Consider the following 288,358-nt stretch of genomic DNA (forward strand, 5'->3'; position numbering starts at 1 on the left):
TAGCAGAAATAATTATATCCAAACATGCAGTTAAAGACACAGATTTAATTTATGACCTTAATCCTTATCTAGTTTTCTGATCCACTCATCATCTTGACTTTAAGAGCAGTAATGTGAACTTAGTTTTTAAGCCAACACAGTAGGGACTCAGAGGGCAAACAAACTGGGGGAAAAGTACGAGAGGGCTGAAACATAACCACTGTTTTTCACACTTTCAAGAAGAGAGGCAGCTTGCACAGACATTCACAAAATTACTTGACCAAGATTGCCTATAAAAAGGAAAACATAAAAAAGGGGGGGACCCAAACAACCCAAACTTATTCTTTTAAGAGCTGATGTAAAATGTTCCAAATGGTCAAAGCATCCCTGATGGATATATCTCCACTTAGATCACTGCAAGGATACTGCAGACACAAGTAGCTTTTCTTATTATTCCAAAACATCCAAAGATAAACCAATGCCCTCAATCAGCATGCAAACACTAGACTGATGTATCAAGAAAAAAGCTCAAGAATGAAATCTCCCTTTGAAATTTACAGGTCTAAACAAATGCTCCTGAACCTCAGTTTTGCATGCTAAAACCAATACTGCTTGAGAATTTGGGGGTTTCTGTTTGTTTTAAACAAGATTGCAGACATCAAAGTCAGTGAAATACCCAAGGAAAAGCAAGGGCAGAATCTGGATCCATTTGTCAGGACATAAAGGCACAGGTAGACTTCACTGCCGCCAGGACCTCTATCCATGGGCCCAAGAGCTACACCTAAGCTTAGCCCAAGGCCTTTAGTCTGTTCTTCAGCTACACCATTGGCATGCCTGTCTACAACCCTGTCACATGGGCAGGCCTACCTCACATCCCTGCCTTGAGTCCTGGCTCTGGATCCATTCACTCCTGACTGGACTCCCTGGAGGGACCAGGTTTGTTGCTCGCCAGGTCAGGGATAGGTGGTAGAGCCTGTTACCAGCATCCAGGTCGGTGCAAAGCACACAGGAACGTGTAGGACTTGGCAGGAACCACTGTACAGACCAGGCACAGTTACATTACAGCTTTGGCTGTGCTCTAAGTTAGGAAGGAGGGGAAGTCTCTAAGAACACAGCAGGTACAACACGTCACTGTGAATTCAAGTCTTCATGTAAAAGCTGTGTTCTCCTCCTGTGGTGCCAGTTATTTCCACAGGGTACATTGGGTAGGGGTCACCATACCCCCCATTTACTGCAAATAGTTGCCTGCTCTTCTGATATCAATTAGGTATGCTGTGTGCTTTGTCTGCAAGTTCTGGCAGCACGTTAGGTGGATGACACCTTAGCTTTGAAACTGTAATTACATACAGGACCCATAATGCATTAATACGCAATATAAAGACTATATAATAATATTCTTAATATCCATGACTTACTTCTTAACTCCACATTACTCCTTAATTAAGGTACAAATGCTTTCTGAACCATTGCTTATGAAATTCAGACAAAAGAGCAGGTTTTGAAACTTCTCTTTCAATCACTTTGCACACACACTTCGCTGAATTTGCTTCCCCCTTTAATTCAAGAATAACATTGCAAAGGCAGTAGTTAATAATTATCTTCAAATATAACCAGATTATGTAAAGCACACAGCTATCTCAGAAACTTAAATCTATACTCTGCAGCCATGGCAGTTAAACTCAACTACTTGGGTCCCCATCACCCTGAATCCATTCACAATTCCCCTGGTTATTTAGGCAGGGCATTATTTCTCAGGTGTAACACAAGCATTTAAATATATCTCACTTTGAAGAACATTTGTCTGATATTTTCAGATTGCCCTGTGAATTACCTCACTCAGCATTTAAATCACTGCAGCATTTTATCATGCTTTCATCATTGCTCCATTTAAGTCACTGGGAAATAAAATATATTTGTGTGGGGAAAACTGGTCAACATTTAGCACTTACTAAGATTTCACACCCTTATTTTCCATATACACAATGATACTTTATTCCAATGCTCTTAAAGAAAAACTGCTTAATATCTGGCCTGAACAGGCAGGCTTAAACTCAGTAATTCACCAAGCTCAGTACACCCACATCAACAGAGACAGTGGAGTTCCACTTGCTGAAGTAAGAGCTCATCCATGTATCCTACAGGTCTCTGCAGGAGAACTGGACTGAATATCTGTACAGGACTAATGAACGTTTCTTTATTTTAGAATGCATTAAAATACACTGAACGGTATTTAAACCTGTCAGTATTGCTCTGATTCGAATCCTTTAGTGCATGTGTCTGGTCTGCAGCATTCTTTCCAAATTTTATGCTTTGCAATACTGGCCAGTCATTCTTCCCATTGCCCAATACAAGGGGAAAGTGCAAAATACGTAAGACACACATTACAGCCTATATAAAGTCAGACATGAAACCGAGAGGTCTAAGTTAAGAACCTACTTGACCCACATGACTTCAGCATTCACTGGTGTAAAAGAGATGTGCTTCCTGAGGGCTCATCAGTCCCTCTCATTGACTCCAGAGAGAGTCCAAGGCAATCGTGGATGAACCAGAGTGTGTATCATGAAAAGTCCCACTTTTGTATACATTACTGACAGAGTGCCACAAAATGTGAGTCATGTAATAAAAGCAATAAAGCATTTCAGGATTTTAGTAGAGCCCATTAAACTACTCAAGTTCTGCCTATGGAGATATTTTATTTCTACTCTTGCCCCTCCCCCAGTCCTTTCACATTTTGTTCAGAAAGATTAAGACAAAAAATCATCAGCAACAAAGCCCCATTCTCATCTCTCTCTATGGGAACGTAGAATACCCTTTTATGTTTTAAGTCAAAATCAATTTAAAGACTAAATATTTTCTCATTTGGAGCTTTACTGTGATCAACATTTAAACCTGAGTACTAAGCAGTCCTTCAAGATAAATGGTCTCATTTTTTATTTAAAAGCCTTTCACAAAATATTAGAAATCATCAATAGATTTATGTGGAAAATACTAATTTCAAAGAAATTGTATGACTATTTAGCAAGAGATAAACTGAGGCCTTTTCAAAGGGAAAAAAAAATCAAATGTGTTTCATAAGAGAAGTGCTTTCCTACCTATTCAATTTTTGTCTTAGAGGTAGCCACTTCTTTTTTGAGGAACACTTTCAAGTTTAAATGAAGTCCTCAGCTGTCTTCCTTCCTCCTTTGGGGCAGGCAGACAGGAGAAGTTTATCTTTTGTTACTTAACTCAGAACTGGGCCTTATATTTTAAGACCTTTAACAAAACGAATAAGAAGGTAAACATACATCACAGAGCTTAGCTGAGTTCCCAAGACTTGAGCAACCTTCCTGCCTGCCTGCCTACAACCACTCTGCACATGGGTGAAGGAATAATTTCAAAGTCGTCAGCCAGATTCTCCCTCCCTTTTCAGAGCTACAGGCCCAGTACCCACCAACCTGCCCACAGACTGTTGGAACAGAGCCTGAGGGCAAGGGAACAGCTTCTTGCAGAATGAAATGAGGTATGGGCAAAGCCAGAAGTTACTCTTCCTGTCCCATCAGCTGCAAGCATCTTCACCAGAGCTGCATCCGAAATCCTTCGGAAACCTGGACCTTTTAAGTTATTTTCCCTTTGGATCCACCACAGGAAAAACCAGAGGCCTTCAACTTTAACACAGCATTGGATTTGAAAAGTGGCTTGCTGTCCATTCTGTACAAACTTCATGTCTAATGCTGAGTGCAAGATCTTCCCTATTTTCAGTGAATATAGCCAAAGAAAGTCAGAGTCTGAGGAGAGTTGATGTAAATGTGGGGAAAAGCACCATATTATAGAATTCTAGTTGCCTGGAGATCATTATTACCAAAAGCGTAATTTTCTTAGTCTTCAGAACTCCCACCAAACCACCTACATTCCTTTTTAAATTAGGTATCTAAACTTCTCCTCCTGCCCCCTCACACTGCCCCCACACAAAGTTTTCTTTCCCACTCATTTCTCCATCCATCCATGAGAAACCAAACAATCCCACTGGCCCGAACATGGTGTCCTCTAAAGTGGCATGGAGAGCAGCTTACACCTCTCTAGAACTGTTCAGTCTATATCTGTTTCCACTCAGATTTCACACATTTCAGGGATTTTCCCTTAGACCCCAGAGAATGATAAGCTAGGTTTCATTTTTAGAGTAAGCCTGAAACACGATAGAAGCTGATAGTGCTATGCAGCAGTCTGTGGAGAATGAGGTGGTTTTGTACTTGACCCCTTATTTCAAGGGGTTGATAAATCTCCCTTTATTCAAGTTGTTCTCATGATAAACCCAAACTCCCATCTCACTGATGTGTTATACTGGATGCACAAAGCTGTGATGAACACAAGAAGCTGCCCACCAGCACGAAGACACTACACAAATACCGTTTGCTTAACTCAAAGGTACCCGTGGCCGAGCATGCAAATTCCAACTCCTAGACTAATTCAGCTGAAAAAAGAAAAATATATGCTACTTTCTAAAGGTCGGTGAGTACATGGATGTTCTATTTTAATTTATTTATCATGAGAACAAGCATCATAATATTAGCAGTTTCTCCTGAAGGTAGAACTTGGAATGCCTAAGACCTTTCTCTGCAGAAAGCTTCAAGGACAGCGCCTTTGTTCAGTGACCGTAAAACAGGAGTACGTGCTTTGCTCAGCTTAGAGGACACAGGTCTCCAAGAGATCACTTGGGTCACTTCATCCCACTGACTTGCTGACAAACATATAATAGGTGTCCAGTTTCAAAGGGCTCACAGACCATCTACTCCACATGTCCCTTCTCTTCCTCCTCCCTCCTAACCCCAGCTTGTGGCAGATCAAAAGCATTTTGTAATATCCCATAAAAAACCCTCAAGACCTGTAGCTTCAGCATTCAGCCTTTTACCATCACGCACATGGGGGAAAAAAGGCATGGCTGAGGTTTCCTAAGGCTAAAGAAACCTTTCCTAACTGCCTATCTACAGAGATGGAGAGCACTGCTGCCAATGTATCCTGTGCCTGCAGAATTTGTTGCACAGAAGTGCAAGGTAAAGGAGATACTTCAGGAAAGAAGAGACCAGTTCTCCTCCCATCTGTCTGGGATTTAATTTCTTGTTAAGTAACCATGTGACTATTTCCTAATGAAGTTGTTATAGATTTACCCAACAGAGTAATTTTGTTAGAAACAGCAACTGACAACAACTTTCATCTTAAAAGGAGAATTGCATTCAAAATTTCAAGTTTTAAGACAATTACACCTGGTAGCTATTTTGAAGCTCCAGCAAAGCCTCAACAGTGCACACAGATGGCTGCCTTCAAGACTGATTTTACAGTTGTATTTGTTATTAAAAAAAAAGGCCTTTCCATGCAATTTCTGTAATTACTTTTGTATAGTCCAGTCACAAATCAGTGAGGCATATCAGTTCTGGAAGCCATCTGAAACACAAAAATCACAAAGTTCAACAGAAAAAAAATCATATGGATGCAATCCTGACCTCCCTACAGAAGAGATAAGAATGGATAAGAGGGTTGTGTGGTAGCAGCCAGGCCCTAAATGAGAAATAACATGCAACATCAAGTACAAAAACAATGCTCAATTCTCTACCTACCACTGTGCCTTTATTAGGCATGTGCTTTAGCACCTCCTTGAATTAGTGTCCAGATCAATTTTTTTCCCTTCCCCCTCCTACTAAAATGACATGTTAGAATACTGTCCTTTATTTTTCAACATGCTAACCCAACTTGCACAGCATAAGTACATTAATAAACATAGACCCTGTTACTGAGCATTAATTTGACTGTTCCACTTCCCAAACCAGAAAAGCCGTATGAGTACTAACAAACTCCAAAAAGCACTTGAAAACTGTCATAAAAAGGCAACCTACAGGAGATCTTTTAGAAAATAAATCTGGTTTCTTTTTATTTGCTTTCTCACCTTTTATTATTCACATTCTCAGTCATTCTGCAATCACTAAATCAGACTGGCTTTAAAAATTAAATAAAAGGTTTGCAAGAACAAATAGGCAGTAGGCATTGCTAAGGCTGTTGAAGTTTAAAATTTCTTTTCAAGGGTTTCGGCTAAAAATATCTTTAAACAAACCTTTCTTTCTGGTTTTTACATTACAAACACTTAAATCTTCTTCTTTTTGTAGATAAAAAAGGAACAGAAGTAAAAAAAAAAAAAAACCAAACAAAAACCCAAAACAAACAAACAAAAACGCCAAAACAAAACGATCAAATCTACAGACAACACTGCTGGCAAATTTAATAGTCCAGTCCTAGTAGCCCCAGTGAAATGCAAAAGGTAAATAAACACTACCAGCGGCAGAAACATCCTATTTTACAGTCTGTGTGATTAACCATTGCAGGTAACACCAGCCAACACCACGTCTTCACACCAGGGGACCGCTTTGTTTCACTAATTCGGGGATGCTGTCGAGTTTGCTTCCTCAGTCCCAGCTGCACAAGCCCTGCTCGCACCATCGCGGCGCAGGGCAGGCTCGGCGGGGCAGCCCCGGCCGCCCCCGCACCCCCGGGAGCAGAGGGCATCCCGTGGCGACCGCCCCGTTTGATATTTATCCGCTCGTTCTCAGGCAGGTTACCGTACTTGCCTTTGTTTGCCTTCCTCCCTCAGCCCGGATCTACCGCCACCGAAACTGAGGGGGACTAAATAAAGAGGAAGGAAGAGAAACACGGACAAGCCCCCGCCGAGGAGCCCCGGTGAGCGGCGGTGCAGCCGCCCCGACAATCCCGCCCGTGACCCGGCGGGGCCCGTCCTGCCGGGGCCCCCCCGGCCTCTGCCCGGGGTCGGGGCGCTCCCCGGGGCCGAGCGGAGCCGGGCGGGCGGTGCGGGGCTGCCCGCGGGCCATGCGGCGACCCCACTCACCTCGGCGCCCTGCCCGGAGGACCAGGTGACCGCTGCCGCCGGCGCTCAGCAGCTCGCCCCGGCGAGTGGGGCAGCACCTCCCCCCCCGGGCCGGCGGGATGGGAGGGAACGGGATGGGATGCAGCGGAGGGGAGGTGTCGCGGGGCCCCGCCCGCGGGCAGGGGGGCGGTGGCGAGGGGCTGCCTTTTGTCAGGGCTCCGATCCTCGCCCCGGCACCGGCATCCCTCGCCCCGTGCGTGCTCCCGGGGCAGGCGGCCAGAGGCCCTTTGTGTGGCGGGGCGAGGCAGCGGAGCAGAGCTGAGCGCTCCTCCCCGCCCCGGCCGCGCCGGCCGCGCTTCCCTCGAGCACCTGGAGCGGCCGGGAGGCACCGCTGCCTCCTCGCAGCCGCTCACTAAGGGCAGGTGCTCACCAGGTAGGGATTGTTGGAGTTAAGGGCTTCGCATGCCTTTTCAGGGAAAAGTGGTTATTTCCTGGAAAGCCGTTGCTACCTGTAGGAGTATCGCATCATCTTTTGTGGCACTGTGGCAATTAGGGACAGGGTTTAGTGGCAGTGCTGGGTTAACGGTTGGACTCGGTGATCTTGGAGGTCTTTTCCAACCTAAACAATTCCATGATCCTGTTATAGCAGAAAGGTACACCCTGTGCCATGCGAGTTTTGCAGCCTTAGTTCTGCCATTTCCTGGTGTTTCAGTGCTTGGCTCACAGCGTTCAGTCTTGCTTTTATTGGAATGTGTGTATGAAGGTAACAGCGTTTTTTGTGTTTACATCTTGATCAGACAATCGCACAGCTGGAAGTAGGTTAGTTTTCCCATCAGAAAAAAGAGAAAAAGGCAGCAAACCAGCCAACAACAGGTGTTTGCTTTTTCATTCAGGTATCCCCAAACAGTAAAAACTTTGTCTGTAAGCAAAACAGTGTGCAGCGTGTGCTTTCATGTGCTGCATGTATAAACACGTGGAAAACAGGTGCTGTAGAGAAGACGTGCTTTACGGGAAGCATCCAATGTGTGTGCCTAACTGACCACATGGGCTTTCCCAGTCCCTTCTCCTCTCAGGTGGACAGAAGTCTTTCATGCTACACTACACCTGTGCTTGCAAAAGTGATGGTTTACATTCATGGTAACTGAACTGCAGGTTTCAGAAATGAAATTTTTTAGGAAGTGTGTTCCAGGACTGAGGACAAAGAGGGGTTACCACATATTTCTTGCACTATCTTTCTTTAGCAAGAGGCTTCTCATTTTTAGAAATACATCAGATGACAAAGATATGCTGTGTACACTTGTCTTCTTAATAGCCTGAAATGCTCTTTCTTAAAGCCCAGTGACCCAAGGTAGTGTTAGGAAATGGCTTACAGAAACAAGTTTCAGTATCTAGCAGCTTCTTATGGCAGCTTAACCCAAAATGGGGTCAAACTGAACCTGAGGTAGGTAAGTAATCAAGTCACCTTAGCAGCACCCATGCTCTGTTCTCACGTGCTTTACTGTGTCATGGGAAAGAGTGAGCCTGCAACACGGCACTGCAAAACTCTGCAGAGAGAAAGTGCAGATTCAGATAGATCACTATTTTTTCATTTCTTTTTTTTTTTTTTCAGTACCTCACAAGAACATTTCAGTGTTGGTTGAAAAGATCTGGTTGGCTGTCCAGGGAAAAGGGCCAATTAATGATGACATGAAAGAGCAGAGAGGATGCCTTAATTTGGAGATACTGTCAAAAATAGCTTTGAAAGAAGTCTCTGAAGCACAAGGGAGGGAGCAGTCAAACATACAATTTAGATTTCAGTTCTGTTTTGTGTTGCAGGCATTTTTTGATCTCTATCCTTACAGCTACACCTACAGAAGTAAATCAAATGGGGCTGGGGTTCAGGATTAAACCACAGCACTGGTCAGCTTCTGTACTGTCTCCAGGGCGGTGGTGTCGCCAGTGTGATTCTGTCTAGCAAACCAGCAGTCCCTGAGGCAGCTCCCAGCACAGCTCATGGGTCAGTGTGGGCCAGGGGCCATTCCCAGCAGACTGTCTGCATGCAGCTGACCTATTTTGGGAGATAAGAGAGTTTAGCTGTGTGTATGCAAGGCCATGTCGTGCCAGTTGGTTCCTGTGCCAAAGGACAGTTTCTGACCTGCTTTACTGGCTAGTAGAAAGATGAGGGGTTTGACTTTTGTGATCCCTGCTGTGTTCTGTGTCAAACCAGAACCTTAGGCACTGGATTTCAGCAGGGAAGCAGTTAAGTTTCAAGCAAATGTCAAGAACAGAGTTCTAAAGAAATTATTAAAGAAAGTAAGTAAGTAAGTCACTAGAGCAAATGTGCTTCAGCACATTACAGCAGCTGAAGTTAAACACGGATTAGAATGAGATTGAATTATTTTAAGATATCTGTCCTAAATATGAGTAGTAGGGTGGGATTCCTAGGAATTGTAAACCAATGAACATATTATGGCTCTGGAAAAAATTGTGCCATGAAGCACCTCCTTCACAGGCATGTACTTAGTATTTTTGGTGCCCTGTCAGTGTGAAAATTCTATAAATAAATATGGCGGTAGTTTTTATTGAATTTGTGTTTTGGGGTTTTTTTTACTTTTCAGCTCAAACAAAAGCTGGGATGAGAAAGCCCAGAAAGATCAAACAAGTGCTGAGGTGCTGGACATGCTCAACTATTGCACAGATGTTGAAGACTATGAAGGGATAAACTCTGCAAGGTGTTTGAGGCTCGCTGGCACAGCAATATTTTGGGAGTCAGATTGGGAAGGCAGACGACCATCCTTCCAGTGAAGGAAGGGCCTTTAGTTCAGGAGTTAACTTCTTCTGATCCTATGCCCGGTGTCCTTTGCAAAATTTGTCCAGAAAAACACTGTAGAATGCATGTTTATATTAAGTTTCATGAAGAGGTGTACAAAGGTAGGAAAAATAGGGAACCATTATTGTGTGCTCTGGTGTAATTCTATGTGCATGTACAGACGAGAGCGCCCATTCAGGCGAGAGCAGAACTAACTACAGCACTATGGGAAGAGATTACCTTAGTATGAGCTGTAGCTGTTTCTGCCAGTTATGAAGTCTGGAGGGGCTACAAAATAACAACAGGTTGGCTTTCAGGAGGAAATTACATGAACTGTGTCTATCAAAAATCTGAGACCTTTTTTTATTTTAACTGGTCTAAGCCACATCTTGTACAAAATCTTGTCTGTAAAATCATAGTAATGTACTGAGAAAAAAATACACAGAAAATTAAGACTCAAAGATTTATCAGTGGCAAATATAATGGAAATGGGAAATGGAAGAGCCCAGACTTTCGTGAATCCCACTAGTAGGCTGCATGATTCCATGTTTTTACAAGAAGTAAGCAAAATATTTTACCATAAAATCTAGCCTGTCTTATTACACTGTGAACATTAACTAACATGACTCATAGACTCAGGGGATGCTATGCAATCATACTCTGCTTTCTGATGGTGTAAAGTATCTCCAGAAATTTCTCCTCCTCTAGTATGAAATATTTACCTTAGTACAAATCCTAAGAACTCACTAAAAATAACCATTCTCTCCATAAATAATAGAAAGACTCTTGATTTCAGGGTTATTCTAAGGCTGAAAAATCAAGCTGAATGTGCTAGAAATACCAGCAGAGGCCATAGTAGTCCTTTTAGCCTGTAGTAAGTTAGATTTTATCCAAAGGGTGCTGCAGAAGATTCAGCTTGTTAGGGTTGGATCATCCTTTTGTGTCCACCAGGATTCTTGATAAAACACAGGGCAGCTGCCATAACAAATGGGAAAGAAACTGGCCTGGGCAGGAATCAAATGGATAAGACACTCAAATATGTGCAGTGAACAGGAAGAAAGCTCATTAGCTACAAGGAAAAAGAAATGTGCACACCAACTGCTCTTTGATGCCCTTTCCGAACTCATTTTGATCAAAAAACAGTGTACAGACTTGGGATTTGAAAAACAGATGGTTGAATGGGAGACTTCTTAAAGCATTGTCACCACTTCTGTGAAGAGACACGGGACTCTGGAGATGAAGTCATTCATTGTAAACCTTCTACCATTTATTGCCGTGATTCCCTGAACTAGTGACTGGAACAACCATGAAGATACACTTTAGTCTTGTAAGAGGAATGAATAAACCAGGATGAAAGTTATCTCTAGGGAATCAGCTTATAAAGGGGAATCCTTCAGTGGGACCTTCCTATTGGGAGGTTCTAGGAAACCTGCAGCAATGGGAGCAGGGAGCAGGGAAACTGTAGCTAGTGTGGAAAAAGCCTCTTTATTTACATAGCGTTAAAAAGGCGCGTTAAAAAGGCATGTTAAAAAGCTCTAAACTCTTCTGAAATCCAGAAAGTGCTTTTCTATGCTCTTCCATTCTAATTGAACCAACACTGAGGAAAGCACTAGCAGCACAAAGCAGGCAGAGTTCACACAGCTGATGTGTGCCTTAGCTATCCCGCGTAGCAGAGCTTGCAGAAAGGGCCTGGAACAGCAATACAATCTCAAATGTGCCTGTCACAAGACAGAAGGTGTTTTCCTGCAGGTATGCGAAAATCTATAGGGAAAGCATCTCCCCATATTTTGATTTAGCAAATATGTGAGATTTCTAGCAAATTTGTGCTGGAGGTGTCCATGGAAAAATCTGTGCTGTTGTTTACCTGGGTGATTGGCACAGAATCAGACTCTTCCACCACTTCCGGTGCCCGTAAAGCATATCTGACATGTGGAGCATATGATCCTCTTTCCTCTCCTCCCTTCCTTCCTTTCAGGGTAATAAGTGAGGGCAGGCCTCTCATTAGCAGTCTGTTAAAGGTTTGGGGAGGACTCGGAGGTCTTCCTGTAACCCCAAGTGTAGAGTATATCTAAAGGGAAGGAGGAAGAGTCACTGCTACAGACCTGGGATTCTGAAGATGCCTAGGTCCTACAAAATTCCACAGGTTCAGGCTGCAAGGTCCAGACCTTGTCAGCTAAATAAGATTAGTCCTAATCTGTGTATTGGGGACATGGCCACAGGGAATAAAATCATGTGGGAGGACGAAGCTCTAAGTCCATCCTGCTAATGGCTTGTGCGAGAGCCCCAAATTCTACTTTCGGTATTCATGTTTCAAATTTTGAGTCTTTGTTGCCATAGTGACAGAAGTCACTGAGAATATTTTGGGTTTTTTTCTTTGTCATGGATGCAAAATATCACTTGCCATGTATGTTTTCTGTCCCTTCTAGTTGCCTTTTTTTTTAGGCAAGAACTTCCCCAGGAGTTTTTTTGAAAAAAGGAATTAATTAATGGAGTTCATTGTGCTTATGTTCAGTACCATTAGGCAGTAAATACAAACATACACAAACAAATACATACTAAAGGACTTGGGCTGAATGTCATGATTAAAAGTATGTTGTAAGTACTATTTGTTTTTATTCTCAGTGACCATCCAACAGCTGTGCATTGAACACAAACAGCTGTAAGTGCCTGAACCTCACACTTGGCATCTTGGATCATATTTTGAGATTGAGTTGTTCCAATACACAGCTCCCACTTAATTCTGCTTATGCAGAGAAGAGGCAGAAAGGGAGAGGAGAGTGGAAAAGTTTGTTGGACTAGAGACATGGTGTGCTTTGATCTGCAGTACATGAGGAGGGGAGTTCAGTCATAGGTGCTGCTGTCTTGTTCTGTGGGAAGCACAAACTAGATCACTGTTTTGGGCTGTGCACCATGAAACAGCTGAAATGTAACAATGAAGATTCATAGTAAAGGAAGGAAATTGTTTGAGACTGAACAAAACCCATGGACTTTCTTTAAAAATATTACTAGAGCATGTTAGTTTTGAATACATCTGGTGTGGTGGAGAGAATAAATGGATTTGCTAGCCTATTAGAAGAGTGGTGTAACATGGCAGTAAGATGAAATGTCTGTGAACAGTAATATAAAAGGTGAGGTGCAGGCAAATGCACAAAATGGACATTTATCAGAATGAATGATTGACATTCATCAGAATGAATGACCTCTCACAGGTCAATCCATGTGAGAGGATGCCTGAACTCTACTGTGGGTTTTCTCTGTGAAACGTAAAGGGAACGTAAATCTTCATAAACTGAAACAGTTAAAAAGTTAATAGTGTGGTTGGATATTAACCTTATGGAAAACACAAGTACCTTCTAGAAACCAATTATTTGCTGTTCTATAATAGCCACAGCTCTCAAACAATGAGTAAGGGTGGAGACTTCTCAAATGAGAAGATTAGTTGCCAGTGAAATTAAGATTTTATCTCAACTTTCTGTATTTCAATGTTCATACACATTTGGAAATAAAGTGTTGACAGATGGTTCTCATGAACTGCATCTGAAATATAAAATGCCAAAGCTGAGTGCATGAATATTATTCAGATAGGATATGATAGAAAGATTCATGGGCTGAGGATAATATCATATTTCCCAAAGTTAATTGAAGGATATAATCATGATTGACGCAGAACCAAATCAGTATGAGGGAAATGTATCTTTCAGATACGGGTAAGAATTTCCTTGATGGCAGTGATAGTAGAATTTAAATAGCCCTTCCCTTTCTGTGCTAGATTCAAATGTTTGGGTATGGATGAAAATGGACCTTTTCTCTTGTCTAACAAATACTATCACTTAAATAAATTCTCCCTGGAGACCCTCAAACACGAGTGGTCAGGTAATGTGTCACTCAACAAAATTATAGGATACAGGTAGTTTGCAATAAATTAGGTGGGTTAAAAATTCCTTTTTTCTTTTCCCCAATACCTTCAAATCACAAATTTTTATAAGGAAACAAAGAAAATATCAAAAAGTCCCCTGAGACTGTGTAGCCTTTTATAACAACTAGCAGAAATGAACTCACTAGGGAGAAGGTTAATTTCCAAAATGTGCACAATTTTAGTAAAAAAAAGGATAGATGAGCTTACTTTGAGTGTTAATTTGCTTAGAAAGACACCTGGGAAAAGCAACAGGAGGAAGGCAATAGAAAGGTTATCTCCCATGTGAGATAGGGTGGGGGGGCATGGTTTATTCTGTTTATGTGCACGTGTTCAAGTATTTTTTGCATAGAAGCAACCAAGGCAGTAACTGTTGTGGTCGTGACCACGTTGCTTCCAATCTGCTGGTTGGTCTGCTGAATGCTCCTCTGAGAGATCATGAAAAAGAGAGATTGCTCTTGTTAACATGTATGGGATTATGTTGGCTCAAATGTAAAAGAAATGTTTTTTTTTCCTTTAAGAATTAAGCTTGGTGTGCTAAAATAGAATTCTGGGGTAAAGGGAGGTACTACAGCATGTCAGGTACTATATAAGAGGCAAGAAAGGGGAAATGTAAACATATGTATCCCATTTCCTAACTATAGGGAGAACAAGACTTGAGCAGGCATTAAAGTTTGAAACCATGGTCAAACTCTAGATGAACAATTCAAGAGAGCTGGTTTCCAAATCATCTGCTGTGGGCTGTATCCAAGAGGACAGAGAGAAGCCTGACTCATGTTCCAATACAATCTACAGTGGAAGAATCTTCAGCTTTTTTCCATCTGGACCAGTACCTTTCAGCACAATGATGCACAAACATTGCTTTTGTGCTAAAGTAATACATAATTTGGACTAAGAAGAGTCACGTAAAAGCCAAGTAAATCTCAAATGTTACGAGCTCTATCACTGCATCAATGTTAAATGGTCTTGTGCCTGAAATGCCTCAGGAGGAGAGATATTTTTTCTTGGCTATAATTTTATCAGAATAAAATTATACACAGTATCTCTTCATAGCTGGGAATAAGCAATTAAATCTCAACCTAATTAATACTGACAACTTTCTCTAGCTATGCAGTTATATTCGTCCTCGAAGCAAGCTATTCAGGACTTCCTAGAAGAATGCTCTTCTAGGCTGGCTACTTGGTTGGAATTATTTTCTAAAATTAAGTCAGTGTATACCACCTGACGATCTTGATCCTTAGACCAGGATTTGTTTTCCTTCTTTTCTAAAACTCAGTGTTTATAAGATTGCAAGATCCAGCTTTCAAATTTGGTTAACATTTCACCATGAAGTATCTTTACAAAAGGTGTTTGAAATCTTGAGGTAAGTTGTTGATGTGCTTTTTAAAATTGGTGTTGTCATTAGGAAGAAGCAGCACATCAGCTTCTCCCAAATTAAATAAGGAGACTGGATGTTAACATTTCTCCCTGATACAATGCAAACAGCCTCTGAACCTAGCAGGACACTGCATCATATGTATTTTTAAAAGTGTAATGCACCATGAGATTTCTTAACCAAAATGAATAATGGAAAACAACAACAAGCCTTTTAGTGGTTTAAAATTGAATACTACTCCTATTTGTCTCCTTTAAATGCAAAATAAACACTTAAATGATTGTCACCATTATTCATTTACTGCAGACTTGCCATTTAAAAAAAGAATAGATCACACAGTGTAATTTTCTGTTAAAAACACATCTAAACCTAGATGGGGACATTAGGCATCTGATAAACTGATCTGTATAATGAAATGAGTTCATGGCTTTCTTTGATGTTATCCCTGTCTTATCACTTCACAGTGTAAATGAAGCCTTTGAATAGGTGTGGGTTTTCATTTGAATGAAATTAAAATTAATAGACCTGTAAGTATTTGCAATGGAAACACACAACAACAAAGCTTTAATAGAATGGTCAAATACTGTTTTTAAATTCCTGTAGAGTATCACCTGAGGAAATCGAAGTACTCAGAAAACAAAACCAAGGAACTTCAGTCTGTCTCCAACCTATCTCACTTCATATCAAAATAACCTTCAGGAAAGATTTTATACATCAGTTTTGCATTTATAGCAGAAAAAAGTGTAGCCTCACTGTAAAATATAAGAAACAGTTTTCAATTAATTCTGTAATGTAAGTTTTACTAAAAAGAGCATAACTTAAGAGCTAATGGAAAACACACGGTATTGGATTTAGAATACTGTTCAGAACTTAAATTACTTTCTATCCTTTTTTTGTTTAAATAAGTAAATGTATTTTTGTATGCAAAATAAAAATTTATGTACTTATGAGGTAATTTGTCCTCCTTGCTACCGCATTCCTCCTGAAATCAATACATGATCACATTATTTTTTTCAAAACCAGTTTCAATGTGGTGTTCCTATCTAATTACAGTTCATGCATTTTTTCTTCTTTGCATGAATACAGGGAAAAACATCTTCCATAAAATACATTTCCTCCTAGTACCTTCTCCAGAAGCTCATTCAGTAGAAACAAAATGTGTGTAATGGTTTTGAAACTACAGCGAGTCCCAAAATACTCTATCACCAAATGAAAGAAAATTATGGTCTTTCTGTGCACTCAGCCTCTTCTGTAAGAATCCATGAACATTGCTACCAACTCAGATAGCAAAGCACATTGTTTTTTAATTTAGTAAAGTTTCTGTAAATTGACAACATTGCAAAAGAAAAGAAATAGCTCTGGATACCTTGCACAGCAGAACTGTAAGGAAATACAGATCTTCTCGTGTAGCTTATGAGTTTACTTTGGAAAGAATCTTAGCACTTACTTAATCTGTGCAGGAGGAACAAAGCTTTCCTGGACTGGTACCAATTTCTACTAGCTTTTCAACAAATCCCCCACACAGCTCATATTCCAGCCTTCTCTGAATTTCATTTTGTTATCTTGCTTTTTTAGCTGACTATATACACTCTCTGAAAATCACAGAATCAGAGAACTGTTAGGGTTGCAAGGGACCTCTGCAGATCATCTGGTCCAACCCCCCTGCCAAGGCAGGGTCACCTAGACCAGGTGACATAGAAACTCATCAAGGTGAGTTTGGAATGTTTTCAAAGAGAGAGACTCCACAGTATCCCAGGGCAGCCAGTTCCAGTGCTCTGCCACCCTCAGAGTAAGAAGATCTTCCTCATATTGAGGTGAAACTTCTTGGGTTTTAGTTTGTGGACATTGTCCCTTGTCCTGTCACTGGGCACCACTGAAAAGAGTCTGGCACCCAACTTTGAGATATTTATATGCATTAATAAGGTCCCCTCTCAGTCTTCTTTTCTCCAGACTAAACTGGCCAAGCTCCCACAGTCTCTCCTCATAAAAGAGATGCTCCAGACCCTCTATCATCTTTGTGGCCTCTGCTGGACTCTCTCCAGTATGAGGAGAAATGAGGGTGACTATAAGCATATTCAATAACAGAATCAAACACTCATTTCGTTTTCTGTTATCTACTTACATTTTATTACAGACTAATATGAAACCATCTCATATTCATACTAGAATTATTGTAATTATTTGTGAGCAAACTTAAACCAGTCTTGGATGTTTATATTTATTGCAAGCAGATTCATGTCTCCTGCTTATATATTCTACATAAGGATCCAAACTGTGACTGAATATAAACAAGTTATATTTGGTTGTCTACAGAAATAAAAGTTAAAAATAGCACTGAAAAGAAACTTTACAGTAATGTATTCACACACTGACTCTTCGAATAAAATAAATCAAGTAGTATAGAATAATCTAAACATTAGATTTGAAGGCTGATTTATTTTCAAATAAACGCACCTATAATTGTACAATTAAAAATAAGTGTCAGTATTTGGTGCTGATGGCTACAGACATCTTTAATGTTTAATGCACAGGTAACTACCCCCAGCCCCCATACAGCAACTTCCGCAGATTCTACTTTACATTAAATCATGAAAGGACATCTAAAATGCAAAGAATATGTCCAAGACAACACAAGTTGAAATCCTGTGAATCTTCATAAGGTAAAAAATTAAAGCTATATAAACTGATTTTTGATTATTCTGCAAAGTAGAATCACGTACGTTTTCACTTCTGTAATACTTTCACAAATTTCCATTAAAGCTTTTTTAGCAGAGACAGTAGCATGAGCACAATGACCCCACTGGCTTCCAAAAGAAAAGTAGTGCAGTTCCTCAATTAAACAATTTTTTCCTTTTGTTTTTGCAAGCCAGTTGGGTAAAGACAAACAGGCTAATGCAAGCAAGAAAGTAAACTGTAAGCTTTTACATTAAGTGGCTGAACAAACAATTATTGTACATGGTAAAATGAAAAAGATCTTTTGCCACATGCCACTGCAGGTATACATGAACTTCAGTGGCCGAAAAGCTCGAATACTTTCTAAGTCTTCACATACATTTGGTTAGCGCTTACCAGTTTCAAGACATTTATAGAAGCAGTTATGGAGACATTATGCTGTTAAAGCTGCAACAATTTAAACAAGGCAATTTAGAAAGTTATATAGATTTTTAGACTTTTCCTCTTGAATTCTTTTTTTCTTGATACATAAAAATTTGTCTCCTTTCAGTGTCCCATCCATAATAAACACTATAATGCATTTTGTTCTAACTTCTACTTTTTCATCTTTGTATCATCTGATCCATTTACAGTGAAACTCCAAGTTTACACCTGCTGTAGTGGACTAAGTTTGAATGGCAATAGTAACAGGAACTGAAGCAGAAACACATCAAGTGAAGCTGAGTTGATGTTTTATGTTTTTTCCATTAAATGGTCTATTTTAACAAACAGCACCAACCTTTAAAGGGAAAAGTATTGCTAAATCAAAGCATTCTTTCTCCTCCAAAAAATGTCATCTTTAACTAAAATTTCTTAAGCACATATATTGGTGTTTAAGCCTGAACAATGTTGTCAATAATTTCGAAGCTCAGGGCTACATGAAGTTTGCAATGAACTGCTTTGTTACTAGGCATAACAGGAATGCAGCATTTCAAAAACATCAAGCAAAAATATCCTTACTTAAGGCTAAAAGATAGAACTCACAAAGTAAAAAAGCAGGAGGCTTTATAGAGTAAAAAAGCTCACTATAATAGAATAGCACTGCAAGTACAGTGCTCTAATCACAGCTACCACAAATCTCAACAAAACATCAATAATTTGGATGTAACTGACAGAGCAACAGACTTTTACTTCTAATTTGACATTCATTAGAATTTTAACATTCAGCCACAACTCCACTCTAGGCTAAATTTAAGTGGCCAAAACTCATAGGTATAAAAAAAGCCTTCAAAACATATACTTAAAAAAAATAGAAATGGTGTGTTAACAAATGTATGCGTAAAACAGATTTATAAATAGCTACAGTATGAAAAATATTTCAGTGCAAAGGCAATTTTAAGATTTCTAAAAAATACATTACAAATAATTTGTTAACTACACACAAGAAATTTGTCACTGCTACTGGTATAAAATTTATACCCATATTAACTTTTTAAAAATATATACACCAGTGTTTTATGTAGGGGACGGTTCTAACTGACCAACATTCAAGTCTGCAATGGCAAGTATATGTACACACACCCACACATGTGTATGTATTTCAAAATGCTACTGCTATAAGGACATTCTTTGAAACTTAAAAGTGCTATATGCTATATGATACAAAACATTTGTCTGTGGTGCTCACCATTAGACTTTGTAAAATTCTGTTATCTTTGGTATACTGAAGATTTCACAAATCACTTGACAATCTCTGCTTGACCCAGGGCATTTTAATAATAATTCCCTGTTCGTTTAATGCGAAAATCACTTGGAATACTGTGAGGAAAATTTCCTAGTAAGTTGGTTTTTCTTTTATTAAAAATTAAATTGGGAAGTAAACTTATTTTGTCTGGGTTTTTTTGTTCAAACACAAAAAGGGAAAACATTTTTCTCTGCCACCCTAGTCTATTTTAAAGACAACTAAAAATGTCTTGGCCAGGTCTTCCAATAAAGGCTGCAGGTCTGATTCCAAATATTTTGTTTTCACACTGAAATCAATTTTTAGCTAATGTCCTCACAGAGGTATTGAATGAGGATGGTTATTAACCAGTTCTAACCATCAGGCTGAAACTGACTGAAATCTGATTACTCCTTCAGATATTTCTGCACCCCAAAATAAAACACTGGACTAAAGAAACAAGACAAGGACTCTGCTAATAGTTGAATTAGTACAAGGTAAAATAAACGTAGCAGAGAAAACAGAAGTGCAAGTTGGCTGTCATTCTTAAAGTAATTAAAACAGAATCCTTGCAGTCAAACTGGTTTCTATATCCCAACTACGATTCAACTGTTAGTCAACAGCCGTGTGCCACCTTGTGGTTTGTTTGCAAAAGCTAACAGCTGCGTGCTTTGTAATACATCTACCAAGCCATTTAGTCAGTATTTAACCATACAAACACACAAAAAAATCAAAATTAAGAGGATGAATCCAGATAGTAAAAGATGCTCATTTGGAAAAACAACTTTTCTTCTTTTAAGGAAAAAAACCCAACAAACTGTGTCAAAAAAAAAAAAAGCTTAATACTTTCTGCTATGTATATTTTACAATTACAGGGAGAGGAAGTGGGAACACCAGGTAATCTGCATCTTTGACAAATTCAAAGACCTTTTAGGCAAAATGCTTACATTCAGTTTTTAAGTAGATACCAACACTGATGATATTTACCAATTGAACAGCCAACTTGACTTCATATAGTGTGTGCATACTCTACACAAGGATTGTCTTGCCTATATTTCTACAGGGGAAAACTAATTGAAAACCAAACATAGCCCTGATTTGGCCACTTACAAGAAAGTGAACATTAGAGAGTGTTTCTTGAAAGCAGATTTGCACAGAGGAAACACCAGTTTGTTCTACAGAAAGAGCAAAGAAAGAAAAAGGACAGAGGAAAATCAGAAACAGCACTTGTTAAATATGCTTTAAGAGACTTTCATTCGAGATAACTGAGGTCATTGCTTCTGGCTGAAAATTAAAACTGTTGATCTCAAAATGTAGGTCACTGACTGAAACTATGCACTTCAAGTAACAAAGAAAATTACTAAAGGTAACAGAAGCAGTAAATGCACGGAAGTCTTGACGCAGGATGAAGACAATTTTCAGTGCTACCAGTCTCACAGTACCAGACTGTGCAGATTGTTCATTGCTCCAGTAGTTCAAAACATAAAAAGAGGCCTATTGGCCTGGAAGGGTTCATACTTCTAGCTCTTGATCCTGTTTGTCTGAACACTACCTCAGACAGCAGAAGCCACGTATAATTTAATATATTTCTGTGACATGTTTGTTTCTGAAAAAAGAAATAAACAAAAATACAGTTTTTAAAGGCTTGACTTGGTGTTCTGTCATATAGACGTTTCCAAACCTGACCCACTGTAGTGGTAGCCTGCACGGGAATGGCAATGCTTATTGGAATAGCCAAAGACAGATGGAAGTACTGAATAATCAACGCCTCTCCAGTGCGTAAACATCATTTTTTTAGAATGAGAATTAGACCTTCTTGCTGGGGAATTGCTGCAGTCACTGCTCCTGTATCTTGGGCTTTTCAGACAGGCAAGAGGTGTGAATTCTGAGATGTGCTCCTGACAGTGCCTTGATGCATTCTGTTAAAGGGACAAAAAGAAACAAATGCACAGTAAATAGACAATCTTGGAACCAAAAGTATATAACTGTGTTCTTTCATAGGGCCATTGTGCCCTTGGTACAATAATGGCTTTCACTAGAACACCACTGGCTATTTGTTTCATGTGAAAGTATAACCTCTCGTGTTGTTTTGCCATCAACCACTTTTAACATTATCAGTTTTATATTCGGACCTACAGAACCAGGCATAATTTTTCACTTAACCTCTAAACCTGATAATGGGCTCTTTGGAGAAGAGATGAAGACACAGAGGACTGCTTTCATATCAAAGTGTTTTAAATGAAGTTTATATTTCATTTTGCAATCTCTCCTGGTACATCTTTTTATCTCTGAACTTCTTTAGTCAGGACTTTTTATGAGGAATTTTAAGACAGAACAGATTCAAGTTTGCCTATACTTCCAAAGAGAGGGAATTCTTTACAGTCAGTTTGTGCTAACAGACAAAAGTTCCAGAGGTTTAATGCACTTGCTTTGTACTTCTAAGCAGTATTGGATTTTAGACTTGCTTAGGTTACACATAGCATCTATACAGGCAATTTATACTACACAGTCTAGTTGTCCATTAAAATTTATCTGTATCACATAATCACTCCACATCTGGCAGAATTGCCACTTCCCCTCAGGAAATGCTCAAGACTACAGTAACACCATGGCTGCATGACAAGAGCCTGGAACATGTGTACGAGCAGAAAGAAAATTAGCACAGCCCTTTGCCCAATGAGTTGATAAAATTCTTCTCACTAAATGCACATAAAATTTCCAGGTATAGAGGTTATGTGATGGTATCTAAGATATAAATGCATTATAAGCACAATTCAAATCAATGTTATCAATCACTCTCTCCATGAATGCTATATAAGCCAGTTAATCCTCTATTGTCAATTATCCCCTTCCTTCTTCCCTGTTAACTGGAGCACAGTAGCAAAAGGGACAAAATCACAAAATAAATATTAATGATGTAGTTTATAGAACTTTGGCTGAGATTTCACATTACACTTCAATGCCAATCACAAGCTTGGAACACTATTGCATAACCAAGAGCAATCAGAAAGCTTTCTTACAACAGACACTCTTGGAAAAGCCACAAAACTAAAATGAACTGCTCACCAACAGTGAGGCCTGGGTTGTTTTAAACACATTTATAGACCAAATATCAGCATTAATACAGAAAAATCAGATTAGCAGATTTTGTTTTGGAAATGTCAGAGGGAGTAGTCATATACTGCTTGGTTACTATCTTTCCTATTCTTTCAGCTAGGAAGTGAAGCATTTTAGTTACCCTACATGGTTCTAAAAAGAAAACGTTTTTTTTTCTACACATGGCCCCAAGGCAAGCACCACTACCATGTCTGAAGCTACTCAAGAAAGCTGGGGTTTTCCACTATTACTTGTCTAACAGTCATTAAAACAAATCAAAAAGCACCCATCAGCTACCTTGAAGTTCTACAGCCCACAGAGCACATGACATTTGCCCTCTTCACATACCGATACTTTGCATCCTCACTAAATTCCTCATGTGCTGCTTTCAGGGTCAGGAGAGAATGAAGGGAAAGGAACAGACATGGCATCCAGATGGGAATGTATTTGAGTAAAAAGTGGCATGGCAAGGAGATGATGTAAAACTGAGAACTTCATTCTGCTAATGAATGGCCTAATGTTTGGGGAATTTAGAAGCTCACCACTCATGCTGCTGTCTCATATATTTGGCAAAACTCTCTTGATTTGAGGCAGTGATGCAGCAATGCCCTGGTCCATACGGAACACGGTACTATGGTAGACACTGTCAGATGTACAGCCCCAGCCTTCTGACCCAAGGTCCTTTTCACAAGTAACTCACTGAGATAATCTTCATGTGTTACTGTCTGCATTTGGTCTATATATGTATTCAAGAGCATGAGAGATGATGGATAAACTGGGTGAGAATTACCTCTGACGTTATGTATTCAACACTATTCTTTTATCCCAAGAAAGACAACAGTTCATATGTGTAATGTGAGTACACGCTGCAATAATGACTGCAGTTTTTACAGAAGAAATGTCCCACAATACCTATACATAACACAATGTATTTACAGGACAGGAGTATGGGTAAATTGATTTATTATTTTGCCTTACACGATTAAGTTTCCAAGACAAAAAGATCTTACCTGTGGCATGGAACATCTCTTGCAAAAACTAGGCTCTCCAAGTAAAACATATTGATTTTGTATCAATATTGATCAAGTACATCAAAAACTCTGGAGGAAACAGCTGATTTGTAAATAGCACAGTTAACCAATAGAAATTAATCCAAATTGGCAACACGTACAGTACTGTTACCTAGCTTTGATCTAATTATGGCTCGGAAGCTGAAATATTTCCTTCAAGAAGTGGCCCATCGTTGTTCGTCAGTGCATTTAGGGCTGTTTTATGTCTCACACTCTTCTGCAAGGATGAGGAAAAACAGTGAAACTCTTGCTGAATACAAGAGGGAAATGTGAATGAATTGTACCATTTGTACGTAACTGTTATAGCAAACTGGAAAAATGATGGATTTTCTGATAGATTTAAAATCGAAAGGTTATCCAGTGTAAAACAAGGTTTGTACTTCTGGATCCTGAGGTTAATCCTTTGAGCCACCCTGAGGATGTTTTCAATTCCATTTCAAACTCTGTTAAAAATAATTACTCTCTAAAGCACTAAACTGACTAAGTACTATGGGCTGTGTGTCCTGCCCTTCTGACAATAACTTGTACTAAAACAGGAGAGGTCCCCGTGATACAGTGAGGCCAAATCAATTCCAAATTAAGGAGCGGACATCCCGCTTCACTACTCCCCAGAACAACTGCCTTGCTGAAAGGAGTGCCACACACCAAGGTGATGGGGCTGGTGCTAATGAAGGCTGACTTACAGCTTAGTCATTACACTGAGGGAAGAGAGGGCCTTGGGGAGTTGCCAAGGAAACTTCTTGCACAGGATTCAAATATTGCAACAGCGAGATCCATTGCTTTGTTTTCCATAGAGGAAGAGCCTGACAAAGGCAGCAGTTTTCTCGTGACCAGTTTTATAAGCTCCCTGTGCAGCTGTTCAACAGCAGCTAAGCCCATTGAGGAACAGAAGAACGATGAGTCTCCAGAGAGGCTTCCCCAGGCAAAAGTACCACTTCGGGTTTTCCCAAGCGCAGCAAGAGGTAGAGATCTCATAATGTAGCTGATGGGCCAAGCTTGTGATTCAGTGAAAGCAAAGTAAAAAATCATCAAAAAATCATCAGTCAAAAACAAAGAGGAAAAAAAAGTATTTCTTAAAAAGGGATGGGAGCACAGAAGTCATTTATGGTTCAGGATCTAAACAGCTGGTATTTCAGTTACAAAATACTTGTGATTGCTGAAACACTGTTAATTGAAGTGACAATTATAAAAATGAAAATAGGATAATTTAAAGTGAATTTATATTTTCCCTAACAGAGAGGTTGAGCTTCTGCTATTAATGATAGAAGAAAAAAGAAAAGAAAAATATAATCAATATAGACTGGATATATTAAAAAAATACCCTACTACTTTTCAAAAGTAAAGGCTGAAAGAAGCCTCACAGATGCACAATACCAGTTAAAGCATAAAATTCAGCTTGTTTCATTGAGCCAGAGAGTTGCAGAGACTACGTATATGAGAAATAAGCAGAATTTGACCGAAATTACCAAAAGGCAACAGATTCCTCCAAAGCTTTTGCAAAATTAATGTTTTAGCTCAGGAAAGACAACAGTTCATATGTGTGTGTGTATATATATATATATCTCAATATTAATATGCATGCACATATATATACATACACTTGTATGTACATGTATGTATGTTTATACATATACATATGTCTGTAGGTGTATATGTATATATCCATGTATCACTGAAAAGCTCTCTCAAAAAAAAAAACAAAAAACCAACCAACCAAAAAAAACACCAGAACCATATCTGTACTGTTTAAAAACATCTGAATGTCAATGATGGTAAACAATCGCTCACCACACACCAGAATGACTCTCAAATACATGAACAATTTTGAAGCATAAGAATTGCTCCAAAGGCTTTAAGCATTCTTATTGCCTGAGGAGAACTAATTTACTAGCCTGGGAGGTGGTTGCTAGTCCTATGTTAATTAAAGGTTTTCAACCTTTTTTTTTTTTTTTTACAAAGAAAGCAATATAACTTATAGGAGAGCAATAAATTTAAAAACAATTGTTCATAAGCTCGGTTCAAACCAATCTTAAGGCACTTAAAAAAGCCAATTTTAGCCAGAATTTTCAATAGTGAAAAAATGGTGTGTATTTTCTCTGTGACTTACATAATTACAGTACATTTTATTGACTATATATTTTCAAAGGGGGAAAAACAGGAAATATGTTTATCTTAGCCAAGTTTTCTTTGAGACTGTAGGGTAAACAAGATTTACTTGCATTTCTTCTACTTTTATGTTATATTAAATAATGTCACATACAGGTCTTCAGCTGTTTTCTTTATAGAAAGAGCACAGAATTTAAAAGGGAACATAAGAAAAATTCAGTTTCAAAATGCATGCTAGGAAAAAACTTATTACTAAAAAAGTTGCATTTTCCTTTATCAGGAAAGATACATTAATATATCCCAAAGATTGCTTAAATGGTTTCCAGTACCCCATTTTCTGTATGATGGTAGTAATATCAGCCTAATCAGAATTATCACTTTTTTGTGTGGCAACTATTCCATTTATTCAGGTACAATGGAAACATTACATGCATTCACCTACAGACAGACCAATGATTAAAATGGGAATATAAAAATCCTGGATTCTTGAGGCAGAAAGGTTCTGTAAAATGCAGTAACAACAGTGACAAAAAATGATAATGACAGAGATGGACTGTGACAACAATTCATAAAAACTTTGAGATAAACAGAAGGAAAAAACTGTACCAAAAAGTAGTCTCCAAAATACAGCTGAGATGAGTCACAAATGGAGATAATGAGTAAGGTAGATAACTTCTGATGATAAACATTTTACTGTCCTTTGAATGAAATGGCCAAGCATGCAGAAAGGCAGAAAAAAGTCACCTTTTGTTCCATTAGAAACTTAGACTGCTTGAAGTCTGAGAAAGCATAAAGATGGTGGACTGCTCAACAGAAAGGCACTGATGTTTAGTCTGATTTCCCCAGATGTAGGAAGCAACCGTGCACATCATTTATGTTTAAAGCAAGGTAGGAGTTATTTAGACAAAGCGGATTGGAAGACAGGACGAAAGAAAGAGAGGGAAGAAGAAACACAAGGGATATAACTGGTTAAAAGTCACAGATTTTCTACTAAATATTAAAAAGTGAATATTGCAAGTGTTGAGCCCAAAGTCTGCTTTATAATTGATTCATTTTCCAGCACTAATACACAGTGTCTCTAAGAAACACTGCAATACCTTTGTTAGAGGCTTTTATTCACTAGCCTGTTTCTTTGCCTTAACCCATGCTCATTCTCTCTCTTTAGTCTTCTTTTAAATTAAGCATGCAGAGCCTATATTGAGATTAACTTCTTCCAGAAGTAGCACATAGGGCAAAGATGATGTATCAAAGATCTCAAAATGAAAAACCACTACATACTGATCTGCCTGAGAATGCTTTTCTGCTATTCTTTATTCATTCCTGCCCTCCTGAAGTGAGGCATTATTACACCTGTACATTCTAGGAATACAAAACAGTGGCAAGGGGTTTTACCTTTACCAAAGGGAAATTTTATTTTTCTTGGCAGTAAAGCTCCTCTATTCCTTTCCTCTTAATGCAAAGTACCTTCTCAAACATCAAAATGCTACCTAATCCCTACAGTTGCCAGTAACTCATTATTTTAACCTACCAATGGCAGCTGATGGACTGAAAAGTGCAAGGGCAGTAACATTAAGGTTCAACACCTCTAGTGTCCTTTACATTCTAACGTATAGATATATAAAAGCTTACTGGGGTTAAAATAGAGGTAACATTTTCTATTGAGGCTGGTTTAATGTCCCCAGCATAGCACCATGCTTCTGACAGAACCTGGCTTCCCCTCCAGCCTCAACAGAGCAGGCCTGTATTTACACAGTGGTTCCTCTTTTTTGGCTGATCAGATGAAAGGAAACAATAAACTTTAAAATCCTCTTCCCGCTGGCAGAGCAAGGCACATTTATGTAGAAATAATGGATCAGAACAGGCAAAATGTAAGTTGAAATATAAAAGAGGAACAAATTGTTAATAGGATAAGTTTTAATGTGTTTTTGTAAAAGGCATCAATCAGTATATTATTAGATATAAGTGCCTTCTATCTACCCTCACAGAGATCCCAATCCCCTTGCCCTTATCTCCTCTAATCAGAAATCATGCTGAGCCATGTACCTGTCTCCCACCATCCTCATCAGCTGATTTTCCTATGGTTGTTCATATGGAGGCACCAACGTTGCCCCAGGATTCAGGTTTATACCACCATGTAAATAACTGGCAGTGTTTTTAATCATACAGCTCAGACACCACAGGTGGAGAACACCTGTTCTAATCTTGTCTCTCTGACTTTGAAAGAGGGCTAACTAGAGACTTGTGATACAAAAAACTAACTTCACAATGAAAAATATTTCTTACCTGGATTCTTTCTGTTGCTGTAGGCCACAGCTCTCTGCATAAGACCTTCTTCAAAACATCTGGAAGAAGGCTGACAGTTATGAGCAGAATTATACCCAGCCATGCAGGACCACTAGACAGCATTTGCATGAACACATAATACATCCTCTGATAATTGAGAAAAGGCCTGGTAGTAAAAAAGAATAAATAAAAATTACACTTCAATATACAAAAGAAAGACCGACAATGTTAAATATAAAAATTATGACAGTGCTGAAATTGTTCAAGTTCAGCTTCCCAGTTTGTGGGATTTTATCCATTCCAGTTTTCTCAAAAGGAGAGCTAAACATGCACTGACTGGAAACAATTACCTTCCTCTTTTCCAGGCTGCAGGAAATACCATGCCCTCCTCCTCTGCCATATTGTCTCTCCCTTGCAAAGATAAACTAAGTTACATTCTTATTCTGTTTATGCTCTTCCATATACCCTTATCTTGCCCCAGGTATTTTCCACCTTTCTTCTCAGTATCCCATCCACCACTTCCCTCTTTCCTAAGGCACACCCGTCTGTATGTATCTTTAGAGTAAGGCTCATTAACCATGCCTATTTTCATACCTCTCAGGCTCCCCTACGCATCTCTGATGGTTTCATGTTATGATCCCTAACCTAGTCACCACATTGTTATCTAATCACACTTTCAATACTTTCATTTGCCTACCTCCCTGTATACCATGGCAGTTGGATGGTTATTGATATGCCACCACTACATAGTACTGGGAACCAGGGGCCATGATTACTGGGAGCAAAAATCAAGGGACAGTTTGCAGTAACACAGTGTAAAGCCCTCCTACCACTGGGGCAGTTTCCTGATAGTTTCCAAAATTTGATAGTATTTGCCTATGTATTTTACATTGTTGCATGTAAATAGTACACTCTAATAGGCAGCAAGGCTAAGGCTGGCTGAAAAACATAGCAGGGAAAACGTTGCTTCTGCAAATTGTTTTCCTCTTGCTGCTGAAGAAATCAAGACCTGATCTTACTAGGAAAAAAAAAGAGGCTGCTGAATATCCAATGAGTTGAGAGGCAGTTGCAAAAGACACTCATTTACAAAAGACACATTGAAATACAAATCCTTTCTCCAAATTAAATGGCATCTTAATCACCATGCAATAGTTAGCCTCTGCCTTCTCTCTAGTCCCTCAAAATGTTATGTATAAAAAGTGGAACAGCTCCAGCAGACACATTATAAAAGATGGGTCCTCTACAGCTGCGAAATGCAATTTCAAGTTCCTGACAGCAATCAGGCACAGTAAGGAACTGAACTTGTTTCAACTTGATTTCCTTCCCAAAAACTTTCAGTTTCAAGTACACAGAATTTTTAACAGGAAAAAAACCCCAACACTTTAAATCAGCTATGTACAAGAGTTATACTAATTCCTAAAGAGCTTCTTACCAACAGGAATAAGCAGGTGCTCAGACACCTACAGTAAATCTACTTTGACAAGTAGGAGGTAAATAATGAGCTCAAACACAGGACTCGGGGCCACCCACATCACTTCCATGGGAGTTTCACTCCTGACTCCAGTTTTGACTGCTCCAGCTAGTTCCTTCCAAGACTGGCTGCATAGACATGACCTGTTCTGTGACATTTTGTCTCAGAGAGGCAGCCTTGGTTCCTTGAACCAACCCTTGGATTGCTTTTGACTGACACTACTGAGATAGACCCAGTGGTAGTCTGAGGTCTGATATTCTTCTTGTATTCTCCTTTAAGAAGATTTTAGCAGATATTCAGTGAATGAAGAGCTGAGAACTCTCCAATTAGCACTAATGATGTGATTAAAATGGAGTTCTGCAACGGATAAAGGTTAAATTTAACTCTGTTTCGGACAAAAAGGTGAAATATAACAACTTTATGTTTCTGAAATAACATATGCAATGCAATTTTGATTAGGGTTCATACCAAATAATTCCTCCCCAGAGCAGAGAAAAGATAATGTAGAATACCAGTGATCCCCAGATCACGAAGTGATTTATCCATGTCCAATAGTGTGTATCTAGTGCAAGCTTAAAAAAAAAAGAAAAAAAAGAGATCATATGGTGTATCACTATCTAAGAGCAACAGAATACTCAGCAGGAGATAAAATAGAACTGTACTCTTTGAAAATAGGGATGAATTGTACACAGAATTAGCCAAAAACATTTTTCAGTTTTGAGCACAGTTAAGAAGGCACAGATAGAAAAATCTACATTTAAACTAATACAACAAGGCATGGTCATAGAGAGAAACAGATATAAGTAAGTGGCAATTAGAAAACAAGCTCTAATAAAGTTTCAGTGGATAAAACACAGCACCCCTTACCTTCAATGTAACCGTGAATACAAGCACAGTAAACACCACTGTTCCAAAGGTCCAATTTCCAAACATCTATAAAAAATGGTCCAAAGCAGTTATAGGCAATATTGTCCCCTACTTTGTGAATTGTCCAGAATAAATATCTTAAAGCTATGTATTGCTTTGTATCATGAACTGACACCTAAGCAAAAACACTGAATTCCTACATGACCTATCCAGTGCAAAGTGTTTTGGTTTCTTGCTCTTGTGTGTACACACCTCAGATTTCATACAGACAGAAAAAGACCACAACCAATCCTCTCAACCTGAAGTTCACAGGTATGTTTCTTAATAAAAATTAAGTGTAGCACAGTTAAATCACTGAGATTGACAAATGAACTGCAGTAATTTCATCAATCTTCTTGGACGTCATCTTTTCTCTGATCTCCCTTCTCTGCTGTCCTTAGCATCCAATAATTCTCGTAGGATGAACAGCATATTAAGCAGATGAGTAACAGTATACAAAAAGAATGTCATAACCATCTAAGTACATAAATGTCTACATACATTTAAAGATAAAACACTTTTAAATTGTGTTTGATTTTTTCTCCACCTGCATAACAAAATAAAAACACTTCAGCTTTTCAGGTGGGCAGAAATGATCATCAATGCTGATGGAGAGAAGAACTGGTCACAGAGGATTGCTTGGACTGCAGTGGCTATTGGATTACCAGGTTCAGGATCCAGAGAAATGTTGGGAAAGTAAGCAACGGTTAGGGCACTCTCTTTTAGAAGGGACTTTGTTTGATTCAGAGTATTGCACCCATGAAAGAGAAGAGTGCCCAAGAGACCTGAATTATTTTGAAAGAGAACTGCTGAGATCTCATGAATTCCCTTCTGCAGGACGACATGGAATTTCAGCAGAAGACCCAGTTGGGCAAGTAGGATGTTTCTCAATGAACAAAAAGGCAAAATGGGAGCATACAAGAGATGACAATATGGGCAGGAAGTAAACAGATAGCATAAAAGCATTACCTGGCTATAGAGGGAAAAAAAATCACAAAGGTCAGCTCTGACTAGGATTAGTAAGGGGTGTTGAGAGTGACAAAAATGATATTTATAGATATCCTTGTTTCAAAGGGAAAATGAAAGTGGAGTGGTAATACAACCTAGCGGAAAGTGTAACAGAAAATGCTGAAATATGCAATACTCTGGATAGGAGTTTTCACAACCAAAACCTGCTTCTTGCATTTAACAGCAAAGCTTGGGAAAGAAAGGAGCAGCCAACAGTGTGGAAGCAACAGGTTAAGGAGTTTTTAAGGAGAGAAAACAGTGAATGCAACGTATCTTGAATTTAGCAAGGCATTTGACACTTGGACAATAAGGAAGCAGGGGTGGGGTAAATGGACTACTACTAGAGTTGAAAATTGTCTGAACCACTGACTCAAGAGTCCTTGATGTTTGACTGGCTGCTGGTAATCAGTGAACCACACTAGAAACAGCTACTGGGGCAGATATTGTGGAACATCCCTGTCAGTGGCCTGGATGTGACACAGACAACATCATGAGCAAACTACCAATTGATACAAAAATATAGAGCAGCTGACATAATGAATGACAGTTTCAATTCAGAGGGACCTCTGCTGATTTGAGAATCATGCCAACAGATATCTTATGAAATTAAATAAGGAAAAGTAGAGAGATTTACATCTAAGGAGGAGTAGTGCCATATATTGGAACTGACTGGCTGAGTAATGGCCCTGCAGAAAAGGCAGTTGCAGTGGGGTTACATGGACTCCAGGCTGAATACAAGCCTATATTGTGCTTGTTCTATACATAAGGGAAACTGCAAATGGAGCTGCACTGGGAGGAACATGGCCACTGAAGAAAGGTTATTATTCTCATCTACTCAGCTACAGTGAGATTGAACCTGGAACACTGTACTCAGTTTTGGGCCCCTCAGTTCAGGAGCAAGGTAAAAAAAAATGGAAAGGATCAAATGGCAGGCAACCAAGGTAGTTAGCAGCCTAAGGTTCTTCTGCAAAGAGAGGTTGAAGGACTTATTTAGTCTGGTGGAAAGAAGGTTAAGGAACAACCTAGCAGCTGTCCACAAATAACTGAAGAACTGCAGAGCTGAAGAACTGGAACAGACATCTCTTCAGCAACAAGCAATATTCTGCTTGGATACTGTGAGAAACTTCTTCCACCATGAAGGTAGAGAAACACTGGAATAGGTTTTTCTATCCTCGAGGATATCCAAGACTTGAAAAAGACTAGGCAAAGCATTCAGCAACTTGATCTTAATCAGCCCTGCACAAAGCAGGGATTTGAACTGGATCACACCATCTAAATTTTTCTGTATGAGCTTGCCCAGTATTACATCACAGGGGATCTATATAGGCATGTGATCACCCAAATGTGCTGCTGTGTGACAAATTCTGAATGGAGACCACAGCCAGCAATAAGAGAGAAATCTGTAGGAAACTAGGCTGAGAATGTGATCAACTGGGAACAGAAAATAAATTTAAAAGTAAAGAAATGACTGGTTGAACAATTATTTTTCTCAGTAACCATTTCACTATTTTAAAATTATTCTACATGTGACCAAGCGTATAGACACAAAATGAAATTCAGAAAACTTTCAGCATATTGACCTTTTACTTAGATATGTAATATAATAATTCTATAGGCTCATGCCATCACTGTAATACCTCCTGTGCCCTAAAAAAATCTGTGCAGTTAAAACTGGCCAGGAATCTGGATCAGGAGCTTCCAATTATGCCATTTATTGACTTTCTTCTTCCAGTTAAATTTTACAATATGCTCATGTCATATCTGGCATCTCTCAGAGAGCCTACTGTCAGCCTAAGTTCCTGCATTTTGAACAGTTTTGTCCACATTTTCAATATAAGCTGCTAGATGAAATAAAAGAGTTGAAATAACCTTTCTCTGTGTTCATTAGGCTAGATAGACAGCATTGGGCTGCAACCAAACCCTTTACCTACCCATCTTACTGGCTCAGAAAGTGAGGTCATAGCACAGAGACACAAGACTCCATAAAGCTACCGATTTGGCACAGAGAAAGGTAAATGGAACAGTATGGGAAGGTGTGAGTTTCAAAATCTCACAATGGCTTTTCAGGACTGAATATCTCAAGATAGTACTCATGCCTTTAAGTCTGTTTGTTACCATCTAGTTTATTAACAAGTTTTTCTATGTCCTACTCCCAGCCTATCCAAGACTTCCCCTCCTCCTTCTGCGACTATATTTGCTGCTCTTCCATGTTCTAATTCAGCATTCTACTCACCTACTTTCCTTCCTGTTGTATTGTATTTGCCATTCTGTTACTCCTTTTAAGTCTCTCTCAACCTAGCTTAACAATTCTACTTAATGTACTCCATATCAAATGTTAAAATTTAAAAAAAAATCAAACAGGAAATACATTTTATTATATGGTTAAACTAAGATGACACTTGACACTCTGCAATGACTTCTACAGTGCCTTCCTTTCCTCTTACTTTCTTATACAACACCAACCAGGATGTTATATCCAGAGTGGAACACCATACACACAAAGAAACACCAAAAATTAGTAACAATTAATAGGAAATAAATCTCCAGCACCCATTTTAACAATATGGAACCTAACTTGAATCATTTTATAGCATTATTGCATTAGTATTACCATCAGCTTTTTTATCTCCTTTCCTGCTTTCTACCTGTTCCATAATAACATACTGTTGCAGTAGTAAACCTTTCAAATCTTCAAATCCTTCATTGACTTTTTCCAGATGTAAGCATAATTTAAATACTGAGAAATACCCATCAACACCTATCAGCGTTCATGTATGTATGAACTCACATAAGTACCACTATTCCTGAACGCTTAACATTTTCAGGCCTTTCAATTTAAAATTGCAGCATAATATCTCTAAGTCTTATAATAAACACAAGTATGCATGCTGAGTAATGATGAATTTTCTAACACACTCCGGACACTCAGGACTCAGAATGCCTCCTCAAGCAACATATTTTATCATCAAATATTGACATGGGTATCTAGTTGTAGATATAAACATTCAAAATTTGAAAATTAGGCATTAGTCTGAATTCAGAGTCTTAGAATTTGATTGAATGTGTGCAACAGAAGACGACTAAAATGTCAAAAAGGAACACAGTTCAGAATATTTGTAATATAAACTGTTTACAAAATTTGTACAGGTATGATAACTCTAATTTTCAAGACCAAAGATATAAGCTAATGCAGAATTTTGAACATCTAAAAGAGAGCACAGTGGTACCAAGAAAAGATATACTGCAGTGTACAGTTCTGTCTAATGGAAATACATTCTGTCCTTAGAAAAGCTCCATTAAACAAGAATTCTCTCACACAGTGTAAGTTCATTTCCCTAACAGATGTGACAAAGATGGTTTTTAATAATATCTGAATATTGCATTTCTAGCAAATATTTATGTTGCCTGTAAGCAACAAAACTGTGTACAGTTTATTTTCTCTCTCACTTTGAGGGTCTTTTCTAAAGCCATTTGAGCACATTATAGCATCAACTGTAACAAAAATTTCCATAGCAGAGATAGTCAGCAACAAAATGTAGGTTACAGAAAAGCACACAACAAAATAACAAAATGCAGGGAAGCAAAAAGCCTTTTTAAAGTTCATGGCTCTTTATCATATCTCATATACATCAATATGTTTTATATAAAGTTCCTTTTATTATAAGTACTTCTAAAGTAGCTATAAAGAACAATTCTAACTATAGGTTTAAGTGATATTTTATTGCTCTTTACCAGATTAATTAAAGAACAGTGAAAGATGAAATGGATATCATGACAAATCCACAATAGTCTTACCATGTGAGTGCTGGTTGTCATTAGCTGAGGATAGGAAGAGAAGCAAGTAGCAAAAAGAAAAAAAGCACACAAATAAAATAGACCAAAATATCAATGGATAAAATAAATAAAATGCAAAAGTTCTTAAGATTTGCATTCATGTGACTGCAAAGCAAGCAGAGATACGTTATTTTAAGCTGCCATATGTCAAAAATAATTAAACTATTAAAAAGCTTGTTATATTTCAGATCTGTTATGACCATTCATAACTACTCTACCAGGAGTCTTTTGACATGTTAAACAGATATTCGTCAGATTTATGTTAAGCATGAAACGGAAAAGTCACTATGTAAATTCAGAATGAATACCTGGAATTTATGATACTTATTTCTCCTAAATTGTATCTAGTCCTATGTCTCTGCTTACTGATACACAGCGTGTCCCACTGCACAGTTCAGACTTCATTAAACAGATAACCCATCTATCTCACTGTAACTCATAAAAGTTATCATCTTGCATGAAATACTGAAGAAAACAATTAAAACTATGTTCATTTCACACTCAACATTAAAAAAATTATCATTGACTGACTGATCAAATCCAACACTAACCTGTCCATTGCTGGTCACAGCTGTGTTGTCAAACAATAAATAGGCACCAAAGAAAAATACCGCAGCATCAAACACTCCTAGGAATGTCCAATAAATAAATGCACGCCAGCGCAGCAAAGCATTCTTAGCAACATCTCTGTGTAAAATAAGATACATGTATTCATTATCAGCAGGTTTGAAAATCCCAGACAAATGATGTCATTCATATTGTTTTTTGAAGAAAAAACAATTGAGATACTGCATGCAAAAGCACCCCCTTCCCACATGACAACTGTCTACCACCTTACCAGTAAATTTTTCCTGAAGATGTCCTCTTCATTTATTTTAATTTCTTTTTTACTAAACTGTTTCAATTGCTGCCTGTAATTCTGCTTATTTCAATTGTATGGTACACTTCCCTGTGCTGCACCTATTTACTTTTCAATCTTTTTACAGAAGGTATCTCTTTTCTAGTATTTGCTGTGCACATGATGATCCACTGTAGATATGAAATTAGAACACTAGAGGTCTCTGGAGACTTTGCGTTATTTCCTATTGGGGACTTATATACAGACTATCGCAACAAAACAAAATATTAGTTTTATGTGGAACATGCAAAAAGAGCGGCTTGCAGTTGACTTGAAGCTTCAGGTCAAATAGTACTTCTTCAACATTTTCCCATAAAAAATACAGGAATTGGTCAACAGCATAACTCTTCACTAGCATGTATTTTCTTACAACAAAAAAATTTACATGTTACAACTTTAGCTCTTGTTCACAGAATGGGTATGTATCAACCTGGTATACAGCATAAAACACATCAGAGTAAATCAGAACACAGTTAAATGAAGACCCTGAATTACAGAAACATTTTCTACCAACCAATACTTTCACCATACGAACTTTAAAGACTGTCTGATGACCACGCAAAGTAACTTCTCCCTGCAGATTAACAGTACAGATTGCAAAGCCATACATGGCAAACAATAGCCTATCTGGCCTAGAACAACTGTACAGTTGCCCAAAACAGTTTAGCAATAGGCTCTGTTAGGTATCAAAATCCAAAAATTCCTGGCAAATAACCTCTGCTAGCTTTCAAAAACCAAAAAAAGTCTTCTGATTTACCATTTCTAAACTAAAAACATTTAAAATATAAAAGAGAAAATAAAAATATAGGGATTAAGTTTCAACCGTAATCTCTTGTATTCCTCTTCAATTTCATCAGTAAAAACATATCAGTGCACTGATTAACCTTTGGGCATCTACTATTACTTCTTTCAAAAAATGTTTTTTTCTTTGATTACCTACTGTTAACTCTCCCTGAAATGTACTGTGTTTGCAGCTACAAGGATCAAATCTGGGCAATGTCCCTAATTTAGATGGCCAAATGCAATTAATTGGCAAGAACTGTATTTCAAGTGGCTAAGAACCTAAACAAGTCACGATTCCAATCCTCAGAAGTGAATCAACAGTATGCAGAGGACAATGTTGGACACCACACAAAATACATCCTCTGATACAACACTTTACCACTCAGTCCTCTTTTCTTTCAGAATAAAACATGTATATAGGAAAAAACCAGTATGTTTTCTTTTTTAAAAATACTTCTTTTCCCCATGGTTTGAGGAAATAAAGAGTACTAAAAAAAAAATCATAATTTTATTTGTAGAACAGTAATTTCTATTTTGCTCTCACTCACTTATAGAGCAAATGAGTGGTGTGATTTCTAAATATACATGTAAAACTACACTACTGTACTTGGTAGACTATGCATGTGGTCTTCAGCCCTTCTATCGTGGTGTATCTGATGTTCTACCATAGCCTTGTAGTCCAGAAATCCTGAGGACTTCTGTTGTAACAGAGATAGATCCCACAACTGAGCAGTCAAACTTTGGGGCACAGTGTATTAATTTTACCTGTACAGGGAAGGTTCTCTCTTGAGTGTGTCTGCGCTGACATGTTGTTCCATTAGACCATAGAAGAGGATAGGAAGGGAAGTGAAGCTGATATTGTACAGTGTTAGATACGCAGTATCGTATAAAGTCTGTAGATGAAAAATAAGTAAATCAGGTATTTTAATTTAAAATTAAATCTTCATTTAAAATTAAATCCTCTGCATGACACTTGATTTAAAATTAATGAGTCACTTTTTCAGGAAAACAAAATCATATTCCTTCAGAATGGAGGCAAATATCCCTGAACAGCTGCTAACTGATATATGACAACTCTGCAGTTGTATCCTGTTCATCTGGAGGACAACAGCTCAGCTAAAAGATCCATTTAATAGTCTGATTCACATACTGGCCCCCTCTTCTTGTTTCAGCTGTAAGACCAACTCCGAACTACCCAAACTGAAAACCAGCTGATTCTTGTAGAGGAAGAAACTCCTCTCTGGCGCATCCACACACACCCCTTCCCTTTTATCTCCTCTATATAACATGGAGACATGCAGAGAGACGGGGGAAGTACTCCAAAGGTTCTTCAACTGTGGGTGACTGCAATGAGCTATACAAAGAAACATCACAATGTGCCTTTGAGTCTTCTCATTGAACTACTTTTTCACATATGTCACTGTAACTAGCCCTCAAACCTACTACATCACCTCATAAAAAGAGTTGTTTATTTCCCAAAACCTATCTGGCGATCATTCATGCTGGAAAAATTGCTGTCAAACCCCCCCTTTTTGATTCAAAATTGTATTTAGCACTTAAAAGAATAAAATAAATCTAAATTTTCATCAGCATATGCTTTCATATCTAAATTCTAATGATGCTTGGAAAAAACCTACAAAGTTTTCAGCCGTCATTTGAAATTAAAACCAAAACAGACAAAAAATAGTTCTGTCATTTTTACTCCTCCTGGAGCTTTTTTTTTGAGATATTTGACAAATTCAAAGCAACAGTACTATTTCTCCCAATTAAATCCTACTCTGGCCCAATTTAATCCTGAAAATATAAACCTTTTTTTTCTAAATTTGGTCATTCATTCCTTTGTTTTTTTGGTCCCTCACTCAGAAAAAAGAAGAGGTAGATCTTTTCTGCACAAATTAGATGAGAGCAAGGAGAAGAGAAAATGAACAAAAATTTAGGAAGGAGGATACTGGATCCTATCTTGAATGATGGCACTTTTCTGGTCAGGAGCAGTTCACTTTTCCTCTATTTTTCTGTTTTTATTTTTTCTTTTCAACTAATTGAATGCTGCTATTTGTCTGAAATTTGTAATTTATACTCATATACACCAAAGAAAATGAGTTTATTCTTCCATTTTCATTCTGGATTCTAAAAATGAACAACTAGTTCAATTACTCATCTTTCAGGATTTCCTCAGCCCATGTCCAATAAGCTTAAACCCAACTGACTCTACATTTCCATAGGCATTTCACTTTGCATTGCCATTTCTAAATTTTGTGTTCCTGTATTCCTTGGCTTTGAGAATAACATTGCTTTTATGATAATTCATAAAACTGATTTCTGTAACTTAACTGCAATTGCCACTGAAAACCATTTGAACCAAAAGTGATGGTCTTTTTAAAATGAGTAAACTAATACAAAAGTTTTCTCAGGAGGATCCGTTTTTTAAAAAAAAGCAAGAGAAAACATGACGTTGATGGAAAAAGAAAAACTAACCTGTTGTGAAAACCCACAGAAGAACTGATATAAAAACTGAGGAAAAATGAAGCAGACATTCTGAAAGACAAAGTGACAGTCGTCAACTGAAATGCAAGCACTAATTTATATGCTGTACAATGCTATAGCTACATATACCATAGTTTTATAGCACTAGTAATAGTGAACATGGCAGAACATTAGAAAAAGCTGCATATATTAAACATCAACAGTCACATCTTGCATTACTACCACTAAGAAAAACACTTAAATATTTTGAAAGCAAACTTATAAGGCTACAGTTTCAAAATTCAAGGGCAATGAAATTTGTGATCCAGGAGCACAGTTCATTAAGCCAAGGCAAATAAGGGACAATTCACAGGAGGACACAAACCATGATAAGCAAGCGCAGGCATGGTTTCCAGCAAAGCAACTGAAAGATGTTTCTAGCTGTGACTGCAAACGTCATCCTCTCCCAATTAGACATATAATCAAACACTAAAACCTTGGATTATCCTCTGGCAGTTCCTTTCTATAATCATCCATTGCTTACTGAAAGAACTTCGATTGGATCCCAACATTTAGAAATAACAAAACTGTCTGAAGAGGGGGATGCTCATTATAACCTTCCTCCACCTACACTATCCTAATGAATTTAACATAACTTAATTTACATTAGTTTCTAAGTTCTCAAATACTATTTCCAATGTGACTTAAAAGGTCACTGTAGAGACAACCCAGAAGGTATTGGAAATAAGTAGAACAGTCTGAGATGAAATTTGTAGGAGATGAAAAAATAAGACAAGGCAAATTTTGGGTTTAAACATAACATAGATTACAGAATGTATCTATGTAAAAGCTATTTCACTTCATCTTCAGGATAGAAACAATAATCCCATTTCAGCATTGCGTCTGGCACTCAACAAAATCCCTTTATGGAATTATTGCTGTTTTGTACTATTGGCTGAGAAAACTATATAGTTAGGTATTACCATGTAAGTTTTTGAGATTTATGTAATTAGAATAAGCATTCTCCTACCTTATAAAAGAAGTATTGCACAAGTTCAGATATCCTAACATAATAAAAATGCCCATGAACAAGCAACATCTTTTTCAAATGTTTAAATTTAGGTATTGCATAGTCACTGTTTCTTGCTGCTTGACGACCTTCTTTGCCAATGATTCCTTAAAAAAAAAGATGAAGTTATTTAATAACTAAAGGACTATTAAAAAATACAATTATTTGAAAAATTATATAATAATGCTATAACATTGATCTAATGGGAGATCACCACTGTATTTCATACAATTTGTGGGATAAACGCATTGGAAATTGTCTATAAAATGTATAACCTGATTCTTCAAAATTGCCTGCTTTTAAGAAATAAATGGGTTTTGTTATTTCACTGAATTAATATTCTAAAAAGTGTGCTTACCTATACCAACATGTGCTTCTAGAATCATACTGACATCGTTTGCTCCATCACCAATTGCTAATGTGATAGGATGCTCCTTTGACAACTTAATCAATTTCACAATCTGGAAAAAAAATAGTGTTAAAACTCTTATCTGTAATGGTTTGCTTATTTTGCATGAGCGTACAATTAAATACAAATTACCAAGATGGTTATATAAGAAATCACCTGAAGGGAGACAAAAGCAACATTACCCAATGAACTACTATGCATAAAGATCACAGTTTCTTCATATTACAAAGTATTTGTTCCAAACATTTTTCAAATACTTCCAAACTACTTTGAGAGAGAGAGGACAGGAGGAAGGAAGAGCAGAATAAAAGATGTTGAGACTGCTTAATGCTGTGTAAGTGCATTAATAAATTAAGAGGGTTCCAGAGACAGTGTTCAATTTCAAAGAAATCCTGAAATTAAAGACTGAAAAATTCTGCTTTCTTAACTGTGCTGATTTTTTTTCTTACTATTTAAGAAAATATAATAGGACTTTCTATATATCTAAACACTATTGACATAAAAACTGTTCTAAAATTTTACTTCAGATCTTTCTATTACAAATGGTCACCTTTGTAAATCTGGTACCGAGTCAGCTGCAACTAAAAAACTTCTACAAACTTCCAGACAGTTCAAGTGCTGGCTAAATACACTTGTTAATGTGATTTAGGGCTACATATGCTGTACCTGAGCGCTGTAAACACACGACCATTTAAAGAAAAAAAGAAGTGCATATTCCAATGTTTGTTTCCTTTAAACGTTCTTCAGCTATCTTGAGATGTTTCAGTAATGGAAGGGTATGTTTTTACTTGATAAAAACAACAAATGCAACAGTCAGGAAGTACTTAAAAATTATAATGCACACATTTTTTTGTCTGGATTCTTCTTTAGTAGCTTTCCGCTTATGTGAAAAATAAAGCAAAAATATCACTCTACAGTAATAAATAATGCAGGTTCTTGTAATATCAACAGATAGTAGAATATTCAAAGCTTGTTAGGTTAAAAAGAGAGCAGTTAGTTAATTTATTAAATATGTTCATTTATCAGCGTGTACCAACCATAAAATTTGCACAACATGTACATAAATCAAATTCAGGTGCACAGCTGGGTGCCATTTCAGCATATCATTATCTAAATTGCTTGCCAGTAGAAATTCACCCCTCTCCTTTTCTTTGCCTTCTCCATTTTAGAAGATACAAAAGTGAATGGTAACATCTTAAGTTATTATGATAAGTATACAGAGTATTAACCTTCAATAATTATGTATGTGCACAGCTAATAAGCAATTATGAAATTAAACACAAACCTGTGCTTTTTGCAGAGGTGCCATTCGACAGCATAACACTGCACTGCAATTCCTGCAAATTTCAAGAAAGAGCTCTCTGTAGTTACCAGAGCTCCCATCTTGTCTTGGTTTCATTATTAATGATAATGCTGCTCCATCAATAATTAAACCATAATCTTGCATATCAGTTGAAAGTCTGTTCAGGGATAAAATATAAACTAAGAGTCACTGTAGAATTCTCAGACATGTTTCAAATCTGGCAACAGTTCTTATGTGAAAATGAATTAATGAAAAAATAATGAGTATTCAATACAGCAAAATTAATATACCTCTAAAGGAAATTTCTAAGACCGATATTTACAACATTTGAAAATTCTAGATTATGTTGAAAATATTCAGTGCTTTACCAGTTCAAATACAGAAATCTAATACCTCATTGACTTCCCCAGTGAGTATGAGTGTATAATTAATGACCTCTCAGTTTGGTTTGAAAGGGCTCCAAGAACTGCAGTGAGGTAAACCAAGTTGCAGGAATAAAGTTAATTTTGTGGACATTCCGTAACATAGAGAAAAAAAGTTAGAGGGAAAGGCCATTATACTCCGAAATCTACTCTGATGAGGAAAACACTATTTTTCTTTTCCTAAGGGTCTACATTAAAGAAGTAAACCATGCTTTGAAGAAAATGCCAGAGAGACCTGTTGGCCTGGATAGATAAGGCTACATTCACAGTATGGATACTTTGCATTCAGTGTGGTGGCTAAGTCTCATACAGGTATAACTTAATTTTAATCTTAAAATATAATAGTTATATATGTTACCTATAATATTACAATATAGTATTATATATATAAAAATCTATTACCAGTATACCTGCTAGAAGTGCAAGCATGGTTGCATGAAGCAGTTTATCCCAATAACATATGCTGAACAATGCAGGAAGATGGTCCACATTACAAGAGCCGTTTTCTGCGGCATCTGAACAAGTTATTTCAGAGCACCCTTGCCTTTGCCTGCACTGCACAGCAGCCTCAGGCTTCAGCTCAACAGTGAAGATTGTATAAACATACACTGAGATTTATTTTTACTCACTTTTCAGTGCTCCAAGGTTATATGACTGTGCATGGGGTTTCACCCAACATGGTTTCACCAGGACCAGTGTTTGTGAGGAAAACACCATATTTATTAACAGCAATGTATTTTAGGTGTCTCCATCTTCACTACTAGAACACAAGCTATTTTTGGCAAATAATATAAAGTACCATAAGCTATGTTTAATAACAGGTCACAGATATGTTTGGCACTTTGCTACCATTGGCACAAATAGATCAATGCCATTAGTGTACAATGATACCAAAAAGTTAATGATAACTAAAAAGTTACCAAGTTCAGGCAGTGTACTGAATGTTTGGCATGGTATCATGAAATATTTTCAGCCTGAATTTGAATATACAGGCAGAATCCTGCTATTACTATCTTAGCACATTCTCCAACTCAGGGGGCCAAAGGCAAAAAAATTCTAAAGAGTTTTAACATCTAGAAAACTGGCATTGCACAAAAAGTTAAACAAACACGTTTAATCATACCTTGTAAGGCCTACGGAATTTCAGCTAAATGTGGTACAGATGACAGAGAAATGTTTATTTAGCTGAACACACAAATGTTCTTCATTAGACCAATGGGGTTTGAAGTGTAAGGAGAGCTAAGAAAAATGCTCTAGCCCAGAGATTCAAGCTGTAAGGCTAAGAGTTATAGAAACTCTCTGCTAAAATAATATCACAAATGCTTGCTAGCTTTTTGCTCCTTTACTACAAACTGATTACAAATGCATATGCAATGTGCTTGCTAGCTGGTTCCATATCAAAAAGAAAAGCAAATAAAAATATGCACCATTATGTCTGGAAGCCCAGTAACCTCCTAACATCTTAAGATGATAAAAATGCTTTAGAATTCAATTCTTGTTTTTGGGGGGGGGCAGGGAAAGCAAGCAATGTGTACCAGCTATAAACCTTCAAATAAGCAGCCTAATTTACTGCCTGTATGAGATTTAACTACAGTATACGTATTTTTTTCTTTTTAATGCTATTTTTATCTTATTCCATGTTATGTTTCACTTTTATATACATGATACCTATACTTCTATGAAAATTCAAAATACACAGAAGTCAATGATTTCTTTACAATTTAGATCACTTGAAGTATTTTTATGTAGACCAGAAGATTTGGTCTTCATCTGTTCTGTAAATGTAGCATAATCTTCCCTAGAAAGAGCCATATATTGTTGCTCTCTGTGGCCTTGGTCTTATCAAGAAAGTTATATCATATACTAACTCTGATTACACGAATATATCATATCTACTTCCTTTGTAGAAATCAGAAACAGTATTTTGCTTTATAACCTCTTCTTTTTTTTCCCAAGAATAAACAGTTTTACAGTGGAAAAATAAGTAATTGCAATACCAATTGTGATTTTTCTTTAAATAGTTAAAGCAGTAACATAAGTAAGATAAAGAACCATGACTGAAAATTTAAATTTATGTAGAACAAAGATACTTAATTGTCATACAATAATTCACATTTTAGCAACAGAAACTGAAACATACTATGTTCTTAATGTAATTGGTCATCATTTCATTGTTTAAGAAATGCACAGCACCACATTCCTGGCTTGAAAATCCAACTTTTTCCTTACCCTGAGAAAGTATCCCTGGTTAAGCTGCCACTGTGTCTTAGGACAGTTTTGCTTAGGTCAAAAAGCACATCGTGTAAACTCTGTTCCTCAATTTTCTTTGTGGTTAGCTCAAGTATTTGTGTATTTCTTCGGAAGAGTTTGCAAGCATAGCAAGTAGCTGCAGCAGTCTCCATTTTGTCTCCTGTTAAAACCCAAACTTTAATTCCCGCTTTCTGGAGTGCTTCAATAGTGTCAGCAGCTTTTTCTTGTAGTCTGTAAAGTCAATTGACAACACATATTGATAGATTGCTTGGAAATGAGAAATTCAGAGGTTCTTACTGAAAGATTCTAAATAAAAAATTTCAATAGAAGTTATCAGATAAAAGAATTTTCCCCAACGTGTGACTCTAAAAATGTCTGGGGACTAGTACGTGTTTTCGAATCTTTTAAAGATCTAATGATTCTATTCTTCCTTTATTTCCTCAGTGCCCATATTGTAGTTCTTCCTTCCAAACTTTTTCCTTATAATTTGATCAGTGAAGTATTAGATGAACTGCTTGCAAAGGGCTCGAATACACTGATTTTTGTACACCTAACTACTGTTACTAGCTTACTAAATTATAAAGTTATCATGTGTAACTTCAGCAAGCTAAGGGTGTGGAATTGATTCAAATAAAGGGTTTTTCAAATAAGTCTCTAATGCAGAAAAAGACTCTTCAATTACTTTGATAACACCACTAAACATAAGAAACTAAGAAACATACTAACCGATCTTCAACAGCTGTAGCACCAAGTAAAATTAAATCTCTTTCTATCTTCTCATACACTTCTGCCAATTTCTTGTCCCGATCCTGGAGGGCCAACTTTGCATTCTGAAGCAGCTTCTGTACGTTGCTATATTCTTCAGCTGTGAGCTTTTTATATGCAACGCACAATGTTCGCAATCCCTCCTAAAGAATGCAATCAAAAGAAACAAAATGCATGTTATAAAGCTCTTCTTAGACTTGTTGTTTACGCTGGAATATTTCAAAAACAGAAATCATTTTACTACTAACACAAAGAGTCCCACTAGTCACATTTATAATGAAGTGAATGTAGTACAGACTGCTACAGAACATGGTTCAGCTTGATTCTCTGCTGCCCTGGAAGCAGTTACAACCTGAGGGACAAACCTCAATCCTCCAGAAGAGAAACAGAGCTCAGTGACACAACTGGATGTATTAGATTACCAGGGAAGGGAAAGTCAAGATAAAGATTTCCTTCTCTATGTGTATAATTAGGCAGGATGAGTCAGAATAAATAACAATAATATAAATAGTAGCTCTGCAGAGTCTGATTTTGATGCTGTGTTGCAGCAGAGGCATGAACAGGGACAAAATGTCACAGACAACATTGAAAGTGAAAATCCAACTGTATCATTTCAGTCACGTGAAAACTAGAAATTAGCTGCAGGTGTTTCAGACTGCATCAGACTTCTGGACTGTGTGATGAATTAGAAAGGGAGTATATAGACTGTGTGAGGCAGGGAAAAGCTGCTATAACACAGAAAAGTTTTGCCACTTCAAATATACATTGCCTCTCACAATAGCATTTAACTGGCACTTCATCTTCTTAAACTTTAATCGAGAAGGTATTTCTATAGTTACTTATTACCAAATCAAGATGGAGAATTATTAAAATAGCTCCCTGCTTCTTGTTATTGATAAGGGCAGGTGGCAGGTGTATTTTCTTTAAGAGGCTTCTGTATGTAGAAGCCAGCCCTATTTCCAATTATCCATGATGAAACAATAGCTGTTGGTCTGACTTTCTTTCTTGACAGACATTGGATGGATAGGATATGTAAACACTTCTTTCAATTTCATTGGCCTTCTTCACTTGTGATTATCATTCAGCTGTTTCATATACTAAAACAAAGCACTTTGAGAGTTTTGAAGTTTCCCTTCAAAACAAAAGCAGGTGACACTGTAGGGGTTTTTTTCACATACCTGTAACAATACATTTTTTTCAGTTTGAGTACTGGATGCCAGCAAACGTTATGCTACTTTTAAGACCAGCAGTCATATTGCATTGCAATGAGTTCTACATATTTTTGGACACAGAAGAATTCAGTATTTCACAACTACCTTTTAGATAAAACCAAGTTCTGAATTTCTTTTAAAGGTGATCGGCCAGTTCACAGCAGATTTTTAGCATGCAAAAATGTAAGATATGAACGATCACTGCACTGTTTCCCCAGAGTTTGTAAAGCAATCAAAGGCAGCAAATCGCAGTTGCTAAGGCTGGGGACTGAAACTAGCAATGAGATTTACAGTTTTTCACTTTTCTTTTATTCAAAAGTTCATTCAAACTACCACAATTACGAAAGTGCCATACTAAAAAGCTAATTGATGACCTCTGGTTTAATATAGAGTTTGCATATCTAATGCATTCATATTGTACCACAACTACCATTTGGAAGATAAGATGGAGGACAGATGCAAATAAGGGAGTAACACAGACTGCTACCCACACAGCATGAGTGAACTTTGGCATAGAATAACCTTGGTGCCTGGGGAGACAAATCTCTTAGCAGATAAAGCAGGAGGTAAGAACACTTAATTTCTTTTTGATACGGATATCACGTGAACAGATCAATAAAATGCAATCTTACCACTGCATTGCGTTCTACTCGGGATCGTACTTGTTCAATTTTGCCTTCTTTAACCCTAGGAAATATGGAGGAATCTGCTCCCTTAGAGAACAGAAATATATCACCTAAAAAAAGACAGCATATGGAATTCAGAATGACCAAATATACTTTCTTCAAAAAACATCCAAATTAACACATTTTCAAAATGTTTTCTTTCAACTTTTTAATAACACTTGCACCCATGCTAGTGCATGGTCTCCTATTTTATAAAGAAAGGCACACACACTGTGATTAATGTCTAACTCTTTTATAAACCTGAAACAAATTCAACTGAAACAAAAAATTTAAGAAGAAACAGAATGTGACAGTCCTACCTGTTGAAGATTTAACAATTACACTCATTCGCCGTCTCACAGAATCAAAACTCAAAACCTCCAATAATTCAAACCTGAAACAGAAACAGAATTATTTTTTAAACAACTCTGTTTTTCCTTATCCCTAAACTGATTATTATGACTTCAAGCATTAAAACATGACTTCTAACATGGAAAATTATGTTGAGTACTATGGAATATGAAACTAGTACAGAATGAAACAGCAGCTTACAAATAATAAATAGGGGAGGCCCCCAAGAGTCCCTGCATAGTTAGCAAAGTATCCATGCAGGAAGACCCAGATATACAACAGACCTAACCAGCAGACATCTATAGAAGTGTAAAGTAACATTTTCAAAAGTATGTACATCCCATGGAACAGCTGTACTACTTAAATGTTATTGAAAATTTCACTCATGTTATGGTCTACAAAATTTATTCTACATGTCAAAGGAAAGCAACAACAACAAAAAAAAAGTACCTGTTTTAAACTTCTTTGAACCAGTTATAAAAATTTATTTTACAGATATTACTCTCCTGTAAATTCTACAGATTATTTGTAAACAACAAATTGGGTAACCACCATTTTCTATTAAGAAAATATTTTTTACCATATAAAAAAGGAAAAATACCCACAGTTTCTAAAACTGTTAGGAACTATGAGATTAGCTCATAAACCTCACACCACATCTTTGTTGTCATATCTATATTTTGTACTGCATACAATGTCAAACCACTAGACGAAGTAAAATATAGAACTCTGGGGTTTATTAAAATTATCAATATTTTATTTTTCTATGAAAAGGTAAGGTTTCTGACTTTCCTGATTAAAAATTAATGTATAAGGAAATAATGATTTATTAAACACATCAACAAAAACTCTTCATCAGTCTATTTTGTTATATTTTTAACCACTTACTTTTCTATGTTATTTTCCCGATTTAATATCTCCATAAAATTGTCCTTCAGCCTTAGATAGGTGTACCCAAGTCTGTAAAATGAAACACACATCTAGAGAATGAATACAACAAATATATAATTATCCAGTTTAAGCATGTCAAAAGGTTTTAAGAACAAGCTTATTTCTGAAAAAAACCCCATAACAAATGAACACCAAAATCCCAAACTGCTTTTAGTTGATTTTAGAATATGAATAATTATGACTGCATGTTAAGAAAATTATCAACTGTAGATTACTTGGTACTTGTTATTACAATTTTTGTGCTCAAAACAATTTTGAACTTCAGTGATTAGATCCACAGATTAAAAAAGCATAATACCTAATTGCACACATACCTCTGTATTCCTTCAACTAAAGCAACTTCATCAGGTGATGATGATATATATATACAAGGTCTTCTTGAGAGCTGGTTTTTCTTCAATCCATCAACACTGTCATCATCTTTTACTTGAACGGTGTGGCAAAGACAAAGAGCTCGGAAAAATAGCTCCTCTCTCTCCTAAAAAATAAAAAAAATGGTTGTCATTATGTGTTTTCATTTTTAAGTATTGCTTTGAAAACTTTTCTTTTGGAAGGTGAACTCATTACTGCTGTTCCTTATCAGACAAAGGCAGTGTCACAGGTCACCTTCCCTTTAAGGGGAGCCAAGTCTCTGCCAATGGCAGCCACACAACTGCTTCACAGCTGCCTTTACCACTAGTGTTGCCCTGTGAGTCAAGCTTCTGCTGCCCAAAAGAAGATAGTGTGCAACTTCTGCCTCCTCTGAGCACCACCATGTGGCTCAAAGTGTTTTTCTTTTGCTTAAACTTTAACAACTTATATTAATTAAATACTAGTCAAGGTACAATTTAGGAGTCCTGAGTCCACACAGAAGGATGCAGCACCTGGAGCACAAGTCTTAACAGGGAGTACAGATTTCAGTCTCTTAAGCAGCCTGAACACCTCTCGGAGCTACACAAATTACCTGAGTGCACACATTTTGGCAGCTGGAGCCAAATGCTTTCTAAAAAATTTCAGATTATTTGTTAATGACAGCTTCTTGCATCAGAAAGGTATTTCTATTTCATGGATACCTGGCGGTGTTATACCCTTATTTTCGTATCTGAAACCTATCCTTGTGTACTGTCACTGTAATTCCAAGATAAAAACACAGCATACTTTGGACCACATTCTGAGAGCTATGGGTGAAGGGTATGGCCAAAGTATTATATGATACTGTACTGATATATATAAAAATATATTTTCCTTTGGCTATGATTATCCTGCCCACTTACACAGTGCTCACTTGTTGACATGTGAAGACTCCTTAACTTTCAACTTACTTTTATTTATACAGCAAAAGAGCCACAGTACATACATGCTATGTGCAGCACACTTCAGATGTGGCTATATTAAATGACATTTTAAAGTAATTTAATTTGATCATAAACCATTCTTTGGCCACATCTTCATTCACTGATGACTAAGTAAGTGCTTGCATTGAGCACTCTTCCCCTAGGAGGAGTTTCCTGCTTTGCTTTCCCCTCTGTGGCTAATGTTAAACAGAAACCAGTTATTACATTTCTTTAGTTATTAACCAGAGGAAGTTCTGTATTTTGGGGTTTTAAGTCAGTCTTACATTTGCGGTAAGATGAGAAACTTCCTGTTAAGCCTTTACATCTTACTCTAAACTAGAAAAGGAAAAATGTCTATGAAGCTACCTACTTTGCTTAGTGAAATTAAAGAATGTTGTATTTCTAATATTCTCTTCATCAGTACAGCTCAATTTTCATGTTTCATTGTGAAAAAACAAGAGCACAGAAAGAGTTATCATACCTTTCCACTTCCTCCCGGAGATGAATCGATCATATCAATGCCTGTACAATCATGGAGAATTTGGCCATTGCAGATAACATGTGGTACATAAACGTGCCCTTCGATACAACATTCTATGAATTCCATGTTGTTCTCAGTTAACGTTCCTGTTTTATCTGTGAAGACATACTCAATCTGCAAATGAGCACAAATTAAAAACAGCAGGAATATAACCAGAGATTTTCCATCATCTCTTAACAAAACTGAGTTTATTACTGGGTTACAACTTTCTTTAAAGATCCTTATGCAGGCTTTTTCAGAAAAGGAAGACAACCACTTCTTTTGGCAGTTATCTTCACAGAAATGGAAAAAAAATGCACACAAATTTAATTTCCCAGGGATTAGTATTTAATGCACATGCCTCGATTTGCATCAGTTACTGTCAGAACAGTCTTTAGGGTAGTATCAGAATTCCATGCTACAATTATGTTAGCTTAAATGAGGATTCTGGACACATACAGTTATACATATGGGCAACGTTACTACTCTGGAAACACTCATTTTGCCTCAATATTGAAACCCCTAAAAAAACCCCACCTTTAAGTAACAACTTTAAAATAAACTGCACTAGAGACAGTTGGAAAAAAAAATTACCATTCAATAAAATTTACCTGTCCCAATTCTTCATTGAGGTCAGAAGTATTCACCAGTGGTCCTAGACCCGTGTCCTCATCAAACATTTCCTCATCCCATGTAAGGAAATAAGAACCAAGAAATTTCTGCATTTCCACAGTGACATACATGGATACAGGAATAATGTAGTTGAAAAGAACCATGAATGCAAGGAAGTCTGTAAAAGCTCGAAGAAACTGCCAAAGAAACAAGATGAAAATATTGATTTTTCATGTACCATCAAAAACTGAAAAATTACTACATATATTTACATATTATTTTTTTCAAATAACTTTAAAACAGTAAGTAGTGCCCTTCACAGCTCACAGTTCAGCATAGGATGTAGATCTTCAAGGTTTATAACATCACAACTAATTTGGTATGAAATAAAAATTTTGATTTTAAATTTGCATTTTTCTTTAGACATACAGGTGTAGAATACAGTTACATAGCATTGTGGCAAAGTTCTAGAGCAACTAATGAGAGTGGTGAAGATGTATTTGAGAACAAGGGAAAAAATAACATGTATGTTCACAGATTACCAGAAAAATACTGTAGAACTATAACAACTCTTCCAAGGATTACCAAACTAAATAACTTTCAGGCAGCATTTCATTAATAAATAAAGGGATTCCTTTCCCTCTCTCAGAACAAGTAGAACATGTGCAGACACCCTAGCTCAGTTTTTCAGTGGTGGAGCTATAGTCAACCTGCTGAGCATGTTGAAGTAGTGCTACTGGTGGTAATGAGAAATCTAGAAAATGCCTGGCTAGCATGTGCTCATCATGCATTTAGGGTAGGGAAGCAAATTGTCCCCTAGTTTGATTGGGAGGATTTAGTGAAATAATACTGTGCTTTCTGTAGTCCAGGGTTCAGTTCATTACTTTGGATCATGAGTATCCATTCTGGACAACGATCTTGTTCCTGTAAGAACATCAGACACTGGTAACTCTTGATGCTGGTCTCTAGTTCTCATGAGACAGCTATATGAAACCAAGTTTTTGAGGGATATTTTTATAGAGATTCCCACAGTAGATTCTTTTAAACATGTCTGTTACAGGACTGCCAATAGCTGTGGGACTCCTTCCAGTCTTGTATTTCTCTGCAAGAGGTTAGTCCTTTAGTAATTTCCATAAATGACAGGCAGCTCCAAAACACTTTCATGAAGCTTTCTATACTAAGCCAGACATTTTCTCATCAGTTAAATTCACACATACACCTAAAGGGTAAAAATTTAATATACAAGCTTTCTACGAATACACTATCACCATTGTTAGCAAAAAGAGCAAAAATTTATGACTGGTAAGAAAGCAAGCTGTATATACTTTTCAGTAAATACTTATAAATTAAAGGTTTAGATAAACTTTTTTTGTATTTTAATTTACTTCCATACCAAATTTCTTTTCCTTTCTGGTTCTGTTTTCTGATTATACCATGGCTCATCACGAAATGGTTCACTCTGCCAGACATACTTCAGAACAGTATTTATTAGTGCTTTACTGATGAGAATACAGAGGTATACAATAAGAAATACATTCATTGATCTAAAAAAAAAAAGGGCAAAATAAGAATTCCATTAGCATATAAGCTATAGAGTTTATTAAAAAATGTACTTGTGCTTCAGCCTAACCTTTGTTGCAAGTTTAACAATACTAAGATAGTATATAACTTTTCTATGGTCTTTTTCTAATGAAGAAAAACATTGAGGACTATTTTCTATTTAAAATGTAAACTGCTATAATTGTTTCCAAAATGCGTGACACATTACCAAAACTAGCATATTAGCGAAAACAATAGCATAGATAGAGTCATAACAGAATAACTGGGTTTGCCTCTGCAGACCTTTTTATGCCATTTCTCTGAATCAATATAAACTCACTCACATAAGTACTTTTATAGAAATATAAAACCATCAGGAACATTTTGCTTTGTAGCTGTAATGTTTAATAGACAGATCTAAAAAAAGAACAAGAACATTTTGCATTTAAAATTATATTTTCATTAATGATGGGCCCAACCTAAAAGCCATGTTCACATTAATAACAATAGAAAGAGACACATCGTCATTGCTTAGTCACTGCATAAGAGAAGGGCTGTCAGCTGGTCAGTACATCTTGCCTCAATAAATGACATCTCATTTTTTACAAGGTTGGACCCCTTACTCAGAGCTGATGAGTTCAGAGAGCAGAGTAGGACTAGAAAATAATCTAATGTAAAAACAGTAAGTGCCCACTGTCAGCACATTCCTTAAGGATAGTAGTGTCTTACTTTCCCATTACACATGCCTATATGGAACTTGTTAATTTTAGCTAAACCATGGAAAACACGCCACAGACAAGCACTGTGTTACTGCAGCTCACCAAAAGTGAAGTGCATAAAAAAAGTTATTATTACTGAATTCAAGAGTTAATTGGAATGAAAAGCATTGAATGTTAGCATAATAAAACACTTCATGGCTAGTCTTCGCAAACGAAGATTTGGAAAACTGTCAGTAGGTGTACTCTAACCAGTGAAAGAAAAGTCTTCTGGTACAGCAAAACATCATATCTTAAAAAGCTAGGCATTAAATTAAAATGGCTTTATTTGTTAAACATCTACCATTAATAATAAAGTCTTGAGACACTTTACTTATATGGCCTCATATGACTGGTATTATAACTAAAAAATATTCAGAAAGAAGCAAAATCATAACTCCTACCTATTTTTTTTTTTATTTAAATCAATGAAACATACACTTTCAGAAAAAAAAATAAATCCCATTTTCACCATTCAAGCATACAGTTTTCAACCCCCAAAATAAATAATAGAAATTTTACTTTTCTACAGCAGATCGCTTCTGTGATTTTGCCTGGTAATTTAATGCCATCTTAGTTTCCATGCCAGTGTAGATAGCAACACCTGAAATTAGACAACTTGTTTACTAAAGACTGTACAGTACAACAACTTTATAAGAGCACAATTCACTAGATTATAATACTCTGCCATTTCTTTAATTTTCTTAAGTCTGAAGAAAAAGAACAAACATTTGGATGATACCCCAAAATTAGAAATGGCTTTAATATCTTGGTTCTTAGAGGGAAGTTTTAAGCAGCATTTAAATTCCAATCCAGTCACAGTTTTCAACTGCTAAAGTGTTCCTATGCAGCATCAGTACCCCTTATTAAGAAGTTGTAAATCAAGTGACTTAAAAGAAATCATATGCCCAGTAGTAACTGTAAGGTTGTAACCTTTTTTCATGTTTGCTTATTAATTTGGTGTCCATTCAAACAGTCAATACAAATATTTACCAAAGATTCTTTCTGTGTTCTTTAAAGTGGCTCCTCTGAGGAGCAGATTTTCAGATCCTAATGGCCTGCAAAACATAAGTATTAGAAAAAAAACATTTAGAGAAAAACATCAGACCTTGGTGAAAGTCAAGTAAACCAGGAAATTAATTTTATTCAAATACTTTTATTTTGTTTAACAAACTTAACAGGAATATGTAATATTTGAAAATTAAAAATAAACAATCAGATGCTTAAAATTAAGCTCATAATTTCACAAGGCGAATCTTGAACCAATGCATCTGAAACCCCTATGTGTAGGGACATAAATAAAGACTCATCATCCTAATTGCACAGTTCTTATTTTTAAAAATACTGATTCAAGTCTGTTTTAGGCTTATATAAACTATAGTGTTCTGTATGTTAGAATTATTTATTAAGGAAAATACACTCTTCCACTTTAAGTATAAATGGCATATAAAGTATCTTTAGATACTTCTTGGAAACATTTCAAAGCATGTCGATGAATATACGTAAAATAACTTATTGAGGCATAATGTAAGGATACCCATGCAGTTTAAATAATATTTTGGAGCATGATATGTAATAAATAAATCACCATAGGTGTTCAAAACCAAGGACTACTTTATAGAAAGACTGCATGAAGAATTATCAGATTCTATCCATACAGCAACGAAAAAAAACATAAGAAGTAAGTCCAGTGTTTTCTTGTGGTATAAAACTAACCCAAAATCACAAATTCTAAACAAACAAGAACTCCAGAGCCATAACTTTGATGTAAAACCTGAAACTAGTTCCAGGAAACAAAAAAAAAAAGTGGAGTGATGTTACATTAATGACACAGATCAATTGACAGTTTTTATAGCAGATTGTGACAGAAAACAAGGTATCTGAAGAGGTTAGGAAGGCACTGAGACAGAACTGAGTAACTCCCCATATGCTGGGATCTAGGGTATCACCCTAGATCAAACAGCTTTCCATCCTATTGCTTTGCCTCTATGTGGCAAGGACCTGAACAAAATCAGGTACAGCAAGCTGGATGTTGCCTTCCTTGCACGCACAGCACCATGGGCATTTAGACCCTTAGTAAAATTAAACATGATTATTTGATGTGTTCAAACTCTTCAATATCTAAGAAGAAAAATGAGAGAAATAAACCAGTGATACTATTCGTATTGTTTAGTGCACTACCAAGATCTCATGCTAATGAGGCAGTATTGTACAAGTGTTGTCAAGATACTATCAACATTTATTTAAAAACTATTTACTATTTATTTACAACTATTTACAAACTAAATACATTTCAAATAAAATTGAAATGAATAAAAACAAAAATATAAAAGCAGAAAAATATGATTGGAAAAGGAAATATTTATGATTTATAAAATAACAGTCTGGAATCTTTTAAGGAAAAATATTCTATCATTAAGACAAGGCAGCACCATGCTGGTGAACCAAAGATAATTCTCATTATTGATATTTATTCAACCGTGAAAATGTTTAAACATGTAGAAACTCTGGATTTCCCTACCTTGCAATAGGCTCATTCCTATCATGGTAAACATTTATTCGACCAACAAATCTGAAAGGGAAACATACAAGTAGTTTAACAGCACTGCTAATAGATTATTTGAGAAATATTTTCTAGAAAGTATTTATCGAAGTCAGTGTAAATTTTGCATATAAAAAACCATATCAGATTATAAAATTAGGGATAAATCTTCTAAGGAGACCCATGAGCAAGAAATAGCAAGAAGACTTATTCCCTAAACTGCCTGAGATAAGTCAGTGTAATTACTATCCTTTACAACATCTAAAGCCTACAACTGAATTAACACCAAAGCAAACCAAAGCATAGAGCCAGTAAGTAATTCTCCCTCTGAATACCTCTAAGTACATCTTATCTGTATGCAGTGGGTTGACACTGGATAGCTGCTAAGCACCCATTAGCCTCTCACTCATTCCCTCTCCAGCGGGATAGGGAAGAGAATCAGAAGAGCAAAAGGAAGACCATAACAGTTTATTAAGTGAAGGGAAAAAACAAAGTGATACAAGGGCAACCACTCACCACCTCCCATCAGCATGCCCATTTTCAGCCAGTCTCCAACAACAGCTACTCTGGAGACTATCCCACTCCAGTTTTCTTGCCACAGAATATCCCTCTGGTAAACTGAGGTCAGCCATCCATCCCCAGCCTCTTGCCCACACCCAGCCTATTTGCTGGAGAGGCAAAGCCAGGAACAAAAACTTTGACACTCTGCAGGAATTTATCAGCAATAGCTAATACCCTGGTGTGCGATTAACACTGTTTTATTTAGAAAAACTGATACAAAGAAAACTGACGCCATTCTACCCAGATTCAGTACACTGCATTTGCACTGTATCTCAAATCAAAGGGGATTAAGACCAACATTAGTGTTTTGATTGGTGGAGGAAAACTGTGGGGAGTTGGTGGACCTGTTACCCTGAAAGGGAACCTCTGAGGTTCGCTGGATCAGTAACCTGTCTGCTCAGAGAACATACAACACATTAGGGCCACATCTAAAGACAATGTACGTCTGTTATGATACATCATACTATGTGCCTTTGGAAAGAAAGATTCACCACTGTGATTTGTTGAGAGAGAAAGTACCAAATAAAAATCAGCAGAGATTCAAGCTTTCTACCAACAAGCATTTTCATTATTCATCTGTCAACAGTTGTTGCAACAAATTCCACCATCTAAGATAGCACAAGCTTCAACTTTCAATGATCTGCATTGTATTTAAAAAAGGACTAAGCCTTTGATGGACTTGATTTTCTAAAGAATCTATTACCATGCAGATTCTTAGACCGGTTTCTTGGTCACTGAGATCGGGGGAAAAGAGGCACCTTCACACCTCAGAAACAAGAAATGTTTTCTCTGCATATTCCAACAACATTTGTCAAAAAGAGTACATTTTGTTTGTCACCATATTGCTTTCTGTGTATTACTTCAGCTATTTTTACTGTGGCAGAAAAACCAAGTGTTTCCCCAACAGTATGGGGCTTTTTGTCTTTCACTATTAAGGAATAAACCTGAAAAGAGGCTTCTAAATATTTATCAGTAGGTTTAGTGAAATTTTGTACACTACTTTTGTAAAATATTTAGTATTGCATGACTTTAAACAACTGCAGAGGTTTTTCTTCATGTTCTGCATGTTTAGTTTTTAAGTGTCCTGCTAATCATGATGGCTTCATGCTATAATTAGTTAATATAATCAGCTAATATCTCAAAGCACGTGATCTGAGGTTAACAACAGCAGATGTAAATCTGTATTCCAAATAGTCTTGACTATTTAAATTTTTTCTGGCCAATTTCTTGTCAAATTTGATTAAATTAACAGTAGCTTAATCAGCCACATTACAAGGTAAAGTTCTCATATCAGGAGTAGAAGTGTGCCATTTTCTTGTTATTCATTTGTGCTCAAATGTTATTATTTTCATTCTGTAGTTTCTTTACAAGAATCTTTTTAAGCCACTTAAGCATTTTGTGAGTGTTACTTTAGTTAAAACTAGATAATATAATCTGTAAATCCACTTAACTGGGCACACATAAACTACAATACTTTGCAATATGCTGAAAGCAAAGGAATGAGTGATGGTGCCATAAGCAGCTTCTCCTCATTGTAGAACACCCCCTCTTTCCCTGGAGGCTCCTTGAGAAGTGCCTGTGGCATAGGGCTCTCTCACATACAGATTGAGTAAGGGTGCCAACATCAAAAAATACATTAAGTATTAGTAAAGCTTAATTTCTTTTCTATTTTCAGATTAAAAAGGAATTGATGTTCTAAAATTTTCATCACACTCCCCAGGGGATTGCTTTGTGCCATCTCTGGAGACCACTACCCGTCAGCACACCTGAGGGTGAATGACCTGCAGAAAAGGAGTATGGATGAAAGACTAACCTGACTTCCAGCTCACTCTGGGGTTCCCTCCAACCCGACAGATGCAGACAGCATCTTTTCATTATGGTATTTTTTATAATTTATTTCTAGGGTACCTTAAATGAAACAGGTAAAAATTATTTTCTTACTTATAAAGGTCAGGCTGAGGTTGTTCACATTCAATGGTAGCATGTAGTGCATCAATTTCTTGTTCATTGTGAAATGCCTTTGTATCTTGAACAGCATAGTAAGTCTGGAGTGAATAAAATGGTGTAAATAAAATAAAAAAGGACAGATATACAAGACAGTAATTTGCACATGTACTTCAGATTGGCATGAAATACATTAACTCACTTTTACATAAGAGCTCATAGTTCAAATAAGATGCAGTGTTAAATGCTGCTACTTGGGCATCATCTTACATGGTCTTTTCCAACCTTAATGATTCTATGATTATGTGCCAGTACCTTGCAGTGTACTCACAAATCAAGTCATGGTGAAAGCATTTAAGTACAAAAAAGTTAGTGCACTATCTCTGAACCCTGCATTCCCAGAATGGACACAGACAAAATCACAAATAAATATGTTTTAAAACTTTTCATACAATAATGTTACTTTTAGAGAAATGAGATCAACTGGTAGAAATACAGATTAAGCAAACTAGTGTATCTGCTCACATATATAAGCACAAAATCATATTGTGATCTGTGTAAAAAACTAAAGGCAAACTTTGCCTTAAAAAGAAAATGTAGAACATTTAATTACTTTATGACTGGATTCACCATCCAAACTAGTTGTTGTAACAAAACATGTTCCATCTCCTCTACTGCTTGATAGAAATATTAAATCACATGGGAATGTTTCATCTTCTTTTACCATTACAATATCTCCAACCTAAGGAAAAAAACATAAAAAAATAAAATGCATTTATATAGCAGCCCAAATTTCAGATTTCAAAACTAAAACCTAGATTCACACAAATATTTTGAAAATTCACTAACTTTCATTTACACTAGGATTTTGCCAGAGAGCAAAGAACTATAGAAAAATCTCTGAAAAACAGAATTATACCTTGTGGAATGACTGAAGTCTACCTCTCCTCTCAGGATTGACCATTTTGCAAGTACTGTCTTATTAAGTTTTGCAACATTGTTTGAGAGATGGAAGACATTATCCCTGCTTCAAGACTGAATAGAACAAAACACTGTTTCAAAACCAGCTGGAGATGTGAGCTACTCTCATTGGCTCTAGAGGATAAGCATGTAGTTCCAAATATTACAGTAAGAGATAGAAAAAGCTAAGAATTCCAAGTCTGCCAATGAACACAGGGTACATTTTTAGAATTTGTGACTAGAATTTGTCCATCCTGTTTTTATTTGCGTTTACAGATGAGCAAATGAATTTTTATTCACGCAGACATAGGCAGTGTTTTGCAGCATGTTAAAGTATCACAGAACAGCCAACCAACTACAAATTCAAAATATTCCTGGAAATCAGTCATTTGAGAAAAAAGGCATTTGCTACATTTTTGGAGGTTACCTTTTACAAATAATTATAAACAAATTAACAAGTTGCAAAGACATACTCCACATCTTAAGAACATCAGGGTTTCAATAAAAATACCATCTAAAATATGTAATTCTTGCAATGTTACATGTAGGTCAACATCTGTTCAATATACTTTTTTGTCATAAGTCATTATAATAAGACTCAGCTTAATCATTGTTCTTGTCATGTGCTTATAAAGCTAAATTCCAATACCCTCAGCAGCTGGCAGGAGTCAGTTAATTCTAGTTAAGCAAAATAGCCTGACAAAAATCAGCAACATTAACATCTTAAAATAAAATTTTAGAATTATGATAATAAATTAGATTTATCTATTTGTAGATATGCAAAAGGCTTTTCTTTTCTTTACCAATAGTGATGAAAAGTCTCAGATTGTACACCTGGCAGGGAAGAACACAAGCTATTAAGCATACTTGCAACTATCAGGTATGAAATTCTCTTTTTCCTTAACCCAAAACAAATAAAAGTACTAGCACACAGCAACTTCTTAATAAAATACAAAAGGTGTTCCAGCAACATTTGTCACTATGTCAGCTAAAGATGCAAAGAGAGCAGAGGCAGGTTCTTTTCAGTGGTGCCAGTCACAGGACCAGAGGCAATGGGCACAAACTGAAACATGGGAGGAATCCATCTCTTTTTCACTGTGCACTGGAATAGCCTGCCCAAGGAGGTGTTGGAGTCTCCCTCCTTGGAGATACTTAAAACCTGTCTAGTACGTGGTCCTGAGCAAACAGCTCTTGGTGGCCCTGCTTGAGCTGGGGTGTTCGATCAGACAACCTCCAGAGACACCTGCCAACCTCAACCGTTCTCTGCTGCTGTGAAAAAGAAACCTCCTCTTTTAGTAAATCTTTTTCCTTTCTTTAATCGAATATCTAAAGGCTTTAGGTGCAGAAAGGTCTACCTTTATACAATCTAGTTTGTTTTCTCATGTTATACAGATCTCAGAATTTTACCCATATTTACCCATATATACAGATATCCCTTTCCAAGCAAATATTTCCTATGTCTGTCTCTCCTATCATTTAGTTGCTCAATACACAATCTCTGAAAAGCAAGGCATAGGGGAGAAATTAAGAAAACATAGGCAACAGATTAACTAATTGAATTCAAACCTCAGTTATGCAGTATTTTTTTTGTTTGGAATATTTAACGGGTTAGTTACACACACAGAATTCTCAGCATGTGACATCTTAATCTGAGAAGCCCTAGACAGAAGCTATTACACTCAAAGAGAAGGTCACAGCAGAGAGGCTGTGAACACTGTTGATGCCTTTATGCCCAAACACAGCAGAGCAGAAAAAGATACCCCAAATAAACATATTAAAAATAAGAAAATTCCAAGCACATATCTATCAAATTTTCTGAGTTCTAAAGAAAATGATGATAAAAAGTTAATCTGCTCATGAAAGGGGGGGAAAAAAAGACAGCAAAAATTAATTTCTGAAAATAACCCTCAAAATCTCAAGAAGGGAATGTAGCAACATTCAGAAGGTCAATGAAGAGACTGTGGTTTGCTGGGTAATGAAAGCATTCAGAATGTGTTGTGTATATACGTATGCACATATCTGTATATATAGCATTGACTGTCACAATCATAATTAATAAATTATTAATGTGCATGATAGTAATTATGTCTCATCCCTGGGAGTGTTCAAGATCAGTTTGGATGAGGCTCCGAACAACCTGGTTTAGTGGAAGGTGTCCCTGCTCACGGTAGAGGGATTGGAACTGGATGATCTTTAAAGTCCCTTCCAACCCAAGCCATTCTATAATTCAATGATAATTGCAGATGACAGAAATGGAGTAAAGATAAATAATGAGATTAATTTCAAGTTAAAAACTAGAAAACGATAGGAACATTTATCAAAGGAGTTTAACTAGGCAAAGAAAGTAGAAACTTAACTAATTTATAAAAATACTTTATTCAAAGGTATTAAATTAAAAATTAGTATATTGTAGGTCTAATCTCCATAAAACACAATAAATGCTATATCATCATACTACATTTCTGTACAATTTACTTTACATGTAAAGTGTGTAAAGCCTGACTCCCAAAACCTGTTAGATCATAGTTACTTACTCTTAATTTTCGGCTTTGCTTTCTAACCAGTTTACCATGTTGAATGAAATGAACAGGGTACTGATTTATTGCATTGTCAGCTTTATGTCGCAGCCAATCTTCGTAACCCTAGAAAAGAGTGAAATGGAATGATGCAGTGGTGTACATTTGGCTACAAAGACACAGAATAGCTCTAGCTTGCAAGAAAAATTTTAAAAATTATCCTTGATCAAGATAAGGAAAAAAATATTCTCACTAGAACAAATGGAATTGTGATACATATCAGTACTACAGTCATGCTGGACATCTGTGAAAAAGAGCATTCACAATTACCACTGGTCAACAACATTATGTATTTTAATGAAGACATTTTGATGAATAGGGATGTTTCCAATGTGCAGAACAGTTTCTGGTATTTAAGTGATCATCTCTTGCTCATGCTCTATTGTCCCTTGAGTAAGTGCAAAGTACTTATAAAAGCAGTTGCCAAGAAGATAGATAGAAGTGTACAAAATAGATCTAGAAAGACTGGGACTTTATCCTGCAAGATGATAAAGAGATGACTTGACTAGAGGTGGTCATACTTCCCAACTGTCATACAATTAAGCCAAACCTTTTAACGTTAAATACAGTATATATAGTTGGGAAGAATTTTTCAAAAGACTGTGCAGCGAAACCTATTTTTATTGTTCAATTATCCTATGAATTTGTGTTTCATACAAACAGACAAACTAAATAAAGGACAGGGAATCTGGAACTTTCCATTGAAAAGGTGCTTCCATGTGATAAAGATTGGGACTAACAAAGTCACCAGTGGTTAAGAGACGGAAAATACCACTTGTAGTCCATAGCATTTTTACATCTAATTCACCTGAGCACATTTGAAAATTCAATGTAGAACAAAAGTATCACTTCCTTAAATACTCCCAGAGATAATCTGGGAACTCATAAGAGACTTTAAACTTTAGTGTATTATACTCCCAGGGATTGGAACAGCTCCTCAAACAGGTCCCAAAATCCACACCAGTCACTGGGAGAAAGACCCAAGGAGATACACAGAACTGTAGTAGTGGCACAGCATGTCATAACCTGGGCTTTGGTAGGTCATTACTAACAGTAAGACTTTAAAATTTAACATTTCAAATCTTAATAGTTGGAAAGCCACACTAAAAGAGTAGTTCTTGCATGTATCACAACTTGTGCTCAACAAGAAGAGCTGAATTCAACCATAGAATATACTCAGTTATGTATAGTTAGCACTGTAAAGAAACAGAATCACAACTTGCCACAGCTTCTTTGAAAACTCATGAAGGAAAAGTCTGCATTTGGCATTAAGATTGCAAAGATAACTGGTTATCTATTAAGGAACAGTCAAAATTATCCTCTGTTTTGGGTCTGCCTAGAGTGGATCTTCACAGCAGTCCATATGCTGCTATTTTTTGTACTTGGGGCTAAACCAGTGTTGGTTACACCCCAGTGTTTTGCCTGCTGCTGAACAGTGCCTGCACAGGATGAAGGCTTTCTCTTAAACTTTCCCCCGCACCAGACCAGTAGGCTGGGGGTAGGCAAGAGGCTGGGAGGGGGCAATGCCTAGACAGATCCAAACTGACCTGACTGTTCCCTCTAATTTTACTTTTGCTAACTAAATTACTCACCTGTTTAATAGCTGTTACAGTGATGACAAATAAAAGTGGAAGTCCACTTGTAACTGGACTAGTAGGTGTATCAATAATTAACTGCAACAAAAGGAACAAATATTTTCTGGTTATATTTTTGTGAATGTAAGCAGTCAATCTTTCAAGATCTTTCAAGCAATCATTTTGCCACTATGTTACAAGGAGCAAGGAACTTGAATTAAGAAGAACAGCACTTTGATACAACTTTAAGAATATATACTATAGCGACAAAAATTAAAAGTTAGATGGTATAAAAAGATACAACACTGTAGTTAGATCACGTTAACATTCAGATGTTAATGTCTCACAAAAATATTGCTTGCAAGAGTTAAAGGAAGTATTAGACTGGGAAGCTGCAGCTTTGGAGGCAAAATTATGGAGCATCGTTAGAAATCAGCACAGCACTGGCTTTACATGTTATACAATACAGCTGTTCTTATGCATGCAAAAAGTAAATCCTGAAAAACTGAGCTGCAGCTTCTGCAAACATAAACAAAGAGGTAGAATTCAGAGAGGGAGTGCAAATGACAAAATCTAAATTGTCATGGGAATCCACATTACTTTTCTTTCTACAGAATCTGGTATGCAAAGTAATACAGGTTTCATTTAGTAAGATTTTTACTGTTTCGCACATTTAAGTGGTTGCAAAAGGTTCAGAATGAAGAAACCTAGAAAGCAACACACTAGTTATTCATGGTACTAATTACAAAAACAAGTATTTATGTACCCCACCTAAGTAAACATCATACCAGTATCTATATTTCGATTTCTCTACAGACCTTGATGACACTACAATTGGAAAACTGATGCCAAGGAATTATTTTTATAAAATATCATGTTTTGCAAAACTAACAAAACTTTATCACCAACATAATTTATAATACTAGTTTTACTGATCTGGATGTTTAGTACAAAATAAAAATGACACTCATTCTTTTAAATTTTATCAAGACATGTCTTCCCATCAAACCAGTGATGGTATCAAACTCTCATTAGATTAGATTACCATTTACAACCTGGAAATTAAATAAGACTCTTTTTGTCACATCATCAGTGTAAAAGGCTGTCCAGGCTCAACCATTTACCTCCTTAGTCATCAAAACCATATAATTTTTAAACCTTTTTCAACTCCTCTCTTTTTTAGAAAGAGTCCAGGAACTTACTGAAAAATGGAGATAGCTTACCTGAACAAGGAAAATGATGAGAAAATAGAAGTTAGCTATTCTTCTGAATTGCTCAAACAAATTTTTTGGTACGAAGTTCCAAAATGTGTACTGAAAACAAATGCACAGATGATGAGTCTTTGTAAGAAAATTTTATTTACATTCTACTGAAAAAAAAATCAAAAACTTCATAATTCACATTTCAGGATTAAATTAAAAAAAAAAGAAGTATTTTTGTTAGTTTAATAATTTACTGAAATTGAATCTTAAATGGACAATCATGTATTCTCAGAATCAAATCGATTTTCTGAATTGTGATAATCTTTCTACTAGGGACTGTAATAATTTCTAACTAGCAACAATGCCCATCTGGAGATTTAGTTATGGAACAGATTATTTAAAGCCATCAATGGATTTTAAAAGTATCTTAGTCACTTCGAAGAGCACTTTTAATTCACTCATATGTTGTCTGCATGACTTGAGGAAATAGGTAGCAGTCTGAGAGTTAACTACACAGCCATATCAAGACAACCAAATAAAAGTTGTCAGCCCCTCTTCTGTTCCTTGGGTAGGGCACATACTCCTTAAGATAAAACTATAGTGGTGAATAAGAGTAAATGCATATTTCTCTACTGATCTTACCAATTATCAAAAGTTTTGTAAAATGACATAAGAAACAGTAAATAAAACTGCAAACACAAAATGCTAAAATTTCAAAGGAAAAAAAATCATATAAGTGAGAGAGAAAGGATCTTACACAATCTAGTCCCCTTCCCCTGCCCTGCAGACGTTCACCTACACTTTTCACACAGCTCACTCTGTAGATCCAGAAAATCATTGCAAGGATAGCTTGATAGCTTATTGGAACACAAGTAAAAATGTCTGCTAAAACTGTGTGAAAAGGTCTAAAAAATGGCTTGAGAAAACTAACACTGCATAGTCTTATTATCTAAATTATCCTTTGACACGTAATAAAATGACAACTCCAATAAAACTTTCATTTCAAAGGAGATGGGTTAAGAAGCTTATCCTAATTTATTTGCTCTGCTACAAATGTGCCTTGTCTCCTCATGGCAGATTGCACTTATACTTGCTGATAACCAAATTATTCCATGAGCTAGACATCTTTTGAATTTGGCCCTGAAGGCAAAGACAGACAGAACTCCAGAAGGGAAGTACTTCTATTACATCTGCAGACAAAAAGGATCCTTGAGAAGTATCCCTTAATAGTACATGAAGCACTACTATATAGAATAATCATTTTACTTCTTGGGAGTTAAAGCCTGGACAAGTGTAAGACATAGGAATGAAATGTTCTTTTTATATCATGTGCCAAAAATCAGTATCTATTCTAAATATGCCTTAAGTTACCACTTATCCTGGATAAGTGGTAAAGTCACATGTGAGCAAGCCAAAACTCAGGCAGGCAGACATGCAACACCTAGAAAAATCAAATGCTCTAGTTTTGCAATCAGAACACTTTTCATCAACAGGAATGCAGCTTGCACTGCCCACTACCTGGCTATTTATCTTGGAATTTTCAAGAAGAACCAGTTAGACTTGATTATAATTCCTTGCATAACAATCCTGGTCATTCAAAACTGCTGTTGCGATAGATGAAAATAAAGATTCTATTCTACAACAATAATTGTATTTTCATCATTAACTTTATCAGGTAAATTATCTTTGTTTTCTAATTCTATCCCTTTATTTTTCAAGAATCTCCATCTGCTGAGAAAGAAAAACAAATAGAGGTTTCAGTGAAAAAATTTTGTTAACATTCTTCTGTTTAGCTCTTTTGATAGAAGTAGTGTTTTTTCCATGGTAAAGAGGTTTTTTGACTGTTAAAAGTTTGATGATTTATACAAGCTCCCCAAATCACCTTCATTAAAAAAAAAACAATCTCTTATGCAGTGGCTTCCTCTTTAAACCTCCTAAAGGGTTATTTGACTAAATGTGTGGTAACAGCATATTATTGCCAGACTAGATATTTAAAAAATGTGATTGAAGAAGTCAAGTAAATCAGCTAAAACGACAATCTATAACAAGGTTGAATGTTCAACTTTACCTAACTTAGTATCTGATCCTCCTCATATTCTAACCTCAGTTCACTGCTTTCTCTGTCAAGCTGTGGTCTTTCCCACAGCTCCACCTTTGGTCAGCAACTCTCTTAGCTGAATAAAAGTGAATAACCTGGGAACAGATTATTTTTGTGGTCTGAGAAGCAATTCCTAAAATGAATGCTCCTTTAACATGGAAGACTTCTTAAAACTTTATTTTCAAACAACCTGCCAGACTTTTAGCACTTTATTACACTGGGTTTCAGACATACAAAGTACATCTTTATTCCACCCATTTTTCTTCAAAGGAATATTTGAAGTTTAGTCAAGAAAGAAAGACCACTAATAAGATGTCTAGCAGACTCACCCCTGCCCCAGCCATCAGCAGCTCAGAACAGTATCTACGAATGGGTAATTAATGTTTAACGACCATAATCATTCCCCAGAGAAGCAACAGAGTGGCTGCTACTCAGAACAATATTTATGTCATGATTGCATTCAAGGCAGTTTCTCTACCCTAGTTAGGCAGGAACAAAATAAAAAATCTGTAAAGGAAAGACATTAAAAATGATGATATTAAATGCATCAGATTACTGTGCCCAGAGTTAATACCATCTCTCATCTTCAGATACTAGTCTCATTCTTTGTAAAACCTGAAAAGCAGTCTATGTATATTTAACTGCCTTTTTTCACTGTAATTCACTTGAAGGATATAAGGTTATCCAAACAGTTACACACTATTTGAATAAGCTTTTAAGTTGGGGAAGGCTTCATTGATCTTCTTTAATTGCTACAATAGAGGCCACAGCACATATGTGCTTTTTTGCATGCAGGAGTTAATACAGCAAACAGCAAGAAGTAGCAGTTACACATTCATCCAAGAGATGAACACATTGTGAGAACAGATGCATCTGAAGCACCGTGCAAGAAATTGTAAAATCAGTCTGTCTGGTGTCAAATCAGCATCATTCAAGTAGAGTTTCTTCCCATCTATAATTGCCATAGTACCTGCAGTGCTGGTGTACTTCTGTAATCATATGCTTGAACTACTCATGTACACCTTAACAGTATTCCAGCTTATGTCCCTGGTTTCATCTCACCAGTGCACCAACTACTGATGCCATGTTGCTTTCAGCTCCAACACCTCCTTATTAGAGCCAGTCACATGAATTCAAAGATACAAAATAGTGTTCTTGACAATGGCTTGATTTTTTTAAAACACTGTACTTTGACCTTTTCATTTGATATCTACATGCCAGAATTCTGGCTCATATTTCAAGCTTCTCTTTCTGTCCTAAGAGGAAGGTATTTCCTTAAGTAAATGGAGAGTTTCTTAAGTAATCACTTGACATCAAAAGCTGGAGCGGTAAGATAAAGCACTCCATACTGCACTACTGAGTTCTGTCAACACCTCAGTTTCTTACACATTATTTGTTTTAAATAGTCAACACCTCTCTTCCAACCCATTCTGATTTCACTCACTTCCCCTCAATCTTTTCGACTATTTCATGTAAACCCTTAAAACTATTATGACAAAAACATCTACTATGTTGCTTCACCCTGGTTTACATACATCTTGCTAAGCTGATTCTCATCCCTTCTGCAAAACAGAATCCATCCTGAAGACAGTAAATTCAGGGAAGTATAGAGAAAAGCTGAACAATAATTTTGCAGTCACTTGTGTCCATAGTGACTTCAGTATTTTTAATATATGGATTTTTATAGTATCTATCAGTTACCAGGAAACACTGCATTCTTAAACCTGCAGTTTAAAAACTAGATTGCAGGCATGTGTGTCTATCATAGAATGGTTTGGGTGGAAAGGGATCTTCAAAAGACCATCTAGTTCCAACCTGCCTGCCACGGGCAGGCACACGTTCCACTAGACCAGGTCGCTCCAAGCCGCGTCCAATCTGGCCTTGAATGCTTCCACAGATGTATTATCCACAGCCTCTCTGGGCCACCTCTTCCAGTGCCTCACCACATTCACAGTAAAGAATTTCTTCCTAATATTCAACCTAAACCAACTGTCTTTCAGTTTAAAGCCCATTCCCCCTTGTTTTATCATTAAATGCCCTTGTAGAAAGTCCCTCTTCATCTTTCTTGCAGGCCTCTTTTAGGTAGTGGACACAACACTCTCTATATAATACCACCTTACATAGTATTATGCTATTAAAACAACATAAGCATTTAATATATTACATAGATATAATTATCCCCCTTCAACAGAATAGTTGAAAAAGGTCTGATCGAAAGTTTGACAATTTCCTTTAAATTAGTTTTATTTATAAAATGATTACTTTTTTGAAACACACTTTGTCTAACTCTATCACAGAACTGGCAAATCAAACTGTAGCAAAGGGTATGAAAGTACAGGAAGTCAATAATCATCTGAAATCCTAAGATCCGAGTTGAGAGCATGGCTTGTCTAACTCAAGTGACTTGCTTATAAACATATAGGAAGTCTGTAGAAGAACTGATCTATATTCTCTAATGTATTAACTCAGTATTAAGTTTTTAACTTGAGGCAAAAAACTTCAGACGTCTGTGTTTATATGCTACTCAATAAAATTGGAATATTTTGAAAAATACTTTGCAATATTTATGGCAATTTGGAATGACTGTGGAAGGACAATTAACAATATTGTTAACGACAGTATTAACATACGTGTCATCTGCACAATGTTTATCACCCCACCGAGGGAGGGACCCCTGTTTCTCCACATCACAAGGTTGTTCACATCACAGGGATCCCTGGGAAAGCTCTGCTACATGTAGGGCTTTTACAAGTGAATTAGAGCCACCAGTACATTCAGAGAAAGTGCAAAAATAAAACTGGTTCAGGGCAGTTAGATCAAATGGTGCCTACACATTTGAGGAACAAGCATACATATTTTGGCATAGGGTTTCTTAAAAACTGTTGCTAATAAAAAAGGAATTCTATTAAAACAAAGAAGCCTATCTTTAGTCATCCTTGTTTAGCAACTCTCAATCTTATAATACAAGCTATTAATTCCAGGAACTCCTCTGACAAGGACACTCCTCAGCATCTGTAATTATCTAATTATAATTTTAAAAAAATAAAAATAAATCTTACAGCACAGATGACTGACAGAAGACAGAAGTCACAGAGAATGTTAGGAAAACAAAAGAGAAAGTGTGTGAGAGTAAGTAAACTTCACTTTCTTATATGTGAAGTGAGGAAAAATTACACCTGTCCTCCCTGGTGTTAGGTTTGGATCTGCTTGTTTTGCTTCCTTCTTCTGCTTCTCTCTTGCTATATGCAGACTCCATACTGACACAAAAAACTTAAAGGCTCTGTTAGGGATAGTACCAGCAGAGTATAAAATATTGCTAATAACTGTGGACCAAGTCATGGGAAGGGTAGATGGCTTCTCCTGGGAACACAAAGGAGGTTGCAGAGAGCTTTTGCCCTGGCAATCCCATCCAGGGATCCATCATCAAAAGCAAACAGAAGGTCTTCCTTGCTCTCTCTAGGCACTGGCAGTTATTCACAAAAGGAAATTGTATTACTGTGCCTGGAAGGAGCAGTGCACAACCATGGACTCACATCCCATCTCAGGTATCGTTATCCCTGAGCTGGCACCTTAGGGAGTCCAGTCGATTAAAAGGTATTTAAGCTTGACTGCCAACAATGGCTCCTGCCCCACTCACTCTCTGGCACAGTTGGGCACATCTGACTCTTCAACCCTTGCAGCATGGGATCTGACCTCCTGCTTCAGCCAGTGTGGCTGTGAGTCAGTGGATTACCTGAGCTCAAGGTGGGAACTCTGTGTTACAGTTGCTTTTAAAGCAGAGCAGTATGTTCACACTAGAAGGCTCACACAACACCCTGCATCGGTCCCTGTCCTATAAACATTGGTGTATAATCACCCTCTCTGCCCACAGAGAGTATTCTACACAATTATTTATCAGCTTCACATGACAAGGCCTATTCCCACAGTGGGCTTTGGATGCTTTTTTGACTTTTAGATGTTACTGCTCAGGGCTGTGTTTGAACTCCTCATCTTGAAACTGCTATCTCATGGCCCAAGAGAGGCCAGACAAATCTTCCCAGTTACGAAGCATCACTTTGGAGAAGTGTAGGACAGCCTAGGTCTCTTCTGGGTTCCAAGTGGCTCATCCTGGTGGAGGCATTTTAATATTTCCCTAAGCTTCAGTATTAATATTTCTTCTAAATGTGGCAACAAAATGAGAAATCAGAGCACACTCGGTCTTTGTGGTTTTATAGTGGCACTATAAATGAGTGCTGCACAGAAGAGGTACAGCACAAGGGCATGAATTTCTGCTGAAAGAAAGGAATATTTCAACATCTGCTGAAACATGTCAGAATTATTTAACTTTATTTAACTATTAGTCACTGCGATTAAGATGACTCACAATTAATCAGATTAGCACTGAAGGTAGCTAAAGTTTCTCTTGCAATGTATTGTACTCAAAATGCAGAATTACTGTTTTAGGCCACTATCATAGAAATCAATGGTTCAGTATTTGATGAGAAGTCCCAAGGAAACAGGCAGACAACAGAACACTGCAGTATTTGTGAAACAAAACCAGGATCACTTCAGGTCCACGAATATAGTATACAGCATTTCAAAGCAGGAGTTAATAATACTACTGTTTTCCCATGAGTTCACCTTATTGCTTCTTTATATGAAGAACAGGAAATAAAGCTACAGCACAAGAGAGCATTTTGTGATTTCCAATAATAATTTAACTTCAGTGACATCTCTTTAGGCAAATTCTTCAAGTAACAGGTCTGCATCCACTGTAGATTCAACCTTGCATTTCATTGAAGAGTCATATCCCAATACTCCTCAATATCATCCTCTGGGAGTTGAGGACCTGCTGCCTCCAGTTATGTTGGTGACCTAGGCACAAGTGGGTTCCGTAGCTGTAAAAATTTCTCTTTACGAAACTACGACAGGACAAGTTTGCAGCTAGACAGGAGCACCACCACAAAATACTATGTACTGATTACTCCCAGACTGAAAGAAAAAATAAAAGACTTTCTATGTCTCTCTAGCCCAGCTTTCTCTATGGGTAGTATGGAAAAAACAATTAGATCTCCTGTCTGAAGTTCCTGGGTTTTCTAAGTTTGTCAGCTGTCTCTGACACACAGGGAAGTCTCTTTACCTCTTATTCAACAGGCTATTCCTATCCAGGCATTTCTGAAATTTTTGGTTCTTTCTTGTGCTTCATTCTTTAGCTTGTCTGTCAAAAGCCATAAGCAGCTGTAATTAAACATGTTTCTACTGAACTCCATACTGTTGTCTCAAAATAAGATTTTATTTTTGGTACAATTTTTCTCTCTGTTCAAGAAACAAATCTACATATTCGGTTAGTCTTCAGTTCATTGATTCAGCTAGAATGGGAGATGCAAATCCCTACTTTGTCTACAAAATGAGATCTTGGAGGCATAGCAGTTCTATAAAGATATCAGATCAATTTCAGGAAAAGATAATTCAGATGGTGAAAAATATTAACAAATTAAAAACAAACTAAAAACATCATCATGACACTATATTAATCCATAGTTTGTTGTGTAGTGAATGATCTGCACATGCCTCAAAAACTCTACAGCTGGTGTGGGAAAAGGTAAGACCAACTCTGAGCAAAGGTATGAACTAGCTTCCACACAATTATTGAACAGGTTAAGGTTATTCTGCCTGGAAAGGAATATAGTGGAAAATCAACAGAATCAAACAGGGGATAACAGTAATTTTCAGATGCAAAGACTTTGAATATGAACTCAAATTAACACAAAGTTACAAAATGAAGGTTCATAGTTTCTTTTGGCAAACATTTCTACAGTTTAACTGTGCCTGAACCATGTATTCTGAGAATTTACATGGGTTTAAAGGGTATTGAATTAAAACCAAAATCATACCTTTTGGCTCACAAATGGCTAGGTCACTGAGCACCAAACACCCAGAGAGTATTCTGAGGAAGTATCACTCTATATGTACTTCTTGCATGCTCCCCTAAGGATCTACTGCTGGTGACAATGTACTGTGACAGAAGGATTTTTAGCAATTCTTAGCTGATCAGGCACATCTCTGTACTACTACACATGTACAGATACTCTGTTTAGCATACTGACTGGGGTACTCCCAGCACAAAAAGCTTGGACCTTAAGGAAGTTTTGTATTAAAAAGTTATTTCATGATTTATCAGTCTTTAAAAAAAATAAGACCCTTCTGTTATCCTGTGTCAGAAGAAGGAACAAGGTTGTTTCCTACCCAGTTTTGCTAACTGGTACGTGGTTTAACTTGGTTTCCTTTTGACCTAGCAGTTCTACTAAAACAATTTCAAAATGTGTATAATTTGTTAAAGAATAAAAGCAAGCCACCTCCCTGCCAATTCAGTTGCTTTCTTTCTTCTCATTTGAAACATTAGGTTTTTCTACCAGCTGACATTTTGCCATGCTGCATCACTGTCATGTGATAAATTCAATCAAGGGCACATAACAACCACTTTAAAGGCTAACACCCGAGGCAGCTGAAGTAGCTAAAAGTCAGATCAACATAAGGATCCACATTACAAAGGTCACTATCTCTAGAACATAAACAAACTGCTTGCACAATCCAAAAGACATAAGTTTTTTGCCTCTATTGTTTCAACACAGCCCTTCTGCAATACACTCTTAAAATCATAATTAACTAACACATCAAACCAGTAGAACACTTATGTCTTGCCCAGGTCTGTCTCTATAAATTTTCATGACCAGGAATGTGTCATTAAGTAGACAGAGTATTAATCACGTTCCACTGTGACTTTGCAATATACAAGAAATATCACTCTGTACTCAAATAAAATAACTATCTTGCTGACACCAGGAAGCCTCTGCTGAAGCACAGTGAAGTAAGTATACCTTTGACAAGACTAGGAAAGTTTAAGGTTCATATTATTGCCAGCTGCTGTCTTTTTCAGGGCATTATGACATGACATTTATTAGTACAGCAGCACACAGACAGACTAATTGATGAGGTTTCCTCATGGTTTTAAACTACCCTTTTTAGAAATTCCATGTGTCTTAAATTGGTAAAATATGTACTTGAAAGTCCAGAGTTCCTCATCCTTGAAGAGCAATCATATACCTTCTTACATAAGCACTTCAGACCTATAAAAGCACAGCTGAAAGTCTGTCTCGCCGATGAAAGATGAAGTAAGTATCCTTCACGGCTCAAGTAACAGTACACAGTTTGCTTGCATGTATCTTTATTCTATTCTGACAATTATGGATTTGCCACCTTTATGTGGTATATTTGATAACTTTTCAGGACACTTATGTCTGTGTTTCCTACATTCTAATAGATGCCCCCAAAGCAAGTAAGGGACAAGGACAGGGTGAAAAGTTAAGATTAGTTAGCTTACAGAAGCAGAATGAATGCAAGTCAAATCACAGTGGTGCTCTTTATTCAGGCTGCTTGGGATGGTGCATGTAAATAAGAGTTTTCTTGAAAGGGACAGCACAGAAACTTCTCATATACAGGCAACTGTCAATAAAACAGCTTTCAGCAGTCTAAAGAACTGTTCAATATTATAAAACATTTCTGTGAACTCTGTTCCCTCCTGAAATATCACCACTGTATTTACTTTCACAAAGACAACCTATATTTTATTTTTTAAGTGACAGAAATTTAATCAATAAGCAGAAAAACTGAGAAACATTGTATATATAGATATATAAAATGTATATATTTTCACTAATACCTGTTGTTTATGAAAAAATATTTACAGACACAGCTCACAACTAGAGTTTCACATTAAAAACATTCAACTAAGTATACTTTATATCCAAATAAAAATACAGTGAAATCTCCTTTCTGAACTAGTTGAAGTCATACATATTTACTAATTGCTGCCAGGGATTCCTCAACTCAATCCAGGTCTAAGTCATACTTAAAAATCTCACTCTGTAACAGTAACTTGAAACTTCCACTAATTTAACATTCACAAAAAAGGGTCAAAACACCTTGCAGAGTTGAGCAGGATGGTTTTATTTCAAAAAGTATCAGCCATAACTTCAATGACTTTATTTATATAAATCCCAGATGAAACGTCTGAGATGAAAAACAAGAAGATTGTCACAGGAGTACCAAAATTTGCATAAAATGTGTTTACTCTTCCATAATTCGAAAGCCAATACAAATCAACATGTAGAGCACAGGATTTACTACTGTATCAGTTTGACTGTACTTCATCTGGATTATTCACTGCATTACCTTTTGAACAATCTAATTAAAGATGCTTAGATACTATGCTGCTTGTCATTATACTGTTTCTGAATGAAGTACAGAGAGAAGGTACTAAAATGCAAAATCTCACATGACACCATTTGTGAAAAGTGTGGGTTTCACAATGCTACTAAGGTTCTTAAAGTGTCTGTGGATTTGACACACTGTTCAAAAAGAAATTCTCTCAGTAAAGCAGCTATTCTTTTGAATTCATTATTTCATAATTGGTTGGAGGTGTGTGCTCACAAAGATTAAAATCCAAACACACTAATAACTTGGACTTCTTGAGTTGTCAGCTGCACATGTCCATTTTTTCATGCCACTGCAACACAAACTTTTGGCTAAACCAAGCCAGCTGGAGAGTAACAATATCACAACTGTTCACAGAAAGCTGCTGAAACTTATGGAAGTTAAAGCTTACTAGTTGAAGTGAGGAACAACTCGAAGGTTTCTTAAGGGCACAAATGTATCACAATACCAAGACTTTAAGAATAATTCACACTTGCATGTGTATAACAAAAATTATTATTTCTATGGGGTTTTGTCAATATGAGCTTTTGAAGGGAATGACACTTATGCTGGAGATAGCATGATAAATTTAAGTGCTCCACAAATGAAGCTATTTCTAGTACTTTGAGGTATTACTTAGGATTACAAAGGATGCAGTCTTTACTTGGAGTCTTTACTCCAGGATTGCCCCAAATGAAAAGTGCTTTCTTACATTCTTTCTTACTTTTCCTTTGTGGAAAAGCACATTACTCAAAACTGTACTATATTATATACTATAGTAAACAATGTAGTCATTTTATTTCTATTCATATTGGAGGCAATTTGGCTATTAGTCTCCGTAGAAGGAATAAGATACCTTCATTCTACCTTTGCTGGTCAGTGGAAAGAAAAAACATGCAGGAAATATAGGAAAAAATCTTGAAAGAGATAAATGAACACATACAAAATAACTTCAGCTCATTTATGTACGTGAATGAAAGAAAATATTACTACCTTTGATGAGACTATTCGGTTATCTGGAAATCTCTGTGGAATGTAGGCTTCAGTGCCTGGAGGTGGTTCACGATGCCCAACATAAATAGTCCGACTGTCCACCCAATTCTCTTCTCCAGCACACTATTAGGGGAAAAAGTTATTGTGTCAGTTCATTCAGTATTTCTGCAGTAAGATGAATTAACTAATCATGTGCTTGATCATTAACACATACACAGCCACCAGTGCTGTGGTATAGTACAGAACATATTCCTAATACTTAGAGAAGCCCAGGCACCAGCAATTTCAACATCATCATATGGTCAATTTAAATATTTAAATAGTCATAATATCAAACTCAAACCCTCTGATTTGTGTTGTAACAATGCATTTACGTATACTTTTGTTAAGCACGTTAGAGGCAAGATTCTTTTCTGCACCTTCAACAGCTACATTTATTTAGTATGTTAAATATGTCCTGAAAGTGCTCCTGGGCACTGGTGCTTGGTTGTCTGTCTCTACGGGTGAACTGTCAGACTGCTACCAAGCAAACTAACCCCAGACACAGAGCATGAGTTTGGTAGTTAATGCAGCCAAAGCATCATTCCCCAAAGCAGCTGGATGTAGGTCAGCAGTTCTTGACAATAAGAGTTTAATCATATAGACGTGGTACCCCCTTTTCTAGTTAGTCTTGCTGTCAACAGTAACAGGTCCATTTACTTTACTAGTACACACTTAACTAATAAGTCTAAAATAAAATTTAGTTCTCAAACTTAAACATTTAACATTAAACATCTGAATATTTCCTTCATTAATTCGTTCCTATATGATTTTGTCACTGCCTTAAGTGCAACACAGGCGAAGACCAAACTTTCAACATAATTTATTGTTAAAATACACACATGAAATCCTGCAATACTCTGCAAATCTGGAGCAGTTAAGCTAAAAAACAATTATCTATGTGATGCACATGACTTTCTTGGAGGGGGGGGAGGGAAGGAACATAAAGAGTCTATTGGACTCAGACTATTAAGCAAAGAATAGCTGAGTAGTCATCAAGTAAAATGTAAAGTGAAGTAGGAGGCTTAAAGAAAAGCAACTTCTGCTATCCCAGACATTTATACAAGAAGTAGATACAAAGGACCCTAAATTATTACTATTTCTTGCACGTGACAAAAATGAAGGCATTATGTTCAGAAGATACCAAAGGGTAAAATTACAAGACTAGGCATAAAACTAAAACCAAAAAGTAAATCCAAAGTTTTCCTTGGCCATTTTAATGTATTATTCAATCTTCAAGAATTTGAAAGAGTCCAACATATTAAAGGAAGACAAGCTGCTCATAAACGAAGTAAGGGTGAGAGCCATTCATAAGACATGCCAATGGCTTAGTTAGAGCTTATGCTAAATTCTAACTGTCCCTGACTCAGTGGGAGTGCATGTACAACGTTCCTCACGTGCCAGGTGTAGCATGACTTGACATCAGGATGTGGGTTAGTTTAAAAATCACACTGTGTTTTCCAGCTAGACAGCTCTTCCCATATCACTGATTCGTCTTCTCACAATCCAAAGTAAAGCACCACTTCTGAAGACCAGGTAGGATTCTTTGAGCAAACCAAAATAATTTGGAAGGAAGTAAAACAATGAAAATGTTTCTATATTCCACCTTACTTCTACGAAATGAAAAAAAAAAAGCTATCTTTTACCATTTTATACACAATATTTTTTCATCTTGTCAGTGCACTGAATGTAAAATGCACACAAATTCTCCATTAACACTCTTGCCAAGTAATACTCCTAAAAATGCAAGAGAATGTGAGATATTCCTGTATAAGATGTTGAACTGTACAACATTTTTAAATTTTTCATAAGGATAGACATTACAGACATAAAAGCAACACAAAGATTACTCCTGATAAGTGGCTGAGTTCAGAGATGACTATGTAAAGGGCTAATGGGAATTCCACACATGAAACTTTGAACATCAAGAAGAAAGCCCTCAGCTTCTCCTTCCCTCTACACAGGCCCAGTCTGACAATTTATCTCTTGTATTTATTACAAACCAGTCCAAGACAGCTTGACAAGGCTGTTAGTTCAGGAAAACATTTTTTTAAAATTTCACTGTATAAATTGAATCTTTATCACAACTCAGTTAAAATGGGCCTCTGAAATTACCCATGAAGTTGCAAAGTACAAAAGACAGAGCTCTAAACAGCATTTTCCTAGCATCACCACGAGTTTTTACAGGTCTGATGGCCCTGGAGTACTGTGTCAACACCAAGTAAATCAATTTAATGTTGCACCCTGGAATTTATATCCCTAGAAAAAGGCTCTACAAAATTTACTTTAAGCATGGATATAAAACCGAGACAATCTCTTCTATTAGCTTAATTGGATCTGGTTTTATCACAAATTGATAAATTCACCACAAACGTACAAAACCAGATCTAACTTAATTTTAACTATCCGCTAGCATAAAAATTTTTTACTTTTCAATTTGTTAATGGAAGGTACAAAATAAATGCACTTTACTAACCTAAGTCAACAACTTCAAGCCTCCAAATCACTCACAATTCAAGTGTAAAAATTTAGCAGGAAAGAGTAAGGCTCTGTTTTCCAGTGAGGTACAAGCTCAGTGCATAAAGTAGCATGCATTATGCACTATGACCATCAGGAAACTCACTTGTGTGAAGAAAAAGATGCTTTTAGAAAAGCAGCACTAAGTCAGGACACAGGCCACTTAAAGAAATCAAAGCACACCAACTGAATGTTTGGTAATGCCAAGCTACAAAGACAACCATGCTGATCCAATGATTCTTTTAATGCTCAGGTACTGTACATGAGAGATGACTCACAGAATGACAGAGCAACTGAAAAAAGCAATCTGATACTGCTGTCAGAACAACGAACTATATTCACTTCTTTTTTTAAGTTCTATTACTTTAGCCCATTAAGGATATGTCCAAGAAACCATAAATAAACTTTAGCATTATCTGCTTCTATTTATACTGTAAAGTTCAATGTACCGAGACCTAATTTCATTGGCACATCAATGAAGAAATGTTACTTAGCTTTTACTCTTTCGAGTAGGGTCAGCAATACTGAAAGCAAAGATCAGCAAAAGACTAAGGCATCTTTATGTAACTCTAAATAAGAGACAGTTAATAGGATTGTACCTTAAGAGTTAAAATATTAATGCATCTTTTTTTCTGATTTAAAAAAAAAAATCAAACTGAAACTAGCTTGAGATTCACCCTCATGCTACTCTGCTAATTTTTATCTAAATTTAAATTTAAACAAAAATATATTACCTGAAGAGACAAGGGGGTTGGTATTCAATGGGCGACAGCAAAAGGATGATAGGAAGGTACTAATGGTAGCTGCTGGAAAAGTAACTGACTTTGAAAGATTCAAAGCCTTTCCAGGTATTTCATAGTAATCAGATTTGACTTACAGTTTGAAATCAAGGGAAACACTGAATTTATTTTCCTGACTCTCCACTTGAACTAATAATTTGGGCATAATTAGCAGCAACAATCTTTGGTTCAAAATTATATTTTCTCTCCAAATAATGTAAACACAAACATTACTCAGTTAAGTTAGTATGCATTAAATACAGCTGAAAACCAAGCTACAATCTGCTCTGGCCAGGCTGTAAATACACTTCACTGAACAATATTCTCTTACACTTTTTTGCTAAATGCTTTCTCGTTAAAACAGTACATTCTAAACACAGATTCGACAGCAACAAATTTTCGTCATCAGCTATTGCTGTGTTCACCCAGGCTGTAACTCCAGTTCTTTCACACAAATTCTTTACACCCATAGAGGGAGGCTTGAAACGCTATTTGATGTCAGTTAAGCAATTAGCACCATTGTTAAAACAATCACTTCAAAGTTTTAGGATGATAGAGATAAGCCATTATCACTTAGAAACTGCAGGAAGAACTAATGGTGCAGTTCGAAAAAACCATCACACATCAAATGTTTTGCTGGTATCTACTGGGATATGTTGCAACAGCTCTGCACTAAATGCCCTTAGTTTTTAATATTTTATTCAGTGAAGAGTAAAATCTTCAATATCTCAGAAAGCTGTAATTAAAAAAACAATCAACTGTTTTTACATTATAATATTGTAAGGAAACCGTCATCCTTATCATACACTATTTACCAAACCATGAGATCATATAGTCTCATCTCTGTCTTCATTTGTCAAACATACTGAGTACCTCTTCTTTTACACTTGATGCCATTCTGCAGGTCAATGTGCAGCCCTCTCCCTATGCAAACAATGGCAGCGTGTGCAAATTCTTACCTAACCTTTAAAAATTCCATCAAATCCGCAGTCCTTTCAAAGATAAATCTGATCTATAAATCACAAAAAGTAGAATCCTTCTAAAGAAATGACAATTTTTAAAAAAATCTGTTTTCTATAATTGCTAGTAAAATAGATTAAGAATTTAAATAATCCACTTTGAAAAAAAAATCTCATTAATTTACATGTATTTCTTTGTGAAGGTAAAGTGTAAAATTCTCATCCACTTAAAGGATGTCAGTAAGATTTAAAATGCTAGGAAAACTCAGACCTAGACAGGGAGCACTTAAGAGTTACATTTTGTTCAAAGCATTACATCAGCCCTCCATATGAATTGGCCAAGCTCAGAACAAAGTGTAAGTAAAACTTTAAAAGCTGTTAAAATTGTTCTTATATTTCATATGAATATAGAATGGCACAAAAAATAATTCATGTAATCATCAGACAAATTCCCTATCAGGTTTTATAATTAGAAAAAGGGCTACCTCAATATGATGCTCTGTAAACAAATTACTTCAGGCACCTATAAGTCACATGGACATATGCCATTACATCTATAATTTAATGGAATACCAAAATGCAACACTTCAGAGGCAACCACAAAAAAACCCAGAACAACTCTCTCCCAGAAACTCCTACAACTAATTAACACATTTCCTATGAAATATGTCACCCATAGTAGGATCTGTTGCCACAGAATATTTACTACCACATTTCTTTTCAGTAAATGAATTAAATCCTTGGATGATGACTTTCATTACAAATAGCATTTGTAATCAAAACTCTCCCAAATCAATTGTCTACATATGACACAATGCTGTACGTAAGTATATGCAGAGGGTTAAGAAAGAGTAGATAAACAGTCTTTGACTACAAATAGGGTATTTAATTTATGACTCTCAGGAAAAGCATGTGATTAGAAGCAAAAGTGGGCATATTTTAACTACAGAAAATGGTGCTAGGCCCACAAACAGATTTTCCAACCAAGCCATATCTATCCTATTTGGTGGATCCTGGTTTTCTGATCTTTCTTTCCACCTCCTGTAAGGGTCTGTGCATGCAGGCAGAAGGGGAAATGGATTCATAGCAATAGGTTGCAGTAACATTATGTGAAATTGCTTGAATTTGTGAAGAGGAAACACAGAAATATGACAATGAAAAGATGTAAAGTACTGTAATTCACAACTCTCAGAACAAGCATTCTGTCACAACAGCAAATATTCTAGTTTCTGTAAAACACCTAAAACTTCTGTATATGTACTTAATATAAACTTTATCTCTGCCTTCCACTTTATGCCTCCTTGAGCACTGTACTTAGAATAAAAGGTTTCTGAAGCCATCCTAACACAGCAATGTTCCAATTGTGTCACATGAGCTGGCACAGGACATTGCAGTATAGTACTTTGTAGACAGTTAAATTCTCCTTCCTGATTTCCAGTTTGGAATGTCATCTTTAACTGAATTTCACATACTCTATATTTTGAATGGTTGAATCATTTGACTTCCTGAATGACAAGGCCAATCATCTGTGTTCCTCTTAAAGAGTTACAGTAATTCTTTGTTTCACATACCTAAAAACTAACCCCAGTTATTTGAGTGGGATTATGATCTTTTCTAAGTGGTCGATTTAAATTCCAGATATTGCTGACATACTGGTCCAAACAGCTATCTGTGATGCTTGTGCTTTCTCTTCAGGGGAAAAAGTCTTGTTCAGTTTCCCTGTTTATTTCAATGAAAAGTAGTAATAAAAGTGATACAAATTAAAGTCTCCTATTCCATTCACATACACAATCTTCAGCCAATTTCAAGGAATCACTGGAATGACAGCAAAAAGGTTCATCTGTGAAATATGTGAATTTCTGGATAGCTGGAAAAATGCTTTTGCTTCATTCCTTTTCCTTCCTCTCACCATACTGGTTCTGACACATTTTGCTCCTTGCTGCCAGTGAGACAGGGACACAGTTTTCCTCCTTGTATATCTTCCCAGTCCCAGTGAAGAACCTCCACTACACGGAAATCCCTTCAAGAGTGTCTCACTTGCAATTAGAAAGGCAAATGAGAAACAAACTATACTGCAAATGGAAGTGATAAGAGAAACTGTAAGGGAAAGTGTCACATAAGACACATGATATTTGACAGCCTTAGCACTTTAATTAATTAAAAACCAACTTTATATCTAAGCAGTTCCAGACCAACAGCTGAAATTTTTTAAGGTTTGTGGAGAAAAATTACAGCTTCCTTAGGTGCTAACAAAAGCCCATAAACAACAAGAGCAATTTTATTTCTAGCAAGCCAACTAAATGCCATTAAGATTTGCATGCAGTGCCAGTCAAACTCAGAGTATCTGTAAAGATACTTCTAAAGAGAAAGTTGTACAGATACTTCAGAATCTGCAGGGATTGTTTTACTCTCTTAGTTGCAAGGAAATACTTCTATTTGCAGTAATTCACTAATAAACAAAAAATCTAAAGAGATTAAAATGTTCAGGTTAAAATTAATTGAAATTTAAAAAAAAATATTGTTTTTACAGATTCTAAAGAAACATGAGGATGGAGGGAGGCAAGCTGCAGTTTGTTTTCATTCATTCAGAAAAAGTAATAAAAACAGATACACCATATTATTTGTTTTCTTTCCAATGAAGATACTAAATGATTAAGAAAAAAAAAAAGAAAAAATACCTACTGTGAATCTTTTCAAAAGAACAAATTAATGCATATGGAGACAACAGGCGCTGGCATGACTGACAAGATCAGATGCAACTAAAGTCATTCCTAAGTGGTGTTCTTATAGGAGCTTCAGGTTATTCAAAAGTGAACATATTCTAAAAATATGCCTTAAATTTAGAACAGTAAACTGCTCTACCATCAGGCTTCAGGTAAACACGATCAGAACTGGCCACACTGACAACACCTACAAGGACTTTAGCAAACAAAAAGTGAAGAATCAAATTTCCAGCCTGGATTCCACAAAGGCAATTAAAAGATATGGGCTTCCATATGCTTCTTTATACTTAGTACAAGGGCTGTCAAAATGCCTCATCTACATGTTTGCCAGTTCCTAAATTGTTCAAGTAAGTTATGGCTGAAAAAAATGAGTAGTTAACTATTGCACTCTCCAACACACAGTCTACCAACACACAGCTGAGCAGACCTCTGTTCCTACTTTCACTAGAGAAATATAATGCAGTGTTGCTGACAAGAAAACACTTCATTGTTAACCCTCGTCATCATGCTGAAATCTGTAACACAAGTTCACTGCAAGTAGTAACAACTACTCACTGTCCTGACCGTCAGTTCTTGTTAGACTTCAAAAGGATTTTCATTCCTAAGTGGATACAGAGCTAGTGAAGCTATGATTCCAGCAGACAGAAGGTGGTACAACTTGGTGGTAGCATCATATAAGACAACAAATCTAATAATTTGTAAAATGCTGGTCTTGCAGATCACTGAGACAATGACCAAAGAGCGTCCGAACATTGTTACCTAAACTGTTCCATCCATATTAATCCAGATCTTACGTTACATATTTGTAGTGGAGAGTCACCATAATATTTATTGTAAACTCATTTATATCTCTATGTCTATACATATTTAACTATTTATACTTACCTGATACTGAACTACAGTTTCTTAATGAGCAGTGACTTACTATGTAACACTTTTTTGGGTTTTTTTGCTACACAAAGACTACTTAAAAAAATTAGCCTTCCAGTGTATGTCTGTGCCTATCCCACCATGCATACTGGAGATCAGGCTGCAATCTTATCAGAAGCAATTAACCCAAGAAAAAAAATGATAAAAACTACCACGAATGTTCCCAAAAGCTGTACAACTCACACCATTAATATCTGTTAGTTTTCCACACCTTGTGGTGGGGGAGAAACCTAAATCCTCAGCAAAATTAGCAGGTGTCATGTTTTGACAATTTTTCAAATGAAGGTTTTGCTCATGTAGTCCAGCCCTGCACTTACTCCCTGTGACTAAGGCCAGACTCTATTGATCTACAGAACTACCTAAAGAAGTAAAAAAGGTATAGTAAAAGTGACAATCTTTCCCTGCATTACTGGTAAATTTATCAACAGCCTGGAAGCCCTGGCATTAGTCAAAATGACAATATTAGTAGCCAAATTTCTAATGAGTAATTATATTTTGCCATACTCCCTGCAGTGTAACCTGCAAATTCTCTCTCTCTTCTATAGGCAACCGGTTTTGAGTGCTATTTAAAAAAACATAACCCCAGCATCCCTATACTTTATGTTGAAGAAATCTTCAATTTATAGTTCAAAAATAACTTGGCTGCTTGGAATAATAAGTTCTATAGCACTAGAAGCTCCCCAGAATTTTCCTTCATCTCCATGCTTTTTACTGCACATCAGGACCAGATCTCACATTATGCAAATTCAGCTTGGTGAACACACAGATAGACACACTTTGATACAGGGAAGGATCATAATTACAGATGGTCAGAAAGCTGATGAAATATTTGGAGATATTGGAAAAACTTTCAACATACTTCAAATTCTGCAATAATTATACAATAGTATTCCAGTACAGTCCTGGAACATTAAAGGAATAAAACATTTTAAGTTATTATTTCTTCCAGTACTGCAAAGCAATACCATATATTCTAGTATTTGAAGGGGAAAAAGTCATGTGCTGATTCAGGTAAGAGTCCACAAACAAAAATTTTACAGTTTTACCTACTGTCACATAGTGTTACTAATGAAATGCCACATTCACTCCTCATGTATAATAGTGAACAATTTTCCAAAACTAGCAGGCATCAGGATCATAAATCTGACTTCCGATAAAATCTACACTGATGAAAGACAAGAGTTTTAAACTTAGGAAATGGCATGAAGGACATTCGCTACCTTTGAGTGTTCATGTCAGGAGTATGAGTAAACCTACTCATGGTGCATAAAAAGCTTTATGACACCAATAACCACAAGATTTTAGAATCCTTTGTTTTCACTGCGCTTGAAGAATGTGAATTCCATGAAGATTAAATATTACTTGACAATTCCTTTGATGCAGTGAGCTTTTTAATATTTACTTTTACTCTCAAAAACACATTTAAGGATTTACAACTGAACAATATGAAGTACAATAAATATTTCACAACTTAGTACTTTCACAAACATCGAAAGAATTATTTCAAGAACTTCTAGAGTAACCAATCAAATATTTATAAAAAGTAAACTATCAGCATTTGCTATTAGTTGTATTTTTAGATATTCATACAAACCCATTATTTTATATTAGAGCTATTTCCTTTGTCATATATAGTCACATACAGAAAAATATAAGTAGCATTTCAAAAAAATTAGTCATGATATAAAATATAAAAAGTGACTGCTCAGTTGCACAAGCTTGCACCAGTTGCTATTAAAAAAAGAAATAAAAAAAAATCTAGAAAGTCCAGAACATCTACTTTACAAGAATTAAATCACAAACTTGAGAAATCAAAATAGTCAATGTTTAGTATTTAAAACTGTGAAAATGAAGTTTGGTAACTAAACTCTTCAGTAACTAAGGTCAGAGAAACTCCAATACTTAACTAATCCCTGAACAAGCAGGACACTGGAAATCAAGGACAGACTTTTAGTTTTCACCATCCTAAATTTGTTCAGTGAAGACTGGGTGAAGTTTAAACCAAAATATCATTAATAATAGAGACAGAACTTCTGATATAGCAAAGGTGAGGAACACTCAAATAAAACACTTTTTTTAACAGTCAGTGGCCTGTAAGGTACTAGAAGTTGATCCACAATGACTGACTACCCTGAGTAAACATTTCCTACTTTTAAAATACTAATAAAATACTAACAAAAGCGTTAATGATAGCCATGGAATTCATAGTAAGATCAACACAGTATACCCAACACATCTGAAGTCAAGCTCCAGTACACTAAGTACAGTGTGAAAGACCATCTCTTGATCAAAGCAGAGAAGGTTCAAATTATTTTATTTTAGCAAAAACTGTAGCTACTTCCCACTTTAAAATGTAAATCACACGCTCCAGCATTTATCTATAGCTGAACAAGCAAGGTCCAAAATAATGCTCTAAGACTTGTATCAGTGTAATTATACAATATCGGGGACATGTTTTTTAAAGCTTTCAATGATTCATGTACCTTCTTTTATTTATATGTGGAAGAAGAAATGTCCACATTGCACCTCAATATATCAAAACTGTTCTGTGTCCTTCACACAGAATAGCAAAGATATTTTTCAAGAAAGACTTTTCTATCAAGTCTAGAACTGTACTGTACATTGAGATTAATATATTCTGAGCTGCAATGATTTTGATAATAAAGGCAAAGGAGGTTCTGCAGGTTTGTCTGGGATGAGACGATAAGCGTAATCTCAACCTCCACATGTCTGCCATTCAGGGATACAGAGAGGAGCTCTGACAACCTTTTGATGCTGCAGGTTTCTATTCGGCAGCAAAAGCATACATAAGAACACAAGAGAAGCCCTCTCCTTCTAGGCTTTGATATACTGCTGTGATTTCTTTGATATGGGGAGGGATGGAGGCAAGTAGTTACAATACATCAACCTCTAAAAACAACTTGTGATGGGATAGTCTCTTTTTGCCATAAAGCTCTCCCAGGACTCTAGAATCTATAAAACCAAAACAACAACAACAACAAACCACCACCATTTTTCCCTAGGCAAATACACTCCACAACGTTAACTCACATCTCTAAAAGCTCACATCTTTAAAAGTCTCCCTAAAGAAATGCTTCTCAAACTTCAATGGCTGATCTGCCAGCCCTGTCCTTTGTCAATGACAAGCAAAGAAAAAAAAACAAGGGGAAAAAGACCCCAAACCACATTTTCTCCTCAATAGAAGACCAGAAAGGAAACCAACATAAGCTAAGAGCAGCTTACAGAAGGTTGACAGTCTCCCACATCCTACACTTTGAGAAATCCTACTGTAAGTAAACTCCCAGACATGCTGGCAGGAAATGCCTCTATTTAGCAAATTTGAAAAAACATGTATGTACCTAAGGACATCACAGGCCCAACAGATCCTTAGGAACCAAGTTGAGTATACCAGGCTTTTGGATAGCATCTATGACAGATTATCTTAGAACAGAAAAAAACCAATTCATCTCTAAATACAAGAATGGTACCTGAGAGATATTACTTGAACTGAACAAGTATCAAAAAACCTTTGAACCAGAATCATCAGGAATATCTATCTTAATGCACTGTGCATGACAGGCTAAAGTACCTACAAACAAACAGCTAGGTAGTCATAAAAAGCACATTTGGTAACATTTTGCTGTTTAAAACAAATACACTTATGCAAGAAATTGAATTATTGCAACAGTGAAAAAAATATTTTTGAAAGCAGTCCAATAGACAGGTTTTCTTTAAAAACTATTAGTTTTTATGATCAATTTAAACATATTCCCAGAAAACAGTGTGCCCTCCAATCTGTCTCTTCCTGTTGAACTAGGAATTCCTGGAATCAGTACAAGTAAAAAAATCCAAAACTTCAAGTCCTCAGTTGCTGGAAAATTGGGTGAGGAGAAGCAATGAAGAATTTTTAACTAGCTTGTCATGTTATATTGGTTTACATTTCTTTTTGCAGGGAATAAATGAAAATTAAGTCTAAAAGTCAATATCCAATACTCTTGTTATACTCTAACATATATTCCAAATAATGCTTATTTCAAAAATACACAACAATTCTGTACTTTGTAATCATTTAATAATATCTGTGAATAAGTAAGTGTGAATCAGATTTATTGAGCAATATGATTGACTTCAAAGTTCAATGAACTGTAAAAAACTGTCCATATTCTGAGCAGAGGCTTGGACCAAACAACTTCCACATGTAAATGATTTTAGGAGAGGTAATTTTATGCTCTCTCTAAAACCAGCTAACATGAGTTTATTGACCACCAGGCCAATTTCAGCACAACTGTGTTTGTAAACAAAAGTCTGTGCATGCAAGACATTTATTTTATCAGGCAATCCTTTACCTTAAATCTTTAATAACACTGAAAGCCAAAGGCAATGACTAAGTCAAGTCAGAAATCATTGTTCTAGACTCACTTCTTTGTTCCCCCAAAAATGCTGTAACATAAGATTCTACTTCACCCATACACACAAATACACACTCCTAATGAATGAGGTATGTTTGATTCTCACAGAAGAGCATATTATTGCATTTGTAAAATCTGCATGTTTTCAAATGGTTTTGACAACACGCTGCACACTTGAGGACATGTATCCTGCTGGCAGGATCATCTGTCCTGTAGGCAAAGAAAGTGGGGAAAGACAACAAAATGATAGCACCAAAAATAAAACTTCAGGTGATAGTTCAAGGAGTATTACTACAAATGAGATAAGTAATCCTTGGCAGTGCTCTGGTTGGTAGCACAATGTCTTACAGGAGTTATTTCTGTCTACTTCCTAATACTTTTTTTCCCCTCCTCTAAATCTAAGAAGATTTAATCCATAAGTAAGAGAGAATTTCAGGGAGGGGAAAGTAACTTGCTTTTGCCTTGTAGAAACAAATGCTCTTTCTTGGTTTTAGGAGGCATTTTATTGGACAATTCCATAGAAATAAAATACAACTACATTTAATAAAGACAGAGGGAATATCAGGCACAGATCCTGACCTGAACTGTCTAAGGAGACAAAGTACAAACAAAAAAGGAAACTCACCATTTCATCTCATAAATAAGCAACTATGTCTAAAGCCAAGGAAAGTAGACAATATTTTCACACTTATATTACTTTTTAGAATATGACTGCATCTGAAGCCATATCAGCTACCATTCTCAACAACCATGTCTCTGGAAGCAAATAGCTACTGTTGGTTTAATGCAGAGTAGGACTGGGAATGTACCAGTTATCTTGTTAATATTTTTTTCTATACACGTGGCTCCTAAAGGATCAATTATACATTGTAAGTTGAATTCAAATGTAGTAAGTATTCTGATAGTAAGAGATAATTACTTACTTTGTTTCTTAATGTAAGTTGATTATGTGCTTATGCAAGAGGCTATCTGGTGGCAGCTGGAACGTTTTACTTCAGCTGAGCCACTGCCTCTATTCAATAAGGCACTGAGAGGTGGAAATGGCACTGCACCTACCATTAGAAGGAAAGTAATGTTCACACCAGTTTGACAAAGTTCTGGCACGTATAAGAAGTACGGAGATTTTGTGGCATGTTCTATCACAAGTGAGTTAAATTTTCTATTGTTTTGAATAAAAGAAAGTTTATAACTCTTAAGGATATATATTATGGACAATATTCAAATAGCCAAGAAAACTGGGCTTTGAGTGGGGTTTTGTTGTTTGGTTTGTATTTTGGTGGTTTTTTATTTTTCAGTGAAGATGTAACATCACAGAAGGAAGAAAATTGAATTCAGCTGCAAACTTCCAGAAACAAGACCTCCAGATGTTTTTGCAAGGACACGGACAGAAGGCTATTAAACAACTAATGGGTTCATTTGCAGGGTAATTTTTTACATTTACACAAAGAGTAATTGGAAAGTATAGAAGCTATGCTAAAATGTATTTGCACTTAACATAAATCCTTTCAAATAAAAAGTGTTCAAGTCCTACAAAAAGTCCTATCAGAGGACTATACCTCCAAATAATCTTAAAATGCTATAACAATACTTCCAGCAGACAAGTCCAGTACAGCTTTCATTTGCACATACATACACACCATACACATACACAGCATCCTCTCTTGACTCATTGTACCTTTGAAACAGAGCTACACACTAACTGCTGAAGAGCACACACAATTTCATTTGTATATAATTAGGTAAAACCTTGAGTGAAAACAAAGTAAATACTACAAAACCTCAGTAAATTACACATGTCAAATCATTTATATTAGGACCTATGTCATCCCTCCCATATACTCTATAAAAAGGCTACAAAATGATGCCTTAGCTCTAGATAAAAGCAAAGGTATGTCTTTCTAAGGAGCAATGCTTCCACTGAACTGTTAATAGGGAGGAAAGGCAAAAAATAAACTGCATGTTTTCACTTATTCCATAGTGTCACTGTTGAAAGACTTGGAGATATTGTGAAAAGGAAGACTTGCTAAGTCCCAAATCTAGAAGTTACCTGTTGGCCCTGTAAGAACTGCAGTATTTTTCTTTGAAAGCTGCTTAATTTCCATAGTAGTAATTATTTTTTGCTACAAGTCTATAAATTCAGTATCAAAATCAACTGATTTGGAAAACATCTCAATTTTGAGTACTTGAGAAATAACTAGTTTCTCACTCAAGACCAACAAACAATAGAAATATCATGTCTCTACAACAGTGTTGTTATTTGTGCCCAAATTTGTGTTATTTGTGTTATTTGATGAAGCTTCTTGTTTCAGATCTACTGAAAGTCCACAGAGTTTGCAATTACATTTGTTATTTTGTCTCACCGCAGAAAACCCCCAACAGTATCACTCAGAGAAATCAGCATTTGGTCAGGGACCTGAAATAAGATGAACTTTTTTGAAAGAGTGTTCTCTTCATGTGTGCATGAAAAGGCAAGTGGTCTTCACAATGGAGGTGGAAGGGACAAGGTATCATGAAGCAGCTCATGCTGAAAAACTCGTATTGTCTAACCCATGCCATCTGATCAATGCTTAAGCAAGGAATTTTAAATTATATGGTGCTGACTATTTTAAGGGTCTCCATGCAGAATTATAGAATATGTTGAGTTGGAAGGGACCCATCACAGGATCATAGTTCAACTCCCAGCCATGCACAGGTTACCCCAAGAATCACACCATGTGCCTGAAAGCATTGTCCAAATGCTTCTGGAACTCAGACAGACAAAGTGTATTGACACTGTACAGCAGTGGCCACTGAGTACTGCTCTGAAACTGTATTTTACTTTAAAACATTATGCATCTAACTGTGGACAGCATCTTTAACCATCTTTCAAAATTCTCAACACCTCTGCTATTTCAAGCAGAGCCAACATTAGCCAGCTTTCTGGTTTGGTCTCTTCAACATTAGTTACGTAGTTCCTGTGCCTCTGAAATGATCACATGTCAAAAGATCTAAGAACATCGTTATTCTTTTGAAATCTCTCCAAAAAGGCTATTCCTCTTTTATTGCTAGCTTGTCATTATTGGTTGGTGTCATTTCCTTCAAAAATGAGTGGCTCTAAAGCCTATTGATTTGAGAAGTTCCACTCCAGGGAGCTCGCATTAAATTCAGTCAAATGATGAAATTTATTGGATTGTCCCACCGGCTTAGTTCAAAAATTCTCTAGGTTATAGAACAAGGCTAAGCTAAGAAAAGAAATCACCTTGGCAACTCCTTGGAATTAATAAATAAATGAGAAGGCCCATATAAAACACTTTCCTTCAAGTTACAGCAAGTAACAAATCAATACACATCAAAACTATTACTTTATTTTTCCCCCATTCCCCTGTACTGAAATAAGAGAACAGATAACAGCTTTTGCAAGTTAGCTCTAATTGCAACAATCACTTTTAGTGATGCAAATAAGATCAGACCAAAGTTATGCAAGGATGGTTTAAAGAGATTATTAGTAGTTTTCCAAGACCTGGAATTGAAAAACTGATTAGCAGATGTCCATTTTACAGCATTTTAAAACTCACACACCCTCCAGACACTTTCCTTTCCCTGTTCAAGCCCTCTAAAACTGTTCAAGCTTTCTTTTCAAACAAACCTAGATGGACATTCAATACCAATACACCAGGATTAAAGGTCAGCAGTGTCTTGTAGGCCCAAATAAGATAACATGAAGGTGCTTCCACACACAACCTGTTGGTGCTTCTTCCCTTCAAAAGAATGGAACAGGAAAAAGAAAAAGGCACTAAAAGGTACTTTAGTTTGCTTAGAATTACACCAATACACAAGGTAATTCTTTACAGGTATTTTCTACAGATCATTTAAAGACCAATATTATTTCTGAGCTCTAATAATTACTGTGAGAAGGGCAAACACATGATACCTTTTTTTACCCTAGGAAAAAACTCAACAATTTCATCATCATTTACATCTAGCTAAATATACTTTCCTGTGTTTCTCCCACTTCCAGACATAGCCAAGAACCAACACTGCATGTCCAGTTTCTGGCATTTAAAACAAAATAAATGTTCAGCTCAGCCTATTACATGTGTTTTCTTAGCTACATACAATATAAAACCAAACAGCCAATTAAGATAAATGAAAAAATCAGAAGAATAGGAAAAGAACTATACAAGCTAAGCGAGTAAACCTCAGAGCAGGATCCAAAGGTTCCCTAGCTCAGGCTCTAGGGAATTCACGGGGATCAATTTCCAAGGTCAGAGAACCTTCAATATCCAACTTTCAAGCATAAACAGAAGTTCATCAGAAAATGTCAAAGGGGGAAAGGTTGTTTGGCCACAGATTTTTAGAAAAACACTGCTAACCTTATAAATTCAGAAGGTTGACGGACTTTGCCAAACTGTGTGTACTACGCTGTCAGGTAAATCCTGTCTGCTCAGTGTGTCTATTTTGATGTAAAGTTTTGAAGGTTCTGAGCTTTTTTCTCTTGGTTTGCTATATTAGGTATAGCAAATATATTTGAGGTTGACAAAATGTGGGTAACTTCTTCTACATTATACATCAAGAATAAAGACCTACCATACACAGATGGAAGGACACGTTAGTTCATGTTTCCATGAAGTCCTTGGATTTGTTATGTTTCCATAAGCCCAGAAAAAAACCAGCAAAGTCTAAAATGCAAATAGCCTCAAGCACCGATGAAACACTTCAGTCTTATGGGTCCTTCCACTTATCAGCATCACTTCTACTAGGGATCTGTATACCACTAGACAAAATTAAATCTGATACCATTCTTCACCTAAAGTTACTGTAAAGTCAGTCAATGACACAATATTGATGCTCATTCCTGGACCAGAGGTCATCAGAACAACTTACCTGTGCAGCATCATTTCTGCAAATCAAATCTGCATAGGAAACTCATAAGACTTGTCCATATGACACTGTAGTTGCTTCCCTTATAGTTAAAAAGGCACAATCGTGTCTTCTCTGTTTCAAGATACATCGGTGTTATTTTGTTATGTATAGACTAACTTCCTAAATAATGCTTTATTTAGAAATCTAATAGAAATTTTCTACCCCTTCCCTCTATGTTAACACAAACAAAATAAAAATGCTTTGTTACAGGACTATACTGGCTTTTTTCTTCTTGGGAAAGCAAAGTACTTAGAATTTCAAGCTTCAGTTTCTGTGCTCTTTTAATACTAGTATAATAAGAGATTAAAACTTAACAATGCACCAACTGTTACAGAAAATAAGACTTAGTTGTTGGAAGAAACAAGATTTCTACTCGTATTAAAGCATAAATCCTTAGAAAACATTTGCAAAAGGAAAAAAAACAATCTATTTATCTGCAAAAACAAATTGCAAACACTGCAGATTTTATTCTAGGCATCAGAAAGGAAAAGTCTTGAATTAGATCACATTAAATATAGTGGTACACAATGTCGAATTAAAAACAAGGGTTTCAAGTTTCCTATACAGCTTCATTACTAATTTTGTTCAAAATAACATGATCTAAACAGCTATTGTGGAATGATTCAGGATTATTGTAGATGAAAAAGCTCTTATTAATAAAAATGGTTCCTCTTCCACAAAGGAAAAGGAAGCCAAAGCATAAGCTGTCAAGTCACTCAGACATAATACAACAAGAAGCATTCTCTTATGCAATGCATCCCTTGCTCAATCTATTATAGTTTAAGTTGCCACAACCTAGATACAGGGAAAGGGAAATAAAGTAAATACCACAACATGAACAGAAAGGTTCATGTCTTCTTTTGCAAGACATAAAAAGATCTCTAAACACAAACTGTAGTTCTATCTCTACGTTTTTCTTCTCTCAAGGCTGCCATGCATGAGAACATTTTTTCCCTAAAAAGTATCAACATTTTAATAAAATCCTTCTCTACTGTTCCACTGTTTGTATTACCCATTTCAGCTGGTAAAAGTTGCTTTCTATTGTCTTCCTCTTGTGAAAGCATTTTTCTGCATTCATACTGACAAAGGGCTTTCATCGAAAAGTTTCACACTGTTCTTGCAACAAAGCTGGCTCATCCTATTCTTTGCTGACAGGTAATTCTAACAAAAGACAAAAAAATATCTGATCATAAGCACACCTTACTTTGAGAACCTTCCCACTAGAGATCAAAGCAAGTCAACACAAAAAAGGAGCTTTTAGGCTGCTCTTTAGTAAAGAGTAACAGAACCATGAACCAAGATCAACCCAGCAGCAGGACCACACACTGCACTGCAGCAGGATGTGTTATTTCTGTATCAGTCTCCCAAAAATGACAGTGTTACAGTAACTATTGTTTTGTTTGTGTGCATGGGGGGGTGTTTCATATTCCACAAATAGAGAATCTCAAGTCTTATCTTTTCTTCTGAACCAGAACAGAAGAAATACAGTCTGTTATGCAGTGCTGGGTTAACAGCAATCTTAGAGGTCTTTTTCAACTTAAACGGTTTTCTGATTCTATTTTCCTGTGTTTTAGTACAGGGAACCAAATGAAATTCAGAGTAGAACAACAAATCCAGTCTTTTGGGAGAAACTGGCAGATAATGAAAGCCGGGTTGACACTCAGCACGACAGCCATGAGGCTGGCCAGCAAAACAAAGTACATCTATAGCAGTGGACTAAACAGGACTGGGACCTGGGTGAAGTGAGGATCATCATACACAAATAACTATGGAAATGTTTTACAGAACAGTGGTAAATTTTGATGACAACACAAAGTTAGGCACCAAAAGAGGACTGGGATATTGTATTAGAACACCTTGAAAACTTTAGTAAAAGAAAGCAGCAAAATTTAATTGTACAGAGTATAAGCTGAAGGACTTCTAAGGGCTAATAGCAAAAGCTGTGGCTATAAACTGGCAGTTCATTAGCTGGGAGAGGGCCAGATGGTGGGATGCTGCCTAGAGAGAAAGTACAGTACTGATAGTATTACACAAGGCATGGGTGGCATCTAAAAAAAATGTATGATTCTGGCCTTCCTTACTCAAAAAAAGACCATCTCAAATTAAAGCAAGCATACAGCAGGGCTGTATCAATAATCAGATAGCCTTTTTGATGAAAAGAAACTAACCTATCTAGGAAAATTTAGTAATCTATGAAATTTAAGTGTGGAAAAAAGTGTGGTTGTCCCCTAAAATATAAAAGAATAAAAAGGACTCAATAGTAAGTAACAACTTGGTTTATAAACAGACATGTATTAATTGTCTGTAAAGTTTGACTGAAAATTAAAATAAGGTTTCCAAACTAAGAAGCAAAGTTTTGGTTGTTTGTACAGTTTTGGAAGAGACATAATAAAAAACTCTTTCCAACAGGGGAAAAAAGTTCTAGCAGCCCCTGAACTTGGTAAATTGATGACACAAGTGGTGGCTGCCTGAAATATGCAACTCTATATGAAAGAATAAAAGCCAAAAGGTACTGCTAATCATTCACTCACAGACACATGACCTCTCACTGAGAATTTTAAGTCATCACCAACCTGCATATTTCTTCCACTGGAAAAATGTTAAGCTCCTAAGATATTTTTCATTACAGAAACATATTCACTTGAAATAATATGGCACTATTTTATGAAATGAGATTCTGTGAAATTTCAGAAAAAGGCTTAGGGGAAAAAAAAAAATCACCTGACATGTACTTCACGAGAAAGTTTCTACCAATCATAACACCTCTAATTGCTTATCTAGTCTATACTTAAAATGTTCTTCCATCCCAGAAGCCTTTTTGCTGACAAACATGACTAGACAGATGACTACACCTATACATCTGTATTTATTGGATATATGTATTGTGCAGTAAGAGTTGGCAATTAAAAAGAATTTAAAACTAATGCACTTGTCAAACAAATGGAACAAGCTCAGACTTTGCTTATTTCAATTATCTAAGCCTAGCAGCCTGTGGCCTCAAAGATGAAGGTTAGTACACTTACATTATCAAAAACATCTCAACACAAGTGAAGTAGCACAGCCTTTTCTAACTGCTGTGGAACAGGTTTGGAACCAATAAAAACAGCAAAATACATTAATATTACAATCCTAAAATTTTCAAGTCTTCAAGCTGCAGAACAATATCTGTAGTTATTAAAATATCAATAGCTATCTTTGAGGATACTCCATTGGGATAAGGGCCACCATAGCTAAATTTAACCTTTTTACAGTAATTATTTTTAAGTTCCTGGGTCAGTGGCAGTATTCAACTGAACAACAAAGCCTAGAGTTAAAAACCAAGTCCAAGTGGCATGGCCTTTCTTTAAACAGAAACCTGTCCAAGAGGTACCAGTGGACTCCTGCCCAAGAAAACAGGGCCTGAGACTGGGAGTATCCCCACAGTATCATATGGGGATGATGTATGATGTCAGAAGTCTCAAACATCTTCCTGTAATTATGATGTCAGAAGTCTCAAACATCTTCCTGTAATTATACTTACAGTGTAATTACCTTAGTTTTGCAATAGGATTTCTGCAAAATATTTTCAGGGCCAAGAGGGTGGTGAATTAGAGGCAACCTCTGAACAGTCATCACTATCTGTAAGGCAACCTGTTCTTCCCTCCCAGTTCCCTGTTAAGAGCATTCATAGCCTGCAACACATAAATGAAGCAACTTCTATTCTCACTTCTGTATCATCAAATCAACACTGTCATGGTGTCAGTACAGACAGACAAAGTGTTCTTGCTCCTGACTACATAGCTACTGCCCCAAAATACACATAAGGCCAAGGGCAATTCCACAGAAGTATCTTCTGTCTATGGTGCCTTTTAGAGGAGACACTGTGTGTGCTATAGTCACTGAATTTTCTAGGTATAACAGGTTATTCTAGTGAAGGAAACCACAGCAAAAAAACCTGTCTAAACTTGCTAAGGTATGGCTAATGGAAAGACACCAACTTCAGCCTTTGAAAGACCCATAAATAAGGTTTTGAGGGTTGCCTTATTAACACACTCAACCTCCCACAAAAGTCTCCACTATAATAATGGCCTACCCATGAGAGATATAGCCAGTGTGCTTGAAATATTTATAGCTGGCTTTGAATGACAGAATCATTAAGGTTGGAAAGGACCTCCAAGATCATCAATAACAACCTTTGACTGATCACCACCTTGTCAACTAGACCATAGCACAAAGTGCCATGTCCAGTCATTCATTGGCTTCTAACAGTATTTCACTCACAGGTCACCAAATGCCAGTTATCTAATGGCTGCAGGTAACATTAGCTGAAGTTTTAGTGACTCCTAAACTTCGACAATTACCAAGCGTGATACTAACAGTATCCCAGCCAGGCATCCTTGATGGCTTTCTGGGTATAATGAGCCACATACCACCAAAACTGAATTGTGTTCAATTCTGAAAGGCAGACAACTCTTGGTCATAAAAAAATGAGTGGACGAAATGGCCAGAAGACTAAGGAATGTGATTTTACACCAAAGGATTACCTAACATGAGGCTGGCTGCACAGTCTCTCTGCAAAGTGAAGAAGAAATAGATGTGACATTCAAATCTGACTTCAACAAAATACATTCTGACCAAAGAAAATATGTTAGTATGGGCACAGGAACAAACATACATCATGCGTAGAATGAGACAAAGGAATTAATGTCAAGGAAGGAAATAATCTCAAGAGGTGATGTTTGCCCTGAACATATGAAGATCAGTGAGCACTATATTCTCATTTTCCATGCAACTCCTGAGCCTTCCAGGCAACAGTAGTACCTGTGAGACAGCAACATATTACTGCACACCAGAAGCAAGAGGCTGGAATGAAGAGGAAAAAAAAATTACCAATGGAAAAGAGGAGTCATGAAAACAAACTCAGCAAATAGATAGAAGTCCTTTGAAAAAAGTAATGTTTCTTCTGATATTAATCTGGCATATGTGGATGTTACTGAAATGAGGTAAATATGATGCCACATTAAAAAAGGAGCTACACATAACACTAAGAGAGAATCTATTTTATTCCAGATGGAAATCCATTTAAAAATACATGTGCTCTACTAGCAAACTGCTGAGTGGCACTGGCACTCAAACAATACACAGGTAAGGTATTTACTTCATACTCCATAAGCATCTCTAACGTTATCTGTCATTTTCCAAGGGCATTTTCTGCTTTATAGCAGTAAACATATAACATTTCTGCCACAACTGAAGAGATTTTTCTTTTATAAGCACTGATACAAATACTGCAATCCACTTGCACTGATGTTTCTGTATCTTGATTTAAAAATGGGCCCTAGAAGTTATCTCAAAATAATATGAAACCACATTCTTTCCACACATTAGAGAATAGTGACTTCAGCTTTGAGAGGATATTATCTGTGAAACACTAATCCTTCTGTGAACTGCATGATTCTCCACAATTGTCCAGATTTCTGCACCAGCATGACCAGAAAGCCATGCAAACCTACTTCCTCCGATAATAATACAGCTACCTAAACTGACAGAATCACCAAAGAAAAACAACCCACAAGCAAAAAAACCAAACCAAACCAAACCAGTCTGACCCTTCTCTCTACAGGAAGGTATTTTGAGTTTAAAACTCAACTGCTCAATGTATGCAATGCCTTCAGGTAAGGAAAAAAATCCCAAGCATTAAGAAAGAAAAAACTGTCGAAAACCTACTTTTCAGAAAGTATATCAATCTTCCCCTCTTCATATCATTCCTTCTGCTCAGATAATTAAGTTGGATACATCATTGTAGCCAGTGACCCACATTACACAGCATTAGCCGATCTAACAACACTTAAGTAAGAAAAGGGCTTAAGTAGTTTACTATGTATATGGCAAACCACAAAAAAAAAAACCCCAGACAAAATAAATAGAAGCAATTTAGAGGTCACGTTTCAGTATATTGTCAGACTTTGCAAACAAAACAACAGGAATTCTAAGTATTTGAACAGACATTTTGACATTTCAAAGAAATGAAGAATTATCAGATTATCAGGGGTTGATTTCATGAAGCACTTTGCCTGAAGACCAGACCGGTGCACACAAACTGCAAACGAAGCCAAAAATTTTTACCTTTAAATAAATTATCTCCAACAGTCATAGTCCCTAAAGGCAAACCTGCTCCTGCCTTCTGCAATTTTAGTCCCATCATAGCTCATTTCCACACAAATTCTTACACAAACCAACAAAATCTTCATGTAAGACGATTTTTGAAGTTGTAACTGCAGAATAGCAATGAATATTTGAACTTAGACTCAGAAAAGTTTGTAAATCACTTCTGCAGTAAACACAAGACAAAGATTGCAAAACTTCATTTTTATTCAAAAAAATCCGGATCTGGCGCAGATTATACTGTTTTAAGCTGGAGTTTAATTCTTCTCTACAGAAGGCCTTGAAGAAATTCTATACATACAAAGGGTTAAGAGCAGCGCTGGGGCAGTCCTGTTCTTGAAATTGCAAGTCCAGCAAAGACTACTAATAAAAGAAACATTTGATAGGTTTTTGTAAAAGGTGAATTTTCTTTATATAGATAAAAATAAAATAATCTTCACTAGAGTTCACCAAAATTTTAACTTGAGAAAGCTGTATTTAGCTTGCTTAATATTTAGGTGACTTTCACTATTAAGATATAGAGTCCAGTGCATCCGTTGTTAAAAGGGGAGGGTGGTCAATTCTCATCTCCATATGTAAAAACTGACTACTGTCTCAGTTAACAAAAATTTAAGTGAAACAACAAGTTTATAATGTTAAACAGACACTCAATTCAACAAAGTTAGATCAGGAAATTATACTAAGATTTTAAAAAATGCAAAATCAAAAATCCAGTTTGAATAATTACATTTTATTGCTAAGTAATTTACTTCATATGAAAAAAGCTAGTATTTCACAGAGTTGCAGATGATCCTCAGTTCTAATAGATTCAAGATACCAGAAGTCTCTCAACTATAATTTTTTTCCCATAGATTTTAATTTGAGAAGAAACCACAGTATTTCAAAAGCAGTTCTCTTGTGATACTATTTATAATGCAGTAAATAAAAAAATCCTCAATTTGTATCAATTTCCCTTTCTGAGTTTGTAGTATGTCTCAGCATAAAGTTTTATTGGGAAAAAAAACCAACAAATCAACCTATACGCAAAAGCTGCATAATGCTTTAAGCAGACTATCCCTGATTATATCAAACTGAGTTTAGAGTTGTTTCCCACACACACACACATTTGAAAGTGATCCCCATTTTATCTCCCTTCATTTCACTAAAAACTGTTCAGAAATCTGTTGGTAATTTGTGGAAAGGAAAAGAAGGGTTAATAATCTCACTTCTTTACATCAAGTTTAAAACAGAAATTAGTTCCTGGCAGTTTACATTGGATGATCAGCTTTTTCTTCTACTACCCGTAATATTTGACAGCAGTCTACAGTAGGTGGTCATCAACTACCACAATTTACAGGGAGGAGACTATTCTGCTCATCCATTCAGTGAGTCATGCAAGATGACACACAGATATTTTCATAACTGAAGTTGTAACACCTGTATTCCTCTTCACAAAAGCAGCAGTGCTTTAGCCATTAACCTGACTCAGAACACTCACCAAGGTCTCTGAAGAGGAAACACAATCCTCCCCTTTGTGAAGGTGAGAGTTGTGGCCAAAGTTGTCACTTCAGGCCTGAAGGAAGCTGACTATATTAAAGCAGCTCTAGGTTTGAAGAGTTTTCACTACAGCTTCTCCTGATGTACGTAATCGGGGCTGTAAGGTGATTAATACCTCTATTAAGAATGCTGTTTTTCAGGTTTCAAAGTTCACTTGCCCAAGTTAGTCCACATTTGTATTCCTATATGTAGATAATGGAAACCAAAATTTTCAAAGTTTTACACAGGACAAAACAGACAGAAGAATTACCGATACCCTACATCAAAGCCTTGAAAATTTATCTATATTTGCAGTGCTTTATTTAGCATTAATTCTTAAACCGATCAGGACTCTAATATCTGTGACCCTCTCCATGAAATCCCCTCTTCAAAGTATCTTTCAGTACTCATACAGTAATCTATGTAATGGAAAGTACCTTGCAATAAAGTGGTGGGACTTGCTGGAGGGAGGGGGGCGGGGTGGAGAAAAACAGAGACACACGCTTTCGGTCCCTTTTCCAGAACAACCTCCTGTTTAAGAGTAATCCACAAACTTTCCTCTCACCACTCAATCCTGTTTAGCCTTCTCTCAACTGGGAGCTGTGCCATAATGATTATCCCAGTCACCATTACTAGTTTTACTCATAGTCTGAGGCAGTGACCAAGATGGATACAGCATACAGTACACCAAGGAATAAAAAGGATGTTTTCTCTTCCACCTTCGATTCCTTTGCAAAACACTTTTGCCTGTGTTTTCTTTTTTTTTTTTTATAACTACTCAGCACAAAGATTATACCTTCAAAGAATTACCCACAATAACAACAAAATTTCTGTCAAATGATCACAATTAACTAGGACTCTGTCAAAGCAGACAAAATCAGAATTGTTTTCATCCTCCTCCCACAGTAAGCATTACAATTAGCAAATGCTGAATCCCAGCTTATTGTCCAGTTTCAGTCTATCTGAAATTCTTCTTGAATTTCTCACAATTAATTTTGACTTGTGTGATTTTGTATTCCTAGTTGAATGTCAGCACACTTTGTTCCTTTGTCTAGAATATGCATGAATTTGCAGAGGCCACATATCCTTGAAGATCCCATTGGAAAGAGCTCTGTGGAAATTCATCATTTAGTCTTACCATTTTCTCATCTTCTGGCCAGTTATTAATACAACAGGAGGTGGTTCCTCTTAATCCACAGCAACTGATTTCCTTTAAAAGCCTTTGGCAGGAGGTCTTGTCAAATGCTTTTTATAAATCGAAGTGCATTACACCAGCCATATACTTATTCTTCTACCCCCTGCCCTCTCCAAGGATTCTAACTGGTTTGCAAAGCATGAATTCTAGCTATAAATGACATATTTTTTTTTTACTTTATTTGGGCATTCAAAGAATTTCTGTGGTACTTCCCTTTCTTGAAATGCCCAGTTCTACTTCTCTCCTAGGTCACTATGGTATCGCACTTGCATCTTCCACTCCTCCAGTACACACAGCCTAATGTAAGGGATGGATTACATGTCTGACAAAAAAATCTGACATACCCATATTTGAGGTATTTTACAACTTGAGCACATTTTAGCTGGTTTGCATGATGTCCTCCTTTTATACTGATTTACTCTCAACACATTTAATTAAAAGACAGATCCTCTTGTCCACACGTGTAAGAAATTCTGAGAATTCATCTGCAGTCCTCCACAGTGAACACTTCTGCAAAAAACTCCTGCGGCTTGTCTGCTGTAACAGCATCTTCCAGAAGAATTCCCTAATGTTCTGGTCACTTAATGAACTACAGCATTCCTCACATGCTTCCCACTATCAGTTATACATCAATTATCTTAGGGTTTTAATTTTAAATCTGTCACTCTTCAAAAAAAACTTTTTTAAAGTTTTTTTGACACGTGTTACTTCCAAGTGTCCAATCTGCTGTCTTGACACATGCAAGACTCACCATCACAGTTTCACCTCTTCATTGCTTCTTAGTTGGCTTCACTGAGTCTATGAGGCTCAATTTTGGTTTTTGGAAAGGAGAAGAATAAGTCTTATTAATAATTCTGGGGATTTTTTTCTTCATACAGGAATGTCATATAACAATACAAACATAGGTAATGCTTACAAGCTGATTGCCAAGCAACGTGTTGAACCAGACCTCCTGAGTTGCTTAAGATTAAAATTTCCTATTTGCACAGAGGCAGATGATTAAAGAATATCCTTGACAGTTGAAATAAATGTTGTCTCTTCATCACATTCAGTAGTCAGATTTGGCCCTCCTCCTCCCTCTTGAGAGTAAATGATCTGAAGTGCTTTTACCAAAACTTTCCCTTTTCATGTCTTCAGGCATTTTACAGAATTATCACTATTCTGATTATGTGATCATCAGCTACACTATGAAACAGCCAACAGAACAGCTACAATATTAAAACCCTTCATCTCCTTTTAAGGCATATTTCAATCCACATAAATTAACACATTTTCCTTTATCCCATATTCCTTAATCATATAGCAACCTTCCTACTAAAGGAACTCATCTGTAATGCAATTCCTACATATTTGCACCCAGATACTGCAGTCTCATTGATTATGTCTTCCATCAAGTTTCTCAAAATGCTTGTAGTATCAGTATGCTCGTTTTAAGTTATTTCAAAAGGCACGCAGCATTTTGATAAAGGCATACAAGACTCCACACTTAATCAGCTTGTCTATTTTTATATGCACCATTTAAGAGGACTTAATGTGGTGATAAATTAAAATTCAGGAAAGAGGCAACAAGGAAAAAAGGGATAGAAGTGCTTTCCTTGGCCTTCCATCACTCAGTGAAATACTATGCAAGAAAACCTTCTTTTCTACATCTTTCAGTTTAAGGAATATTGAAAAAATTATTACAATAAAGCTAATATTCTTTTTAAATTTAATTACAGCAGATTTTGACACCAGACAGAGTGTACTTCCAATCCCCAGGACTAAAAAGGAATCCTCACATTTTTATTCACCTGCCCATTCACTGCTCATTCCTATACTTTCCAATAGCTCTTCACTGAAAAACTGTTTAGCTCCTTTGCCAGTTTCTGGAATGTGTAACCACCTTCATTCAGCAATTCTGCTTCTCAAATACTGCCTTATGACAGCTTCAGACACATTTTTCCATGAACTATTTCAGTGTTTCCACCAGTTCAGTATACTGAAGCACTCTACATTCTTCTCCAATACTGTTCTTGAGAATGCCCAAAAAGCCCTACTACAGTTTAGCAGTGGACTTGGCAGCGTTGGGTTAATGATCTTTTCCAACTGTTATGTCTAAGCATAACAGTCCAGTGAAAATGAGACTTGGTTAAAACAAAACAGCAGACAAAGCTGCTTACACTTACAGCAGGTGGTAACAAATCCCCAGGGTTCACCAAGAACGTGGAAGATGACAATCCTCACTTATGGTCTCAAACTAATTTCAGCTCAGATGCTCTCTGGGTGGGATATGCTTTCTACATATTTAGATACATGTTTCCATAAAAAAAAATGTTAGCATACAGCAAAATTACTGGCATTCCATTTATTAACACATCAAGTTGAACTACAGTGCAGCATTTCAATTCTGTTAGGTATTTCTGATGTAGTTCACTAGCTGTCAAAGTCTCTTGATGCCTTCTGTTGCATCCTATTGAAATGTCAAAGTTGCATAACCTGCAGCTACTCTGTCACTTCATCTGACTTTGTACATGAAATAAATGTAGTGGGCATCAGATCACTGAATTTGGTCTGCTTGAAGCGTGAAAAATTTAAGTCACAGCTCAGGAACAAAGTAATATAATGTGGCAGCCTTTTATTAATAGCATGAAAGCAAGTAGAGCATGGAATAGCTTTCTTATTACACCAAAACTGACATATTAGATTACAGTATGCTCACTTTTTGTCAGATTATATAGTCATTGCTTCTAGAAGGACAGAGAAATAGAGGAAATAGAGTCTTTGTCTAGGTTTTCAAGCATGATCGTTTTTTCTAAGAGTTTGGTGACTTGTTGGTTTTGTTTTTCTAAACACTATCATGAGTAGCAAACTACCTCTCACAAATATGCTGTTCAACAGAACTCAATTTTTAATCATAATTTTTCATTTTTGTTCTACTTCAACTTCTATTGTGACTAGAAGTGATACTTGAATATTAAAAGGTTTAGGAAGCAAACAAACAGAACCCTCAACTTCAAAATCAGAAGAGTTTAAATGTTTTTGTGACACAGCTCAATTCTGCTAGTTTCTTCTTTTCTCAAAGCACTGTCTTTCCCCCATCTCTATGGAAGAAAACACCTTTGCAAGCATAGATAGTGATATAGACACTTCAGCATGCCCCAACATATAACACCTGCACCTGAGCCAGTGAAATCATGAACAGTCACAAGAAAAAAGGTGAAGTCTGAAAAGCACTACCTAGCAGGTGAGTAAAGCTGGAGACTGCTCACCAACTCTGCACAGTGACTGCACAGAGGAAGGAAAAGACTGTTCTCCCATCCACCACAGGCTCCTTTATGGTAGGCAGTACAATAAGAATAACAAATTAGATGACTCCCAGGCACTCACCCTGCTTGGAGGTCTCTTAGGAAACCCATAAACCGAAAGATATGCCCACTCCCCCATATAAAAACAGCTAAAAAAAACACCAGCTTGAATGTGCTTTAATTTGTTTAGTTAAACCAGCTACTTGATTTTAGAGAAGGGAAAACTTAAGTTATTTTCCATACAAGCATTCTCTGCTTTTTCCAGTGTCTTTTTCTGCATAAAGCTACAGTTGAGCTGATGAGACTTTGCTCTGTGCATTACCACACCACCAAGCACAATAGGTATCACATGCACGTATCCAGGTACAGTGTAAGTAGACAGACAAATCACATGTGAGATTAGAATGGTGTAGTAGTTTTGATACATCAGTGCAAGCGCAATAGGCAATTAGAAATCTTTGCAAACCTTGCAATTCAAATCTAGTCATCCTAAGCTTGAGCTATGTTACTTGTCTGACTCTTTTAAAGTAAGGGATAATGGTGAACGTGAGAAATTAAGATACTTGTAGCTAAGCTGAAATCTCAGCTTGAACACACTTTAAGTCACTTTAAAACAATCAGGCAGATATGTGTTTTTTCTTAATTTGTCTTTGAAGTACAGACTTCTCAGTACTAACGCCTGGATAATGGTTAACCGGAAACCAGGTAGGATGAAAGTGATAGCAGGCAAATAGCTCCACTACCATCACTGCTCCACCCACTCTGCAGCACACCCAGCCACTTCTGCCAGTCCTGTCCGTGGACAGACCACCTGCTGCTGCCCTGCACAACAGATGGTGCTGAAAGATTAAAACCTTCATTTTAGTTTTTCAGTTTTATCAAAAAGCCCAGCCTATAAAGAGCATTCACTAGGGAAATTCTAGTTTTCACTACTGCCACTAGGTTTGAGGGACCCTGACTAAGTTCCTTATCATGTTTAGGACCTAGTGTTTGCACTGCATATAAAATAAACTTATCCAGCTCACCCGGATCTGGACACAGAGACAGCAATTCACTAGCACTTACTTCCTTGCTAAGTCTTCAAGTGTGCCCAGTACTGGCCTAACTAATCTCCCAAGGTCAAAATTACAGGAATTCTTTAAGGTATTAAATGATTTACATTTTGGACCGGGGGGGGGGGGGGGGGGGGGCAACACACATCTGTTTCTAAAAAGCTTTAATTCATCTGATACCAACTGTATCAGATGGCTTATCCTCCTAAGAACTGGGCACATGAATAGCTAAATAGCTGCCATCTTACAACTCAGTCTACACACTGACACAGAATAGTAAACTGAAGATTAATAATCTTGGTTTATAATAAAATTACTTGCTTTGGAATTGCTATCTAAATGTCTAACGATTTATTCCTTTAGCCATTTTGTTCACTAGGTTTTCTTGGCAATGTAGAACTATCAGTCACATGCCATTTTCAGCTTTAAGACTCTCAGATGACCTGATGTGATAGCTCAAGCTTTGCTTTTGCCATTTACTTTTAAGGCTTCAACCGGTATAATTTCATTCTTGAGAAGTCTAAACTGCATGCCAGACCCCACTGAGTGTCCTTCGCTCATTTTTGGTGTCTTACACTTGTCTTAGCAAAAAATAAAATAAAATTCAAGAACAATTCTGATACAAACCAAAAAATTTCAAATGTTTACTTGCCACTGGGAGACATTTGTCAAGCTCCACTTTCTCAGTAACAGGCCTGATGACAGGAAAAATGAGAGCAACACTTTTCCCTTGAAGCAGACTCATATCGTATAATGCTAGTTAAAAGGAAGGATGTTTCACAGACAGTATCAGTGCTGGAGAACATAGAAAGGGAAGGCCATTCTACAAGATATTAGAAAGCTGTGCCAGTAATGGAGAGAATGAAGTTACTTATCCACAGTGCATAACAGCAGTATACAGGATGCATTACAATGTAAAAGCTTTAAACATGGAGACACAAGGAACAGACATTACATTAGAGGCACATCCTAAAATATCTCTACAGTAAAAAGGGATTTTTTTTTTCTTTAATACATAGAAGTAGGGTAACATCTATATGTACCATCACAATACACTGTGAGGGATTTATCCTCTAAGATTAAAACACAGGGTTTTTTGAGAATGCAATAAAGGGCAGTAACTGCCAAGAAAATTAACAAAGCTTTATTCTGAGTTCAAATAATTTACTTAACCATAATTCAGTGACTTTACCTTTTACTAAATGACATAGTAGTATGCAATGCCACCAGATTAAAAAACTACAAAGAGATAGAAACCTTGTATTGATTTTAGAAAATATTTTCCAATTCTTTATGCAGGCAACACCATCTTCCTTCCCCATTTACTTCCATCTCTACTGCAGCAATATCAGTTCAAGAGTCACATTACTCTAGGTCATCAATGTTATAAATATGGCACTGAAGGAAAGAGTCATTACTGTCTGAGCAGTTGCTTCTACTGATTAGGCTTTTATCATATATCGCTGTAGTAGTAGATGAGTCTAATGTTAGCACTGCAGTTCCCAGCAATATTGCTAATCAAGAGAACAAAACATACTTTACAGTGTATTCATCAGGGAGGCATCCTTCAAAGTAAATGTGCTGCAACAGAAGCCTTCAGGGACTTCTGCAGAAACAACCAGAAAAACAATACTTCTCTTAGTTTCTCACACTTTGACTCCCTGATACCCTGCAGATTCCTATGCTTCAGAAAGAGCTCTCCATGCAGGGAACAGCACCTCTCAGTAAGTGTCCTAATAAACAACCTGTGGAACTGGGTTTAAGCATTCTCATGTGTTTACACTTAAGCTGATTTACACTGACAAGTGTTTCATTCTTTAAATATTTAAAATAGTTGAAGTATGAAATTAAAGTCCCAGTCCACAACACGATATGCTCTGTATCACTTTTAAAGCTTCACTCCCTCCCTGCTTCTCCTCCACACCAAATTGCAGCTCTTTACTTTTCCATGAGAATTGTTTTTATTGTATCAGAATTGGTAAAGTGCATGACCCACAGCCACATTAGAACATGGAAAGCATGGAGAGAGCTCAAGGACAACACAAAAGTCTGCATGCACCTGCAACTAGTCAACCAAAAATATTCAAGAGTATTAAGACCTTCCCCAAGAAAAGCATTTTCTAAACGGACAATGTGTTTATAGCTTATCTTTCTGTTGAAAGCATAGTTTGCAGATCATTAACTATTTTGGAAGAATCTACTTTATCACCCTTTCTCTAGGTCACTTTTTTAATCAGAAAGCTATCTAAGCTACTATTTTTCCCCACCACTTATTTCATGGAGTTAACCCTCTATGAAGAGGTCCCAAAATGCAGACAGGAAAGGACAGCAGAGAACTGCAAACACTTGCTTATAAAAGGCTCATGAGCATGACACAGGCAAGAAACAGGTTTCTCAGAAGCTCACACACAGAGGCAGAAAAACCCAAATGACGATTCAGCCAGATGTGAGTCAGAAATTGGCTGTTTGTTTTGTTAAGCCACTTGCTTTTCTGCAGGAAACATGTGAGACAGCATTAAAAAAAAAAACAAAACTAAACACATTTAGTTATCTGGCTCACCCAGTCACATTTCTCCTATTAGCGTCTATATCCCTGGTATCTACAACACGTGATTTGTTTCCATAAAAAGAGTTTTATATACATATGTTTGTATACATATACATAAGCTCACAGTATGCAGTTATATCTTCATTGCCCCAAAAAGAAATGGCTTGAAATAGTCAAGTCTATTCCATGGAATGTTTCAGAACACAAAAAGAAGTCCTGTAACTCTTTCCAGATCCAGCAATATTAACATGCATGCTTCTGCTATCATGTCTTTCAATAACAATACAGCATGCACAACTGTTAGAAAGGTAACATGCAGGCTCTGCTTCAGTCCCTCAAGAGAAATCAAGAGTTGGCAGAAAGATTTTATACCACTGGCAAAGGCTCCTTTCATGCCTCTTATACTGAAGGATTATCACCGTGAAAAAGGTGAGTTCAATTTCATCAGATTTCTTGCATTTAATATGTCCATCACTTCAATACACACCACCACATTCTGAAACAAACCAGAGTAGATTTAGGTCAAACCTAATGTTCTATTAAAAAACCACAAATCATTAAAATCTTTTTAATGTTGCAGTAAAATATTGGATAGTATTCATACGTATTTATTAAGACCAGCTTATACTCTACAATATAAAACAAACAAAAACCCAAACCAAAACAAAACAAAAACCCCCAAAAAAACAAACTCTCAATAACAAGGATTTCATCTTCCTGTCCTGGCCAAACTAAATTATAACAGGTTTATAAAACAGAGTAACTATCAGCATTTTCAGAGATGGCATTGAACTACTGCTTTGAAAGCTCACCTTCTACAGAAATGCAAACCAGACAGTCAGATATAAGCATAGTTAATGTTTTCAGAATGGGTTTATTTTAAAGGAAAATAAATGAAGAGAGAACTACAATCCCAGAGATACAGTGTAAAAGCAAGAAGTTGATTTTTTTATGGAGCTTAACTTCCATGGGTGCTACTTTGAATCTGTCTTTCCTCATTTGCAAAGAAGTGAATTTAGATAACTGAAGTTAAAAGTTGCTGGACACATTCATGTATTTTTAAATATAGCAATGTGTTTTCACTCCAGATACACTCTAACTTATGAAAGGCAACTTATTTTCTTGTTTGGAGGATAATAAAGAAATTAATACTAGTAAGTAAAATAAATCCAAACATCAAAGTAAACAACAGAGTTGAGGCATGAAAGAAAGCATGTTTGAGCTTTTTACTTAAAAAAAAGGATTATTCCTCTCATGCACAGCCCTTATTTGTTTGCCAGGCAATCTTGCTCATTCTCTTTTTTCATGCTCTAGAAACTATAGTGGCTTCTTACCAGACCAGAATTACATGTAAAGGTCTACAGTGAGCTGGGTAAAGGCAATCTCAGTACGTCTCCCATCACTAGCACAGATTCAGTTTTGAAATAAATATTTATTATCCCTGAAGAGAGCTGTGATCCCTAGGGGAAAAACAAAAAAACCAAACCAAAACAAAAAAACAAAGAGAGCCCAACAACCCAACACACACAAAAATCCCGAACACTTATGAAAATGGTAATGCTGAAAGGAAGCCCATTCTTAGCAGAGAGCTAACTCCTCGAATACTTGGTCCTTGCTGTGAAAAGTAGATAAGCACTTACCTTTTTCAGAAGTTTTCACATTTCCCTTCTATTTTAACACTCTTCATTCCACACAACAGAAATTAAACATTAATAGTGAGGGAAAGTAGAGGGGGCAGGCCCAGGGCATTTCAACTGACTAAACATTCAAGAGTTTGTGCTTTAAGTTTTATATTTCAGGACAGGGGGATACCCACACTGTTGGTTTTTTTCTTTTGTCTCCTTTGCCTTCCACACCTCACTACTTCTGTACACCCCTTCCCTAGTCTCTTTCGGATTTGAACTAAGAGGGAAGAGTACTTTTTGCATGTTTAGTTAGATGCTCAAAGCATCAACCACACACCTGCTTCACTTTCTTCCCCCTTACACTGAAGTTATAAATATACCAATAATCACTGTCTCTTAAATACCGGTATATCACAAGAGAAATTCATGTTCCCATGAAAGTTGATAGCCATGTCTACCATCTTAAAAAATAATTTTTTAAGACAAGTCCTCTTGTTAAGACTTTCAAGCAAACAGTTCATGCTTTTCAGATAAAGGATAACAAAGTGAGCTCTCCTAAAATTGAGTCAGTTGAAGTATGGAGCAACAGGAGAATTTCCATCATCCAACCTGTACTACAGCCACCATCTTGGATTCTTCAGCCATAAAAGTGGGATTACTTAGATTTTTATCATGCTTAAAACCCACCTACATTATTTATGTCTTAACTAAACCAAGACCTTTACTCTTGCCATCTGTATATCATAAAGCAAACAAACCCAGTCTCCTTATGTGCACCATTTCATAAATAATTTAAAATGGCTATTTCACTTCCTTTAGATCAGGACTGAGCCGGTTCAGAACAAGAAATCTTTACTACTCTTATTAAATATTTACTATATGGCTGTTCTGGCATCCTCACAAGAAACACTGCATACAAATGTTATGCATTAGAAAAATACAAAAGCTACACTTAAAACATTTAAAAGATGCTGGCAAGTGCACAATAGCTGTGAAATGCAAACAAAGCTGACAGCCTAACTTTCACTGCTAATTCTTTCCAGGACAAAAATCAGCCACATGAGACAGCTTAACCTTTTTCTTTAAGGTCAACATGCGTCAAAGAGTTTTCCATAAAAAGGACATTTGTCACTACCTGAAAAAAATTTTAGGAAAACATTTTAATGAAGCAAAAAGACAACCAATTTGTTTCCAAGCTTTCCATCAGTGTATGTTACAAACCTAGAAAGGTCGTAAGTATTTACCAATTTCATGTATGCAATGAAATTATATCTATCCCCCTCTGCCAGCAACACTACTACGTTCAAAACAGCAAACTTAAGGAATCTAACTAGGAGTGTAACACCTACAAAACCAGCCATAAGATGAAAAATGCAGGAGCCTTAACATAACAGTCTTCAATAGCCCATCCCCTGTCACCAAAGGAAAGATTCAGTCTTACATTGGTTTTTTCACCAAGCTTTTTAGATAATTGCCCTGGCAGTACTCATATAACCATATCTCAAGGCAACAGGCACACAGAAGAGTGATGAGACTCAGCAATCCCACTGCAACTTTCAGATTTAAAAGTACAACTGCTTATCCCAATCAATGAGATACACTTGCATGGCAGCAATAACCACCACAATTGCTGGTTTTTGGCAGGCCTCAGCACACACTGCATTTTTTCCAAAGAGTCTCTAGTACAAGGCCAAAGGAACATGCTTCCCTCAGCCTCTTGCTCTCTCTATAAAACTGCTACAACACAGTATTAAGTACTACAATCTCCTGCAAACTACGTGCCTGTGAGAACAAGCTTCCAAATTTTAAGTTTTATTTGAAGTGACCCAGTAGCAACCAATGGCCTCGCAAAAAGTTCCCAGCCTGAGCATCAGATTATTTTTTAAATAAAGAAAAATCTGAAACGGACCTGGACAGACCAAAATAATGCTGGTTGGGAATATTTTCAGGTGGCTCTCCCAGGTACAAAACTTGGTTTATAGCTAGTAGGCCAGTTTCAAGGCCTTCAAGCCTCAAGGCAGCAAGGCACCTATTTCAAAAGAAACTTTTATTTTCCAACTCTCTTCTAGTAACAAGCAGCCAGGCTACAACACTGACCATTCTGCAATCCATTTTTCTGAGGGCAGAAGGTGAACACACTAACATTTCCCCCTTGTACAGAATGAACTATCATAAGTTAAACACTACTGTGCTCAGCAGCAGCTTTCAATCCTCTTTTGCTGTCAGTCTGAACTGCCACTTTCAAATGCATCAATCAGATACACACTAAATTAGGAACTGCACTTCTTTCTAGCACAGCCTGCCAAGACAGCTGCTCTGTTTTCTATACAAATGACTTAGAAGGTACTAAAATAAAGTTCTGGCACTGATGTCCACCAAGAGAAGGTACTCTCCTCATTACGGGAAATGACTATCATTGTGTTTTTCTTTTTAGTATAAGAGTGTCATGCAAAAATATATTTAGTAACCTAATGTAGCATAATCCTTTCAGTCACACACTTCATCTCAGTCTGAGGGAGATAACAAAAGCATGTTTTGTTGGTTGTAGTTTTCCAAACACCCAAGGCTGTGGGATCTTCAAAGGAAGCAAGGGTCAATTTATCCTTCCTGTATAAGGCCACCACATAGCAACAGCTGATCTGGTCAGCTGAGGACCAGATGACACAGATCGGACTGTGGGAAGAAGGGAGGCAATGTCTCAGTTGGGAGAACTCATCTGGAGTTCACTACATTGTTCCCTGTAACTTCTCAAAAGGGGTGCATACAAAAAGCTAGGCAAGTTAGGGCAAAGAACTGCAGAGGCACTCTACTGACGTAAGAACACAGGCTACAGGAAGGTAACTGTGGAACAATGAACCGGGAGACGTGAGCAGAAAAAGACCTTAAAGAAAGACTTTTCAGAAGAAACAGGATCCATAGTAAGATTAGCTGAGGCGGCACTAAAGAGAAATTGAGGCTTAAAGACTAGTATAGTATTCTGAGATAAGGCATGGAAAACTGGAGCATCCTGAACCACCCACAGAGGAAGCAAAGCCGGACAAACAGTGCTTTAGCAAGTCATGTGAGACTGTTAGATGCCATCCAGAGCAAGGGGTTGTATAATTTCTGGTATCTATTATAGCTAGATCTCAAACTCACAAATTAAGCCTTTTCAAGAATGTCTCTGGTGTTTTGAAGGTTGCTGGAAACAGAGTACACATCCATGAACAGTGCAAAGACCAGATGTTTTAACACATTTTCTAATGAAAATAAAAATTTTTAGCAAAGATTGTTTTATGTAAATGGATGGAAAGGCTGAGCCTAGTATAGGAGTATCATTAATTCTTCAGACGTCTACTTCAAAGAGATGAAGAAAAATCTTCTTCCTGGAGAATTCTGTCAAAGCTTCCAGATCCTCTTTTAGAACACATCTCTTCTAAGAGTGCATCCCAATTTAAATCACTTAAGCAGGTAGATTCACTTTGTTTTGTTTTTTTTTTTTAAGAGCAAACTGAAATCAGAAGGAGGAAAGCCAGCTTAATTTGCCCATTTAGTGGTCAAGTTCTAAATAATAAAGTTCCAGCAAGCTTCAATTGACCACATAAGTAGAGAACAGAGAAGTGTTTATAGCTTCCTCTCCCTCAGCCACTAGCTCAGAAACCACAGAAGGACCCATTACAACACATGACTTCAAGCACATGATATCAAGCACTCAAGCTTCTCTTTCAGTCAAGGACTCCTTCTCTTCCACTGAATATTCTTTCACCATCCTTCTCTCTTTGACATTTTAAAACAGGCATAGAAACCCATTGCATTAATATGCCCCGAACTATTTTAAGAAAACTCAAGTCAAGTACACTGAGATCAAAGAGGTTTTACTTTTGTATTTTCCTTCCTCACAGTCAAATCGTCATCACCTTTTATTCAACTTAGGGCCTGCAAACCCTTTTCGAAACTCTCATCAGCTCTTAACGCAGTAAGAAGTCTTTCAAGAACAGCTTAAAGCCTGTTACTGTGATCCAGTATTATTTTTATGGTAATGGCATTTAACAGTAATTCTGTTTATACTGATGTCTAGAGTTGTTGCTATTTGCTATCTTCTTTCTACTATTGCCATACTCCCCAAACTAAACACACATGTAGTTTCAGCACCTAAATGCAACTCCAGAACAACTCCTCAGAGCACTTGCACCCACAGTCAGCACTCCATGGTGACACAACAATCTTGTCATGAAAGCTGAGATGGGCCAGCTTAAGTCTCAAGGGCACAAGCATTTTCACACTATTTGTTACTAATTAAAGTCTAGCAGCTTTTCTCTTCCAGCCTCTCAGATCACACCGACACAGCAGTAGCTTCCAAATTAAGTCCTAGGCATGTAGCTTCTTCAGGATCCCAAAGAGATTCCCATCCACAGCTCCTTCCCCACCTAGCTACTCACTACCATCCACTTTCAGGTTAGGACTTCCTCAGATACTACGAACATCTGAATGAAGGAACATGAATCAGACAGCTTAACAAATTATTCAGTAGTTTGAGAAAAATCCATTTTTTGATGGAAAAATGTTTGGAATAGCCACATGAGCAGGTAAAGCGAGTAGGGAATGATGACAATAACCATGTATAGGCTGACTGCAATAATTTTTCTTTAACTGGAATATGAACCAGGAGACATACTTTAATTGATGTGGACCTGACCAGGTTAAAGCCTCAGTTACACCTACCGTAGTTTTTACTGAGTGATGAACACAGGGAAGTTGTTGTGAACCTCTGTTATGGCAATCCTAAAGCATGAATGAACAAACACACCAAGTGGTATAATGACTGCTCACAATAACAATCTGTGGAGTCCGTGGGTTATCACTTAAAGATGTGATATCCACAGAGCTTTATCCACAGAGCCTGTTTTAAACTAGGATGTCTTATTACTACCATCTCCTCAGAGATGAAAACCAAGATGGCTGCAAAAGAGGCAAGAGTATTTTCTCCTTTAAGTTAACATTAAGCAGAAGTCGGTGGTTCTTACTTTAGAATCAGAACAATGAAGGTTAGAAGGCATCTCTCCAGATCATCTAGTTACTTTTTATGGAAAAAGAGTTAAAAAGCATGAAGCTTTTTTAGACCAATCTGATATTAACAAATATTTTTTTTGCTTTAGAAATACTGAGTTTAAATAATTATTTTCAGAATTAACTCATTCCAAATATCACTAGTGAATCAGATCTGTACACCTTGTCTTCATGCAATGAAAACCTTGATTTTTAAGCATTTGATACTGGCCTTCATGCTAAACCAAAAATACCAATCTCCCACAGTTGCCTACGAAAGGGTTAAAGGTGCTATAGACTTTCACAATCTTAAAATATTCCTGTGCTGGCTAGTATCCTTATTTCAATAAAACATGTTCTAAAAAACACAGGAGGAAATCTTAAGCATATAATGGCTGTTCCATTCCCCTCCCCACCATCATTATGCTTTGACTGCAACTAAAAGGAAGGTCAAGCCATATGACAAGTACTACAAGAGCATTCACATCAGAGTTAGTTCAGGGAGGAAAAGCTGGAGTTATTTCCTGATTGGTTTATTTTTAAGTAACATTCCTTCTAGTATGTTGTCCCCCAAATACTGCCCTTCATTTCATAAATCGTAAAGCTTCTTGACATTTACACAAAGTGTTAACTCCCATTCCCTCTCCCAACTAGTTTTCTGATGCCAGATACTACTCACAAAACAAGCCAGTGTTCCATGGATGTCACCAACTTGTCAAGTCAGTCTCTGACCTATCAGTCATCACTCTGGATGTCACTTCATCCCAGTCAGAAGCACAATCTAGAACTCTGGCACTTGGCAGCACTCTTCCCCTCACAATGAAACTTGCCACTACATTATCCATTTCAGCTTCAAACCCAGAGCAACAGTTGCCTCTCTAGGAAGGCACCCACATATAGCTACTACCCAATTGTTTTGTCACTCAGACAGCACAGTGAAACACGGCTCTGTCAATAGTCCAACAGCACATCCCAAACAGAAGACAAAAGAAAGCACAAACCTCTGTACAGCCAGAGTCCCTTCTGACAGCTCTTATAAGACTACAAGAGCTACATGCCACTGCATCAGCCCGCTAACACTTATGCTTTGGTCTTCTCTACATACTACAAGAAAACAAAGGGAAGTCCAGATCACACCTTTCATCAGTTTAAGGAAGTACAAGATGTAGCTGCCTCCAGTCAGCAGCAGCACCACAAACATGTTTTTTCCACTGCTATGCTGATCTAACTGCCCAGCGCCAGGCGGGAAGCTCCCTACGCTCGAGTCCACAGGGCTGTAAAGACCACATTTCTCCTTTTCCCCTCCACATCTCTAAGACTTAGATAAGAATTTGACAGTGCCATAACACTTTTCCCCTTTATCAAAATACTCTCAAAGATCAGCTAAAAGTCACATAACCAAGCAGCTGCTATTCTGCAGCAAGAAGTAGTTATTACAAGAAGAATTAATTGGTCTGACTGCAGGCAGCAGGAGAAAGCAAGAAAAGCCAATGCTACTGTCTTACTAGCTTACTGTCTGCAAGTATTTGCAGAGTCTCACTTGATGACTCAACTATAACCACAACTCAAGCAAACTTTGTTTGGTTTTTGTCACCATTTTTAACATGCCAGAAAGCAAATGGACATGTAAAAGTATTATTATTTTCAGTTTAAAATACCTTATAATTTGCAAGAAAATAGTAAAGGAATACTGATATTTTAATTCTACATGCCCAGCAGAAATCTAGGCTCAAGTCATTTTTTAGTGTATTTTTCAAAAACCTTATTTTATATATATGCTGACATAAAAGCTCTTTGAACAAGTTATAGCAAATACTATTAACAGGGTAAAAATGCTCAACCTCTTCACTTCTTAGGAAGGAAGTCAGAAAGCTTAAGAACTTTCTTTTAAGAAAAAAGACAAGCCTTTCAAATTTGAGACTTCCTGGGCTGAAGGAGACAAGAGATGCAAAATCACATTCAGTTGTCCTTTATAAACCTGTTTTTATACCTGCCTATGTGCACTATGAGCTGCTCAAGTAAGTACGTGAAGCTTTCCTATTGCTTCTGTCTCATTACAGCCACCGAGTATGGAAACAACCTCCTTATGTCAGACAAAAGCTTACAGAATCAAGAAGTCAACATATTCATGAATCATCTCAAAGCAATCATGCAGTTCTGGGCTGAGGAAAGAGCTTTTTTTCATTTTCCCTTCACTTCTTCCCTCCTAGTGCCAATACACAGGCACCTCCTACCAGATTAGGCCATCTGGTCACTTGATAACTGTAAAGAGCAAGCAGTGAGTTAACACTGTTTAAGAGATTAACAAAACTACAATATTTTCAGGTGAAGTTACAATAATCTTGTGGGTTAGTTTTTTGGGTTTCCATCTTAGAAGGGTGGGTTTCCATCTTAAAAGGTAAAAGAATTTTGTAGTTGTGCTCAACAGTTGTCATTAAACAAAATTCTTAGCTTAGCTTTAACCCACCTGCCTCCATCCTCCCTCCTATGATATTAACAACCAGCCACATATATTTAACTGGCTACATATCTGTTGTAGAGAGGATATACAAAGAGCTTCAAGTCAAGAAGAAATGGGATTAGAACCCTTAGAATGGCTTTAGTTTAAGGTAGGCAGGAATTGAAAACCTAGTACAAAAGGATAAAAATACTAAACATTTTTAAAAATGAGACAGCAGAAGACATTATGAAATCTATATATTGGATTTTAAACATTAAATTAACTTGACAATGTTTATAATACTTGATGTTACCTGAGAAATCTTTATTTTCTTTTTAGCCTAAATGAACAGAAGGTTCTTAATAGAGTTAAATTTTCCAAAAATCATACTGTTAGTCAGGAGACTAGAATGTGAAAGATGAGAGTAGCTCTTAAAATCATGCTTATTGTTAATGTAATTCCACTGAAAAATCAAAAAGGAACTACACATAATTTACTAGAAAGGAGTTACAGCCATTCTGTAACACACAATACACCAATGAATAACAGCACTTCAGTACATTCCATGTTTACAGAGAAAGTGCTGAGTATTAAACTAAAGGACTAACATTAATCTATCAAAATCTGCTTATAGTGTAAGGAGCCTTTTTGACCAAAGCCAAATGTCTAGCCTGAACTTAGTTACATTATACTTCTGCTAATATCAGCATAAGTTTATTGACCAAGACATAGCTAAAATAATAAACAGTTTTAAGCCTACATTTATAGTACCCTCTGTCATATATATTGTATTTCACATAATGAAAGACTGTATTTCTACACAGGCACATTTTATAGCACAATTAAAGAGTGGCCTGGTTTTTAAGAACTTTCATGCAGGTAAATTTTAAATAATGTCTTCTCCCTCTAAAAAAAAAAAAAAAAAAAAAAAAAAAAAATCACTGAATAAGCAGGATGTCCAAATTCCCCAACAATATTTCCTCCACAGTTGTTATACTCTCCCCAAAACTCATGCAGTGATTGGTATGCTGTTTGTTACTCACCATAGCCTCAAACCCAAGCAGAAGGCAAAGACACCAGACACATTTTAACAGAAGACCGCAACTCTCCTTGAAGTCAGCTTTGGGATCCCAGAGCCACACATTCCACTCGTTCTGGAACTGTGGTTAATGCCAGTCTGAGAAAATACAGTTTATGTGACTCCAAGCTGCCTCAAGAATAAGATGAAATAAACAGACTTCATCTTTTTCTGGACAATCCTTCTTCAGGCATATTATCATCCAAAAAATAAGATTAGATTGAACTCTCTAGACTAGTGTTCTGCAGGAAACAAAGCTAAAGAAGCCATGAGTTTCAGTAGCCTACTTACAACTGCTAGTACTGAAATTAAGACCACAAGAGCAATTTCTCAGAGGCAAGTGTCATTCAACTACCTTCTCTGTAGCTTCACAGCGTACTACTACCCATTCTTCACGGAAGGCAGTCAGTTCTATCATTTATGGGGTGGATTCGATAGTCAAACCTTCTCCAAAATACACATAGACATTTTTCCTTCCCATTAATCATTATACTGTCTTATGCACATCATGTATCTTCCAATAATAGCGGTATTTTTCAGTTTTATTTTGTAATGACCTCCTGACAAGTAGAGCAGTTTCATGTTAGCTATCTAATGTCACTGCTGATTCAGATTCATCTCAAGAGATGCCACTTATAATGAATACAAGTGACATAAAATAGTTATACAAGCACAGATTATGGACAGTGTTTGTACTTCATTATTATAATTTGTGCTAACAACTCATTAATAGTACTTTGAAAAGAAGTGAAGGACTACATATAATGCTAAGCATGAACCGCAAGTTACTAATGCAATTTGGGTCACACGAAATCCATTTCAGTTCATCTACATATCCAATCCACAACGTAATTTAGAAGCATTAAAGACAAAAACTACTGAGCAAACAGATCAGTATTCCTTCCCTCTCCCCAATTCATTCATACAATTATCTCCAGGCAAGTACTTCATACACAAAGCTTCTTTTTCTGCATATAACTATTTTGATTATTAACATTAGTTTTGCAAAACTTTAATGGCACATCAGCAGATGTTCTTTTCAGAGGATTTTACAACATCCTATCTTAATGGTGAAGTAGAGGAAGAGCCTAATTGTCCTTAATCCTCTATTCAAAATAGGTTAGATGAAATCCTCTTTTGACTGAAGCAAAGAGATTAGTCAGTGTCACCAGGAAAAAGAAACACTATTTCCCCCTCACCCTGCCCTGTATCTAGATGAGTTAATGATTAATGAAGGAAATACGCTTTTCTATTTCCAAAAGGGAAATTAGACAATAGGGACAAGCAGAATAAATGGAAAAATGTCTCTATGAAATCTCCAAATTCTTAAGCTTTCATGCTTGTAGTAACGACCACAATGATCTAAGTAAGAAGCATCCCAGAACACACTTTCGGGGTATACTTCAGTAATCAGACACAAGAGCTCATATGAAGGACCTTTTTTTTTTTAATACCAATACACATCTGGATCTCTGGTAAATCTTGGCATAATTCTTGACATTACCAAATGAACAGCTCCCAATTTAAGGAAGCAGTGTTCATTCATCTGCATGTGAATGCATGCAGATGGAGGAATCAAGAGGGAAATCAGAGTTCGCAGGAGAAACAGTGTGGAACTCTTAAGTAACAAAAAAACCCAACCCTAAGACAAAGTCATTACAGGCTTATGTTCACACTCAGTTGTCTTCCTGGAACATGCTAATTTTGTTACCTGGAAGCATTTAAGTACCCTTACAACTTCCCTCTCTAAAAAAGATGGGCAATACTCTCATCCCTGGCCTAAGAAAAGATAGATGCACAAAGAAATTAACATCCAGATCTACAAAGATATTTAGGTGATTTATCAGCCCGTGGTCTTCTCTGATGTTCCAAAGAAACTCCCCAGCCACTGGCTCATCTCAGTCTCCTAGAACGATCCAGGCTAGGCTTCCAGTTTCTTCCTAAAAAGAGTACATTTTTAATACAGTACCACAAATACTCAATACTTAGAAAATTAAAATCAGAGTTAAATTGAAAAAAAAAAACAACAACCCAAAACAAAACACTTTTCATGATGACTCAGTGTGTTTGTGCCACAGGCTTCTCATTGTCATTACTGAGAGGGAAGAAAAACAGCTGGTGTACATATGATATAGAAAAAGAATCCTCAACTTCCCTTGTCTACCTGCAACTGTTGCCATGGCAATTACAGCAGAGAAGATAATAGCATTCCAGTGTCATTCTGCTTCATAGCTCAGGATGAACTTTAACTGAAATATCCCTCAACAATTATACAAATAGAAATATTACATTATCCTGTGTAATGGTAAGCCACTAGAATAAGCAGCATTATTCTGGAAAAAATACAATCAGCCTAAAAGACTTACATGAGGAGAAGGAGGTTATTTTGCTTAAAAAACAACAACAACAACAACAAAAAACCCCCCACACAGTAAAGTTGAATCCAGTTGCATAACAGGTGCTAAAACATCTGCTCAGTCTTCTGTGACACAGTTTTCTCTTGGTTTCTGCTCCCTGACACACCTGCACATGACATGCACCAAGCAGCTCACTGTCAATCACGCTGGAGCTCCTCAGAAATCACAATGGTTTTCTCCTCACACTTAAACCTAGTTCGATGGGACAGTTTCTATTACCCCCATCTCAACACCACAAAGAGCAGCCAGCTATGGTATCTGCAGAACACTTTACTTGTCAGCCCAGTTACTATTTTCTAAGGGTTTGGAGTTTAGAAAGCAGACTCACTAGAAAATCCCATTCCGTCTTGACACTTTTCTTGTTTCAACTACTACTGTATGACAGGAGAAAAGAATCAACAAGAAATGGTTATCAGAGATGTTAAGCTATAAATGTGCTATGTCGTACTTTGTCCTCTTTCATTCCCAAAAATAATTTGAAAAGGCTTCCTGCTTGCAGAATTGATACTCTGTGGTGCTTGAGAAAAGGCAAAGCAGAACAACATTAAACTCTTTTTAATCAAACAACATGTTACCAATTGACAAAAGCAACTGTGCAGTTCTCACCTCTGAAGAGACAAGTATTTTGATGCTAAACAAAAGTAAGATTAAAAGTTTTTGATTTATTTTCTTGATTTTATTTCTACAGTTTAGATGCTCCAAAAGCAATGTTTTCTACTATCAGAGAGCATCTGATGAGTGCAGATGAGTAATATTTTGTAGTCAATAGCAACCAGCTTGTACACTGACTTCCTGTAAGTGAAATGTTTTACATATGCAATGTTCTACTTTTATTTGTTTATTCTCAAAAGAAAAAGGAAATTATGTTTTTTTGTATAAATTAGCTAATTGATGGGGTAGGAGAAAGGGAAAAAACAAAGCCCATGCAATTCTTCATGTTTATTGCCCTTCAGCAGTAAATAATTGATGTGAGAAGGGAGATTGTCTGTGGGGTTTTTTGAGCCTCAGATAATACTGAAATATCTTAAAGAGTACATTACAAACCAGAATGAACACAGGAGTCACTACCAGTATGAAATGCTAGTTAGATTTGCAGAAGTGCCAAATCCTGTCAGCCACAGTGAACTGATTAATTCAACTAAATTAACTTATACGTAATTATAACTTTCAAACTTTGCTTTTTTAAAATAAATTCCTGAAAAGTATGCAGGCAGAACTCCATACAGATACCCACTCTCCCAAAAAATAAAAGAAAAAGGCAAGTAGGAGAATAACAAAGCAATGGTGCTTGGGGAAACAGGAATTCAGAACTTACTCATGATGTTTAACCCACTCATCATGCCTTCCACAGCAGGAAGAACTGGTCCCTGCAGTGAAGCGAAGCTATGAAATGGGAAGCATCTCAGGTTTCAAGAAAACATTGTGACACACAGACTTGTTCAAGAGATAACAAAAATGCATTGCAAACCTGGGATGGACACTTAAGAGCTACAAGTTACTAATTCCTGACCCTTGAATACAGACATGGCTCCTACAGGGAACATCTTTCATACCATCAGGACAGTTAGCAGATGAAGAGTCTGTGTACAAACACACTTCTGACATTTAAAACAGCTTAAGATTTTGTCAAGTCATATCCCTGGAATTAAACACCAAACCCAACACAAACCTTTTGACTTATTTTAAGTGATAGGTAGGAAGAAAACTGTGCTTATGTTAGCAGGCACCCTGAATAAGAAACAAACTACTGCTGTCTAGGCAACACTTATCTGCCAGGGTGCAGAGAGAGCTGAATAAATACAAGCAAAACCAAGAACTGACCACAGGGGTATCCTCAAATGTATTAACTGAACTCATCTGAAATAGTTGATAAATAGATTGCCCTTTAAGACAAATACTGAGCACCAGCACTTATAATTTTGCCAACTTTCAAGTCAAAGTAGTTATCAACCTTTGCTGTATCAAAGCCAGATATATAAATAAACTGAAGCTCAATATTGATTTATGTCTACTAAGACTACAAATACAAGCAAAATACTTAGGAAAAATCATCTAAACCATGACCAAAAGCCCCAGGTTTCCACGAAACTTAGTTTTAGGGGCTAGAAATCCCTAACGTAACTTCCTGGTTAGACTAGTCAATCTTCTCAGACTGATTAAAGTTGACCCACTTCTACAATAGTGACAAATAGAGCATCAGTTTGTAAGCTCATTTATTCCAATCTTCCAAAAAAAAGATTTTTTCAGAAATACCTGCACAATTAATAGGCCAGCAGCTTCCCAGGGCCCAGAGCTGTAGTAAATCCCTGTTCCTTCTAAAAATAAATCTTACCTCCTACTATGGGCATTTGGACATATTTACACAGGCAACAAATACTTAATATCCTGAAGTAACAGCAGAATCTGAAAGAGGAGAAGCAGTAAAGTAGCAAGATATCTAAATATACTACATAATACTGGCAAAACTGTTCAGTAATACAGACCTTTGACCCAGTAGCATTTACTGTACAGCCCAAAGTCATACATGGACAGGAATTTTTAGTGCTGAGGGCCAGCTGTCTTGCAAATCCAGAGCAGACTGCCGCCATAGGCTGCAGGACGTTTAGCAATCATTTAGTGTCCAAACACACATATGCTAAAGAGCAGCATCTTCCCAGATTGCCCAGATATATTCAAATCCACATTCAGCCATAAACGGCTACCATGAATACACAAAAGACATGTGCACAGGTTTTATTAAGAAAAGTGTTCATTTTATGAAAGATAAGTCACCAAGACTTGTTTTAATATTATTAGCCATCCTTTGACTGTGAAGAGGAGGGAATTCAGCAGTCCTAAGATCAGTAAGAAATAAGTCACCAGAGAAAACTAATGCAGCTGCAGTTATACAGGCAGAACACATCACTTAATGATATCCACAGTGTCCCAAATAATCTAACTATAAAACAAAAGCTAATCTTGTATGGAGACAGTTTCAATTGCCATTGTCTGCTTGTTTTTACCCTAAATAGTGTACTGCTGAGCACATAGCAGGTTCTCCATGACATTTACAGGATAGCACATGCTAATTCTGTATTCTCTGGCTATGAGGCTGCCATCCCTGGGGTATCCCACATCCTCTAGGGAATACACAAACAATCCAAGGAGAAGACAGAGGAACATATTGCCTGATGCAAAAGCAACATTCAGAAAAAGAGGTAATATTTTTATAGAGTATGTGACAAAAAGTGTAGCCCTGCCAAGGCAATTTTCACACTACCCCCATAAAACCATTACTTCCATTACTTGGGAAAGTAAATTAAACAATACAGTTGTAAAAATTTATCTTATTTATCTTACTGTAGAAAGCTTATTTAGTTCCTATGGTTCCACAAAGTGGAAAAGCTATATATAAAGATGTTTCTGTTTTGTGACTTAAAGATGCCTTTACTATAGCTCACGCACATTTTAAAGCAGCAAAATATAAAAAATAACCTCATTAGACACAATTAAGAAAAGTTACATTGCTGTATATCAGCTAGAGGAATCACAAAGGATTTAGAAAACTATAAGGAACTTCATGTCAGCTGTACTGCAGTGAAGCAAGTACCTTTTCTAGAGAAAGTGATTCTTCCCCATCAGTCCTGTAAATTGTGTATGGCTGCAGTAATGGTAACAGGAAGCAAGAGCTGAAGTGAAAAACCCCAGAGTTTGCAGGATTTAAAGAGGTAGAACAAGGATGTAAATTTAAAAATTTAGTAAGATAAAGACATAATTCCCTCTGTCTAAGAGACTACATCATCTCTTGGTGAAGAGATATGAACTCCAGTATGACAAGCATGATGAACATCTATTTTATTCAGCCCACATGGCTAAAGTGTTCAATGCCTGGAAGACATAAACACGATACTCAATGCAGGTAAAACAACAGACATATTTGAAAATGCTAACCAGGAAACTGGCAGCACCCAGTCATCGCTATTCTTCCACAGGGCCTTGGAAACATGTATGATTTTGCACTGCTTCAGGACAGCAACTGCACAGTAAGGGAAAGGGGAATGGGGAGGATCTTCACAATAACAAGAACCTTGTATTTAACTTATGTCTTTATGTCCAGCACCAGGACAGAAAAGAAATGACACACAAGAAGTGACGTTAGAAATGTCAGAAACCATTCTAATAGAAGTCTCCATTAGTACATCACACAGCAACTGTTTGTTATCCCAAGATCATACCATAAGAGCTCCCGGCTACCCAAACAACATCTCCAGTTTGCATCAGCCAAGGTTCTCAGGATAATCCTGAGACCAGCCTGCTCTCGGAAGGACCTGCAGCTGAACATGACCAGGACACAACTTGCAGGACACAGATTTGTACCTCTAAGCCCTTGATCATTGAAAAGTTTCCTTACAGATTTTAACTAAACCAAAGTTTGAGCTTACTTTGAAAGAAACACAAGATGTAACTATCCACTCCAACTCTCCCCACAGAAGAGTCACTGCCTAATTAAACAGCAGTTTGGAAAGGGGCAAGCACATCTCCACCTGTGTGGTCTGGCTGGTGTGCACGGAGCTTTGGTGAAAAACTATGGAGTGATACTGCTGACGTGTACATCTGCTACTCATGCTCTGCAGCCAGTTTCAGGCCCAGCACTCAAACTACTACGTTTCATTTTCACTGCTCTAGATGTACAAAAGTGTTGAACCGTGGAGATAAAAAAAGAAAACATGCAACACAGGCATCAGCTTGCCAGATATTAATGGCCTTAATGAAATGACGAGCAAAAATTTACTTACAGCAGCTTTTTTCAAAATTACCTTTCCTTGGAAGAAAGAATTCTAAATTAAGACACTGGAGGCATGCAGAAGAACAAGAAGCAACAGGTGAAAATATACAAGGCAGCCTGGAACAGCTGGGCCATTACCTAGGCATAGCCTATTGGCATATATGGAATACAGAAAGTAGTGTAACCCAGGAAATAGGAACCCTTCCTCACATGGGATTTAATAATGTTTCATTTATCGTTTAGACTGCTGAATTAGCCTCGTCAGCAGTGCAGGAGAGTGGTGACAGTCCACAACTTAAAGGCTCAAGTGCCTTATTTTCAACATACTGTCTTCTCATTTACACCTAGTTTAGCTACTCTGTTTCCTTTATATCTGATGCTTAAGCCTAGTTAGAAAGAGGTTAGCAACAATGTTGTGCAGACGAGATTTAACAGTATGCTTGCTCTGTGCACAATGAATGCGCCTTTTGTACAGGTTCCAGATGTGAGCACATATTAAAAAAGAAATCTTAAACTAAATCCCAAGTTAGATCAGCACTGACAGATCTCTATACCCCAAGTGATCCCACCTGCTTCAGACCTCAGCACAGCTCACCTGAGCTTTATATATCCATAGAGACTATTGCTTTTCTTATACCTCATTATTAATATGCATATTAGTTTGAGTATTCTCCCTCAGGGCCGCTTTCTAAGGATCCATACGCACAGCTGCTTTCAGTATTCACCTCTCCATTCTCTCGTCATTGCACATAATATTCTATTGCAAACAGGAGAAAAAAATCCAACCATTTTTCACTTCTGCTATTTTTCTTCATTTGTGCTTCAAAAAGACAGACTTCAGCCTGTACTATGTGGAGATAGCTCTTGACACACACAAATCTAAGTGTATTTATTTTTGCTTGGTCAAAGCACCAAAGTTTCCTTAATTAGAGGAATTTTTGCATAGGGCAAAAAGCCATATATATTTGAAAATCCAAATTCTCTCTCCCTACCTTTTAAAAATTTCTTCTACACCCAAAAGCAGAAATTTGCAGTTTCCTGGTATTGGTTGTCCCCATCCCTTTTATTGCACAGCCCCATACTTACAGGCATTCTACCAATCTACTTAAAACATTATCCTGAGCATTTGTTTGGGGTTCAGTGGAACCAGACTCGCACCCAACTGACACACTTCAGCCTACACTTGGATGCACCCTAATGCGCTACCGAGTTGTTCTTTCAGGGGGTACGGGTGGGCTTTCACACGCGAGAGGACCTCTCTCTCACCGCTGTACTCTCAAATCTGGCGTGTTTGAATCTTACTACGCACAGATACAAAAACTTGGGACTATTCCGACCATTCGCCAGTGTATTTAAATTGGACAATTCCACAAAAACGCCGCTTGACTGAGACAACGTAACAAGAAGAAAAGGGAAAAAAAACCTAAACAAAACCAACCAAACAAAAAACCCCCCACAACCACTGGACATTTTCTCTGCCCTAATAACTACGTATCGCAGCACACTGTAAACTACAGTGCTCTGAACTCAGGTCAAGCCGCTCTGGTTCAGCGAAGGACAGTCCCGTGGGGCGGGCGGGCTGCAGGGAGCGCATCGACACCCGCCGCTGCATCCTCCGCTGACACCGGGCATCACGTGTGGCAGCCCCCGGGGCTCCCCCGGCTGCCGAGCCGGTCATGGGACCGCCCAGCTCCCGACCGAGCCCTTCCCGAGAGCGCGGGGCCACGGCGGGCGCTCCCGCCCCGCTGGGGTGCGAGGGGCACGGGCGGTACTCACGTATCGGCTCACGAGGGTCCGCAGGAGGCTGCAATCCATGGCGGGCGGGCGGCTCAGGACCGCGCCGCAGGGTGCTCGCCGGTGCCGCCGGGCTCCCTGGCTCGCCTCCTCCCTTCCCACATGCAGGGAGCCGCGCTCGCCCCGCCGGACCCGCTGTGACGCCGGCCCGGCGCTGGCCGCCAGTCCCGGCTATGCCATGTGCTCGCCGCCGCCGCTGCGGCGCGGCGCCCCGGGGCCCCGCATACCCCCCGTCGCTGCTGCTGCTGCTGCTGCTGCTGCTGTTGCTGTTGCCGCTGCCGCCACTACACTTTCGCGGAGAGGAGGCGGAGAGAAGCCGCCGCCAGCCGCTGCCCGGATCGGCTCTCCCACCCCCCGCCCGCTCCGGGGCTTTATCCGGCGGGCGGGGCCGAGGCCGCCCCCGCCGCTCCCCCCGCACCTCCTCGCGCGCGCGCCCGCCCGGTACCGGCCCGGCCCGCGCCCGGCTCGCGCCGCTCCGATCTCGCCGGGCGCTCCCGGCCGCGCGCTCCCGGCCGCGCGCACGTCACGCGGGGCGGGCGCGCGGGCATGCGCGCGCCGGCGCTCGTGCCCGTGCCCGTGCCCGTGCCTGCGCCCTGTCCCCCTCCCCCTCCTGTCCCGCGCGCAAGGGGCGACCGGTAACGGCTGCGCGCGGGGTTCGCGCGCGAGCGGGTTTGGGAGAGCTGAGGGGAGACATGGAGTGATACTGGGAGGGAACTGAAAGCGTAGGGACAAGCCAGAGAGTGATGTCGGGTGCACTGGGAGGGAACTGGGAGCACGGTGGGGGGGAAAGCCAGGGAGTGACACTGGGTTCAGTAGGGGAGAAGTGGGAACACTGCTAGGAGACAGGAAGCAATACTGGAAGAGCTTGGATGGAATGAGAGCACGAAGTGGGTGACACTGGGAATACTGAGATGGCATGGGAACATGGGGGGGGAGATGGGGGCGGGGCCGTGGGGAGCCAGGGGGTCATACCGGGAGCACCTGGAGGGAACTGAGAGCACTGGGGCGAGCCAGGGAGTGACACTGGGAGGGAACTGGGAGCAATGAGGGGGAGGCAGTGAATGATACTGGAAGCACTGGAGTGAGCCAGAGAATCCTACTTGGAGCACTGGGAGGGAACTGGGAGCACTGGGGGAGATAGGAAGTGATACTGCATACTCCCTCCGCCCCGCCTTCCCCTGCCCCCCCGCGCTCCCGCCCTGCCCGGAGCGAGGGGAAGGTGGAAGGTGAGGCGCAGAACAGGAGGGAGCGGCCGCCGCGCCCTTCCGGGGCGGAGGTGCGGGCGGCGGGACGGCGCCTTTGCCCCGCCGGGGCGGGAGATGCGTTCCCGGGTGTGCCCGGGGTGGCGGTGGCGCTGGCTCCGCGGTGCTGCTCCGCCGGAGCCTGGCCTGCCTCTCGTTGGACCGTGAAAAAGATTTCGATAAGTGCTGCCGGTGCCGCGCGGCGGGTCCGAGTTGTGCTGAAGGCAAACCCCGCTCCGCCCGTCCCGGCGGCCGAGCAGCGCTGGGGGGCAGCGCGGCGGGAGCCCGGCCGGACAGGTGGGACCTTCCCGCGTGTAAAACGCAGCAGGAACGGATAAAGAAAGTTCTGTGCAGTGACTAAAGCCCAAATATTACTGTCCTGATAAGGCCACAAACGATAGAAATGACTTGGTGTTAGGTGAAGGGATAAGCAGAACTCAGCAAAAACGTGCACAAAACAGAAGTAGGAGCATATCAGTATTCTATTTTTTTTAAAATACCTGAAAGAACACCTTTAAAGGCCTTTATTTTACTCAACTGTTGGGTTTTCATGCCATTCATACCGAAGACTAGCTCAAGTTTGCAAGATTCTTGTAAGCAGTCTCAGATGACTTCTGGATTACTCTATACAACTTAATGTAAAATTAAGCCTCTACACCAAATACTTTCTCAAAAATAATTTGGAACTTATCAATTTTGTAAAATTCAATCATTTACTGAAATTATTAGTTTGGACAAGAGCATTTTATGCTTATGAAAATCCATTCTCTTCTTTAGCAGCAACCACATAAGCTGTCCTTTATTGCTTAGTTTATGGCCATAACTAGGCAATTTTTGCTTCTTTAGTTTTTGCGTTGTCTCAATTAAAAAGTTCTCTGGACACCATAAAAGATGCTAACCCAAAGAGTACCTGAATTTCTAATACAACTAACACATAGAAAAAATAGAAATTACACTTTTTGAGATCATTACGTAAATACTACGAGAAAGGACATATAATTGCTTCTTTACAGGTCACCTTTAATATAGATGCATTATGTACATTTGGCATTTATTGCTGGTTAGATTGCAAAACGTATAATTTAATGCACACTAAGTGCACTGTGGTCAAGGTAACGCTGCTATTCAAAGTCTAAAGTGATGTTGGTCTAAACCCCAATTTTCTTCATCTTGGTTATGACTAATAATTTGTATGCATTTTGTAGCACCTCCCCTTTTCATGCTCCTGTTTACAGACCAAATGGTTTGTAACATGGGTTTCTGTACTTGCATTTCACTTTCGAGAAATCATCACTGAAACTGAAAGGGGAAAATAATTAGACCTATGAAACAGGAATTTTTCTCAAAAGTAGCAATTCTACATGAGTTAACACAAAACTGTTATCTGTTTATTTACATGAACAATTACATGTTACAGTAATATTATGTGTGCGTATCATTAGTCTTCAGGAAACTAGTTTATTACCAAAAAAACCACAGAAGAACTTAATTTGTGAGCATAAAGGGATAATTTCAAAATATTCAGTTTGCAAAGCTGAAACAGGAAATTCTTTGGATTGGTTTTTAGGGTACTTCTCTGTCTAGCCATTCCATTTTCAAAGAATCTGTGAAATATTCATATTTTGTAATATTTTTAAAAGTTATTCCACTTTTATTTAAGCCGTGCCATTTAATCAATCCAATGTTTTCAACGACATTACTTCTTACCAGGATCTGGAATGAAAGTGGATTTTCAAAATATGCAGAAAGTTGTTTTTTAAAGTTTTCTTTCTCTTAATACTTTTGGTAGTTTCTTTCATCCAAATGCCTCAATATATTTTTCCACTTAATGAAGTGTCTTGTGTGCAATGCACACCCTACTTGGTACACTTCTTGGAGCATCTCTGAAGGGAAGGAAGTTCACCTGATGAGCTGGGAACAGTTACCAACAGCTCAGTGCTGAGCATGATCAGCATGGGGATATTTCTAAGTTCCTTGTTGTCTCCTCAGCTTTAGTAACCAAAATGGGCCTGCAAGAAACATCTTCCTTGCATCCAGAGCCTGGACCCACTTGTGGCTTTAGGTTCTGCAAAGGTTGGCTGTATTCCCTTAGGTGAAAAGGGGACCAAGGCTCCTGTTCTTACTGACTCTTTCAGTCAAGGGCAGGCGACACACACACACACTTGGATACAGCCATTTCCCGGCTACTGCTCAAGCAAAGCTGAGCCATTTTCCTGCCCTTCCCTATGCTGCCAAGAAAAAGAGAGAAAAGGAGCACAGCTGGATTTTGGGCAAATATTGAGGTGAAATGCCAGCCTGCGTTAGCTGTCTCTTGTGCCCACACTTCCCCAAAAATGACACCTAAATGTGCAGCCCAGAAGAGAGCACCCACCAGTAGGACACCGAAAATTAACACAGCACACCCTTGCCAACTGAGCCATGTTTGTGCAGGGAGGACTGAACAGCAGATATCTGACTTTTTGGAGTTAAAAGCTTCTCCGGGGGTAGTGTGCAACTGAGTAGGGTGTTTAGGTCATACTTCTAGACTTAGGTACCTCAAATCTGCCTAAGTCAGGCTTAAGGTGCCTGAGTCCTTTATTGGATCTATCCTTAAGCGACCTGCTAAAGGTCACGTTGTGACTTAGCAGTCGAGCCAAAAGAGGAGCCTTGATCATACTGGTCATGGATCTGTTCTGCCTATTATGCAATGTTTCACTTTCAAGCAATTTATTAAACTAATTGTCTTTGAATATGCTATCACATTTATTTCACTCCTTATTTCTCATTTTAAAAATAAACTCCTAAAATTACCTGTATGGTGTCTTTATCTTGTGTGACCTAGCTGTCTTTTCTAAATTTCTTCTTCTTCTCTGACTGCAGATTAGATTTCCTGTTCTATTGCTCTCCATTTCTCCTTCCTGTTCTTACTGAATGATTCCTTGTGATCCATTACTGGCCTCTCAGCCTCCTCCTACCTGCCCAGCTGAATCACCAAATGCTCTAGATCTTACTACTTACCACAGAATCTCACACTGCTCCTGATTTACTTACTGTGTCAGTACAGTTCTGCTTGAAAGATCCCCCTCATTGTTTAAATAGCATTAGAAATGAAGGTGAATATGTTAGTGTGCAAAAGATTTACTCTTCTTATGTACAGATGTATTTTCTGTTACTTTGCAATTATTACTGAGTTACTCTGTTTCATAATTGCAGTGATGTTGAGAGACTCGTCCAAGGGCAACTGTTCCAGCAGAAGAGACTCATGCTGGAGTCTCTTCTTGAGGCAGTGATAGATACCCTGCAGTTTAGTCTACCTTGACTTTGGAAAGTGGGAAGACAGGATTTAAAGCTGAGCCCCAATAAAGTTCCACAGTTACCACAGGCACAATGGTGATATAGTACACATGGATAACATGGTAGACATCAGAGGATTTTTGTTCTGGATTTTAGGATGTTTAACATCTGTTTATGTTCCTGCTTCCTATTATGTTAGTGACTATGTACCTCTAGTAGTTCTGGCTAAAGTGACTAAATACTTCTTGAAAAAACTGTATGTAGGTGGTAAGAGTTGACTTGGGCATAGGTGAGAACAGTGTGAGGGATGGGAAATACAGAGATTGAAAAGCCATTAATTGTATGCAGCTCATCTGCTTGAGAAATTGGTGTATGCTTTGAGTGCAATTGCTTATCCTGCAGCGTTCCTGGCTTTTCCTCTACAAATATATCACTTCTTAATTTGTGTCTCTCCCTCTATTATATTTCTGAAAAGCTAATTATTCCCTCAGTGGAACAGATGTTTGTGCTTTGATCTATTGAAATAGTATTTTCTCAGATCCTTCTGAATATTGTTTGTGAAAAGAGATACCAACAATAATTTTCAAGTCTTTGCTTTATGTTAAAAACATTTCATGGCCTGGTGTTTGTGACAGATGTATTTAATTTGAAGAACATAATTAACAGTTACTGGGATACTCTGAGAACTTACCTGCCCAGGACAGGTAACAAACTGAAGGTGAAGATGAAGCAAGTAAAATGGCCAGCATTAAACTGCTCTGCTGATGATTTTAGTAGAAGTAGAGTGGCCCAAAGGACACAGGATTGAGCACTGGAGACTGAAGATCACTCTTGCTTGACTTTCTTTATCTAGATCTGGTTTTTTTTCCAGAAAGCATCTATGTGAAAATGAGACATTTCTGACTCTGACCTCTTTGTTTCTAACCTCTGGCAATAATGCATAACTTCTGTTATAATCAAAAGCTAAATGCACTGTCATTATGACGAAATGTAATTCCCACATCCTTGCTACCAAAGGTGACCTTTGTTGTATAGTTTCTTAACAAAATCCTCTAAAAGAACAGAATTTGGCTTCTAAATATCCAACACAATCAAACAAATGCACGTCAGTTAAAATAATTTGGCTGCAATCTTCTGCCAGGTCAGGCAGTTAACTGCAATTACAACCAAGATTTGTTCATCTGCTTTACCTGATGCAAGAGCCCCAGTCCTTGGCTGCTGCAAAGTAGTCCTGTTCATCAGGAAGGTCTTACTAGTGAGATAGAACAGTCACCTGAACTGTTTGGAAGACTTGCCCCATCACTGTGAAACAGTGTATGAAACTCATTAAGAGGAAGCCCAGCCTCCATCAGAAGAAGCTTCTCCTGGGATGAAATGCTGTTGGCTGCTATGGTTACTAATGTGATTTTCCATTTACTTCCTTGTTCACTCACCTGCTCTCCCATTCAAGCACCACACACAAGTACCTTCAGAGAGATTTGTTGTTGGAATAGTGACAAACCTCATTAGTGGCAACCATTCACAATCACAGAGAAAAAAAGATACAAACGAGCAGCAAATAAACAGAAGAAAGGAAAGTGCTGGAATCTATGGGTATTGTGAATAATATTCTGTCCTTGCTGCTTTGTGAACTTTGTGTTCTCTTTGCTTTGGATTTGCATTAATGTTAGTCTTGCCTTATGTCTCTATTTTACACCTCAGTGCCTTGATCCAGCAGTGAACTCCCCACAGTCAGACTCCTGTGACTGTAGAGCTGAGCGCAGCATCAGGATCTAGATGGGGAAAGTATTGTGGTTTATTTTTGGTATTTTAAAGGGACAAGAACATTATTTTGCTATTTAATTTTATTTTTGATAGCACTTCACAGGTCTGGTTTCCACATTTACATACATTTTTTTCAGCTGTTACATTTTTCTGATTAGACTGTCTAACTGTGTAATCGTTTTACACTGTGAAACTGTCAAATTCCAAATAAATTTCAGGTGTTCAGGCTGCTTTTTTTCCCCCAAGTATCAAGAAAAAAGAGATTACTTTTAAAATAGCGTATGAAAATTCCTGTCATATTTCATGATAATAACCAGATGGACTAGTTAGTCCAGCTACTATTCACCATAACATACTTCCAGGTTAGGAAGTACTTTTCGACAATATTTTCTAGCAATAAAAGCAAGGAGCTGATCCTCCAAAAGGATAGTAAATAATAAGGATATCACTTTCTGGCTACTTTAATGTCATGTGTTAAATTACTTTTGTTCTGATGTAGCATTCAATCGAAGCTGGAAGAAATCTTTTAGTGGTTTGTTCTTTCCCACCAAATAAGGCACTAAATATAGCAGTATCAGCATTCTGGGCTTCAAAAAAGCTGTGGTTCAGGTTTCTCAAGAATATCTGCTTTTTCTCCTGATTATGTTCAATTTGTTTTATAACTGTTTATTTAGGAAGCATGAGAAGCTTCAAATCAATACTTAAGTACCAGAAATATTAAGCACTACAAAACTGAACCATTTGCTTAGATAAAAGTGATGCAGTGATACAGTCATCAGATTTTCCAGTTTGAAAGTTAAAGCCAGCTGGAGGACAAATTCTTAATAAAGGGACACAGCACTGCAGTCTAGGGCAGTCTGACTTGTTCTACAGAGAACTGCCCGTGTACCTTTGCATCGTTCTCTCTTTCCTTCCCTCTTTGTTATTCTTGGAAGCTGTGTGCTCACAGGCTAGGAGTGGACACAGCAGTGGAGTGATGGTGGCAGAGGGTGTCTGAAAGATGGTCCTTTCTTCACCCCTTCACACCTCCTGATGACCCCCACAGGCAGTAGGATGGATATTGTCCTTTTTTTTTTCCTTGTAGCTAGATCCCAGGTGACAGTGACACAGACTGCACCTCTTTCATTTCTGCTGTCCAAAAGGCATCAGCATTTTCTCTAGATTAACAAAACTACCAGTATTTCAATACATATTTTCAAAATAATTTTTGGCTGTGTTTTCAATAGTAATGCTCTATACATGGCTTTCTCATCTGCATGTAGTAAGTATCAAAACCTGCTTTTATGGCCACAGCTTATTCGATTGAGAAGTAGTTCTTTAAGACCCTGCTGTGTTTTCCCTTAGTGCAGCTATGTCTGGCTCATCTTCTTGAGAAGATAAGGCTTGGCAAGATGAGCATTGTGTGGACTGGGAATCTTGCTGTGAGGGAACATGGTGAGACTTAGCATTTTGTAGATGGATTCAATGAAGTGTGTGAGATCCCTGAAGCTTTCAACCATGACAACACTCAATTCCATCATGTCACTTGCTGTGAAATGTGTAATGGCCACAGTCATTGGTTTTTTTTCCTGCAGGAGTTTGTGTGTATTTTCATTAAAGTTGCTGTTACAAGTTTGTTCCAATTGTCATTTGTATATTATGACAAACTGCTTTAGTTAAGTAGGCAATAATTCTAGGAAGGTTTCCTCCTGACAGAGATGTATTATCACAAACCTTTGCGTCTTTACAAAAGGGCTTATAAAGATAAAAATTAGAATTGCATAAAAAGGCAAAAATAAAAATATTAGCATTTTCATTGTCTTATCTTTCCAGAGCACAGCCTGTTGTCATGCCAAATATCTCTATATTATATATAATCAGAGAAGTTTGAATTCTGTATTCTCCTATAACATTCCACTCATTTAAATCCTCTAGAGGGGAGCAGGAAGAAGACCCAGACTAGTATAGAGGCTAGTATTCTCTGTGGACAGAAGTATTTATGGGCAAATCTAGTTCTGGTCTCCACAAATTTTATAAGGAAGAGAAAATTTGTGTAGCTTGCTGAGAGTGTGGAGGTAGATATGTGTGACTATGAAGTAGATTGCTTCCAGACACTATGTGTGCTTTTGCTGTACTGGAAGTTTGGGTTTTTTCTGTGTCTTTATTTCATGTAATGGGCATATGGATGACAGGCTAAATAGAAAAGGATTAATAAATGGTAGTGATGGCATCCATGCCTTGTCGTGATACTTCCCAAAGCTGTCAGTTCTGAAGGGAACCTGTCTGACTTAATAGCTGAGTAGGAAGGAGAGCTGGTCAACAGCATCTACACAGGGTGAAAAGCCTGGTGAGGGAGAGATTTTATCAAAAGGCTGTAGTTTTGCAAAGCAGCAGTTTCTTCTGAGATGTTAAGTCTGTGCAGACTAAGGTCAATTGTTCTGAGAAGGCTCATGTTTCCTTGTAACTGGGCTTAAGTTCTGGTTAGGCAAACCAAAGCTTTTCCTGATTTTGTGTTTACTCTGATTCTAACCTGAGGCATCTGTTTGCTGGAGTAGGCTGTCCTGGCAAGGGACATCAGTGACCATCCTGTCAGCAGGTGAAAGTCTCTGCTGGACCCAGGCAGAGGAGATTTGACCTAGTGTCCAGAAATCGTGGGACGGAAAAAAATATTTTTAGCTGAGAATTTCATGGGGACTTGATGCTCAATAGTAGTGAACTTACAGTGGAGGTCAATAATACTACTAGAAACCATTCAAGAGAAATGTATCTGGTAGTAAGCTAAATCCTATGATTAGGTGCCACCAACACTATTTGGTGCCCTATAAATGGACACGTTTACCAGGGCAGTCCCACAGCAGCCATTCAGTGTTGACTGATTTTAATACAATTAAGGTTACTGATTTGCCCCATTTTGATGCTACTGCTTCTACAAAGCTGGCTGGTGCTGGAAAGGAAGGGCCGAGGTGTATGATTTGTATCCTCCACAACTAGTGCTTTAACATCCCCAGGTGAAAGGAGAGAATGCAACCTATCTTACTTCTTGAATATGCTTCTTTCTTTTGCTTTCTAAAATAATTGTTTACTGGCAGTTTAGTGCCTAAAATTAGGCCACCATTACAAATCATCTTCAGTGCTACTGCAGAAAGATGAATGTAGCTGAATTTTCCTACACATGGAGATGCAGCTGCGATTCAGAGCCACTTGAAGTAGGAGTGCTGTCCTGAGTTGCACAGGCCTGCCCTGACACATCTGAACTGTGGAGTGTATGTGCATATGTGACATTTCTAGAACTAATCATCCTGGCAGAATGACTCCTGTAATAGGTATTGATTTATAGCTGGATGTGGGAGAGTTTGTTCATGTTGTCACAGAGTGGTTGAAATTGAGTTTTGTCAATTAGCAACCACTTTGCCTCCTCTATACTGAGAAGTATATGAACAAAGAGGAATTTCAAATTTTTGCCTTAGTTTTCCATATTGCTTAGAGAAGGAAGTGAGGGAAATGTCAGCTTTTTCCACTCTTCCCTGCTGTGCCCTTCTTCTGCCTTTGGAAAGAGTGGCTCGGGTTAATCATCAAAGGTAAGATATTAAGGAAAGAATCCAGTAGTGGGAGAAGTGATTTATGAAGGCTTCCCTGCTTTAAGGTCATGAGTCAGGGATTCCTTCCTTGAAATACTTAGCCCTTAGGCTGCATTCCCATCTTTGCCTGCTTCTTTGTAGTCCCATTGACGTTGGTGGACTGGCATGTGGGTAACTGAATTGCTCCTAATGATCCTCACACATTATGAATCTGAATGGCTTCTTGGATTTCTGCAGAGCTGCTTCAAGGGTGCAGGGCGGTGACTGTGAAGACAGAAACAAAATCTTATGAAAAAATCTGACCAAGTCTTGGGCAACTGCTAGCCAGAGAGAAGAGAGGTGAGGGGAAGGGAATAGACAGAACAAAGGTGGGATGGCTCTTTGGTAGCTCTTATCAATTAAGTTATAATTATTTATAAATGTGTACACAGCCACATGCATACAAACTCCTTTTACCTGTTTAACATTTTGATTACAGTGAGGCCCTTTAGTACTAGTCACTGTATATACAGATATAGACACATATGAAATCAAGGCACTTTTCTAATAATGCATAACCCAGTGGCTGATGCATTACATATATGTATTTATAGCATATATACAGAATGATGCAATGCATATATATATGAATTACAGTATTGTAAAGATGAACTTGCTGCTAAAAAAAAATGGAATACAGTAGCTGAAACTGTATTACTACAGTGTATTACATATCCCTTAAGGGTTACAGTTATGGGACATAAAAGCTAATTTTAGTCAAGAAGCGGCATATGTTGTCTGAGTTCCATGAGTAGACTGCTGCCAGTATCCTTTATGGTAGTGAGCCTAAAGAGAATTTGGATGGCCCCATTACAGCTCTGCAGTTTTTAGACAAGCTCTTAATGGCACTGAAACCCTGGATAATAAAAGCATTTGTTAAGTCATAGACCTTCTATTTAGTCTCATACTCAGCAAGCAAAAGAAGGCTGTGGGAATACTATGTTACATTCAGAAAAATTTTAAAAGCAAACAAACAAATTTTTATCTCAGGATTGTGCATCTGCTGGTATCAGGATATATTTAGCTGTGTTTATACAGAAAGTAAACTGCAACAAGAATCAGTGAAGTACTCTGATGGGATTTTTTTTAAGAAACATTTTAGAGTGAAAGCATGGTTGGACATTTTTACTGCATGAAATTGGAAACTGCTTGAAACAGGAATATTGAGTTGGTTTAATTTTGTATTCATCACATAAACAAAATACAATAAAAATAAATTTACTGAATAAAGCAAGAAAAGAACATTTAATAATAAAACTATAGTCATGTTCAAAGGTCTAAAGAACTCTCGAGGTGCTATATATGCATATAATATTATAAAAGTGCACTACAAACCTAGTCTGGAAGCCTGGGTTTTTATTTTATACTAATGGTTGGACAAATAGCAAAGAGCAGATAGGGAGACCACCCTACTTTCATTACACCTTTAAAGATGCTCTTATTCTAAATACACAAACATTATTACTTGAAATAGATACTACTTATTGCTGCTTTTACTTATTATTTTTGCTGAGAACATAACTGTGCTTCCTTTTTGCCCAGCAATTTCCCTTTTGTAATATAGTGATATGGTTCTGCATAACCCCCTGCACTGTACCCGTTTCCAGGTGTTCCAGCCACTACTGACTACTACTAACATATCTCTTTTTTATGTGGCCTGTTATGTTTGTCAGGAAAAGGTGAAGACAATGAATTTTCCTCCATGACTAAGGCCAAAAAAAGTGCTTTCTGACAAAATATCCTTTCCTTTTGCAGTAAGCTTACACATTACTCTTCCTATGCTGATAGGCTGCCAAGGCTTTTTTATTAACAGCTAGAAATTTTGGCATGGTTTCCCCTCAGATCTGAGTGGATTGTTAATACGTTTGATGCAGGCACATATGAGGCAACCGATTTATCATGCTTGAGTTTTTGTGTCCTTGACATTTATATCTTAAAAATCAAAGCAGCCTGGAACTGCACAGCACTTCATTGCAAACAGGAGGTGTATCCCTGCAGACTTCAGTTATTTAGCATGGATTTAGTGGTAAGGGGCAAATATCTGTAAAGCAGCATACATTCCTTTCACTTATGTGTCATATTTAGAACTCTGAAGATGTATTCTTTCTGATAGAGAGGTGTCAACAATATCATAAGACGATGTCTGTCACATTCAGATTACTTTTGTTATGATCCATTTCAGGGCAAGATTCAGTACCAACCTGTCAAATGGGAGGCAGGGTACTCCAGATGTAGCAGCTGCAGAAAATATCAAATACCATGCTAATTATTTTTTAGCTTCTATTCAACAGGTGAAGAAATTCTTAGACTGTCCTAAACTACACTGGTGAACTGAAAGGGAAGGTGAAGTAGGGGCAATCAGACATGTCAAAATGGCTTGACTTCCCTAAATCTGTCCAGTAAAAGCCTTCTTTTGTATCAGCAAAATAATCTGAAATAGCAAGAAAGGAGATGCCAGAAATGCCTCAAAAGACCATTTTGATCCTATTTGTGAAAAAGGATTATAAAAAAAGTTTTTCTCCATAGCAGACAGAAGAATGGAGTGTGACTTTCTAGGATGCTCTTAGTTTGAGATTACAGAGCCAGAAATACAAGCTCAATGAAACTTTTGGCCAGATTTACAGAATAGCTTACCAAATGTAACTCTGATGGAAATAAACAGTAAGAAGGGAAGAACAGTCTCCTGGCATCTGGTAGGCACTCCAGTCCCTGGAAAAATCATTCTTTTTGTTAACATGATTTATAGGATGCCATCAGGATTGATTGTGCTCGAAAATCTGATACTAAAGTTGTGAAGATTCTCGTGTGACAGGAAAAGGCCCAAATGAATCTATATATTGGGACCAATAAAAAGGGAAAGAGTCAGTTCTATAATAATATTCTAGGAATACAGGTGGAATTTTATTAATCTTGCATGGCGTTGCCAGTGCAGAAAGATCACTAGAAAATGCTACTGTGCTTTGTCCAGAATGAATATACTACTCCTGTTTAGAAGAGACAGATATCATGATAATCAGATATATAGCAAAATGGCTGTCAGATAAGAATATTATAGCATACAGTTAAGAGACAAATAAAATTTCATTACTTTTACAAGCTTTTACCTTGCTTCCATATGTGATGCTACCAAGGTTTTGCCAGTGACTGGAGCTAGAGAAACAAACAGCTGAAGAGGAGAGTTCTCTGAAGAGTGAAGGTGATCAGTCTTCCTGAAGAAGACAGGAAGAATAGAATTATACATGTTTTTTCAGCCTCAAAACTCTCATTATGATGAGGCTTTGTCTGCCGTTGTACGTGAGGTCCTGTCCTTTATAAAAATGTCTGGTTCAGGGGAGATTTTAGATATTAGAGAAGATAATCATAAAACCAATTATTTTCCAGAAGAAATAAATTCAAAATGTAGTTACTCTAGAAGAACATAGCAAATGTATAAATGTATAAATGTAAAAGACAGATCTTTTCCTTTCTTTGAGACTTTCTGCACAGAAAATGTTTATTTCTGTTCATGTTAGTTTGTCTGTTGGTGATTACATTGCATCTAGATATATTTGCATCTGGTTTTGCTCCTACTGTTTTTGCAGATTTCAGAATAAGTACATAGCTGCAACTTTCACATATTCTGTAGTCTTTAATGGGTACTTGGTTCAAGAAAGGATTAAAACCTTGGTTAAAAACTGGCTGGATGGCAAGGCCCAAAGAGCGGTGGCAAATGGAGTTACATGGAGAGACACAAGTGGTGTTTCCCAGGGCTCAGTTTTGGGGTCAGTTCTGTGTAACATCTGCACTGACAACCTGAGTGAGGGGATTGATCAGCTCCTCAATCAGTTTGCAGATGGTACCAAACTGGGTGGGGTTGTGGACCTGCTGGAGGGCAGGAAGACTCTGTAGAGGAATCAGGACAGTCTGGATCCATGGGTCAAGGCCAGTGGTATGAGGTTCAATAAATAGAAGACCCAGGTCCTACACTTGGGTCCCAACAACCCCATGCAGTGCTACAGGCTTGGGGAAGAGCACTTGGAAATCTGCCTGTTGGAGGTGCTGGCTGACAGAAGCTGAACATGAGCCAGCAGTGTGCCCAGGTGGCCAAGAAGGCCAGTGGCATCCTGGTCTGTATCAGCAATAGTGTGGCCAGCAGGACCAAGGCAGTGATTGTCCCCCTGTAGTCAGCACCGATGAGGCCACGCCTGAGATCATGTGTTCAGTTTTGGGCCCCTCACTACAAGAAAGACACTGATGTGCTAGAGCATATCCAGAGAAAGGCAGCAGAGCTGGTGAAGGATCTGGAGCACAAGTCTTATGAGGAGTAACTGAAGGAGCTGGAGAAGAGGATTCTCAGGGTGGACCTTATTGTTCTCTACAACTACCTGAAAGGAGGTTGTAACCGGGTGGGTGTTGGTCTCTTCTCCCAAGTAACAAGTGACAGGACAAGAGGACATTGCCTCCAGTTGCGCCAGGGGAGGTTTAGATTGGATATTAGGAAAAATTTCTTCACTGAAAGGGTGGTCAAGCATTGGAACAGGCTGCCCGTGGTAGTCGGTAAGTCACCAGCCCCAGAGGTGTTTAAAGACATGTAGATGTGGCACTTGGGGACATGGTTTAGTGGTGAAGTTGGCAGTGCTGGGTTAATGGTTGGACTCAATGATCTTAAAAACATATTCCAACCTAAACAACTCTATGATTCTATGATTATTAGGGGACCATTTTTCTCAAGGTAACTTATTTTGTAGTGTTTCATGTTGAGTCCACGAGACCAGATGTACCAAACCCATAAATTCTGGTTGTGTTTCATGTATATCGCTTCAGCTATATTTGACTAAAATGAGATCATTGAATACAGTTCAGAAATTTCTGCTTGTTCACCCAAACTACAGTTTAGTGAAAGTGATTTAAAAATATGCTGGTAGTGCCAGCAAAATCAGAGCATCTTCACTGCTCTGCATACTACTGAGCTTTTTCGCTTCTTTTTTTTCTTTCTTTTTTTTCTTTTTTTTTTTTTTTCTGTAATTTAAACTTTTGTCACTTTTCCACGTCAATCAGTTGGGTATGATTTTATAGTTTACCAGGTTTCTATTGATGTCATACAGGACAGAGACTCTTCAAGAAAGTCAGCATAACAATCCTTCATGGAATTTCATCAGATTTGTATGTCTCTTTGCACTTTGGCTTAAACAAGTAAAAATTTAACAAGTATTCTTTATCATAACTAAATATGCCTGGTTTTAATAAAGAAAAACAAGAATGCTACTAATGCAATTACTAACTTTTTTTGTAGTTAATGCTCTTCCAGTGCCCTGTTGGTCTACATTGATAGGGAGATAATTGGTTTATGTGCTAAGAAAGCTGATTATGCTGCGCAGACAGAGCAGGAGGAGCGTCTGAAAGATGTAGAAAATATGTAGACCAGAAGGATCACCATGTGGGAAAATACCTATGACCTGTGCAAAATCTTCATTAGTGTAAAATCAGTTTAAAATTAGTTTAAAATCTTCATTAGTTTAAAATCTTGCATAATTCTTTGCCCACCATGCTTCATTACTTATAAACACTACAGATGATGTGCACTGCTGTGTTATCTTCCAAAGAAAAGGTCATTGGAGGAATGAGATATGTATTAGAGGGGCTGAAGTCACTGGGATTGAGCCTGGAACACAGCAGCCTGAAGCAACGACAGAGAGAGGGAAGATCATGGACTGTAGCCAGCAAAGGCTACAGGTAATGAAGAGAGGTCAGAGTTGTCACTAAATTAGTATTTGTGAGAGCCAGAGTCTCTCCTTTTCTTGAGCTTTGTTCCTTTACTTCCCTTACAGAAAATTCGGAAAAGAGTAATTCTGTAAATGATTGCCTGAACAAGCAGGATCGGGAACTGCTATTCACAGTAAAGTTCTAGCAAAATACAGAAGGAAATCAGACACACCTCTGCACCCTAATTGAAGTAAGGCCCCACAGGAAGGAATTCTTAAATCAGACCAGACACTCCACAAAGAAGAAGTGGTCTAATACATTGACATCTTAACTGTTGCACTTCTGTGACTAAGTTTAGTCTGTCAGTTCATATCTAGTTAACTATGAAAGAAAATCACTGTTGCTTCAAAGGCAGAGTGAGTTTGATACTGCCTGATATGTCAAGCCAGAATACCTGACATGCAAATTAGGATCCAAAACATTCACTCTTATGCTTAGCTAGGTGCAGGCAAGATCAAAGGGGCTCCCAAAACCTTTGAATTTATTGAAGGGAAATTGGGAAATTTGTCTAGAGCTTGTAGAAGGGCAGAGAGGGCCCTGAGTAGAGACATGGGCAAAACTACAAACGACATAGTGATAAAAAAAATCCAGTGTCAAAAAGACCACCAGAACTGTTCAGCCTTGCGAATAGATGACTGAGAGGGGACCTCATTAGTGTCTGAAGGGAGGGTGCCAAGAGGATGGAGCCATGCTCTTCTCGGTGGTGCCAAGCAATAGAAGAGGCAATGGGCAGAACTTGGAACACAGGAAGATTCACCTGAGCTTGAGAAAGAACTTTTTTACTATGTGGGTACCAACCATTGCCTGGAATGTATTTTGTCTTTTTTGTCTTAGAACACCACTGTGAGGCAGAAGTACTTTTCTCCTCTCTTGCCAAAGGAAACCAAGAACAAACATCTATGGTGCGTTTCATGTGTTAGAAGTTCTAAGTCTTGATTTTAGCTCAGTCTTTCCAAATGCAAGTGTACACCATGGCATGAAATCTAGAAGTGCAATTTGACAGTGTCTGCACTGTAAGAATCTTCACCTGAACAGTGTCTGAACTCCTACTATAACCAGTGAAGAGCTAATCAAGGCAGGCAGGGAGCTCAGGGAGGCTTTCAGTTGACCAGATGTGTTTCCCTGTAGACACCTGTCTATATGCAGACATGTATGTAGACACCTACTGGGGGAGAAAGTAGAACTAGGCAACCTCAAGTGCAGTTGGATATACTGGTATCTCTGTATCCTGGCTGAGTCGTCACAATATTCAGCAACAGCCCTTCTTGGTGTGTCCTGTGGCTGATGAAGAACAGACATGTCAGCCAACGGGTTCGTGGCTAATGTGGAAGTTGCAGTGGCCCTATACCACATGTGGCACAGACAGCTGGTGTCTGTAGGTAGCCAGAGCTCAAGCAGCCTCATCCTTTGAACAAGGTGGTCACGGACTAAGTACTAAGCGAGGCAGATAAAGGAACAAAACTCTGTCAGGAAATATTCTGGCTGTTACCCCACCCTCTGTCCTATGGGATAATACAGATATAAACAGAATGACTCAGACCAGATCCCACGGGAGTCAGGCCCTGAACTCCTTTGGGATATTGTCTCCACATGAATTATTACAGGTTATATAGGAAGTCTTTGCGGCAGAATATAAACAAACTGTGGCATCTCAAATCTTAGGCTAATGTTTTGATACCTAGATAATCCATGGTGAGGTGGCTTGTGAATATTTTTTATTTTTCTGAAGTACTTTAAAACACTTCTATGAGATTTAGAAATAAATTTTAACTGGCTGCTAACTCTTTACCTCTGTTTTAATTGAATCAGGAATTATTTTGAAATCTGCCATTTTATTAAGGACCACTGACGTCACAAATGAAGAGACAGAGCAGTGTTATATGCACCTTGTACCTCTGAGTAAAGGTTCTAAATTTGCTCATTCTAGGAAAAAAAATGCAACATGTTCTATGCTGGTTGTAGCACATGTACACAGAAAGACTGCATGCCTCTGGCTTAGGCTGGAATGGGCATGGAAAGATGACTGTGAACGGAACATGTGAATTCAGTGCAGTCAAGGATGACATAGGTGGTTTGTGAAGTTTAGTTTGTATATATTACATAAGGCAGATGTAAAAAAAGTTTTCATGCTCATCACCTTAGAATGTGCAGCAATGTGCAGATAGATCATGATTTTCCATAATCTGTGTTCCCCAGTGTTGCACAGTACCTCAGGTGCCTTCCCCCTTCTATTGCCAAAGGTCTCCTGTCGGCCCTTCTGGACCCTGCTTTTCCCTACCAGCTGGGCACTCCTGCCCCCAAGCTGCCCCTTAGCCTCGGGCCTTTTCCCTTGGTGCCCCCACATGGTTGTTCTCATGCTGTTATTCCCATGGCCTCACCCTAGCAAACCAGCTGCTGTGGTGGTGGTGGGTTCTCCTGGGGAGTGACCAGCATTGGCCAAGACTGACCTCCTCACGCTGCTGTCTCCCACCCCTCGGCTGTAGGGTCTGGCTGACCTGAGGAGACCCATGATGGACTGCACAAAGCCTTCCAACTGGTCAGCACAGCGCTGCATGCACGCCCTAATCAACGCTGACATACAGAGGAACAACAAACACAACAGGGCCTGGGGCAGGTCCTGAGGTCACCCCGGGCATCACTGCAGGGAAGGCAGGATGGTGGGCGGCACCAGCTGTCCAGGGCAGGATGCTCATCAGAAGATCTGCCATCCCTCCTTTTCTCAGCTGTCCACTAAGAGCTATTTTTCTCTCTCTCCTCCACTCTTCCCATCCCAAAAAGTAACATTCAATATGAGAGGTATTGTAAGCCACCGGCTGTGAATAATTGCCCCTGACAATAACACTTTGTGTATGTGAACCTGTCTCAGCATCCTCTGGGCAACGAATTTAATCTTTGTCAGGTTCAGGGCTTTTTAGGTCAACTTTCTTGGATCAGAATACATGTAATGATATATTGATGGCCTAACTATTGAGAGTGAAAACTATTGCTTTTAAACCTCTTATAATGTCCTTTTTTTTGACTCCTGCACCTTTACATAAATGCATCCCTGCTCTCAAGTCTAACGGATTTCTGATTTTGGTACAGGAGAAAAAATACCATCTTCACTAAGCACTAGGAACATGGAGTTCCCTGTCTTCAGTTATGGAAGAAATGTATATATAGAATATGTAAAAAACTATTCTTTCCTGAGTTGCTTGCCTGGCTGATATTAGAAGACCAAATCTATCATATTGGCATTCCTGGCATTGCCTCAGAAGAAGCTAAATGCCAAAGGGGGTATAAAGCTGCAGGGTAAGTATAGGTTAAATCCATTTTCAAAGTAACTTCATCCTGTCAGCACTGATTTTTCTATTTACTTCAAAAGTCAATAGATATTTAGATCACTGGAGATTGGATTTAAAATCAATTTCATGTGATAGAAGCTCTATAATATGCACAAGAGGGTATTGCCAAAGAGTCTTGGACCAAGGCATCTTGATTTTATCATCTTTATAAATTGTGGATTTTTTTATAGGGAGAACATTTATATTGTTGCTATAGGCATGCGTAATCTGGGTTATTGTAAAGGCTGAGACCAACCATATTTCAGATGGATAAGATAATTTTCCTAATATTTGAAAAGTATTGTATTTAAAAATATGTAATAGAGTAGGAAATAATCACATCTATTGTTATGTAATGTGCAATTAGTCTTGTATCTAATATAAAATATATTTATTCATTAAAGCCAGGTCAGTCCTGTACTATCAAATATAAAATGACATTCATGAGAGTGGTGGGGTTTTTAAAAACATGTAGCATGATTATTTGAAATATTGTTTTTAAGAAGATGAAAATATTGAATTTCTCATCCATTAGACAATTTTTCTTCTATTGGATTTATTTTTTAAAACTGGCCATACTCATTGAAGACATTTGAAATCCAACACAATGACAAATGCAACAAAAATAATTAATAATTTTACTTTAATAAAGTAAAATTATTCAAGTTTTTTATTCTGTCCACTACAGCTGTATGCAGCTGCCTAGCATGAATAATATTCTATAGACATCTGTGGCAGTTAAAAAAATCTAGGCATTATGAAAGCTATATGTGAGAGTCTGGAAAAAAGATATTACTGGCTGGAAACAACTCTGTGTGTGGGGAAGGGGGCAAATTGAGTTCTGCCAAGGTGGAATGGTGCTCTGCCCTCATAACCCCACCTCCTTGATAGCCTTTAGTGCAGCTGTCAGTCACTGGCACACTGAGAGCACTGCCCCACAGCCCACCCTCTGGAGCCCCTAACCCAGATCCCGAATGGCTATTAGCCATTGGCACCCCTGAAAGCCCACAGGACATCCCTGGAGCCCCTGCCCCAGATCTCGAATGGCTGGCAGACCAGAAGCCCCACCTGGGCAGGGAGTGGCCACAGGAGTCCAGAGCAAATAAAACCAGCAGCAAAAGGCCTCCAGATGGTCAAGGCCCCATTGTCCTTGGATTTGTGGTAGTTGGTTCTACACTGGATCTAAAGTAGGAGCTATAATTCTCTCTTTCTCTTGCTCTCACTCTCTTTTTTACTTCTTCTCATAATTCCCTTTTCTTGATATTTGGAAAACTTAAACCTGGATGGGTTGGAATTTGCTAAGTCAATGCTTTGTGAAGTTCTTTATGTTGATTGGATGTGTGCTTTAAACTTTTGCCAAGTTCCCTTATTTTCCAAAGTTTGCCAGTAAAGGTGTGTTATTTTGACCCCCTGAGAAGCATCGTAGCATTTTTCCTGTGCGTGGCCTCAAGGTATAAAAGAGCCAAAGGCTCCCTTAATAAAATCCATCAGATAGATTTTTGGAGCCTTACATCTTTTTTGGCATAAAACCCCTTCGATGAGCTCGCGAGGCGAGCCTGGCGTCTTACACTATGCCAAAATAGTGAAACTAATGGAGCCTGCTAATTCATTTTATATAATGATGCAATGACAAGTGACAATTTGAGCATGCATTTTAACTGAGTACTCATTTTTACTTGTGATTCATATGAATAACCAATTATGTCTTTAAAGGAGACTACTATATAGAACAGGCTTTCAAATATTTGCTCTGCTTTAACTGTATTTTAAGGAGAATTTTTTAATATTCTATTTTAATTTTGCTAAATGTCAATGTATTGCCTGATGTTTTAGCTGATATTTGCCATGTTAGCAATTTATATTTTCCTAATATAAATTTTGTTTTCCTGTGTATCCTATAGATATATGTTCTATATCACTGAGCTGCATACAATCATACATATTTATGATCTAGACATTTGTATGTCACACACATAAAAGCTCAAACAGCTTCAAGTTATTCCCTGATTTAAGGCATTCTATGTATGCTGCACGTTAGTGCACCTTCATGACATCCCAGGGCAACTTTTATTTCTTTGCACCAAGAAACTCTTCCAATCTTGGTCAGCTTGAACAGTAACACAATCCAAGAAAATTACTGTAAATCCTTGTAACTCCTAGAGGTAAAACTGTACTACCCTGGAATGCTACTTGCAGTAATCAAGTCATAGAATCATAGAATCATTGAGGCTGGAAGACACTTAAGTTCATTGAATCCAACCATTAACCCAGCACAGCCAAGTTCACCACTAAACCATGTCCCTAAGTGCCACATCTACACATTGTTTAAGTGATTGAAATCTTGATTTAAACTGGAATACAAGTTATGCTAGAATTATAAAAGCATACCTCTTCTATACACATCATATCACAGAAGCATCTCAACTGACCTTTGCAATGCCTTTGTATGAAGGTAATTAGGAAATCATAAATGTAATGTAGAGGAGGAATTAAATTAAGTCTTCAAGACATAGCTCTGCTTAAAATAATTTAACACATGCTACTAATGAAAGCCACCCCTAATCTTGATATTAATTTTTTATTCACATAATATGGTTCTTTTTTCCCTTCTTACACATTTTCTCTGTTTAGTACATGAATAAATCCAATTAACATAATTTGAGCACTCAGATAGCACTTTGCAGGATCAGAAGCCCTTTGGAAGAAATGTAGATTTTCTACGGCAACAGGGCCAGAAGGGGTTCCCCCTCTTTGTTAGAACTTTTAAGCACAACAATTACCATAGTAACAGTTATGGCCATCCTCATTTCAGTTCAATAAATTCAGTGACATGCTTTCAATTTGCTGACATGGAATGGTAGGACTATAAAATAATCCTGTATATTGAACTTGTAGATTTTCTTCTTTGAAATATGGCTGCTTTGCTACTCGTCTGTTGACAATTAGATCCAATATAAATAACTGAATCTCAAGATATTATGAAGGACTAACTGGACAAGAATTGCGTAAGTGACTAAATGCAGTTTTTCAAAGTCTAAATTAACTCCTCGAATTGATCTTTATTTTGCAAAGCATTTTATCATTATAATATAGTTTTAGAGGAGAAACAGAATGTGTTTTACCTGTTTCCCGCTACACAGTGGAGAATGATGTGTAAAATTACCATACGCTGTATTTTTTTCCTTTGATATCTTTTCCACACTGGGAATTTTTTAAAGGCATGCAGTTATGCAGATACCTATAGTGGATAGCTGGTACTTTTAAATGTGTTTCTAGGTAGGAAGGAGTAGAAAAGCAACAAGAAGGCATATAGCTCTTATAAAAGTGCAGGATCTCTGTGGGGCTCCACAGACTCCTGTGGAAACTGAGCTAGAACCTGCAGTACTGCTATTCCATCAGAAAAGGGTATAAAGTATATTACCTGGGGAAACTCCTGCAGGGACTTACTCCCGTGACAGAAATTTTCCTTTAGTGGAAAAGAACAACATGGTCCTGTGGGGAATTTTCACCTTGTCTTACGAGACATCTGTGCTGAGCTGACAACTTGTTTCACCACATTTACAGTGATCTTAAATAAGGTCATTCAGAAAGTGTAATTGTACCAATGTTAAGCTAAGTTAACCTTGATGCATTACAATATTAAAATATTCCAAATTTAAAAACTGTTAGTTTTCATTTTAGGACAGAAAACTAAAATTTCTGCCAGATTATCATGCAGAAAAACTATGTAATATGCATTACATTTTTCTCTAGATTCTAATAATAAAATACAGTTATTCTCACTGATAGCTTTTCTTCTGTGTATTTTTAGACTGAGGTAAGTATTTCTGAGTAATGTAACTGCCTTAGAATTGTGTCTGTGTGTGTGCGTGTGCGTGGGGCCAAGACAGAAAGGAATACTTATTTCAGAAGAGGAGGATTTAGTATGTCGTCTTCCAAAATATATAAAATAGATATATGTTCTTCCAAAATACTGTCATAATAGTCATAGGAAGATGTTCAAAATTAATTTAATGCAGAATCTTTCTTATTAGTTTCAGACTTGAAGCAGCTGGAGCAGGACATTTTCATTTTGTATGAGCAATTCTCATTCTAAATGAATGGAATTTGGATCAGTGTTTCCATATTAAGAGATGGTTCTGCCACAGCTCATCTTTTCCATCAATAATAGGCACCTGTCACCCCTGGCAGTTAAGAAATCCTAACTGGTACTGACTGTTTTCAGATATATTTCAAAATGAGACTTAAGCAAATGTTCTTCTCTTGGCAGTTTGAGTACTTATTTGACTTTACTCAGTTTGCAGATGCAAATAGGCATGTCATAAATACACAAGCATTTTTACAGCACGCTTTATTAATTCTTTAAGTCAGAGATTGTTCATCATCTGTCAGAGGCAGATTTACTGGAATGGGCTAAAGGACTTTTAAGTCCTTTCTTCTCACAGCCTACCCTATTAGTACTGTCAGCCTTCATCACAATGATGAAGAAAAACCTTTACAACATTTCTCCCATAGCCACTTCATGACAGTTAAAGCCTATCCAAAGCAATGCTTCAATTTAGTCAAAACACTTTTAATTTTCAATTAAAGCCTAATGATAGTTCTCCCAGTTTTGTCTTAGCTCTGACAAGACAAAAGCATGACTGTAGTTTACCAGCCAAGCAGTTTTTAGGAATCCCAGAAATACTATATCTATGTGATTGATATTGTGTGTTGCTGTTTTCATAAAGCTGAGGTGATGGGGATGTCTTTCTGTCTGCTCCAAGTTTGTTTTCTAAAGAATTCCCAGCAAATTCAGGCATATAATTCAGAATCAGTTTTGCAAGCATTCTCACTGTCCTTGGAGTAACTGTGGTGCTGTTCTACCGAAGCCTAATCAGTACTGTCAGGGAGCACCAAGGGCCAAGCTGCAGAAGACAAACATCTGTAAGGACAAGAATGGAAGTGGAGGCTCCATGACACTTATATATCTTCAGTGGTACTCCTTACAGGAGGAGTAGGTCACAGCAAAATTCTAATCAAACAAAATGACCCATATCCTTCATTTGCATAAGGGATAAAACCTATGCTGAAGTACATGGAGTTGATTTAGGATCGAATGAAGATCGTGAAACAACATGAGGTAGAGTCTCAGTGCCATAAAAAGTTAAAATCAACTTGTGTGATATGTACCTAGAGTCTTTGTGGCAGCAGTTGTACGTTCCCAGGAAAATGGCCAAGGATTTTATAAAGATGGCTGTCAAATGTGTGAATGAGAAACTCTCCCTAAAAGTAAATAAACTTCCTCATCTTGCGTTTGAGTCATCAAAACTGGTCCGTGACCTCTAATTAAAGGTCTTTTAATTCTTTGTCCATATTCTTGCCTACTTTTCCTATTACTGAAACAAATCAAGTATATACAAATAATTAAAATAATAAAATAATACATATTCAGAAAACTGTATTCCGATTTTTACAGGGAGAATCTGACAAAAGAATGTCTTCCTGAGCTTTTAGCTGTAATGGTATTTTTATAGGTCAACTTTTTTGCCTTTTCTCATGCATGCACACAACTACTGTTCAGAACATTAAATTTTCAGATCTTAAAATAACATTTCACCTATGTTATTCAGCACGACAGTCTGAAAATTCACATGAAAAGAAGTACATTTCTAGTGATGTTGGATGCTGAGCCTTTTATGCTATGGGTTAGAATGCATGTCAAAAGACAGGTTTGGGAAAGAAAAAAGGCTGCTGTTGTGCTTTTTGGTTTCTGAGAAATTAAATTATTATTAATCAACCCACATTTTTATATACTGATGAACATAAAAGTTTAACACTGCCTCAACTGTAGAGATTAAGGAGAGAGACAATAAATCTTGTGATAGGGAAGGTGATGGTCTTAAAGGACATATTCTTCAACTACTTTGCAGATCTCAAGACTAACACAAGGACACAGTATTTTACAAAAGGGAATTAAAATGTTCCTCTCTTTCCTGCCTACTTCTCCAATTGGAAGCCAGGGATGTTTTTTAGCCAATAAATCTTTGCCTGCAGGGGAACATAAGATTATGAATCTCTTTTGTCATGAAAAGCCTAAAAAAAAATACGTTTGCTAAAATTTCTGAAAATAAAGGTAATGGATTATTGTAAATATTAATTTAAATTTGTTTTGCCCTGATCGCATCACGAACAACAGATGTTGCAGCAGAAACATCCGCACGGCAGATTGTCCGGATGTACAGCAGGCTCACGGAATGTGAAGGAAGTTTGCTGTCAGGAGTCCTCAACTGTGTCAGCAGTTTGGGATGTGACCGGTGCTTAGCCTGTGGGAAGGGGGAGTGTGGCTGCTGAAGGTCCCTGTGATAATGCCTGTGCTGTCCAGATGCAGACCACCCACACGTGTCTGTGAACTCCACTGAGGTGCGTGTGGCTGTTTCTCAATGCATGTACAGTTCTTCTTGCACAGAGCTAAACCTGGCAGCATTGCTACAGATGCTTTTCTGGCCAGAATTCCTGGCATGAATTTTAAGGAAGGGTTTGCTTGCAATCACCTGATAGAAGAATATAGTAAATGATTACTTGCAGCAGAGAGCACAGTAATCCATTGTCAAATGTAATGGGAAAAAAAAGACGGTATTTGTGAAGAGAAACTAAGTATTACATTGTGATGGCTCTTTATTGTCAAATGTTTGAAAAATTAAAGCAAAGTACAAATGCTGTGGTTGATGGTGTTGCCTTTGACTGGTTTTGTTTTGTTTCATTTTCAGTTAGCATTAAGCTATGTCTTTTAAGTATAGGAAATATCATTAAAATTTTGTTTAAAATTATGACAGATTTAATTTTGTGCATCACTGGTGAAAGTCTGGGTTTTTTCTATCCTATTAGGCAGTTTTTTGGTAAAGACTCCTGGTATGAAAATAATTGCTTCCGAATACATAATTTTTTAAAAGTGTTTGGCAAACCAGACATCCCAGAGAGCTACAGAATGAGAACATACTGGGGCTGTGGGATGGCCTGGGCTGTATCGGAAGCATGTGCCCACTCTGGAGCTCTGAGTTCAGATACCACTGAATGTGGGCACATTATGGAAAGATAGAGAAATAGTTTCTGTTCTGTCTGTTCTACTTCTTTCCTGAGAGCTTCTCTTTCCATGATAAGAGGAGGTAAAGAGCCTAAAAGTGCCTTTAAAATTTCATGGGCTGAAGGTGGAGAAGGTGTCTGAGGTGTCTGTATTCCTTTGTGAAATGTGTGTCACTAGACAAAAGAGAGGAAGCAACCAAAAACCAAATGAGTTCTGAAGTTCTGCACAACCTTTGTTTCCACTCTGGTACAGGCCAGACAGATCCTATTTCATTTATTATTAAAACTCCTACTGAACTTTTGGAAATTAATACCAGGGAAGAACGTATTTTGTGTGGAAAAGTGCTGTAGAATACCAGTGAGGACAACGTGACTGCGAATGACAGTGGGAGTGTTTTTATTTCATCTAAGTTTGAAATAGGAGAACTGGATAGACTGCTGAAAGCAACTCTAGCAATGCAATATCCAGTATCAGGAGAACAAAATCCTTTTGTTTCCTGACCTCGGCCTCATCAAACAAACTAAGAGAAAAGTGTTATTGAGCCAGAGGAATCTGTTTACTGGAATGAACACCGAAGCTCTACGATGGCATCTTACAGCACAGAAGACATTGGAACAGAACAGACCTATTCTGGAAAAAAAAAGCAGCAACCATGCACAGATGGCAACAAAGTCAATGGAAAATGAACTTGCATGACCTACAAAGTAAACTGTCAATAATTTTGATTGCTTTGTTTAGCTGACAGCTGTGCCTAAAATGGATCTCAGTTATACTGACATTAGATGTTTTAAGGACTCTTTAACTGACATGCACATTTAATTCTATGTGAAATGTTCAAGTTAAATATGCTTGTGTCTTCAAAAATGTATGATCTGGTTGAGTTCAATAATGGTGAAAAATATCTATCCAAAATGAATGTTAATTTTTTATATTGTAGAGTTAATGAAGCTGTTTCTTAGTGCATTCCTGTAATGATCTCTGGAAGCTCCTGATCATCTTGCTGTAATATCAAAAGACTTTCTTTAGTATTTATGTTTTGTGTTCTGTACCAAACATGCTTTGGTATATGAATATTCTTTTACTCTATATCTTGATATGCATTCGCTTGCATATGTTACTAATCATCTAAGCTATGTACTTTGCCTCCTGAATGGATGATATACTTCCAAAATAGGAAAAATATAGTGTATCATAAATAATGCATTTTTATGTTAGATAGTTATATTAATTTCTTTGTCTTAAGCTTTATGATTTTTCTAGAATTTATGAGCATTTTTTAATAGATATTAGTGTAAGTAACAGCAGCCAACTGAATTCTCTACTTTTTATTCAAAATCACTTCTATTATTAGTAAAAATATGAATACATTAATTTAAGTATGATCCTACCAATTATATTCCAATATATTACGGAAATTTTTCCACAAGTGTATTCATCTTTCTAAGAAGTATGTACAAAAAGATATAAGACAGAAAGAAATTTTTGTATAATAGCCCAAAAGTTATAAAATGCAGTTGTGGTTTCTATCTTTAGTGAAAAAATAGAAGCTATAAATTACAAGATAGAACTTGTAAATCTGAACTTGAATGTGAAAACAATGATATACTTTGACTTTTCATAGACCCATTTCATCCAGTGGGTGAACTACACACTCCAAAAAATTACTAACTTCAACAAAACATATGCAATAAATCATACGACCCTTCCTCACACCTGCAGAAAAGGGTTGGGTAAGCAGCTGAACCTTGCAGAGTGTCCCAAAGGTCATCGTCTCAACCTCAGGCTCTCGTGCAGCACAGCAGTGAAAGCAGGTGTCCTGCACACCTCCTCTTGTTCTCCCTAGTGTGACACTGTGCCTTTTTGATTCGACATAGTTCCTTTGGCATGCTTCACAGCATCATGGCCTCTCATGCACTTGTCGATTTTATTTATCTAGGAAAAAAAAATAAAATCAATTATCTGTAGCTCCTCTACAGCTCTCTAAAGGACTAGGACAAGATGCGCTGATAGACTCAACGGATAACCCAGTCTAAGCAGCACGCCATTTTATCAGGCATGAAAGCAAAGAGATGTAGGTATACAGTTTTGTGTTTTCTATAGTTATATCTAACTTCTGCAATCCCTTTTTTAGCGTCTGAAACTAAACATCCTCTTGATACTTAAATTCTGAATGTTATTGTGTCTCCTGACCAGCACAGATATCACAAGCTGAAATCTCAGATACCTGCTGAAACAGCACTGATAATTTGTTTGATTCTGAACAAATTTTAATCCTATATAATTTATTTTCATGTTTGTTCTCTTTTCACAACCTGTTCTCCTCCCCCACTGCTACTGAGTCCTGTTATTCTGGATTATATGTGGCAAAAGAATGGAATGGCAGATGGGGCTGCTCCATATTTAATGCCTTCAGGGAGAAGAACAACACAGGGGCGTGCAGAGCACATGTGTGGTCCAACAGCAGTTTGTCAAGGCAAACCCTCAGAAATGTGGAAAGCTAGTGCCCCAAGAATGACTCTTCTGGTGCAAGAAAGCTCACTATTGTCTTATGAATTTATGAAGCATTCAATCTGACATTCTGTAAATCAGAGATTTTGCTGAGAATGCTGAGGAAGATTTGGAAGAGAAGGCAAGTGAAAAGGGATAGCATCAGCTCTCCTGTTTCTCAAGTTCTGGGAGGTGATACTGTGGATGGGCACTAACAGTACAAAAACTAGATCATGGCTATACTGAATCTTAGAAGCTGTACTTCAGTGTGATCTGTGCACACGTTTGCAGAGAGTAACACACTTTGTATAATGACCTGCTTTATTATGTTCATATATCCTTTGTCCCCGGGTGGTATTGTGTTGTTTAGTGATCATCACAAAATCTGTCTTTTGCCTTAAAAGCAGTGATTTGGCTGGTGAAACTGGGTAATGCAGAACCCTGTGCAACCCGTACAGATAGAAGACCTGTTCCCTTTCCAAAATACTCTTCTCCAACCTTCAAAGCAGTCTCACTGTAAACAGAGCTTTTCCTGGACCTCAGTCTGCTCTGTCTGTCTAGCTTCACTTGCTGGAAAAAAAGAAAGGGACTTAGCTTCTGGGCCAGTCTCGAGAGGATTACATGTATTTGTCCCTTAGATGAACAGTAGTAGAAAGGAAAGAAAGGCATATGTCTGCTGCACCACACATTGGTATTTTCAACAGCTGAGATTGATTACGTGTGAGCCTGCAGAGCTGAACTGCTGCTGTGGCGTCTGTCTGAGCAGAAGCGGAAAAGCTCTGTGAGGAGCCCATGCCCTGGGGTGTGCATAGGGAAGTTAGTTTGGTGTCTGGACATGTCTGAACTGTCTCTAGAGTGTACACAAACAGCAGCAGTCTCAGACAGCGGGCAGGAACCACGAATATGCGGCGAACAGTTAGTGCATCCTGGGACAGCGCGGCATAACCGAGCAGCCCTCTTCTTCCAAGTAAGAGCTGCAGTCTGCATCAAAAAAGAGTATCATACAGGCCCTTTATTAACTAGGGGGTGCGTGCTCTTGTCTTCGTCGCTGCTGATCTGCAATTATCACTTCAGTTGGCTGATAAGGTAGCCGATGACGGCCGCCGCAAGGCAGACCCACCGAGCCAGTGCCCCTGCTGCCGCAGAGGAGCCCGGCGGGACGCGCACAGGGCGCCCGCGGGAGCGCGGCTTTGGAACAGCGCTACGCTTTCTGTGCCCTCTGCAGTGACACCTGCCGTCGGCGCCGTGCGTGTGGATGGATTTCAAACGCTGGTTTTTACAAAGAGCTCTGACAATTTTGCATGTAGGTCTTTTGAAGACCCAAAAGATCGACCTGCTGGCCAGTTAACTTCAACTGGATATTCCAAATAAACCTGCTTTCGTGTTCTTCTGACATCGTCCTTATAACAAAACTAATATTAACATTACCAATTTTACTGTTTCATGCTGACTAGCAGCAGCAGGAGGTTTGTAACACAGCTTACCAATAAGTTGCCATGTCAGACAGACAAAAAGTCTCTGTGCGATCAAATCTGAGCTCTGACTTGCTTTAGTGTTGTTGTGCTCTCCACAGCAGAGAATATTATATTCAGATCCTCGTGCTTGTTTTACCAAATGTCGTGTCGCAGCATTTGTTTTACTTGTCCCATTTCTGCTCTGGTACTCTTGTGTTCTCAGGTTGCAGTTGTTCAGCTGCATCTTCTGAAGATAGCGCGGATAGAAATATAATCTAGAGAGCTCACCAGGAGCCATGTCTCCCAACAGTCTATAATTTGTTCTTACCATGCAGACATATTACCTCATTTTTTAAATTAAATTACATTATACAAGGCCAACTTGGGTTTAGACATGAGAAATTCAGAGTTTGCTGATTATTTGCTCTTTCCATCATTTCCAGCTGAGAGCTGTATTTTTAAAAATGCTATTTTTTTTCTGGACAACTTTGCCCATTTCCAAACAATGATTAATTTATACTTAAAATGGAATAGGGGATTAAAATGAGAGAAAATTTACGATTACCAGATGCACACAATATATTAGCTGAGCCAATACTTATTAACATAGATAGTTCCCTTATTATATTAATTTTACATGAAGATATGTGGAGTCTGTCATCTGGAATTATAACTACATTGACATACAACACAACACACAGAGTCACTTCTGACAAGCCTCCGGATTTCCCCAACTCCATTCTGCAACGAGCCCTGGGCACCCAGTAGCCTCCTCCCTATGCCCTGCTTTCCATGTAGAAGTAGGCAACATGTAGGGCTCACATGTGAGCAATGCTGCAATCCCAAGTAAACACCACTACCTGGCCTATAGTGTATTTTCTCCTACTTACCTAACCTTTTAGAGTCAACACCAGTGCAACACAGGTAATGAGTATGAGCTAGATAAATGCACTGGTGGTGTTGCATTGTCGTCGTTAAAGGATGGCTACAGCTCCCTATAACAAAGGGCCTGACACAGTAACAGCAGATGCAGATTGACAACTCTGAGCTGAGGCTGAATGTGTGGCAGTACTCCTGCCTCCCATATGCAGGGTAGTCTGTAATTACACAGCCACAGACTTCCTTTTTTTTCCCAACAGATTCAGGTGTTGTGAAGCTCTCCCATGATAAACATGACTACTTTTCTCTTAATGCAAATATAACTAGGCACCTGGAATCCTAAGTGCCCCAAACTGAATTTAGACACCTCACATTATATTAGACAAGTCAGGAAAATTTACAATTTTCAACTAACACTGATTTTTTAAGTATTAGCTCATGTAACATCTGTTGTTGAAATTCCTTCTCTGTTCAGTGAAGTGGATTGTGATGTTTTTTATCTTAACTGTTTGATAAACAGCTTTGTCTGGTTTCTCTTGTGCTTCTGTCCAGCAGAGGAAGCAACTGGCAAATGAAATGAACCGACACAGTTTCCTGGACTGGATTCTGATTTGTTTGCTTATTTGATCACATATTTAGTTGTCTCTTAGCGTCTCTATAAGGCAGTACAATAATCCTTGCCATGCAGTTCTGTAAGAAACTAAGGGAAAATTTCATTTCTTCATATTACCAGCACCTCATTTTGGAGAAAGATATTGTTAAACATGACTATTAGAAGACTTAAACAAAGATTATGCCCCTGTTATTACACTCTCTCCCTCATAAAGCAATAGTGATAGCTGTAATCATAATCCAGTGAATTCCAATCTTCATGAGAAAAGCTATTATTTCTAAATTAGCTGGAATATATATCTGAAAATAGTTCACTATTTTTTCTTATACTGAGAATAAGAGTTTTCTGACTTTTAAATTGCATATTGGCATAAGAAGGATAATAAAGACTTCTTTCTTCAATAGGTTTAAGAAACCTGAATAATCTGTTTATAACAAATATATGCTGCTGGTGTGTCTTCTAGAGAAGTGCTGAGTACATATCCCTGTCTTTAAATAGAAAGCAGTCAAAGGATAATTGCAGCATTTATAAACACTGAGAGCATTCCAAGTAGGAAGGAAAGATGGTTCTGTGGTTCAAGCATAAGAAAAAGAGAATATTTGGGTTACATTCCTCGACTGGACAGATATTTCCTTTATAACCTTGGGTAAAATGCTTCATCTGTGCTTGTCTACGTTCCATATTTTATTCTGTATAAAATGGGGATTCTAACCTTTTCTGCCTCGGAGAATACTAAAAATATTTGTGCAGGGACAGACATCCTGAGATGGAAGGTGTTATCTGACTTATTATAAATGAAAACACAGGATATGGCTACACAGGCTCTCAGTTAAGAGCTGATCTAATCACCCAGGGGAAAACCAAGAAATAAAGCCAACAAACCTCATTCTCAAAGGTTCCAGTTACTACCTGATTGTATCTCTTGTGTGTATTTATGTCTGCCTCTGGGAGCCTGATTCTCCTAGAATATGCTTTTAACTGCTCCAGATTTTCAGGAGGGAGGAAGTGTTGGGATTAGTTTCTAATCCAGCAGATATTATATTTAAGAAATCTTTGAACAGTACAACACAAAAGAAGTTACCTACAGAAAAAACTACTGTTCCTCAGGACAATGAAATGCTCCTGCAGGTAGGAACCAAACGAGAGACCTAAGAATTGGCAAATTTTTGCAGCTCCAGTGCTGCTCCTTTTGTCTAGAGTCCCTCTATTGCTAGCAGTTCAGCAGTGGTAATAATGAGCTGTACTTGGAAATTCTATAGCTTCCTCTAATCTGAGCATCTGGGAGCAAGTAATGTAGGTTTGAATTCACCAACATTTACAAGCCTAAACCCCAACAATATTTTTTAACAGCTATGGGGGCACATACTCATACATCCCTTTATAAATTCAGGCCCTAAAAGTCACATTATTAGATCAATTTATTGCACCTCTTAGCTTAACAGAGTATGGTAGTTTTTTAACCAGGCATAGAAAAATGATTCAATAAAAGGGATATTAAACATCAGGCTAGAATGTGGCAAAGAGAAACACTAGGAATTGTTCTTATTTTCCTAAGAAGGCTATAGATTGAAGTTTTTTTATATCTTTCCTTACAAATATATAGTAATATATACAAACTACTAATAGTGTGAATGAAATCAGTCATCTTCAAGAATTGTAATGGAAAAAAAGCTCAGGCTGATATGAAGTGGACTTTAGGAGATGGATGATCAGCTTCATGAATATGAAGAGTTCACTAAAGTGAATAGCAATTTTTCTTCCAATATTTGTAGAAAGATGAAGCTTAAGATGTATTCTTGAGGCAATATTGTTGCCTTGTTACCTTGACAGTCATTTTTGTCTGGAAGTATGGTACACATTGTTATGAAGTGACTAATTGCTATACTCAAAATAAACCTGCAGGAAAGAAAATGAAAATGTTTCCTTCTTTTTTTAAAACTGTTTACCCTATACATTTAACACAACGAGAGACAGAGCTAGTACATAATTTTCTTGACTAGTTCATTGGAAAGGAAAAAAATGAGCATCAGGATAAACTCTCCAAACACTGAGAGGAGAGCAGAAAAATCAATAAAGATTTTAAAAAGCATAACAGAGCAAAATCTTCAGACTGACTCGTTGAAGAGTACACTGCCAGAAGACTGCCTAAATATAGTTAGTTCAAATACAATCATAAGATTACATTTGCTTATCAGTTTATGAATATTTTTGTCATTTAAAACAAAAGCACAGGGAGAATTAGTTCCTCCTTTGCCAACTGGTTGCTGTCTCTTCCTCCCTGTGATGTAAGGAAAAACTCTGAGGCTTTCAGCTCGCACAGACGTGAGGGTTGCTATTGGAGTGAGAAATATGTGCCTGAGGAAATGAGGAAACAAAGTAAGGTTATTAAAATAATACTTTAAAAGCCCCAATCCCAATGTTATTGCTTTATTAGAAAAATTAGATAAAACAACACTACCAAAAAAAAAAAAAAGAAAAAAACCCAAACCAAAAAATCCAATTATTTTGTTATTTCTGCTTACACAGTATTGCAATGCTTTGTAGAGCTTTATTATTGACTTCTGATGTATTGAATGAGTTATATTTGCCTAGTGATATTTATAAATCAATTTATAGAAATGATTTCCTTACAAATATATTAGTACATCTTTTTTGATTGGGTTTTTAATGCCATTTTTTGATTCAATGTCTTATTTTGATAGGTTCCCGCCACACACCTTGGTCTAGGGCTGAGAAAGATCAAAAGCCTTTGCTCTAAAATACTGAAGCCAGATATGGTCAAAAGTCCTATTGAAAAGCTGATGTTCTGTTCAAAATGAAACATATACTTGTAAACATTAACTCTGTTTTATTACAGAGCTTCATTCCAGGCTCCCTTCCAAAATTATTGCTCCACTTTTTAAAATTAAATAGTTGTTATCAAGTGGCTTTAACTTTCAAAAATATTTTGACAGTATTTTAGGGAGTTTTGACAAAGTAGAAGTGTTCTTGCAAAACATTTTCGTGGAATCACTTTCTGGCAGAAGATGATTTGATGTGATTTCTTTACTGAAGTTCCATATATGTAACATGACTGATCCAACAGACAACATGGGAACTAAGGAAGTGTCAGGCAGTTTTACTGAGCTTGTTAGAATGCCTGTTCGCTGGGTGCAGCTATACTGTTCTTTAGAATTATGTATAATGCTGTCCACTCTTGTGTGATCAAGATCATTTAATACTGAGTGGGCTTCAGTGTGCATGTGTCTGTGCATCTTCATGTTGGAAAGGAATCCTGTTTATGACTAAGAAGTACTGGAGTGGTAAAAATGAAACTTAGCAGACAGCCAAGGCACTACCAGAAAAAAGACAACTGTTCTGAGATGCAAAACATTAATACTACTTACAGTTTATATGATAGCTAGTATTATTAATCTAGATAGCTAGTATTATTCATCTAGCTCCTGCCCCTCTACTCAGCCCTAGTTAGGCCACATCTGGAACACCATGCACAGTTCTGGGCTCCTCAGTCCAACGGGGACATAGAGCTCCTGGTGCGGGTCCAGCGGAGGACAACAAAGATGATGAGGGGACTGGAACATCTCTCTTATGAGGAAAAGCTGAGGGAGCTGGGCCTGTTCAGCCTTGAGAAGAGACGACAGAGAGGGGACCTCATCAATGTTTGTAAGTATCTGAAGGGAGGGTGTCTAAGGATGGAGCCAGGCTCTTCCAGGTGGTGCCAAGCAATAGGACAAGAGGCAATGGGCAAAACCTGGAACACAGGAAGTTCCACTGGAACATGAGGAAGAACTTCTTTACTGTGCATGACCAAGCACTGGAACAGGTTGTTTGGAGAGGTTGTGGAGTCTCCCTCACTGGACATATCCAGGAACCATCTGGACACAGTCCTGTCCAATGTGCTCTAGGATGAACTTGTTGAGCATGACCCACTGTGGTCCCTTCCAACCTTACCCATCCTGTGATTCTGTGATCTAAAATTGTTATTTTATTGTAAATATTGAAAAAAAATCCAAAATAAAAAAATGAAAATGTCCTTATTTTGCCCTTATATATTTTAAATCATAGTTTCTGGCATCTCTTAAGTATTGGGAAACAGAGTTTCTTTTTTGATACATGCACCAATTCAGTAGACTTTCTGTAGGTATATGGCATTATGGAGCACACTTCAGGCTCCTCAGTCAACAAAAGAACAGCTGAAGTGAAGAGTTTTGAAAATGGAGAGGTGGTAGTATTATTGCAAGTCCCAACAAGTAGGCAGCAATGCAGAACTAACACATGCAGGAGGATTAAACTGGATCAAACTCCCTCTTCATCTGAGCCCCACTTGTGCACAAGGACAACATCTGTCTGAACGGAAGTCACAGAGCATCAACCTAAAACATACGGCCTTTCAAAAATTATATCTGTGGGCACCTTTAACAACCTTTTATTGCTACAGACTGAGCATAGCAGGGCTCTAGGCCATTATGGGGTTGCCTGTGTGGAAAATATATGCTTAGGTACAGAAGCCAAGTGGTGCTGGAGCCAGAAGAGACCCAGCTGCTGTACCTTGAGGGCTGCCATATGCTAAGTAAGGCATAGACAGTATCCTTCACTGTCTCCAGCCACTATAATTCTTGACATTGGTTATATGACACCTAAAAAAAGTCTGTCTAGCACAGAGAAATGCTGGAGCTGTTAGCATGATTCTTTACTGACTTTCGAATGCCTCATGAACAGCTAGAGCTATCTATGGTATAGTGCCCTGTAGGCATAACCAAAAAGGAGTTCAGAAAACCAGAGCAATTAACCCTTAGGTTTTTTTGTAAGGGTAAGAATCTTCTCTTAGCATTATTGCTTAGATTTAGGCAGCTTAAGACTAAAAGGGACTATGATGCCCTCCAGACTGATCTTGTGGAGAATATAAACACAACTCAGTAGCTCCTGTGTCAGTTTGCATCTGGTCACTAGGCCTGTAATGGAAGCCTGATGTAAAATGTTTTAGATATGGAGAAAGTGCCATGCTTTTAAACCTCTCTCTCTCTGGATTGAATATCCTTATTGAATTAAACCCACCACTTTTTTTCTAGCCTTATTTTGGCAAGCTTCAGCTTCCATCTCCTGCTGGATCTCATTGCACGTTCTTCTGTTATAATGCTATTTGCTATCAGAAATATGATCTTTAAGTAGCAGTTCTGAACACAAGTCTCTTTAACCTCCTATGGATGAACCGATTTCTTTGTAAGACACTGTCAGGCACACATTTAACCAGGCTAACTGATGAACTTTCTGTATTATGAAAATCAGAACAGCAACTAATTTTTTTAATTGTCCAATGCTGAGAGACCAAGCAGCAAGAGGAACTAAGCTTACAGATATACAGTAAGAAAATAGTTTATATTTTTTCTTTCTTGTTTTTCAGTGAGATTTTTAAGATGATTTAAGCTATCATAGCTGTACTGTATAATAAGCTGCATGTGCTAGCAACCTGCCTTATCGGAATTAGCATTTTCAAACACGATTGCAGGATTAATTCTTTCCATTAAGGAAAAAGCAAGGAGATCTGTGAGCCGTAAAACTAATGAAACTTAAGTTTCTGTTACTTCCCATGAATTTGCATCCCTCCTGTCTCTTTCTGACTACTTTCTGCATTATTTCCAGAGTTCTCTGTCCCTTACACCTTTAGTTTCTGCATCATCCATCAATCAGGCTGGGCAAGAAGTAGCTGGTACCGTAGGCAGCTCAGAGCTAAGGTATATACCCACCAGTGCAGGGTGTGCATACTGGTCAGCTGGTTTCCTAATAGCAAACACAATTGGGAGAACTAAGTTCTCATTACCCTTCTTTTCAAGGGGGCACTGACTAGGGCCTTAGTACTCACAGCCACTGAATTCCATAAAACTTTTATTAATATTCTTAAGAACTCTATCCTTACGCTAAATTTGTTTAAAATTGGTGAAAAGATCCAACAGTTGTGAGGAGACACGGACACATAGAGTAACTGCATTAGGAATGCAGTTACTTAGGAAAAAGAGGCTATAAATGAGAGAATACATTCCCAGTAGTGTAACAGAATGGTTGGCTATTACAGTACTTCAGAAGCATAACATAGGATGTGGTTGTGCTGAAATAGAAAAGCTTAGGTTCATAAATGTGCTTCTGCTTGCAGGAGGCGTGAATGAACACATTTCAATGGCATGTTCTCATTGTGCTGCTCCATAATGTGTTCTGATTTCAGAATGGTGACACAATTGCCACAGTTAAAATGACTAGCATGACCAGAAAGACTTAGTCATAACCACTTAAAAGCAGTAACAGGATATTTGTGAGTGACTGGATTCCCTTGGAATGTAAAGGTTCTGTAAAGGAACACCACTTCCAGATATAATTGACAAAGTTCTGGGGCTCTTTGTTTGATTTTTTTTTTTTCTCATGTGAGCAATCATATTTGCTACTTGATAGATTGACACCTTCCATGATGGAATCTAAATCCTAAGTGACCGTCAGCAGTGGTGAGTCACTGGGTCTTTGTAGGGCAACTGTGTTTGCTTTGGATGGAAAATGGAAGAGAAATTCTGTTGCTCAGTACAAAGAAAAAAGTCACACCATCTTTGAAGTCTTTTTTCAGGACTATTGGAGACGCAGCTTACAATCTCCCTTATTCACCTGGGATAAAGTTCTGATAACTTTATTAGTTTTGGGTCCTCTCTTACCTCTCAAAAGAAGGTATGACTAAGATTTGAAGAGTTATAAAGTAAGTAACAAGACTATGATGGTTCTACTACAGTATTCCAAGTAACAACTCATACATTCCCAATGTGTTTCAGTTATTGGCTTGCCATTGTGATTTGTTTCTAGCAGTAATGCTAGTGATGAGCTGTTGTTTACATCTATAATGTTCCCATAATGAAAGAACGCATGTATGTGCCCATAGAAGGCACACACACAAAATTGTAGCTGCACAGAGATAATGAAGCCAACAGGGGCTGCCAGAAAGCCATGTGTTGCACAGCAGGAATTAATTTGTTCACAGCCAGTGGTGCACCAGGGCCACCTGGCTGCTGCTGCAGTGTCTCAAATCATCTCTTACGGGACAGAGTAGAGATGGATTACACAGAGCTCCAGCACCACAGGAAGAATAATTATTCCCTAAGTATGTATTTTGGGCAGACATAGCAAGAATTTACTGAAGAGATGGAAGACAGACAACTTGGAACATCAGTGTCTGTGTTAGGGGGTGACAAGCCTGAGGAGCAGGTCAGGATGAGGAGCACAGGCTGTGCTGCCCACACTGCCCGGTGGCTGGAGCCCCAGGGACTGGGGACACTCAGGTGCATGGCTGAGCAGTGTGGGGAGATGTGGCTTGAGGATCTTCAAAATTTTTCCAGATCTGCACTGATTCGTAACTACTTTTGTGTGGAAAAGCCACCAACACGCCTCGACTCCCCAGGGCAGCAAATCACAGGAAGTGCAGCCACTTCACGGCTTGTTCTGCTCTGAGGGGGATGTTCAGTTACTTCTACAGAGTTGGGGGGGAAAAACCTTATATACTTAAGAGATTTTTAAATTTAGTAGGCAAATTTCTAGTAAAAATGCATAATAAGAAGCTGAAAACAAACATCCATCTTTAACCTTTTCTGTAGTTAGCTAGATGTGAATGATGTGGATGTGAAATACAAGGTACCAATGTAATTGAGTGAAATTTAATAACAGAAAGGAGTTGAGGTTCGACGGTCTAATGGTGGTTTGTTCTCTGAGTTTGTATTTCAGAATTTTTGCTCTACCTGGCTGTGATAAACAAAGTCTCGAGTTTCTATAAGTTTTGAATAATAATTTATTATATGGTAAAAGCAAATTCAGCGCTGGGTGATCAGGGAGGGGTTTCAACAACTCCCAACGCTGTCACCCCCAAAGAAGAAAGCTGTTCTACATTTATTTCCAACTAATTCATGAATATTCATTATACATAAGCATAAACATTACATATGGTTAAGTCAGACATTCAACAGATGTTTGCTTGTTATCTATACAAAGTTATAAATTTTTAAGAAAGGTGCTATTATCAAGCTAACTAAACAAAATTCCTTCACTATAAATCTTACACAAGGTAAAAGGGAGGTAACTTGTTTTATCTCTTTATAGGGGCCCAATTAAGTTTTACGATTTGTTTTTCTTTTCTCTCTCCAGGTCATATTGACCTTACACTGTTTTCTCTTAATTAGCCCGAATCATTTTCTCAGTTTATCACACGGGCTGTGTTCTTTCTCAGCACTTTTGTGGTGTTATGTTTATGAGGAAGCTATGGCTTCAGGAGGAGCTGAAGGGTTCTGTTTCTATAATGTCTGTCTGATAAAAGTGCACTTAGGGCTTACCTGGGCTTACTCTGCATCCGTGTCTACACTGTGCAATCCCATGCCTCAAGTCCTCTGAAAACTCTCCATCAAAGATTGTTTTCTCTTCTGCCCGTGATGGCCTTAGAAGGCCTCCGCCTTCTCCACTTGTTAAAGATTTATGTTGAAGTGAATTTTTGCTTTGATGGAATGTGACATCAGAGTTTCTGAGGCACAGGTGAGAGGGCGTTTTCCAAGAACGGAAAGATGTTGCAGAACGGGAACGTTCCACCTCCATCCTGGGGAATTCGGGGGACGTTCCTGGGCGGTGCCTGCCCCGGAACCGCCGCGCGGAGCGCTCCGGGCGCGCGGGGCATTGTGGGCGCTGTGGCCGCCGCTGCGGCGTTCGGCGGGTCCCGTTAAAATGGCGCCGTAGGCGGCGGCAGGAACGGGAGGTGTTGCTGGGTCCTTGCGCTGCCGAGCGGGCGGCGCGTCCTCGCCTCTCTCCCTACTTCCCTCCGCCGTTCCGCCGTGTCCCTGGCCCTGCCGCCCCCTCCCTCTGCCCCGCACCTCCTCCTGCCTCCCGCGCGGCGATGGCGACTCCGGACCAAAAATCTCCCAACGTTCTGCTGCAGAACCTCTGCTGCCGCATCCTGGGCAAGAGCGAAGGTAACGGCGTCCCCCCGCCATTCCCGCGCCGGCGGCGCTCGGAGCCCGCGGGCGGGGGCGGGAACTGCCCTGGCGGGGCTGGAGCGGTGCCAGCCCTCTCTCCCACTCGGCGGGGAGGGTCGGCGCCCGCCCGGCCCCGGGGGAGGCAGCTCGGGCGGTGCAGAGATGCCGGCCGGGCACGGCAGCGGCCCCGTGAGCCGGCGCCCTCCGGCGAGAGGCGGCTTGCGGCGGCTTCGTGTCCTCCTCCTCCTCCTCCTCCTCCTCCTCCTCCTCCCCCGGAGCGCTTGGCCGGCTGCTCGGGGCGCTGTCCTCCTCGGGGAGCGGGGCACCCCTGCCCGGCGGTGTGGGGCGAAACGGGGCTCGTGTGCACGGGGAGGAACCTCCGCCGGTGGCTGTTCGAGTGGAGGCACTGGCGTGCGCCAGGTCCTCTACAGGTCCTCTGTGTCATGATGCTGCTGTGGTCCTCCAGCAAGGAAATGAATCTCTTGCCTGTGTTGACTCCCTTGCAGTCAGGGCAAAGACTGTTTTTAGTAAGCAGTCAGAGGGTGGAAAGGAGGAGGTGCATCTACTGAGTCTCTTTTTTAAGCTGCTGTTTTTATAAACATTGCTCACTAGACAAATTCATGCAAAAGCTTCTATTATGTCGGTTTTCTTGTATGAGAGATGACTGTCTCCCTCATTAGCAGTAGCTGTCAAGTCTCTTATGTATTTTCTCCCTCCATGCCACTCTCTTCTGACAAGTCCCTCTGGTTACCTTTAGCTATTTCCATGGCAGTAACTAATAATCTTGAGCATTGATCTATTGTAAAGAATTAGGTTCCAAATGACTGAAATGTGACCTATGTTTGAATTACTGCTATCTTAGAAATCTAGAAAGTGAGTAGCAAGGTACAAATATACCTGTCTGTCTCTCAAACTTTGTTTCTGTCTACTGCAGACAGCACAACCTGATCTCACACCCCATCCCTGTCTCTGAGCTAGAAAGATAGGATTTTAATGGATGAACTGTTTGATGGATGGGGAACCAGTAGGATGACCACATCTAAAGAGTTGTAGTCAATATCTTGGTGTCAAAACAAAGATCAGTAGAAAGTAGTGTACCTCAAGGGTATTGGGACTGATGCTGATCACTTTGTCCATAGCATAGACAGTGTGATTGAGTATGCCCTCAGAAGATCTGCAGGTACCACCAAGCTGAGCAGTTCAGCTGATATGCTGGAGGAAAGAGTTGCCATGCAAACCTTGAGAGACTTGAGGAGTGGGCCCGTGTGAACTTCAAGGTTCAAAAAAGCCAAGTGCAAGATCCTGCACCTGGGTCCAGGCAATTCCCAATGTCAGTGCAGACTGGGGAATGAATGGAGCAAGAGCAGCTCTGCAGAGAAAGACTTGGGGAACTAATGAAAAATTTGATGTGAGCCGGCAGTGTGGATCCTACAAATCCAACTATATCCCGACTCCTTAAAAAGAAGCATGGACAGCAGGTTGAGGGAGGTGATTCTCCTGTCTCCAGTCTGCTTTTGTGAGACCCCATCTGCAGTCCTGTGTTCGGCTCTGGGGTCCTCAGTAGAAGAAGGAGGACTGTGAAAATGGTCAGAGGGATGGAACACCTCTCCTACAGAGAAGGTCTGAGAAGGTTGGGGTTGTTCAGCCTGAAGAAAAGGCTCTGTGGAGATCTTATTGTGGCCTTTCAGTTCTTAGAAATGCTTATAAGGAAGATAGACTTCGTTTTACCAAGGCCTGAAGTGACAGAACAAGGGGTAATGGCTTATATGGTAGGTTTAGATTGGACGCAAGGAAGAAATTTTTAACAATGAGTGTTGTGAGACACTGGAACAACTTGCGCAGAGAAGTTGTGGATGCCTGGAAGAATTCAAAGCCAGGTTGGGCAGGCCTTTGTGCAACCTGGTGTAGTGAAAGATGTCCCTGCCTATGACAGGGGAAGTGGATTAATGGTCTTTGAAGGTCCCTTCGAGACCAAATCATTTTCCAATTGGGTGATTCATCTGAGAACCTTGGAAGAAGAATTATCTTCACTGCACTTAGTGGATAGGGACTCCTTCACAGAAACACGCTGAACCATTGAACTCCAAGGTCATCTTTGATCTAAATGATTCTATGACCAACAGCTCTTGATTACTGTGTTTTGTTTTTCAAAATATTTCCCTTTCCATTGCATTTTTAAATCTTCTGCAAGGCCATAAATTTCCCTTTTCCAGAATCTATAATATCTCAGTGACAGGAATTCCTAATGTGAGATTTTATTAGGATGTGGTAAGTTTCTGCTCTTCCCCTATCTCCACCAAATCAATGGTGAATTCTAAACTGTTTAATACTTCTTGTGTTCTTATGTAACCACGTTTCTTTTAGCAACTGATTTCGCATCAGTGTATAATTCTAAGGTGCTCTTATACCTCTGCTTTTAAAGCTGTTTCTTGCTTTTAACATACTTTGGAAAATTTTTTTTCCTAATACAATTGGTATATGTTCTTGTTTAAGAACACTTCAAGTATTTACTACCATAAATCTCAAATTATTGTGCTAGTCCTACTTCCACAAAGGAAAAAAAAATTGAAAATAGATTGTCTTGCTTTATTCGAGTAGTGGACGCCTTTTTGAGGACATTATTTCTATATTGCCTAATTTTGTTTTCTTCACGAAAACAATTTTTCTTCATGACTCTGTTTTGTTAGGTTTGGAAGGGAGTGCAACCTAAGCTCAATCTAAGCTTGTTTCTTGGTAGCATCTTATTTGCATCTGTGATACTTACAAAAGAGCATGAGAACAGAAATGGAAACCTCTGTTTGTCAGTTGAGGTCTGAGTGTTGAGGAGAGGTGGTTCACTTCTAGCAACTGAGGATCAAGCTTCTTTTTGAAGCCATAGTTTCTATACATCTCAATATCTCCTGACTGGAATAATAATTTTATTTGCAAGCAATATGTGCAAAAACATGCGAGAGAACTCTGTTTTTTGTCTTTTTTTAAAGTAAATGTTGAACTTGTTCCTGTGTGTTAGGATTCTGTTAATTTAACTTGTGTGTGACTAATGAAAGGGGAAATTTTGCCCAAAATCACAGTAAGTTGCTGCATGCAACCTGTAGCCCTTGAGGGGCTACTTGAGGGACGTACAACTTTAAGTAACAATTTAAAAAAAGGAAAAAAAAGGGTTGTCTGTCAGATTTATCACCCATGTTTTTGTGCATGTGACAGATAGGAAGCCCATCCTTTCCCTTCTCTTTATTCCTGTGTTGGGAGGGACTCTAGCACTGAAACCTCACCCTTCTAACATAGGACTTCTCTTGAAGTAGTCAACTGTAGTACATATGTTAGCTCAGCTGTTGATTTAAAGTGCATAGAGGCCAATAAATCAAAAGGTCTTTTATAGTCTCAGTCATGAAAGGTGTGTATGGTGGTTGGACATAGAAACCAGTGGGAGTACAGGGAATAAATAAAGACAGTAAGGGAATTTTGTTAGTGCTGACATACTCTGTGTTGAGGAAATGCATATATCCCTACATGGTAAGGAACCCATCAGACAAGTTACTTAGCATCTTGCTGTTTTTCAGGCTTGTAACTCTGAACTTTCTTTCAGCACAAAATAAGTTTGAAGTAAGGTATTTGTGTGTGGTTGGTGGTCTGTGTGCAGCTTCTCCCCTCCTTGTGTACTGACAAAGTTAGGCTGCTTTGTATATACACATTCTCTTTTTTGAAGCAAACTTTACAAGTATTATCAGTTTAATCTTTGGTAAGTAATTTGTGATGTTCGATTACTTCTACAGAGTTTAAGGGAAAGAAACCTTAGATACTTAGGAGACCTTTAAATTTAGTAGAAAAAAAATTTAGTAAACTTGCATAATAAGAAGGTGAAAACATCCATCTTTAACCTTTTCTGTAGTTTGCTTGCTGTGAATTTGAAATACAAGGTACTGATGTAATTGGGTGAAATTTAATGGGTAAATAACAGAAAAGAGTTGAGGTTTGACGGTCTAATGGTTGTTCCTGCCTGTGTGTTCCCTTAGTTTGTACTTCAGAATTTTTGTTCTACCTGTCTGTGTTCTTTCTCAGCACTTTTGTGGTGTTATGTTTGTGAGGAAGCTATGGCTTCAGGAGGAGCTGAAGGGTTCTGTTTCTATAATGTCTGTCTGATAAAAGTGCACTTAGGGCTTACCTGGGCTTACTCTGCATCCGTGTCTACACCGTGCAATCCCATGCCTCAAGTCCTCTGAAAACTCTCCATCAAAGATTGTTTGCTCTTCTGCCTGTGATGGCCTTAGAAGGCCTCCACCTTCTCCACTTGTTAAAGATTTATGTTGAAGTGAATTTTTGCTTTGATGGAATGTGACTTTGGAGGCTCTCCATGGTGGAGCTATCCTCTCTCTCTTCCCCCTTTTTGAGGCCACCCACCAAGTAGATGACTTACTTTGTTTCCAGAACCAGTCAGCTGAATAGGCCTAGTTGCTGAGGTTTTTTTGCAAGCAGCTTCACCCCTGAGAAATTCATTGCAAGATCTGCTGAGTTATGTGGAAGAACTCTGTATTTTGTTTAAAAAAAAACACTATCTACCTCAGTATTTTTTTCTTTTATGGACAGAGGTTTGAAAGCTCTTTGCTCCTGTGTTTTAGCCAGTTATCAAGGAAGGGCTTAAAGCTTTCCACGGTGCCATGTGTCTGCAGTCACCTACTGGGCTTAGTTGGTGGCCTCTGCACCTGCAGTTGGAGCTGTTCTGACTTCTCTCTTCCTCATGTCCTCTCAGCATCTAAGAACTAGTGTACTGGTTTTGTATTATCAATATATTTGTATTAGCCTGTGTTTATCCAGGCTATCCACCTCACTTTTACAATTAAACCTGATCTTGCAGAGAGAGCTTTCCTACCTGTGCAAAAATTTCTCTAATTTTTTTCTCCCCTCTGTGGGCTCCAGCAGTTATACAGGGTTGCCTCTTTTTGAACAGTGATTTTAATCCTTCTGACAAAGAACTTCTTGTTCTTAGCTGTCTTTCAGAAACCTCCTAGTATTCTTAGAGACTGTAGGCAAAGTTGTCGCTGTAAGAACTCTTAGTGCCTCCAATGGAAACAAATGGTATTGCTGTAAATATTCAAGCTAAATCTATTTGGTTTTGAATCCTAAAAAGATTTTTGTGTGCCTAAGTACTATGGGATGTGTGCACACTCCAGAATGTAGTATTTCAGTCTTCAGAGAGCAGTTTGCTACCTGAAGTCCATACTATGGCCTTAATTTCATCTCTGTAATGGCAGTGGTAGTTTTGTTATTGCTGTTTGATTTGGGTTTTTTAACATCCATTCCAACAGTTCAGAGTTCAAAATTTTATGGCTGTGGGGAAAGCCTAGAGTTCACTCAAAAGGTGATGTGGAAGGCATTTTATTCATGCTAATAATAGAGCAAATGCAAGTTGATAAAGTAGGCAAAAATTCACAGTGAGGGCAAGTCCTGAGAAGATTGTGTGACCAAGTTGCTACTAGTCCAGTGGAACACTCTTCAAATAAATCTGTTTACTGACAATGCAACAAGAGCCAGCAATATTAACAGAATTAAAGAATAATTATGTATTCTGTGCTGTGCTTCAAAGTTTATGGACAACTTCTAAGTAAGGAAAGACATGGGAGTGTGTGCAGCTTGGACTTTATTTTGTGATTTTGTCATTTTTTGAGTCTTTTTCCTTTGTGGGAAAGGAGTTTGGAGACTAGGAAAACAGTTAATTAACAATAAACTTAAAATACTTCAACTAAAAACTTGCATAAACAAAAGAGAAGTTTAAGATAGTTGACTAAATCAGAAGAGATGAAAAATTAATTTTTTTTTCAGAAATACTTCACGGAATCATACAAAGGCTTCGCTTGGAAGGTACATTAAAAGTCATCCATTTCCAACTCCCCTGCCTTGGAATGGGACACCTTCCACTAGACCAGGTTGCTCAAAACCCCATCCAGCCTGGCCTTGAACACTTCCGGGATGGGACATCCACAACTTCTCTGGGCAATGTGTTGCAGTGTCTGATCACCCTCATAATAAGGAGTTTCGTCCTAGCGTCTCATCTAAATGTCTCCTCTTTTAGTTTAAAATCGTTCCCCTTTGTCCTATTACTACTTGTGTGGAAAGTTGCTCTACCTCTTTTTTTTTTTATAACCCCCTTTAAATACTGAAATGTCTCTGCGTGGAGCCTTTTCTTCTCCAGCTGAACCACCCCAGCTCTCTCAGCTTATCTTCATAGGAGAGGTGCTCCATCCCTCTGATCTTCTTTGTGGCCCTCCTCTCTGGACCTGCTCTGACAGGTCCATTCTTGTGCTGGGCACCCCAGAGCTGGATGCAGGACTCCAGGTGGGGTCTCACAAGAGCAGAGTAGAGGGGCAGAATCACCTCTCTTGACCTGCTGGCCATGCTGCCTTTGATGCAGCACAGGATGTGTTTGGGCCTTTGGGGCTGTGAACACACATTGCTGGCTCATGTCCAGCTTTTCATCCATGAGAACTTTCAAGTCCTTCTTTGGAGGGCTGCTCTCAATGAGTTCTGCCAGTCTGTATACTCATGTCTGGGTTTGCCTCAACCCAGGTGCTGCACCTTGCATGTCATAACTGAGCTGGTCCTAAAATTGCACTTTTCAAACCCAGTGTTTTCTACAGGAACAATCAGTTCTGCTTACAGTGTGTGTAAATTTTCGTCAATAACAAAATAGGAACGCTAATGGCATTTGAGACAAGTATTTTAGTTTATCAGTATATACGTGTTAAATGCAATTGTGTTTTTCCCCAGGTAATACTTCGTAGTAATGTAGAACTTCTCATATAGGTAAAACAGAGGAGATACAGCAGCATTATTGTAGTGACAGGCATGATATTTGCTCATGGTGTATGTGAGGAGGTGAAGAGTTTTACAGCTTGTCTTCCAAGCTTAGTTTTGCAACAATAACACTTTAGGAGTTTGGCAGACATTTTGTTACAGGAAAGAAAATTTGTAGGGTTTTTTCCTTCAGCATGTTTTTTTGGCAGCATCTGTATCAGAGTAGTTTGCAGCAATAGTTGATAGCCGGTCAGTGCCACCCCTACACCACTGAATGCAGTTTAGAGTGTAATTGTTTTACAATAATTTTGCATCTGCGTTTAAGCAAAACTGTTGTCTGAGATGACATACAGCTAATTGGAAAAAGAGTGGAGAGAGTTTGCTAATCTTTGAAGTCTTTCAAGAAAGAAAGTGATTATTGTTTAGTTTGACTAAGCTTTCTTTAGAGTGGTCCTATAGTTTAGAAATTATGTTTACAGACATATTAAAATAATTAAATGTTGTCTTTCCAGGAAACAAAGTTTCTCACAATCATGATACGTTAATGTTTGGAAAAACAGTTTCAATTACTACTTAGTTTTTTCAGGAGTTCACTCCCACCCCTTTCTGGAAACTTCAATTGACTATAACAAGCCTTGTTTAAAGAAATGTATAAGAGTTTGAAATGAATTTCAGTTCACTTCCTAAAATTATAAGTAATTAGAAGCTTCTTTATAGCAAAAGTCTTGCTGAACTTCAGCAAGAAATATTTCCTCTGAAATACTGGCTTCCTGGCTGATTTTCTGTTCATGTCTTGAACTTTTAAGTTTTATCTTTTGTCCTTTTTCTCCTTGATTTCTTTACAACCAAATTGTTTCTGTGCATTGCTTCTATATTTTTTCATATGCTACACTTGTACTTTCTGCAGCTTTAAAATGCTGTTATCTGCCTTTTGAAATAGTTCACTTCTAATACTGCACTGTGCATAGGAAAGTTTGAATGGCTGTGTGGAGTGTAGATCTTTGAAGGACTGTTAGATTGCTTTGCTTAAAGGAGAGGGTTTTAAAAAAAACTATTGTTTTTTTTTCTTGTGATTCACAAGTGAAAGTTCTGTTCAGCTGTGTGGCTGCTTATCAGTATCATTAATTGTGTATTACTTAAGGGATATAGTCTGAGGAGAAGTGGCTGTATCTATCTGCATTCACTGCTCTGATCCGACCTCAGGAAAGCAAGTCATGGTCAGTGTTGTTTTCCCCCCTCTACCCCACAAACAGTTGCATCCGTTTCATGCATCAGGTATAGTGAGCTTCCTGTTATGTGACAGTCATGCTGTGATAATTTTTTGATGAAGGATATTCAAATAAATGGCTATGTATTTGAAGTCCATCTGCTGTTATAATGATTGTTCTTTCAGGAGAGAAGCAACTAAATGTGCCTATCAGGGACAAGCTATGTGAGTTTTTATTGTACTGGCAGATATCCGTATTAAGTTGTGTTTCATCACTTTAGGTACTGAAGTTATTTTATAGATTCATAAAAAATAATCTGAGGAAACACAGCGAAGAATTTTTTTTTTTAAAGAGAAACTGGACTTGATATGAATAAAACATGAAAATCTGAATTAAATGTAATAGGAAACCAGTCTTGCTATGAAGCTGTTGAATTGCCAGTGCAAATCTGTATGTGTAAAGAGCAGATAACTTTGTTACATGCTCACCAGTAGTGTGATAGGTTTAAAAATCAGGATTTGTTGGATGGAGTTGTAGTCTTTCAACTAGACATCTTTCTCAGATGTCTTGTTAGGGCAGTATGGAAAATACTAAGTTTCAGTGCTTTAACTAGTCTTCCTATGGTTGGTATTGAAGTAGAAGGTTGTTATAGAAGGTTATGTACCTTTCTTAAAACTTTACCGTTACAGGAAAAACTTTCCCCTTGCCAATCTGCTGCTAGGTATGCAGTTGAGGAATTAATGGAACATACATTGTTTGAGATAGCTTTAGTTATCTGACTAAAGTATCTGAATATAGTTGACCATGCGAATACGTTTTGAAATCTCGAGTTCTGTAATGACATGCTTTAAACTTAAGAATTGAGCAGAAGTAATTCCTCAGACTTAACTCTTCACACCTGGTTCATCAGTAGCTGGACTCGTAAATTTTTAAGTTCTATTTTCAAGTCCTTGTTGCAACTGAAATGTTGCTTAGTCTAACAGTAGAACTATTGTTTCTGGGAGGCATTTAAGTTGTAGAGATATGTAGTCTGAATGTTGGCATTTTCTTTTCTGACAGTAGAAACAATACTCTTGCTTCTTCTGTAGGCCAATATTGCCAAATACTGTTAAATGTTAAAGATTTTGTCTGAGCAAACTGTTTTCCTGATTGTGTGAGGTACTGCTTTGTATGAACTAGTTAATGTTAGCTGTTCTACAGATGTGTTCTAGCAGAGTAGGACCAGTGGGTGACATATTACAGGACAGTAAAAAATAGACATTCAAAATGAATGTGGGGCATTAAAAAACAATCTAGCACATAATGATTTCAAATTTCTTCTTTCCATAAATTTCTGGAGATTTTAATGCATTTAGTCAATAATTGACTCCTAGTATTTCCCAGGTGACTTTTTTTTTAATTGTAAATATTAGTGAATTTTAGAGATGATAAATGCTTCAAGTATTTCTGCTTCTAGTGGTCCTTTACCTTATTTCATTTTTCTGTTCCTTTAGTACATATTTGTCTTGGCCAGCATCCTTGCTTTTTCCTTGACTGAACCACTGCTGTGTTACTCTGTGATTTTTCTCTGAAAGTTGACTGCTTAACGGACTAAATAACACATGAGGATCTGATGCACTTGCACACATAATTGTTATATACAGAATTGCTTAGGTGTTTTGTTTTGTTTGGGCTCTTTTTTTTTTTTTTTTTTTTTTCTGAAGTGAAAGGATTCAGGTAGCTGACTAACTCACTGCTATATTTTCTTATGTACCGTTCCCCCTCGTGTTATTACAGTTGCTTCAGTATAAGGAGTAGAAATGTATCTGACATTTTGTAAGGGCATTTGACATGTCTGTAGGGTTATTTGCTTGTTTGCTTTTTCAGGTCAATAAATGGGAGCATGACTATGCTGTGAAGACAATAATACTGAGCTGGCCCTATCTTTGTGTTACCAGAGTGTTAATCTTCCTGGAAAGAAAGATACTTGCACTTAAACTGTACTGCTAAGCAACGATATTAAAAACAGAATTATTGCATGAGGAAGGAGCAGTGGAGGGAAGTCACTAAGTTGTGACCTCTGCATTAGTGTCCACATTATGCATTGGGATGTGATGCTAATATCTCTGAGCAGGCTTTGAACCTTAGGGTGAAACAGTGCAAATTGTTTTATAAACGAAACCAAACCTAAAAATAAGATGCAATCTGATAAAAGCGCTGTTGTGGCTATCTGAGTGAAGATCTGCAGATAGGATAATCCAGTTATGCTGCTTGGGATGAGAATGTGCCTGGTGAACACATCTGTATTCCTCCTGTGTGTAAACTGAATTGTGTGTCTCTGTGTCAAGTCCCACAGCGTTTCTGTCTGTGGGGATGGGCAGAGCCAGCTCAAGTATGCAAATGCTCTCTAAAAAACTGGGTAGGCCTAAGTGTCTCTTCCATCAGCATGGAATAGGAAAGGCTTTTTCACAAATTTCAGTGCAGTTGTTTTGTGGAGTGTTTATACTTAGTTGTGTTTGAAGTATAGCATTGATACTATGGTAAACTGGGTTTTACTGCCACCTGGTTAGAAGTGTGTCTAAGAATTATGGTATAACATTATCACATCTAAGCGAGGTACATTTATGCTGGATTCAGACATAGCAATGTAATCTCATGTCTTAACTTCTTTATTTGTTTTAATAAAACTTTAGTGTTCTGCTTAACAGAAAGAGTTTTCATCTTTTCTTTCAGCTGATGCAGCCCAGCAGTTTCAGTATGCAGTGAGAGTTATTGGAAGCAATTTTGCTCCCACTGTTGAGCGTGATGAATTTCTTGTAGCGGAGAAAATCAAGAAAGAACGTAAGTGCATCTTTGTTCCTTTCTTAGAAATAGGAGGTTCTTCATGAGGTTATTTGATCAGTTTATTTCTCTGAAAATGTGACAGCTCTGCCTCACAGATAGTCATCTAATCTGTTATCAATGCTTACCTCCTGAAAATGTCATGATGCAAATTCCAGTAATACTCTAGTGAATATTCCTGGGTGGCTATTTGTATTTACAGCTTAGATTTTTCTGAATGCTCAGCTTAGACTTTCCTTGCCATTTACTTTGTATCTCAGCCACTATGAAAATAAAAACCAATTAATATTGTGCTCCTTTCACTTTAATAGTACTCAGAATTTATGAATTAATAGGTTTTTTTAGAAGATATTTTTGAGATGTGCACTTTAGAAATATTACATGTTGGCACAATTAACTTCATGAACACCTGTGTGAAACTTGCTGAATGAGTATCCTGGGACTTGATGGAACTTCAGTTTCTCTATAAGTTTTCGGCAACCACCTTCTCAAAACCAAAATAATAGAGTATGATTTCATAAGTTATGTTGTGGTTCCATTCCTTTGGGCTCTGTGCTGCTCCAAGTCAAGTGTCACACTGTGTGAATCCAAAGGGGTTGTGATGCATTCTTCTTGAAAAGACAAATACTGCTTTCAGCAGATTGTCTGCTGTACAGTAGCATGTCCAGAAACAATTACTTGAAGTCTGCTAGTTAAATTAAAGCTTCATATTTGGGCTTTGAGTATTCAGTGAGGGAGATTGAATTGAATTAGGGTAACTGATGTTAGTGGTTGTAACTGTTTTAAGGTCCACTTGTAGTTTTTGCTAACGGAGGGCTTCTGTGACTTGCTGATAGGCAAATAAGACCATCAGAATTCCTCTAGCTACAACTCTGAAACACTGGAATCTGCAATATACACTGTCTGCATGATGAGCTTCTACATGCTTTGGTTAGTTCTAGACAGTGGAGCACACATTCTTTGGGCCTGTTGCCAGGAGTTTTGAAGAGGGCTATCTCCCTCATCTTCCTTCTCCCCAGCTTCAGCTTGTAGGCTGATGGAAGTGGTCATGTAACAAGAGGTTAGATATATCCTTCTAACTTTACATTTATCTTGGAAATACCATACAGGAAATTACTTAGCTGGCAAAGTGTACGTAGCAGTGGCTTTTGATGCCAATTAACATATCTAACATTTAACATCTATTTTTCTTATCGCTAAAGTTTCTTCAGATGTTTTTATCTCCTTGTTTTTCTTAACATGGCTCTTCTGACATAAAGTAGCTTTTCTGAAGAAATGTTAGTTTGAAGATGTTTTTCCCCTGAGAAAATACTTCTGTTATGTAACTGGCATAGATTGAGACTATTATTTTTTGTAATATATGAGTTGCATGACCTTGGAATTCTGCTTGACTTGGAGTGAGTAGCATTACTAATATTTTTTCCTGCTTTTATTGCCTAAAATAGACACAATTACACTTAGTTTTGTGAGCAGTTACACATAGTTTTTATAGCATTCTTTAACACATATATGTTTTCGGTTATGTCCCTTAAGTCCCTAAGCCTACTATATGGCAGACTAGACTTTAAAAGGGCACTTATTTAGAAGGCATATATTTTGATTACTCTAAGAAAAACAGGTACTTACATTGAATTGCTTCTGATGCAAGAATTTCCAGGACTGGAATGCAGATAACATAAAAACAGGCAAAATGTTTGAGAAATAGAATGAAGCTGTTCATCATCACTAAGCTTTCTGGGGTAGACTTTCTAATTTACCACAAATATATAATGTTAGAAATAAGTATTATACTTCTTTCAAATTTTAAATCTATATTTTTTTTTCTTTTAATAGTTGTGCGACAAAGAAGGGAAGCAGATGCTGCTTTATTTTCAGAACTCTACAGAAAACTTGGTTCACAGGTAGTGTAAGAAATGTGTAAAGAGTAAAAAACTGAGAGCACACATCTGTCTGATGTTACAGTTGTTTTGGAGAGTGCTCAGGTCATGAACAATATTTTTTTCTGAAAGGTTAGTTGAATACTGGAACAGCTTGCCCAGGAAAGCTGTGATGTCTCTATCTTTGGAGACAGTCAAAAACTGAGTGGACAGTTGCAGGCAACCTACTGTAGACAATCCTGCTTTGAGCAGAGGGATTGGACTAGACAATCTTCAGTGATGCCTTCCAACCCTAATTATTTTGTACTTTTTGTGAAAAAGTTTACAAATTCTTTTTTTTTTCTATTTAATTGTAAATCGGAAGAGAATAAAGGATACATTTTTAGTCCAGTTGTATGAAAGGGCACTTCATATGAAGAAAGGAACTCTGTAAAAATAGAAGTATTCATTTGATATGTAAAACTGATGAATTTTCTCATAGTTTATTTTACAGAAATCCCTTGCAGTATACTGATTTTAATAAATTAGGGTTCTCATGCTTCTGAATTTTTAAGTGCTCCAAGTCTGTAACATTGAAAGTTAACGGTTTGTTGACTTTGATTGCTCCAACACCAGTGTTAATCAAAGAATACTGTATGTTGATATTCTGACAAAAGATGTTAGTGTAGAGAAAACCTGAGTTTAACAGGATAATACTACGATGGCATTTAAAGTAATAAAAATTGAAATGCTTACTTTTGAAGCCTCTTTGTAAAGGAGAGTGAATGGGAAAATGGAGAAAAGACAGTTCCTTGCTTAAAATTTTACCATGAGTATTCCTTCTTCACATCGAGGTTACATTAACATCCACACCTGAGATGTTTAAAGTGGTGAGAGTATGTGGGAATGCTGGTAAAAGTTCAGCTCTGTATAAACCTCATTCTTAGTAGCTATAAATTTTAAATTGAGCTTACTTGCTGATCTCAGAGCAGGTGAGAGTTCATGATTTGAACACAGTGGAAAAAAAATCATAAAATTAACAATACAGAGGCTGCACTGCACATTCTCAGTTTGTTCAAAATGTGTTAATCTTATTTATCAGGAAAATTTATTTATATGTACATATATGAGGCTTCATAATTAAAAAAAATCTATTACTATCAAGAGCTAAACTCATTTCTGTTTGTCTTCATCTTTTTAAAGGGCGTTTTGAAAAACAAGTGGTCAATACTCTACCTCCTGCTTAGCCTTAGTGAAGATCCACGTAAACAGTCTAACAAGGTAGACCTTTGTTACTTCTGAGAAACAGTAAATGTGTGTGACTTATTTTAGATGTCATAAAGAATCATTATCCAGACTTAACCAACACATCAGGTTGTGTTTGTGGGAGTTGTGTGTGAGGCTGAAAGGAAGAACACACTTGACTTAAGTGCCTGCAATATTTGGTGTAATTTTCTTACACTAAGTACATGTAAAAGTTGAAGCTGTCCAACATTTGTAGTTGAAGTTGTGGCTGTATTAGATGGGTGGTTTTTATGTTTGCTTTTGGTTGGTGGTGTAATGTCTGCTCATGTGCTAATGAGTTTTAAATGGAGTAGGGAAAGCCAAATTTCTCCTTTGGTTGCAGCTCTGCTTGCACCAAAGTGCTTTTTACAGCTATTGCTAATGACACTTTGCAGGCAAAAGGAAGCTATGTTGCTAAAAGTACTTTATCTCACCACAAGGGACTTTTTTGTCATTATAATTGCATCAGCAAACTTTTCTTTGCATAAATGTGATCTTCAGATGTTTCTTGTGTTCTAGATATTGCACTTCTTTTAACTAAAGATGTGACTTAAAGCAATTCCCGCATCTTTTTTTTTTAATTTTTCTTTTTTATTATTCCTCCCTTTTCAAATCCTTTTCTTTTCAGGTGTCAAGTTATGCCACGCTTTTTGCTCAAGCATTGCCACGGGATGCTCACTCAACCCCTTATTACTATGCCAGGCCTCAGACCCTTCCACTAAATTACCAAGACCGCAGTGCTCAGTCTGTCCAGAGTTCCTGCAGCATGGGGAGCAGTGGGATCAGCAGCATCAGCCTGTATGCCCTAAATGGGCCAACACCAACTCCACAATCACTCGTTCCAGGGTAAATTTTACCTTACAGATAGGTTTGGAGAAGAATTAAAATGATCTGCTGCTTTTATTTTTGCCTTTTTTTTTTTTCTTTCTCCCACCCTCCCCATTTTTATGCCATTGGAAATTCCACTGTAGGTGCAGAGAAACTGAGTTCCTTAGCTGAACAGTTCTGAATATCAGGTGCTGGTATATGACCATATGAAGCCATAAATGGTTGCCCAAATGTATCCATTCTTAACCACCATCTTCTTGTCTCTTAATTTTCCTTCCCACCCCCAAGATTTGTGAAACAAACACAAATTCACAATACAGCATTTTCAGAAAGGACCAAAGCTTTTTTCTGGGTTGAAGATACACTCCACTAAAAAACTGTATTTGACATGTTATTGAATTCATAGTGTGGAAATAATAACTAGTGCTGACAGAACTGGATTTTATTAATAGGCTCTAAAATACAAATACTTATTTGACTTTGTCAGTACTAGGTTTATATTGTGTATCTTGAATACATGGATAGAGGATGCCTTTAAACTGGGAGCAACAGGGAGGATTGAGCCCCACAACTGAGTGAGGAAGTGACCGACCAGGTTAGTAAGCAAAAGATGCAGGGTGATGTGGGCAAGAGATACCTTGAAACCAACAGAGCAGGGCAGAAGGGAGTCCATCCAGCTGTGTGCACAGAAATGAGGAACATGGAGAGGAAGCCTTATATGGAAAATTCTCATACTTTTTCTGGAACCATCAGCACAACTTTGCTGGAGTGCTTACACGCTAACACATGCAGTGTGGGGAACAGAGGAGGACTTGAGGTGTGTGCAGTACTAGGGCTGTGATCTCACTGGAATCACAAAAACATGGTGGGGTAGTTCATATGACTGGAGTGTTGCAGAGGTAGTGCCCAGGAAAAAGAAAAACAGATAACTGGCAAAATTTGTAAATCTGTGAATCACAGGAAGTTAAACATAAGGCAAAAAGCTTTTGCAGTAAGGTGGGGTGTGTGTTTGAGGGCAGTGGGGATATTGTGAAGCACTGAAATGGGTTGCCCAGAGAGGTTGTGTAGTCTCCATGCTTAAAAATATTACAAATATGTCTTGGACAATGCACCAGGTAACCTTCTGTAGTTGATCCTGCTTTGAGCAGGAGACTTGGAGGAGGTGATCTCCTTTCCAGCCTCAACTGTTGTATAATCCTGATACAATATAGAAAGCTATGTCAATGATGTTATTTCACATATTTGTTTGCTTAAAAATATCAGCAGAATTTACCCTGTTTCTTGCATATCTTTGGTCTGACCTGTTCAGACTTCCATTTTACAGCAATTTCACTGCACTCTTTGGTCTTGTAATCTGTGAGTTGAACAACCCAGATTAGATCTTTCTGTCGGCTTCATTCCTCCTGAACTTCTCTTTATACCTGTCTTCCTTTTTTCTAGAATACTTTCTTCTGAACAGTCTAAATTCAGTGTTGTACTCTATTTGACATGTTACAAATGCTAAGAACAACAGAGCTCTGTCTTTGACAGTAAGACCAATTATCCTCTGGGCAACCAGCCTCCTGAGCTGGTAGACAGGAAGCAGAATGGACCCCCTGTAATCCAGGAGGAAGCAGTTAATGATCTGCTGAGCCACTTAAATGCTCACAAGTCTATGGGACCCATCCTAGGGTGATGACAGAGCTGGCAGAAGAGCTCGCTCAGCTGCCCATCATCATTTATCATTGGTCCTGGCTAATTAGGGAGATCCTAGGCGACTGGAGGTTGGCCAATGTGACTCTCATTCAGAAGAAGGGCCAGAAGGAGGATTTGGGGAACTACAGGCCTGTCAGCCTGACCTCGGTGCCCAGCAAGGTTATGGAGCAGATCATCTTGAGTGTGATCACATGGCAGATGCAGGACAACCAAGGGATCAGATCCAGCCAGCACGGGTTTAGGAAGGGCAAGTCCTGCCTGAGCAACCTGTTCTCCCTTTATGACCAGGTGACCCACCTAGTGGATGGGGGGAAGGCTGTGGATTTACTCTATCTGGACTTCAGCAAAGCCTTTGACACCATCTCCCATAGCATACTCCTAAGCGTAGTCTTATGCTGTGCTAGGGGAGGCTTAGGTTGGTCATCAGGAAGAGCATCTTCACATAAAGGGTGATAAGATAAGGGCTGCCTGGGGAGGTGGTGGAGTCACCGTCCCTGGAGAGGAGTCACCGTCCCTGGAGATGTTGAAGACTGGACATGGCACTTAGTGCCGGGGTCTAGTTGACATTGTGATATTAAGTTATAGGTTGGACTTGATCTTAGAGGTCTTTTCCAACCTCATTGATTCTGTGATTCTGAATTGCTCTGTCTTGCAGTCTGTGTTCTTGTTGACCATCCCATGAGTTAACTATGTGATTGAGAGAGGAAACACATTCCTCAACTTTTTTTACATGGACATTTATTTTGCATTCCTATTCCATCTCTTCATGCAACTGCTTTCACAGCCTTGTGGAATTAGTATTTTGAGTTTTTTGAAAAGATAGGTATATTTCAAAATGTTTGAATTCAGTTGGGGGAAGGGGAGGAATGATCAGCAGCAAAAATCCCTTGCAAATATTTTGCAACTTTATTTTTCATCATGATGCAGAAATAGTCAGAAAGCTAGCTTATAGTCTTAACATTTTTTTTCATGATTAAGATTTTCTTTGTGAGAAAAATTGACAAGTTTGAAAGGAAGGAAAATCAGCTTGTCTAGATGCTCCCTCCTTGATCACATCTTCAGGCACTTGATACAAACTATCTGAAAGAGTAGAGTAGCAGGAATGTCAGCTTTGTCCTCTTTCTCTGTTTTCCTTTAGTTCTTTGACATGTAACTACGGTTTCAGGTAATAACAAACTTAAATATTTATGATTTTTATTATGACTGTTGTTTATTATTCTTATAGTACCTTCATTTTTAATCCATTTCGGTATAACTACATTTTTCATCAAAGTCAGTTTTTGATATGATCATATTTGTCAAATTTGTACCTCCCCCCTTTTTTTTTTAAGTGTAGGCTTATAGGAATCAATAGATTTCTTATATGTTCTGTACTCTTTTTTTAAGGTCCCTTTATTAAAAAAGAAAAAAAACCACAGAAAACATCCACAAAAAACAAACTCAAACTTGGGGCATTTTTCAAAATTTGTACTACTCCATACCATGTAATGGGTATGGAATCAAGGTTTTTAAAAATGGTTCTTCCTTTTATCCTTTTTAGACAATCCTATCAAGCTCCAGGTGTTGGAGACTGCCTCCGTCAGCAGTTGGGATCACGTCTCGCATGGACTTTAACTGCAAGCCAGCCTTCTTTACAAAGCACTACCTCAAAAGGCTTTTCAAATGCTGTGTCTCGTGGTGTGCCAAGGTCTAGGCGAGAAGGGGATACAAGTGGTGAGCAAAGATGTATTTGCTGAAGATAATTTTTTAAAATTATTTTGGAATTGTTTTATAGCATGTTGATTTTTTTTTTTTTTTTTTTTTGAGGAGTGTTTTTCTAGAATGTGTTTAATAGAAGGATAGAAGGAAATATGCAAGACTAGTATATTTGGCCACAATCTCTCTGGCTGATGGTTAATTTCTTTTTGCAGTGGTTGGCTTGATAATGTGTTCTGGTCCTCTTAAGACTGACTTGATTCCAGTGTTTGTCAGTCAAGTGACTGTGACTTGTGAGCAGTGATCATTCCTGTGATGATCAGAAGATGCTACTGCTTTTAGAGTCAGAGAGCTCAATGAATATAATTTGTTGAAATAGATTCATCCATTTGTGATTATGTGTCTTTTAAAACTTGGAAATGTGCACTGGAATATAGAGATCTTAAAGCTGTTTCTTCTTTAAATTAGCACAGTTTACAGTGACAGTGGTTGTATTTAGAGCAAGTGACAAAAAATATTTTCAGTAGAATAAGAAATAGATAAATATAGAATCATACAATCAGAGAATGGTTTGAGTTGGACTGGACTTTAAAGATCATCTCGTTCCAGCCCCCCTGCCATAGGCAGGGACACCTTCCAATAGACCAGGTTGCTCAGAGCCCCATCCAGCCTGGCCTTGAACACTTCCAGGGATGGGGCATCCACAGCTTCTCTGGGCAACATGTTCCAGTGCCTCATCACCCTCACAGTAAAGACTTTCTTCCTAAATTCTTAATATTGCTAATTTGTTTCCTTGATTAAGTGGCTGTAAACTTGAAGCTAGTGCCTAGAGGATCTATTCTGAATTTACACAAGCATAACTAAGGAGAAATTGGTTAACAGGTGATCTCTGTGACAATTCTAACTTTCAACCCACTCTACTTTTACTGTAAAAGTGAGAGACTTTTCTGAATAAGAGAGCTAATGGCAGATGTCATCTTACGGTGCTGTTACTCTCTGGAAAGGAAAGATAAGAGATGCAGTTTTTTGTTTGTGCGTTTTTTCTTTTTATTAAATAACTCTTAAACAAATAAATTGTGCATATTTAGAAGCTGAAATATAGCCTGTCTGCCAGACATCTTTGAGTAGCAGTGTACAAAGCAGCAGCTTATAGAACAGACAGAGTTGTACTGGTGTATCAGAGGGCAGCATTTGGTGTTATATATATAAAGTAAATACATTTATATATACCCGATAGATTTAATATAGAGAAAAATATATAAAATCTAGTACTGCCTCTTAATCTGTTATACTGATTGGTGTGGAAGGCAATACTTCTCCTGTTGAGTCAGCCAGCAGCTGTGACGTTTTGGTTCTTATGTGGAATGGGTGTAAGGACTGACAATTGTCTTAAATGAGTCAATTGCTGATGTAGAAATAGAAGTAGGACTGCATTCAGAATATAGAAGGCTAATGCCAAAAAGATACATTTGTATGAATATAAAATTCTTGTATAATTATTTTTTTTTCTGTCTTCTAAAGTTGCTTGCTTTTATTTGGAGTCTTCTTCTTATTACACTTACACAGAGAGTATAATCAGGCATATTGTCTGGCTGATGTTAATACCCATTGTATTATTTACCGAGTAAAGAACCATACCCTTGCATCTTTCACCATTTCATTAAGAGTTCCTAAAAAGGGCAAGCTACTCTTATGCACATCTTAATGTTATGAGGAGAGACTAAGTTTTAAACAGTACCTTGAGGTGAAGGCTACTTTTGCCAAATAGGAGTAGACTTTATTTTTTGTTGGGTTTTTTTTTTTTTTCTGGGAAAGGGGATTTTTGGGGAGGCAAGCTGATGAGAGTAAGAGTGCTGTCAAAATTGGGAGAAGCATGTTGTAGCATCTCAATTTCTGAATAGTTGTTAAAATTGTTTCATTCTTGTTATCTTAAATGAAGTTACAAAAGCAAATGGTGCTGTTTTGCCCAGAAAAGGTTGGGGCAGTTTCAGTGGCCTGCACAGCAGCTTTTTTGGTGGTTTTTTTTTTTCCTTTAAATTAATAAGTATCCTAAATCTCAATCATAGTCTAACCTCTAACTAGAGATAATAACCAGAAGCAAGCTGTATGCTGTAGTAACAAATGCTTTACTAAATCAAATGTATATCTTCAGAAACAGTATTTACACTTCACTGTTTGCCAGCTCCATAGCTGTTATGCAGCTGGCAGTCTGGTTTTGATCACCAAGCAGTGGCATATACGATTGAAAGCCAATATTAAAGAAGCAGCTTTTTTTTCTGGATTAGCTGTTGTTTTCCGAGGTGAATATAAAGAGATTATTCTGTAAGTCCTACTTAACAGCTTCAGCTGTTTGTTCGAAAAAAGATAAAGTTATTACAATGCTTGCCTCAGAAATTGCACTGGTGGTTGGATCAGAAAAGATAAAAGGTTTTAAGGACTGACTGATGTGTTGATTAAAATATAACATGCCCTGTGTCATGTAAGTTACTGCTCTGGGAACATCACAGGTACCATTAGAGGCAGGCAAAGGGAATCTGGCTTTCTGTCTGATTGTTAAGAGTACCTAAAACATTTCTTTACAGATTATAAACACAGGCTTTATAATTCCTTTTTATTTTGGTTATGTTTCTAAATAGCTTTCTGAAGTTGTAATCAAAATGAATTATCTCAACAAATCTAAATACTGTTTTGTTTTTGTTTTTCTTTCTAGGCTCTGTTGAAATAACTGAAGCAAATCTTGTAAGAGACGTTTTATATGTCTTCCAGGGAATAGATGGCAAAAACATCAAAATGTGCAATTCTGAAAATTGCTATAAAGTAGAGGGAAAGGTACTGTATGGTGACTTGTATTTCATATGTGAGCTGCGGTGTATGTAGGGGAAAAAACAGCCATGAAAAACATGTAAAAAAGTTAAAATATTATTACAAATCTTTATTCCCTCCCCCAGTTTTTTTGTTTGTTTCTTTGTTTGTTTTTTTAATACAAAAAAGTAGTTTCAATAAAAGTAGTTTAAAATTGTTTAGGTAGATTTAGGTTCCAGAAAGAAACTGTAACATTTCACAAGACGGGACTAGACTCCCAACTCTTAATCCAGTAGAAAGACTCCTATGTTATGTCTTAATTTGAGGATTTTTGTAATCATTTACACCCTCTCCAGCGTGTAAAATATAAAGCAGATACAGATGTTTGACCACCACGTTCTTATTGGATTAAATTTAACAGCCTGAGATGTGGAATGGATGCAACTCATTTGATGTCATGGTCTTGAATACCATATAGAAGTGATCATCTAGATGGGTTCATGCAGATTACACAAGAAGGGACTGGTGATAGAACAGAAGAAAGTGCTGATATGAATTTGAATGGAGGTGTCAAATAGGGGACAAAAGAACAGCAGAAATGCCTGAGAGAGAGAAGATCTTCCTTTAAGGTGGTGAGATGTTATATAATGGCCAGTCTTCGCGAGCGAAGATTTTGGGAAAGGTCATTAACCCTTCCAGCCTGCGCAGTGGATTTTTTAGGTGAGACACAGTGTGCGCTGAACTGAGCCCACCCTTTAGTCCTGAGGTTCATCTGCCGGGGCCGAGCAAAGCTTGGACAGTGGCAGTGAGGGCCTCTGGTGGTCTAGTGGTTAGAGTGCCTGACTCTCACCACTGCGACCGGGGTTCGATTCCCGGCCCCCTGGGCAGGTGGTGAGATGTTAAGCATAGCTGCAAAAACACCTCAAGGGTGAGATTGGCTCAGCCAGAGCAAAGAACAAAAGTATGGCACTAATTTCCTTAGCAGCTTCTCATTCAGTTTTTAGACAGGACTGCCTCAAAGTCCCGTTTCTGCTTGCTAATTGGCTTTCATGTTCAAAGGGAAAGACAATGCTTCTGATTTTTACTTGTATAAGAACTTTCTGCTATATTACATAGTCCTAAAATGGGGGAGGAATGATTTTTGGACCATTTCATGTGCCAAGAGCACAGTTGACAGGTCTGAATGTTGGTGATAACGGAGCTAATTTCTTTTATTCCCCAATAATAGCATGAAGTTACTTTATAATGACGTTTACAGCTGCTTAGTGGAGGGTAAATGAAAAACTTCTTGTTAAATCAGTTAAATCTTGTTTATAAACAGATTCTTAATGAACAGATCTTTTTTACTTGTAGAAGCTGCAAAGTTTGTAATTCCTCAACACCTGTGCCGAGTTAATTATGTTTCATATATAATTTAGATTATATATGGCAAAGAAAAGGTATTTTCTAGATTTTTCTAGAGGAGTGTTGAAAAGAATTAATCAATGACTGCATAATTGGCACTATAGGTTTCATTGGTGTTCTGTTAGCTTTCATAACAAATAGGCTAGTTTGAGGGAGAAAGCTGTTTTAGTTTGAATTCATAATTCTGTTAATACAGGGAGTTAATTACTGACCACAAACCACCTGAATAATGCTTTTGCCTGAGAACTTTGTCTTCAGTTATTTTTGGGAAGTCAGTTGTTTTCCATCCTTGTTGGCACTTCTACTGAGCTAGTGGACCCAGTGAAGATGAAATTATTTGACTGGCTAGAGCTGAACTTGTAACTTTTTCTGACAAACAAGGAGGACTCCAGTTGTATTGACTGCATGTCAGGCAAAATAGTAATCAAAGCATGTAGTTCTCACTCAGCCTTACAAAGAAAATATCCTTGTACACAGTCTGTTTTTTCTAGAAAGAAACACATTTTCCAAGCTGTTATTCTTGCCTGAATGTTTTCTAATGTCAGTGTTAATATTAGATCTGATGGTGACATTCATCACTGGATAAGCTAGCAGTTTCTGATTTGATCTAGGAGACACAAATGTAATGACACTAAGCCAGTTTTTCTTGTTCCTCTTTTAATTCCATGCATGTGTATTTTACTCAATGCTTACGAAGTACTCTGTAGTTGCAGAATTCTAAATAGTTCTTATGCCATCTAAATAGTTCTTATGCCATCTAAATAGTTCTTATGCCATCTCTTTGGTTTTAGCTATGGGCAGTTTCTGACTGTGTCCAATTATGCTTGTTTGGGCTGGAATTTACCTTACAGAAGTTGTTCAAGAAGTTAAAGCTGTGTCTGTGTGGCTAAACAAGAGGACCAGGGACCGAACTCTGGTCTTACAACCAACTGGTGCAAGCCCACAGTGGTGTGGCTAACACATTCTGACACTGGTTGTTATCTTGGAGAATGCCTGTACTGCTAATTAAAAGGTTTAATGACTGAGATTGATTTCTAGTTCTTTGGCAATCTGCTTAGCTTGTTAGAGCGCTTCCTTGCTTTGGTTTGAACTGTTCCAGCTGGCTCTCCAAGTTAAAATTGTCTGTAGAGGTGGGGTGGGCCCAGTGGCTATGGACAAAAGTCAACTTCTACCTCTTGGCCTATTTTGTCAGTCTGACTGTTTGGGGTCTTTTTTCAATGAATTTTGAAAACTTGATGATTGTGTTGTTGGGTAGTGTGATAAGATATGGTAGGAAAAAAAATTTAAGTAAACAGTGGTCATTTAAAGGAAGAAATGTGCTGATTCAGATGAAAATAGTAGTAGCAGGGTGTTGGGACTAAGGCAGGGTTGCAGGGTGAGTGAGAAACTAGAAGAAATACAGGAACAGACTAGAAGAACTCAGAGGGACACAAGATTAAATAGCTTATAAAAGCTGTTACTGGTGGATCTAACTTAAACTTGGAAGTTGGATTCTGCAAGCTTGTGTTTCTGATACCTAGTCTGACCTAGTACCTGATGGTTTATTTTCTGTTAAAGGTTTGTTTCGCGTGTAGCAGTAACTAATTATTTTCTCAATGTTTCTCTGTTAGTTTCAGTGATTGACTCCTCTTCTAGAGCTCTAATATCTTGTGTCTTGTTGGTTATCAGGATAAGATGAAGTCTGATTCTACAACATGAAATTACAGATTTCTTGCTTTCTTCTGAAGACCTTTTTGTTACTGCCATAATTGCCTAATGTGAAAAGAGTGGATGAATATTTATAAGTTTTTCCCAAACACTAATAAGATTTCCAAATGGAAAGGTCTCGAAGTGGCCAGTAGTTTGTTGCTGCTGTCTTTTCAGTGCATGCGTGTAAAAAATTTAATGCTAATTATGTGATTGTCTGCTTTTTTTGACACTGTCTCTGCTGTAGAATGTTAAAGTTTTGTTTCTCAAACTGGCTTGTTTTATGAGAAAGATGGACTTTGGTGAAGAAACCAGTATTGGCATGATAGATTTGACTTAATTGCAAGTTATTGTTTCTGTTAACTTTATAGGTGAGCTTGTCCAAATCTCTGAGAGATACTACAAGTAGACTTGCAGAGCTGGGATGGCTACATAATAAAATAAGAAAATATACAGACCAGAGGAGTTTGGATCGTGCATTTGGACTTGTGGGACAGGTAGGTCAGCCAAAAAACTAATTTAGCTACAACACATTGGTCTTGTTTGCCGAAGAAACTACTGAGTAAATACAGTACTAGAATTAAGTGTAAACTTTGGAGCTTGGATCATTCATCGTTTGATTTACTTCTCTTATGGACTACTGCTTTTGATATGGGTCTTAGACTGAAGGCAAGGAAAAGGCATTTGCTCTTGCTGGTCTTAAGGATTTGCCCCTGTCATTTGTAGCCAGAAAGTCTCATGCATAGATTCTTTTTCTTAATCTTCTTAAAAAAAAATAAATTAATTATCATGCATATTTATAAACAAAAACATTGCTTAAATGGGATGCTGGCATCCCTGAGCTGATTAATCACCAATTCAGTTGTTAGTGACCTATGCAGGAGACATTCTTGTCAGCTATTGTTGATGTTCATTTGTTAGGACTGCAGTAACTTACATAAAATGGAAATAACCCATTATCTTCTGCCCTTTATTTGGAATACAGCATCAAAAGAATATTAATTTTTGTTTTTATAGGTTTCATCATCATGATTTATAGTCTACAGTAACTTCACTGCTGCTGTAATACCCAAAACCACATTTACTGCTAAGGCATTCCCGTTTTCTCTCCCTTGCTCCCTCTGTAAAACTGGATATTATCCCTTCTGAGTCAACAGAAATGTTATCCTTGCCTCTAGCCATAACATCCTACCTAATCTGCCAAGAAATTGAAGTGCTTCTCCCTTCAATCTAATTTTTCTTAAGAGGTCAGTAGAGACACTGTAGTGCTTCCTACTTTTCTAATGTTTTATTCTGTTCCCTTCTGTCTCCTATTCTAAGTAATCTTTTTTAGTTACATATAAATAATTATTTTTCTAGTCATCCAATTCTGCTTTCCATGTTTTATATGGTAGTGCTACTGTATATGCATTTTCTTCAGACTCTCCCCCTTATATCTGGTTGAAGTTTCTTATTCTTTATTTAGTAGCTTCCGGCTTATGCTTATTTTTACTGTCTCTGGCTTTAATCTTCAAGTTTACAGCAAGGGGAGAACTGTAATTCTTCAGTGAATTTAAATGTGGAGTATCCTAGCAGGTTTCAGATCCTGTGCAGAAGGCTGTGCAGTTAATTGAATTTGCATAGCTCTAATGCTGTTAATTTTGCTTAAGGCAATCACTTGTATATATTTCTAGGACATAAGCATACAAATAAAAACATATATTCTGCTCCTGCTATCAGTATCAGGGCACAAAGAGTATATACTATTGCTCTTCATAGCTGTTATAGCTGAGAATTTCAGGTGCTGCACACTGTGCATTAAGGAATTCAACACAAGAATATATATTGTATTATAAAGCATCTTTTGCCAATGTTTTAAAAGAATGCTTATTTAAATCATGCGTAGGAGAAGATGTCTGTCACCCCTTTTATTATGATTCTGGCGACTGTTTTTATTCCACAAAGTGTCAGGTATTGACAATTATTAGGAGTAGAGATAGAACAATATATTACACTTTATATTTTTCTCCTTTTGCTGCTTAGTATGCAAGTTCTGCTTTGTCCTCAGAAAGCAGAAAGAATAATCGACAACAACTTGTCTTGTATTTTGACATTTTGCCCATTTAGATCCAATTGAGGTAGTGGGCATTTTAGTTTTTTTCTTATAAACAAGCATTCTGTTTCCTTCCTGAATTCTCTTTTGCTGCAGACCAAATTAGAATTCTAGGATAATGTCCAGTTTTTCTGTAACAGTTTGGGAAACAAAAACCTGTAGTCTGTGACGCAGGAATTGGCACTGGATGTAAATTTTAACTTCTAAAGCTTCTCTGAAAAATTGGTGGCCAGTAGATCCTAAATCCTATTGGCTCCTGAATCACTAAAGTCAGTGATTACTGTTCTTCTGTTTTGAGCAGATGTATAGTGCCTTTGAATGTTTTCTTGGAGGCTCTGCTCTGCCCTCTATCTTGGCAAGTGCTACTTTAATAGGTTCAAAAATGTACTGAAGAAGCAAGTGAGAAGAAATGAAAAGTGGAGTTACATGTAAGGGAATTTCTTTTTGCCCTTCAGTATCCTCTGGAATAGAACGAATGTCAAATTTCTTTGTAATTTATGATGTTCAGCTGAAGAAAGGAACCTCCTTTCCTTCTAAAGGATACAATGGCAAGATTAATGACTTTTTTTTCCTAGGCTTAGCTGCTTAGCAGGAAAGAAGATTTATTTTCTCCTTGTACTTGTAGAAATGATTCTCCTTTTTAAATACTCTAGTGAATAAATATTTTTCTTCAAGCTCTAAGGTCCTTTCTGTGAAGTTTTCCTTTTTTTTTTCCAAATTATTTTGACTGTGAGTTTAAAAGATGTTGAAGTGAAAGTCCTGGGAAATTTCCCAGTAAAAAAAAACAAAAACAAAAATTAAAATAGAGATCAAAGTTTTTAGCTGAGAATTGGTTAGAAATCAGTCCTGAATGTGTGTGTGGACACAGAATTATGCTTCCAAGAAACTAAACATATAAAAAACGTTAAGCACACTTTTGGGGGTTTTAAAGTCCAAAGTTTCAACTTAGTCCAAAATTAATGAGCCATATTTTTAATTCTGTTTTGGAAAATGTGTTGCAGAAATTTTTTTAGTCTGTATGTTAGGTTAAGACCATTACAGAAATAAAGGAAAACCCCAGTACCCCAAACTATGGAAAACTCTTTGTTACTAAATAAATGCTCTTTCCAAATTTTGTTTTTTAAATCTACCTTTATTTACTTATTACTACTACCAAAGTAGCTGTGCCTAGAATTGTTTAACAAAGAAGCTTTGCTTTAGTTCAGGCCTGAAGATACACTTTGTGTTATGCATTTCTTCCATGTCAAGTGAAGAATCATGCACAACTGAGAATTGATAAAAGGACAAAAATTTACCTGATCCAACAGCACTTACTGGAAGTATTTTTTTGAGCATTAGGTTTTCTTATTCGTGTCATGTAGTCTATACTGTAAATATAATGATGGTTGCCTGACTTCTGTGTTCTGTTGTTAGAGATCTTCCTGAAATTGAAGCTCTATTACTTTACTACATACTGTATTTTACATGGTTATTAAAAAAGAACTTTAACTGGGTCATGTTATAATTTGCACATCCCTGTGCTAATTATTAGTGCTGTTATTGAGATGATATATCTATTTGAAGAGTTACACTTGTTATAGTTTAATCTGTTCATAGAGTTAAGACAGCAAGAAACAAAGTAACTTGACAATGTGTATATATTTTTGGAAAAGATATGTGCATCTCTTAGGGCAGCATTTATACTTTAGCGAGTTTTCAAAGATTTGGCTTTTATGCTGAAACTTGTAGCTTGATTCCCTTCAGGAAATTTCTGACTACCTTGAAAGTGTGGTGATAGAATTAAAACTATTCTAGATTAGACCAGAAAGATTTTTCCTAACTATTTTTTCCATTTTTTTTCTTCCTTTTTTCCCCTCTTCTCTTTCTCATACAGAGTTTTTGTGCAGCCTTACATCAGGAACTTAAAGAATACTACCGACTTCTGTCTGTTTTACATTCTCAGGTAAGTTAAGTGGTTCTTAAATTTAACTTTCCTGTTTTGCTTTACATTATCTAAATACCTCCTGAAAGATATACCTGCGTATTCCATTAGAACGTGAAGGGTGTACAGAAGTTTCTGTTGACAATGGACATAATTCTCTAACTTGTACATTTCTTACTATTTGGATGTATGTACCCTTGAATATTTTTCTCTTAGAAATTCACTGGAATTTGATGTATTACATAAGCAAGGAATATGGTGTGTATTTCTAAGCCGCTGTCCCTGGTTTGCATCCTTTTTGAGAGTTTCATATTGCATAATACCTTTAGCATTCAAATCCCAAACAGTGACACATCTTTGAGAGGAAAAAAAAAAAGATATTTCAATCAATGGTTCAGCAGCTAGTAATAACAGTTCCAACTTTTTCTTCTGCCAGGGGCAGTTTGTGCATTTTTATTGTCCCTTCAGTTATTTTATAAGAGTAAAAACATCTGCTTTGCAGATGTTTCAGTGTTTTACTATTTTTCTGTAACATATAGACCAACTCAGTACTGATAATTTTGCAGTTTGTCCATGAATGTTTATAGTATGTGCTTCTAGATGCTAGCTTTAAAATAAAATACATTTTTTTCTTGTGCTTGCCCTTTTATTTTTTTTATGTAGGGCTTTCAAGGAGTTCATTACTTGTAATGGAGAAAAATTTATTCTAAGAATTTATCTAAAGTTAAATTAAACTGGCTTTTAAAACTCTAGCTTCTAAAAATCTGTATGGTTTAAGTCATAGGCTTTTGTAAATGTTTTTAAGGCATCTGTTCCTTTTGACTCACTTGCAGTTCTTTAACGTTCCTAACTTTTAGAATGCCTGTCATACATGCTTTTTGCTTGTTTTTCCTGGCTGCTATCCAGTTATTCTTTTTGTAATTATTTCCTGCTCTGTCTCAAATACATTTACTCTCCTGATTTGCTGGAGCTTTGATTTATTCTAACTTTTAAAACTTCTTAGTCATGAAAATATTTATGAATTCTTTGAAATGCAGCTCTCTCTACTTTTTCTGCTCCACTAAACCTTTCAAAAGAAGAGATGAGTGTGGTGGGAGGGGAAGCCTATAAGGAGAAAATGAAAGGAAAGCTCTGGGATCGCTTATTTTCGAACTGTGTTTGCCTTTGCAGTGGGTTGACCCTGGCCAGCAGCCAAGCACCCACTGAGCCTCTCACTCACCCCTGCCTGTTCAGGAATGGGGAGAAAATTAGAAGGAAGACAAAAAGACAAGTCAATCAAGTTAGTGACAGTTTAGAAGGGAAAGCAAAAGCTGTGTGTGCAAGGAAAGCAAAGTAAGGAATTCATTCACTACTTCCCATCAGCAGGCAGATGTCCAGCTGCTTCCTGGCAAGCAGAGCATCGGGACACTTAACACTTGCTTGGGAAGACAAACTCCATTACCACAAATGTTCCTATTTCCTCTTCCTTTCTCTGAGCTTTTCTTCCTGAGAAAGTTTTTTGTTCTTCATATACTTGGAAATGGTTTCCAGGATTACTTGCTCTGTCAGCATCCTGGGGAATGAAGCGAGTCTCACCAGTATGTAGTTTTATGGCTCCTCCTTCTTGAAGAAAGGAGTGAATTTGCTTTCTCCCAGTCATCAGAAACCTCCTCTAATTACTGTGTTGCAGAGATAATTGAGAGTGGCCTTGCAGTGATATTGGCCAGCTCCCTCCCCAGCACTTGAGGATGCATCCCAATTAGGTCCTGTAGACTTATGCATATCCATTTTTTCAGTGTCCTCTAACTTGATTCTTCTCTACTCAGTCTCCCTTGTTCCAGACTTCCCTTCTGATCTCAGGTGACATCTGGTATCCCCAACAGCAAATACTACCAAAATAACAGGACATGAAAGGCATTAAGTACCTTAGCATTTTCCATTTTTCCTGTCACTGGTTTCCCAGCACCATTCAGGAGTTGGACACACATTTTTCCCAATCTTACTTTTACTGCTGTTCTTGTTTGGCTCTTCGTGTTCTTTCCCAGATTCATGTCCAGTGTTAGAGTTCCTGAGTGTATTGAGCCCATTGATGAAGTGCATTCACGTAGGGAACAGTCAGTACGGTGTCTGTAATGCACGGTGTTGATGGAGTAGCATGTTGGAGTTTCTGGGGAATCTAGGTCCCTAAGCACCTAACTGAAAGGGGCTCCCAGGGTCATGTTGTGTTTGGATTTTCAAGAAGCCCCTGGCAACATTCCTCCCCAAAGGCTGTGAAGGAAAGGAAAGGGAAAGAAAAGATCCAGCAGTGGAGGAGAGATTCTTTTGTGACTTGAAGGCCGGGAAGGCTTGAAAGTCACACTGCAGGATGGGGGAAAATACCCTGTACGTTTCAGTTAGTTGAAAACATGTAGAAAATTGTGACTTGAAACTGAGTGTATGCTGCATTCTTAGATTTGGGAGATCATACAGTTTGCCAGCTTAGGAGTTATTAGGTGCAGTTCCAGTTTACAATGCAGGCATAGAACAACAAGAATCTTGTTCTGTACTGACAGGGTTCTGTACTGGGTTCTGTCTTTTTCTCTGTAACTTTTTATTATGTCTTCACAGCTTCCCCCGAACATGTTTCTGCCCCTCAAAGAGTAATTCTGAGTGTACTGTATACTGTTCCATAAGCTTTTCATGTTTTTGCCTTGCAGACTGTTTTCACATTGTCAGCCCATTTAAAAGTGTGGTTCCATGATGATTTACCATCTCTTACCTAAAGTCAAAGGATGGGTTTTGCTCATGTGTCTTTCTTATCATTACCAATTTCCAAAGAAAAAGAATCCACCCGTGGACCCAAGAGCATCCAGAAACTAATGTATCTAACTGGCTTTAAGGCTTAATATGGATGACACTGGTCTTAAGTTAAACTGATATGTTGTGTTTGGAAAAAAATAAAGGTGCCATAGAGTGAATGGGTTGTCATATACAGGAAACAACATCTTTTCTAAGAGTTAGTCTGCTTGGACTACTCTGTATTCTGTATTCTTAGGTTGTGTTCTTGTCTTGCTTATCCCATCTGTACTTTTATGAGATGTGCATTTGCATCTCAGATGCAAATATTTGGCTTTTATTTTCCATGATGTTGGAAGATTGTCACTTTGTGACAGATTTTTCTTATTGTATCTTTTAAATTTTTTTTCTAGTGGTAGTAATTCTATAATCTGACTATATAACTGTCTTGAGTTCTAATGGCTTCTGGAGGAAGACATTGAACTGAATTTGTCCCATGTTGAACTAAACTAAGCTGGGAGTGCAGTAATAAAAAGTTTACCTCCTACACTTTGCCTTTCCTTTAGATCTTTTTCTTTACTCTTTTCTGAGCATCTCTGACCAGTATTTGCTGTCTTTCGGGATCTCTGCTCTCTTTTCCTTTGCTCTTCTCTCCTTTTGTGACTATCTGTCACCTTACTTTCTTTAATTTTCTTGCCATTTTTACTTTGTCTGCCTTATTACACTTCTGCTTGTCACTGTTCCTTCACTTGCGCTTGATTCTTTATTTTCACTAGATTGGCTCTCAGGTTTTGGCCCAGTGATTTAATGAGAGAACACACAACACTGGGTATTTCAAGTGTAAAAATCTAATGTTTGAACACAAACTGTGAATCATCAGTTCTGCCTCAGTTTTGCGAGTTTTGTTCCTTGACATGTCTTTTTCTTTGATTTCAGTTGCAACTGGAAGATGATCAGGGTGTGAATTTGGGACTTGAGAGCAGTTTGACACTTCGCCGCCTTCTAGTCTGGACATATGATCCTAAAATAAGGTTAAAGACCCTTGCAGCACTCGTTGATCACTGTCAAGGTCTGTTTAACATTACTGTTTCTGGGGAAGTTATGTAACTGAGTAGCTGTGTGTGCCAGATAACAATAATATTATTTCTTCAATAATATTACTTCTTGTTTGGGGTTTGTTTTTTTAAATTTTGAGTAGTTAATCCAGACAATTTGCTCTATTAGTTTAAACAAAACATGGCAAATTGTAGTGCTGTTTTGATACATCTGTATTTCTTACTTTTTTGAAACAAGAATGTGCTCGAGAGATCCTTCCAATTTTAAGCATGCATTTTTCATGTTGTTTTCAATTACTCAATTTAATCATCTTTCAGAGAATGTCACACTTAAAGAATCCTACTAATCCATTATGAAATGATTGGCTGTCTCTTTACTATGCATGAGTATTATGCAATTCCTCTCTATATAATGGCATATAGAAATCATTTGCAACTTGTCTGCAGATTAATGTGAATCAACAATACTTTACAAATCTGCAAATAGTGTGTGACTGTTGGCAGTCCACAAGAAAGTGCTGAGGAGTTATGTTGGAGCTGACCAAAACTTTGGCCAGTAACTGACCCATAGTCTATTCTTCTCCCTGAGGGTACTTCAGGTTGGTAAGATTGTTGCTCTTTAGGAAGAGCATCTTAACCAAAAAAACCCTACAACATCTGCTTTACCTTGATTATCGGAATTTGTAACAAATTTGAAAAAACAAATGGGCTTTACTTTTTAAGACATTCATGAAAACTTTAAATTCTACAGTCTCTGCTGCAAGGAACCTTTAAGCTATGCAGCATAACAGCAGAGCAAATATTTGTTCTATTTTTTGGGTTGTTTTTGACAGCCTCTTACCTTTCAATTGTGAGGAAACAGGAGATATTACCTAACAGAGCTATAGTGGGAACTGTAACTAAGAAGCACGAAAGGTGTTTGTGTGCATGTATGCACACAGAACATCTGAGAGCGTCAAGTACAGGAGGGAAGGAAAACTTACTAAGGCTTCTTTAATGCTTTTCTGGTGGGGAGAGTGGGAAAGAAAAGCATAACATCAACCTTTGTGTGTTATCTGATGCCTTGAAATTTGCATTCCCCCAAGCTACCATAAAGTAGGCAGAGAATTCTGCTTAATGCTTTAGTGAGATTAATAATTCATGCCTTAAAACCTAGGAGTATTCCTTGTTAACATTAAAAAATGTACTTTTGCTACATTTTAGAATTGCTGTTCAGCATGGTCTGAGTGACACATGACTAGCTGAAATCAATGGCTGCTGAATTTAAATGGGGTGCATATGGTTTTCCTTCATACATTTCTGTTCCCCTTCCCTATGATCTTACAGGGAGAAAAGGTGGTGAACTAGCCTCAGCAGTTCATGCCTATACTAAAACAGGAGATCCCTACATGAGGTCTCTGGTTCAGCACATTCTTGGCCTCGTATCCCATCCTGTACTGAATTTCCTTTATCGCTGGATATATGATGGAGAGCTGGAGGACACATACCACGAGGTAATGTATGTGCTATGGTAAATATTTTATCTCTGTTTGCTTTGAGGTATCTGTGGGAAACCTAGAGGAGAATTTGAAAAGTAGACAGTGATGAAAGTGTATAATATGTAAGCAATACGTACAATAACAACATGAAATATCACTTGAATTCCTGATTTCAGTCAGTTTGATATTTGCAGGTTGCAATGATGCAGGATGTTGTCTTCAATAAAGCATAGCCTGGGTCATGTCTCGTAGAGTCAGAACAGTGGACTGACAATAGGTGCTTGCTTCTGAAGAGAGATAAAGTCATTTCTCTAAGTTTCCTTGCTTAGTGTAACAGTAGTATTGTATGCAGAGTTCTTTGTAACTGTTTAGAATGCAGGCCTTTTATTTGGAATGAAGTTCAGAATGTTTTACTCTGACTATTCACTGTAATCCTCAGCTTGATAAATAACTTTAGGCTGTAAAATTGGGTAGAAGTTGTTTATGGTTTGAGAGCTGCTGTAGAAACTGCAGTTATTTGTTGTGACTTCTGTAACAGCAAGTTCCAGCAATTGTCCTCTTTCTTCTTACAGGTGTTCTTATGCTTTTTTAAGCTCTCCAAACACTTTTGTCTCCTATCAGCAAAATCTCTTTAAAGTGACTCTTTTTTTGGTTCCAAGAAGCCAAAAAATAATTTTTTAAAATTAGTTGAGCACTTCTGAGACACATCTGAGTGATTTTACTTGAGAGTGAAATATGCTGCCTGTTTCTGTGCTTCTTTTGGTCAAAATTTAAATTAGTACAAATATCAACCACAGCTGATCTTTAAGCTCAGCATTAGGTGACTTGTGTAAAAGGTCTATGAATCCTTTTCTAGTAGTGTAGTAGTTCCCAGCTATTCCTCAGATGTGTGAGGTGTTATTGGTTTTGGGTCTTATGTTTAGATTTCAACTCTGTTTAAAAATTTATATGTGTAGTGTAAGAGTGTTCTTAATACTGAAGATCACTGTTGGATGTGTTGTACTGAAAACTACAATTTTCATACCATAGGCCCAGTTTGTGAACAAAGACAATTGGCCATTCTTGATGGCAGTGAAAAAAGTTCTTGTCAAGAAAATGGATATCTTGTTTGACAGGATGAGGACAGAATCCATCCAAAAGTCGCTTTAAGAAAACTAATGAAGTAGTTTTAGTTTCTTACAAATCAGAGTATTCTGTTGTATGGAGTTGAAAGACTGTAGCATTTGATCAGCAGTTCAATTGCAAAATTTTTTGATTTTGTTTTTGTTTTTTCCCCTGCAGTTCTGCATCTGTTATAATAGGAGAAATACTAGGGGTAAAAACAGAACCAGCAAAGTAAAAGCATATTGTATTTTGATCTTCATCTCCTACCCTAACTGTATAACTAATGGTTGGAAAAATGCTACATGCTACTGTATTTCAGAGTGGATGTTTACAGATGTTTCACTTTACCCTGAGGTTGTCAAAGTTTCATAACATAGAGTAGATTAAACTATGTGAGCTGTTCTAACTTTTTCCTTCAGAGTTCATGTTGGTCAACATACAATTTACATATCCATTGCCAGGACAACTCTGCATGTTAGCTATGCAAGTGAAAAAACCAACTCAAAATATTTTTACAGTTTTCTGAATACAGAAGTTAAATTCTAGGGTGGAGAGTTTACATTAATCTTTTGTTTTTAATATTTTTTCGATCTTCAGTTTTTTGTAGCTTCAGATCCTACAGTTAAAACAGATCGGTTGTGGCATGACAAATACACTCTGAGGAAATCAATGATCCCTTCTTTTATTACAATGGAGCAATCAAAAAAGGTATGAATCCAAAAGGTAATCTTCTGATTTGTTTGCTCTGTGCCTCCACTTAGATTTTCATTAGGAAAACAGAGGCCAAATTTAACAGTAAATATTCATCTTAGGAGTTTTAGAATTGTTTGCTGAAGAAGACTATAAGACTGTTTCTCCTTTCCATTCTCTAATTGTTAAACTTTGTTTAAGGAGATCTCAAGGAGGGGGAAAAGAAGTTTGTGTTTAAAACCTTTTCGTGTTAGCATTGAAGTTCTGGATTACTGTGGTTGGGATTGTGAAGCTAAGAGCACAGAAAGATAAGAAAATATCTTGTTGTCCTGGTGTCTGTGGGTGGCTATTTTGTTTAGTTTTTTTTTTTCCTTAGATGCAAATAATTTTTTTAAAAACTCCTTTTTTGTTTAGGTCCTCCTAATAGGAAAATCCATAAACTTCTTACATCAAGTTTGTCACGACCAAACTCCATCCACGAAGGTGATTGCTGTGGCAAAATCTGCAGAGTCTTCAAAAGATGGTAGAGTATTAATGTTACTCTAGTATCTTCCCTTTGAACTGAGCTCTGTACATTACGTTGTTTAGACTGTAAATTGACTGTTTAAATAGTGGGATGGAAAGGAGTAAAAAAGTCCCATCTGCCCTAAAACATAGATATTTTAATGGATATTTGATATTTACAAAAGATGTATGATGATGCATGTTCTGTAATTTTCTTAATTTGATAGGTTTGCTGGATAGTTGTTAATGTACTGAATTTCTGAATGAAACCATTCGGAAACCAGTCTGCCTTCAGCTGACTCTTTATTGAGAGAGCTGGGTGGGAGCAGGGTGTGCTGCAATAAGAATTAGTATGTTTGACTTGTCATCAAATATACTCCATCATACAATTCCATAATAATACTGAATTGATTCTGTGATTGAAAAATAATAAATACTCAATTAGTTGTAAATAAGGGAATGGGCAATAAAAACGGGACAGAAACCTGTCTGTAAATGCATTATACCAGTATGTCCAAAGAACATTGAGTATGTGGAAAGTTAGTAAAATTCTTTTTGAAGATTACTTAAAATTGGGGTTGGCAGCTGTTGAATATTAAACCAAAATTTAACTGTCGGAATTCCTTCAGGTTATTTTGTTTTATGTAGAACAGATTCCAGTTTTAATTAGTGAGAACTTACATACTATTTGAGGTTATTTTTTGGTGGCATATTCATTGCAATGAAATTAACATTGTTGTGATGAAAGATAGAAAACTGTAAACATCTAAACCGAGGAGATTTCATGTGTAAACTAAGCAAAGAATGTGTAGGATGCTGCTACATCTAGGAGAAAGGACAACTTGCTGCCTTCTGATGAAAGTGGTATTTTGCTACTATAACTTCTTTTGATAACTTGTTTAATATACTAAAGATAGTTTAATTGTTAAGGTGTGGCTCACTGGGATAATTTCTCTGATCTAAATATTTGGTTTTCAGTCAAGTTCTTGTTTGCTAAGAACATGCTTCTTTGCACTTTGACAGCTTGTACTATGTATTTTCTGTTATTCCTGTACTCAAATATAACTTTATTACATATGACTTTGAAGCTTGGTTTTGTGGGATTGTCTTTTTTTTCCCCTCTGCATTAACCTTGGATTAATTTTTATGTTAAGTGTTCACAGCATGGACTTCTAGCATGAGCACCTCCATGAAAGATGTTCTAATAATAAAATCCCATTCATGTCTGGAAGAATGTCATCTAATAATGTGTTTTTTATACGACATACAGTGCTTGCCTAGTCAAAGATATAGTTAAAGTGCAGAGAGGGGTCAGGGTTAAGTGAATAAGGGCTGTAAATGCATTTGAACAGTCATCTTGTCAGCTACTCCTGAAAAAGGAAAAAACATTCTTTGGTGACACTACTTTCACCACTTTATGCAGCATTTATGGCCATAAATTATTATTTGTTTTTTAAATTTGCACATGTTTCTCTCTCCTTGGTTGAATGGGAGATGTGCACAAATATATGTTTCCTATTATTTAGGGGATGAGAGCTTCAAAGCAAGTCCATTATCTTAAGTGCTGAGAATAACTGTTTGAGACAGAAGTGTAGTTTTAGAAACAGATGTTACTATGTACAGTGTGCTGAGCTCATGGTCTGCAGCCTGAATACCTCATGGTATTGCACTGCTTTAATTCTGCATGAAACTCCATTTGTGTTTAGGTCACTTTACCCATTTAATCCTGAAAGAACAGCTATGTCTGTGGTGTTGGAAATGCTTCCTTTCTTACTTGTCTGTGCTATCTGACGATATCCTGAGCATCCCTTCAGATCATTACTGATTATAAGATCATGGAAAGCTAGGACGCCAGCCTGGATGCTTTTTCTCTTTTAAAATCTGACCATTTCACGGGTTTGACTGTGTTTTATTTCTTTCATTTGCTTTGGAACCTTAGTTCTCGTGTTTCCCTGGTTTCCTTTTGATGCTGAAGTAATCGTGGTGTAGAAAACGATCTGAACATGTATTAAAACAGAAGTCAGATAAAAAACTGTGTAAAAGTTAGTCATCTTGCCTGACAGGGAATTGTAGCATTTGGGGAAGAGGGATAGTAAAAGAGGCAGCTCCCACATCTAGCTGTCCACAGTTTGGGGACTTCTGAATGGACTATATGCTACCTTCATTAGCAACTCATGCAGCTTTATGTTAATGCTTCTAGTCTGACCCTTTTTTTTTTACCCATTTCTGACTTTTCAGTGTGCTAATATAATTTTCCAGTTTTCAAAACTTGTGCCTAGGCCTCTTGTTTGTTGATGCAAACAACTTTTTTAGCAGTTTTGCATGTCAAGCAGGAATGTTGCATTCTCTGTGCTGGTGTGTGTGTATACAGACATGGTGCATTACAGGTACCTGTGTAAAATTGAATTTTCCAATCTGAGATGCAGGGCTGTGGCCAGGTCACTTCCTTCAAGGCAAGCAGAGCAGTACTAAGGAGAGGGGAAGGGCTTTTTTTTCTGTTTGGGACAGTAAGAGGTTGAGACTGGTCCATGTGTCCTCAGCCATAGGTACTACCTTACATATGCTCACCCCTACTTGAGTGGAGGCAGGACCAGCATGTGTGACATGGTAGGCTTGGCATAGGCAAGCTAGGAAATTGCCTGTTGGCTTTGCCTCTGCTTTGAGCCAGTCCTAGGCCTAACCTTTGGGTCTAGTAGCTGAAGGTGTTAGCTTGTAACTGGTTTTGGTTTGACTTGTTCCCTCTCTTGTTTTGCCTGCTAGGCTTGCTTCTTGAGAAAAGACACTTGCAAAAGGTCATTGGGGTGTTGTAGCTTCTTGTGTTCTATCTATGAAACTCTGGGATTTTTTCCCTTTCTGGAAGGTCTTCCTTCTTCCTCTAAAGCCAGCAGTGAAGCCACGTGGCAGATCAGGTGGTGCCACTGTGCATGCAAGCAGCCACGTTTGGACCCATCTTTTGAAGAGAGCAGTAAAGTGGATGGGATCTCCTGACAAGGAAAGACCAGATAAAAGAATTGACTGGGGATTCTCACTGCCCTGTTGTCCTGTAGCAGTGACACAAATGCATTTGCATGAACTGATGTTTTTCCCTTTTTGCCAACATTGTGAATTTTTTCTCACTGAAGAGTGACTTCTGTATTAGAACCACTGTTTATTTCTTTGGTTTATAAACATTTTATTAACTGTGGCTGAATGCCATCAGAACAACACAAAACTTGGTTTTAATTTTTTCCTTTCTGCAGTGCAGGTTGAGACTAATCCTGGAGCAGGCAGTGCACTGTCCTACACTAATTTGGTATCTGGATCTTTGTTTTTTTACCTTTAGAGAAATAGTTGTGTAGTTAAAAATCATTGAAAGTGGGAGTAAATCCTTTAACACTGTGGAAGGTCTGAATCTTATGATAGTTGAAAATCCACTATTTGGAGTATTGCTCCATGTTGCCTGAAGAGGCCACATTTCTTGCTATCTCATGACAGCTTTATTGCAGTCCCTGTCTTAATAAGCTTATAGTTGTAGAAAATAGTGAAATAAGCTTCCTGCTAAAGGGCGATGTATTGCTTTCTGTCCCCAAATTGCCATGCATTGAAGTTGAAGAAAATATCAGGTTGATGGCCATCCCCCAGGTAACAGAAGCATATTCCATTTTCTCTCATTCTCTCTTATATATGGGAACTCTTTTCTGTTGAATGTTCTGACGTTCTGATTCTTTGATTTATTCCCCCAGTCCCCTGCCTTAGAAGTGGCTTCTGATTTAGATCCCCCCAACAAAGCTTTTCCCTAACTCTGAACTTTTAGATCTCTTTCAAATTATTTGATTTTGTAAATTGCAGTACTTCAGCAAGCTTAGAAAATCCCAACTCTTTGTGTAAAAGTGATGACTCAGTGTAAAAGTATGAGCTCTTATTGGAAAGTACAAGCTGGGCACTAATTAAAAGTAATACTGTTGAAGTATAGGCTGCTTTAGACTTGCTTTCACTTTGGCTATGGCAAATGTATAATATAGTGGATCAGAAGAAATAGTTTGTCTGTTTGCATGTTTCAACTCCAAAGCTTATTTACCACAGTTTTGAAAAACTACTAATGTAATTTTAATCTATCTTTTTTTTTTTTTTTTTTAAGCTGCTGATTTGTTCACAGATCTGGAAAATGCCTTCCAAGAGAAAATTGATGCAGCTTATTTTGAGACGAGCAAATACCTGCTGGATGTTCTCAATAAGAAGTACAATTTACTGGAACATATGCAGGCCATGAGGCGCTACTTACTGCTTGGTCAAGGAGACTTCATCAGGCATTTAATGGACTTACTCAAGTAAGAGAATTGGGAGAGTAATTATGTTGAATTTCTGATGCTTCCAAATGTGCATGATCAGCACAGAAACTGTTTTGCTTTTGGAAGAAGACCCTCCAAGTGTCTTGTTCAATTAAACCTTTGAGTAATAACTTTTAAATTCTGTTTTCAGTTTAATTTCTTTTACCCCGAGGCTCAAACTTTGTTCTTCCTTTTTGATAAGAGGTATATACAGTACCATTTCACAATGTCTTGAAAAGTTTCACTGATATAGTTATCTTTATTCTTGCCCTGTGACAGACAGCCTCAAGGATGTTAGCATTTCTCTTGCTCCCGTGAGAGCAAGTTTTAAGCAGAAAATTTCTAGTGATGCCATTAGTTAGCATTGCTGGGAATGTTAGGCCTCTGTATTTTGGAGTTGTTTGGTCCAAAACATTGTGTCAAAACCCTTTAATGCGATTTTAAACATTTAATTGATGCCTCAGTGCCCTCTGTTTTAAGCACTCAGGTGCATCCACAACTATTGGTTTCAGATCTTAAAGTATATTTGCAAGCTCACTTTTACATGCTAATGCTACTAGTGAAACTTAGTTTATCACAAATGTTGTTTCCAAAGCTTTCCTTTGGTATAGAGGGCAAGCTTTGTAATAGAGCTTCATTTAACTTGTTTGTAAATCAAAATCATCTGGTGACGATTCATATGTAACCGTGCTTTTTAAACTGAAAATGGATGTTAAGCAGAATAGGGTTGCTTTGTGGAGTCAGTATTATATTTGAGGCAAATGTAGTGAGAGGTCTTTCAGTACTATCCTGAGGGAGAGAGAGAGTGCAAGAGTTGCATGTTGCAACTCTTTGAATAGGTTTAAGTTACATAGAGGAGGTGGATTTGTGTGGTGTCAGCACTTCTAAGCCCGAGCTATCAGTAAGTTTCTCAAAACTGAAATGGAATTACTGGTTTGGTGTGTTAATGATGTAATCTGCCTCATTTTAGATATGAATGCAACTCAAATTACAAAATAGCTAAGCTAGTAATCCTGGTAACTTCAAATTACTGGCATTAAATTGAGGATGAAGTTACTCCTCATGGTGATGTTCAGGAGTATAGCTGCATATGAATAGCTGTATTCTGTTCATACTCTGCTCAAATATTTTGCTCATTGATGTTCTTCATGAATAAGACTGAAAGAGTAATATGAGAAATTTTGAATGTCTGTCAGAAAAGTGTTTTGCTATGTGCTGCAGTTACTACTGAACTGCTACTGCAGAATACTTCAGTAATATGCTGTGACTGTTTGTTTCATAACCACCAGGCCAGAGCTTGCACGACCAGCTACAACCTTATATCAGCATAATCTAACTGGAATCCTTGAAACAGCAGTGAGGGCAACAAATGCCCAGTTTGATAATCCCGAGATTCTCAAGCGATTGGATGTTCGACTTCTGGAGGTCTGTTGCATAATGGTGACTCTGACCTGAAACATACCTTTGTGTGTGTGTGTGTGTATGTACATGCAGTCATCTGTATGAAACAAAACTTTTATATGTATATATAAACACATTTCCCCCCCTCCCTTTCCACTGAAGTTTCCTTTGAATGATATAAACCTCATTTAATAAGTCATCTTTTCCTGTTTCCTGTCTATTATCTATTTGTGTTTCAAGCTGTGTGTTTACAGCCATTGACAATATGAAGTTGAGTATTTGGGGCCTAACAGGATTTGATGCCCTGATTTGAGGTTTGGCAAACAGGTCTTACTGCTGTTGCTCTTACAAGAATTGGGTTGGGGAGGGGCTTGTTGGAGTTTGTGTCTCTGCCTGTAGTTATGAAGAGGGAAGCAATGAAAGCACAACTGATGAAAGAGACCTCTGGTAAGAAACTGGAATTAATGAGAAAACTCCAGTCCCAGAGGTGGGAGTTTTGTGAAGAGCTGTAGCATCTGAAATAAGTCTGTAGTCCTGCCCAAGAAGTTTTTCCTTCCCTTCTTTTTTGCATTACTAGCTTCAAAGGAGAAACGTCGACATTACAAACATCAACATTTGGGTGAGATGAATCTCACCCATGTATCAAACTCTGATTAATTTGGCTTAATGTACTACTTTCAACAAGGAACTCCTGTATCTCTTATTGATGTGGATGCTTGTTTTCTCATAGGCCTTTGATGAAAGACTAAGCAAAAGTTGGTCTTCAGCACTGGTATGTTCTGAATATGTGCTGGAAGTAGTATATCTTTGTATTACAGGTATCTCCTGGAGACACTGGATGGGATGTCTTCAGCTTGGACTATCATGTTGATGGGCCAATAGCAACGGTAATGTCATATACTGCTGGCTGTGAGTGTGTCTTGGGTATTGAATTGAATTGCTAACTATCTTTTTATTGAAATAATCTTTTTTGTTCTGCAGTGTGAGATTAGAGATTTATTTTTTTTTTGTCTAGGATGTGCCCCTTGTAAAAACGGTTAAGCCAATTCTTATAAGTTAACTGTGAGTGCTGAAAAACTGCATTTAAAACAATCATTACTGAAAATTAGTAATTAATTTGTTCCAGCAGTTTTTAGCAAGTACTTGATAAATGGAGTGCTCTTCTTTTATTGTTATTAGACTGTAGATGCTAACTTGGGATAATTTACCAGGATATATTTGAGGAGGAGTGTATTTGAAGAGAATGTATTTATGTTGTCTAAATGGCATTTGATAGGTGGTGTTCACTAGAACTACTGAGGAGTCAGCTGCACTTGATCAGAATGCATTTAGCCTCTGTAAAGAATTTGTAAAGAACTTTTTAAATAGGACAAAATGTGAGTCTGACAAGCAGAAGGAATCTTCATATGTAGTTTTAAGAGCTAAGTGTTTAGGCTTTGTCATCATCACCCCTTCTTACGCTTCCAGCAGTGCCCTCTGCCTGCTTGAATGTTAGGAAACTGTTCAGCTCTCAAGAAAAGATCTTTCCAAAAGCTCTGGGGTTTCCAGGAATTTTTTTTTTTTACAAGATTTACCAGTAAACTGCAAGGATCAGATAAGATCGACTGTGAAGAGGTTCTTGGTACTTCAGAACATATGGTATGTCTATTAAATTTGTACTGATACTTTCTTTGTTTTGTAGGTGTTTACACGTGAGTGCATGAGCCACTATCTAAGAGTATTTAATTTCCTTTGGAGAGCGAAGAGAATGGAGTATATCCTTACTGATATATGGAAGGGGCACATGTGCAATGCAAAGCTGCTGAAAAGTATGCCAGGTGAGAGGTGCTCAAATGGATGACGTACCTGGAAAATTGATTTAGATGACTGCATCTTATTTTAAACTGTGTATTAAGAGGGGGAAAAAATGTCTGTTGGGACAGATAAATTTTGTATTTTGCTCCTCTTGACTGGCTGTTTAATGAATGATGATGAAGGTAAAATAACATTGTAAGTGGAAGTTTCCTATTTGTTTTTAATGCTTGGTCACTGAATTGAAAATTTGCACTGATATAGGTATCTTCATGCTGCCTCAGTTGTGAGACTGTAACTCTTCTATCCCTTTTTATTCACTCTTCTATCCCTTTTTATTCATCTTCTTTGATGCCTTCCTGTTTGTACCCTGGATATCCCTCTTTCTTGTGCTGCCTGTTAACTGTTAAGTCTCATACATGCACACTTTGGAATTTACTAGTTTTACTTTCATTCATTCCCTTTGCTTTTGTTTAGCTAAGAACAGAAGAGGCTAAGAAGAGAAAGATGTTTGAGGAGAAATAGGAAAGTTCTTAAGTGTAGTGGCTCTGGTGTATGTTTAGTGGACTGGGACTTTTTGATCCTATTTCTCAGTGGAGATTGTCGTATTTGTCAGCCTCTGTAATGGCTCACTCTTGAAAATTTTTTCCAATCTATCTACATTTTTTCAGTAAAAAATAGCTGCAATGTTCTTTGCTCATCTGTTGCCAGCCAATCTTGCTGCTGCTGTCTAAGATTAGTGGCTGTTTTATGGAGTATTCAATCTGGTAGAAAAAAATTTACCAAGCTGACATATGGTTGTGCTTGTCCTTGCAGTCTTTAATATGCCATCTCTTTGAATTTTTTACAGAGCTTTCTGGGGTGCTGCATCAGTGTCACGTTCTGGCATCAGAAATGGTCCATTTCATTCATCAAATGCAGTATTACATTACATTTGAGGTATACTCTATCCACCCAATTAGTTACTTAAAAATGAAGTACTTTTAATATTCTGTATGTGTTGTCTCTTAAATTTCAAAGAGCTTGTCATCTAGCAAATCAAAACAACCAAATTCTGAATCATTGCTTCAGGTGCTTGAATGTTCATGGGATGAACTCTGGAACAAGGTCCAACAAGCACAGGACTTGGATCATATCATTGCAGCTCATGAAGTTTTTCTGGACACAATCATAGCTCGGTGCTTGCTGGATAGTGATTCAAGGGTAAATCTTCTCCTTTGCATTCAATTGTAAGTTTATGATCTTGGCTTATGTGTTAGGAACCACCTTTTCTGACATTGTAGGAACAAAGAGAAAGTAATTTTTCTTCCTTTGATATAAGGTTTTATAATGGTAAGTCCTATACCTACTGCCTAGACATAGTGACACATGTTGATAATAAAACTTGCTACAATGTGGGCCAGTTGTTTTTGGTCCTAACAAACTATGTGATTATGCAGCCACTGACTTAGGGCTTTCCAAAACAGTCTCTCCAGCTGTGTGTAAAAAGATTTTTTTATTTACTCATATTCTGGAGAATAGTAGTAACTTAAAACTCTTGCTGTACAATTGTTTTATTTTTTTGTTGTCTGACTGTGTCACAGGTACTTCTCAACCAGCTTCGAGCAGTTTTTGATCAGATCATTGAGCTCCAGAATGCCCAAGATGCAATGTACAGAGCTGCTCTGGAGGAGTTGCAACTGAGGTTGCAATTTGAAGAGAGGAAAAAACAGCGTGAGCTTGAGGTGTGGTGAGGATATTACTAGAACATGACAGCGAATTGGGGCAAATATGCTTGTCTTTTGATATGTAGAGGTGCACCGAAAATAAAAAGTGTATTTGGCACAGATGTAGAAGTCATTAGCAGTAGCTAGTGACTGCAGACAAAACTGGTGATTGGTGGTTTTGATTTCTGTTGTGCCCAAAATCTCTGAGTAAGATTTCTCTAGTGGACTTTAGAGGATGAGAAATTTGGGGCTCTTTTAGGTGAAGTAAATGAAAAAGGCCTTAATATTCTGAAGCCTTTTGCATAAAATGCCAGAGCTCCATATCTGCCTTCATGCTGTCAGTCTATGGGACATGCAGTGTTGGTGAGAGACTTGCCTGCTTTGCTAACGTCAGATTTCTTTCATGTGCTGTACAACCACCACAGGGACCGATAGTTTCAATATTGGAGGCTCCATCTTTGTCTTTCGTTGGCAATAGTTGATTTTTATAAGCATGGTGGTTTAGCTGGGCAGAAGGTGGCCCAACTAGCAACTTGCATCATGTAACGCTTGACCTCTTAACTCATTTGGTCTCTGTAGGGCAAGTGGGGTGTAACTGCATCAGAAGAAGAAGAAGAGAGCAAGAGGATGAAAGAATTTCAAGACTCAATACCTAAAATGTGCTCACAGCTGCGAATACTCACTCACTTTTACCAGGTGCTTCTTAGATTATATTTTTTTAAAATATGCTAAGCTTTGATGTGTAGAAATGAATTTCAGATATTGAGTAGGTGTAACTTACATATTCATGTGTGCAGTTTGTGGATCTAGGCCTTCATTTTTTTCTTCTCTACTTAGAAGCCTGTATTCACTCTTCCTTAGTAGTCAAAGGTTTTGTGATCATTTATGTTCATCTCACAAAGGAGGAGTCTTTTCGTGTAAGTCTCCCTTTTCCTCTAGTAGTGGAAGTAATAGCTATCTTTTGGTATAATCTGAGGGATAAAAAATAGAATTCCTTCTGCATTCCATTTTTTCACACTGTCTTTGCAAGTCATTGCTATTAAAGACTGCAGACAGTTTCTTGTTAAAGGCCTAACACTTAGTTTTCAGCTCACCGATAAGCTGTCTGGGGGAACATGCACAGGCTGTCTTCTTTAATGGTAATTTGTTCTGGCTTTGTCTTAGTTTGTTATATCTGATGCTAAATAGGGAATTCCCATTTCCCAGAAAAATCAGCTGTTGGGTGTCAGGGAAAGCATTTCAGAAAGGGATGTGAGGGACACAGCACTCTGTGCCACAGCAGCCTTTCAGGTCAGCTGAAAACCAAACCCTATCCCAGATCATTTCTTGACTTTGACACGAGATACTCATGATGTGATGTACCTTTTAACCTCTCTTATATATCTCCTTTGGCATGCCTGAAGTTAAGATTTTTTTAAAAAATTCTGATACTGAATTTGACTTGAAGCTGTAGAGCCTGCTTTTTCCTTGTTGCTGCTGGTATTTCTTGTATCTTTCTTGGTTTTTATATGCGTAAATACACATTTAGGCAAATATGCATTGTTTTTCTAGCTAAATGAATGAGTTTGAAGTGATTTTGCTGGGTTGTTGCCCATGTGTTCATTTCATCTCATGAGTGGACAATTGATTGTTTCTAACAGTTATAGCTGAGACTTTGCAGCTGTACAGCATGTGCAGAGCTCTTCCTAGGCCTCCTGTCTGGTGTTTTGCATCAAATCTATTCTGTAATGCCTATAGCTTTGCCAAGCTTTAATTAACCTGGATGGAGTGCTGCATTGTCAAAAGAGTTCGGTTCACACGAGAGTTTGAAGCAAAACAGAGCAGTTACACCAGTGGCTTTTGTTGAAGGCTGTAGATATCCTGTGCTTTGATGTAAGGGCTTAGATTTGGAAGGAATTTGCTGGTGGGTCCAAATATTGCAATTTTCCCTGCCCCCGCCCCCACTTCCAGAAGGAAGTAGAGGCAAAGTATTCAAGTGTAGGCTGTAAATAAATTGTAGTTTGTGTGCTCTACAGGACTGTTACAAGTTGGCAATGTAGATTCTGCCTGCTTGGACTGTATTCCTGCTGAGCCCTTCTATGGATTTCCCATGCAGGACTTCCCTGGCCAGCCTTAGTCATCTTTGGAAGTAATGGAGTGCTCTAGTTATGGGCATGTCCACATGAGTATTTAGGTGGAGACCAGGAATGAACTCTTCAAGTGAGTCTTCTCATCCCCCTTAAGTCCTCTCCCTTCCTGTATGCTGTGGGGCTCGTGCAGTCTCTTGGCTAGAGCCAAAAGGGAAGGTGGCATCCAGAAGTGTGCCTCCCACGTGCAGAGTGCAAGTCCTCCATAAAAACCACTCCAAATACATAGTCCAGTCATTGGGTCTGTAGCACTGACTGCCCTAATGGGCACATGCTCTGCTGTTCTGGGGCACCCCTTGTGCTGTACAACCTATGTCAAATAGGTATGTTTGAAGCAAGCAGTGCTCTAGCACTGTATATGTGTCACAGAAACAAGGTGAGGTCTCCTGTTGGCACAGGTTGGGTCCTGAATTGGTGTTTCAGGACAGTGGCACAGAGGCATCTCCTCTGCAGCTTGGGAACCTTCAGGCAGATGGAGAGTGCCAGCAGGGCATGGGGAAGGGGGAGCATGCTTCAAAAGACCGAGCTGTTTGCACTGAGTCTCTGATTTGCGTGGTAGGTATTGGAAGATTAAGTGAAGCTCTGGATTTTTGCAGAAAGAATGAATCCAGCATAACTGATTTGTTAACAATTGGATATGAACCCTTGTGCTTGCCTTTTCCTATATTCCCTCTGCCTCCTTATTAGGTCTAGGCTCCACCTGGCATTCTTGTGCAAAACACACCAGGGATGTTTCCTTAGCTGTCTCTTGGGTTTTTCTTTCTCCTTCAGGGAATCGTCCAGCAGTTCTTGGTCCTGCTGACAACCAGTTCTGATGAAAGCCTTCGGTTCCTCAGCTTTAGACTGGACTTCAACGAACACTATAAAGCAAGAGAGCCCAGGCTGCGGGTGTCATTGGGCACTAGAGGCAGGCGAAGCTCACACATGTGAACCAGCTGCTAAGGACTGCACCTCAGTATCCGAAGGATGTTGAACCTCTTGTTGGACACAGCAATCAGTGTTGACATAATGCAACCAAATCGTTTGTGGTCGGTGTCTACCATTGCTGCAGACAACATGTTTTCAGTCATGTGATTGTGTGACACTGCATAGCAGAAAGCAAAAAAAAAGTAGAGTTTTTTACACTGATGTTTCTAGAATTACCAGACTAAATGGGCTGATTGAACCTCATCCAATCAACTTGTCAAATCATCTTTTTAAGCAAATGCCAATTTTGTTTGAAGCTTTCTGAGCTCTTTCCACTGTAACTTATATCTATGTCCAGAAAATCACATATTCTTTTGTTTATAGAAAGCACCATTTCCTTTTTTAACAAGAAAATAAGAAGGTTATTTTTTCTATATGTACTTGTTCTATTTGAAGAGAGTTTTTGTTAAAGCCAAAAGATCAGGACCCAGACCTATTGTCCATTTAAGAAGCTATACAGCATTTCATTATGCTGATTTTCAATGTTGTGATGTGTTTGACTGTGTAAGAAACTTTGTATCAGGAGACATAAACTTTTATTTAATTTTTTTGTTGTTTTCAAAGTTAAAAACTTGGAATAAAAATTTAGTGGGGAAATTCTATGGTTACTGTACAGGAACAAACTATAGAAGCAGAGTCAGGAGTGTATCTGTTGCACATAAGGTCTAAAAAATGAAGTTAAAGCCACAGTACTGTGAAGGAAAGTGTTGGTTAAGGTTGAATAATTAATGTTCAAAATCAGATATGTAGAAACAAACTGACTTGGCTAATGTTGACTTCATTGTCTTTCCTATTTTTTCATTGTAAATATTTATATATTGCTGCCCAGAAGTTGGGGAAAGGGGGAATCTTCTTTTGCAAAGTTGTCATTATATCAGGTCATTTATTATGTTCCACAAGTGCAAGCTTAGAAAAATAAAACCACAATTATCTTTCAAACTTGTTGCTTTTTGCAATTGAAAGTTTTTGATTTTTTTTTTTCCAGGGTAAGAAAGGAGAAGCTTCCAATTAGGAACATAATGATTTACAGATCCCTATCCATTACAGGATTTTGGTACTAGTCTTGTGTACACCAAGACTTGTGTGCAATTCTTTAACAATTAACCTCAGATCAGCCTGGTCTGTGGCCTTTTTTGCTGTTTGCTCTTGATCTGCTTGAACCTCTGGGAAGCAGAGCCAGGCACCTGCCAGGCACCTGCCAGGCCATGCAGGTAAGGCTGCTGTGAGCTATGATGGAAGTGAACTCTTATGGGGATGATGCACTGACTTGCAGCCCTGGACTAGCTGTTTTCCCCTCTGGACAGAAGGATTCCTGTTGTTGTGCAGGCCTTAGAATCCTTACTTTTGTTAAAACATGTAAGACTTTAATCCCTGTGCCTTAGAGGACCTGCCAGTGCAGCTGCTCTCATCGGGTGTACTTGCAGGCAGCATTTCAGCTGTAAGCAAGTATGGATTCTGAAGCCTGTGATATTTGGTGTGCCAAGGGAAAGCTGAAGGATCTTGGCATCACAAGGTGACAAATCATGTGACAGGCAGGAGTACTCCATTTTTGGAGGTGTGTTTGGACTGTATTGTTCTTGTAAAGTCTGGAAGAACAACAAAGCTTATGTGATTGTGTTTTGGGCAAAACTGTTAGGAAGAACAATTAGCTGCATGGACACTCTTGGCCACTGCATTGAGAGACATTTTCCATGATCCCATGTTATCATTAGCCAATCCACAGGCCAGAGAGGCAGCACCATGTTGGAACTAGAGGACCAAAATGAATCCACCTGTATGTGGTGTGGTGGGTCAACCCTGGCTGGGCATCAGGTAGCCACCAAATCCTCTCCATCGCTCCTCTGTAACTGGAGAGAGGAGAGAAAATACAATGTAGGGTTTGTGAGTTGAGATAAGGACCAGGAGAGATCACTCCCCAATTAGTGTCATGGGCAAAACAGACTGTGCTTGGGGTTATTAATTAAATTTATTAGTAACAGAATTAGAGAAGGAGATGAGAAGTAAAATAAATCTTAAAAACACCTTCCTCCTACCCCTCCTTCCCACGTTCTGCCTCCTTCCCCCCACCCCATGGTGCAGAGAGATAGGGAATGGGGGTGTTACAGTCTGTTTCTGCTGCTGCTCAGCGAGAAGAGTCCTTCCCCTACTTCATTGTGGAGCCCCTTCCATGGGAGACAGTCCTTCATGAACTTCTTCAACGTGAGTCCATCCCATGGGCAAGTCCTTCACAAACTGCTGCAGTGTGGGCCAGTTTTCCACAGGGTACAGTTCTTCAGGCACAGGCTGTTCCAGTCTGGGTCCACCACAGGGCCACAAGTCCTACCAAGAAAACCTGCTCCAGCATGGGCTTCTCTCTTCAGGGGTCAGCAGGACCCTGCTCCAGCTTGGCCCTCCCACAGGGTCACAGTCTCCTTTGGGCATCCACCTGCTGCAGTGTGGGTATCCTCCATGGGCTGCAGGGGCACAGCTGCCTCACCATGGGCTGCAGGGGACCCTCAGGTCCTGTGCCTGGAGCACCTCCTGCCCCTCCTTCTGCACTGACCTTGGTGTCTGCAGAGTTGTTCACATGTTCTCACTCTGGTCTTCTCTGGCTGCAACTTTCATCTGCCCAGGACCTTTTTTTTTCCTTCTTAAATATGTTATCACAGAGGCATTTACTATCATTCCTGGTTGACTTGGCCTTGGCCGGTGGCAAATCCCTCCTGAGCAGGCTGGCATTGGCTCTGCAGGACATGGGGGAAGCTTCTGGCAGCTTCTCACAGAAGCCACCTCTGTAGTGCCCTACTACCAAAACCTGGACACACAATACACTAGGAAACCCACAGTAGTGGCTGTGCTGGGAATGATCATTTTGAGGTGATTCTGCAGGGACCCGTTAATCTGGGAAGAGTCCTCACTGCTGCAGGAGTTGCTCCGACTGCCAGGCTAAAGGGGCCAGTGGGGACCTGCCATTGTCCTCATGCTCCTTTGTGGGTGGAGACCAGTCTCTTATCCCCTAACCTGGCAGCTGTTACAAAAAACTCATGTAGATGGAAATAAATGTATCTTCCAATCTTACAGGTGGAACTGGTATAACAAGGATAGCTTGGGGAAGCCAATGACCCCTTTTCAAGGAAGATGAAGCAGGGAAAAAATTATACAGACAAAAAAGGTGAAACTTTGTGAGCCTTTTTTGGCCCTATACTGTTAAGGCCAGATTATCATCAAGAGGGTGGATCAAAAGTTGAGTAATAAATACTTAGATCTTCCTTTGGGCTTGGAAATAACTGTGTTAATAGCCTTGTCATAATACCTTATACAAGAGCACTAAAACCTCAACTGAGCAGAAAATTGTGACTTGATGCATCAGTAAGTACAGTCATAGAATAATCTGTTCCAGCTCTGTGGGAAAATCCCCTAAAACTGGATGGGAACTGTTCCTGGGAATTTCAGTTTCTCAGGCCATGGGATCAATTCTCCTTCTCAGAGATTGTTTTGCCCACACCTGTAGGTGTTGGAAGAGCCATTGCCACACTCAGATGCTCTCGATTGCCAGGCTGGGGGGAAGATTCTGAATCGCTGGCATGAAATAACTGGACCATCTCTGCTGAAAGATCCCCTGGAAGTGGAGCTAATGATGCCATCTTTGGTTTTTATGGTAGTTTTATTTTTTTTTCCTTCTTTCTTTTTTTTTTTTTTTTTTTTTGTTCCCTTCTGCTGATTTTTGCTCTGCCTTCACCTGCAGCTGGGTTTTCCCTCTTTGGGGCATTGTGAGCATTACTTAGTGCTGCTTCTCTGCAACACAAAGCATGGCTTTCCTGTAAGAATCTTCATGTGTGTGAAGGAGGACACTGATTTTACAAAGCTCTCACAACAGAAATGCTACAGAGCTGCCCACAGCTAGCTGTGCTGTTCATATAAATGCTTCACTGCATGGAACAGCCATGCAACTAAGAATGCTGGGAAAACCAGCTCACTTTTTTCTCTTCAGTGATTTATCGAGGTGGCCCAAAAGTGATTTTGGAAGGACAAAGTGCGGGAAAATATTGGGATAAGCAGATAAAAAGGGCTGGTTGTTTGTAAATAGGATGCTTTCACTATGTTTTTCTATCTTTGCCCTTCATCTGATCACATAGCCTGTCCTGTCTCCTTACTAAATTCCTTTCCCCTTTTCCTCTGTGTTTGTAACGGGGGTCTGAGTGCAGCAACTGGAGTGGAATTGTGGGTGGCAGGTATGCCTGTGGTGCCAGCAATTGCAGATACTGCAGTGAGAGGACGAATGAATCCGGAGATGAGAGGATGCAGGGATCAGCTGCTGGCTGGACTGCCTGTAAGCCTAGCTGCTGGAGAGATCCACCTTTGCACTGTGAGCCTTGCAGAAGGTGGTGTGTTCAAGGAACTAGCGATATTGAACAGATATGTCTGCTCTACAGGGCCTTGTGCTTGGTGACTGAGCAACCTGAGTGTCAGCATGAGCAGCTGCTCTATGGAAACCTGATGAGAGCCCTGTGCCAGCCCATCCTGCACACCAGGTGGTGGGAAGAAGGAACCCTCCATGGGATGGGACCTGTGTAGTGCATCACTGGAAAATCCATCCAGGCTCCATCTGGTGCTGCACAAAGGCAGGGTGCCAGCATCTGAAGCAAATTTTACTTTATTACCTGTATTCCTCTTTTTATCCTATTTATATCCCTGCTTTTATTCTGCCATACTAAAGCAGCTATTTTGTTTTTTGTCAGGCCCTTATGATTGGGATCCAGAAAGAACCCTGCACCCTTACTCTCTCACTGACCTGGTGCAGAAAAACTTGTTTTTATAAGTAATATATATATATACACATATATTAGTAGATCTATACATCTGTATATCTCACTAATACGTAATGTATCTATACTCCCACTAATGGTCCTCCATCCAGCTCAGCAGGATGAAGCTGTTGGTGCTGCCTGTGTTCATGTAAGTGCTCTGTGTGTTGTTCTGTGTTGCCCTGTGTTGCCAGCAGTGTATAAATACATATGTGGTGTGTACATGTGCTCTGCGTGCATGTGCCTATCTGTGGGGGATGCATCCTGAGCCTTGCGACTGGTTGGACCCGAGGCCATGAAACTGTGACAGCCTCACCTCTGTCAGGCTTCTGGATTCAGCAATTCCTAACAAAAATGAGAGGGAAATTATCTTACTTTGTGCCTGAAGACCAATATTAAATTCTACATAAATGTGTGTACTTAAAGTAAAAGTTGACAAGTGTCCTTCTGCTGCAACTGCACAAGTGGCTTTCCTTGCAGTGGGTGGCAGCAGCACCATTCAGGTACATTTTTGAATAGAAACGTATGAGATTTTTACCTTTTTACTTTATTTTTTTAACACTGAAATAGTTTTATACTAAAATCAATGTTAAAGAATAATTCCTAGCAACACATTTACTATATTTACTATACAGGGCTATTTTTTATTTTGTGAGTTATGTAACGCACACTTCTGGCTGGTAATTTCAATGTTTTGCTGTTAAAGCTACAGTGTCTGAAAATACAAATAGAGCTGAGGCTCTGTCTCTCCAACCATGTTTCCAGGCTGAAAAAAGCACAGCTTCTCCTCTTTTCTGTATCCTGTCCCAGGGCCATTGCTGACTGACCCTGCGTGCTCAACCCCCTCCTTTTCAGGGTTGACAAGGCCTAAAGACATTTTGGAGAAACATTAAAAATAGAAATGCAGAAACTGAGAATAAAACTACTGCCCATCTTAGGATGTTACACAATGTGCAACACTCTTCTGGGGTGAAGGGCTACCCATGTGGTGCTACCAATATCCTAAATACTTTAAAAGGAAAAGAACTGCAAAGTATTTCTGTCTTATTCTTTTAAACTACAAGGGATATTTTTTCTGCTGACTGACAGAGAAAATATGTCTTAACCAATATGCACTCTGAAGAATAAAAAGTTAAAAACCAGCCCCTGAAAGTTTTATCTCCCTCTGTAAGTTACAGCCGCTGGACTGCCTCACGGTGCAGTATGATGAAATCTGGTATCTTAGAAGCACTCACTAGGAAATGCAGAAGCTCATGATATAATGTATTTTTCAGTGAATTAGTTACAGGCTTAGGGTAGGAGATCAAGGACAGAATATAGTCATAATCCAGTTTTATTTTAGTGATTCAATTATTTTGTCAAGGCCCTGTGGATTTTCTTTTCTTATACTAGATGCTGTGAATAAATGCCAAGGTCTCTCAGCTCTACATAGGAGCAATAGTATTTGTTTAAAAAGCCTGAATCTACTTGATTTATTTTGTTAAAATTAGTTGTGGAGGGATTCTGTCTTCCGTCATATGTACATGTGACATATCCTGTCTATATTTTGGACAGGAACTTTTTCAACCTTTTAAAATAATATTCCTATCAAGAATGGCCGGTTATTTTTGGTTAGTGTGTACAACTTCCAGTATGCTACATCTAACAATGATTTTCAATATTGAGGGCACTCTTTAAGTTCACAGGTAAATTTTTAAATACACTGAGAGTTGAAAGCTAATGAATGATTAAAAAAAAAAAAAAGGAGATATTTGGACAGAAAATTGGGGCTTTATTTAAAACTTCTAGACTTGAAGATTGGAGTCCTCTGTGACCTTGCATGTTTCACCTTGTGAATGTTGCTGGTGCTGACCTAGGAACAAGCTGTGTTTGTACTCATTTCAATTTTCACCTGAACGAGCAACCTCATAGATGACAGAATATATTTCACACTCACATAAAGGTGCTCAGGTACTTCTCCAAAGTGCCTAATTAATTTTGAAAACCATCTTTTGGCTACTTGAAACCTATAATACCACTTTAACCTCTAATATAATTCTGCTAACTGGAGAGAGGCAGAAGAGTTGGGAGAACTGCAAGAGATGTACAAATATTGGCAAGCAGAGCAAGGACAGATAAAGGAACCTGCTGTTTCAAAAGTCAGAGGAAATAATTCTGTCTGGTTTCTACAGGGGCATTGTGACCATCACCTGCTCTACCTTATTTAACAAAACAAAATTACAGTACCAAGGATAACAATAAACAGTCAAAAGTAAAACGCTCTCTTTCTTAGTCTGCGATTGTTCAGAGTGAAAAGTTTCTACAGCCATTGATTTAACAAGTCATATTTCATTCTGAGGGCTTGCTGAACCAGTTTTAAGATAAAGTGAAAGCATGTTATTTTTATACTGACAAGGAATACTATGAATTTAAGGTATGGATCACTCAGACTCTCTAAAGGAACAGGCTCCCTGATGTAATATTTTAACTATTTTCTGTTAGCTTGGTCCGATGTAGTCTTTGAGGCATCGGAGTCACTCATAAGAATTAACTTGATGCTTACTCTCTTTCCCCAAAAGAGTAACAAAGGTGCCTCGATCAGTATTTATCTTCTTTCTTTTTGTTCCAAAGTTAGCTTTTTGCTATTACCCTCTGACAACCCAGTATTGTACATTCTCTCATAACATCATTGGACTAAAACCCGAGTGCCACATGAGTGAAAACAGAGACTCAAGTGCGGGTGAAGTGGCAAAGCTGACCAGCAGTGTATGTGGTCAGAGTCAACACAGAGGCCAGGAAAGTTAAAGAAACCAAAGTGATGGATATTTGTTCACAAAAGGAGAGAAGGACAGAGGAGAAGAGAGCAGGGAACCTGAAAGGCAGCAAATGGTGACCAAAGAGATGGTAAAGAAAGAGTAGAGAAAGAAAAACGTACCAAGAAAAATCTGAGGAGTGTAGGAGGTGAGATTTCTATCACTGTGCAGTTAATTTACTTAACTCTTTGTGGACTAAATTATGTTAAATGTTTTCCTCCAGAAGTTATCAGAACAGCAATTAAGTTAGCTAAACATTAGGGTATAGAAAATGCAATTGGAGTGATTATTACCATCAGTCTGAATATTAAAAGATATGATAGGAAAAGGCTGTCACAAGGTGATTAGCCCATGTATGAAATCTTCAAGTGCCACAGAAAATGAAAACCAATTATTTGCATTTGAGATACATGCCACAGGAACGAGGTAGTTAGGCATCTAGGATGCCTCTCACTTCTACAATGGGAACATTCCCAAAGCTACTCAAGGCCACTTCATCACCCTTTAAAGTTTTTTCAAAAATTACCCAGAGAGAGGCAAAGAAGAGTCTTCTGCCTTGCTTTCTAAAAGGCACTACATTCACTCCTTAAAAGAGGATATTTGTACTGAGTTTTATCTCTTGTTTCTGTTGAGCAGTGCTGAAGAGCATAAAGGAACAGAGGGAAATTACAGACATGCTTACAACAGTAATTAAAAAGGCAAATGGGAGTTTTCCTTTTACAACCTGGTGTGCAAAAATAAGAATTGAAGCATATTATAATGGGTAGAAAAGGAAGAAACCAACATGCTTTAGAAAACAAGCAATTGCACCATTTAGCGGTGAACAGAAAGCATAAAGAGAACATAAAATGTGGGGTCTAAGTGATATTTGATAAATCAGAAAAGCAGAACTTCCACTCGTTGCAACTGTATTAACACAACTAAAGTTTAAGACAAAACCAGATTCAGACCCAGACTTATCCCAGAGTTAGAATGTATGCACAGGTTCCAGCATTTCACAGGCAAAAAGTTTTGGAAATCTAAAGAAAGTTCCTGCAAATGAAAAGAGCAAAACATTCATTAATAACAGAATAGGAAATAATTACAAAAAAGAGTAATTTGATGGTAGCCAGGAAGCAAAAGCAAATAATGTTACCATTTCCTTAATTAAGACCATTAAAGGGCAATTCTATGACTCAGAAAAAATAGCCGTGTAGAAGTAGTTTACAGGCGCTTGTGATGTAAACTATAGGGTTTCTTAATGGGCAACTATGTAACTATAGTTATTTTAATCTTGACCTTTCTCCTCTATAAATAAATAGCTCAAAATCACTTTGAAAGGGGCAGGAAGGTGTGATGGGAACAGTTCCAGGCATGGAGAAAAACATACAGCAATTGACAGGATTTTATTATATGGACCTTACAGTTATTATATGGACTTTACTTTTATTATGTGGTTTCATTGTATTCACACTACACAGTGCAAAGCCCGGACATGCCAAGGCTTGCCATGAGTTTGCCTGCTCCCTGCTTCCCCCGCTCCTCCCCCTTTTGCCCATGTCCCTATCCTGGTTTGTCCCCCCGCTTGTCTGTCTTATGCTCCGCCCTATGTTCTGGCCCTTTCCCCTCCCGAGCTGATAAAAGACCAAGTGCATGTGTGAATAAAGGTTTCTACTTGCACCCTCCCTTGTGTCCTGGACCCGTGCTGTGCCACGGTCCCATCCCCCCTTCGGACTGCAGCAGGAAGGTACCAGACAAGATCAATTTTTTCAGTTCAGTTTTGGCAAGCTGACATGGATGCATGTTACTATTTGTAGCAGGCACCTGGACACACTGAGGGACATCCAAGCCTCACCAGCAGAATGAACTGTATCAGGGCGGAGAATAACAGAAATCTTACTGACCCCATCCCTTGCCAGAGCCAGAGATGGTGCCAGTGGAGCATCACACACCTCACAGAAGTGGTCTCTGTGTCTGTGGTCAGACCAATCTCTTGCAGCGGCTTGCAGAGCTGCACCTGAAGCTCTGCATAAACCTCTCACATTTCCTGGAGCTACTGGCCTGTGTTCTAGTACAAGGATACAGAGCAGAAGCACTCCGCTTTTTTAACTCAAGAGACTGAAATTCCTGAAGCAGCCTTTAGAGGACAGCGGAGAATTGCAAATGATGCATTTTGAGCTCTGGCCTCGTACTCCAGGATCCTTTGGTTTTTATATGAATTATGAGTTGTGATTCCAAGTGCAGATAAAGTATTGATGTGTGCTGTTTATGAACTATGGTTTTTCAGGATAAGGCTATGACTTGTAACAGCCATGTATTTTTAATTATGTTGTGGCCTTTTCTACCATTAAGAATTCCACTTTCCACGTGGCTGAACTGTGACCTTACTAAAGGACCAGCTGCATTGTCAAAAGGAGCTCAGTGCTTCATGTTGAGGTCTAATGGAGGTCAGCAGTGTCCCCAGATAAAAAGTATTGGTGACCCTTTCTGGAGGCTGTGGTGATCCTGGCCTTTGGCATAGAGGCTTTACATTTGTGAGAAATTTGCCATCTGGGTCAAAATGTTGCACATCTCCCTCCCTGGGAAAAATTGAGTCAAATTTTTGGAGAGCTGCCAGCAGTAACTAGACTGTAGGTAGGTTTTGCTTGAAATTGACTGAAGCTGGCTGGGGCACAGGGGCAGAGTCTCAGCTGTTTTGGAGGGTCACTTGTACTGTACAGCCTACAGCAAATAGGTATGTTTGAAGCAAGCAGTGCTCTAGTGCTGGCCTGGCTGGCATTGTACATGTGACATGGAAACAAGGTGAAGTCTCCTGTTGGCACAGGATGGGTCCTGAATGCTGTCCCAAGGCAGTGGCAAGGGGGCAACACCCTTTAAAAGACTGAGTTGTTTGCACTGGAGACTGACATACGTGGCAGTCATTGGAAGATCAAACTGCTGACAACCAGTTCTGATGAAAGCCTTCGGTTCCTCAGCTTTAGACTGGACTTCAACGAACACTATAAAGCAAGAGAGCCCAGGCTGCGGGTGTCATTGGGCACTAGAGGCAGGCGAAGCTCACACATGTGAACCAGCTGCTAAGGACTGCACCTCCGTATCCGAAGGATGTTGAACCTCTTGTTGGACACAGCAATCAGTGTTGACATAATGCAACCAAATCGTTTGTGGTCGGTGTCTACCATTGCTGCAGACAACATGTTTTCAGTCATGTGATTGTGTGACACTGCATAGCAGAAAGCAAAAAAAAAAGTAGAGTTTTTTACACTGATGTTTCTAGAATTACCAGACTAAATGGGCTGATTGAACCTCATCCAATCAACTTGTTAAATCATCTTTTTAAGCAAATGCCAATTTTATTTGAAGCTTTCTGAGCTCTCTGCACTGTAACTTGGGTCTGTGTCCAGAAAATCACATATTCTTTTGTTTATAGAAAGCACCATTTCCTGTTTAACAGGAAAATATAAATCTTTGTTATATATATGCTTGTTCTATTTGAAATAACTTTGGTTGGAGCCAAGAGTTTTGGACTCAAATTTAATGTTCATCTTAAGAAGCACGTTGTTATGCTCATTTTCAATACTGTGATATATTTCTGACAAACTTACATACTTTAATTTCTTTCTGTGCTTGTTTTCAAGATTAATCTTACAGATAACAGTTGTTTAGTGGGGAAATTCTATGGTTACTGGACAGGAGCAAACTGTAAAAGCAGATCATAAGTGACCTTATTGCATATGAAATATCCTAAGAACTATAGTTAAAACCTCGGTAGTGTCAAAGGAAATTGTAGTTTCTGATGTGTTAGAAGATATCTTGGGTTGTCAAGACAACTTTATTTGTCTTTCCTTGCCTGTTTTTTGTTATATATTTTTATACTGATTTCCAGATGCTGTAGGAGGGAATCTTTTTGGTTTTGTTTGCAGAAAAGTCATTATATTAGGTAATTGAGGCATCCATATATTATGTTCCGCAAGTACAAACTTAGAAAAAGAAACAGTTATCTTTCAAACACTTGTTTTGCCTTTTGCAATGGAAAGACACTAATTTTTGAGCAGGGCAAGCAGGGAGAAGTCTCCAGTTCAGCATGCAGGTGGTTTGCAGATCCCTCTAGCAAACAAAGCCATTACAAGGCTTTGGTACTAGTATTAACTATAGCTACAGTTGTGTGGAATTCATAATTAAAAACTGCTCTCAGATGACCCATGCCTATTACCTTTTTTGCCCTTACTCTGCTTGAACCCCTGGGAAGCAGAGGCACCTTCCAGGCCATGCAGGCGAAGCTGCTCTGACTCATGATGAACTCTCATGAGGATGATGCTTCCAACCTGCAGGTCCAGAGTAAGAGATTTGTCCTCTGGGCATCCAGACACTGCTGATGGTGGAAGCAGTGCTTCCCAGCAGGTTATCCTGCAGGATAACCTGCCTTTCCCAGGTGGCATGGACACAGACCTTTCAGCTGCACTGGTGATGTAAGAGGAGTGGAACTGTATAGAAGAGCTAATGTTCAGGTACTGAGACAGTCCAGGGAAGGGGAGTGACAGAGTCTGAGGAAGGGAGGGATTCAGCTTTGATGTAATTTTCTTTCTGGACAATTAGACATATCACTCTCTAGAGGAAGCCTTTTAAATCAAAATCAAAAGGGGTAGATTAACTTCTTAGCAGGCTGCCGATCCCCTGAAACAAATCTGCTGCCCAAGACTCCACAAATTCTATATCTGAGGCAAAGATGCTGTTTTACTTCCTCCCAGCTCAGTATAATGTGTCCTGTATTTTTCATCAGGAGAATCTGGATGATAGAACCTGCAATTCACGTCACCAGTCTCTTTGACTGTACTAAACAGTTTGTTTGACTGTACTGCATGTTTGACTGTACTAAACTAGTACTATGACCAGTACTAAAATGACCAACTTTGCTGCTGTGAGACAGGCACTCTGGTTCTTTTAAGTTTTCATTTCTAAACAGCAGCTGTGGATAACAGGTATTTGTGACAGCTGCTTATGATTTTGGGGTACAGTAGAATTCCAGAAATTCTGGTTTTCTCATAATTTGCTTTTGTTGCTGAGTTAGTGTAGGATGTCTCATGAACAGTCTGCTCTTCCGAAGCTGCTGGGTCCATACCAGTGCCCTAGGATTTCTCTCCTGAAAGTCATGGATGGTTGACTGCAACTATTGTTGAGATTTTTATTTTGTATAGCAATCACATCCTCTTTTTGCTTATCTTCCTGAGTTTTGTCTATGTTCTTCCGATTTTGATTCTTTTCCTTTACAGGCAGTGTCAGTATTAGTTAATATTCCTTCTCTGCAATAGTGAAAATGTTTCAGAAAAGGATAACGATTGGACTCGATGGTCTCTCTTTTCCATCCTTGATGATTCTGTGATACTCACTGACATGAGTTAAGAAACCAATTAAAATACAATTACAGCAAAGAATTCAGTAGAGAAATGTTACCGGCTAATGTCATACTCCAGTTGTAGTGGTGAATACTGCAAACACTTAATTGCTAATATCAACCATCCAATAAAGAATTATTTGGTGGGAGGGTGGAGCAGATCAGTTGTTTTCTCCATCACTGAAGTAACTACTGAAGTCAACAACTACACAACAAAACCAATATGAAACCAGAGACTGCCCCAGAGACTATTATATGGTATTTCATACATATCTGCAGCCTTTGTGCTCCTCCTGTCTGGAGGTAATCATGTAATCCGTATGTTAGAGGGGGAGATCCTGCATTCCTGATAATCTCACAGAGTGTTTGACATTCTTGTGTAATCTTGGGTAATCTATTTTGACATTGACAGGAAGTTTTCTTTTTTACTTTGTTAGTGTCTCTGAATGAGTGAAAATCCTGCAGCAGCAACATTTTCTTGATTTCAGTAGCAACAAATTCCAAGTCATTGTAAATTAATATGCTGTGGAGTATCTCTGTAGACTGTCTCTAGAACTGCTTTTATGGCTGTGGCAGTTCTGACTGTTTTAATTAGCTGATTCAGTGAGATGCAGCAGCATTCACTCTTGCCCTTACATTCAATCCACACAGTTACAGAGAGAGTCAAACAGGAGGGAGATCACTGGTGTCTTCCTACATATCTTATTCACATATCAGGTGCTCAAGGCTTTCCTGCTAAACAGTGTGGAACTGGGCCTTTAACAGGCACTGATTTGGAGAGCTGTAATTTCAATATTCAAGAGATACTTGCCAAGCTTTGCTAATGGTTTAAATTTGCTGTTGTATTTAATGTTCTTTTTATGTCTGCACATGCAGTCTGGAGTGCAGGCCTGGGCTCAAAGCTGCTACCCTTAGGGGGACTTTATCATCTAGACTGGGAGGCTGTAGGAGGACAGACCTTGAAAAGAGCTTGTTGGTGCATCCATCCTATTGCCACTGTTGTGTTAAAGAATCTTGTTCCCTCAGTGGACTCAAAGTTCAAGAAGCATCTGGAGGATGCTCTTAGTCATATGTTTTAGCTTTAGGTATTCCTGTGAGGAGCAGGAAATTGGACTTGATGATCCTTATGGGTCCTTTCCAACTTGAGATATTCTCTGTTCTATGAGCTTGCCCCTCAGAGCAGTGAATGCTGTTTCTTCCCACTGGTGCCACTAGAAGACTCATCTGCCATTGAATACTTTAATGGTTACATATCACAACTGTTAAAAGAAGTTTTTCCATGGGCAACCTACAAGTATATGTTCCTATTCCAATAAAGGATATGTTTCTCCTCCTTGCTCCTTGTGTTCACACAGGACCACACAAAGCCATGGTTACCCTCAACTAGCATTTGGCCCCTAAATATTTTTTGGACAGTTTAAATAAGAAAATCTCTTTCTTTTCCTACCTTGTTTGGTAGAACTTCCCTTTCTTCAACTCAGTACTACTCTTGCTTTGCAAATCTATAGACTACAGTAACAAGTTCCCTCCTTCACATGTAAGGAAGTTAACTCCTGCTTTCTTGTTTCTTCCTATGCCATCTGTTATTTTGCTATTGCCTTCCCTCCCCTTTTCAACATGTTTTAAAAAAAAGAAGCGAGAGACCTTATAGTGCTCCATTTCTTGGGCTGATGTGTTTCTTAAAGAATAAGTACTATCCTGAAGAGTTTGCTACAACACAGACCTGGGGTACTCTCTTTGCTGATGAATTAGGAATTGTCAGAAATAATCCTTGTGTATGGAAGTTGAAACATTAACACTATCTCACAAAAAAAATTTGGAGGTCTGTTTGCCCTAATTCCAATGCAAAAGCCATACATGGTGGGATAACTACGGCTAACAACCAAACTCCCACCCTGCCGCTCATTCACACGCACCCTCGGTGGGATGGGGGTGGGGAGAAAAAAGGTAGAATAGAAAGGAGAAAGTTCATGGGACAAGATAAATCCAGGAAGATAACTTACCAATTATTGGTATGGGCAAAACAGACTCAAGTTGGCTAAAATTAATCCAGTGCCAATTAAAATAAATATCTAATTACTGAGTCAGGTAGTGAGAAATATTAAGCCAACACCTTTCCTTCCCCCATGCTCAAGTTCACTCTTTCACTTCAGACTCCTCTCCTCCTGCCCTTGTTACCACCGCAGATACACTCAGTCCCTTCAACGAGGCAAGGAAGGACTCAAGGAGGGTGTTTATGATCAGTATGTGGTGGTTTCTCTCTGCCACTCCTTTCCTCCCACATCTTTATTCTGCTTCAGTGTGGGCTCTCCATGGGTAGAATGTGGGCGGCTTCCTTCAGCTCCAACTGATCCGGTGTGGGGTCCTCCCTCCATGGAGCACCTCGTCCTCCTCCTTCTCTGACCTTGGTGTTTGCATTGCTGTTTCCCACCTTTTTTTACTCCTTTGCCTGTTCAGTGTTTTTTTCCTTTCCTTAAAAATACTGTCATCGAGTCACTGGCAGCCTCACTGAAGGGCACAGCTGTGGCCAGTGGTGGGTCCACTAGAGCTGTATGAAAACATCTGTCTGTCACGGGCCACCCCTGCAGCCCCTCTGCTGCCAGCCCCCTCCCATTTATATTCAACAAAATATATTCCTTTGGCATCCAAAAATCGTCAGTATGGATCTCTATGAATAAAAAGAAGTATTAAAAAAGATATCTCATTGCAGTAGAGGGAGACTTCTGGGAGAAGCAGCTTTTCTACTGGGCTCCTCGTCTCTCTGTCTGATAAATAATGTTTCTGCCCATCTCTCTGTAGTCTACTAACTACAACCCAAAAACTGTAGGCTTTTCACTGAAGATGTTCTGAATGCAGGAATGATGTATCATATGCTTTTACTGCATCATTATTATTATTATTATAGCATTACTGCACTTACTTAACTTTCTTTGTTCCATAGAGTACATTTCAGGGGAAAAATATTGTTCAGCTAGACCCATTAGAAAGCTTTAATTTGTAAAGTGTTTTCTTAGGGTCTTCTTGATGAATTCTCAAACCAGATTTGCACAGCCAGATTTCAGAATTAATGAAGCAACCAGACCATTGCTTTTGTGCAGTGTCTCATTCTGAATTCTCATGTCTGGCCTTACCAGAGTTTTTTCCTTGTATTCTAAATGAGTATTCTAAATAACTCAATAACACCAACGAAATCTGCCCTGGTATCTCTATATCTGAGGTCGTAGAGCAATAGAAAAATGTTTGCTGTCTTTCAGGTGAATAAGACCCAACTCTAAGCCCCAAAGCAAGGGTTCGAAGCCAGCATGAGGATAGCTATATTCTACTAAGTTAAGAAATACAGGACCAAAAGGCCAAAATGATACCTCTTGCTAGTAGGTAAGCAGTCTTGACTTGATGACCTTGCAAAACACTTCCTCTGCCTAGTGAAATGTGAGGAATATTTCAAGCAGAAAGAACTTGGTGACTGTATTCCACATAGACTGAATGGTGTCTCCAGTGACCACTTAGCTTGGATAATGCTGCTGAAAACCTGAAACGAGTTTGGACACCACAGTGGACAAGAGAGGATGATGAGAAGGAGGTGCCTACCATTATGCTAGGGCTCAAGAGTTCCTGGGTTGCTGGGTTGGAATTGAAAATCATATATTGGGTTTGTGTGTGTTTGGGTGCTCTTTGAGTGCTACTGTTACTTGCATTGAAGTGATCTAAGTGATTGCTTTTATTTACGGACTAGTCAGCTCGTTTCTTCGCCCTGCCATAGGAAGGTAGATGATGCTGGTGGGCAACAGAAAAGTTCTCCCTGTTCAAAATGCCTGGAGAATCAGAGGATAGATCTCTCATCTCAGGCCTGTCAGGGGGGGATGAAACAGAAAGAGTAGATTGCTCTAGTGCTTTATCCTCCTTTTTCCATCAGAGAAGGGCACCATTAGGCATCACATATCCATGTGCATCTTACTGACATTTTCTCTGCTGGGAAGGTACATTTGGACATATTTTGCCTGGCACTAATTTACCTGACACTAGGGCAGAGAGTGCTTTCAGAATGTGAATCATAATTCTCCTTTGTGCAATGATGCTTTAAAACACAAATGAAAAGGCAAAGAATCACTTGTGCAAGAGATGTTTCTTCTGCAAATACCCTTTCAAACAAGTGTGTAGTATTCAGGCAGCTCAGAAAACACAAATTGCTCTTAAATCCCAAACAGATGGAAATAAATAACCACCAGTCCATGTAGCTGCAGTAGATCACAAATCATGCTTCAAGACTGAACTAAACTTTGCCTTCAAATGAACATCAGCAAACCACCCCCAAGGGCATTCTATCTATTAACTTCATACAGTTATTTAGTGTTTTCCTCTGGGGTTTTTTTAGCAGTGTGTATTCAGGTATCACAACTCTTCATGCAGAACTTGGATTCATTTGTCCACAAAAACTTTTTTCTTGACTCGTATGTGAAAAAAAGGTATTTTTACTGTACCGCCTTTTTAGTTAAATTTTAGCTAGTAAGGTTAAAATAGGAATATTTTAACTTTGGTCTGTACCACCTGTACCACAAACAATGATGTCAAAGAGTGACATCTCTCCTCCAGACAGTGACGAGTGAGAGAGGTGGTCTAGCTGCAGCTAAGAGCCAATGTTTTAGTATGATCTGGATTGGGGATCTATTTTAACAGATTTCGTCAGATGTGACAAAAAAAAAGACCATTGATAAATCGTATGATATGAATGGCTGACTTGCATTGGTAAATCTTGAAAAAAAGAAAGAGTTGAAAGTAATGGAAAATTTCTTGATGCTTATTATTTTAAATTTGGTCTTTGGAAGTGTATTAGGGAGGGTTCGGATCATACTGAAGCCTGAAAATCATGACACCATTGGAAGCTCAACAAAACTGACATTTATTACCAAGAGATGGCCAACAAAAAGAACAAACTTTATGTTTTCTCATAACTTGGCAGGGAAAGAACAAAACTTTTACAGGTGGCTGGGCCGAACACAGACCAAAAGTATCAGCGTAATTAACCCCTGATGCAGGAAGCCATGGTGGAAAAATATGTCTTGTTGGCAGTAGGTTTCAGTAGTCAAGAACTGCTTTAATTCTGTGTGTGCTAAAACTTTCCAGCTTTTCAACAAGGATTTTTGGGGAGATGCTGTCAAATGTCTTGCTAAAATCAAGGTAGTGTTAACCTCAGTTCTCCACTCATCTATGAAGAAAATTGTTTCATCATCAAGGCTATCAGCCAATATGGCTTTTCTTAGTCACCCTTCTTGACCTTAATTTGACTGGAAATCCCTTCCATGAGGGCTCAATACACAGCTTTGCCAGGGAAAATGTGAGCCTGACCAGTGTGTAGTTTTCCAGAACTTTTTTTTTGTAGATAACCATAACATTAGACTTTTCCTACTTGTTCAGGATTCCCTGGCCTGCATGATCTTTCAAAGATGACAGAAAGAAGTTTTGCAATGAGGTCAGCCAACTCTTTTAGCTTCTTTATCTGCATCTTATCAGTTCCACAGACTGGGTTTCTACAGGTGGTCCCTAACTCAGCTCTCTTCTACTTTTGATAAGAATTGTATATCTAAATTTCCTGTTCTTCCACACCTCCTAATAAAGTGCACATTGTTAAAATGAACATTTCCTGTCACTGACTCTTTTTATACAAATGTAGTTTTTAATTTTAGCTTTGATTTTTTTCTGCTTATGATTATATAGTTCACTTGTTAAAAAGAGAAGACTTTGGTGCCACTTGACACATCTACAATGCAGCTGCAAATAAAAATACATTTTTTTTTCACATAGAAGTTATTAAAATAGTTTTTGTGGACAAATGAATCCAGGTTCTACACCAAGAGCTTGTGATACAGGAATATGAACTACTAAAAAACCCCCAGAGGAAACACTAAATAACTGTGTGAAGATACTAGATAGAAAAGGCAAGTGGCCTTCATTTTCTGAAGCACTGTTTTTCACTCAAAGCTGAAACAACAGTAAAACCAAATCAGAAGACTCTGCCATGGGTGTGTGTGAATTTTGAATGTGTTGGGTTGATGATGAGGGTTCAGTGCCACGGGCAGCAAAGCAGATACTGGTGCAGGCAGTGCTTGTAACTGCAGATATGTGCTGCCTGCTGGAAAGGTGGGACCAGCTCTGGGGTTGACACCTCTTCAAGATGGCTGGTAAAAAGTTTTGCAGCCTTTTCACGAGCTCACACTGAGGGAAAATACAACCCAATATGAAGACCAGGACTGGTCCCACGGGAGGGTGGCACAACCACCTCACCACACCAATGCAAAAAACCGCATTACATTCAGGAAGGGTATACGTGCTCAAACGCTAAACCAATGACAAAGCTGATTTTGAAATGGTTTTAATGATAGACAATCTGCATACCAATTGACTCATTTGCGTATACAATAGCTCGGAACAATACCAGAGAAATATGTAAAAAGTCTGCAATGCTGTATGACAATAGCTTCCAAGTATGCTGACCTTCAGCAAATGAAACAAATGAAAAGTACAGTACTCTTTTGATGAGGCATTAATGAAGGATTAAGAGCGGATACAGCTGCATCACACGAGCACTTTGTTAGACACACTGTTTTCACTCCGTGCCTTTTCCGTAATTACAACAGGAACACTGCGTGAGGGAAGCAGCAAGCAGACACTGTAACACACTTCTACTTTACAACAAGAGGATGGCAGGAAGCAGTGTGGTGGGGCCCGAGCCCCCCACTGGCTCCACACCGACTACTATAGCATCCTCCAGGTGCTCCCAACACCATCCACCTGGCTGCTCCCAGGGCATCCCTGGACAGGGACAGCAGAGGAAGCAGAGATTGCAAGGGGCCCTGCCTGCCTCCACAGAAAGGACTCCTGAAATGCATCCCCGTCAGCCACATGGCTGCAGTGCAGGAGGGTAAACAGAAGGCAAGAATATGAAGCCTAGAGAAAAAAAAATATTAATAAGTGAACAGGAAGGACATGAAAACTTTGCATAACTGCTTTCCCACCAGGGCTCTGATGTTGCATCCAACAGCTGCATAGAGCAGGGCTCATGGAAGAGTTTGTAGGCTGGACCACAGCCTTTTTAAGTGCAAGACAGTCTTCTAGTGTGCATCCACCCCCATTCACTTCAAGAGATTCTAGCTATTTGAATCTGTCTGCTCAATTTTCAGTGAATGAATACTGATTACTTACGTTTTTGCTCTTTCCTTGTTGTCTTCCCTTGGTATTCACCTCTAGAGTAGGGAAGCATAACATATATCTATGAAAAACAAAGTGTATATACATATATTTCCTTTTTTAGATCATTATACCAAAGCTTAGGAATGAGTTGAATAAAACTGAAGTTGCTAACATGACAGGAGGCTTTCTGTTTTACTGAATTGACTTTGAGTGGTTCAGTTCAGACACAATGGGTCTGCTTCCTGACTCTTCCCACCGACACATACACAGGGTAACTCCCATGGAGCAACTGTTCCAGGCAAAACACTGATCTTTTTTTTCTTTTCTCTTTTTTTTCCTTCTACAGAGGCATATGCTCTGGTTGCATCCCAAGTATACCCCTCCAGAGTATGGCTTCCAGATGAAAAATCATTTCTCCTATTTTCAGCTCAGTTATTATTTGGTCCTTCTGATCCCATGCTTTGATGCCATTGTTTTTCAAAGGTTATTAGGGGTCCAGCTGGGACCATTATTCTCACTGGCATTTCTATTCCCCCACTACCAAGTGTGAATGGTACTTGCTCCAGCACCAAGTGCAAGCTTTGGTGGCCTTGTCGTTCTGCCATATCTGTGGCAGAGCAAAGGTACTTGCCATTCCCTCCAGAGCATCCTGACAAAGATTGCTGGGATGGTGTGTCTTCATTTATCTTCAATGCAGGTCACTTCAGTCATCTGCCTTGGAGCTTATCCAGGCTGCCAGTGATGTTGGCACAAGTGCAAATGAGTGCAGCAAAGAGGCAAGAACAAAAAGACATACATCTTAAAGATGTACTTTTTTAAAGTTAGTTTTTATGTGGAGGAAAACTTTAGTAGCAATATTAGGAACGATTTGAGCCACAACCACGACAATATGCTTTGAACAGGTCTTAAATATCTATGCATGAGACAGCAGTGTTTTACTAGACCTGTTTAGAAAACAATTTCTTGTAGGTCACAGAGTTACCCTGAGCCAGTTGCAGATATAAGATAAAATCAGATCGCCAAGATGTGGATACTCAGTGTGTATAATATGCTTGAGGATTTCTGAGCAGTTTAACCTTTGCACCGCTATTATATATTAACTTCCTGGTGTTTTTTTCCTACGGAATTTGTTCCAACACATCTTTTCTATGTCAGGGACTACTAATTAGTGCAAGGCAAAAAGCACTAGAATTTGTTGAAAATGGTCTGGGCAACTAAATGCTTCATATTGCTACATCAAACTATACAGACACATACCTGTTGTAGCCTTTCCTATGCTGAAGTCATACACAGCTTTTTCAGTTATATAATTCACAGCCAACAGTCATGTAATCATGGAATTATAGAGTCAGAGAACATCCTGAGTTGGAAGAGACCCACAAGGATCACTGAAATACAGCTCCTTGTCCAGCACAGAACAGCCTCAAGAGTCACATCATGTGCCTGAGAGTGTTTTCAGCAATACTTGAAGTCTGTCAGGCTTGGTGCTGTAGACCATGATGAGGTCTCCTCTCAGTCTCCTTTACATGAAGTGCCTTGATATTGAAAGACAACATAAGAGCATAAAATTTTAGTAGGAAGAAATTTGGAACAGTCTGTCAAGCACTTTGGAGGACAGATTCATAATCCCGAATTATTTTGAGAAATTGAAAATATGACCTGACATTAAAAAAAAAGTGATGTGTAAAATGCACATCACTACATGTAAGAAGAAGAAATCCATGCATCATAGGTTCCCAGGAGACGAGTAGCCTAATCTGAACCAGTGACACGATCCTCTTCCAGAAGCACCTAATTCTGGGTTGCCTTAGAAGAACATCGAATGTAAGACCTGGGAAAATGCTGGTGAAGCTTGCAGTAGAATCCCTTGACTGGCTTTGCACACTAGACTTAAAGAGAGAGGTAAGAAAGAAGACTACCATGACAGTGGTCTTGCAGTACCTAAGAGAACAGTTGATTATCCTGTCCTGTCCTATGGGAAGTTTTCAAGCAGTGTAATTTGCCATAAAAACTTTGCAACCTAATTGTAAAGACAAAATTCCTAAAATAATTTAGGCGAGTTGATTTTCTGGGACCAGGTTGGCAAGCTGTGGCCTGCTGGAGATGACAGCTGAGTTGAACTCTGGAGCAGTGTAGGTCACTTGGTCTCAAACTTTGAATATGCTTTGGCCGTACCTGATCAGTGTCTGCCTGGAAGTCCAATATGGACCTGACAGCAGTCCACGGGAAATGGACTAAATGACTTTTTGAGGCACCTTCCAGCCAAACACTGGTATTTCTAAAACATCTTTCTCTCAGATCCCATTTACTGCACTAAATCAGAAGCCTGTATATTTTCTATGCTTACCCTGATAAATGGTTACAGTTAACACAAATTCATCCAGAACCTTTGAGAGAAATGTGAAGCTTAAAACAGTTCTCAGCTGAACAGGTAGCAAAAGATGGACAAAATTTACATTTTCATTGGGTCCCGTAGATATGAATATCTCATATTTGTATCTGCCTATTTTAATAACAACAATAATAAAAGACCCTCCAAACCTACTAACCTACATCATCTAAAAGTCTGTGGCAGGTGAGCTTTCTGGCAGTGTCAGCTCTCAGTTAGCTATTGCTGTTACTCTTGAGAGGTGTGCTGGGTGTGAGGTTACACCAAGCAACTATTTTGAGGGCTTCTCCTACTTTTTCCATTGTTTTTGTTTTCTTTTTTTATTGCCTGCTTTTCAATTCTAACACCATCTTTGTACAGACCCATAGTTTTGCACAAGAAAACAAGAAGGTAAAATAAAATAGCGGTAACTATCTGTTATGCTCTGTAAGAATGAGGGGAAATCTAGCTGATCTGTCTCTTTTGGTAGTTATCCTCATTCCTGCAGAGGTGGCAGAAGTGGACTAGTCAGGTTTGGTTCCATTTTGCAGGCCACCAAAATATACTACCTTCACTACTTCACTTGTGCATCTTCCAACCTTTACATTTCTTTTTTTTTTTTTTTTTTTTATCAGTTTCATATCCAAGGGAACTTTGTCTAGTACAGTTTTTAGCACACTAAGAATTCTTTGGTAAGAGGGTTGTAGGATGCTATCAGAATAAATATTGGATAATCCACCTCAAGACCTTACAGTCTAGGAAAGATGATGACTAAAAACATAGGGATGTAATCTCTGGTTATGCTTCAGTTATGGGAACAGTTTAAAAATACCTTGTTGTGAAACCCACTGGCATACTAGTGGATAAATTGTCAATAAAGACTGCAAATTGCAAACTTCTGGGAGTCAAAAAAGTGAAAGGGAAAAATCTAACCAATTTGAGCTTTCTTGGTAGGAAACTTAGAATTAGCAGTATGTGTTATGAGGACTGTTCCGAAATATCTGTCTTAGTAAATAGCTAATACTTGATGGTTTAGAAGAACATGGAGAAATCTTAAAATACAGTTTCCCCTGTATGACTGTGAATAAATCATGACCACAATTTTATATGCTTCAACCACTGGAATACAAAATTTAAAAAAAATAGAAAGCAATTATCTGCAAAGTAGACTACTTCTGTTCTTAATAGATGCATTGATCTACACTACCTTTTCTGAATGATACCACCTCTTTTCAAACATGCTTTTAAAAAGACTAGGCTGATTTTCCTCCTCACTTTGAATATTCCCTGAAACACATAAACTGCTGTACTGGCTCAGAACCAGGCTTCATTTACCACAGAGCTCTGTCCTCTGAAAGAATCATGGAAATGCAGCAGGTAATGGAGTCTCACCAGGTGCATTAAAACAGGATGAAGCATACCCAAACTGCTCCTGAGAAATTTTTTTTTATCCTGTCCTTAAAGAGCTCCAGCAGTAGAAATGCTACAGTGCGCTGAGTCGAACTTTTCCAGTGTTCTGCTGTTGGGTTGGAAAGTTTGTTTACTGGCTTGAATCTCCAGGGCTTCTCTTCTCTTGCTTCACTCGGAGGATTTTCAAGCTAACCAGGGATTTCAGAGTAATTCAAGCAGGAGGCAAGGCCTGAAGATCAGTGAATTACAGTTGTTGAATGTCCAAGGAAGAAGAGACAGTGAACTGCATAGCTGGAGGTGCACAGAAAACAGAAAAGAATGAAAGTGATTGGGTAGAGAAGGTAGTGAACAGAGATTGTTGTGACTGAAAGCAGAGGCTTTGGCTTTCCACGTTTCTTTCCAAGCCACCCACACTTGTTTCAAGTCAACTGAACAGAAGCCAAAAGGAGCTCTATGGAAGTAGATCTGGGCAGGTTCATGCATTTTGGTAAATGTGGGGATGCTGCTGTTAGGTGTAATTCATGCTCCTGGCAACCTCTGGTAAGAAAAAGGAGGAAGGCCTGGGAAAAGCGTTCAGTGTAACAAGGAGTACGTGTTGAAGTTTAAGCGTTTTTTTCATAGAAAGCCAAGCTAAAGATAACATGCATTGCCAATTACTGATTTTATTAACTTTGAGAGTATACTTAAATATATAAAGAAAGAGACCTGCAATTTGGCAATATACACCACATACAAAGCAATAGCTTGTTTTAAAACACAAATGATGCTGACTATTATAATGTGAACTGTTTTCCAGATGAAAAGAATGAAAGGGATGTAATTGAAGAAGTATGCAACAGTGGCTAATATGCTATTATTTGCAAAGAGATATTACAACTTATAATCTTCTTTCATGGGTTTACGTTGTTAGTGTTTAATCAAGCGTGTGAGTGTATTCAGGTGTTAAACCATTTTATTAGCTAGGAAAATTGCGCTATTATTTACTGAGCTGTTTGTGATATGTTGTTGTTGGCTTTTTTACTTTCTATTTCTCTTCTTTGTGCAGTTTATGCAATTGTCCTTTCTACTTTTGTCTTGTACAAAGGCTTGTAAAGTGTCACTAGGGTGGACTAGCCATGTAAAAAATCAGGTTTGTTTTTTTTTAATACGTTATAGGAATTAATCTTATTTTATATCTTTTTTTTTGGAAGACCTCACAGCTACAAGCTGATGCCTTTGAGCTTTTATCAGCTTTCCATAAAGTTTTTAAAAATATGTGAGAACACATATCATGGCAGGGAAAACACATGCTCCTCTGCATTGTTCTAGCAAAGACTGAAATATAGAAACCTGGTGGTGCATTAACTCTGTATGGGTAGAAGTGCTAGCAGAGCAGTCTGATTGTGGAGCTAACCTACCTTAGCTGGTGTTCTGTGGAGACAGTCCTGGACAGACCAGTTCCAGGAATGCTGTGAAGAACAGGGAAGGATCAGGGTGCCAGTATGGAACCAGATCCAGGAGCCCATAACCTTGCTGGGGGAATACTGGGGAGGTTTAAGTTGGATATTAGAAAGAGGTTCTTCACCCAGAGGGTGGTTGGGCAGTGAAACAGGCTCCCCAGGGGAAATGGTCACAGCACCAAGTGTGACACAGTTCAAAAAGAGTTTGGACAATACTCTTGGGCACATGGTGTGACTTGGGGGTGGTCCTGTGCAAGGCCAGGAGCTGGACTCCAAGATCTTTCTGGGTCCCTTCCAACTTGGCATATTCTGTGATTCTGTGTTGGTCAAAGTTCAGTATGTTGTTACGGGAAGTGTTTGAATGGAGTGAGATTAAAACAATCTTGAAATATAATTTGTATGAATTTCAAAATTGCCTTTGCTGACACAGTTCTGTCCCCATCTGCTTTACTAAGAAAATCTACTGAAATGCAGACATTTCCAGAAGCTACTGTAGTATTCTTTATAAACTTTAGGTTTCTTTGCTAAACCTCTGTTCTGTCAAATGTGATCCTAATTGTCTGACATTTAATGTCATCTGTCAGACCAATTTTTCATTTCTCACATGCTATTTCAAGAGCTTTGATGCTTAATTTAATTAATGAATCATTGTTTCCTGAGTTATTAACTGCATCTGTTCCTCTTCATCTTTTAAAACAACTGCAATATTTTTTGATTTCTTTCCTTGAAAATAAATGCTGCAAATTGTTTGGGATGCTCAAAAGAGCTGTTGCTTTTAAGCTGGTCTGCCTTTGCTTTGCTTTGCTTTGCTTTTGCCTTGCCTTGCCTTGCCTTGCCTTGCCTTGCCTTCCCTTGCCTTCCCTTGCCTTGCCTTCCCTTGCCTTCCCTTGCCTTCCCTTGCCTTGCCTTGCCTTCCCTTGCCTTGCCTTGCCTTGCCTTGCCTTGCCTTCCCTTGCCTTGCCTTGCCTTCCCTTGCCTTGCCTTGCCTTCCCTTGCCTTGCCTTGCCTTCCCTTGCCTTCCCTTGCCTTCCCTTGCCTTGCCTTGCCTTGCCTTCCCTTGCCTTCCCTTGCCTTGCCTTACCTTGCCTTCCCTTGCCTTCCCTTCCCTTGCCTTGCCTTGCCTTGCCTTCCCTTCCCTTCCCTTGCCTTGCCTTGCCTTGCCTTGCCTTCCCTTGCCTTGCCTTGCCTTCCCTTGCCTTGCCTTCCCTTGCCTTGCCTTGCCTTGCCTTGCCTTGCCTTGCCTTGCCTTGCCTTGCCTTGCCTTCCCTTGCCTTCCCTTGCCTTGCCTTCCCTTGCCTTGCCTTCCCTTGCCTTGCCTTCCCTTGCCTTGCCTTGCCTTGCCTTGCCTTGCCTTCCCTTCCCTTCCCTTCCCTTCCCTTCAGCATGGGGATAAATGTGACCCCCTTAATGCCTTTGAAGCTCCAATGGAGTCAGAGCTTGTTGCGAGCTATTCTGTCTGTGGTCTTTCTTGTCATGACATCTGTGCCCCAAAGAAATCCATAAACAGTTTAACATCTAGTGTTTTAACTCATATTACAGCTAATTAATTCATGTCTATGAAGCACTTGGAAACTATACAAACACTTACTTAATATTGTTCTTTTTTATGATTACCATTCTTAACTCACATGAACTTTGAATTAGAGGATTTCTCTCTTTGTAATCTGAAATCCATCTTATCAAAGATTGACAGGCAGTTTTCCCTTTTCAGAATGTGCCTTCTGAGTTTTGGCTTAACTTTGCTACTCACTGTGAAAATGTGACCTCAGTAAAGTCAACAGGGACCACAAGACCATATAGAAAATGTCACCTCAGACAAAACTGAACTCCTAAAGTGCACGAAAGAAAGATTTTAGGAAGTTGTATGAAGAACCAAGGCTTAACTTCTTACCTATGGGATCTGGTCAGGCTTCCTGCCTTTGGTTGGTCAGTCCAACATTACTCCAGCATTGTGAGATAAGAGCCAAACTCAGCCAACTTAGGCTGCCATCTGCAGTAAGGCAGCTGGAATCATGTGTTGGGATTTCCACCTAATCTAACTGGGTTTAGAAACTAACACTACAGTATCAGTTAGGGCAAATGATGATTTCATCAGAAATTCAAAACACTTATTCTATTTCTATTTAGTGCTTAAGGAGGTGCCACAGAACACCGTATCTACAAAAAATTATTTTGCAGGAGTAAGGCTGAGCTTTTTGTTAAAGTAAGACAGGGACTTATAAAGAGAATAACTTTCATCCAAAAGCTGTGGCTTTTTTTGAAGTCGGTTTCCTGAACTGTGGTCCCAGGAGATATCAAAGTGAAGGTGGTAGGATGAAGGAGGACGTTGTGCTTAGGTCTTATCCCTGAATTTCCTGTGTGACCACATGGTCATATTAGCACTTAAGGTCCCATGAGCATTCTTGTAGAAGCTGGCTCAGACAAGGCTGGAATGAACAGGCACTTCTCAAAAACCATATTTAGAAATCATCTTAATTGTGTCCATTATTAAAATAGGTGTTTTTACCTTAAGCAGTGATATTATTATTATTTGTTATGTATATTATCATACTGCCTACTTACACTTGTATGGTATTTGAAAGTTAATTATACCTCTCATCCTGCCATCATCTCCATTAATATTCAATTTTAATGCATTAATGTGTTATTCTTGTATGACGTGTATCCTGGATGCAAGAATAAAAACTAAATTGAAATTCTAAAGTAAAAAGAAGGTTCATCTTAGTTAATTAATGTTTACCTCCAGCAAAACACTGACTAATTACACTGGCGCTGTAGTGGGGAAAGACCTATGTGAAGCTGGTTGCCCATTATCTGCCCAGCCTAAGAAACAATCCCAGCCCCTGTGAGCTGATGAGAGTCCTTGAGAGACTCTCAGCTGCAGCAGCAGGAGCACAGATGCTTCCTCCCTGCATACCGTGTCTGTGCTGCTGAAGAACCAGAGCAGAGCTGGCACCAGGAGGTGGAGGCAAGCAGCCCGGGGCTGGGGAATAAACAGATTTTGTGTGGCACCCAGAGCACCATGAAAGGGTGAGCACCTTTCTGCTCCTGCCTGCCGATGTGCCTGGACCGCAGCACGTGCTGGGGTCAGCTGCTGGGGAGGTGGATGTGGTATCACAGATCATGGGATTCAAGGCATCACTTCTGGAGTGATGTGTGCCCTGGGTCCTGATGAGTGTCCACCAATCCACTTAAATCTTAGGCTGAAAATGAGTATGTGAGACTGGCTCCTTTTGACAGGTTACTGAGGTAAGGTAATAAGTGGTATCTCTTAAGTGGTACCTGCTGGTATACCCTGGGGTCCCTCAGAATTTTTTGGGCCTGACCTCTATTTCTCTGAGGTAAATAGGGTTCTCTTATCACTGGGAAGGAGTAGTGGGACAGAGAGTGCTGGTGCCACAGACTGGATGATGGCTCTGTTTATCTGTTTGCTGTGATCCTCCAGCAGAGTTTGGGAAAGTGGGGTTTAACCCCTAGGGACACTGCCTCTCTGCTGACATTATTTTGGGCAAATTATTTTGGGCAAATTATTTCGGTTTCTCCTGCGCCTACACACCTTGCCAGGTCAGATGCTTGCCGGTCTTACCAAAGTCTGCTGATAAACAGCCTGATGGTAGCCCTGGGAACAGGGTATTTCTTATGCAGATGGTCCTGTGAGTGCTGCTGAGAAGCTGGCTGACATCAGAAGATCCGAGTTCACAGCAGCAAGATTCCCACAGCTGGAACAGGAGGAAATGGCTGCAGTCTTAACGTACTGTCTCCTGGCACTGCTGAGATGGGAATTCCTTCCACTATGAATATCTCCTCACTAGAACTAGGCCATATAATAATAATAAAAAAATCACTCTATTTTCCACTGAAAGGATTATTTTATAGGTACCTCGAGTAGGTTTTCTGTCTTGATGGCCTAACAAACTCACAGGATTGAGTAGGCATCCTTTCTCTAAATCATTTTTAGTGGATCTTCTCATTAATCATTGCTGATCTAAACAGTTTGATCCCACTGAAGTATGTAAAACATGCATTCAGTAACTGACTTAGTTATGGAGTCACCATTTAGTCCAGAGGTTAAATGCGAGGTTGTATTACACATAGAGTATTGCTAAAATAACCCCAACCTTTTAGTTTTGATTTCCACTGTATTGATTTGCACTAGGTAAATTTAATTTCAAATCTTAGAGATGGCTGAGATAGTCATCCAATTTTGTCATTGTAGTGAAGAAACCATTAGGAAAATGGAGAAGTAAAGGTCACAGTAATTTTTCTGGAATGAAGAACCAGTTTTATTCAGAGGTCAGATTTATACCAAGAACTCTAAAACACTCTCACTATGTCATTATTTAAGCATTTACAAAGTTTCATTGGTATACATCAACTGTGAAACACAGGATTGCTCAACAGAAAATGGAAAAGTGGGAAAGAGCTTCTTTCCTTCCATGTGTGGGCTGTGAATTTCCCATGTTATCTTGCTTGCACTCCCAAATTTACCATATTGCAGCTTTTGGCAACAACAAGCCTCTCTTTGGTCTCAGACACGTTCCCAGGCATGGTGTTAACATCAATGTATTAAAAGAAGGGGACTGATGAGGACTGGGCCTCCTCCTGGCTTTTTTGCAGACTTCTTGTGTAACTCCAGGTAAGTCCTATAGAGGCTCTGCTTCTTCATTGGCCAAGGCAGGGAGAACAAAGCATCTATGTTTCCTGATGTTGGGATAAAGATAATTCTTTTCTAAATAGAAATATGTGTGAAGGACTAACTGTGAAGTGTCATGCACAAAATAAATATCTGTAACTGTACCTCTTTCTCCTTTTTTCACACTGAGCTATCACTGAATCTATAATTTTAATTTTTATATAGCTTATTATCCTGGGTGGGCATCAAAAATAATGCTTATTTACATAATAACAAATTACATATATTGAGGATTTAACTTTCTGCTTACTGTCCCTTCTACGAAGGCTCCCTCCCAACCTTGCATTCTACAAGACTGTCCTCTGGTTTCTGTACAGAGATAAATCCTCCTGTTTGATTCATTTGATGTTTCTTTTTTTTTTTAAAGGGAACAATGTGCATAAAGGCACATATTCTACAAAGGTTTGATAAGAAATTTTCCCATGATCTGTATCAGTGTCAAAATCAACAGCCTAGAAGAGTGTGAAAAAGCGTGCTTTCCTAAAATTTCCTCAAAATTGGACTATACCTATGGCATAATTAATATAGTAATTTCTTCAGTTACTCTACCGAATAAAACTAAAAATACTTTTTATTATGTTGACACATTTTTATTAATAACATATTGCATTAAATTTTCTGGTTTAGATTTTAAGCCCTTTTGTACCATTGGTGTGCCAGTGATTTTCAAATGTTACTTTGGCTGAAATACACAGTAAAATGGAAAATGGCATCAGAGTCCTGGATTAGCTGTCACTGATGGCATAAGTCTGTCAATAGAAGCCAGTAAATGCAGGAGACTGACTTGCTCCTCTTATATTTATTTATAACTGCCATTTCAGAATAGCAATAAGACACTGCAGGCCATGCATTTTGAAAGGATTATTGCACTTCTCTTATGACTAAAGTCACCTGCCCCTTTAGCCTTGTGTCTTATAACACCTCCTGAGGTGTTCAGTAGTAGTCCAGAAATGACAGCATGCTGTGTCTTAAAACTTCAATGTATTTAGCTTGATCATACAGAAAAATAATGATAAAGGGAATGTGCAAAGAACCCCCCAGCTATTCCATTCTTTTTCCATTTTTTTAACCAACTTATACGTGAAATAAGTCACAGATTGCCAACTGTTCGTTAAAATGTACATGAAACATGGAAGAATTGTTTCCCTGTTATGGTATCTTGCAGTATATATGAAACATGAACCTTTTAATACAGTTTGGATTGTTGTGTAATATAGAAATACAGCTAAATTCTTAAAAGGGTTAAACAGTTCCATTCTGCCTTAAATTACCTCTGTCATTCAATTCATTAGATGAGTTTATGGAGTTACAATATGTCTGTAATTTATAGCCTGCTTACTGACAAAGCTTAATGCTAACATATGCCTAATTTGCCAAGGTTATCTCAAGCCCCATTCATCTCCCCCACTAACAATATGCTGCTGATTCCATGCTTCATGGATGAGGTACATGCGGTTTCATATTTAGTGCTATCAATCACAAGTAATTGCCTCCAGCTCCCCGCCTCAGTGTTCAAAGTGATTTCTCTTCAGCCTCCGAGGCTTGATGAAAAGCGAACGCATAGCCAGAGGAGGGCATCCTCCTCCAGCCTTAGCAACTGCAAGCCCGAAGGAGCTGGAAACCGGAGAGGAGTGGCATACCTTCAGCTGATATTTCCAAACTTTTCTGGAGCAAATGCTTTTGGCAGTCAGGAAAGTACACCCCTGGGTATATGCTTGTGCAGCAGTGGCAACCCTCCGTGGGAAGTGAGTCAGCTCCTGGACTGCTGCCCTTGGCATTTCCCCATTCATACACTGGACTGATCTGGGACACCTCCAGCCCAGCTCTCCCATGTCCCAGATGGCAGAGGATGTGCTACATCTAAGGATGTAGTGCTGTGGTCCTCAGCCCTTAGTCTGGTTGCACTGACATCTGGGGCATGGCAGGACAAGGGTCTGCCAGAGGAGATCTCAGTTCACATCTGTATGTTCAGTATCTACTGACTCTTCTCTGTGGGATTGTCATACCATCAACAAATTTTACCTTATGTAGCATAAAATTTTTAAATTGTAAGAGTCCCAGTCCTACCAACTTTTAAGCACGTGCCCAGATTTTTTCTGGGAAGGGTCCTGTCGGTTTGTCTTGGAGAGTATCCAGATCTAAGGAGAGCAACTAACTCACGGTTCCCTGTTCCCTTCCTCTTTGTCTGCTTGCTGTAATTTTCTGCAATTTCATGTTAAGCTATAATGGCTCCTTGTATCAGCATGTACTTACCCCTCTCCCTATCTAGTTAAGCTTTTTTGATATGGCTGTGGTCACCCCAGAAGCTGAACACTGGCTGGAAAATTCAGCTGAAGTGTCTGATCCTGACTTGTTTATGCATATTCTTATTGCAAGTCATGGGCATTGCTCATGTTCTTGTGTGAGTACTTACATTTGTATTTACTGAGTGTGGATCAAAATTTCAATATTATGAATGTGAACAAACACACACACACACATACACACATTGTTTGTCGAATGAGCTGCTGAGCTATGCAGTTATGTAGCTTCCTGAGCCTTCGGATATATTCCAGAGATCTCTTAGATCATATTAAAAAATACAGAGAATGAGTTAACAAATATGTTTTGCCTAAAATATATCTCCCACTTTACTCTGGGATCCAACAGACAAAAGTATCTAGGAAAAAGTTTGTTCTTGGATACTCTACTATCAACCAGATGTTATTTCAGATTTATCAAGGATGTTGTTGTGCTTGATATTCTAAAATATTCTCCAGAATAGCGGAGACTACTTGGCAGACCCAGAGAAACTCTCTGTTCATGTTAATTTACTATGATCTGCAGTACTGAAAGAAATTACTAAAACGATCTGAATGGATGAACAACCATATAGAGTTTAAAATCAGAGTGATATTCCTTTGTTTCATTGCATAGGAATACAGTAAATTTAAAGTTCACTTGGAAAATAAAAAGTGTTCTGGAGAAAAAAAATAAGTTTAATTAAAGAAACTGCTGATGCTGATTTTGGTTGGGTGGGGTTTTTTTACAAAATGAAAATTACTATCTTGTATGGAAATGACAGAGAAAAAACAGTGTTAGCTTCTCTTAGGGGTCTGGGGTTTTTTGTTTGTTTTCTGTGCTGTGCCAGAACTCAGGGGCATGCCATAAAAGGAGAGGAGTCATGGACTTCACATATATTTACTTCAAAAAGAACTAAATCTTATAGCAATCAGAAAAACTATTGCACTCACGCTTGCAGAAGAAAAGCCTAACTGTGGCTGTGTGGCTGATTGTGGTTATGCGTGTTATGAACTGACATTTGTGTGAATTTAAAACTGTAGTGATTCTTGCTTGTACTTAAAAAAGCTTTTATTTTTAAAGAGTCTGATAGAATAAAGTCAAAGAGACTGCTAAAAAATTGTATTGATTTTACTTCCTGCCCTCAGATAAAAGGCCATCCATTTTATTTTTATAGTATAAGTCTGAATTTTTAGGTGTGCTTTTTAGTCAAATCAAGTGAGTAACAGAAATACATATAACACCCTTTTCCATATAATTTGTTTTACATGATTTACAATTTAAGAGGGCTGCACTGTACGGATACAAAATAAATTGCATTCAAAGAATTGGATGTTTATTACTAATTATTAGAGTTGGTGGGTTTTTTCCTATTTGGAATATCTGAAATAAACATGAAAACAAATCAGAGAATTTACAGAAAACATTTCCAAAATTGAAGAATTTTTAAAGGGTTTTTTTTCCAGTAAAAGTATTGTTAGATTTCAAGAGGATACAGATTTATCTAAACATAACTAAAGCAGTACTAGCCAATGAAATAAGTATTCAGAAAACTTATCTTTTTGTTTTAAAGACTGTTTCTTAAATCAGTGGCTGGAAGGAAATGTCTTTGTGAATCTTTGCATATATTCCAAAGGGCTCTAAGGCTAAGTGGCTGCACTTTGCATAGCGTCTGCTGACTTCCATTCAGAGCCCCTGTGACAGGCGGGGGGTGGAGGGGTGCTGTGCTGTGGTTTGTGGGAATAGGCTCTTTCAGTTCTGGTTTATTACATGGCTAATTAACCAAGGTCACCGAGCGCTTCTATAAGCCTCCCAATAGAGACATCACTGGTGCTTTAACAGATCTGTTTATTATATTGCATGCCCTGATAAAATGACAGTTTTTTATATACATATATATATATATATATATGTCAGCATTTACCTGGAGCATTACATACAAATATAGGAAACAAAAAAACCCCTGAAATAGCAGGCAATACAATATTCTGGATTTTGACATGCTTAAACACATTTCTTTTCTATGTTATTGCACAATGGTTTGATGTTGCAAATATAAATAATGACTACAGGAATTCGTAAGCTGTAAGGTTAACATGTCATAATAATAACCTGACTTACCTGTGACACAGGATCTTCAGCAAGATTACCACTGTATATACAAATTACCATGAAATGCAAGGTGGTGAATAATTAGTGAGTAAGACAAGAGACTGCATCTCAGGATTATACACCAGGCTAAAATAAACCTCAGTGTCCCTGAAGCTGCTATGTCTGCAGAGTAGGTCTACTTACTGCTGACTCTGCTCAGAGCCATCTCACAAGATGTTGTCACCCTCACTTAAGTAGCTAAGGGCTCTCTTAAAACTACTGAGAGCAGTGCTCTTCTCTGGACCAACAGTTCAGGTCAAAGTCCTCCTCAGGCTGTTCTTGGCATACATGGTGCCCTCACTCCTGCTCCAGCCCTGTCTGTGAAGACAGGTGTGCGTGACACTGTCCCTGTATGACACTGTCCCTGTGAATGACGGGTGCAACCCTTCCCAGGGGAGCTTTGGCAACAGCTCATCAGCCCCACAACACCCACCTGGTACCTTCCTCTAAGTGATTCCCTTCTCATCTGCCAAGAGCAGCTTATAGAAGGACTGCTGCTACATGACAGGATGCTGAACAGCCTCAAGGTATTCCCCTTCATCGTGCCAGCCTCTCCTCAGACATGGGATGAACTGCTGCTCCCGTGTCTGAAACTGGGGGGTCACTGGAAGTTATTGATTCTACATCTGTGCTAGTCCATATGGAGCCTGTTTTTCTGTGACTACATGGATATAGCAATGTGCCTCGTAATTCCAATCTGGAAATCACCCAGTGTGGTTTGACCCCTGCAATGCCACTGACTGACCTGGAATGATTTCAAGACGATCTTCAGAAAGGTGAGGAATGTGCAACCCAATCTTGAGTGATGGTGGAGCAAGCAGTCTGCACAGTCTTATCTGGGAAGGGCTAATCTGCACTTCAGAGAATCACAGAATGACAGAGTGCATTAGGTTGGAAGAGACAACAGTGGGTCATCTGGTCCCACCTCTCTGCTCAAACAGAGCCCCCAGGCAGCTCTTGAATATCTCCAGTGTGGGAGACTCCACAACCTCTCTGGGCTATCTATTCCAGTGATTGGTCGCCTGCACAGTAAAGATGTTCTTTCTCATATTCAGGTAACATTTCCTGCATCAGTTTCTGCCCGTTGCCTCTTGTCCTATTGTTTGGCACCACTGAGAAGAGTCTGCTGTAGTGTTGTATCCCTCTAGGGTCCTTCTTTTTCTAGGAGAGACTCACAGGGTCCAGTGTGCACCCCAAAGTCCCTTAAAATTGCTGTAATGCCCTCGGGGGGTTCTTGACCCCAGTTGAAATTTTCTGGGCTATGATCTTGTAGTGCATTGACCCTGGCTGGACACCAGGTACCCACCAAAGCCACTTTATCACTCCCCTCTGCAGCTGGAGAGAGAAAGGCAATGGAGGGTCCTTAAGTTGAGATAAGGACTGGGGAAAATCACTCACCAAGCACTGTCATGGGCAAAACAGACTCAAAGTGGCGATATTAATTACATTTATTAGTAACAGAATCAAAGCAAGATAATGAGAAGTAAAATGCATCTTAAAAATGCCTTCTCTCACCCCTCCCTCCTTCCCAAATTCTACCTCCTCTCCTCCAGTGGCTCAGGGAGATGGGGAATGAGGGTTACGGTCAGATCATTACAGGTTGTTTCTGACGCTGCTCAGGGAGAGGATTCCTCCCCCTGTTCCAATGTGGAATCCCTCTCATGGAAGAGAGTCCTTCACAAACTTCTCCAGCATGAGTCCATCCCATGGGGAACAGTTCTTCACAAACTGCTCCAACATGGGTCACTTTTCCACAGGGTGCAGTCCTTCAGGCACAGGCTGCTCCAACGTGGGTCCCGCACAGGGTCACAAGTCCTACCAGGAAAACCTGCTCCGGCATGGACTCTTCTCTCCACAGGTCAGCAGGTCCCTGCCAGGACCCTGCTCCAGCTTGGGCCTCCCACAGCATCACAGCCTCCTCTGGGCATTCACTCGCTCTGGCATGTGTCTCCTCCATGGGCTGCAGGGGCACAGCTGCTCCACCATGGTCTGCTCCACAGGCTGCAGGGGCCTCAGCTCTGGTGCCTGGAGCACCTCCTGCCCCTCCTTCTGCACTGACCTTGGTGTCTGCAAAGTTGTTCACATGTTCTCACCCTGCTCTTCTCTGGCTGCAATTTCATCTGCAAATGAAGTCCTTCCTAAATATGTTATCACAGAGGTGTTACTATCATTCCTGTTGGGCTCAGTTTGGCCAGGAGCAGGTCCGTCCTGGAGCTGGCTGGCATTGGCTTCACTGGACATGGGGGAAGCTTCTGGCAGCTTCTCACAGAACCATGCCTGTAGCCCCCGATACCAAAATCTGGCCCCACAAATTCCAGTACAGATCTGAAGAGGCTGGATGCCTCAGTGGCCCAAGCTACACAAGTTGTATTTCCAGGGGGATCCAGAGCAGGTCGGCATCTGTGATTCTCTACTGACCTTTCCTATATTTTCTCCAAAGGCCCCCAGTGCACTACAGGAACCATTTCTCAACATCAGCTTACATGTCATCCCCATCCTCAACCTCACATCCTGTTTTGGTACCAAGAGATGAGGTGTTTCTTTGCTGTTGAAGACAAGGATTCCAAAGATTAGCATGTAGTCTGCTGAAAAGGCTGCCTCTTGTACCATGATGTCCCTCCACTGATTTGCACCTTCTATGGCTAGGTAATTCTTCTATGGTAGGAAATATCACCTTACTTGGTAGTACTAGAAAAACTGCCTTCACTAGTCATTTAACATTCAAATAAGCATTTTCTTCTTCTATCTACAAAGATTCTGAAAATGATTAGTTTGACGGTATACTGAAACCACTATCTCTCAGATGGTGCAGAAACCACCACCTTCTCCTCATCCACTTCTCATGGCTACCATATTCTCCTAGACTTATTATTCTCTCAGCTCTGGAACAGGACAATTGCACTTAGATATGTGCATATAAGTGCCACATATGGACTAGAAGCCCAGGCTTCCCTGGTGGTCGCTATATCTAGTTGATACAATCAGTGGAAAGGCAGGGTGATTCAGCTTCCTCAGGCATGGACACTGGGGGCTTGATTCATGTGCCAGAACTCCTGGTAGGGTGTCAGTGCACAAGTGGGAAGCCTATGGTAATATATGTAAAAAATAGTGATAGCTATTAAGGGATTCTAAAAGCAGATTGGACAAAAAAATTAAGGAAAACAGTAATTCTTCCTATAGTTATCTGGCCAGAAGTCATTGCTCCTTAGAAGTATGAGCTGCCTGGAGAAGTTAAAGAATGATTATCAGTGCCTTGTAAACTGAGGAACACCACCACTGAATCTGGTGCTGGTCATGGTGAACCACAACTGCAATAGTCACAACCATTAACAGTCATTCCTGTAGTCCTTACAAGGATCTAACCCAGCTCCAGGCAAGATGCAAAGAATGACCAGGACTTTTCTTAGCTTTTTACAGTTCATCAGGGAAATCACATCACTGCAAATCACACCTATATACTTTGTTTCTAATCATTCCTGAGACCATTTCTAGTCTCATCTCTTAGAAACAAGTATACTTATAAGTTGTCAGAATGAAAAGAGAAAAAGTTGAGAACAAAATAAAATATCCACTCTAAAACCCCAACCCAAAGAACTACACTCTGTCAGAATGAAGTGTCAGTAGGACTCAGATTTCTGACTCCATGAAGATCAGGCAAGGAGAAAACTTTTTACTGTCTGTTCCCTGTATTTCACCATTCAATAAACTTAGCAGATGAATCTGGAGCTATATTTTGCTCTTTGGCTGTTTAATATCCTGTTACAGTCCTTGGAACATAGGTCAAAATACTGTTCTAGCCATCAGGGTATAGAGACATGCTAGTGACTTGGATTAGATTACAGAGAGACATCAGTTTGCAGCTCTTCTGTCACACATAGATTTGCTTCCTCACTGCCAAGAAGGAAATTCAAGCACATCATTCATGTCCTGGGTGAATAAAAGGATGGAACAACTACGTCTCACATTTTCAAAAAGGAGAAGAGTGATGGGTTCTCCATTTTTTATGAAACGAAACGTGTCTTATTTGGTCTGATTTGATTTCAAATGTAATTGTATTTTTACTCACTGGATCCTAGGTTCTTTCACACGCAGTAAGTGCAAACAAGCTGTTCTTTTGAGGTGAGGGTTACAGGATTACAGAGAAGCTCCCCACAGACTTGTGTCCTGACACATCCATGCAATCATACCAAAAGTTTCACACTCTGGAGATTACTGTGGTAAAGGGTAGTTTATAGATAGTTTAAATTGGAAGCAGCTTAAGATACTGGTTCATTCACCACTGGTATAAAATGTGTTAGCCTTATCAGGATTTTTTTTCTATGATTTGTCAGATTTCTGGTTATGAAGTCTTGAATGTAAAGACTGAATTGGCCCAACTTTTTTCATATCAGTACTGAGAGATCAAATTGAATACATTCTGCTCTTACTCACAAGTATAATTTAAAAGGGAGTCTCACTGTTGCTGCCACTCCAGGTATAAGGGTTGTGTATTTGTAAACATTTGATTACCTACTTTGTAAAACCTGAACTAATGTTTTATAGGAAAAATCTAAGCACAATATTTCTGGAGAGAAGCCTGTTAAGACTTTCATTGCATTTATTTTGTTTCAGCAGTGCCAAATATCTAAACAGCATAGATTTAAATCACTTTCACAAAGCTGTTGACTTGAGTAGGGCATGCCAACCATTTTACCAACAATCTCTTTTTCTTTGACTTCTAGATTTTTTTCCAGTCATGTGAAATCTGCTCTGTTTAGTATTAATTTTCTGTAATTCTTTGGGTAAAAAGAATTCTTCTTATCCTCACAATTTTTTCTCCTGAACACCATCCTTTTCTTTGTACCTGGCTAATAACTTAAAGTAGTATGAAAATTTAAGCAGTTAATGTCTGTTCCCAATGTTTGTCAAGAGTCCTTTTGGTTTTAGACACCCACACATGGTCTCCTTTTGTAAAAAGAGGTGCTTTTCCTTTAAGCCTCCATACATTCTTGCCGAATCATCAGCAAGCTGAGGGGTTTACACCAGCAGGATTGGTACACACAGTTCTCTGAAACCTGCTATTAGAGCCCTTCACAGAAGTGGGTAACAGTGTAGTAAAGGCACTGTGAGTTCTAAAATACCTCCACATCTTGGAGTTCTTAAAGTTCTGCTAAAGCACTCTGTAACTGCAGTTTTGACTTCACTATCAGTAACAAAATGATGAACATTATGTTACCTTAACAAACTACTGAAAGGCCTGTTAGGAAAATTCTTTAAACCTCTCAGTCTGTGCTGTCTGAACTTCAATTCTTTCAGCAAAAAATTATTTAAAAGGCTTCTGAGCCTTTATTGTCCATCTTATCTGCTGATCCTAGACCCCAGGCACTTCATATGCATAGCATGTATGTCATTGTTACAATGTACTTGAAACTACAGCTGTCCTTGGAGAACCGCTGTATTCCCAAAGTGAGCTTCCTGTTGTGCAGCACCATGAAACTCTTCTGTTTCTTTTAAAATGTACTTGCATTGCCTTGTGCAAAGTGGAGGCTGACTGTCTTCTTGATGGATGGTCAAGACCTTACTACATTCATTTGGCTTTTCAAAAAACAGAGCTTATACCTCCCAAAATTGCTTATCAGGCCAGTACAAAATTTTCTTTAACAGGAATGCTCCTGTAGCCAACACCAGGGTTTGTTTGGCTTCTTGAAGGAGGATGAAAGATCTGCTGAGAGGAACTTTCCTGAGGCACCTGTTAGTTTCTTGAACCCCTTGGAAAAGATGCCTGGAGCTTCTCTTACAGCCAGAAGAAGAGTGGGAGGTGTCTAAATGCAGCTTGGGGAACAGAAAGGACATTTGGGACTTTGCTTTGATTCAGCAAGCAAAGACCAATCGGTCTGTGGTTTATTACTGAGTCAGGAGGATTTGGAGCTCTTGTGTGTCTTGACTGGAAAGAAAGGGAATTTAGGACTTGGTAGGACTAAAAACATGTCAAAGACACTTACTTTTAAAGCAAACTGTCTTGAAAAAGAAAGTGGTGGTTAGGAAGGGGAACTGGTCCAGAAAGGGAACTGGTTCAACCTCTGGAGCAGATTTCACTTATTGATGTAGAGATGTCTGTAATACCTCTTATGGTTGCCTAATCGTTTCTATTATGTGCTATTGTTTTCTTCTGTCCATAATTCTGTCAAGCTTCTGTGATTTGAGATTAATTTTGTTTTGCTTGTGCTCTGCCAGTCCCTGAATTTCTTGGATATTTATAAAGAGAGGCAAGACCTTCCTGTGAACCAACTTAGAAAACTTTTTTATACAAATCTTCACCATTGTTATGGCTTTTAGAAGGCATTTGAAATTTGTTATGAGACATGACCTGGGAGTAAGGAGGGGTTTTTGTTGCCCTATGAGAGTGCATGTGGATCAGAACAAGATAGGAATAACTTCACTACTTCTTTCTGTTATGGGCCCAGTCTCTCAGAAGTGGTGATTCATCATATCTCAAATCTTGCTTCTCTGATTTGAGATACCTGAAGGAGGCTGGAAACCAGAAAATTGTTTAACAGTGTCACTTACCAGTTTTTTAAATCTTTATTTAAGATAAAAGGGAATTATTCCAAAATATTTCTACATCCTCTTCTCTACCACAATCTTTTAATTCAATTTTTGATGTAGGTATTTACTACCTATTTGGCTTTTTCCTTTAGCCATTTTAATTTCATTTTTATCCCTCCTTTTTCCATTTTCACATGTATGTATTTTATATTGCAAAAAAGAAGCTGTCTTCACTTAAAATTATTCCATTTCCAATTACATATGAGCATTTGCCTCTGTATATGTATGTTTACTTAAAACATACATATGTTAAGTGTCTTAAAGTACTTAACAAAATTAATTTTTTAATTAATCATGCCCACTTAATGGACTTGATGCCCATTACTAAGCATGCCCATCTTAATATTTAAGGGTAAGAAACCTTAATTTTTTTGTTCATGTATTTGCCCTGAAAATTGAACTTAAAAAGTGAGAGCAATATTGTTGGGCCTGAAAGGGGAAGAAGCTTTCCAAATCCAAGCCTGAACTCTGACAAAGAAATAAAAGGATAAAAAATCCTTTACAAGTTGGTATTAACCAGCATATATATATATATATAAATATAAATTTTTTTTGTGTGGATGAGAAAAATTATCTTAAAACCAGCATTTTGCTTTTGATTACATCATCTTCTTAATTAAACACCTCTCCTGACTAGCAAAAGCCATGTTTAAGCTTGGAGAAGAAGGAATGCAATTATGTAAATCTTTCAATCCTATAAAAATACACCCTACCTTCAGAGGCTTGTTAAATCTCTCACAGTTGCAGAAGTGATGCTCATGAAGCCAGGAAATAGCTATAACATTATGACCAAGCTTAAACTAAAACTCACAATTCCATCTCTGACTGTTGGATATGAAACATTTTATAAATGATATCACAAATGATTTAGAGTAAACATAAACAATAATATTCAATGTTTATTGATTGAAATTCTCAAATAAATCTGAAATTGTGCAAATATTCAGTGCACAGAAAAATAGAGATTTCATCGTGCAATCAGTAACTTCTAACTTCTCATCACCATGAGATACAAAAGAACATTTGAAACTAGTTTTCATACTCTTTTACTGGTTTTGGGGAAAGGCCCTTTTATGCTTTACAAAATTTTTTAGGGAGGGATCATTGTAATAACAACTGAGATAGACAGCTAATTCTCAGAATTTTATTACACCACCATATTGAGAGAGCTTCAAAAATGGCACATGGAATATTGTAGCATGTGACCCTTGTATAACAAGGAATAAGTGATGCTCCTCGTGCGGTGGTGAGACAAAGAGATTTTATTCGAACTCGCGCGCCCTTTTATCCTTACATATCATGTGACTTTCTTAACCAACCAGTTTACTAACTCTGGGGCATGCTCCTTGGGCTCTGTACCTGGCACATCCTCTGTGCCACCTTTGGCCCGCCCCTACACATCCCCTCTTTTAATTATATTAAGAAGTCACAAAAACAGTATGAACAAAAATGCAAACAACAATGCAAACAACAATTTTAACAATCAAAACATTATAAAACTACCAAGCTTCGCAGTGATCCGGCACATTGCTTGCTCAGTTGCTTAACTCTAATGTAAACCTTTTAAAACCTTCTTATATTCCTATAGGGTAGTGCAACTTGGATAATTACTTTATTAACTTGGGGCTTATCTTAACTGTCTATAAACTTATAACTTTTTAATCTGAGGGTTTTTATAACTGGGGATTTCAAACTTTATTTAAGAACAGGGTAATCTTAGCAAACTACAATTTCTCAAAAGCGACCTGTGGCTGAGGTAATGTTATTTGTGAGGTGTTTGGTTTTTATTATTTGACCAATCACACAACCATTTTCATTCACACACTCATATCATACATCGGTGGCCACCGCACTGAACACACACATGAACACACACACACACACACATTCCAGAGATTGCTTTTCACCACGTTGGTCATTTCCTAATGTAAACTTGAAAACATAACATAACTCTTTTCCAAACTTCTGCGTTGCTCTGGTTCCTGTTGCTGTGGTCACATATTTGAATAGGGTTTTACACACCTGGAAGAAACTTGCTTGAGTTCTTTTCTATAACTTTTAGGCATAGCTTTCTCTCCATGTCACAAACCTAGGTATCTCATCCATCGTCCTGAAATCAAATCTTACTATGATTAGCAACTTTGGAGAAACAAACGCCTGAGGTGTGTGCTGCTTATCAGACCTGCTTCTTTCAGCACTGTCACAACTCAAAAATTGATAACATACATAGCTTTTTCCAGATGTTCTTACAGGTTACACCAGTTCTCCCCCCTTTTGTTTAAACTTAGCACGTGTTTCAATATGTGTCTTTACTGTTTTATGGATTAGTGTGAAATACTTGACGTGAGAATTTTCCTATTTCATAGGAAGTTAACAGCTTATTATTAATGTTAATCCATTTTAGAGTACCAAAGGTTTGCTAAGCAACTAACTTATGTGTTTTACACCTTTGTGTTTTGTCTAGTGAATGTAGTGGCAGTTATGTTTTGTGAATGTATATCTATTTGCATGTACAATTTCAATACGTCCAATTCAAAATGTATATCTCTGATCGCCAAGCCTCATTTGCATTTAACTCTCTAGGGTGGTTTCCTGACAGTGTGGCATACTTTGATGATGTAGCTTTATTGATTGTTATTTTGAATGGTCTCTTAGAGAACCTGTATTCTGATGGAGAATGAATGAAGCAATTGCTTGCTTTAAAACTCTGGGTATAGTGTTAAACATTGCTGCTTTAGCAGCTTTCTAGTTTCTGTCAGTCATTGGCTGTGGCAGGTCAGGATGTGATTTTGCGTGCATTTGTGTACAAATCATACCTTTTGTAACTCACAGGAACCAATCAGAACGCATTTCAAAAAACAGGTAAGGGTTAACAATATCTCAAGGAAATTAACTTTCAAAACAGATTATCAACTTCATAGCATAATAAGCACAATTATAACATCAAAGGATTGTTTTAAAATTTTCCCAAGGTAATGACAATCAGTCCAGAACTATACAGAAGCTTAGTTCATGGCTTGAAGTTTTCTCACTGTTCTGTGGCAGGATTTATTTAAGTCTATTGCAGCATATTGTGTTTTCCTAGATGCATATGTGAAGGCCCTGAGGCCTTTCATTGGTTCAGTATTGCATCTGGTGTGGCCTTTAAAGGTAAACTGTTGAATTCTGCCACAATCTGTGCTTAAGGAGATGGATTAAATATTACCACCAAAACTTGCCAGGGCATCTTGAAATCCAGCGTCCTCAGCTGTCATCCTATCCAAATTGTCCTTTCAAGGCTGGAATGTTGGTAAAGGCAGGATTTCTTCCGTCCAGATCCTCAGTCGTGCTCTGCCCTAAATGACAAGCTTACAAACTCAATAGCAACTTACACAGATTTAGGTGGTGGGGTATGACTGAAAGAGCTGTTTTAGAACTAACAGCGGCTTCTCTCAGTTTGATCCCACTGAAACAAAGCTGCAATGCTTCATACCTGCTGGAAACAAAAACTAGGCAGATTTGCCTTTCAGGATCTCCCCTGTTTTGTTTGCTCTTTGTTACCTTGGTATAATTCTCTAATTTTTGGTTTGCCTCTGTAATCAACAATTTGTCAGACTTTAAGTTGGAGTTCTCCCCTAGCAACACAAAGAGAGGTTGTAGGTTCCCTCTGTTTATGGCTAAAACCGGTTTTAAGCAACTGGTAGCCTTCTGAGGTTTCTGCAACTCGTGTAAATACAAGTGTTTTTTACCTCGAACTGTGTCACCTGTGTAGAGCTTTTTTGCTGTGTTGTCTTTTCCATGGCAAGTCCAGAATTGTGGTCGTTGGGTCCTTCCTGAAACAAACTGAAGATCTGCACCTTGGGCAGTTTCGGTTAAAACAGCAGGAACAATTAGCAGTTCATTTCTCGTGGTATTGGTTATTACTGTGTTTTCTGCATAATGATGTATTATGGCTGTCTGATACTTCATCGAGGTATTTTGCATCTCCTGAGGAGGTATAGCCCAGCAGTGAGTTTGAATAGTTTGTGCACTGCTTAAAACCATGATGGGAAAGAGGGGTTTCTGGGCATCCTCAGGGTGACAGAGAATGGTAAAGGAATTGTTTTTTGAATCAGTTACCACTTGTGACAAATTTGCTAGAAACCCTTTAAATAGAGGCAGTCCAATCTGCAAGGCTTCTGCATGTGTTTTGACTGCGTGTTCCGCTGTTAGCATCTGTAATGTTTTCCACCTGTCACCCTTCTTTGGGGTACAGGGTACATGGTTATTTTGGGGGCTGGTTATTGGTGTGTGGCTTGCCTTAAGTAGTTTTCTCTTTTGCACATGAACAGTAGTGCTAAGAAAGAGTACAGCTAGCAATGCTATTACAAGCAATACAATACTTGTAGCATATCTTTTGTTTTGCGTATGGCACCCTTGTACAACTGAGTCATTTCTCTGCTGCTAGGGTGTTTATGGAATGTTGCAATTAGGGATTTCCAGGGACAATTCTCCTGATAGTGATTCATTTCTCCACAACTAAAACAACTAGTTGTGTGTCTGACTTCCTTGTGTGTTCTCATCTGGGCATCTAAAGCTGCAGCTAGAGAGGCAGGTAGCTGCTTCTCAGAGCTAGCCTTTTGATAGGGTTGCACTAGCTCAGTAAAGTCACAGTTCTCCCTTGCAGGAGAGCTCTGCAAAGCTCTTGCATTTTCTCTTTCAAAAGCCAATTGCTTGTACAGCATCTCTCTGGCTTCATTGTATTCAATTTGCTTATTTAAAGTCGACTGTAGCTGGTCCAAACATCTTAAATTCAACTCAGTATAACTTTGTAACTCTCCACTGTTGGACAGATAATCATTTTGATCTGCAGTGATAATGTTTTCCATAGCCTTTAGGGCTTGCCTGGCTATCTCTTTATGGTATTTTGATTGTGAATCTAAATTATAATTTGCTTTCCCGCTTGACTGGTGTGCCGTGGTGTCTGCCTGTAGGTATTTCCTATGAATAGAACAATTTTTCTGGAAATCAGCTAACCAGACTGTATATTGGGTGTCACTGAGAACTAGTTTTATCAGTTCTTTCCAGTCAGATGTAGTGAGTGGGTAGGTGTAACTCAATGCCTCCAAATATTTAAATATATTGGTTAAGGACAGACCAGAACCACTTATCAATTGCCTCAGGAATTCTGCGGCCTCATACAAGGCCTGACTCTGAGGGGGCTGGCTTAGGCTCATATCGCCTGGGCAAGCCTGAATAATATTCAGGTTTTCCTTTCGTATTGCCTCGTCCAGACATTGTTCCCACATGTTAGCTGAAATTTTCCCCTGTGCTCTATTGATCCCTCCCGTTGGAACTATGTTTGGCTCTTTCTCCCCCTCCTTCTCCCCTTCCTTCTCTCCCTCCCTCCATTCCTCCCATCCCTCCCCCCTTTTGGTTTCGGCAAAACCGGTTCTTTGTGGGGGGATGGTGGTCAGTGCAGGTGGCGAGTGGGGGGCGGGGCTGGGCTCTCGGCCGGAAAAGAAAGGTTGGAGTACAGTCTGTGTGGGGGAGGAAAATGGCTGCGGCCATGGCTGTGCACGTGTTCGCTGTTCATTCGCAGTGAAAAGGGATGAATACATTAAATTACTCTCCCCATCACTGTAACAGGACTGCCTTGTGTGGACCCGGGGGTCAGAAGTTCGCATGGCAGTGTCTGTCTCTTCCCAGTGACTTGTTTTACGTGGCTCACGTGTCTCCCGGTATGATCCCTGAGTTTGTGTTATCATGTTGTGCTGTGCTTGCTTTCAGCAGTGTGTGTGGGGGGGGTGTGGTGTGGGTTGTTTGTCTTTCTCTGTGTGCCTCGTGCAGGCAGAGTTTATCAGAGTAAAACTGCTTTATGTTGCAAAGTTTAGCAAAGCTCTAGAGTCTGAGTTTTGTTTCAATGTATCAGAGGTTTCTATGGAAACAGGTGTCTTATGTTACCTTATTTCTAGCGGCTGGGAGCACACGTTTTGAGTCCCTTTGTAGCAGATTGGGCTAACTGCAGTCTTTTTTCTGCGGCTTTTGGGAGGTCCGGGCTGTGTCGGCTGCGGCGAGGGGGGTGCTGCTCCGGCGGCGTGGGCGGTTCTGCGCGCGGCTGGAGGTAGCTGCAGCTCGGGGCAGGTCCCGGCGCGGGGGCAGGCTCGGCAGATGCTGGTTCGGCGATGGCAGACCGTGGGGTTCCGGCGCTGGCGGCTGGTGTCCCGGCGCAGACTGCAAGCTCGGGACAGCGGCGGCGGCGGCGGCGGCGGCGGGGGGGCTAGGACCCGCGGGGGCGGCTCCGGCGGCGTGCTCGGGGCCGCGCGGTCCTAGCGCCCGGGCCGGGGCCGCGCGGGGCGGCGTCCGCAGACGCGGGGCGTCCCCGGCGCGCGCGGCTCGGCGGGCGCCGCGAGGCGCCGGGTTGGCGGCGAAAAGCGGCAGAAAGTTCTTTTGGGGTTTCCGCGGTTTCTGAAAGGTTTTTCCTCAACTTGAAGGGTCTACACTATCGTCACTAACAGGCAGGGGCCGGCAGGAGTTTGGCCAAGTCTCCTCCGGTGCGCAAGACGCGCAGGGGCAGCCAGCACACTGCTTGGCTCGGCCGCTTCTTGGGTACTTTCAAACTACGGGTTTAGTAGTTGCTAGGCAACAGGCACTAGGTGCCGGCCGGCGGTGCAGCGGCACGGAGTTCTGCGCTTTCCGCTGGGCAGAAAGGCAATGCGGGGGTCGCGCGGTGGGGCTGGGATGGTACGGGCGGCAGCGAAAGCTTCTCGCACGTGATCCAGCAGCAGTCGGTAGCGGAATACCGCATTTACCAAATGACCGACACTTAGGGAATCAACAGGCTTTTCCCTGACGATCTTAAGGTGCTCCGCAGCTCGGGGCTCCGAGCTGCAGCCACGTCTCGCCCAGGGATCAGTCTTAGACGTGCGGTTTCGCTCCAGACAAACTCACCGCCTTTGATGTTGCATGGACCCACTCCGCTCTCTCCGGCTGCCTGCTCTGACCTCTCGGCTTCTTCCTTAACTCTTTCTTCTCTTCTTCCGTGCACTACCTAATCTTTTTTGAGCTCGCTAACTAACTATCCGTCTCTTAGATGCCACTAAGACCACGGGGTTTACTGACGTCAAAGTTTTTTGCGGTAAAGACTCCCATCTCCGAAAATCGAGACGATCCCGGAGTCACCGGCTAATCTCCTGATTCAGGATGAAATATCTCGCTTAATATAAGCTAAAATTGTCCCTGTTCGGGCGCCATATGTAGCATGTGACCCTTGTATAACAAGGAATAAGTGATGCTCCTCGTGCGGTGGTGAGACAAAGAGATTTTATTCGAACTCGCGCGCCCTTTTATCCTTACATATCATGTGACTTTCTTAACCAACCAGTTTACTAACTCTGGGGCATGCTCCTTGGGCTCTGTACCTGGCACATCCTCTGTGCCACCTTTGGCCCGCCCCTACAGAATATTTGAATTGTATTGCAATTTTGTACATCATCTCCCTTCTCAGGTGCTTCACAGGTATGGGGAGAGGCTGAGGGAGCTGGGGTTGTTCAGCCTGGAGAAGAGGAGGCTCAGAGGTGACCTCATCACCATCTATAACTACCTGAAGAGAAGTTCCAGCCAGGTGGGGGTTGGTCTCTTCTCTCAGGCACTCAGCAATAGGACAAGGGGGCACGGGCTTAAGCTCCGCCAGGGGAAATTTAAGTTGGATATCAGGAGAAAATTCTTTACAGAGAGAGTGATCAGGCATTGGAATGGGCTGCCCAGAGAGGTGGTGGATTCACCATCCCTGGAGATTTTTAAACGCAGATTGGACGTGGCACTGAGTACCATGATCTAGTAAATGGACTGGATTTGGACCAAGGGTTGGACTCGATGATCTCGGAGGTCTTTTCCAACCCAATCGATTCTATGATTCTATGATTCTGTTCTAGGTTCACTTCGGGCTCTCTCTGGCTGTGACCTGACAGAAACGTTTATACTTTGGATGCTTCAGAGCTGCCATTCTTCAAAATTGCATGTAACTCTATTTGCTCAGTTCTGCATGCAAGGGGAAGACAGATTCTAATTTTCACCCTGTTATGTGTACATTTGCTAGTTGTTTGTATTTGTTGTACTTCTATTCTGGGCTTCCATCCAATACCTTTTATTAACATTTTTTCGTGGCTGTCTTTTCCATTCCACATCCGATCTTTTATTTATTTTTATTTTTAACTTATTCCCACACTTGTAATTTTATTTTTAGCATGTCCTGCAGTCTTTTCTGCTGTTTACTGCAGCTTTTTTCTTCACAACATCCCTCAGCAAGGGCTTCATGTTTCAATAACAATGTTCCATTTAAACTCTCTAAAGAAGTCTTCTTGTGTTTTCATCCACTGGCATAGGATCTCCCTGTCCTAATGCTTTGAAATGGAGCCTGTCACAATATTCAGCTTAAAAGTGATCTTCTGCGGCCAAGAATTTATTTTGCATTGTACAGAAATAAGATGTTAGGCTTCTTATTTAGTGGAGGTCTTTCCCACCTTCTAACAGGGTAGTGGAAAAATGTTGCAGCCAAGCCTGGCACACTGGTAATGTATTTTTGTATTTGTACTACTGGTCTGAAAAGTCTGGTTCAGTTTCCCTTCAGATTTAGGGAGTTGGTGAGACAGATCAATCCAACATCTACACTTCTATCTCTGGTTAACCTCCATCTTCTGTTAAGGTCTTGTTCCATATCCTCATGGGCTAGGAGCACATTTACCAGAAGAAACTGTAGGGATTTGAAACCCTGTAAACTGGAAGACTTTGTTGCGCAGGCCTGGAAAGATATGAGGTCCCTGTGTACTGGGGGCTATCTCATCCTGACATCTGACTAACAAGCACTTCATAGAGATGATCTTGAGAGGTGGCAACCATGGAGGTTGCTGTCCCCTATAGAATCATTGTCTTTGTGACCCGTCTGACTCAGCCACCTTTTTGTGCTTTGGAGACACTTCCAAAGATGGAAGGTAGAGAGACTGTTACAGCTCAGGTGACCCTTCTGTCCCAGATCCCTGCTCTGACTGGCACTGGGCTCTCTGACTTGTAGAAGCTGTGGTCAGATGCCTGGCCAAACCTGGGTCCACATAATACCAGCATTGCAGAGGCATTTATAGAGGCGTTGATTAACTCTCCTTGTGAGATTAGGGCCCACAAATCTCCTGAGTATCCAACTCCCAAATAGATGAACCCATATCAGCTTTGGTCTGTCAGGAGCCACACTGTGCACACCTCCAGCTAGAAAAGCCCTTGGAAGCACTAGGTAACAAAGGGGCTTTTCATTCAATGTCTCTCTGTCTCTTCAAATAGCAAAGGTTAAACAAGTCAAGAGGTGTCAAGAGAAGATTCTGGAGCACACTAAGTAGAAAGAGTTTTACAACATGCATTCGGCAACCATAAGCAACTAAAACAGGAGGTAACTGAGCTGGTAACAAACCTGTGGTTTCCTGTCACTAAAATGTATGTGAAAAAGGTAAAGATACATGTTTTTAAGAAAATTTTTTAATTGTGCCTTGGGAATTGTAGGGCACTGCCAGGGCAATGGTTAAGGACCATTCACAGTATGGCAGAAATCTAATATCTGACAATCAGTGAGGAAACCTGGTGTGGTTTCCCTGAAATAAATATTGTGCTATTCAGTTTTGAGTTCTTTGAGGTAGTCAGAAAAAATACCAACATAACACTTTAAAATGCTCCTATGGAGTTTTGTACATGAACCCAAAAGCTACCATACTCTCACAGACATCTCACCCAATAAATAAAGAAGGGATAAACATCGGTGGGACAGAATATATAGTGGCTAAATAGGATAAATATTGTCAGCACAGCAGCAATTTTCTGCACAACTGTTTTATTTAGGATGTTTCTGGGGATGAACAGGTCCATCACTTGAACAGAGTTTGAAAATGAACGATACAGAAAGGGCATCTTGACTTCAAATTCCTGATTTCTGGTGCAGTAATTCCTCAGCTACTTAGCAGTCCTCTGTCTCTTACCAGTAAAATGTTGCCATCCTTTAGGTGGAATATCTATTTTTCTGCATCATCTACAGTGCTTCAGAGGAGGACTGGGACTGCTTTTAGTGTGAGAACTCTAAAATTCCAACAAATATGAACACTCTGTGCCCCTTATTGCCTCTTTGCTTATCCACTAATTGGTGAGACTTGCTGCATTTTCCATAAAGGTAAGGTCTACAGCTTTTGAATCTGAAGTAATTTTAACTTCACATAACATGGCTACAAAGTTTGGAATCGGGATTTAGCATTGCTATTGTTGTTTTGACTGGACAAAAGTCCTAGATGTACCAGGACAAATCATCATCCCGGGTATAGGACATATAGGCTCTGTTTTCCCATCTGTTTCTTTATTTTGTGATTCCATGTGCCCTGCTTCTGGTATGGGAGATGTTGAAGCAGTTTGGACCACCATGGTAACATTGTCCTGCTTATCAGCTGTTTGTCCAGTCCTGGAGAAGCATCATTGTTGTCCATCAAAAGGCTGATCACTTTGAGAGGACAGTATGAACAAATTCACTAAGGTTTCATCTGAGCAAGACAGAGCTGATGCTGAAGAAGGAATCTCCAGGAACATGAATATCCTGGGGGGAAGAGAGATTTCATTTCTTAGAGAGCATTTGCCTATTTTTCCACACATCACTGGCAGTACAGGAGTGTGTTTATTACCCTATGTCCATCTTGAGCGAGGTGTGGTGAGAAAGGCAGCGCCTTACTGATTTTTGGAGTGATGTATTTCCTCTTCCTGGGTGTATCCCTAGGGCTGGCAAGCTATCAGGGAAGACACTAGAAGGTATGCCAGCTGAGATGTGCCATCCTGGAACAGGGCACTTCCCAGGGCTGTGCCTATGCTAGCACAGCTCACTCCTGATGGAGCGCAGCAGTTTAATGGGTCGAAATCTACCTCCTTCATTTCTTCTTCTTCCCCAGGCCAGAAGAGGTTAACAGGCACTTGAACAGGGATTCCCCAGCTTTAATTGTCTAGCAGTTTCTAGTAAGATACTTTCAGTGGAAGACTCTTGACTCTGGAGTTCTCTTCCAAGGAAGCCCAGAATGGGCTCACTGACCCGTGGGGCACAGACAAGCTTTCACCTGAAGGAGAAATGGGCAATCTGGTTTTGTTCTGAAATTACACACAGAGAAAGGAGAAAACCATTGTGAAGCAGTGGTTTGGTGAACTTTGTGCATCCTTTCTGTGTTAGGCACATATTATACATAAAAAAAAATTGAATGACTGGTAACACAAACTGCATATTAGCTCCCTTGTTTGTTTTGATCCCGGAGTTTTCAAAGATGGGATTACTTTGCTGTTCCCTATATTCATTCACCCAATGCTACCACCACCCATAAAGACTTGGCATCTTGAAAATGAAACAAAAACAGCTGAATGTCTTATCCCCAATGGCCATTCCATTAGTTTGTGGTTTGGACAATGGTATTAAAAATCACTCTTCAACATAAATGTTGGCAACAGACATTTTTTCATAACCTAAGTGACCATGATGTTCCAGTTTGAATAGAACTTTCTGAAATCCACTGATATTTCAGGGATGCCGAATGGCAAAGAGTGTCAGAAAATCCATTCCTCTGCTTCTTCATCATATTTTTCTGTACCTCAGCTTGCCCAGAGAAGAGTCATTCAGTGTAATTTACTCTGTGATGGACAGACTACACAAATCTGCTAGCATGCTCTTCTTCTGTGGATCATTATTGAATTAGATGTGCAGGCAGAAGAATCTGAATGTCATGCAATCTAGAATTGTTTCATCTTGGCTTTCAGTTTACAACCCAAGCTTGTAAGCAGGTGTATCTCCAGTGACTTCATTTATTTCTGGCTTCACTAAAGATTTGTCGAAGTGAAATCCGCCTCTTTCCCACTGGCAGAATCTTATGGACAACAGTAGCCAGCAATCTCATGGTAATACCAATAATCAAGAATTGGAATCCAATGCATATGCCAAAAAATGTTATTTTCTACGAAGAGAGAAATCTATGTGGAATACACAGGTAGGCTGGTGGTTTTTAAATCTATTTATGATTTTATCTAAAATTTTATTTAAATTATTTCAATTGGCTTCAGCAAAGAGTACAGATGGTTTGAGAACTCTTGGGCTACAGTTTAACTGGATGACTCAGAAGTGTTTCCAGGCTCCTAGGTTGGAACGTAAACTCTAACTACACTTTAACTCCGTGTTGGAGTGAGATGTATGTGCCTGTTGTAACACTGCTCTCTAGCAAGGCAACTTTTATGTATGGGCTAAAGAGGAGCTACACCAAGTTCTGCTAGATGCCCTCTGCAGACAAGAGGTATCCAGCCAGGATGTGGATTTGTCAAAGCAAACAGTGCAGAGATTCAAGTTGTAGCTGTGTTATTCACATCATACTCATGGGATAATAATGTTATTTTCAAGCTGTCTAACCCCAGTAACTGTATGCAGCTTGGGAGGTGGGCTTAAGAGAGAACTAGGAAGGGAGGGAACACTTTGAATGACTTCATTAATTATTTTGGATTAGGAGATGTCATTGAGCATCATGACAGCAGTGTGGCTTCATATTTATAAAACTGTTCATATTTTACATGTCACAGTACAAAGATGTACATGAAGAGGCTTTGAGATCTTATGTAGGAAAATGCATGGTGTGTGCAAGTCAGAACACACCCAAATTGCTTGTGTCTGTAAATTTACTTTTCCACTGAAACTCCAATTTGCCATGATCCCCAGAAGCTCCTTCTCAATGAAGGGATGAGGTTACTGAGGTTTAGTTCTGGATTTCAGCAGCTCCTGGCTTTGTAATCTCCACTGATGCCAGTTCTTGGAGCAATTTGCATTTGAGTGATTAAGGGATGCTTTGTCCTTCAGGTTTTGTAGGTCATTTCACTATTAGAAGCTTGCAATATTTCTGCCAGACTCTCTCTCTCTCTCCCTCTTTCTTTCTTCAAAAAAAAATAAAAAAAATAAAAAAAAAGCAAACCCGATCATTTTATCTAGGACCTTATAAGAGTCATTGGTGAGATCAGAAGCTTTAATGGAGCTGTTTATTGTAGTTCAGATAATCTCTAGCAGCATCTTCCTGGAGCTATAACAATGGAAGGGTATTTTATAGCTTTGAGCGTAATAGTATCCTATGGGAAAAAAATGTCTTTATTATCTCAAACTCTTTATCTCAGACTTAAAGAGCACACTAGAGAGACATTTTTATATATATTTATCTCAACACTTAATAAGAACAGAAATAGACCAAAGAACAATCTTTACCTAAATTATTGAGTCTACAGGACTTCTTACCTCTTTGTATTTGAATGTGTGCAGACAGTTTGAAAACAAGCTACCACTCGTGACAAGAGTAATTATTTTAATCTTTGTCCTGGAAACTTACTGCATTTACTCTTTGGTTGCGGAGGAACCAACTGGGAAACATGGGTAGCTCAAATTTTTCTTTTTAAGAAAAAGTCTCCATGTCTTGTACACTGGCCTTTGGCAGGAGCCCACTGGACACCTGTGCTCCCAAACCTGGTCTGGTAGAAGTGCCCACTACAGATGTCAGAGCTCTTTTGTTGACTTCCTATTAGTCGCCACTTAATGGATGTGAGCCGAACACGGCTTTGCCTAAGCACTTATCAATAGACAGCAAACATTCTTCTTTCCATGGGCAAAGGGTCAAACTGTTTTGCCTGGCTATAAAGCTGTGCCAGATAATTGCTGGTGATTAGCAATTTTAATTACCAGGTGCTAGGGGTCGTTGCTTGTGGAGCTTTTTTTGCTGTTGTTGTAATTGGGCAGGCTGTCAATAGGTAGGGCTTATTGTAAGCATGGCGTGTATTTTACAGATACATCATGCATCCTTTTAAAGCAGGTAAAATAAATTCAGTAGCATAACGTGCTTCTGTTTGCATCTGATTAGCTGCATAGTGCTCCAACAGGTTTTTCAATAAAACTTGTCTGATACAGGAATCTTTAATACAACTTACTAAAGCAGCTTTTAATCCCCTTGTAAACACTTGTGTGTACTATTGTTATTGAAGAGAGGCAATGATTTTAAAGTCTTTTCCTGCTACATTGGTCAAGTTGGAACTAAGCTTGTCAAACATGTTCTACCTCACTGGTTTTGCATGCAGACTTTTAGGGGGTTTTCATAGAATCACAAAACCAATGGCACAATTAGTAGCGAACTAATCTTTTCCCATATTCAGCAGTGAAATGGGTTCAAAATGAAAGTGACACAAAAGACTCTTCTCTGATCTTCCTCACAGCAGTAAGAGAGTAAGCAGCTATAATGCTTCAGTATCTCTTTTTAGTAAAATTTCCATTTATTTCCTTTTCTTATATTATTTTATGTCAGAAGACTTGCAGACATACTGAAGATCTCTGAAAGCCGAATGTACTGTTTACTAATCTACTTGGGTTAGAAGATCAGGCTTGTATTTTGAGGCAATAAAAAGGATGAATAGCTCTGCAATACAGAGTTCTAGCTCTGTTTTTATTTGTTTTGCTGCAATATCTTGTGTCCCACCTCTGATTATGACTTCATTTTTTTCCAGCAATAGCCAGACTGTTGGTCATGGGCTGCTTGAAGGAGGAGTAGGAGCTCAGGAGGAGCTGTGAAATTGTAATGTCAGGTCCTTTTAGTGTCAAAAATTGAAGATGTCTTACTGCTTGAAAATGCTATAATGGTGCTTATGAAGTTCTTCAATATGGCACATTCTACAGCTACAGGGTATCCATACTCGTTCACCTTCTCCCACTACGTAATCAGAGCTTTGAAACCTGGACTAAAACCCCCCAAAATTAGTTAAATAGTGCATATAGAAAGATGCCTCTGGGGAGGAGGACGTAGTTCTCAGGGTACTCCCATCCCATGTTTCCATGGCACAGCTGTACCCCATGGAAAACGTGGAACCTTCTCCTTTCTGATAACCACAAAACCCGTGGACAAGCTGCAAAACCTCAGTGCCAGGCCTGACATCACTCCAAAGAAAACTACAAATAAGTAATATTTCTGAGAAGTGGAGCAGGCCAGGGCAGAGTTTGGTTTCCTGAAATCAGTCCTTGAGCAGTGGGAGAAGTAAGGCCCTGGTAGCAGCTGCTTTTGGCACGGGTAAAAAATTTTGGTTATAAGATTAACACATAGTTATGATGTGTTGATCAGTTTTCATAAACAGCCTTTATTTCCAAGTCTGAAATCTTATCTTCGTTGTAGAAACAAATTTCTTAGCTCAAGTATGGCTAGGTTTGTTATGCTTCCCTCTGTATCTTCAGCTGGAAACAGATAGCTTTTCTTCCTACACTGTGCCCTTGTTTGCCTGTAATGACAGGCTGAAGTGAAAGGTTCTTAATACTGAAAACCTCTGACACCATTTTATTTTGATTTCAATATGGACTTACATCCCCTTCTTTTTCTGTCTCCTGGTAACTGCAGTTCAAAAAGCTGTTGAAATCAACACCAGACTGGCTGCTCTTGTTGACACTAGAAGTTCATGAAATAGATGTTTTCCTACCTCTGCTATCACAAAACTCCAATATGCCCCAAAAAGCAGAGAGAAAAATGCAGTCATCTGAACCCATTCATCCCAAACAGCTTTTGCAATGATCACAGCCTGTCTCCAAGGTCTCAGGTTTCCAGCTCACATAAATGCAAATGCCAGTAGACATGTCCTTACCGGATATAAAGCAATCAATAGGAATATGCATGTAAGTGTAACAGTGGGTTTGCTTTCTCTCACTGTTTGTGTGGTAACATGGATCTGCAAAGACCTGAGATGAGAATTCAGCTGCATTCATAATGCAATTCCTGAAGAGAGTGGATTATGGATAGAGTTTAAGCCTTAACTTTGAATTGCCTTGCTTTTGTGGATTGAAGTTAGACCCATACAGGAGTATTTGAACATAGAGTCTGGTACTTTGTTGATATTAGTTACCTGCTGTGACACACAGTACATGGCGGTTGCACTGTTGTACGCTGTAAAACACAGGTATTGTACACCTGAATTATAATCTTGCTGTGATAATATGCCTCTATTGATTCAACAAAACAAGTTGTCTATTTTGTCTTCACTTAGACATCACTGTGAAAGAAAGACTGACAATCAAAAAGGTAAATATTTTGGACTCCACAACTTGTGGCATGACAAAAAAGATAAAAGTGTTACAATTTTGAAATGAGACCTTGCAGACAATGCCACTCCATCTGAACCAGTGAAATGAACTCCCTACAAAAAATGTTTATTATACAGCAGTGTTAAAATGTTATGAACAATCATTTAAAAAATATAAAGTGAGAAATGGACTATTTAGTGATGTACTGCTGTCTGAAGTATAAATACGAAGGTACTGAAATGTAAAATAAAGCTGAATTTTGAACTTTCACGAAAGGACTGGTCTCCTACAATGCTTCGCTTTTTACAAGGGTTTTGTATTTATCACTTAACTCAGATAATGTACAGATTCTGAAGAGAGAGTTGTATTCATAGATCACTAAATTTCGTGTCTTTCATGAAAATTAAAGTTAAAAAATAAGATGTGTAGTTTTCTTATAAAATATTTCAGTCTCATTTTACAGTGGCTTAATTTAAAAATTTGAGTTCTATGCCTTTGCAATCAATGTGTTGCAGTACTGATGGAGCACCAACAGGGTGCCCTTGGCAACGCTGACTTGAAAATACCATTATATCCAGAGCATGTGAGATGTATTGTATGAAGACTGAATTCAGCCTGGACCAGTATTATCTAACAAGAAAATATTGGAGGGCTTTGAGAGAAGACCTGTGGAACCATGAAAGGTTGTGTTTTGGACCATCTCTTCTACCCAGAAGTTTTACTACAGGGGTGAACAGTGATTGGAGGCTACATGGAAGCATATCTGGAGGCCACATAGCACATCTGGCTATCCCCACTATTGTGCATAAAAAGGCACTTGTACAAGCCACTTGGTGCTCAGACTTCTGCCTGGGGTTGCCAGACACTGGGTCCAAAGGTCAAGCAGGAGCAAACTGGGCAGGCATTTCATTTGTATCTCCTACCACCTCATTGGCCATCACTGAGTCTGTGTAGCCTCAAGAAACACCTTTTTTTCCTGTCTGGCACCACTCTATGTGCAGGCTGTCTCTGTTACTAACCTTTCACTTGTGCTGCTCCCAGTCTTTGTAGAAAACTAAGTATGTCTTTCAGTGGATAGATATTCTTGCAGTTTTTTAGGGACTTTTTCAAGAACTAGTGTTATTTAAATTGTATTAATTCAAGAGCAGGTGTTCCCGAATAAATCTTGAGTGGGCAGACCAGGAAAATTAGTCCAGTAAAAGTATAACAAAGCAATGAATCAGTTCCTGATGGTCTTTGACTACCTGATGAAACTGATGTTTAGGTCCTGTGAAGACCTCTTGAGAGACAGAAAGAAGCCCAAAGCATGCTTAGAAAAACAGAGGAGATGGGAGTGCTGAGACATAGTTTGACTTAGTAAATGTCTGCTGAAGTTCACTCATGGTCCTCAAGCTCTTCACTTCCTCATGTCTGCTTGGCACTAATGCTTGCAGAGCAGAGGGAGAAGGCTGAATCATGAGCTCTCCTCCATGTCCTTCAGTGTGAATGCTGCTAGCCTGGTGGCAAGCACAGGTTTTTGTGAGAGACTTAAGGAAGTGGTAGAGGACTGCCCACCTCTATTGTACCATGAGAATTGGGGAAATGCTAATCTGTGGCAGGATGGTGTATGCCAAGAAGATATGGGAGACATTTCATTTTTCATTGCTCTGTGCATCTCTCATGCCATCCCAAACAGAAAGGTAATTCCAATGAAACAGGAGTACTACATATTTCCACCACTGTGTATCTCCCTCATATGCAACTTATTAACTGAAGTGCTCATGAGGTAAAATCTGGGAAAGAGACCGTGTTCCAGAAACTTAGGTGCTTGCACAGGGCATTCTTGGCCTAAAGGGACTACTCTAGCAGAATGGCAGGACTGTTCTTCTGTGAAGGGTTTGCACACTCTGGGTCCTAAAAGTGTGCTGAAGGAGAAAGTGCTGTAAGTAATATAAAAGCATTCAAACATAGCAATGTAGTGAGATGTTCAGGAGAAGACCAGGTTGTGGAGAGTTCAGTTGAATAAATTGGGTTAGAGAAAAGAGAGATGCCTTCTCTCTCATTCCTTATGGTGAAAGAAATGATATATCATGGCTGATGAGGGCACCAGCCACTGGAAGCAAGTCATTGAGAATGATGCCTGGGTCCACAGCGGGACAAAAAAACCAGAAATTAGTTGCTATATTAATAGGGGTTTCAGGGATTGGAAGAGGAAGGAGAGTTTGTGGCATGAAAGCATAAAAGTACGTGATGAAAGATGTTAATGTGGTAGATGTCTGCAAGAAAGAATAAAGGAAGCAGTTCTAAAATGAAATAACTAGAAGATGAAGTAGTAATGAATGTCCTACAAATAACGTCTGCTTTTCTAATCAAGGCTTTTTCCTGAAATGATATAAGGAGCACAAAATTTTATATGCAAAAATAATATATCAGTGACTTTTTAGAACCTTTTGCATATCTGTGAGCCCTAGTGACTACAGGACAAGCAGGTGGTCTAGAAAGAGTTGCCTTAAGATGTATACAACATATATGTCGAGGAGAGAATGTCAGTTGTCTGTTGCCCTTCTTATTGCCCCGGTCTTTACATTTTTAAAAACTGTTGATCAGTGCCCTCAGTCTTTTTTTCTGGCCATTGCATTTCCTCCAGCTACTCTTTTGCTATGCCCTGATCGGGGGGCATGCTTCCTGTAGATTCTTTCCAACTTCAGTGCAAATCAGTCCCTGTAATTAGACTCAATGCTTCATCAGCCTTAAGTAAAGCAGAAGGATTACTTTGTATGTCTTACAGACGACTGTCCTGTTTACACCTTACGGCACCTTGCGATTTTTTTTTTTTTGCTGCCAGTATCTTTGGCTGACATTCGGCTTGTGACAACTTCAGATCCTGCAAAGCTCTTAAGTATTTAGTAGTTTCCTACTCTGTATTTAAGCAGCTGAAATGCAGAAATGAATGTGGAACTCTGCATTATTTTTTTTTTGACAATTCCAGTTTCTCAAAGTGTATTCAAAGTCTGATGCCTGTCCTCCAAATACCTTCCAGCTCCCTCTGAGTTAGAGTCAGATGTAAATTTACAAAATACAATCTCTATTCCATCATCCAAGTTAATAGTGCAAATATTGAATAGTGCCAGACATGGGACAGACTCCTGGGAAACCCCTCTCAATACGTCCTTTTAATTTGATGGTTGACCACTGATAACTAATTTCCCAGCACAGCTTTCTGGCCAGTTTTGCATCCACCCTATGGCTGCTCTTTTGTTACTGTCCTACAACTGGGGGCTGTTCCTGTAAGCACCTGCTCTTTTGTCAGAAAATGCTTCCCTCTCCCCCCCCCCCAACTCGCATGCTGGTTACCCCAGGGAAGAGCAGCCAGAGAGGCGGTGAGCACACAGCATCTGAGGAGCTCCTCTGGGCCCTTACACAGCCAATTAGTACAGTTGGGATGCCTGTGGGCAATTTGTCTTTTCATTCTATTTGGCACTCCAAAGAAATGCCCTCAATGTTTATGCAGAGTTTTTTCCATATACTGTTCTTGTCCCCTTGGAGGAAAGAAAGTATTTGTCTGTCTGAGAGTGAGACAGTTATAAACAAAAGTTGGTGGCTTTTTTTTTTGCTTCTTAGTCCTTCGTGACTTTTTCCTTAATATCAATATTCTAATACATTCTTTACTATCAAAAAAGGATGTAAACAAAGACTATGTGAACTCAGATAACTCAAATGCCTTTTGGTCTGCAAGCCTCAAATACATATTTTTAACTCTGATTGCTCAGTTAAAGAATTAATACTGTGTAAATTAGAAGAAAGTTTTTGCTTGGAAATATAATTAACCTTGTATAATATTACATTTTTTTGCTCTTCAGCTCTTTTTTTAACAAAGTTGCCAATAATTTGTCTGGATACTTTAAAGTGCTGAATTGAGTCTTACACTTCATGAACCAAATATACCCCAGTTAAGGAGAACACTTCCCAGAGAAGACTGATAAATAAGCATCAAAAGTTTGGGTATGGTTCAGGGATAATGGGCATTACCAAAGGTCAGAATGTTGCTATTACCATCTCAAGCAAGTGGAAACAAAATCATTTTTATATTCAGAGATATTCTTCTCTGAAGGTTGGATCAAGGCATTTTAACTCCTCATCTTTTACAAGAGGAGAAGTCATGAGGTGAAGAGAGATGTTCTGAGATATAGTTCAGAAGTCATTCATAATTTGCAGAGCAGACTGTAAGAACACAGCCTGCTCCATGCCCCACCTTCAGAAAATAAGTGTTTGTGAAATGATTTGTTGTTTAGAAGTACCTCAAATCTTGCCATTACAACATTTTAGACGTCAAAAGCCCGGATGGATAAATGTGAAGTGCATTTAGAAAAGGAGTCTTTCAGATACTGAAGTTGCAATCCCATATTGAATGAATAATCCACTCCAGAAATGTGGAAAATATTTAGTGAACAGCTGGAGTGACTGCAGTCAATTCATCACTGTTTTAACAGGGGATAGAGGTCAGCAAATGCTAGCTATGTTTAAGTGGGGATACGAAAATGAGTATAATCAAGAATTTTTAAAAATATAAACCATCTGTTTAAAGGAAGAGAATTAGAGGATAATTTTCCAATATCAGAAGTGAAGCTAAGGGATAATTAGGAGAGCAAAAATATGAATTTTGAACCGCTGAGAACATTTCAGCTATCAGCAGAACACACAATGAGACTAACACAAACTCTAGCTCCAGTTTTAGCAGAGTGGGGGACTGACATACTCATTTTCACCCCAGGCAGTACAGTGCTTCCCTGCAACCAGTGAAGCAGCTGCTATATTCCCACTGCTGGAGAAGCGACATCCTGCAAACATTCTTCTGGCATGTTGCTTCATAGACTCATAGAATCAGACAGGTTGGAAGGGACCTCTGAGATCATCGAGTCCAACCCTTGATCCACTACTGCCATGGTTACTAGACCATAGCACTAAGTGCCACATCCAGTCTTATCTTAAAAACCTCCAGGGATGGAGAATCCACCACTTCCCTGGGCAGTCCATTCCTTTCCTTTGAAAAGGTACAGTGCAGCACTGGGACTTTGCAGAGCAAACCTTCAGCTGGGCTGTGAAAACCAGTCAGATACACCTGCCTGGTTGAAACTGATTCCTCTCTAACATACTTGATGTGTTTTATTATGGGCTTTCCCGTTTTCCCTCCACAGTAATTTGGCCCTAAATGAGTAATAGGGAGGTTTGCACAAAATAGCAGAGTTCCAAATCAGCACCAACAAAAAAAATAAAAGCACTTCTAGCATCTTTAATTCCCAATCAATGAACAAATGGGGTTATTGGCTGAGTAAGGGGTAGAGGATTGTCAGGCTTTTTAATTTAACCATTCTTCTGGTCTGACTCAGCTGTCAGAGCTGACTTGAAGGGAATGGTTGAGACAACACACAATCTGAGTTGTTAGAGGGCAAGGAAATCTATAGAATGAAAGCAATGATTATGACTTCCCAGGAACATTGATATGCTAAATCTGTGAGCGAGAAAGATATCTTGGATAAGACTTCTAAATAAATTCAAGATTTTTGTGAAAAAATTAGCTTTTGAGGCCCACGAGAAAAGCTTGCATTTGAAATGTTGGCTGCTTGGATACACCTCACCTACATGAATTGTCTTCTGTGATTTTGGTTGCTAAGGATGCTATCGCAAACAGACAGAATTTCAATTGGAGCCTGGAGCAGGCAGCCTGCTATTTCTGATGGAGTGTGGAGTAGCCTGTTCTTGTCTATTTATTATTACTTTCTTAGTAAGGTATCAGTTCCTGGAACTGACAAAGTAATCTTTCTTGGGTGAAATGTCTTCCATTTCAGATGGGGTAATGCAGAATAGCACCGCACAAGCTGAATTATTTACCAGACTTAGGTAAAAAATCAGAGCAGAGTGTGTTTCTCAGGTTTTTTAGGTTTTGTGCACATCTGGGCCACAGGAGCTCAGAGAGGCATATTTCCACATAGCGGGTGATTACTGACAGTGAAATTGAGGCAGCACAAAGCTCAGAAATGGTGTGCCCAGCAGGATGAGGGCAGTGATCGTTCCTCCTGTACTCAACAACAGTAAGGCCACAGTTTAAATTCTGTGCTCAGATTTAGGCCCCTCACTGCAAGAAGGACATCAAGGTAATGGAGTGTCCAGAGAAGGGCAATGGAGCTGGTGAAGGGTCAGGAGCACAAGTCCTGTGAGGAGCAGCTGAGGGAGCTGAGGTTGTTAACCTGGAGAAAAGGATGCTCAGGGGGACCTTATCGCTCTCTACAACTGCCTGAAAGCAGTTTGTAATAAGGTAGACCTGGTCTCTTCTCCCAGGTAACAAGTGAAGGATGAGAGAAAATGGCCTCAAGTTGCACCAGAGGAGGTTTAGATTGGATATTAGGCAAAATTCCTTCACTGAAGGGTTGTCAATCACTGAAACAGCCTGACCTGTGAAGTGGTGGAGTCACCATCCTTGAAAGTATTTAAAAGATCTGTAAATATGGCACCTGGGGACATGGCTTAATTGTGGACTTGGCAATTCTGTTTTAACAGTTGGACTTGAAGTTCTAAACTAAATGATTCTATGATTCTGTGGTTCAGTAGAGGTCACAGGTGGGAGAAAATCCCAGTAAACACACTGAAATCAGTTACATTAGGTGTCATGCTGTCACAGTTATACAGCCATCAAAACCCAGCCAGTTTTAAGCTAACTGCAACATAACTGTAACCTGAGTGGGAATTTGCTGTGGAGGAACGGTCTCAACCTTTTTTCAGAAGATGTAAGAACAGATGATACTTGAGCAACTGTGGTTCTTAGGAACTCAGAGATATCTGTGAGCTCCAGTCTCTCATGGGGGCCTTTGAAATTTTTCCCTTAATGCCACTGTCACTAAAGAAGTGCAGGCTTGTTCTGTTACCAGCTGTTAAGAAGTCTCATTAAAGCAGTTACCAATATCTGTTGTACTTGTGTTGCCCTAATGTCCTAAAGTCAGGCAGATTTTTTTCCATACCTGTAAGTTTAGACCTAACAGAAGTACCTCTCCTTGCCTACATGTCGGCAACAGGGCTTAAAACAGCTCTTTAAATCAAGCTGTTTAGGAGAATATCTAGCAAGCTGCCTCCCATTTAAACAGATATCTAATCAAACAGTGACAATTCTCTCCATTTCCAAAGGCGTCTCTGGGTAGAGGAAAAGAAAGAGGGCACCTGTCCAGCTGACAGAAACTGTGAGCTCCCGGCTGCTGGGGTGTCTTTTCTCGCTGCTTTGCCTATGTCTGCTCTCTCAATGACAGGCAGCAAGACACACATAGGCTACCATTGCTCTTAAACATGAGATTCACAGTGTGAATTTTAAAAGTCTTAGCCTGTGGTTGGTCATTGTGTCTTTTTCTGCTCCTGCCTCTTTTCCCCCATCCTCTTCTAGATATACTGTTGAAGGAGATACTTGAAGGAAGTTTGTTAAGGTGACAGACCAATTTCTGGTGACTCACCATAGTGACTCCATAGACATGAAATTACTTTTATTTTTAAAAAAATCCAGATAAGCTTTTCTTTTCCTATAAGGGAACAGATATCCCTTCTTATTCATTTGGAGCATTTGTAATTCAGCATAAGTCGGGGGAAGGGGAATCAGAAGGAAAAGGATGCATCCTGTTGGAAAATGGAAAATACTGTATTTATCATCTTAAAAAGAACAAAAAGATCTGCAAGTTATGTGGGTTTCTGTGACAGTAATTATCCTTCTATTCAAGAATGAGTAATTACATCATTCTGCATGCTAACCTCCCCCCTCCCCAGTTATGTGGCATGTGCAGGCAGGTGCACACACACATGCAATGTGCTTGTACCCTGAAGAATAAAACCAGGGTACACTAGAAAAGGTAGTTCTGTTGTTTCCTTGAATAATGATGATTATGATACTTCTTTGTTTATGCTAAACATCAGTGGGTGAGAGGAAAGCAAACTGAATTTTTTCATTTCTAGTTAGAAAAGCTGGGTACTGCTCTGCCTTGGCACTAGCCAGTGCAATGCTTTGGAAGTCTTCAACCCCTTCTGTCTACAGTGAGAAAATATTAAGTACTGATTTTTGTGAAAAGTGTGTTTAAAGAAAGAGCTTTAAGAGCTCTCTGCAGGATGAATACCTGCTATAACTATTATTTCTATGTTTGTGCTCATTAAAATGTGAAAAGATAACATTCGAATGCACACATACTTTTCAAGTATTTTTCTGGGAATTGTTTTTTCAAATTGTTCTTACTGACTTACTGAATCACAGAATTGTTTCAGTTGGAAAAGATATTTAAGATCATTAAGTCCAATCGTTAACCCAGCACTGCCAAATCCACAATTAAACCATGTCCCCAAGTGCCACATTTATACATCTTTTCAATACCTCCAGGGATGTAACTCCACTACTTCCCTGGTCAGTGAAGGAATTTTTCCTAATATCCAATCTAAACCTCCTCTGGTGCAACTTGAGGCCATTTTCTCTCATCCTTCCCTTGTTACCTGGGAGAAGAGACCAACTCCATCTTATTACCTCCTTTTGGGTAGTTGTAGAGAGGGATAAGGTCCCCACTGAGCATCCTTTTCTCCAGGCTAAACAACCCCAGCTCCCTCAGCCGCTCCTCACAGGACTTGTGCTCCTGACCCTTCACAAGCTCTGTTGCCGGTCTCTGGACACACTTCAGCACCTCACTGTCTTTGAGACACTGTTGATTTACAAATCAGCAATAAACAAATGCAGAGAAGGAAAAGAGATCTAACACACTGAGTAGTAAATATAAACCTTAAAAGAGCCTAGGAACTGGTCACCGGAAAAACACAAAGCAGGTACGGTTTTATGTAGGAGATGCAGTCACAAACAAGACACTCAGCTCATCAAAAGACATTTCTCCATGCTTACATTTCTGAAGTACCATCTTCAAAAGAAAACAAGGTTTTCCTTTTACTAAGTACACAGCACATCAAAGCTGATCAATTTGTTTGTGTGAACATTTGAGAGAAGAGCAATTACAGCAATAAAGGTTCTGACACTTAAATTAAAGTAGTTGGGTTAGACTAAAAGAATATTGTAAAACACCCATGTGCCCAGCTTTGTAGGCAAAATCCATATAATTTGGAAAGGTGGGGCTTGTGGTCCCATAATTAACGACTGCAAGGGTGCACCCACACCAGGGTCAGCATGAGTTTTGTTGCTGGTTTTGTGAATGCAGGTTTAACTGCACACACAGGCCCAGGAACCCCGTGCTCCCGGGGAGATTGGGGACAGATACTTTGCTGTTATGTAAGTTTTAACTGTTTAATTAAAAAAATCCAGTGAGTACTTTTGAACAGAAAAATGTCAGGATTTAGCTGGAATGTGAGAAAACTACAGATTAGAGCTTCCTGAAGAACTTTTGCCTGTTTTTACAGAACTCTTCTTGCTTTATGAAATGATGTGCTGCTGAGTAGCCTCTTGTTTAATCAATAATACCCACTTCTCTATCCTAATTGTGATGCACCCACAACACTCATAAAACCTTTGGTAGAGACATACATGTGACTTCAGGGGCTGAGGTAGATCTTACTAAGGCAGAATCATCTACACACTGTACTTGCTTAGGGAATCTCACCCAATTTGTTCTTAAGCAACCTGATGTTGGAGGTCCCAATTTCTCCTCTGACAATCTATCCAACTGCTTCTCCATTTCTCCTGCTTCAGTGTCTTTTGTCATTCCTAACCTGAAGTTTTCCTGCTGCCATTTAATCCCAGTGTTCTCCAGCCTTCACAGAAGGCTGGAAGATTTATATAACAATTTTTATATCAATAAATATGTGTGGAGAACATACATAAATAAAAATGAGTATTTATAATAGTCCTCTACATATTTGAAGACTGTTGCTATATCTTCTCTAGGATAAATCCTACTTCATTAGGGAGTATATTTGGACCTCAAACATTCCTTTGCCTATTTCAGGGCAATGTGCAAATAGCCCACTTTTGGCTGTAACCAAGGGACCCAGAACTTGACACTGCTCTAGGCAAGTTCTCACCAGTCCATCTAATCTACTCACCCACTTTGAACCTACATTTTTGCTGGCAAAGAGGCAGTATTCTTAAAATAATGCCCTAAATTCCTAAAACCGAGTCTCCAGAGAAAAGTGAAGTCTAGGTCAGCTCTCTGCATGTAGACTGAGGTATTTCCCCTCTGTAGATCATCAAAACTGTCTACCTATCACTCTGATAAGTCTTAACTCACTGCTCAGGGCTCTTCTCTGAAACAGTCAAGCCACATCCCTGTGTGGCAGGTTGCTGGGTCCCATGTGGTGCCCCTTTAGATCTAATTATTATTTTTCACGTGTTACTTCAGTTCCAGACTTCAGAAGTGATGGGAGGGCTGTGCCACAGCGCCCCAGAGCAGTGGTTTTACAGCACAAAACCCAGCCTGTGACAGTGTGTGGAGTGAGGGTTTGTAGGGATGGGTGAAGTAGGTTGGTGCTGTGTTTGGGAACCAGGTGTGTTGCTGCAGCACCACCCAGACTGTCTGCTGAGAGCAGACTCCAGAGGGAATTGTCCCCTCATGATGTACTGGATGTTGTTTCATGGCAAAACCCAGAGAGCTTAGGAGCACGATAACCCAAGCACAGGACCTGAGGTTCGGCTGCGGAGTGAGGTCAGTTGACAGCACGGTTACACATTGTGTTAGGAGAAGGAGGTTCTGTTTATAGCATTTTTAGTTACCTAGTTAAAAGAAAGGACTGCAGGAACAATCTTGTGTCATGGTAAAAAAAAAAGTCTTAATGTTTATGTACCTGTCTCAACATCTTAGTGTCCACTTCAGAGAAGAACTCATCACAGCCTCCTCTACTCTTTTCTGTGGGAATTTGATTTAACTGTGTTGGAAAAGACAGTGGAATAATGAATTGAGAAGATCAATGAAATGTCTTAAGCAAATATTTGTTAATACTCTGCATTTAAGCCCCAACTGCATTTAAACCCCAACCCTGCATTTAAACCTAACCCAAATTGACTCAAATGTCTATTTGCCCTACATGTAATTTATGGCAGGCTTCTTCCCAACCAGCTATTTGAATTATTAGAGAATTAATTTTCTCTTGAAGTTTGAAGAAAAATAATGTGCTTTTCCCATTTTTATAGTATTTTCTCTGTTGCCCAGCTATTGAAGGGAGAGAGTATCCTTATAGAATAAGTTGTTTGTTCCTAGCCTTGAACATATTTACCAAGAAACCATTAGTTTTAACAGGCAATTTTCAAGTATCTTGTAACAACTCCCTCTACTCTTTGGCTTTGGTGACTATTTCCCTTGGTCATGTTCATTCTGTGTTGAGAAACAAAGCGAAGTGAAGCAAACGTAGAAAAAAATGAACAAACAACTCTATATAACAAAAGCCAGGTGTCAAATACATATGTGTTGAAATTTGACAAAGTTCTTGGAACGTAAAAAATGTAGGCCTGCTGCAGGTAATCCCATTACAAAGAGCAGTACCAAAACATGCATACTGAGAGATTAGAAAAACAAAAATATTTTCTGTGTTTTCCCACCATGAAAAGACATGTTTCACCACATTGAAAAAGAGCAGCTGAGTGTCAGTGATCTGGGTCAGTTTTCATAAACAGCCTAAATGATAGCATAGCAACTGCATTCAATACATTTGCAAATAAGCAAAACTTGAGAGGAGACGCCTGCATGCTGGCCCAGGAATACAATTCAAATGTCCTTGGCAAAATGGAGATAAATTGAAAACGCTGGGTATATAAATAGTAATACAGCATACGTTGTGTCCAGTTGTCTTCTGCTTTGCATTAACAAAGCCTGGTATGAAATACTGTGTCCAGTTTGGGGTGTCTCATTTTGGGAAGAGTAATTGGAAGGGGAAAAGTGAAAATGATCAGAGCTCCAGAAAACGTGGATCTTGGGTCTGCTTGCACTAGTGGAGTGAATACTGAGGTGTGACATGGCAGGTTTCTAAGTACACGAAGGGCTGCTGCGGGGATGGACTAAACCATTCTTCTTGTCTAAGCTGAATGGGAGAGAACAGATGGACTTACACTGCATCAAATAGAAATTCAGGTCAGACACAGAAAAAACCTCCCAATTCTGGATGCAGAAGTGCTCAATGGCATTGGGAGTTTTCATTATTACTGGAGGTATTAAAAAACATGTTACACTCACATCTGTTAAAAAGGAATTGGTTTTCTTGGGCTTGCTTGGGCATAGAGGACAGAGATGTAACTGGGATTCCAGTAGTCCTGTGGTTTTATGGCTGTATAAATAGTCCATAGAGATAAGGGAATCAAAACCGGAGTAGAAGGCAGATCCAATCATTTTGTCATCTACCTGCAAGGAAAGAGGTGCTTTCTTTCTTCCCTCCAGCCCCCAAAAGATATTGGTGCCCGGAGTATTTGAAAACTCAGTCCTAACTTGCAAATGCAGAATTTGCTTGCCTACTGCTTTCATAGACACTGCGTGATGCTGCAAATGTATTTCTGAGTTTCCATGTAAAATCATACAGGATAAAAATAAAATTACATTATATCTGGATCCATGAAAGCTGTGGGTGGGTGGGAGGGTTGCTGCCAAAGCCTTGATTTCAAGCTTCATGAATTGGGGAGAAATTGCAGCTCCTCAGTGAGATTGATTCCATGACTGCTCAGCTTGATAAGCTCAGCAGAAGATCGGCAGGAAAAAAAATCCTAAAACCTGTGGGGATTTTTTATTTGAATAAAAGCCCATGTTATGAAACTGTAGTACTGCTTGTTAGTAGCTTTGCTGTTTGACACAAACACTACCCATCAGCTGATAGTGTTCATGATTATCTATTATTTTAGCTTCTACTGAACATATAATGATAAATTTCTGCTGAAAATACCATTGTACTTTGGACTGGATACTTTTTTAAACTTGCTTCATGTCTTCTACTGAGGCACATAAATAGGATTCAGAGACAGAAAGGTTTTTCTGCATGGTTGGAGTAGAAAAAAGGGTTGTGTACATTTACTTCATAGTTTGAGAATTCAAGGACACAGACTAGCTCTTGGCATGTACATCTTGGCTTTAAAGGGAACTGGGAAAGCTACACCAGACTTTGTTATGTTTTTTTCCTGTAGATCTCCATTCCCTTTGCCATCTCTCCTCCCTCTTTTCAGATGGGCTTTGAAACTCCTTACGGACCTGATAGAGCCTGCTCTAGGAGTTTCCTCATAACCAAATCCTGTCACATGAGGATACTGCTAAGAGAAGAGAAAGCACTAACAAGTTCTAGCAATGCCAAATTACATTCAGTTCTTGTATTTTCACTTGGCATGGTAACACTTCCAAAGAGCAATTGTTTTGCAATCAGAACTTCTGCAGCCTGTTCATTTCCTTTCTCTTACTTAGCTGTTCAGAGACCATCAGACATCAGGCAAGCCAATAAATGTCCATCTGAGCAATTATGTAGTTTAAATATCAAGTGAGACAAACTATTTTTTTTCTTGCAAGTACAAATTAAAGGAACAAACCTAATTGTATCACTAGAAATAATTCATTTGCATAACAACTCTTTTCTATTTAATGAACTTCAGGTATTAATTAAATTAAAAATTCTGATTTTTAAGAAAGCTCTTCTCCTAAAATAGTCCCTCTGTTGTGATAGATATGGGACACAATTCTCTTAAGCAAAACTCATTGCTTGCAGCCTTGATTCATGTGACATTTTCAGCAAAGTACTCAAGGATATGCTAGTTGTTCTTAGGCTACTTAGGCTTAAACTTACCCTAAAAGTTGTATTTATAAATAAGAAGCTTGTGCCTACATCATTGGGAATAGAAGAAAGCATCTTTTTAGACTTGTCACTGGAAGAAACACTGCTATGCCTAGGGATTTCAATGGCTCTTCCATTAAGGATCACTGGTAACATAATTTAAAATGCTTTTAATAAAGAGATTGAGTGGTTTACAGCTTTTCCCTCTGATCAGCATTTAAAGAAAATAAATTCCTTTACAGAGCACAGCAGATGTGCAAAAAGATGACTGATGCTTAATATCCATGCTGATAGCCATGTTACCCACAGGGAAGTCCTGAGCAAGAGGGATTTCTGAATCAGAGCACTCCGAGGGAGGAGGAAACCTATTTGCTAAGAAATTGGTTTTAGTGGGATACTTGTGAAAGAGGTCAAATACAGATGGGTCTGGTTAATATGTCTTGCAGTGAAATGCCGAAATCTGCAGGCTCTGTCCTGTGTTTCAGGGTCTGTGTGCAATGTGGAAGTAAATAAATTACATTAAGTGGATACTATTTGGAGTCTCAGATTAATTACTGTCTCTAACAGGACAATGGCTTTCAATCACTCTCATCCCAGTAAACTCCAGGTGTTCAGCAAAGGGGTCCACGCTGCTAAATCACAAAGGCTAAAACTCATATCTGCTGTCTTTAGATATCTGCAGAATAAATGTACTTGTATCCCTAGGCTGCCTTTATATTAACTGGAGGAGAATTTGACCCTATTTTTGGCATCTGCTTTAAGATGGCATGAATCATGCCTTCAAAACGCTTCTTTCTCTTTTCTGATTACAAAAGCAGCCAGTGGTAGCTGGCTCAGGGCCAGACATTTAACTAACAAATCTATTAGGTTAGGAGAGATGGGTCCCAGACAAAAGTGCAAATACACACGATATGGCTGGACGCTGGTGCCAAATAACATCTGGCTGGACAGTGCCATGGGG

General features: G+C 38.7%; 3 protein-coding genes and 2 long non-coding RNA genes across 15 annotated transcripts; 3 read left to right on the forward strand and 2 right to left on the reverse strand.

The window, feature by feature from the left end:
* Positions 1 to 17,126: 17,126 nt before the first annotated feature.
* Positions 17,127 to 128,254, reverse strand: ATP11A (ATPase phospholipid transporting 11A). 7 transcript variants are annotated; one of them, XM_064646481.1, is made up of 31 exons: positions 128,129 to 128,254; positions 76,007 to 76,129; positions 64,705 to 64,794; positions 63,500 to 63,580; positions 61,866 to 61,973; positions 58,985 to 59,113; positions 58,369 to 58,472; positions 55,846 to 55,896; positions 54,318 to 54,382; positions 53,847 to 53,928; positions 52,424 to 52,574; positions 51,030 to 51,227; positions 50,380 to 50,553; positions 48,900 to 49,063; positions 48,523 to 48,594; positions 47,604 to 47,677; positions 47,251 to 47,354; positions 45,369 to 45,550; positions 44,622 to 44,873; positions 41,953 to 42,127; positions 40,617 to 40,719; positions 40,220 to 40,365; positions 39,202 to 39,261; positions 37,492 to 37,619; positions 35,597 to 35,732; positions 35,007 to 35,030; positions 30,165 to 30,230; positions 29,766 to 29,869; positions 27,827 to 27,992; positions 23,550 to 23,654; positions 21,043 to 21,190 (listed from the first exon to the last, which is right to left on the reverse strand). In XM_064646481.1, exons 1-30 carry the CDS (start codon positions 128,165 to 128,167, stop codon positions 23,565 to 23,567), a joined length of 3,441 nt encoding a protein of 1,146 aa, XP_064502551.1. In that variant the 5' UTR covers positions 128,168 to 128,254; the 3' UTR covers positions 21,043 to 21,190; positions 23,550 to 23,564. The 7 variants fall into 7 exon arrangements, with proteins under 7 accessions (XP_064502548.1, XP_064502549.1, XP_064502551.1 ...); XM_064646480.1 differs by having other exon boundaries at positions 23,539 to 23,654; XM_064646482.1 differs by lacking the exon at positions 23,550 to 23,654 and adding an exon at positions 26,288 to 26,376.
* On the forward strand, positions 127,952 to 155,362 carry LOC135410123 (serine/arginine repetitive matrix protein 3-like). Of its 5 annotated transcripts, none has more exons than XM_064646487.1 (4): positions 127,952 to 142,405; positions 151,120 to 152,207; positions 152,998 to 153,487; positions 154,401 to 155,362. In XM_064646487.1, exon 1 carries the CDS (start codon positions 128,029 to 128,031, stop codon positions 128,845 to 128,847), a length of 819 nt encoding a protein of 272 aa, XP_064502557.1. In that variant the 5' UTR covers positions 127,952 to 128,028; the 3' UTR covers positions 128,848 to 142,405; positions 151,120 to 152,207; positions 152,998 to 153,487; positions 154,401 to 155,362. The 5 variants fall into 5 exon arrangements, with proteins under 5 accessions (XP_064502557.1, XP_064502560.1, XP_064502556.1 ...); XM_064646490.1 differs by having other exon boundaries at positions 127,952 to 128,781; positions 132,247 to 142,405; positions 151,120 to 153,487; XM_064646486.1 differs by having other exon boundaries at positions 151,120 to 153,487.
* On the reverse strand, positions 138,007 to 168,136 carry LOC135410124 (uncharacterized). Its single transcript, XR_010428526.1, has 3 exons — positions 167,933 to 168,136; positions 155,862 to 156,080; positions 138,007 to 138,245 (listed from the first exon to the last, which is right to left on the reverse strand). It is a non-coding gene; the product is annotated as an uncharacterized LOC135410124 (long non-coding RNA).
* Positions 168,137 to 168,425: 289 nt separating this feature from the next.
* Positions 168,426 to 217,463, forward strand: TUBGCP3 (tubulin gamma complex component 3). The gene is made up of 22 exons (XM_064646485.1): positions 168,426 to 168,559; positions 179,272 to 179,379; positions 181,213 to 181,280; positions 182,439 to 182,516; positions 183,148 to 183,365; positions 186,583 to 186,755; positions 189,448 to 189,566; positions 193,001 to 193,126; positions 196,595 to 196,663; positions 200,333 to 200,465; positions 201,778 to 201,944; positions 203,631 to 203,741; positions 204,138 to 204,246; positions 208,345 to 208,534; positions 209,824 to 209,959; positions 210,754 to 210,822; positions 211,617 to 211,752; positions 212,577 to 212,665; positions 212,798 to 212,929; positions 213,310 to 213,450; positions 214,012 to 214,128; positions 216,330 to 217,463. Exons 1-22 carry the CDS (start codon positions 168,484 to 168,486, stop codon positions 216,486 to 216,488), a joined length of 2,724 nt encoding a protein of 907 aa, XP_064502555.1. The 5' UTR covers positions 168,426 to 168,483; the 3' UTR covers positions 216,489 to 217,463.
* Positions 217,464 to 266,832: 49,369 nt separating this feature from the next.
* LOC135407085 (uncharacterized) lies at positions 266,833 to 268,211 on the forward strand. The gene is made up of 3 exons (XR_010426690.1): positions 266,833 to 266,976; positions 267,581 to 267,744; positions 267,965 to 268,211. It is a non-coding gene; the product is annotated as an uncharacterized LOC135407085 (long non-coding RNA).
* Positions 268,212 to 288,358: the final 20,147 nt, after the last annotated feature.

The sequence above is a fragment of the Pseudopipra pipra genome, chromosome 2 (assembly GCF_036250125.1).
Source record: "Pseudopipra pipra isolate bDixPip1 chromosome 2, bDixPip1.hap1, whole genome shotgun sequence".
Lineage (NCBI taxonomy): Eukaryota > Metazoa > Chordata > Aves > Passeriformes > Pipridae > Pseudopipra > Pseudopipra pipra.

Coding starts and splice junctions, on each gene's coding strand:
- LOC135410123 (XM_064646486.1), top strand. CDS start 128,029: ATGGGACCGCCCAGCTCCCGACCGAGCCCTTCCCGAGAGCGCGGGGCC.
- ATP11A (XM_064646478.1), bottom strand. CDS start 128,167: ATGGATTGCAGCCTCCTGCGGACCCTCGTGAGCCGATAC. Junction 61,974..63,499: donor CTGTAACAGCTATTAAACAG/GTGAGTAATTTA, acceptor ACTCTTTTCTAG/GGTTACGAAGATTGGCTGCG. Junction 35,031..35,596: donor CTGTGACCAGCAATGGACAG/GTTAGTGTTGGA, acceptor TCCTATCCTCAG/CTAATGACAACCAGCACTCA.
- TUBGCP3 (XM_064646485.1), top strand. CDS start 168,484: ATGGCGACTCCGGACCAAAAATCTCCCAACGTTCTGCTGCAGAACCTC. Junction 182,517..183,147: donor CACGTAAACAGTCTAACAAG/GTAGACCTTTGT, acceptor TTTTCTTTTCAG/GTGTCAAGTTATGCCACGCT. Junction 209,960..210,753: donor TGGATGTTCGACTTCTGGAG/GTCTGTTGCATA, acceptor TTTGTATTACAG/GTATCTCCTGGAGACACTGG.